This window comes from Patella vulgata, chromosome 1 (assembly GCF_932274485.2).
Source record: "Patella vulgata chromosome 1, xgPatVulg1.2, whole genome shotgun sequence".
In the NCBI taxonomy this organism is placed as follows: domain Eukaryota; kingdom Metazoa; phylum Mollusca; class Gastropoda; family Patellidae; genus Patella; species Patella vulgata.
Window position 1 is genome coordinate 26,163,829 of NC_065879.2, and position 288,358 is coordinate 26,452,186.

The 288,358-nt window shown below is 36.5% G+C and overlaps 8 protein-coding genes and 1 long non-coding RNA gene across 15 annotated transcripts in view; 2 read left to right on the forward strand and 7 right to left on the reverse strand.

Annotated features, from left to right (window-relative positions):
* Nucleotides 1-2,719, forward strand: part of LOC126811408 (uncharacterized) — a 15,185-nt gene extending 12,466 nt beyond the window's left edge. The window contains exons 10-13 of the mRNA XM_056098460.1: nt 1-264; nt 818-1,624; nt 2,208-2,658; nt 2,702-2,719. The exon at nt 1-264 is cut by the window's left edge and continues 543 nt beyond it. Coding sequence (XP_055954435.1) covers nt 1-264; nt 818-1,624; nt 2,208-2,658; nt 2,702-2,719 — 1,540 coding nt within the window. The remainder of the gene's footprint in view (nt 265-817; nt 1,625-2,207; nt 2,659-2,701) is intronic.
* Nucleotides 2,720-45,936: 43,217 nt separating this feature from the next.
* On the reverse strand, nt 45,937-48,356 carry LOC130014435 (uncharacterized). Its single transcript, XR_008785844.1, has 3 exons — nt 48,267-48,356; nt 47,544-47,630; nt 45,937-46,180 (listed from the first exon to the last, which is right to left on the reverse strand). It is a non-coding gene; the product is annotated as an uncharacterized LOC130014435 (long non-coding RNA).
* An 8,330-nt stretch (nt 48,357-56,686) lies between these two features.
* LOC126828894 (glutathione hydrolase 1 proenzyme) lies at nt 56,687-61,456 on the reverse strand. The gene is made up of 7 exons (XM_050558977.2): nt 61,220-61,456; nt 60,835-60,921; nt 60,005-60,256; nt 59,572-59,669; nt 59,096-59,209; nt 58,641-58,860; nt 56,687-57,812 (listed from the first exon to the last, which is right to left on the reverse strand). Exons 1-7 carry the CDS (start codon nt 61,279-61,281, stop codon nt 57,638-57,640), a joined length of 1,008 nt encoding a protein of 335 aa, XP_050414934.2. The 5' UTR covers nt 61,282-61,456; the 3' UTR covers nt 56,687-57,637.
* Nucleotides 61,457-69,160: 7,704 nt separating this feature from the next.
* LOC126828927 (uncharacterized) lies at nt 69,161-80,829 on the reverse strand. Its single transcript, XM_050558979.2, has 13 exons — nt 80,643-80,829; nt 79,819-79,970; nt 79,117-79,206; nt 78,045-78,204; nt 77,198-77,237; nt 76,690-76,848; nt 76,428-76,480; nt 75,897-76,025; nt 74,940-75,111; nt 72,859-72,963; nt 72,420-72,632; nt 71,981-72,182; nt 69,161-69,205 (listed from the first exon to the last, which is right to left on the reverse strand). The coding sequence occupies exons 1-13, from the start codon at nt 80,822-80,824 to the stop codon at nt 69,171-69,173; spliced, it is 1,692 nt and encodes a 563-aa protein (XP_050414936.2). The 5' UTR covers nt 80,825-80,829; the 3' UTR covers nt 69,161-69,170.
* A 25,358-nt stretch (nt 80,830-106,187) lies between these two features.
* Nucleotides 106,188-128,154, forward strand: LOC126828883 (scoloptoxin SSD14). The gene is made up of 14 exons (XM_050558966.2): nt 106,188-106,466; nt 107,233-107,319; nt 109,626-109,877; nt 110,343-110,440; nt 110,855-110,971; nt 113,011-113,233; nt 113,894-114,054; nt 116,779-116,928; nt 117,404-117,540; nt 124,025-124,224; nt 124,730-124,808; nt 126,653-126,784; nt 127,181-127,294; nt 127,969-128,154. Exons 1-14 carry the CDS (start codon nt 106,405-106,407, stop codon nt 128,152-128,154), a joined length of 1,998 nt encoding a protein of 665 aa, XP_050414923.1. The 5' UTR covers nt 106,188-106,404.
* LOC130013996 (uncharacterized) lies at nt 128,117-136,079 on the reverse strand. 2 transcript variants are annotated; one of them, XM_056102699.1, is made up of 2 exons: nt 136,020-136,079; nt 128,117-129,701 (listed from the first exon to the last, which is right to left on the reverse strand). In XM_056102699.1, exon 2 carries the CDS (start codon nt 129,696-129,698, stop codon nt 128,799-128,801), a length of 900 nt encoding a protein of 299 aa, XP_055958674.1. In that variant the 5' UTR covers nt 129,699-129,701; nt 136,020-136,079; the 3' UTR covers nt 128,117-128,798. The 2 variants fall into 2 exon arrangements, with proteins under 2 accessions (XP_055958674.1, XP_055958675.1); XM_056102700.1 differs by lacking the exon at nt 136,020-136,079 and adding an exon at nt 130,453-130,579.
* LOC130013999 (uncharacterized acetyltransferase YvcN-like) lies at nt 134,011-136,074 on the reverse strand. The gene is made up of 2 exons (XM_056102706.1): nt 135,993-136,074; nt 134,011-134,951 (listed from the first exon to the last, which is right to left on the reverse strand). Exon 2 carries the CDS (start codon nt 134,932-134,934, stop codon nt 134,062-134,064), a length of 873 nt encoding a protein of 290 aa, XP_055958681.1. The 5' UTR covers nt 134,935-134,951; nt 135,993-136,074; the 3' UTR covers nt 134,011-134,061.
* A 2,568-nt stretch (nt 136,080-138,647) lies between the features above and the next one.
* Nucleotides 138,648-236,550, reverse strand: LOC126828953 (opioid-binding protein/cell adhesion molecule homolog). Of its 4 annotated transcripts, XR_008789351.1 has the most exons (9): nt 236,158-236,550; nt 156,083-156,183; nt 154,549-154,753; nt 151,217-151,396; nt 144,210-144,338; nt 142,953-143,240; nt 142,325-142,558; nt 140,169-141,037; nt 138,648-140,135 (listed from the first exon to the last, which is right to left on the reverse strand). XR_008789351.1 is itself a non-coding variant. In XM_050558982.2 (8 exons), exons 1-8 carry the CDS (start codon nt 236,195-236,197, stop codon nt 140,931-140,933), a joined length of 1,254 nt encoding a protein of 417 aa, XP_050414939.1. In that variant the 5' UTR covers nt 236,198-236,550; the 3' UTR covers nt 138,648-140,930. The 4 variants fall into 4 exon arrangements, 3 of the variants coding, with proteins under 3 accessions (XP_050414939.1, XP_050414938.1, XP_055959439.1); XM_050558982.2 differs by having other exon boundaries at nt 138,648-141,037; nt 151,247-151,396; XM_050558981.1 differs by having other exon boundaries at nt 138,648-141,037.
* Nucleotides 236,551-282,093: 45,543 nt separating this feature from the next.
* The window catches only part of LOC126828979 (monocarboxylate transporter 3), a 7,571-nt gene continuing 1,306 nt past the window's right edge, over nt 282,094-288,358 (reverse strand). Inside the window, exons 2-8 of one of the 3 annotated variants that reach the window (XM_050558983.2) lie at nt 288,114-288,358; nt 287,493-287,614; nt 286,677-286,864; nt 285,553-285,696; nt 284,390-285,190; nt 283,752-283,802; nt 282,094-282,961 (exon numbers count right to left, since the gene is read on the reverse strand). The exon at nt 288,114-288,358 is cut by the window's right edge and continues 16 nt beyond it. In XM_050558983.2, coding sequence (XP_050414940.1) covers nt 282,858-282,961; nt 283,752-283,802; nt 284,390-285,190; nt 285,553-285,696; nt 286,677-286,815 — 1,239 coding nt within the window. In that variant the 5' untranslated portion in view covers nt 286,816-286,864; nt 287,493-287,614; nt 288,114-288,358 and the 3' untranslated portion in view covers nt 282,094-282,857. Of the gene's footprint in view, nt 283,803-284,389; nt 285,191-285,552; nt 285,697-286,676; nt 286,865-287,492; nt 287,628-288,113 lie in introns of all 3 variants that reach the window. The other 2 variants (XM_050558985.2, XM_050558986.2) reach the window with 2 other exon arrangements.

Genomic DNA, 288,358 nt, shown 5'->3' on the forward strand with positions numbered 1-288,358 from the left:
CACAAGCATTACGTCGCCAACAAGTTTAACATCACCTACCAGTGTTACGTCACAAACCAGTGTGACTTCACCCACAAGTGTGACATCGCCTACCAGTGTAACATCCCCTACTAGTGTTACATCACCTACAAGTGTCACATCACCAACTAGTGTAACATCACCTACTAGCATTACGTCGGCAACAAGTTTAACATCACCTACCAGTGTCACATCACAGACTAGTGTAACATCACCTACTAGTGTGACATCACGAACAAGTGTGACGTCACCAAGAACGGAAACGCCATGTATTGACGTGACAGAATGTTTGAATGCTGTAGGCGATTTTCCACACTGTACTGATTGTCGAAGATATATTCGTTGTTTAAATGCTGGGTTGGGAGAAGACAGGATTTGTCCAGTTCTTTTATATTTTGATACTGTTACATTAACATGTACCCTGTCGTCTCAAGCTAGATGCAGGTAGGTTCTTTGTTTTAATTGCTGGCAGTATTCTGATGTTATAATAATATCATTGCAAATATTTAGTAATTCTTCTCTGATATTAGAAAGCGGTATTACTTATAAGGAGTTATCTGGGGTTTTATAAGTATCCATTTTATTTGAAATTACTTGATATTATTTTATACTTTATACTCCTTTGGTTTTATGCAAAATAATTTGACCCTGCTAATCAATCATTTCCGAAATACCTAATTTATTTAGCCTAGGCGATAATTTCTGAAAGACTCAATTTTAATAAGTAGAAATTTTCGTGGATACCCTACATAATCTTAGGTTGCTCCTCTAACTTTGTATCTTTTGATTAAACTTGTAGTGTTACGCCACAAACAAGTGTGACATCACCTACTAGTGTGACATCACCTACCAGTGTCACATCGCCTACCAGTGTAACAAGTGTCACGTCACAAACCAGTGTGACTTCACCTACCAGTGTCACATCACCTACCAGTATGACGTCGCCTACTAGTGTGACGTCACCTACAAGTGTCACATCACCTACCAGTGTCACATCACCTACCAGTATGACGTCGCCTACAAGCATTACGTCGCCAACAAGTTTAACATCACCTACCAGTGTCACATCACCTACCAGTGCCATTTCACCAACAAGCCTAACATCACCAACCAGTGTAACATCACCTAGTAGTGCAACATCACCTACAAGTGTCACATCACCTACAAGTGTCACTTCAGCAACCAGTGTAACATCGCCAACCAGTGTAACATCCCCTACTAGTGTGACGTCACCAACCAGCGTCACATCACCTACCAGTGCCACATCGCCTACCAGTGTCACATCACCTTCCAGTGTAACATCACCTACCAGTGTCACATCACCTACCAGTATGACGTCGCCCACAAGCATTACGTCGCCAACAAGTTTAACATCACCTACCAGTGTTACGTCACAAACCAGTGTGACTTCACCCACAAGTGTGACATCGCCTACCAGTGTAACATCCCCTACTAGTGTTACATCACCTACAAGTGTCACATCACCAACTAGTGTAACATCGCCTACTAGCATTACGTCGGCAACAAGTTTAACATCACCTACCAGTGTCACATCACAGACTAGTGTAACATCACCTACTAGTGTGACATCACGAACAAGTGTGACGTCACCAAGAACGGAAACGCCATGTATTGACGTGACAGAATGTTTGAATGCTGTAGGCGATTTTCCACACTGTACTGAATGTCGAAGATATATTCGTTGTTTAAATGCTGGGTTGGGAGAAGACAGGATTTGTCCAGTTCTTTTATATTTTGATACTGTTACATTAACATGTACCCTGTCGTCTCAAGCTAGATGCAGGTAGGTTCTTTGTTTTAATTGCTGGCAGTATTCTGATGTTATAATAATATCATTGCAAATATTTAGTAATTCTTCTCTGATATTAGAAAGCGGTATTACTTATAAGGAGTTATCTGGGGTTTTATAAGTATCCATTTTATTTGAAATTACTTGATATTATTTTATACTTTATACTCCTTTGGTTTTATGCAAAAAAATTTGACCCTGCTAATCAATCATTTCCGAAATACCTAATTTATTTAGCCTAGGAGATCATTTCTGAAAGACTCAATTTTAATAAGTAGAAATTTTCGTGGATACCCTACATAATCTTAGGTTGCTCCTCTAACTTTATATCTTTTGATTAAACTTGTAGTGCTTCTACCAGTGTTGCATCTTCTACTAGTGTTACATCACCTACCAGTGTCACATCACCAACCAGTGTAACATCACCTACAAGTGTCACATCACCTACAAGTGTCACTTCAGCAACCAGTATGACATCGCCTACAAGCATTACGTCGCCAACAAGTTTAACATCTCCTACCAGTGTTACGTCACAGACCAGTGTTACGTCACAAACAAGTGTGACATCACCCACCAGTGTAACCTCCCCTACTAGTGTGACATCACCTACCAGTGTCACATCGCCTACCAGTGTAACAAGTGTTGCGTCACAAACCAGTGTGACTTCACCTACCAGTGTCACATCACCTACCAGTATGACGTCGCCTACTAGTGTGACGACACCTACAAGTGTCACATCACCTACCAGTGTAACATCCCCTACTAGTGTCACATCACCTTCCAGTGTCACATCACCTACCAGTATGACAAGTATTACGTCACCGACAAGTGTAACGTCGCCAAGAATGGAAACGCCATGTATTGACGTGACAGAATGTTCGAATAAATTAGGCGATTTTCCACACTGTACTGATTGTCAAAGATATATCCGTTGTTTAAATGCTGAGTTGGGAGACGAGAGAATTTGTGAAAATCTCTTATATTTTGATAGTGTTACATTAACATGCACCCAGTCATTTCAAGCCAGATGTAGGTAGGTACTTTGTTTTAATTTCTGGCAGTATTCTGATGTTATACTAATATCATTGCAAATATTCAGTTTGTGTGATATTAGGAAGCGGGTTTTATTTGCCAACGTCTTTTATATTTTGATACTGTTACATTAACATGTACCCTGTCGTCTCAAGCTAGATGCAGGTAGATTCTTTGTTTTAATTGCTGGCAGTATTCTGATGTTATAATAATATCATTGCAAATATTTAGTAAGTCTTCTCTGATTTTAGAAAGCGGTATTACTTATAAGGAGTTATCTGGGGTTTTATGAGTATCCATTTTATTTGAAATTACTTGATATTATTTATACTTTATACTCCTTCGGTTTTATGCAAAATAATTTGACCCTGCTAATCAATCATTTCCGAAATACCTAATTTATTTAGCCTTGGCGATTATTTCTGAAAGACTCAATTTTATTAAGTAGAAATTTTCGTGGATACCCTACATAATCTTAGGTTGCTCCTCTAACTTTGTATCTTTTGATTAAACGTGTAGTGCTTCTACCAGTGTTGCAGCACCTACCAGTGTCACATCACCTACCAGTGTAACATCACCTACCAGTGTTACATCACCTACCAGTGTCACATCACCGACCAGTGCAACATCACCTACTAGTGTCACATCACCTACCAGTGTCACATCACCTACCAGTGTAACATCACCGACCAGTGCAACATCACCTACTAGTGTCACATCACCTACCAGTGTCACATCACCTACCAGTGTAACATCCCCTAATAGTGTCACATCACCTACCAGTGTCACATCACCTACCAGTATGACAAGTATTACGTCACCGACAAGTGTAACGTCGCCAAGAATGGAAACGCCATGTATTGACGTGACAGAATGTTCGAATAAATTAGGCGATTTTCCACACTGTACTGATTGTCAAAGATATATCCGTTGTTTAAATGCTGAGTTGGGAGACGAGAGAATTTGTAATGATCTCTTATATTTTGATAGTGTTACATTAACATGCACCCAGTCATTTCAAGCCAGATGTAGGTAAGTACTTTGTTTTAATTTCTGGCAGTATTCTGATGTTATACTAATATCATTGCAAATATTCAGTTTGTGTGATATTAGGAAGCGGGTTTTATTTGTCCAGTTCTTTTATATTTTGATACTGTTACATTAACATGTACCCTGTCGTCTCAAACTAGATGCAGGTAGGTACTTTGTTTTAACAGACCTACTTCGTACTGACGAAATACACGTCACGGGTCACAAACACCGCCGTTCGCCATTATTATTATATACTGTTAAAAAAAAAGTAGGGGATATTGAAATGCAAATACCTATGCAGATTGTGATATGATAAATAGTCATGGACATTTGACATGCTTTGAGAGTATGTTCACAGATGAAGAACTTGTCGCCCCAACAGAACCACTGACCTGAACACCACACGCAATAGCGCCATAGACGTGGGAGGCGTTCATTGTCAAATTTGACACTTCAAGGAAGGGTTGATGAAAACTGCCGCGTGCTGGTTTATCCTATCCATGTTTGCTTTCATATCGGTTCTTGCAAACGATTTACTATTTAGCGTATCTTTGATTTAGTGTGTTACGTTTAAAATTAAAATTTGCAATGAGACGTCTTCAAAATGATGAACCTCTACGTGCTATCGGCATGCTTCAAATGGGCTCTACACAGCGAGCAGTAGCCAACATGCTTAATGTGTCACAGTCTGTGATCTATGGAACCGGTACCAAGAAACACACAATGTTAATGATAGACCTCGTTCAGGTCGTCCTAGAGCCACTACACAAGCCCAGGATCGATATATTCGTACACAGGTCCTGCGAAATCGAGGACAAACGGCCAATCAGCTTTCTGTAAACTTGTACCAAGTTACAGGAATTCGAGTTACACCCCAAACGATTAGAAATCGGCTACATGCAGCCCATTTGCATGCGCGAAGACCGCGTGTTGTGCCTCCATTAACTCGACAGCACATGGCAAACAGGCGTCAATGGTGTAGGCAGCGTAGAAATTGGAGTAATCGTCGATGGGCACGTGTAATTTTCTCAGATGTACTCTGGATTACACCGATAGGCGTGCTCGCGTGTAAATGAGCATCATGCTAACGTTAAAGTTAACGTCAGACAGGATGACAGATTCGGGCGTCGGTCTGTTATGGTGTGGGGAGGAATCACCATGACTGGCAGAACGGACTTGTATATTGTTCAAGGAAGGGTCACTGGTGTGTACTACCGTGACCACATTCTGGCACCGATAGTTCTGCCCTTTGCTCAGCGTGCAGGTCGACGTTTCATCTTTCAAGATGATAATGCCCGTGCCCACCGCGTTCGTGTCGTGAATGACTGACTACCTCCAGTGTCACCATATTGTTCATATGCCTTGGCCAGCCATGAGTCCTGTCTGGGACATGATCGGGAGACATGTTCGTCGACGTCAACGTCAACCGACAACACTGCAAGAATTGGCCGTGGCACTGCAAGAGGAGTGGGTCAGATTGCCCCAAATCGTGATTGGACGGTTGATTAGAAGCATGCCACGACGAATTGCTGAATTTCTGAGGATTGGTGGAGCAATTACTCATTATTAAGACAAAAATCAAAAACGTCCATTTTCACTTTTGACAGTGTATCTCTTTGCGAGTGAAATGGGGCCGTCAGATAAGCCGCCCATATGAACTGTTTATGTTCATGTGTAGGCAATTGGCCTGTTATTAACATACACTGGTTACCTCTAATAAAAACAGCAGTGGATTTTGGCAGCTTTGTATTGTTTCTGAATATCCCCTACTTTTTTATAGAGTATACTACAGCCACAATCAAGCCAAACGACTAACGTAAGTTATTAACTATGTCGACTAAACGATGTTCGTGTTGAACTTGGCAAACAGTGCTAGCAGATGTGAATATCAAGATTATATAGATGTTACTAAGTTACTTTCAACACGTTTCCGAAGCCGTCAATTAATAGAGACTTTTGGCAAGCATAAATTTCTGGTCCGTATCGCGCATCCGTATCGATTATGCGTGTGACGTCATCAATGTGTGTGTATTTCTCATTCGTGATACGGCACACGGATACGGCAGTACGTATCGAACAGCTTTGATACGGAAAAGGTCCATATAACATTGTCGTCTTTTACCGTCTTTTTTGCTACTTTTAGACGCTGAAATGTTGTGCCATAGCCTTTTATTGAATCTATGTTTATCCTAGAACACGAAGGTGTATATTTGATTTGATTTTAAACATGATAAAGACTGGAATTTAATCATTATTTTTGATGAGTTTTTAGCGGAATTTTATGTAGATGATGTGATTCTATGGTAAAGGAGTATAAACTTACTGAAATGATACATTAGTGAAAATAAAAATTGCTGTCGAGTCGAAGACGAAGATTTTTAATAACATTTGATATTGATTTTTTTTAAATAGCTCAGGGAATTTGTAGGCTAGGCACTTGACTAGTACTGATAGTGATCTTGGTAGATAATTACCATAATGCCGTAATATAACTAAACCAAGCTCAGCTCAGCTCAGCTCAGTTCAGCTACTCATACGTACGCGGGGGGTTGGATGGCTGAATGGTTAGCACGTACGCGCTGTATCATAAGACCTGTCATTGAGTCAACTGGCGTGGTTTCGGATCCCCGGTTGTACGTGACAAGGAGTTGGGTCGCTTGTCCAACCTCGTGGGTTTTCTCCGGGTCCTCCCACTGCTAAGGACCCCTACGCGCAAGCGAATTATTGAAATAAAAATTAAACCATATGTTAGTCCCGAAATGTTTGTATCGAGTGGACGTGAAACCCCATGGAAAAATTCCGCTTGCCAAAAGTCTTTAATGTTATACGGACCTTTTCTGTATGAGAAATCACGCATAAGAAATACACACACTATGATGACGTACGCAAAATCCATACGGATACGTGATACGGACCAGGAATTTACGCTTGCCAAAAGTCCCTATTGACGCAACGTATCACGTATCCGTATCGTCACGATACAGATTCGTGATACAGATGGGAAAAATTCCGCTTGCTAAAAGTCTCTAATGTTGAACCATGTAAGCTCTTGGTAAAACAACAATGACCTTTTGATACAACGGCACCATTAGGTTGTTCGTAGGTAAATTGCCTATTTTAATGCATCAGTATTTTTTTCTAACACATTTAAACAAATAAAAATGTCCAGAAATAGGCGTAATCTAAAAGGGATTTAAAATGTAAATAAATACAGTACCGATATCTGATCGCACGGGAACCTAGTCGGCAATAGCGTAGCCTATTTATTTTCGTGTCTAAATGTTCCAATATGAATTACACAATAAAAATAGCGGTAATGAGATTAGTATTTGCACCTTCCCGAAAATTAGTGGGTGTCGTTATAGGAACTGGATCTATGGCACCTTCGGGAAAATGACTGTATAGTAAATTATAAACGACGCAGATGTTAACTTTGAATTCCAATTTCTTTTTTTTCGGTGGTGGAGTGCTGAGGGATGGCGGATTTTCAGGAAGGTTTGATAATGATCTCGTTTCTGCTATGTTTATTGAGTAATTCCAATTGGAACTGTGAAATTTGCCGATTTATTTTTTTCTTACGATTTTATGCAAAATAACCTAATTGTGTCCGGCTCTTTATTTTAGCGAACGTTTCCGAAAACCCCCCAACAAACCCTCAATATTTTGATGGACATCTTGTAGAATATGAGATTGCTCTTTTTAACTTTGTTTCTGTCTATTAAACTTATAGTGCTTCTACGCCGCAAACCAGCGTTACATCACCAACCAGTGTGACGTCGCCAAGAATGGAAACGCCATGTTTTGACGTGACAGAATGTTTGAATGCTGTAGGCGATTTTCCACACTGTACAAATTGTCGAAGATATATTCGTTGTTTAAATGCTGAGTTGGGAGACGAGAGAATTTGTCCAAGTAATTTATATTTTGATGCTATTACGTTAACATGTACAGAGTCACCTCAGACCAGATGTAGTTAGGTATATTTTTAAAAAATGTATTGTTTAATGCCATATATTAGTTCACACATAAAATTATTTTAACTAAACCAGATGATGTACTGTGTTTTATACCTAATTTACTCCCACATTGATATTGATATAACATAACAAATGAAAAGCTAAAAAACCGCATAAAATCGTTGATAATACATTCTATCATTGATAATGATAATACATTTTATCATTGATAACATAGTATTTTTTTTATCATTGATAATACTTTTATAATTGAAATTTCTATTTGATATCCTATTTGGTTCGTTTCCACCATCTTAGTATTTATGTGAGCAAGACGTCTAACCCTCTTCCTTGCTGTTTTATATTTGTGGCTTATGGAGATAAAAACTGTAAAAGATTTTACTTGCTTATTTAAAAGAGAAAGAAAACCCTAATTGAGCTATTTCAGTGTTCGGAATATATTCAACGTTACTTCCTCCGAAAACTACTTTATCCCACGTTTAAGAATACCTTATTATTCCCCACGTTTAAGAATACCTTATTGCTCTCCAAGTTTAAAAATAATACCGTATTATACCCCATCTTTAAGAATATCTTTCTTATGTTTTAATAAATTAGGCTATTTCAAAAGTCTGGAATATATTCAACGTTACTTCCTTCGAAAACTATCATACCCCACGTTTAAGAATACTTTATTATTCCCCAAGTTTAAGAATACCTTATTACCATGGCTAAGAATTCCGTATTATACCCCATCTTTAAGAATATCATTTTTGTGTTTTAATAAATAACTTAATCTTATTAAAACTAGTTTATTATTATTTTTTAATAAATAAGTTGACCTTATTCTAACTATTATAAGTTTTAATACATCATTTAATTCTATAATAACTAATTTATTAATAGTTTATTAACGTTTTATGTTTTAATAAATAACTTAACATTGTAATATATGGGTTATGATTTCACGATATTGTATATATTTATTTGAATTTTATTTTTTATTCAGATAGGTGTTCCTTGAAAAAGGATGGGGGGAGCCCTCTCTCCTAAGTGTACTTATATAAATTTTACACACCCCATCCATTGCACATGAATGTGTAAATATATTATTGACTTGGTATTGTATCAATAGGCTGGTTGTATGTTTTAAAGATATAATAGATGTGTTATATGAACTTTGTTTTTTCTTTAAAAAATATGATGTTTATTTGTAATATATTAAATACAAATGTGACTAAAGGCGAATTAGTTTCGAAGGTAAGAAGAAATTTGCTTGTAGTTTGTTATTTTTTTCAATACACCCTAAATATTATATTTATAACCCTGATAGTTTCTGGTGATATCGAAAGCGATTCAACCCCCCCTCCCCCACCGCAAACTTTTGTATCGCCCATCTGAATATAAGGAGTCGCCGTTACAAAGTCGATATTTTAGCATCCGAACTACCAGAAAAATTTTACTTTATTCTCTTAACTAAGTCATGGCTCGATAAATCAGTAGACACAAATACATTACTACTAATGTTCCTTCCACGCACTGATAAGAAATGACAGGAGATAGATCTGATCTGGAATTCGACGGCACAGAGTTCATGTGTTTACAGTTAAATAAAATAGAACCAAGTACGAAAAATCCAAACCATTAGACAAAATTCGAAGTCCTAAAAAAACGGTATAGGCAAAAAAGTGTAATCAGCAAATTGACTGTTCACCGTGTACAAAATACAGTGGTAACAGGACTGGTGTCCGGAAGAGTAAGCTTACCCTACCTGGCGCCACACCCGCCATAGCTGCATCCAAACCATTAGACGAAATCTCGGTAAAATAGCGTAATTGGCCAATGGACTTTCAGCATGCAAAATCCACATGATGAACAGTGTTAACATATAGCTTGGTCGCCGGGGAGACATTCCTCACGGGGCCAATCACTGTGAATTGCACATGACGTCAGAATTTTTGGACCAAACCCAACCCTAACCTTGCACGCGGTGAATGTCAGTGTCACTAAAAATAATATCAACGCGATATTTCGTCAATTCACCATGGCCGGTGTTGTGAGGAATGTCTCCCTTGTGCAAAATTTTTAACAGATGAAGAGTCCTTTTTTGTCTTTTCGCATAAAAGGCAAACAGACTTTTGGACGAGAATGTTTGACGCGAACAGAACAATGAGTGGGGTTAACTACAACTTCAAGATGATGTTTAATACGATCATAATTACCAGTACAACTGACTTCAACTTTTCAGGCAAATTAAGGTTAAATAAAGGGTACGATGGACTTGTATTTGTCCGGGAGGCCATTCCAGAAGGGCTTTGGTTCGACGTGACTCCGATCGTTTTTACCTGAAATAGATTGTTCCACAGAAAGCTTATACAATTTGCTACCAGATGGCGCCATTAGCTCTGGTTTGTTGAAAAATCAGATGTAGTTGACATAATCAGGAAGATAGTATACGCGTAAATTAAATATATTTAGAATAATAGCCGAAAGAGACCTGCTATATTTAGTATTCAAGTCAATATGGCGGAAATAAAACTTGTAAGTTTAGTGGGCAAGTATTCCTATAGATGAAGCTTAGAAATGCCTCGATCTACTTAAAAAATCAGAATAAAAGGAACAAGCCCTCGTGTATCAAACTAGCTAAGATAGGCCTACATACACTCCGTAAGCTGGTGATATTGGAATGTTACTGGAAAGTTGACGATCGGAAAGTCAAATATACAGTTCAGACGCTTATTGTTAAGGGCAAGGTAAATTGACACCATCTTGTTGCAAACTAGTCTCTACACCAACCAGGCCGAAATTATTATTTTCCAGCACAGAATAGTGGCCCTTGGATACAAAAGACCAAAATAAACTATATTACTCACAATAACCTGCGTGTTATCATGTAAGAAAATTTTTTAATTTAATCACTTTCTTGCCCAATCGCGGTTACACCTACAGACAAAACGATAAAAGTTGGGGACAGCTATTATCTCTCAATTGCTACTCTGATCAATTTAGTACAGTAGTTGAGTCTTAGATTTTCGAGTTGCTTTCCCTTTTCCATGTAGTTTGAGATTTTCGCGTCCTTGCTACGAAGTGGTTTGAGTCCGCCATTTTTTTTCAATCTTGAAAATGACCCTTCATGTCTTTATACGAGTGATGCGAACACTCGTTGAACTGACAGCGTTTACCGGGAAATTATATCGATATGTAAAGATTTTATTTACACCACCATACACACAATTATGCCGTATTCCGTTTAGTAATTAAACACTTTACCGTTTTATAAATGTAAACTTTGCGAACGATTTGTACCTTCGTGTCCGGACGTCTAACGTCCTTGACCTTCTGCTATTATCAATGAGCAAAGTGTTAATTTTATATTTTGAATCAACTGCGGACAAAGATTAATTCATATCTGATTACAAATGAGGTGTCATTTACGTGATTTGATAATATTAAAAAATAATTTATTCACGAACTTATTGTTGTAATCAGCACTTCCGTTGGGCGGCAATTCGACACATAAAGGTAAATAATAATGCGTAAATATTTTTTGACTTATACTATCACAATTATCGATAAATCAGGTGTTAAATCATAATATTATAGACTATTTCCCATCGTTTGCAAGAACTGTCAAATCTTTTAATATCAACATTATTCACATGGAGCGTTCTATAAATTCTTGAAAACAGAACTGTCAAATCTAAGCTATCATGACTGCCGTTGTCAAGTGTTGGTAAATGTTAACAAAAAGGCTTGTTTCTAAATTTTGGATAGATTATTATTCATTTATGTTAGAATAATAAGCATTTTGAGGGTTTGGTATAGAATTTGTAACCTAAATATAATTTTTGTATGGCAAATTCCTTTCTATGATGTACCATTTGCAACACATCATATGTTCCAATCAAACATTCACTTGGACATTTCCACATTCAGTTTTGGACTATTAGTGTACAATTTAACAAAGATTAAACACTGTGATAAGTGTGAATAAATATTGAATAAAATGTATACAAAATGTTTTAATGTAAAACTTAGTAAATACGTACAATGTATGTCCAATGTTTAATTGTCACTCTGCTTCCAGGCCAAAAGTTTCTAAGGGTGAATTAAAAGATGCCATAAAAATGTTAGCGATGTGTTTTCATTAGGCCTATAAAAATAGTTGAAAACGAAAGGAATTTGAAGGATATTTTGATGCAGTATTTATTATTTTCCATATAAACCCGAAATATTTCATCCAGATGATCTTGATGACGGTACTCCATACAAAAAGTCTGAAAGTAGTCCCTTGTAAAAGATGGAGGATATTTAAAAAAAACAAAAACAAGTTTGATTATATGGACTTATTGTGCTAAAGCAAAGATAGTTTTCAAAATTTGAAGTCTTGATGGTTGTAGTGTATATATTCAGGCATCTGTGTGAGACTTTGTGATTTCCCATGTTGTGTTGTTTACCCTGCAGCTGCGCAGTGCTGGATGGTATATTTGCTTCATATTTTCCAAAATTACCAATTCAAGCACATTTAGATAACAAAATACAGGCACTACAAATGTTGTGAATAATAATAATAATAATAATGACTTTTTTTCAGAAGGGTTGAAGATTAAGCTATGATAGCCTTTCTAACATCCTGCCCTTCGTAGAAAATATAATACAAAAGATATAGCTAATAAATTAAACAACACATCACAATAATTTACAACAGATGTTCTGTGGACCCCCCATTTCAGGTGTGGTGACAATTTCTGTCACTTTACCTTGCCCTAAAACCAGTTCAAAATCGGCGGGGTTTTTACGACAGGATCGTGTTGCGTTCACACGTACTATTAGCCAAACCAGTTTAACTATTCTGACCTCTTCGGTCGCAGGTTAGAGTTAACTGTGCATGGGTAGCTTTATATTCTTTATTCGGTTCTCGCACGCTTTCGGTCGCAGGCTAGAGTTAACTACGCATGGGTAGCTTTATATTCTTTATTCGGTTCTCGCACGCTTTCGATAACACTGGCACTGCTTGACCCCGACATTTTCCCAGGACACTCGGCAAACCTCTGCCGATTCCAGTACCCTACATCTAGCTTCGGCTGTATGACGAAGTCCGCCATTGGAACTACTTTCAAGTTCCCGGATTACCAACGGCGTTGCCCATTATGTGTAACAATATCTTAGTATAACAGATATCAGTTTAGTAAATATGTGATTTGCCAAGGCAGCGGCTGAACTCGGGTGAGTCCATACGCCGGCTCTGCTTCTCTTCTTCCCTGTTTCTGTTCGTCTTTTGTTGTCTTCAGTTATATACCTTTTGATCATAGATAAGCTCATGTCATACATGCAATTGTCTCTTTTATCTCATCATGGCATGCTTACTTACCAGTACGTATATCCTTAAAATTCGACACACGCTTCGAACGACGCAATTTTGATAACTTCTTTTTAAAAGCGGCAAGTTTTCCTAATAAGTAAAACGGTGCCGCATCGCAATTGTATAGACGTAGGTAAATATCACTTACCGTCATACAGCCGAGGCTAGATGTTTGCCATGTGTTTCCCAGGAATGTAACTGACTGCGTACTGCGCATGCTCAAACGTTACGTTGACGTCATACTCCCGGGTCGAGGCTAAATGATAGAGTGTACGAAGCGATAAACTAAACACAGATAATGACAAATTATACAATTCCTGGAGAGCGTGTGATGACTAATACAGACGGACAGGTCTTTTGTCTTAATAATATCAATAAAAATATTTTTATTTCCCCAATGGCACGACGCCACTGGTGTATACCTACAGATTTATCATAATTTTATTATAATATTATGTCCTATATTCAATTGATTTAATGCATGCCCAAAATACAAGTAAGAATGAAAATTTACCCTTTCACTCATTTTGTCCAATTGTTATAAAAATCCAAAAAGGTAATTTAAACACAAATTCGGATATAATGACAGCAGACAAAAGACAGCAGAGATTATGTAGGTGGAGTTAACGCCTGTCAATCAAACGATCGGCCATACTAAGAATCGGTGAAGATGGAATTCAATCCCATTTCTAGTCAAAAATTACACTGGTGATAACTAGTTCAGAATAAAGTAATTTGACTGGAATTTTCAATATATTCTTCTTTCATCATCTATTTTTGAACTGTTATAGCAAGAATGGCTAACTCCGTATAAAAATCTCCCATAATGTATCTTTAATGAACAAATTGAAAAAATCACTCCCCTAAAAAAGCTTTCCCAGTTTCGATAAGAAGAGTGATTTAGAAATTAAGGAGAGTGATCTGATATTAATGAGAGTGATCTGATATTAAGGAGAGTGATCTGATATTAAGGAGGGTGATTAGTTTTATGTATATGGAAAATGGTTCTGAAGGTTAATAACTGCGAGTAAGGTGTCATTCCTGGTTACATAAATGATAATAAACATCCTTTGCTAGTACTCATAGTCGTACGGTCAAAAACTTTTGCTATCGTTTAAAACTACTTACGGTATTTGACATTTCTACATATTTATAGCTTGTATAATTTTTGTTTAAAACATAACCCATATTCAAAATATAATCATAAACGCGCGAAAATTCCATCAAAATATAATATATTTCTTCCCGAATTATTCTCATTGGAAATTTTCACGCGCTATCTCTCGTAATTTCGCACGTCTCGCGAGAATTCTACTTTACATTTCAGTTAAATTAACCAATGATGCATAGGTGCATCTATTTTTAGCAACATATTCATCGGAATTTTATTACCATGTGCGTTCACATTATACAATAATCGAATACACCAAATACATGTTCACAATGACAACATGGCGGCGATCGGAACGTGGGTCTTTCACACTCATTTAAAAAAAAAAATACATATATCCATGATTTACAAATAAGGAGAGCGATTTTCAATTTTAAGGCGAGAGAGACCCTCCCCCCCCCCCCCTCCTCGGTCGACATTCAGGTGCGCGGCAGGCGCTCGAGAGCGGTTTCGCGCCTAAAAAAAACAACGACGGAGACGTTGTCTCGCTAATCTGGGTGTGCCATGTTCTATCCCGGTGTTGGCAAATACTTCATCATCATAGTCAGTGGATCAGGACAGTGGGCCTGGCAGGGCAAAATACGCAGTCGTTTGGGTGGGACAGACAACCAAGGTCCTATGTACATATGTACATATGTAAAAGAACCCTTAGCAGTTGAAATTTGATATAAGAGTAGTCTGTATAGTGTATTATGTCCGTCTTCACTATCCCAATTAGAGTAGGACATTTATCCCTATTACATTTCATTTTTCCTATTGATACATGTAGCTAAGATACATATTATGGGCGAATTGAAATACATGTAGGCCTATAGTTTTGATCTACACGTATGTAGGTCAGTGCCTTATTTTTAATAATTAGACGACTATAGATTTTATCATCGCCTACAATTAATAACATTTATTTGTTTGTTCTTATTGAAACAGAGAAATTCCTTGAATATCTTAAATATTGAATACAATAATGTAACGCTTTGTGCAAGAGAACTTTCTTAATCATGAGAATAAATAAAACCAACAGTTTTTATTTTTACACTGCTCTAATACATGTAGCTGGACCCAAATGTACCCAAAGTAAGATATTCAGTCATAAATTATTCCATAGTCATAATAATATTGACTATTTTTTTTGTAGCCTGGTTTGATAAATGTACATGTACATCGTCCACTAGAAAGTGGGAGAAGATGGACGTTAACTGGTTTATCAAGAATCCTGAACTGCCCATACCATTTGTCCTACAGATAATGGCAGTACTGCTACATGTACTCTTTACACAGAAAAATAATATACAGTTGTTATCTCAAATGAAGCAGCTGATAGTCAGTGGTTGTTAGCAACAAAATCCAGTCTGGTCGAATTGATTTAGGACTATGATAAGTTAAAGGTTTTTTTTTTTTTTTTATCAAGGATGGATTTTAACCAACTGCGGCATACAACATCTGTTTATGCAAGAAATACAATAAAGCCAAGACATATTTTTTATAATGCAAGACTGATACTGCTACACCAAGAATTAGGCTACTATTTTCGACTCCCTCATTATATTTTCAAGCGATTTCTTGTGACTAAAATGGGATCACGTGGCTAAGTGGGTACGACGCTGGCTCGCTAGCCTGGAGGTCGGGTGTTCGATGCCTGCATTGGCCGAGAAAGTTCATCCAGATATTCCGGCGTGGTTTCCCCTTGTCAGTGATGCAGGGCGGAGGGCCTGACAAGGACAGCTGTCTAGTCGTTCGAATGGGACAAAAAACCGAGGTCCCGTGTACAAATTGGTGTGCACGTAAAAGATCCCTTGGCAGTTGGAATTCGATATAAGAGTAGGCCGACCAATCAGAATCGAGGGAATTTCTAATTTGTGGTACAATTAATATTTGACATATGTTTCCAAAAAATAGCCAGACAACTTCCAAGACCCATGTAATTGTCCAGATCTTCATTGAAAAATATCCTTTGATGATTCTCTCCCAACCCCCAATTCAACAAAGTTCCATGGAAAAGAACATAGGTTGTTCTCAAAATAACTTGTATACACACGGTGACATTATCGGGGAAGTGAACTGAATGTTAATTTATAAAACCAAAAATAATTCACTTTTTCTTACCTTTTGTAAAGGTATTTTTTCCGGTCTTTAATATTTAGTTTTACAGTACACCCAACCATGGAACTAGTTATATAGTATTCTAGTTCTATGCATCCTCGGTTACCCAGTGTACTCATTCCGTTCTACTCCACTATACCCTGGGTTAATCCGCAGGGTTTCCACGATTTCAAATTATCTTCCCTGGCCTAGAATGTAGCTACAGTCTACGAAACAATCAGATAACAGTTTACAAACCGATCGTTTCGCCTTCGTTTTTATGAGGGTAGATAACCATATTCATGTCCATTTACTGAATGATTTATGTAAATAATGTATATATTTATAATTTATTTATATTTAATTGTATTATCAAAATCTGTAGTATGTGTTGTTGATTTCAAATATGTATAACATCTAGATGTTTGACTTTTGTTATTATTATTAATATTCGTTTTTTGTCTGAAATATGTCATTCTGTTATGTTTATTATTATTGGCAATTTGATTCACAATAACTTGTCTGCGATAACACCTTGGTGGAAGCGGACGTAAAATACAACTAACAAACAACAACAATTCACAATAACTTGTCTACGATATCACGTGGACATAAAATTCCGGGAACGAACGAAGGATTCTAAATAAAACTAATGACCCTACGTTATTATATGAACGTCTGGTCTTCATTAACATAATATATAATTGGTTGTTAATAATAACGCATTTAGAATAGGCCAACTCCTAACATTGTCAGATTAGAGTTACTTCCCTTTGCAAACTTCCTTTTCAAATAACAATTAATGGGATTGGTCGATAAAAATAGCACAATCATCAAGGGCGGATAATCTGAAAACGTGTCTCCCCCATAGATTAACCCAGGGTATAGTGCAATCTGTTTCACAGAGAATTACGAGTCTCGTATAATATCTCTGTCATAGATGACTGCCTTAACACGTGCTGTCACAGCACGCGGTGTGAATCATTGGCTGAATGGCGCGTGCATTGTTTACATAAGACATAACTGCTTCGGAGAGAATGCTGCATTTTAGTCAATTTAATACCCATTTACACTAAATCGGAAATAATTTTTACCTACAAATACGTCAAACGCCTTTATTTATTTTTCCAATATATACAAAAAATGTTTTAGAATTTAATTTGTCGCAGAAAAAAAAAGTTAATATTTCTAGCTCATTAAGCCGCATCAATGTCATCCTTATCAGGGATTGTCGCGTCCAAGCAAATATTCACTGCGGATCAGTGTGGGTATAGTGGAGTAGAACGGAATGAGTACACTGGGTAACCGAGGATGAGTTCTATGATGACCCAACATATAGTCTACGGCTTGTCTTTTATCATTACATGCCCAGCGCCTACTTCAATAAAGCCCTGTCCGAATTCAAGTATTATTCTATTACTCTCCAATAATATCTCTCAGATAATATAGTGAAATTCTTCGTCTTGTTTTCTCCAACAGTTTTGTTTTCTCCCACGGCAAATGTCCGTTAAAACTTGCTAATTCTGTTAAAATCCCATTTTCTTCTGGGGATTTATTATTCAATCGAACTAAATGAGTTGTGTCCGTGTTATTGCACAGACAACCCTGATACTACGCAGATTTTCTGTTCGTCAAAGCCATTTTACTTTCGTTTCTTTGTTTACAAGCTGAGTTCCGGTACAAAAAGTAGTGCGTTGACCTCATGACCTGTGACGTTTAGATAACGTCATATGGATATCAAAGCTATTCACTGTGTCAGAGTCACTTCTCTGCAGGTAGGGTGAGTCTGTCGTTCAGATTGGGCTGAATTCCGTATCACTTGATTGCAATTCTGGAGGTTCTGGACTGACAATCGAGGACCCCCACCGTGACGGTTGAATCAATCAGCTGATCTCTGGTGTGTTATCATTGTTGAAGAAATAGGTCAATGGCATTGGTGTATTGACAGTGTTGTGTTTATATTGACAAAAATTGCAAGAGAGGTTGAAAATCAACACAAATCCGAAAATCTACGCATTGCAGTATTAGGTAAGTGCAAATGTATTAGAAAACTATTGCAGAATATGCGGGGGTTAAATGTCTAGTGATCTAACATGTGCGCTTTAGATCAGGTCTGTCAATGAGTCAAGTGGCATGGTTTCGAGTCTCAGCTTTTACGTGACAAGGAGTGGGGTCGCCTGTCCAGCCTCGTGGGTTTTCTCCGGTTACCCCCACTGCTATTAAGATCCCTACGCACAAGCAAATTATTGAAATAAAATTGAACCGTATAATAGTCCAAAAATGACCTATTTTGTGTTGAGTGGACGTTAAACCCCATTTCTCTCTCTCTCTTAAAGATATAAATCCAAGGTATTGCTGAAAAAAATGTCCAGCTGGTGGAACATATTCACAAATGCCTTTAAAATATTCAAGTTCCACAAAATTCTGTGAGCCACAGTGGCCCAGAATATGGAGTCGGCATATTAACCAGGAGATTTTGGGTTCTTCTCTGTGTTGAGAAAGATCATAGATATGTTTCCAGTAGAGCTTTCCTTTATCAATGTCGATGGTGCAGGTCGGAGGATCTGACAAGGAAAAGCAGTTGGCAGCACGGGTTAAAGATCCCAAGACTATTGGGAGTAATTGCTGCTGTCCTGGCAAAATTTCCCCAATTGCAAATTGCATCCCGTTTGCCCATGTTCATTGGCACATTACGTGAAGAAGCATGGGTTATGAGGTGTTAGCAGAATAATTCTTTTATTTTTCATTTATTTTTAGGAACATCGTGTTATTTTCGCCGATGAAGTGTGAACCTCAACAAATGCGATAAGAAAAGTCCGTTTTACCTATCTCCAAACCACATAATAACACGAGGGGCCAAAGCCTCGAGTGCAAGCCAGAGGTGACCAGCTAGCAAGATGTCGGGACGCAACACTCCAGATCATTTCAAACCTGCAGAGATAGAACACATATTTACCTCTATATAAACTCCAAAATACCCCTCAATTGGATAGGATATTCAATTTTGAGAACAAACTACTATAGACGCCAAAATATAATATTAATGCCATCTTGAAAGAACCTATGGTTGTCGTTATAACATTGTCTATCATAATCATGAATTCAGTCACATCCTCAGGGATATAAATGGTTCCACTACTGATGTCTTCCGTCTTGCTCCAGTCACAGTAGAGGATCGTTCTAAGGAGTTCCTTTGCGCAGGTTATGTCATGATTTGATGACGAAAAAGTTGCTGGCCTATAACTCCAAACTGAACTGCACGTAGCTTAACATAATAAATCAATTGCCATTGAAATAAAGGTGAAAAATTAAATTATTTTTGTGTTTCCTTGGAAACAAGTTTTTGGTATACCTTTTTTTTTATTCCGGAGCGCATCTTATAAAGAATTCAAGATATTTTGAAACTTGGTCAGATACATTAACCTATTTAAGTAGTTGTCTTTGCTAATTAATTAAACTTGTATGCATTTCCATGGATATAAATTTTAATTAGTTTTTGGTATTCAATTTTTATTCATAAACCATTCAAGTGATCTTTTTGAAACTTTGTACACATAGCAAACTATTTTAGTGCTAATTAGAAATTCCTTGGATTAAACTCTTTTGTGTTTCCTTGGATAGTTTTTGGTATACAATTTTTTATTCCGCATCTCATGATATCTTCATAAACCATTCAAGTGATCTTTTTGAAACTTTGTACACATAGCAAACTATTTTAGTGCTAATTAGAATATCCTTGGATTAAACTCTTTTGTGTTTCCTTGGATAGTTTTTGGTATACAATTTTTTATTCCGCATCTCATGATATCTTCATGAAACTTTGTACACATATCCGCCTATTATACTAGTTGTGCCTTTTGCTAATTATAAATTTTCCCATTTTAAAATATTTTGTGTTTCCATTGAAAATGTATTCTTTTATTAAAACCAGTCATATTTCATCTTTTGTATATTTTATACTCCCACACTGATGTCACTCATGTCCGTCCGTCCACTATGGGCTTGTTAACGGGATATAAACTACAGTGTTCAACAGATCTTTAACAGGCTAAATGACAGGCAGCTAGCTTGCAAAGGTTTTGGCATAACAACTTCGACAAATCTGTAACCAATGGATTACAGTGTGTCGTAAGTTATAGGACTAAATGGCTGGCAGCTAGGTTGCCTAGGCTTCTTCGTAAAAATTACGCTACGGTCGTAAAATTTACGGTAAGGCTGTAAAACATTTTTTTTTACGACGCGTCTTTATTTAAACTGTTTAATTTCAGTGAACAGGCTTGTCTTGGATTAACTTTAATCAGTCCGTTGGCTAACGGATAATGAAATTGACTTTCCAGCAACAGAAATTTAACGGACCGTTAACAAAGGACACGTTGGCAAGATAACGATCCATTAGAGTTTAACGGGTCGTTAAAATAACTTAGTTTTGAGCAAACGGCCTCAGTTCCTATATATAATTTATGGACTGAAAAGCGTATACGGGTTAAATTCTTTAATAATGTAGGCTTTATAGGGGTTAAAAGAAAGGGCCGAAGTGTAAGATTTAAAACATGTTGATAATAGATTGCTTTAGGTGACTAGCATATTATATTACTTTAAGAAGGCTGTTTAAAGATATCAAATATTCTTTGTTTAAAAATTAACAATGAATGTCTGTGAACATTTTGCCACATATAACCCAACTCCAAACAATCTAATTCATTTTTAATGTTACAAATCCAGTTATAATTATCCGCAAACAACATCTAAGTAAGTCATTTTAAGTTGAAACAAGCCAACTGTGAGGCTGATGCCTCCCGCCTAAATCCCAAAATAAATAGATGACACATTTTAATTTATCGCACATTTATTTTTTTCAAAAGTATCAAGCAATCAAACTGATTATTAAATATACACTAAGTTTGATCACTCTCTATCAGATAGAATCAAATTTATCTTGTCCTAAAGCATTGACCAATAAAATTGTTTAGCTCTGCTTAGCTTTAGCTCGAAATGCTAATCATTGAACTCAGTCAAGATATTCACCTAATGAACATCTACATCAAGTTTAACAAGCCAATGTCTCCCGCAGAAATCCCAGAATAATTAGATGACACATATTAATTAATAGCACATTTGTGTTTTTCAAAAGTATCGAGCAATCAAACTATACACTAAGTTTCATCACTCTCTATCAAATAGAATCAAGATTATGAAACTGATAAGCTCTGCTTAGCTTCAGCTCGAAATGTTAATCATTGAATTCAGTCAAGACATTCACCCAATGAAAATCTACATCAAGTTTAAACATTCTACCTCAATTAAAAGCAGAGTTATTATGTTCCAAATTCTTGACCAATCAAATTGCTTATCGCTCCTTAACCTAAGCAGAACATTTTCACCATCAAACTAAGTCAAGGTAATGATATAATAACCAAAGTTATCATGCCCCAAAGCATCAACCGATCAGATTGCTTATCTCTGCTTACCGTAAGCATACAATGTTCATCATCGAACTCCATCAAGGCATTCACTTAATGAAAGCCTACATCAAGTTTGAACATTCTACATCAATTAGAATGCGAGTTATTGTGTTCCAATGTCTCGACCAATCAAATTGCTTATCGCTCTCCTTACCCTGAGCAGAACATGCTCATTATCGAACTTAGTGAAGGTATTGATGTAATAAAACTATACACCAAATTTCACCACTCTCACTTAATTAGAACTAAAGTTATCGTATCCCAAAGCATCAACCAATCGAATTGCTTATCTCTGCTTACCCTAAGTAGAAAATGCTCATCTTCGACATCCATCAAGGCATTGACCTACTAAATACCTAAACCAAGTTTGAACATTCTAGCTCAATTAGAGGGAGAGTTATTGTGTTCCAAAGTCTCGACCAATCAAATTGCTTATCGCTCTGCTTACTCCGAGCACAAAATGCCCATTATCGAACTTAGTCAAGGTATTGATGTAATGATACTATATACCAAGTTTCATCATTCTCACTTAATAATTAGAACTAAAGTTATCGTGTTCAAAAGCATCAACCAATCAAATTGCTTAACTCTGTTTACGCTAAGCAGAAACTGCTCATCTTCGAACTCATCATCAAGGCATTAACCTACTAAACACCTACACCGAGTTTGAACATTCTAGCCCAATTAGAAGGAGAGAGACTAACATATTATTTTATTTCTATAATTCGCTTGCGCGTAGTGGTCTTTAGCAGTGGGAGGAAAGCGGGGGACCCGGAAAAATCCCACGAGGTTGGACAGGCGACAATCAATATTGTAAGTAATAAAAATGCAGTTTATCATAATATCAATATCCCGTGCTTTGTGAATCCCCCAGATTTCAGTCCCATAATTGGGTATCATACCAACATCAGTATCAAATGACACAACGAAGCTTTTGCATTAAAGATACATTATGGGAGATATTTATAGAGAGTTGGTCATTCTTGCTATAACAGTTCAAAGGTAGATGATGAAAGAAGAATATATTGAAAAATTCAGTCAAATTACTTTATTCTGAACATAGTTATCATCGTTGTAATATTTGCCTAGAAATGGTAGCGAAATGTGTCTTCACCGTCGCCGAACGTTTGATTGACAGGCGTTAACTCCACCTACATATCTCGATTATCAAGTAAAGTTTTCAATGGCATACGGAAACGCTTTACAGCGGCCTCGCTAAGTACACTCTATCATTTAGCCTCGATCTAACTGACGTATTTTCATCAGGTTACCCCTTATCTGATTTAATCAATTAGTGAAATCCTATTTAAATCCGAGCTGTAGCCGAGCCATCCGTGGGTCTACAGAGTTGATTTTGGTCTTGTTGTTTAAATAAAGATCTAATTTATAATTTCTATAACATTTGAAGCCTAAATTAAGACTTGCAATAATCAGATTTAGCTCTTGCATAATGCATGTTTAAAACAATTCTCCCTACAAGTATTAATAAATGACAATAGAGCTTTTCTTACTTGTAATGCTAAATTTTTCTGTGTGGAAAAGAATTTACCGTTAAAATTAAGTAAAATGCTTAGATCATTAAATTCATTGACAACCTCTGGTTCAGCACCCTTAAGTTGCCATTTTTCTATACCTGTTATATACCTGGCAGCTATTTTACCGACATTAGTACGTATAGTGGGGCGGTTAAGCAAAAAATCGTGCACTTTGGGTTAAAAGCATGAAACTTAGCACATAGATGGCATCAACCCTACTGATTATTTTGGGATGTGGATCCACCTCAGCAGCTCCCCCTGGTGGTCGTTACGGCCATATTTTCCAAAATGGCCGCCTATCCATTGAAATATATATAACTAGGGTGTCACAATAAGACATTTTTTTACAAATCATTTCAGGCCAGCAATTTCCAAAGGCGAAATTGCTAGTTGAACACGGTTTTTGAAAACAGATTTTATCTATGACGTCATTTTCGGTTGGGGTTTGTCTGATTTCAAAAATGGCCGCCAAAATTTGAAGAAAACTGAATTTCCAGATAGGATGGGTGATTATCAAGCAAGGTATGGCTTGTAATATATCAAATATAAGGTTTTTGTTGTAATTGAACTGAAAAATAATCTCTAAAACTAGTTTCTCCAAATCCAAGATGGCGGAAATTCAAAATGGCGGCCAAAATATACCCAAAATGGCCGATTGGTCAGATTAAAGTCATTTCACTGTTTGATTTGGTTTGTAATATATAATTTAAAGGGTTTACAGTGTCACTGAACTTGAAATTAATCTAAAGAAAAAAATAGTTTCCAAAATCCAATATTGCGGAAATTCAAAATGGCAACCAACATTTATCTAAAATGGCCGATTTGTCAGATAAAAGTCATTTCACTCTTTGATATGGTTTGTTATATGTAATATAAAGGGTTTTCAGTGTCACTGAACTTAAAATCAATCTAAAAAAAAAGAGTTTCCAAAATCCAAGATGACGGAAATTTAAAATGGCGGCCAGAATTTCCCTTAAATGATCAAATTTTAAGATAATCGTCAATTTTCTGTTTGATATGGCTTGTAATATGTCCTCTATTAAGTTTTCAGGGTCACTGAATTTGATAATTGTAGATGATTGTTTCAGAAAAAAAGGGACAATCATCAATCATTCTATTGGATTGGTTTATAATAGCAAAGTCTAAAAGTTGGGGGGGGGGGGGAGGGCAACTGAAATTGACCGGACTCAGGAATCTACCTGCCAGTCAATTAATCATGTGCAGAACTTACCAGTAAGCTAATTAGAATTTCAAAGAATTTAACCTTAAGACACAGTAAATGTAGTTTAATTGTTTTATATTGTGATGCTAATGATAATGTTAAGAATTGACACATTCTTTGGAGAAAATATCTGGTTATTCCGACCCTCCACCCCCACCCCATAACAATACAACGGGGCCAACTGAGGCATTTTTAATTTGATCTCCTTTGTCTTTGCACCGTTTTACCGGAGTGAGAATCATTTATGGTATATGCAGTTGTTAAGAATTTAAGTTCTCCTATTCGTTCAGAAATGGTAGAGTCTAGATGTGGTATCTAGATTTTCGTCAGTGACGTATTTCACAACAAGTTCTACATGTAATAACAACAGATTAGAAAAGAGGAAATCGTGGGGGATGACTTTTGGGATAACAATACTATTCGTAAATGCATTTCAAATTATTTTCGTGATGATTATTTTTAAACTTAGAACTTGGTGCGCAATACATTACAGTCGAAAATGTTTTGTGGATACCATAGTTAGACTATACTACAAAAGTTGCCGGACATAGAGACTTTGATGATTCATTTTACACTTTTCATTTTGTGAAATACATGACTGACAAATATGAATCCATCTGTCTAGATGATACCACAAACGGTTTCCGGGCATAAGTCTTCTGAACCAGAAATGATGCAATGGGGTTTAATGTCCTACTGCTCTGTACTAACAAAGTTAATGAATATTGTTATTCGTCAAGCAGTGTGCTATGAGGAAAATTGGTCCAGACAGTGGTGCTATGGCCTACTCTTATTTCGAATTCCAACTGTTTAGGGTTCTTTTATGCGCACGTCAACGTGTACATATAAACCTGGTTTCTTGAGAAGCCCCCGTGCTGCATCCTGGAAAATCCTGAGGTACTTTCTTAGCAAACATAGGGATCGAACCCTGGACCTCGTTCTTGGCGAGTCTTACTCACTGAACCACTGTTTTGAACCATTTCTGAATAAACAATAGATAAATTCGTAACAACTGGATATATATGCCCCATTGTTTTGCTGGAATAATATTAAATCTTGTTTATGTGAGATCCAGTATAACAATTCCAGTTACCATCAAAATAACTACTACTCTTTGCTATTACAAGCCAATCAAAGAGGAAAATTCACAATTGTCCCTTTTTATTTTTAAGCAATCATCAACCATCTTCAAAATTTATTTTTGATGTAATATTCATTTTCAAAATTCATTTTTGAGGTAATATTCATTTTCAAAATTCATTTCTGAGGTTATTTTCAAGTTCATTGACTTTGAAAACCTAATAAAGAACATTATTACAAGCAATACAAAACCGAAAAAATGACGATTATCTGAAAAGTCTTTCCTTTTTGGGAAATTCTAGTCGCCATTTTGGATTTTCAACCATCTTGGATTTTGGAAACTCTTCTTTTGAGGTTGTATTTAAGTTCAGTGACACAGAAAACCCTTTAAATCGCATATCACTAGCCATATCAAACTTAAAAATGATGATTATCCAAAAAATCGACCATTTTAGGAAAATTCTGACCGCCATTTTGAATTTCCGCCATCTTGGATTTTGGAAACTCTTCTTTTAAGGTTGTATTTAAGTTCAGTGACACAGAAAACTCTTTAAATCGCATATCACTAGCCATATCAAACTTAAAAATGACGATTATCCGAAGAATCGACCATTTTAGGGAAATTCTGGCCGTCATTTTGAATTTTCGCCATCTTGAATTTTGGAAACTCTTCATATTTAGATTAATTTTAAGTTCAGTGACACTGAAAACACTTTAAATTACATATTATAAACCATATCAAAGAGTGAAATGAGGTTGAAAAGTTATTTCCAATATTTATTTATTTTTAAGTTTAAACAAAATATGCTTTTAATTTATTTTGAATGTGGTGTTTGATGTAATTGATTATATCTTATATTTTTGTGTCCGCTGGCTTGGTTGACCTTAGAGCAATACATTTAGACACCTAGAGCATGGTTCTACAATGTATACTTCTAAAGATATATATGTATTTCAATAAATTGGCGGCCATTTTGAGAAAAATCGCCGTAACGACCACCAGGTGGGGCTGATGAGGTGGATCCACATCCCAAAATATTCAGTAGGGTTGATGCCATCTGTGTGCCAAGTTTCATGCTTTTAACCCAAAATGCACGATTCTACCAAAAATTCTTCCTTAACCGCCCCACTAGTATGCTCGTAATTCGGTAAAACCAGATAAAATCGAGATAAACATAGAATAAATGATGAGAAAAGTCTCGACAGGGGAGTCTCCGAAAATAAAAAAAAACCGATTAAGTATGCTAATGAAATGTGTATTTACCTTGTCGGAAAGTTTCTGATCGAAATTGTAACCCCTTCGAATTGTGTATAATCTTACATTTGAGTCACCTGACGGTTCGATACCTCCAAAAGGATTAAGAGAAGTTTCTATTATTCGCTGGAAAACAATATGTGCCCCCCCCCCACCAAGAACTGTAGCGCCAGGTAAGGCTCTAAACAGGTGCTGCATAGTCCTTCAGATGCCGAGAAAACCAAGTTCCACCCGTGTACATACAGGAGTGCACATAATATGAACAGTGACAGTTAAATCCCATTTCATTTCATTTCTGTTGGTTTCTACTCACCTTTGAAAAAATAAATCGTGAAAGTTCCAAGATCGATCTTTGAAAAGATATATAATACACCTTTCAAACAGTGTATAATAGATAGTATCTGTGTCGACCTGTGTGGAATATCCACCGCCACCATCCCCGCCCTCACAATCAATGAACAAAAAAACAGGGTATACAATTATGGTTTAATACTAATTGACTAGTATACATGATGCAACCAACAATAACAACGACTTAATTAATGATGACAAATTAGAGATATGCCGACAAGACGGTATACAAGCCAAAATGCAAGTCGAAAATTAGATATTAGTGTAACACTATCTTATTAGAACAGAGATCAATTTAGTAAATACAGCATTTATTTACAACGGGAACAAAATATCACACTTCTACATAATTACAGCAGCAATACAGGTACTTAAAGTATATAAGAACTAATATACGACAGGAGCACATCTAACAATATTACATCCACCATTCTGTGTAGCTTGTAAAGGACATATTGAATTAATTACATGTTTAATAAGTCCCTGCCTTAACAGAAGTTTATACAGAGGTGAAACGTCAATATCATATATTATCAAAACTAGCTTAGGTCAATAAGAACACGGAATCTAAAAAAATAGTTCGTATTTTATAAAAAAGAAAATTGAGCACTTTGTCACATTCCTATCCTACCCCGGGTTATTTACTAAACTAAAGTAAATAACAAACTAAGACAATTCTCACAGGTGGGACACTGGCTTCACATAATTAAATGATAATATAATATACACAATAAAGTAACATCACACATGATATCATAACAGTACACATAATATAAACATCATTTCTAAACATTAAAAATAGAAATTCATACAATCAAAATATAATTATATCTTAATTTCCTATTTTCGTGTCGATTTTGGCTTGTATGACGTGCTGTCGCCTCACATTTTATCGTAACTTCTACTTTTCGACTATTCGACTTTCGCGTTCTGAAGGGGCGAAAAGTAGAAATTATGAATGGTAGTTATATGATTCCATAGTTAGTATTACTCATTGACACGATGCGAATTATCAGGAAGTTGATTAATTTATACAGTATACCGGCTACCGCCACGTCATTGTGAATGGCACTCGATGCAATGGTCAATCTAGGAATTACTAGCATAAATACGATTAGAATTTTAAGATATTTTCCGCCAGTTCTCATACAGAATCGCCAGTACTCCAAAATTATTGCCAAAATCAAATTTTAATCGCCACTTTTATATTTTTATCGCAAATTGCGGCTTTGGCGACCGACGGTGACCATTATTGATTAATCTGAAACTAATGAGAATGTAGATTACCGTAAAGCATAATATTCTGGTATAACTCACAAATAGTAATTGTTTCAATGGCATTTAGTAATGGAACTGGGATGCAGTTACTATTTATTACCTAGCGGCCTTTGATAAAAACTAAAGAAACCGATTAGCCTCTAAAAGTCGCCTAGTAATATAAAGTTATTGTTTTCCATAGAATTATTTCCTGTGCACCCATAGATAAGACTGTTAATTACCTATACGTTAAGCCTACAAAGATAAAGTAATTATAATATATGATGAACAAACAATGTTCGTACGTACCAGTGGCGGCGCCAGCCGCCGGTGGTTGGAGGGGCAAAGCTAGGGCAAAGTCCAAGGTTAAGGGTTTAAAGGCACGAGCTTCAACTACGGGTAGGGTGTCCTCCCCCTGAAAGTTTTAGAAAAACAGTCTGGCAGTATTTCAGGCACTGATCGTTGAGATAAAGTGTCAAACGACCGGACCTCGACGAAGCCCACTCACGAGCGCCAAAGTAGGGAATTCTTACGGAGGGTATGGGGGACCTCCCCCAGAAAATTTTGAAAAATAAACTGTCGGACAGTATTTAGGCACCGATTGTCGCGATAAATACTTGTCTACGATATCACGCTAGGTGGAAGTGGACGTAAAACTCTAGAAACGAACGAACGATAAATAGAGCTGATCAGATACCGTCTATCGCCTGATCAGTCTATCCGACCCCAGAGAGCAAAGTGTCAAATGAACGGACTTGCGAACCTCAACGAAGCCCCCCGAAAATTTGAAAAGTAGACTGCCGGAATTGCAGTCTGGCAGTATTTCAGGAACTGATCGTCGAGATAAATAGAGGTAACCAGATACCGCCTGTCGCCAAATCACTAGTTTATCCGACCAGAGAGGAAAGTGTCAAACGGAGGGAGTGAGTGAATCAAAGTGAATGAATATTTTTGCCACGATATTTTGTGAAATAGACTGCCGGAAATGCCGCCGGGCATTATTTCAGAAATAGAGCTGACCAGATACAGAGAGGGAAATGTCAAACGGACGGAGTGAGTGTATCAAGTGAATGCATATTCTCGCCGGTTTGAACCTATATACCCAAAAACTTTGAGAATCGTAAAAAGCACTTCTCAAGTGCTTCACGTGTTATTGTTTATAGTAGGTTTACAGCAGGATGGGCTTGGTAAGAAATCACTCGGACTCTACAACATGCAAGTCTATGACTGAGTGGGGAGTGGGTATGTGGGATTTAATCACCGTAGAAGGTATTGATTACCGAAACGTATCACAAATATATTTTTTTTATTTTCCAAAATTATTTGGGGGGCAAACAGAGGGCAGACCAGATTTATGAGGGGACAAATCCCCCCCCCCCCCCCCTTGACGCCGCCACTGGTACGTACGCAGCGACTGATCCGTGAAAAATGATCTCTCGCCTTGAATACAGTGGATTAGCCAACCAAAGAAGCGATTTTCCAATTGAAATAATTCATATTAAATCATGAGTTGTTCCGTGACCCTCGCTTGGAGGGTGGGGGGGGTTAAGATGGTATGTTTTCATTATTATCGAAAGTATGTCCAGTATTATGGTCGTAACGGTTATAAGGAAATCCGTGGTCCATTCATAGAGCGTAGGCCATCTTTTAAAATTTACCTCCGTTTCAGATTGAATATCTTTATCCAATGCACGCCCAAAGCAATTACATCCCAATTGCAACTTGATTCTGTCCCAATTTATTTCACTCCTTATTCTGATGGGCTATCTACTGATCGCCTATTTCTAAACACACAATAGTTATTGGTTTTGGTGTAGAATTAGTGACAAAAACTTTTGAAGATTCTTCAATTACAGGTTGCTCTGGAAATTTGTCACAATTAATTTCACGCCAGATTCGGATGTACTATCCACTCATCGCCTATTTGTAAAGCCACAGTAGGCATCGGTTTTGGTGTAAAATTAGTGACAAAAACCTTTGGAGATTTCTTCCAGCGACACCGCAAAAGAACAACAAAGGCATGTCGGAACTGCTTCGTCATCAACACCAAGACAAAGGGATACAGAGCTGGTGGCAATAAATTAAAGTTTCGTAGAAAGAAAAATAATGGGGCAGGCACTTGGTTTGCTCGAATAGAAACACAGTAAATAATTAAAACAATAAATCGTGGAATGGTAAATATAACCATAAGCACAGTAGACCCTATTATTGTCTGTTTTTCACGCCTTAAGAAAAGCCAAATACTCTTTTGGCCCATGGTGAGCTGGTTGTAACTAGAATATAGTCGATTGAATTGAAGAGATTGCGAAAGAAAAAATGCACCAATCACTATGGCCTCCTTAAGAATCACAAAAGGAAACCATTTTGTGCTCTGGGGTTCGGACGGATCCTGGCATTTCATCAGTCCTAATGAGTAGAGAGAAACCCCGCATGTTCCTGTCAGCAGGATCAGGAATATTACAGTACCAATGGCAGGTTTTGACGTGTGGCTCACATCGGTTCGAAGGAACCGATAGGCTCTCCAACAGAGTACGAATGCCAATATCAGGGAATTTGCGACATTTACTAAAGGGCAAATGGAACAAAGATGATCTATGTCTATAGACGCATCACTCCAGTAAATAATCCACTGCACACCACACACATTACAGAAAATAAGTCCTGTTGCGGCGAGGCACAGATGTACATACGTGTCTATATCTCGGAGGTATTTATATTGTGAGAGTAAAATAATAACAGATGTGTTTCCTATTAAACTTAGTAAAAATGCCAAGACATCTATACATATTAGCACGATGTTCAGAACAGCAACCATCTTATTTCTCGTCCAAAACCGTCCTTTTAAAATAATTTCTTTAAATATGTTAACATATAGATACAGTTCTTCTTTTAAATGTCATCTTAGATGCATGTTGTGCTCAAATCACTCCCAGACTGTTAAACTATCCTTAAATGGACCCGTCTTTTGTAAGTATTCGCAAAACATTCACATTTCCTTCAGAATGATCACAGAATTCTATTTTCTTATCAACCACACCCTTTGAATCGATATATTCTAGTATTGATTATTCATTTAAAAAAAACAACGACAGACGGAACGATTTCACCTTTACGTACATATATATTACAAGAATAAGTTTCAGGTTTTAAACTTAAATGAAAGCTTCTTGAAATATTCTTGGAAACCGTAACTGATACAAGATTGGTGATTGATGAGTTCTGTAAAGTTTATGACTTCATACGCCTCGCTTAATCGGTAATTCTAAAATCCTCTTTCATCTAAATATATACACTATTAAAGTTGTTTTTCAAATATAAATCCCATGTTTTGCTATAAAATGACCGTACAGCAAGATGTAATGCTATACACACGATTAGTTTACGATCTGTCTGACGACTGGCTCTAATTAACAGGAGATAGCCGTTACGTCGGTCTTTCTCACGTGATAATAACGCAAACAATCAATTCCACCATAAATAGATTTTTAATGAAAGAAAACAAATGAAAGACATCCACGGGTTTCATTAACACACGATCCAGCTCCGTGAATAGAAAACAAAAGGCTGATTAACAACTTATGACGCATTAATATTGAATACTTGTAATATTACTATTGTTTAATTTTGTATTTATATAAAAATATATTTCAATTACTGCGGCTTGAGTTTTCGCTAATGTGGTCTGTATAAGCAAAGAATGTCAATCTTTTTACCAAAATTTTGTGACAATAACATCCAATCAGTTTTCACACTGTTCTAGAAAAAAAAAACACTTTCTAAAAATACAAACACAAACCGAGGACTGTAAACTTGTCTACAAATCAGAAAGGATATCGAGTGCTATATAAAATATTATCATATCCTGTCATGTGTACTACACAATGTCGTTGGAGATCTCGGGTTCGATCTCAGTGCTGGTGGACAAGGTTCCCCCGGATTTTTCGGGGTTGTCTCCCTTGTTGGTGGTGCAGGACGAGGAGCCTGTATGAGAAGAAAACCGGGATCACTGTTACACGTTGGTGTGCACTTAAAGGAACCCTCGACAATTGGAGTAGGACGTAAAGCCACAGCCCTGTCAAAATTGCCCTCAGAGCACACTGCTTAAAGACAACGATGTACTTGGAATTTAACCAACCCTAAACTATTTCATTGAAACTAGTTTACTTTTTAGATGCATATAACTCCACAGTCAATAGTTGTATACAAAAGTATACATTAGTAGTGGATATTAGTAGTAGGGTGATATCACATAGCAGATGCTAATACTGAGAATGTTTTCTATAAAATATTATCTGGTAATACAGGTTGGTTAACTAGACACGCCTTTCCTTGTTTTCTTTCATCAGAATGAGCAATTATATTTCCTGTTGTTGGGTCTTTATATACAGCTTGGACGGCCGATATTAGATTTCTTCTCGGAATTACCACATGACCATAATCATCTCTAAGTTGATTTATAATGTGCTGAAATGTAAGAATTAATAATCTCAACTGACAGTCAATTTCGTATGCTGGGGTGGTAGTGAAGTTTGGGACCAAACGCCTTCTTTGGTCATATAAAAACCAAAACAAAGCAGACTTGACCATTTAGTGAATTGATTTGTGGAATTTCAGTATATTTATTTTTCACAGGGGATAACCATAATAACATTATTATGGTGTAATAGGAAGTCACGATGGCCTCATGATTTTAATCAAAAGCACTACCTCACTAAGCAGGGGATAATTGGTTAGATTCCGGTATCGAATGAGAAAGTTCCTCAGGATTTTTCAGAATGATTTCTCTTTGTCAGTGGTGTAGAACGGAGGACTTGGGAAGAAACCGTGTTTAGTCTTTCGGATTGACTGACAATTAAGGTTCCGTGTATACGGCGACGTGCACGTAAAAGAACCCTTGGAAGTTGGAATTAGATGAAAGTGGGCGGAAAAACCGCTGTCCTGGCAAACTTTCCCCCATAGCGCATTGTAGTGCATATGCCTATCTGCACCCACCCGGTTGGTGCAGGAAAGTAGGACATTATATTAAAGGAGCTAAATTAAAAATACGAATAGGAATTCAATGTTGGTCCATTATCTTGCCGTGAACATATAGAATCCTTATATCCAATATTTAAGACACAATTTAATGAACATTTCGGATTCCATTTGTAATCAAAAACGAAAATCATATCCTATAAGACAAAATGGAAGTAAGTAGTAAAGGCTGATTCACAAACAACAAAATAATAATTAAAAAAGCGTGTAGAATGGACTAAGCAGACGTAAGCGTCTTTCGTTCAAATTGGACTGTTCATGTATTTCACCGAACCTAACTGATTAATGATTAGAAATTACAAAAATAGTTTTAAAAAATGAATATAAATCACTTTATATAAATTCTTATTACATTAATATGTGCTTTTAGACCCATTTAAGGCTCCTAAGTATATATATATGGAAGACCAAAGGGGACAATATTCATGATTCTTGTTTCTGCATTCCAGTTTGAATATTTTAGACATGAACGCAACATTTTAAACTAATGATTCTTGTTTCTAAATTCTTATGTCAACATTTCATGCTCAAAATCAACATTTTAAACAAAAAATGGACTTTATGTTTCATTTTCGGCGTTTTATCGGTAACTTTTATATATCATTAAATATTAAAATTAAAAAATAATTTCTAAATTTTACACCACAAAGAAATAAATTCATTGGTTTCTGAAAGTATCTAAAAAAAATCTGGAATTTGAACTCTAATGAAAATATTTTCTACGTTTCAAAAAGTCTTGAAGTTAAAATCTTGAAATGAAAATGTCCAGAAAAATATAATGAATTATCAACATTATTACACCAGAGGGCGTTAACGTATGTGTACAACTTTGATACAGACTATAGATTAGAAATAAAAAGTAGACTTTTCCACGAGTGGAAGTGGGCCCCTGTTGTGTTTACAGTAATTAGTTGCATGAAACAGAAATTAAGCTCGAGATATAATAACAATACAAATAACTTCTATAATTTAAATAGCTAGAAAAATTAGGACAAAGGCCTTTCTTACATATTCGCTGTTCTTTGTTTATTATCATCCATTTTTGTCACATTCGAAACACGCGTTTAATTTTAATATTTAATGATATATAAAAGTTACCGATAAAACACCGAAAATGAAACATAAAGTCAATTTTTTGTTTAAAATGTTGATTTTGTGCATGACATGTTGACATAGAATTTAGAAACAAGAATCATTAGTTTAGAATGTTGCGTTCGTGTCTAAAATGTTCAAACTAGAATGTAGAAACAAGAATCATGAATATTGTCCCATTTGGTCTTCCATATATATAGAGCCCTACGCCCTTTAATCCCTATTTCATTTCATGATTACTTATCTATATCAATATTACCTCCGGGAAATCGGCTTCGTGTACCAGACTTGTCGTCAACCAGTCATGATAATATCGTTTGGCTCGGATTGCTTCTGCTAATGTTTTATTTAAAGAAAATAGTTCCATAACCACCTACAAATACAATGTAATATAAATATATATTTTTTGTCATTATTAATATATTTGGTTTCCCAAATTTGTTAGAGACTTTTTTAATCAGTCGAGGTAATGTGTTTTTGAATTTGTTTCTGAGCGCAATATTTATACGATATTGAATCTGATATATTTTTAGTAGGCTCTCTGAAATGGTAGGTTTCTTTTGCCCAACCCGTATTTTAAAGTAGCTAAGTCTCTAACTCAATATCATCCAAAATCTTCAACATTGAAAACACGAATTATTTCTCAAATTGAATCAACATTCATGTTGTGATCTTACCGGGAAAAGATGGGCTTTTGATATCCAATATTTAAGACAAAATAAACATTTTACCATTGGTACACGAATCGTGTACCATAATGCGCTTCAGCCCCCGATGTATCAAGAGACTCGAGGGACGAGGCTAGACACATTGCACCAAATCAAACGGCGTATGTAGACTGGAATAACCAGACGCTAGAAATTTGCACTCGCTTGAGTATGCAGGCTTATTTCGCCGAACATAACTGATTTGAAATTGGAGTAAAAACGGAAACCATTGAATGTAAATCAGTTTATATACATTCATATTACAGTATTATATGCGTTGCGACCCACTTTTGTCAATTTCTAGGTCCCAAATGTTAGCGATTTAGCTCCTTTAAGTTTCTAGGAATAACTAACTATAATATAATATAACCTGCCTACGGAAATTATACTATTACCGTGGCAAGAGTTGATGAAATTCTATCACCCCCGGAAGATCCTATGACTAGGACTACATCGCCATTTTTAAAAAGAATAGAGGGCGCTGATCCGGACGCGGGTATCTTTCCTGGTTCCATTAGATTATACTGCCAAAATAAAAAGTAGAATCATTTAATAATATCAATAATACTACAACTTTTGTACAAACCAATTGAATTGACGCCTGTGTACTCCATCCCGTGTTTCTTCAGAGTTATTTCCGTTTATTTAGCTAAATTATTCTGAGGGTATCCAAAATAATTTTGGTATCTACGAAACCTACGGTTACATGTAAATGTTGGGAACAACTTTTCCTAGACACCAATAGTACCCCGTATACTTCACTGATATCGAGATATTTACATGCACATACGCACCCCCATCACACTAGCCCCATATTAAAACTTAGGTCAGCATTCACTAACTATTCACATATGACAACAATGATCCCATAGTTGAATATAGAATATGAATAAATATAAATTACCAGTCCATCGACAAAGAATGAATTCATTCCGTTGTTTAATATTATTCCAGTTCTCTTAGAATAAATTAAAGACCCGTAACTGAAAAAAATAAAAATAAAACAAGCGAACTACGATTTGATTGCAGTAATGAAAATAAGTATGTACAGGAAGGGGCATAACTCTGGAGCGGAAGGTCGCGGACGCAGAATATCGATTTCGTCCTCTCTGCATGACGACCCTCGTGCTTCACATCAACTTTGAGAACTGTAGCCCCTATCGCATCCACAAGCCAATTATTGAGGGACGAACCGACAGACCAGGTGACGGCATATTGACTTGAATAAAGTTATTGTTTTCTAAAAAAAACAATTTTGTCTTGACGCAATTTGTCATACAAATGCAAAAACCTATTGCATAATAGGTCAAATCTAGATTAAAATAAAATAATTTTTTGATACTAATTACTGAAAAAAGCTGAAAAAACTTAAATGTAGTCAAAACAAGACTAATTACCAAAACCTCCCACAATTTGTATGCGTGGCCCAGCCTGACCCATGACCCACCTACCGTGCCCTACAATTCTTATGCGTTACTTAGCGTGTCCACTATATTTATGCGTGGCCTAGCGTGACCCGTTATCCACCCTGGGTGTACACCATTTTATGCGTGACCTAGAGCTCCCCACAATTTTTATTCGTGGCCTCGCGTGACCGATTACCCACCTAGAGTGACCATCATTTTTATGGTGCCAATTTTATTCGCGGATTAGTCTGACCCCTGACCCACCTAGAGTTCCTACAATTTTATGCGTGGCTTAGACTGACCCACGACCAACGTACAGTGCCCCCCACTTTTTATGTCTGACTCTAGAGTGCGCACAATTCTCATGCTTGTTGTCAGGGGGTAATTGTCCTACAACCACTTCCTTCGACTCTAACAGGTGTTTCTTTATTTGGTCATTGATCTCACCCTGGGATCCATGCGAGTGAGCACAGTGGGGGCTGAGATTCTGTCTCTAATTTTTCAGTATTTAGGGTTTTTCGGTAATTGGTGTTGTTCTATTGGAATAATACAAAAAATTGGTACATTTCGGTACTAATTTGATTTTTTCGGTATATTCCGGATTGGTTTAGTAATGTATTGCCTCCGACTGTAAACCGATGTCAGTGCTCTATCGTTGCACGTTACATGGTAACCGTATCATTGAACACATTTGGGTGTGTTCCATTCAATGTGCATATCTTTAAGATCTCGACTTTCGAAGAAATAATATCTTTAAAGCAGACGCGATAAGATGGTAAAGTGAAAAGTATTAATGAAGGAACGCAAAATTACAGACCGATTAGCATTTCAGTAAAGGCAACACAACTTGCCAAAAAAAAAACCTTACTAATGATTTATACTACTGGTTATCGACACGGCATCACCATCAGGGCCCAGAACTGATACATGTGTTGTTCCTTCATCTCCTCCGTGACCAAAGCCATCACTCACAATTTTGTTATAGAGATCAGCATCTTGTGTCCTGGTAGGATCGATAAAATTTCGCACACTTTGAATGAATTTTTCGCTGTAATAGGTTTTCAATGTCTAGAAGATAGATTTAAAACATGACCAGTTTTTGTTAAAATAACTTTGACAGATGCACCAGTCGCTTTGTGATGGTAGCCAAAGACATAAAAGTAAGATGCTGTGTAAGTCAAAGGAACGAAATATAATTTTACCCTAGAAAGATTTGTTTACAAGGGCATTAACTCTAATTGTCCACACGGTTCTACATATGAGTAGCCGCGAGGCGGGGGGCGGGGGGTGACCGAATGGTTAGCACGTGGGCGCTGCATCATAAGTTATGTCATTGAGTCAACTGGCGTGGTTTCGATTCCCCGGTTGTACGTGACAAGAAGTAGGATCGCCTGTCCAACCTCGTGGGTTTTCTACGGGTCCTCCGGTTTTCTCACACTGCTAAAGACGCCTACGCGCAAGCGAATTATTGAAATAAAACTAAACCATCCGAAATGACCTAGTTTGTGTCGAGTGGACGTTAAATCCTATTTCTCTCTCTCTATCATATGAGCAGTCGCCCAGTACTTAAACCTATGACAGTACAACAGTTACATGCTTTTTGTGACAATACCTGTCTCGAGACCGTGTAATATCGAGACTGGAGTCCTTCTTGATATGAGTGTAGCAATCGCAAGCTTTTAACGGACAAGGCCTTTAAAATGAGCGGACCTGGGTAATATCTTTGAATGTAAATGATGCACAACTCTGAAATTGGACACATATTTCACAGAATTGTGTCTTTTATTTATTCCGGCACTAACATTTACTATAGCTATTTTGTTAGATGGCAGCCAATCGAGAGAGTCGGGACGATACGGTCGCGTTTCTGTCGGTTTTTAAGATTTTTCACAAACGCATTTCGTCCCTGACACTACACATTTATCGTCTACCGTTTCAAAAATAAAGGTATGCTTATCAACGATTTACGTATCGAAAATTGTCTGAAATATACAAATCTTTCGACGATATTCGTATTGTTTTGGATACAAGTCGTAATAACATACAAGGGAGCCGCGGTGGCTCAGTGAGTAAGAATTTGGCTCGCAAACCTACAGGTCCCTTGTTCGATCCCGGTTTTAGTCGAGACAGTTCATCGGCATTTTCCGGCGTTTTTCCCCCTTGTCAGCCGCATGACAAAAACCCGAGGCCCCGTGTACACATTGGCGTACACGTAAAAGACCCTTGGCAGTTGGAATTTGGGATTACTGTTCTGTCAAATTTCCCTCATAGCACATTGCTTGGTGTATGTCCGTCCTTAATAGCCCCATCGGATCGTAACAGTAGGACGTTAAACAACATTTCATTTCATTTTATTTCATTTCCCAAACATGCCACAACATATAAAAAAACAACTAAACAATTGACAGAGGAAAATCTTACTTTATCCATGTCTTTAGTAAATCTGGCATCACCCACTGAATGATATATACTGCTGGAAAATTTAAATATTTCTGTCAGTAAATGGTAGGTCCTTACTTCGTTTTCGACATTAAAACTTTCACGTGTGATGTTATAACCTTTAACAAATAAAATGAAAAATAAAGAATATGTTTTAAATTTTTTTGGGGGGTGAAATTACAATATTTCGTGCTCTAGAAAAACTAACCATATGCTCAGTATACGAGACTCGTCAATACTTATCACTGAAAAGGGTGACAGTTTTGGTTTTGATTTTAGTTGCAAAAATATGCTAGTAATAAGATAATACTGACGACCTTTTAGTGTTTTCAGTATGAAACCTAGTAATAAGATAATAATGATTGACTACCTTTTAGTGTTTTCAGTATGAAACCTAGTAATAAGATAATGATTGACTACCTTTTAGTGTTTTCAGTATGAAATCTAGTAATAAGATAATAATGATTGACTACCTTTTAGTGTTTTCAGTATGCAACCTAGTAATAAGATAATAATGATTGACTACCTTTTAGTGTTTTCAGTATGAAACCTAGTAATAAGATAATAATGATTGACTACCTTTTAGTGTTTTCGGTATGAAACGTACTAATAAGATAATAATGATTGACTACCTTTATTGTTTTCGGTATGAAACCTAGACAAGATAATAATGATTGACTACCTTTTAGTGTTTTCGGTATGAAACCTAGTAATAAGATAATAATGACCGACTACCTTTTAGTGTTTTCAGTATGAAACCTATATTAATAAGATAATTATTACTGAATACCTTTTAGTGTTTTCAGTATGAAACCTAGTAGTAGTAATAAGATAATAATGACTGACTACCTTTTAGTGTTTTCGGTATGAAACGTACTAATAAGATAATAATGACTGGCTACCTTTTAGTGTTTTTAGTATGAAAGCTAGTAATATGCCACCACTATGATCTGCTGTAGTATGTAAAACAATGCCATCAGCATACTCTTGTTTTAAAGGTTCTGTAATTAATGGCTGATAATTCTTTAAATCATCCAGAGTTAATATAGAACCTGCAACAATAAAGGATTACAGCGTCAGTTGCTAAAATTTTACTTCTTTTTAACATATGGTTTGCCAGAAAAGGATACATACGCCCATTGCACAGTAAGCAACTCGAAATTTTTGCCGCAGTGCACCACTGCCAAGAGAGAAAATAAAGAGGAATACGTCAACACAGGGATCGACCCCGGGATTTCCGGGCTAATGAGTTACCGCCATACTCACCGAAGCTACGTTCCCCCGAGTCGAAATGGAAAACTGTCATAATATTAGTGTTTTCATTATTACATGCATTCAATAAGACAATCGCATAAATTTTAAAGTAAATTAAAAACAAAACCCAAAAAACAAGTCAGTTACGAAGTAGAAATATAAGTCAATATTATCTGTATTATATTCCTCCCGTCACACAAGACATGTGGCGTTGACATAGCCTAAAATATTTGATGCCATGATTAATTATGCATTAATTATCCTTGCTACATACCATCAATATGGTTACATTATTATAAAATATAATCAAAAAGTCGCATGCAATATAATGGCAAGCAAAATGTTCATTCACTGTACTTATATCTTATAAGAATTTACTTGAACTGGACATTGTAAACCTAAATAGTTTAATCGATTTGGTCTCTAAAGACACGAATTGTCACTATTTGGTGACTTACTCGCCTTGGTTTTCTAGAGTTCTGTGATTTCCCAGCGACTCATTAAATAGGACTACTACACTTTCATGTACGACGATAAAACTTTTATTTTTTTAAACCAGGCAAATTTGTTAAATACAGAATCTCCTACGAGTCTTTTTTGATATCAAAAAGACGAGTAGAAGATTTTATTTATCACCCAATCATTTCTTACATGCACAAATAAATAAATAGATATGATTCTTTGCTATAGATTTCACTTTTACTAAACATGATTACATTACGCGTAGTGATACATCATTTTTTGACAGCAATTCAACCATTACAAAGTCCTTTATATTGACCCAGTGTTTCCATCAAGGTCAAATAAATAAAAATAGACCCCTTTTAATAAGAAAGAAGTTACTTTTAATAAAAAATGAACTGTTCTTTAAAAATAAAAAAAAGTAGTTCCTTTTTGATTGACCAATCAAATTGATGTAAAGCGATATCTCCTAAGGATATCACACAAGCGATATTTACTGTAGAATGTATTATTAGGTGATAAAATCAAATCTCCCCGTTCTCGAGAATAACAATTAACTTTATTTTAACCCTTTCCGTTATCCTTACCCTTATTTAAAATTAAATCTTTATTTCATTCTACATGTATATAAACCTTAATCTGTCTCTTAAAATATATAAACAAACATGATTTATTATTAAAACCCAGAAATGCAATTAATAGCATTACCCGTTGACAGTGAACAAACAGTTTAACATCAACAACAATTCAAGACTCATCAATCTCCTACCTCAAACACCGAATTGTACCAAATACAACAAACGTCCTTTACCAATATTAACTCATGCCATTTGTTTTCAAGTGATACTTTACAGACAATATTAATTGGGTCGCCGGAAAGAGACGTCGATTGTGGCGGTTTTTAGGCGCCGTTGTCCGCCTATATTCCCGATAAATAACGACGACTGCTACTCGAATCAACTTTCTATACTCCTCCATTCCAAACTAGAATCCTAGTCGCTGCACGTCATGCATTATTATCTATTGTTTGCTAAAATGGAAACAGCTGGGACATTTAAAATTATTCATAATCTACAAATAATACAAGTACATTACATATATATGGAAATACCTTGTTTCTGTAAATCTGATATCAGTAATTCAGACCCTTCACCACTGTATAAATAATCAGCTCCGTATTTAGCTATTTTTCTTAACGTTTGTAAATATGTCACTCGATGGATTATCTCACCTTCTTGTCTAACGTCACCATTTTCATGACAAAATATCTCACTGAAAAATATGGGAAATGATGTAACGTGACCAATATCATTACCGTGTTTGCTATTTGGGTGGAGAAGTATGGTCGATTAAAATCATAATGTCTGGCACGCTTACCCATGACGATGATTTTGACCTTTTGCCTAAGTTGCTTCCGGCATTTGAAGCCGCACATTGGCACATATGAACTTGATGCTATAACTAAACACACATCCGTCTCATATGGAGGTAATAATGGTTATGCCTAGAGCTGTATGTATAAAACGTCATGCGAAATGAGCGTAGTACAACTGGTAGGCTGGTCGGTAAGTGGTTAACGTCCGCTCCCACCTGCCCACATGAAGTGATATCGTAGACGGCGAGTTGTCGACCGTTTAATTTCTTAGTTAGCTAGAATTCGGTTTACCACATCAAACAATACGCGTTGACATGACAGACTGTCTAATGTGATGCTGATGGTGACAACGCTGTTCATAGGCCAATCGATACAATAAAAATAGTTTTATTCTGGAACCAGTGTATCACACTTACCTCAATTCTGGGTATGCATCTTTCAAGGTCTCATTAGATCTTTCAGATAGTCTCAATTTGACGAATTCCGCACTTTTAACGCCGTCTTTCGTCATGCTCACACCCTTCTCTAACATAGCAATGCTAGGGGCAAACAATTCTTTCCATGGTAATTTACCGTATCTTTGATGAGCTTCCCAGTATCCCCTTATTTCTCCAGGTATTCCAATGGACAGAGGACCTGCATTTGTTAAAAATGGCAAATTTCTTTAATCAGCTAAAAGAGGGTTGAATGGCCAAATGGTTAGCACGTGCGCAAAGCTCGGATTTTTTTGGCCGGAGTTGGATGGCCGGATGGTTAGCACTTGCGTGCTGTATCATAAGGTCTGTCATTGAGTCAACTGGCGGGGTTTATATTCCCCGGTTGTACGTGACAAGGAGTAGGGTCGCCTGTTCAACCTCGTGGGTTTTCTCCGGGTCCTCCGGTTTCCTCCCACTGCTAAAGACCCCTACGCGCAAGCGAATTATTGAAATAAAATTGAGCCGTGTGTTAGTCATGAAATGACCTAGTTTGTGTCGAGTGGACCTTAAACCCCATTTCTCTCTCTCCCTCCCTTTAATCAGCTAAAGGTCTGCACACACATTCGCTCCAAATAATTCCACCAAGGGTTTAAATAATACTATATTTGTTATTCATTGATCAGTTTGGATGGTTTGTTAGTGATGATTGTCAGCGAGTAGCGCATAAATAGTCGTAGAAACATCGGGACAAACGATCGAGCTGTATATATTACCACAGGCCAATGTTTATTCATCGGAGCGCGCAGGCTTACAGAATAAACGGCATGCAAAGAATATGAATGCTAACAAATTTAAAATCTTTGAATCGTTGTAATTAGCTCCATTACATTATGATATAAAAGGCCCATGCTACGTTTCGTCGAAGATTGTATGTTGTCTCTGATAATTCTCCACCGACTCCATGGTTACATGGAGAAGTATATTTAAAAGATCGTACATACAATGATAATATGTGTTTACAAAACTAACACTGTACCGTCCATCTAAAGTTTAAAGAAAATGATCTCTGTTATAAAAGTATGCATCGAAAAGAGATTGATCAGCCCGGAAGGTTTGTCAGCAATTATTTTCTGCCAGTCGGGACAATCCGGCGAGCTGTTAAATTCTGCGATAATGATTATTTCGTGGTACGCGTGGACCCAAATCGTAAAAAGAAAGGCTATGAAAAATGCCCCCATCAAAGCGGTAGTTGCATAATATTAGGTCATATATTTAAAATATATTAAAATAAAGCTTTAAAACACACGGAATCTATCCACAGTCCTACCTTGTTAAAGAATAATCATACTATAATTCATTATTGTCAGTTGACAAATTTACAAAATATATCATTTCTTGTTGAAAGCAAAACGCTGGGTTTATAAAAGTCTCATGGTGGGATGTAGAGAACCTCAATGTAAGATACTTCATAACAGATAAAATTTACATTTTTGTACTCTAAAACTTCCGGAAATGCAGAAAATAATCTCTGCTGCAGTAGACTTCACTGTCAACCTCAGAGTATCTGTTAATATTATACTCACGGTCACCACTTTTCATCTTTTAAAGGTCTTGGCGGATTGAATGGAGGAATCATTGTGTAGTTCTTTGAAACGTGTGCAGCAACCCAGGAAGGTTACGGAAATTGCCAAGAGCCCCGGAATGAAACAAAATAACTAAATTAAACAACAATGATAACTATGAATGAAACCCGTATTAAAACTCACCAACTGCGGTAATGTTCATTCGAACTTCATGCGTGCCTTTAGCAGGAGATACCGCCTTAGCATTAATTACAACAGTTTTGTTTTCTTTTGGATCATAAATGATGATAATAGAGCCTGGAAAACAAACCCCAAAACGACTGAAATATATACACCTGTTGCTGAATACAGTCGCTATCAAACAAACTATGGGGAACATCACTACGCTTTGGACGCACAGTTTCTACTAAATATTGACACTTGACCACATCTTATTTCATAGCCCGGGGGGTTGGATGGCCGAATGGTTAGGGCGAGCGCGTTGTATCATAAGGTCTGGCATTGAGTCAACTAGCGTCGTTTCGATTTCCCGGTTGTACGTGACAAGGAGTAAGGTCGCCTATCCAACCGGGTACTCTGGTTTCCTCCCATTGCTTAAGACTCCTACGCGCAAGCGAATTATTGAAATAAAATTGAACAATATGTTAGTCACAAAATGACCTAGTTTGTGTCGAGTGGACGTTAAACCCCATTTCTCTCTCTCTCACTCTCTCTGTTTCATAGCCATTATCAGCATACGGGCATCCAGTGAAAGGATTATGGATTTTGTAGTTGTGTAGTGGTATACAAATAATCGAGGGAACGTATTTTATATAGTTTCTCAGATGATCTAGATACTTTTCTTGTGTCTAGGTCATTTAAAGAATGGTATAAATGCAGTTCAGATATGTATGTTGTCGACGGTGAAATATCACGTCCTTTATCCGCGTTCTATGTTTTCTTCTAGTTGAAAAGACGTGCCCAGGCGAACATACTTCAGTGTATATTTATAAAATTTGACAATTACATAGTTGTCGTTAACTCTATTAGTTGATGCTTTTTACAATGATGTTGCACACCCACACCAACAATCGAGAACAGTTTATTCTGATATAGAAGGGGATGAAAAATCCGAAAATAAATATGACAAATCGTATCTTACTTCCTCCTATTCCAGAACTATGTGGATGGATATTATGGCAACATAATAAAGTGGCTATAGCCGCATCTACAGCAGATCCATGTCGTAGTAATATGTCCCTGTAAAGAGAAAGTAGAATTAAAGAAGGTCATACTTTGGGAACATTTTTTTTCAGTAATTCGCTGTGCCACAGGGGTCTTTCGAAGTCTCTGGGGAAAGTCACCGGATTTACAGGTATTCGACCCAAAACGGGTTTGTACTCGTTACTTAACTACACTTAAATTACATTGACATCAAGTGACGAAACAACGCCACGGACAAGTTGGGTATACAGTGAATTATGCAATCTTTGCCGACTAGCGTCGTGGTACTAACATCTATTTCAGATGTGTTGGTATCGACAGGTATTTGTACTAACCTGCCTATTTGAGAACATTCCAGATTGTCAGCGGCTACAGCACCAGTTGTAACTAATCTCCTTTTGATGACCGAGTCGCTAAGTTTTAGCATGTATTCTAGTTTACTTGATATACCAATAATCTCCATGTAATTAGCTACAATAATCATCAACACCAAGAACACAACTACCAAACATCTCTTAGGATAGCGAGATTTCTTGAACAGTTTTGCCTTGTATGACCCCTCTTCTGTGTCGCCATTTGCATCATGACTAAAAATATAGTAACACATAATAATTATTATTACGTCGTCGCGCCTGTTCATCTGTCGGTCTGTCACGTTCGTCAACAATTGGCTTGGACATGAGATGGATTCTTAACGGATCTTGCTTGCAAATTTGGTGTGAAGCATTTTGGTCGTGAGACGATCAAAATACTACCGATGTTCTGCGCTCTACGACCTTCCGTCTGGAGTAACGCCCCTTTTTCCTTTTCCGGAAATACTGTGCGATAGAGGCTACAGTATTTAATGCATGCCTTGCAAAAGTTTATGAAGAACTCGGGACATAAGAATCAATTTTCAGCATATCCACGATCTTCCGTTTCAGAGTTATGCCCCCACGGGGCAACGACCGTTTTTCCCGCTAACCCTGTAAACTCAAAATCAGCCGGTCTATCCCGAATTTCGAATAATAACGTGCTGGCTCGTTATTCGGGATTTGGCAATAACATAGGCGAGTGCGGGAGAGGACTACCCCGTACACGCCAACAAACAACTTAACCCAACTCGTTTGACAAACGGTCGCCTCCTTGCTAGTCAGACACCCAATGTTTTCTTACCCCTACGGTCGGAGATTGCGAGGAAATAGTCGAAAGGAAGGTAGGCCGGTCTACTCCCCAATCCCGAATAACGAGGCAGCACGATATTCGGGATTAGGTAATAACGCAGATGAGTACGGGATAAATCTCCCCCTGCATGTCAACAGCCTACTCGCTTGACCAACCGTCGTCTCCTTGCTAGTCGGCTACCCAACGTTCACTTACCCCTATGATGGTCGAATGCAATGTAGGCTAGTGAACACCCTACCCGCTTGACAAACGATCGTCTCCTTGCTAGTCGGACAGCCAACTTTCACTTACCCCTACGGTCGGAGGTAGTGAGGAAATGGTCGGATGTAAGGTATGCCGTTTTACTGCCGAATCCCGAATAACGCACCGGCTCTTTATTCGTTATTGCCGAATCCCTAATAACGTACTGGCTCTTTATTCGGGATTCGGCAATAACGCAGGTGAGTGCGGGATAAATCTGCCCCCTGCACGCAAACAAACCAGCCAACGTCCTACTCGTTTGACAAACGGTCGTCTCCGTGCTAGTCGGCCACCCGACGTTCACTTACGCTAGGAAATAGTCGGATGCAAGGTGAGTCGATCTGTTTTAGTGCCGAATCCCGAATATACGCTGGCTCGTTATTCGTTATTCGAATCCCGAATAACGTGCCATCTTCACGCCGCCGAAAATATTTTCATCATTAAAAATCCCACAACAAAATCACGCTGCACTAAATACAGTATTATTTTTTGATAATTAATTGATCCATAGTCAAATATACATTGCTTCTAGAAGTCAAGACATACCTATTATTTATTCCATCCATGTGATTTGTTTCACCCAGTCTACGTCTAAACATTCCAGACACCATTCTTTGTCGAAACTCGACACACCTAACAAGAACAATACGCACACATTCAGGTCATTTGGTTAAAATTTCTTTGTGCATGGAAGCCTGCTTGGCAGGACTGGTGGATAATCACGAAGAAATAGTGAAAAATCCCGAATAATTCTTAAACTTGGTCCTCAATGGAATTTGGACCCGGAACATTCAGGTGTCCGGTGTCTTAATCCCACAACGACTCCCCAGTCCCCTTTAATTAACGGATAAAACACTTACCCGCAGACGATCCACAACTTCTATATAGAATTACCTATCAGACGAGTAAGCAACTTCCGCATGTCTATAATTTCTTATTAACGGATCATTTGCATTCACAAAAAATTATTCAATTATCTTAGAGAAAAAACGCCAGCAGTCAGGCACAAAATATAATAATAAATATAATAAATAGCTTGTCCTGCCTGTCTTCAGTCAGTGAAAATAACCTAATAATTTATTACCCTTAAATGATAGCATTAAAAACTACTGGATAGTATTATGCTCATATAATTCATTTGGCGTCATAAACTACCGAAGTGCGCCGATATCATTCCTGATTCTGACTTTGAATGTGTTTGTCGTCACCAAATTACCATACTAGTACATAGTGACCGTATTGTTACATGGTACGATTTCTTCAACATACCTGTTTTGCATTTCTTGTGTGGGGTATTATATTAATATAATCGATCCCCGGACCTCCTGTTTAGTTAGACAACGTCATGCTATTAAGAATATATTTGGAATGAAATGGCCCCGGCAACACAATATTTCGATCATATGATCTCAGTTTATTGACTACTGATATGAGCAAGTTCATTTTATTATACTTGATATGAATTAAATTATAATAAACGCTACATTTAAAAGCTATTAAATGAAGGTTCTGTTTGAAAATAGTAACATATGTATGTATATTTATTTTAATGAATATTTATAAATAATATATGCTTATCTTTTATATAACGGTAACATATGTTAGCATTGATAGAATGATATGGACGAGGTTTGATGCGTTTCAACAAAAAGCTGCTATACTGTAGATTCGACGCAGTCTCCGCTACAATTGATAAATTCATTAATGCTCTGAGCCAGTAAAAATTACTATAAACGAATGATTTACAACACATTCATATCGTCATTTGTATTGAAATAAATGCTTTCATCTCAAACAATGAAGTATGAACCATTTAAATAAACAGTTTATATTAATTTTGTTGTAATTCATTTTAATTTTTTATAGTGCCATATACGTTCATTTATACCCCTTTCTTGTAATTTACCTCATATGGGAAATCGCAGTGAAAACTATGATAAAACAACCATGAAAACCCTTTACTCCGCGGTGGAAACCTTTTCTCCGCGATATGTTTCTTTCCGCAGTGGAAACCCTTTTCGCCGCAACACATCATGTGATTTACCACTGCGGAGAAAACTTTCTACCACGGAAAAAGGTTTATACCGCGGAAAAAACTTTATGCCACGGAGAAAAGGTTTACACCGCGGAGGAAACTTTATACCGCGGAGAAAAGTTTTAACCGCGAAGAAAGGGTTTACACGCGGAGAAAAGATTTTTCATGGATTTTTGATTTATCATAATTTTCATTGCAATTTCTCATATGAGGTAAATTACAAGAAAATGGTATAAATCAACGCATATGGCACTAACAAGCCACCGTACTCTAGGGTATTGAGGCGAAGAATCGCCATTTAGAGCAGAATACGTAATAAACCGTATTTTAAAATTGACGGACTGGAAGCCAATGCAGATCTTTAAGAATTGGTGTCATACGTTCATTTGGTTTAGTCTTGGTTATGATCCGGGCTGCTTTATTTTAAAGTTTCTAAAGTCGTTTAATTTTATTTTCAGGTAGATTGTGCAAAAGTGAATTACAGTAGTCGAGTCTTGATGTAACCATGGTGTTTACCAGCATTTTAGTGGTGTCACTATCAATGACAGATCTAATTTTTCCAATATTATAAATTTGAAAATGAATACTTTTACACATTGCCGAAATTTGTTTATTCATACCCAGATTAGAGTCAAAATAAACGCCAAGACTTTTTTATACAGAATCTGTTGGTGTAATAGAGATAGTACCAATTTGATAGTTTTCTGAATTAGATTTTAGTAGTTGCTGCCTGCTGCCGACTTTCTTTATTTCTGTTTTGTCGTCGTTGAGTTTTAATAAAATTTGAGTCCATCCATTTACAAATATCTGATAAACAGGCCTCAAGTTTGCATATCTCAGATGATTAAAAAGAAGGCTCAAAGTTGTATAAATTTGAGTGTCGTCGGAGTACAGATGGTAGTTGAGACCGTATTTACGAATGGCATTTCCTAAAGATGTTGTGTATGTAGTAAATAATATTGGACCGAGAACGGAACCCTGTTGTGTGCCATACTTTAAAACTTGTGAGTGTGCTGTGTGCAACATTCTGTGTGCAACATTGCGATGTTGTTTCCATGATTTTGTTATTGTGTTCAACATTACCTGCAGGTTTCATTACATCATGAACGACCTGGATATTTTGAAAACCGACCAATGATCTAGATGATTGTTCTTATACAAGAATATTCAAATCCGCTTCAAAAGCAAGATCGAAAAGGTACAGATAGCATGAATCGATACATGTAATCAAAAATAAACTTAAAAGTTTGAACCTTTGGCTGTTACTACATGATTGGAAATAAAAACAAATACGTTTTTTTCAAAGCCAAGAAAACCTTCAAAACAGCCTTATTGCTGGGATATGACAATTATTTGTATTTCTTACTAAACAACAAAGTCATAAAGAGTAACACATGTTGCATACAAAATTATATAGTTGCATTGCATATAGTCCTACGGACATATTGGCCCATTCCCTAAATACCAAACATTAAACAATATAAGACATATTGGTTTAAAAAATAGTTTATCATATAACTTTGCAGAATTAATTTGTTTAATATATGATACAATAACAAGCTTGATAGGATTATATAAAACCGCCTCCTTATTCTCAAATGTTGACAGCACATCTAGACTAATATTCGTAGAATATTTGCCTGAATGATAGAGACTAATATAAGGATACTTACAATGAAAGAAATAACATTTTTAACCAAGTGTTATGCTTACGATTTAGATATAATATAATCAGAACATGAAGTTCGTTCCCACAGGTTGTGGGGACAATTTATTAGTATTATTACAGATATTAAGACCTATGCTTTTGTATGTATTATCATAACAGGTGTAAACTGTTATGAGGCGAGGACGTTCTGAATTGACAGAATTTGCAATCAAGTGACACGGAATCCAGTCTTGTCTCGGTTCTTTCAGTCCCGATAATTGATGTGGTGTGATTAGAATCGTGTCGTAATCAAACACAGTAAACATATTTCAACTTGACACTTTTTTGTTTGAGCTATCTTAGATTCATATATCCATGTTACATCATAATCCACGCTCAATAATGATATAAAATCAATTCATATAGTAGTAGTAGCAGTACAGTTATATATAGTATATCGCATTGCAGAATATGTTAATATGGAAATGTCTTCTATAAAATATTATCTGGTAAAACAGTTTGTTTAACTAGACACGCCTTTCCTTGTTTTCTTTCATCAGAGTAAGCAATTATCTTCCCTGTTGTAGGGTCTTTATATATGGCTTGGACGGCAGATATTAGATTTGGTCTCTGTTTTATCTTATGGCCATAGTCATCTCTTAGTTGATGTAGAATGTGCTGAAATATAAGAGTTTATAATCTCATTTGGCAGCGAATTTTGTTTGCAGTGGTGGTGGCGAGGGATCGGGTGGCCCGCTTTCGGTCATTTAAAATTATTTGGCCAAACCCACCCATATATTGAATCAAATATGGCAGAATTTTTATTTTTAATATCAGTATATTCATTTCCCACAAGATACTCCGAAATTCAGTATTTTTGGTATAGTGAGAGGGAGAAATTTTTCTGCTTTAGGATTGTTATACTTTTCTTTAAAAATGGACAGAGAGAGAGAAATGGAGTTTAACGTCCACTCGACACAAACTAGGTCATTTCGCGACTAACATATGGATTAATTTTATTTCAATAATTCGCTTGCGCGTAGGGGTCGTTAGCAGTGGGAGGAAACCGGAGGACCCGGGGAAAACCCACGAGGTTGGACAGGCGACCCTACTCCTTGCCACGTACAACCGGGGATTCGAAACCACGCCATTTGACTCAATGACAGGCATTATGATACCGCACGCACGTGCTAGCCATTCGGCCATCCAACCCCTCTATTTTTGGTATAGCTCCTTATAACACAAAGCAATTTCTTTAAATAGTATGTCATATTACTTAATAATGTCTCTTACCTGTGGAAAATCTGCTTCGTACATAAGATGTGGCCTTACCATGTCATAGAAATATCGTTTGGCTCGAATAGCTTCTTTTAATGTTTTATTTAAAGAAAATAGTTCCATAAGCACCTGCAAATACAAATGATTTAAATGTTTGGTCGACATAGTTATTGTACATTGTAAATATAACACTTAAAGGTGCATTATGTAAGATTTAGATACAAGGCTGACAGTTCTCGCTATAATAGTTTAAAAATACATTATGAGTGAGGGAGAGAGAAATGGGGTTTAACGCCACTCGACACAAACTAGGTCATTTCGGGACTAACATATGGTTTTAATTTTATTTCAATAATTCGCTTGCGCGTAGGGGTCTTTAGCAGTAAGAGGAAACCGGAGGACCCGGAGAAAACCCACGAGGTTGGACAGGCGACCCTTCTCCTTGCCACGTACAACCGGGGATTCGAAACCACGCCAGTCGACTCAATAACAGACTTTATGATACATCCAACCCCCCAAAAATACATAATGAAAAAGGAATATATTGAAAATTTCAGTTAAATTACTTTATTCTGAGCGAAGTTAGGTAGGTAGTCTCGATTTTCATTCCATTAAAAGTCACGACCATCCCATGGTCTAGAGGGTTGATTATGGGCTGGTCAAGAGAATAAATGTACAAGCGTATTTTGGAAAATACCGTATGTGCGCCTGTCGTTGAGTGCTCATAGAAATAGAACGTGTAATTTAACTGAAATCTCAAATGAAGATAGTAAAACAAGAAACTATTATAACTAGTACTTGTATATATTTTTGGTAATAATTCTTAATATATTCGAGTGGTAATTTTTTTATATCAAATTAGCTAGCTTGTGTCTGAAGTTTTAGTGGTTCAAATATGCCGACTACTGAAACCCCTCTGATATATCTTGTGTGGACTTCCCCAATTGTAGTTTTTTTTGTGTTCCTCAGACCGTATTTTAAGTTTCTAAGTGTAACTAAATATAATATAACGAAAATAATTAATACTAGTTACCATGGCAAGCGTTGACGCAATTCTATCACCTCCGGAACATCCTATAACCAGATTAATGTCACCATTTCTAAAAAGAATAGAAGGCGCTGATCCGGCCGTTGGTATCTTTCCCGGTTCCATTAGATTATACTGCCAAAATACAAGATTAAAAAAAATATTAATAGCAATAATACCACGTACGTTTACACCGCGATTGGATTATACTGTCAAAATATAAGACAGAAACATTTAATAATATTAATAATACCACGGACGTTTAGAAAACCATTTTGTATAGATGGTACTATATTGTGTTTTATCATACAATGGTTTACTATATAATTACTCTGTACTTTTTCACGGCTATTTTGGTGAATCATACATGGTTTTGCTTATAATTACAGTGAGCTTTTACACGGCCATTTTGTTTTCTCATACACGGTTTTGCTATATAATCACTACACATTTTGACACGGCATTTTTGTTTTAATGCAAGGTTTTGCTATATAACCACCACGTACTTTTAAACGACCATTTTGTTTGATCATCCTGGGTTTTACTATATGGATTAAATCTAACTGTATTTAGAATATTCTAGTAAATAAATCTTATCATGACTAGAGTATTCTATTAATCAGATCTGACAACAATGATCCCATCTCCTCGCCTTATTACGGTTTACTGTTTTAATATATTTTAATAGTTTTAAGATACGATAGTTAAAGGGCCATTCTCGATTATATTTTGGAGAATATAACTGCTTAATCTTGTGTTAAATGCCCTTAATCTTGCATTGGAGACCTGTCCCTCAAGCTATATTATACGGTGTCTGGATAAAACCAGACTTTTATTTTATACAAATAACGTGTAGGTAAAATTTAACTTTCGTTATCAAGTACTGCACGTGGGTCATGCACTGTATACACCTCCATTCCTCTGCATTTCGGTGCTTAAATTTCATACGTCACGGACTTTTATTTATGAGATTCCATTAAAATCGTGAGGGTCCCTTTAAATATAGATTATGAATAAATATAAATTACCTGTCCGTCGATGAAGAATGAATACATTGCGTTGTTTAATATTATTCCTGTTCTCTTAGAATAAATTAAAGATCCATAACTGAAAAAATAAAATACAAGAAGCAAATTAGGAATTTATAGCATGGATAAATTGCTGTGGATGCACAATACAGTAACATTTACCAATCGGATTGCAGTTAGATAAATCAACTATACATATTGATTTTAGAAGTTCGACTGTGACTTATTATGGATATATATTCATAGTTTAGTTCATACCTGTTCAACTAAGTAGTTATGTTTTCAAGGGATCGACCAAGCAGATAGGTAGGAATGGCTTAAGGTTTTACGTCCGCTTGCACCTAGTGTGGTGTTGCAGACTGTTTCCTAAGAAACTTGCCAGAGAAGCCACATATATAGTAGGCTTAGTCCAGCATGTGTAGGAGGCCAGGCAGATTGCAGTAGACAAATTAAATACGCACAGGCGACAGTGCGCGCCTAATTTGGGTTCTTTCAAGTTTGATCAAAATCTATCAACTGTTGATACAGCTAATGTCTACAAATGATCAAACAATCGATAGTAAGGTAATAAAACGTGGTCAGATGACATCAAGTTTAGGATAGACAGATCCATATTCACCTTGTATCAGGCAAACAAAAGTAAACTGATTTTGTATCAAAGATTACGTTTGGCGATCAGTTTGTAAAGTAAAACAGAATTAATAAGAGACACAAAATTAAGTATAATTTAAGTACTAATAAAAGACACAAAATTACAGTTAGTCTAGTATTTCTGTAAACGGGACACAACTTGCCACAAAACTTACTAATGATTTATACTACTGGTTATCGACACGGCATCACCATCAGGACCAAAAACTGATACATGGGTGGTTCCTTCATCTCTTCCGTGACCTAAGCTGTCACTCACAATTCTTTTATAAAGTTCATCTTCTTGTGTCTTGGTAGGATCAATAAAATTTCTTACACTTTGGGCGAATTCTTCGCTGTATAAATTTTTCAATTTCTGGAAAACAGATTTTACAATAAATTAGTTTGGTTGCGGTTAGCACGACGTTGAAAAGAAACGAAGACAAGCCCTTATCATGTAAGTCATAACCGCATGATGTCATGTTATGCCGAGGTCCCATTGGTGAAGAATCATCGGCGATGTGGAAATAAACAAATTTACTCCCAATGGCTCCACATGACATCCCCGGGGGTTTCTAGATCCATGGGAAACTCCGATGATGCTTCCTTTGAACTTGAATCGGGGATTCCCCAGGGAAAATATTTCGAGGGAAGCACGCCGGGGAACCTATTCACGACGCCTCCCAAGCTCATCAATTTCCATCGGTAGTTCATCCACGAGGCAAGAAATGCCCAGTGGGACCTAGCCATTAGTTAACTGAGCAATATATAATTCCACCATCGTAGAGGGGATAAACTAAATGTCCATAGGGTTCCCCCGAATAAGCAGTTGCACAATGTTGAAAACTATGACCCGTAGATTTTGTGTGACAATGGCAATGATGATGTGTGACAATGGCAAAAATTCTGTCTCCGGTCCCTGTTATGGTATAGAGGTCACTTTAAAATGCATTGTAGACTTGGTCAATGCATCCGCATATAATTGATGCACCGTTTTGGCACAGTAAATGTAATTGCAGTCCATAGAACTCTTGGATATTCTGCCTATAACATTTTCTATAGCTACTATGTTAGATGACAGTCAGAGAGATGTACCACTAGGAAAAGCATACTATATCTAAGTCTTTAGTAAATCTTGGATCTCCTGCTGCAAGATACATAGCGCTGGAAAATTTAAATAACTCTGTCAGTAAATGGTAGGTCTTTACTTCATTTTCGGCATTAAAACTTTCATATGTGATGTTATAACCTTTAACAAAAATAAATAAATTAAAAAATATGGCATTATGATACAAAAGTGTTTGTTAGTACACGTACATAAAGTTGATAATAAATGGTGTTTAACGTCCCTCTTTTCTGCTCTATGTTCTATGAGGAATATTTTTGCGGCTACGACCTACTCTTATTTCGAATTCCAACTGCCAGGGGTTCTTTTTTTGCACGCCAATGAGTTCACGGGACATTGTTTTTTTTCACACCCGAACGACTAGACAGTGTACCCGCCAGACCCTCCGTCCTGCACAATTGAGAAGGAGAAAGCACACCTGAAAATACCGAAAAGTGACAGTCACGTTCTAGATGCAAACAAATACAAACAAGAACTTTATGGTAATCGGCTTCTAAATAGGCCCATGCTAGAACAATAATATGCTTTCACTTATCTTTGATTTTAAGGCCTTGGTTGACTGGTACTTAATGCTTTCAGTATGAAAGCTAGTAATACGATAATAATCACTACCTTTCGGTGTTTTCAGTATGAAAGCTAGCAATAAGATAACAATGAACGTTAGTGATACGATAATACTGACTACTTTTAGTGTTTTCAGTATATGAAAGCTAGTGTCAAGATAATAGACATTACCTTTTAGTGATTTCGGTATGATAGCTAGTGATAAGATAATACTGACTACTTTTAGTGTTTTCGGTGTGAAAGCTAGTGTCAAGATAATAATCATTACCTTTTAGTGCTTTCAGTATAAAAGCTAGTGATAAGATAATAATGACTGACAACCTTTTAGTGTTTTCAAAATGAAAGCTAGTAATATGCCACCACTGTGATCTGCTGTAGTATGTAAAACAATGCCATCAGCAATCTCGTGTTTTAGAGGTTCCATAATTAATGGTTTGTAATTCTTTAAATCCTCCATGGTTAATATAGAACCTGCAACAATAATTGATTTATTTGGTTTTGTGGTACCGAAAATACGTCTATCAACAACTTTGTCGTTTGAAGCCCGCAGGTTGTTAACCCGGTTTCGCACAGGACCTAAAGATGAAGTTTGAAATCGATCAAATGCAATAGTATTGATTTGATCGTCTGCTACAAGAAAGGCGATATCACAGTGATAAGCCTATTACTCTTTTATAGCCATGAAACCTACACAAATTCCACACCGACCGAATGAGAGTTGTAGTCTCCGGAATGTGAACTTTGAAAGTTAACGTCGGAAATCATTGGAAAATATATGTGATACATCCTGTTGTAGAAAAAGGCAGCTTATACATTTTATTGGATGAGCATTTTATACTGCAGTAGGGAAGGAGCAATGTTACATGGTGCCTAACTCCGTTCGTAAAACAAACGGACATCGACAGACAGTTTCAAATATTTTAGGAACCAAAATATTAAGATCCGGAAGTGAACACAAATGAACACAAGGGCCAATAACCTTGATTGTAGAAACATACAACACGAGAATATTTGTGACAAAGGGCAGGCACGTAAGTTTGCCCCCGTGTTTCAGGCTCTCCTGATTAATAGGCTTCTATCCCTGTTGGAAGATATGGTTCGCCTATTTCTATATTCTAACAGATAACGAGTGCAGCCACCTCAGTCAACGTTTTCAAACTTGCCATCCCTCTCATACGAGTACATTATATGGAAATACTTTGTTTTGTAAATCGGATCAGTAATTCAACCCCTACACCACTATATAAATAATCGGCTCCGTATTTGGTTATTTTTAAAAATTACCACACCAGTCATACGACACATTATATGGAAATACCCTGTTTCTGTAAATCTGATATCAGAAATTGAGCCCCTTCACCACTATATAAATAATCAGCTCCGTGTTTAGCTATTTTTCTTAACGTTTGTAAATATGCCAATCGATGGATTATCTCCCCTGCTTGTCTGGTTTCACCATTTTCATAGCAGAATATCTCACTGTAAAAAAAAAAAATGAAAAAAAAATGTAACATTACCCCAGATATGATCATTTCATTTGCATTTTGGTTCCCGAGCAAGTTTTGTAGTTTCGATACCCCATTGTACGTGGCATCGGGAGCTATTGAAAACTAGCAGCCCGCCTATTATACAAAAACGAACGCCTTTCTCGTGGATGTCAAACTATAATTATAATCGGATCGCTATATAGGTCTTAAAACATGTAGTCATTTTGTATATTTAGTCCTGTACAAAAAGTAGGACGCTATATCCCATTTCATTCCCATTGCATATATTCATTATAAGTAATTTATTCGTTCTTGATTATAGTATACATTTACCAGGAAAATGACACATGACTGTGAAGCCCAGTTATATGTATCCCTCTTCCAGGAAAACTGCACGGATTCCATTATCACTCTCAAGTTCCGGCATAATAAAGCTCCATGCGAGATTCCATTATCACTCTCAAGTTCCGAAACAATAAAGTTCTATGCGAAATGAGCGTAGCACGGCCGACTGACCGACTGGTAAGTGTTAAAGTGATATCACAGAGCGGGTTGTCGTTCGTTTCATTCCCTTTTTGTTTAGCGCACCAAACTACGCATATTAGTATTACAGTCTGTCTTTTAGGAGTTTAGCGTCTGTTCCCACAGTAAGCGGTTTCATCGACGGCGAATTCTCGTTGGTTTCCTTCCACAATGTGTTCAGAAGTCGGTTTACCGTGTAAAACTACGGATATTGCCATGCTATCTATTTGACCGGATGTTGATGATGACCACGCTTTACATAGAACACTTTATTCCGGAACCAGTGTATGAAACGTACCTCAAATCTGGAAATAAGTCTTTTAAGGTCCCATTAAATCTGTTCGATAGTTTATCCTGTAAGAAGTCCGTACTTTTAACGCCATCTTTCGTCATGGCCACACCCTTCTCTAACATAGCAATACTGGGGGCAAACAATTCTTTCCATGGTAATTTACCGTATCTTTGATGAGCTTCCCAGTATCCCCTTATTTCTCCAGGTATTCCAATAGACAGAGGACCTGAATTTGTTAAAAATGGCAAATTTCTTTAATCAACTAAAGTTCTGCGATGCCGTCTGAAATAATTACACCAAGGGCTTATAGAAAACAATGTCTGTTGTAAATTGATCAGTCTGGGTACTAAAATCGGGGGTTCACCGAAATTGCCAAGAACTCCCGAATAAAGAACTATTACCCAATTAGATGTCTGACAAATAATTTTGATAAACTAAAAATCTATATTTTATTAACTCACCTACTACAGGAATTTTCAATCGGATCTGATGGGTGCCTTTAGACGGAGATATTGCCTTAGCATTTATTATTATTGTTTTGTTCTCGTTTGGATCATAAATGGTCATCATAGAACCTAGAAAATAAAAACAACAACTGTCGAATGCAGCCTTATGTAGTCGCTATCAAACAAAGTAAGATAAACATCGCTACTTTTTGGAGCCACAGTCGGTACAAATGGATAACACGAGTTCCGCACCCAATCAAACCGGAAGTCCCCCCGCACAAGCCTAAGGCATATATTAAAAGAAACAATTATAAAGTATGCGCTCAGTTCAATTCCGATCTACAGTGTTGAAATGATTCAGTTTTTAAAAATGATTTAAAATTCAGTGTCGCTCCAATATTTTATGCTTTTTACGATAACGTTCCTCGTACAGACAAAAGCTGTGGGTGATCACAGAATGAAGATATATTATTTGAAAAAAAGTATTTTACTTCCTCCTATTCCAGAACTATGTGGATTGATATTATGGCAACACAGTAAAGTGGCTATAGCCGCATCTACAGCAGATCCATGACGTAGTAATATGTCCCTGTAAAGAGAAAGTTGGATTAAAGAGAGGGAGAGAGGGGGTGGGGTCGATCCGACACTATCCGGGTCATAATTGCGGGAATAAGGTGGTGTATTTTTATTTCAACAATGGTGTTGCCCCCAGTGCTCCTTCTAGATTGGAAGAAACAGAATCGTATCGATGACATGCATAGATAACAAAGATAACAAACCTCGTACAGTTGGACATTGAAGTTACATATAAAAAGAGGGGGCGAAAAGGTATTGATATCAAGTAACGATACAACGTATGTCGGTGGTTATAAAATTAAAAAATGTATTTTAGATGTGTTGGTATCGATAGGTATTTGTACTAACCTGCCTATTTGAGAACATTCCAGATTGTCAGCGGCAACACCACCAGTTGTAACTAATCTCCTTTTGATGACCGAGTCGCTAAGTTTTAGCATGTATTCTAGTTTACTTGATATACCAATAATCCCCATGTAATTAGCTACAATAATCATCAACACCAAGAACACAACTACCAAACATCTCTTAGGACAACGACATTTCTTGAATTGTTTCGCCTTGTGTGACCCTTCTTCCGTGTCACCATTTGCATCATGACTGGAAATAATTAGAAGCAAAGGCCCGTTTTTTAAATATGTAGTATGATGAATAAAAATAGTATATTGAACAAATCTGATACAAATTTAAATAAAAACTGGCGAGTAGAAGTATAACAGATCAAGGAGTAGCAAATTGGTGACCCCCACCCCCCCATAACCAATCAATCGCCGAAAACAGTAGCCGACGCCAATGAAGAAGGATGGTATTAGGTGGACTCAAAGAAGGTCAGTGATTGGATTTTCGATAATTAGGTCAGTCTAAGCTATGTTTTTCTTGAAACGGAATATGCCCCTAACCGCACCCAAAACAGCAGCCGTCGCCAATGAGGACTGGTGGTTTGAAAAGTAAGCATGGAAAGTAGGTCAGTGATTGCATTTTCGATAATTAGGTCTAAGCTATATTCTTGTTGAAACGGAAAATACCCCTTTAATAAAGTGTACCCTCAAGCTATATCCAAATTCTGCCTCGTTACTTCAGAGCTGTTAGGGAACTGGATTCTCGTCTTATGTGTGAAAACTATGCACGCTTACTGAACATAATGAATTGAATAAAATATCTGAATATGAACAACATACCTGTTATTTATTCCATCCATGTAAGTTGTCTCACCCAGTCTGCGTCTAAACATTCCGGACTCCATTCTTTGTCTAAACACAGCACACCTAACAAGAACAGTATGCACAAGTTTGAGTCATTTGGTTAATATTTCTTTGGGGCGTAGATGCATTCAAGACATGCGGAGGAAGTGACGGAAACTGAAAATCTAGACTATTGGTTATGGTATCTAAATATGTCAATTCCAAAATTGCAGAATGAACGATAAGCATAGTTTTCGACCACATCTAATAAAACGTACGCTTAACTGAAAATGAAATGAACTAACTATAAGTTTGATTCGTTAAAATATATCCCACCTCTTTAATTCCGACAAACTATTCCAATTTAATATAAAACACTTACCCACAAACGATCCACAATTTATATATAGAATTACCTATCAGACGAGTAAGCAATTTCCACATATCTATAACACACACATGTCTATTTACGGATCATCTGCATGTATTAATGAGGTATTGAGTTTAGTATTATTTATTCGTTCTTCCAGCTATCCCTTGGAATCACTGTTAATCTACTTTGAGATAATGTTTTAGAAGATGGATATTATTAGTTTTGCTGTACTCCCGCCTTGGAATTTGTTAATATTAAATAACATGGGCAGATATATTTTATTAACCAACAGCCACAATTATTTAAACCCACAGACCAGGCACAGAATATAGTAATATAATAACTAAGTCGTCCTACCTGTCGACAGTCAGTGAAAATAATTTGATAATTTACTGCCGTTACAATGACTGCATTAAAAACTACTCAATAATAATATTCTATTATCTTTAAACCCGTAGTTAATGAATCGACCGCATTGCTTGCTACTTTTGGCGTCATTAATTTACTAAAGCGCGTCGATATCATTCCCAATTCTAACTTCAGATGTGTTTGTCATCATCAGGTTGCTATAATAGTAAAGAGTATACCAAACTGCGTATATACATGTAGTGAGTTATATGTCTTACGATAAATTATACAAGTTGACAGGTTTAAATGGCGACGGTTATATACTCTTCAAAAAAGTAGGGGATATTCAGAAACAATACAAAACTGCGGAAATGCACTGCTGTTTTTATTAGAGGTAACCAGTGTATGTCAATAAGATAACAGGCCAATTGCCTACACATGAACATAAACAGTTCATATGGGCGGCTTATCTGACGGGCCCATTTCACTCGCAAAGGGATACAGTCAAAAGTGAAAATCGACGTTTTTGATTTTTGTCTTCATAATGAGTAATTGCTCCACCAATCCCCAGACATTCAACAATTCGTCGTGGCATGCTCCTAATCAACCGTCCAATCACGATTTGGGGCAATCTGGCCCACTACTCTTGCAGTGCCACGGCCAATTCTGGCAGTGTTGTCGGTTGACGTTAACATCGACGAACACGTCTCCCGATCATGTCCCAGACATGCTCTATTGGGGAAAGGTCAGGACTCATGGCTGGCCAAGGCATGTGGACAATATGGTGACGCTAGAGGTAGTCATTCACGACACGGGCGCTGTGGGCACGGGCATTATCATCTTGAAAGATGAAACGTCGACCCGCACGTTGAGCAAAGGGCAGAACTATCGGTGCCAGGATGTGGTCACGGTAGTACACACCAGTGACCCTTCTTTGCACAATGGGCACGGGCATTATCATCTTGAAAGATGAAACGTCGACCCGCACGTTGAGCAAAGGGCAGAACTATCGGTGCCAGGATATTGTCACGGTAGTACACACCAGTGACCCTTCTTTGGACAATATGCAAGTCCATTCTGTCAGTCATGGTGATTCCTCCCCACACCATAACAGACCGACGCCCGAATCTGTCATCCTGTCTGACGTTAACGTTAGCATGAAGCTCATTTACACGCCTCCAAACGCGAGTACGCCTATCGGTGAAATCCAGAGTAAATCTGAACTCAACTGAGAACATTACATGCGCCCATCGACGATTACCCAAATTTCTACGCTGCCTACACCATTGACGCATGTTTGCCATGTGCTGGCGAGTTAATAGAGGCACAACACGCGGTCGTCGCGCATGCAAATGGGCTGCATGTAGCCGATTTCTAATCGTTTGGGGTGTAACTCGAATTCCTGTAACTTGGTACAAGTTACAGAAGGCTGATTGGCCGTCTGTCCACGATTTCGCAGGACCTGTGTGCGAATGTATCCATCCTGGGCTTGTGTAGTGGCCCTAGGACGACCTGAACGAGGTCTATCATCAGCATTGTGTGTTTGTTGGTACCGGTTCCACAGTCTGCTGATCACAGACTGTGACGCATTAAGCATGTTGGCTACTGCTCGCTGTGTAAAACCCATTTGAAACATGCCAATAGCACGTAGACGTTCACCATGTTGAAGACGTATCCGACGACACAAGCCGGCCCTTAACAGAGATGTAGGAGTCTATCTTCCCCACGCATACGATAACAATAATTTTCCAGTAATTCATTTTTGTTATCAGGATTGTTGTTACATTCTCATTTATTTTATTCAATATAATTATCATATATCGGATTAGCTCCTGATTACTTTTTCATTATTATTATTATTATTATTCATAACATTCAGAATCATGCTTATTGGATTAGCCCTTAATATTAATCATTACTTTAATAATTAAAATTATATATATGATCTAGTGCTTCGTATACTATCTAACATCCACCATTATTATAAATTAAACATCAATGTTATTAAAATAATAGTTAATGTGTGTTATTGCACACCTAATGAATGCTTAACACCTATTTGTATCATTGTAATACTACTGATCACTAATTAGGCTTACTCCTGCTTCATAGATATGTAATTAATTATGGCTTCGGTACATTGTAACCACTTAGGGCTTTGTCATCATCGCTTTGATCAGTGCTAGTTATATATAAGGTCTATATTTATGGCTTCTTTTTTACTGTATAAAAATACTTGATGTTTTACATATATATGTTATCATTTGCTTGATAAAGACGAGAGAATCATCGTCGAAACGTTGCATGTTAATAAACCAGTGATTGTTATTCCATAAATAGTGTTAGTGTGTTACTGTTCAATTACTAAATGCCACTTAAAGAAGACGTATCATTGCAAATTAAACGTAACACACTAAAGCAAAGATACGCTAAACAGTAAATCTTATGCAAGAATCGATAGAAAAGCAAACATGGATAGGATAAACCAGCACGCTGCAGTTTTCATCAAGTGTCAAAATTTGACAATGAACCCCTCAAACGTGTATGGCGCTATTGCGTGTCGCACGTGCAGCTCAGTGGTTCTGTTGGGGCGATAAGTTTTTCATCTGTGAACATACTCTTAAAGCATGTCAAGTGTCCATGACTATTTATCATATCCTAACCTGCATAGCTATTTGCATTTCAATATCCCCTACTTATTTTGAAGATTAAATAAGCAGATATACCCGCCCTCTTTTTTTTGTATCCATCAAAACTGTTTTCAATGGCATCCCACACGATGTGCTGTCCAACGGCTGTGGCACTAAGGGTGTTTTTTTTTTGTTGCGAACTTGTCCACTGGTTAAATCTAAACCCAGATCTAGAATATGTGACTCCGCCGGGTAATGTGGGTTCCTCGGATGATTCAAAATAGCGATCATTAAAAAATCATGAATAGGTCTGGTCTTTCAAGCCCAGCTGCAAAAAAATGTTGATTGCGACTTTAGCAACAAAACCTACCCCAATTAACTTTGTTAGCAAACAACAAAACGCGCAACCGGCACTTACCCGCACACATTAGAAACACACCCACGCACTTAAGAAAAATTCTGAAGGGAGTATCCGGTATTCTAAATTTGATTGCTATTAAGAATAAAACTCTACATGCTTTAATAGACGTAAACACATAATTTCCTCCATCTTAAGGGTGGTAAATTTCATTCCTATGATTAAACTACGTGTTGGGGGGCGGGGGGTGGGGTGGGAGGGGGAACTCTTCTGCAAACTCCAACCGCCAAGGATTTCTGAACGTCCACGCCAATGTGTACAAGAATGGATCTCAGTTTGTCACTATTGATATGAGCAAGTTCATTTTATTTTATTTGAATGAATTAAATTATAATAAACGCAATATATAAAAGCTATAAAACAAGCACCATCGATTTTAAAATATTCGTGTAGAGTATATTGATTTTGATGAATATTTATAATACTATCAGCTTATCTTTTATATAGCGCTTTAGTACCAGATGTCGATATTGGTAGAATAATGTGTACTATATAATATACATATACATACAGATCTAAATTGTAAAACAGGAACTAATCTGAGCAATGATTTAAACAAGCGGTTGACATGCAAGATACGCCCATATTTTGCAAGAGGTGGACAGAGAACAACCTAAAAAGGCGCTTTTTCATACCGCCAGTTTCAAGGATTTTACGCTCCGACATGCATCAATATCGAATAGAACCGATATGTTTTAAGTTCCATCAAAATCGAATACAAATTGAGACCTCTATAGGGTCCACAAACTAAAAACACGAATGTTCATACAAGCACGAAGTTACGGTTCAATACATGCCAATGTAGAAAGGAACCGATATATTTGGGATATAAACCTATATTTTAAGTTTCATCAAAATCGGATACAAATTTTAACCTCTAAAGGGTCCACAGCTATGGTATTACATATTTTATACTAGTTATGTAGAGTTATTCGAACTCACCCGTAATTATGGCGTAACAATGATATATATGCACGTTACGGTCCTATACATGCTAATATCGAAAAGAACCGAGAACTTTGGGATATAGACCTATATTTCAAGATTCGTCAAAATCGGATAAAAAAATTTGACCTCTAGAGTGGCCACAAACAAAATGTGAACAGACAGGGGCTACGACAATATACGTCCACATGAAAATGTCAAAATGGGTTTCAGCAAGAGGGGATAACTCCGGAATGCTGGAATGGAATAGAGTTCATACTGTAATGGCACCACTACTGTTTCCATCCAAATTTGAAAAAAAGATAGCCACGCAAAGCGTAGAAATATGCCCACACAGCAGCTTTGTTTTTTTTAAAAAAAAAAAACAACAGAAAAGAGGAAGGATTGCTTATCGGATAAAACCGATCATGACCTCAATGCTCTGTACAAAATCGGTAACAATTCTGCCAGAAACTGTATACTCTATGGGTTTTCAAGGGGGTGACTCCGAAAATGAAGTTCGCGGAATGATGAATATCGAGAAGGTTCGTCCCCTCGTGACACAATTGGTTCATACCAAGTGTAGCCTCTATCACGTTGGATAAAATATATAGCCCCTGTCGCATTCACATGGTTTTCGACAAGGGAGGGAATAACTCTGTTAAAAACTATCACGGTGTATTTGGAAAAGTGGACACAACTCTAAACGGAAAGTCGCAGAACACTGAATATTGATAGGGTTCGTCAAAAACAGTCGTCGCTATCGCGTTTACAAGGGTTTCCCACAAAGGGGGGTAACTTCGGAAGGGAAAGTAGCGGAACACACGTAGGATCCACGATTGCCAGTCCGGGACGTCCAGAATTGCAATCGAGTGACGCGTAATTCAGCCCTGTCACAATTCTGTCAGTGAGTGTCCGATTGCTATATACGGAAATGTGTGTAGATCAAAACGGCAAGTCACGGAAAACTGCATATTGATAGGGTTTATCCTTATATGACAACAATGCTTCACACCAAAAATCCGTGAAAAACTATAGCCTCCATCGTGATGAATGGTGGGTAAGGTCACGAGATCTGAGGATCAAGGCCCATAATTGCATATGGTATGTGTACAACCAAAGAAGAAAGAACCCAATATAAGATTTTCCATTTTATTAACCAACCAAAGTTGAATAATACGGCTTTGAACTTGAAATAGACAGAGAAAACGAAACAATAACTCAATACAAACAAGGTCATCTGTAAAATAGTTCTTTGATGAATACCTAGTGCAAAACGGCTTAAAAATGGGGCATTCCATTGTTAAAAAATACATTGCAATTACAGTGCAGACTTTTCTACTTCACTTCGTGAGTTGGGTATTGTAACACGGTCTATTAACACACATCATCCCTTATATTCTCGTCTATCAAGACCTACCTAGAAAATAGTAGGATTGTTTAAAGCCAAAAGCAGTCTGAAGCAAGTATAGCTTTTACGGTAAGATGACACATGGAAGGCGTAAAAGACGCCACAAAATGCATATGTTTCAATATAGATGACATGATATCTATGTCCGGGAATTACTCCCAGGGCCGCGTAAAAAAAACCAATTGAATATATACTGCCAGGGATGCGTAAAAACTCATTTTACTGATATATGTATGTTTATCTATTATCAAGTTCATTACCTTCTCCCTCCACTCTCGAAATCATTTCATTACTTCCTAGAGTAAAATTTTTCACATGAATAACTTTAGAACCTTGTTTTAAACCACTATGCAGATCATGAGTTTCATGGGTTCTCCAATCTTGTTTCCATAGTTTATTCCACATTCTACCGGCTTCATTTAGCTGAAAGGAAAGCCACATAATTTTAACGTCAAACTGATATCTATGCATATAGGCGTACACGTTGTGATATCAAAATAAACAAAAAATTTACCGTATGTCAGACCCTAGATGAGTATGTAGACTCCCCTCCCTCACTACTGTTAAGTCGGGACCCTAAGCAAGGGCGCCTTTTGGTTAATTCATATGAGGACTGAATCCCCAAAGTAAAATGCCGTGATCCTAAAAATTTATATTTATTTAAAGGGACAATAACACTCTTGCTGGCTTGACAGCTCCAGAAAATAAAAAATAGCCTTATTCTAAGTACTTAATCCACTAAATCCTATTTTACTTGTCCAGAGGGTTCAAAAATATTTTCAAATCCAAGTCACATTTGAAAAGCTTTACGTCAGGCTTTTCAAATCATTAAGTTGAATTTTTCCAATTTTTTAAATTAGGCGTGTTAAGATGAAATTTGTATCATCAATTAATTGGAATATTGTAAAATAGTACAATTTGTTGACCAGAATAAAGATTGGGACATATTATTCAGTTACAACAAGAGTGGTATTGAGCCTTTAATAGGAATCCCAGCATCCTTTAAGGATTTAGCTCGGTTGTAACAGGTCTGTAGTTAAAAAGGGGAACATAAATATCGACAGCTTGAGAATTTAGCCGGGTTCTAATTGGCGACTATTTATTGTTGTGTACTTTTTGATATTTCCTTAATTTTAATAAGAGGATGCTTATGATACCATCGATTTCAGTGGCATATATGGTGGGAATAAAGATTTAACGTCCATTCGACACAAACTAGATAATTTCGGGACTAATATATGGTTCAATTTTATTTTTCAATAATTCGCTTGCACGCTGGGGTCTTTAGCAATGGGGGAAACTAGACACCGATACAGAAATGTACGTTCTGATTTAATGAAACGAAACAAAATGTAAAATAAATCAGGAATACATTTCAATCTCGATCAAAACGGCGAATTTGTGGTATTCTTGGTATTCGGTCGACTTGGAAATTTGGCAAAAAGGAAGCGGTATGCCAGTTGAAACAAAAACAAAATATTTGATATACGTCATTCACAACTTACTGTTGTAAAGTGTTCTGAATCGACCACCCCCCATTCGTTGAGAAAGAGTGTTACATTTGGATCTAGTTTATGAACTTCGTTGAACATCTATGCAATGATATTACGATCGTGGAGTTTATTAGCGAAAAAATCGTTGTGATGTACTTCACTATAGACATCCCAGTGTTTAACTCTGTATTGATTTCAAATGTTCCAATGTACAAATGTGTAATTCTATTAAAGATGCATTATGTAAGAGCTAAATATGCGTATTGCATGTCTTTTTAGTGGCTTCACAAATCAACACCAACTAGGTCATCTCGGGACTAACATATGGTTCAATTTTATTTCAATAATTCGCTTGCGCTGACGGGTCCTTAGCAGTGGGAGGAAACCGGAGGACCCACGAGGTTGGACAGGCGACCCTACGCCTTGTCACTTGACTCAATACTAGACCTTACAATCGCCCCCCCCCCCGAAAACAGATAGGCGTGATTCTGTGTCCAATGAAAACGGACAGGAAATATTCCTTGTATAGGCCTACATATTGTGTGACGTAATTCAAAGTACATTCTCACGGCAGTTAGTTGGTGGTCTCGTTACAATTTATATAGAACACAGTAACTTATGAACGACAGTGCTGTACCAAACTTCCAAATGGCTGATCGGTAATAACTGTCCTAAGTGGCTGTGCATACAACGCAATAAAATAAAACAAAACTTCAATACTAGAAAGTCCATTTTATTAACCAATCAAAGTTGAATGAGACGGTTTTGAACCTGCAAGTAGAAATAACAATTAATATTTGAATAAAATACGTGTAAAATTTTTTACAGTCAACATTCAAGTGTCTTTAGAAGTGGGAAACCCCGGATTACCCGGGCAATATCCAGGCTCTTGGGGAGGGGCCAGGGCCCTGTTTCACAGAAACTTAAATCTGCTTATAATCGTCTTAAACTAAAATTTCATCATAACATAAAGAACAATATTGGTGTTAGCCATTATCACATATCTGATAGAACTGGTTAAATGCTTTCCAAAAATAATTTGATCACAGATAGCATTGCTACGATAGATGCGTAACGAAGATTTGAAGAGACGGAAGTGACGAAAGCAAAAGGAAAACACGAGTTATCCTTCTCTATAACTGACTGACATAACGAGCGATTACAGATACACGGACGAATTTCTGCTCACTGATAATTCCTTCGAAGACCAAAGTTGTTATGTGAGACTGTGAGGGGATATCTGACAAATTATAAAAAGAACCGACTGTCACTAGATAAGAGTAAACGAAAAGAAATTAGAAAAGGTTCGTGCATTACCATGTTTAATTTAAGTATAGAAGGAATAAAAACAAGGGAATATAGGGGCTATTTCTGTTTTTATAAAATCCCGAAACACACCCACAAATATTATATGTTTGTAATTGACAATTCTCAAAAGTTTCTGTTATCCAAAATACATAAAAAAAACTATGAAATTCAAGCAATTTAGTCCATCGATATAAGCATTATTACCATTATTGAAGCCAGCGAGTAAATCAAATACCAAGGTCACGAAAGCGGCAAGGTCAAGGCCAACCAATCGATATATTTCCAACCGAATAAAACACAACAAACTCAACCCAATAATTTACTTCATCTCTGGCCATGTGTAAACATTGCTACAACGCATGAAACTCGCCCTGTTAGACCCCCCCCCCCACCACCTTCAACTGTGAAGAAAGACTGCTTATAGGCGTATGAATACAAGCATGCAATATTTATGTAGTCCTGAATAAAGCATGTGACATGCACTTGAGAGGTCGTACCATCAACATCGTTTTTCCCCATCCATCGATAGTCTAAGAATTCACTTCAGGATTTCTCATACAACGTTTGCGACATTCCCCATTGATAATGTAACCGTTAGTTCTTCATTAGCCCAGTGGGGACAGAACAGTAGGACGTTAAACCCAATTTCTTTTCATTGCATTTCAACCCGTCAACAGTTTTCAGTTCCGAAGCGTACGTGTTTACACCCCAATATCTGCTGACGAAAACCGGCAATGCGCAGGTGCTAGCACTTTAACTACAACTTATTAAAATTCCATTTTAAGTTACAATCGATCTTCGTGAAATGCATAAAATTTAAAATCTTATTTTAGTTAAAGATATATTATGTAAGATTGGAGAGAGCGAGGGAGAGAGATGGAGAGAGCGAGAGAGAGAAAGAGAGAGAGAGTTTAACGCCCACTCGACACAAATTAGGTCAGTTCGGGACTAATATATGGTTCAATTTTATTTCAATAAAATTGCGCTGACGGGTCCTTAGCAGTGGAAGGAAACCGGAGGACCCGGGGAAAACCCACGAGGTTATATAGGCGACCCTACTCCTTGTCATGTACATCCGGGGAATCGAAACCACGCCAGTTGACTCAACGACTACCCACGAAGAATGGCGGAAATTACTAATGTTGAAATTTACCTGTTGCAGGTAATATTGACATTAGGGTTCGTGTTATACTTATGAAAAGGATATGTTAACATAATTACTTTCTTTATTTAAAAAAATTATGAACCTTTTCCGGTGACCTTTAAATCAAGAGCTGACAGTTAACGCTATAATAGGTAAAATATAGATAATGCAAAGGGAATAATTATGTAAATATTTTAGTCAAATTACCTTATTCTAGACAGACTTATCGTCGTTTGCAGAACAGCCTCGATTGTCATTGCTTCCGTTGTTACGATAATATACATTTTAAATCAAATCATTAACTGCCAATCATATTTAAATCCGTTGAAAATCAAAACCAAAGTTCTAGAGAGTTGATTAGACAGGTTTAGGGTTTGAACAATGCATCTTTAAAATCTGTTTTAGTGATTTTAGCTTAAGTTTTTGTGAAACATGCCTCAGGTCTTAACAAGACGAACATGATGTAGGCCGATTTGTGTTGAATTCTTGCAGCACGGGACAGGCCATGCTTACTCTTTCCAGATCATAATATACTATTCGCGTAGATAACCAAATTGTATTCGGGTTAATGTTGGAACTTAAAGATACATTCTCACGAAAGTATTTATAGGGTAGATATTTCCAATAAAAGTGTGGCAAATTTGGTATAAATGGAAAGTAGAGACGCCCAATCTTACAAGAAAAATTCTGGATTCTCTGAAAAACACCAATGGGGCAAGCACTGCGCAAAAATGTTAGGGTATCACTAACTGGCAAATCCGACGGCTTATTGTCTTCCAGTTTGACTTAGGGATCGCTTGTTATTTCTTGATCGAATGGGTAGCCATTGTGGGAACAGTGAGGGGTTTAAAAGTACAACAGACTCTGCGATTAAACCGACTTAAAAAGCGATTGGCAGAAGATAATCCAAGAATGGACCCCCGCCACTCAATCAGTTACATGACAAACAAGTCTGCTGAAAATACATTTCTACGGCATGAGGTAGTCTTTTTTTCAATTAAAAAGATTTGAGAGTGATTTGAAGCAAACGTTTGATAGATAAATTAGTTTGAATATGTTTTTGTATTAGTATAAAATTGTATTAGTATACTTACCAACTCCGTCGACTCTCAAATTCTGCCCATGACTTCCCAGTGTAAAGGTCTTCTCGTGAATAACAGTAGAGCCATGTTTTATTTTCAAAGAATAATCCCCTTTAAATCCACGAACTTTCAAACCATTATACAAAGTGTGAGTTTCATGGGTTCTCCAATCTTGTTTCCATAGTTTGGTCCACATTTTACCGGCTTCATTTGGCTGAAAGGAAATTGGCATTGTACGTATTTATATACTTGTTGTATGGTATTTACGATTATTTTCTAGTGTTTTGGTGAACGGCCATGTCGAAATTAATCATTTAACGTTATTTTGATCATTGTTCTGTCCCGTTTTCATTGTCATTTTGAAGAGTTTAAAATTGTCTGTAAGTAAAAACCTTATTCTACTTCCACTTTCTATTATTATATTTTTGTTTAAGCCGAATCCTGGACTTACTGTTAAGTTGGTACCTTCAGCAAGGACACCTTTTGGTTTATTCATATGAGGACTGAATCCCCAAAGTAAAATGCCGTGAATTGCTGGGTGAGAGAAATACATCCTTAATGTATCAGCCATATCCATAGCTTTTTGGTGGTTATTGGTGTTTTCCCATCGTAGTTCAGTGACCCAGAGTGGTAATCCAACTCGAGCCAGTTGATTAACTCTTGCCTAAAATAAATATAAAAGTGTACACGTGTCATTTGGAACTACAATTACTTTTACAACCTATATTTTTCCAAATTTATTTTCAATGGACCCGCTACCACGTTTACTGCTGCTGGTAAGGATTGAATATAATTGTCGTATTTTGATCAAGTAACACGGGAATTCCTCGCCAGAATATCTGACGTAATAGTGGACCGTTAGGAGGGCCATAGTGGTCTAAAACACAAACCTGCATTAACTGTATATCAACACTGCTCCCGAGATGACTCTGTAATCCCATTCCCTTTATAGGTACCCCAGCATCCTTTAAGAATTTAGCTCGATTGTAATAGGCCTATTATAAAACAAAGGATTAAAGGTTATCACGACTGTAAGAGAAACATGTAGATTATATATAATACGACAACGGTCTGTTTCACAGCGATAATGCGAAAGCCTTCTTTTAGCTCTGTAAAGTATGACTGACGTCACCTCATATGACTCTAATAACAATAGACAGGCGACTAATTATAGTATGGTTGACATAATATATTTTAATCGAGTTCAAGTTATGAAAAATAGCCCAACACCGAACACTTGTTGCATGGCATTTCAAAATATACTATTCAAAAAAAGTAGGGGATATTTGATTTTTAAGTGTTATTAAAGTCACCTAATGAAACTGACGAAGAAACAAATGACAAAATGAAATGAAGTTCACATTCATCGATTTATTCCAAATGATCGTTAGACTAAGTAAGGCACAGACTGACCATTATAAGGGTAAAATGATACCCGGGGTCAAACAGCAAAGTTACCACAGCATCACAACCAAGTCAGTAACGGGTAAATCCTCCTCTGTTTGCCAAACAAGCATTGATCCGACGTGGCATACACCTAATGAGACGTCTAAGGTCATTTTGGTCCAGATTGTCCCATTCCTGTTGCAACGCAGCAGCAAGTTCTTGGACATTGGCAGGACGTTGTTGACGTTGACGTAACCTCTGTCCAAGCATGTCCCAGACATGCTCGATGGGGGAGAGGTCGGGACTCAGTGCTGGCCAAGGTAATGTGGTGATGTTCTGTTGTTGGAGGTAACCTGTAACGATCCTGGCCCTGTGACATCTTGCGTTGTCATCCTGGAAGATGAAACGGCGGCCATGACGTCGTGCGAACGGCACAACATGGACTGCCAAGATGTTGTCCCGGTAGTACTGGCCTGTAACACGCCCTGCAACAACATGTAAAGCCGTTCTTCCAGCAACAGGGATGCCTCCCCACACCATAACAGAACCACCCCCAAATCGTTCATGTCTGATAACGTTAACGTCTTGGAAGCGCTCGTTTCGACGACGCCACACCCTCCTACGTCTGTCCAAAAAATCAACAGTGAACCTTGACTCATCTGAAAACATCACATTGCTCCAGCGTCGATTATCCCAGTGTTGACGATCCCTACACCAACGACGTCTTGCCTGAATGTGATGATCTCTCAAACAAGGGATCACGCGAGGACGTCGGGCGCGAAGGTGACCCCTATGCAGTCGATTCCGAATCGTCTGGCCACTCACTCTCACACCAGTGTCTGTTTGAAGACGAGCGCTGATCTGATTTGCTGTGATGACACGATTTCTCAAGGCCAAGGTACGGATAAATCGATCCTGGGCTTGAGTTGTCGCCCTTGGTCGACCTGAGCGTGGTCTGTCCTGTACAGATTGTGTATCACGGTATCTGGACCATAGCCTGCTTATGACAGACTGAGAAACATTCATCGTCCGCGCCACAACCGCCTGTGTTGTGCCGATCTGTAGCATGCCAAGGGCACGTAACCTTTCATTTTGGGTAAGCCGACGCATATCAAAATTTGTTTTCTGGTCACTAAAACAATTAAACTGATGTTTCCACCCTGGAATTCAATGCCACAATGACTGTAACATTCAAAGTCAGAGTCGTGCAAATCTTGGGTTGGACCCCCATGATGATCCCAAGCATCACCTGCATTCCATGCGGTAGCTATTGGTGCGTTTGGGCGTCACATGTAACTGGAAATGTTTCTTCTGTTAGGTTCTATAGTGACTTTTTTCGTAGTCATTTGCATATTTTAGTATTATGCCCCCAAAATCAAATATCCCCTACTTTTTTTGAATAGTATATAAACTTTTCTATGTATTATAGTTTTGGTAAGACTATTTGAGTACTGCCTGGTAATTTTCATGCAGGAGAAAGGTTTGAAATAACTCTGGCACAGCATTGAAAAAGAAAACGCATTTCTAAGTAAGAAAACGCATTTCTAAGTCCAAAATGTTATGATATTAGAAATATTTTACTTACTATTGTAGAATGTGCTGTATTTATTACGCCCCATTCGTTGAGAAATAGTTTTACATGTGGATCTAGTTTATGAACTTCGTTGAACATCCATGCCGTGATATTAGGGTCGTGAAGCTTATCGGCGAAATAATCATCATGAAGTACTTCATTATAAACATCCCAGTGTTCAACTCTGTATTAAATTCAATAGTAAAGAAACAGAACATTGTATCAGATAACCCCATGAATCTTAGAAAATTAAAAAAAATTGAATACTTTCTACTTTGAGAATTGAGAATTAACTGATGGTGATTCATTTGGATTATCATATGCAAAATTGAAATCACTTGGATTAATAATTTGACTTTACTTGGAATTCGTTTCCAGAGAAGAAAGGAATTCTACGCATTGCAATAAAGTTGTCTTTTCCTATACACACGTCATATTTCTTGATTGTCATTGTTAAACATGAGGGATTATATGTAATTAAGGCCTCGATGTAGCTATATGAACGTCTCGATTCCCTAAAAGAAAAGGCAAAATCAAGTGGCCTTCCTAAATAGAGAACTGTACTCAGTTCATGGTATAAAAACGAATACTATGTCCCCCACCCCCGTGTGCGGTATCCGACAAAGCTATAAACTCATATAAATAGGATACGAGAATAACCCGGAAATTAGTCTCGTGAAATGAACAAAAATATTCATATTTAAGTATATATGGCAGTTAGGGTTGTCTTTGTGATTGATGTTGTATTAGGTCATTAGGAAAAAAAATGTATATCCTGACCCGTTCACTACAGCCACTAGATAAACAAATTAAAGCGATAGTACAGATTTGGATGCAGTAAGATTTCAACATGTCTCAATTCTGAAATAAACAATAGTATATTTTCTTGACATTTTCTAAGAATGTGTGAGAAATTTTCATTTGAAATTCGTGACATGTCCTTTTGGAATTTGTTATGTGCCAACTTACTTCCCTTTGGTGTGAGATACGGTACTCTTTAAGTGGTTGTACATGGCAGTCTTCAGGTCATTTCCAGATAAAGACTTTATCCAATCTGGAACATTCGACCAAAACAAATTATGTCCACGAACCTTGATCCTGTATAAAAACCAAGCAAAAATTGTAATAATATAAGAATGCCCTTTAACCAAACACACAAAAAAATCGGACCTATTTAATCAAAATACGCGCTACTAAATTTTTTTTTTATACTTCAACCCTTGTTGGTTCTTGCCCTCAACACAATATGGTGTAGGGCCCGTGCCTTTCCGGTTTCATGCTTTTGACAGGCCCTTTCGGCAGTATATCGAGGTATATGGAATTAGATGGGGTTCTGGGCCAAGTCGAACCCGATCGCCTACGTCTTCCCCCAGCACCTGTTACCGCTCGCCACCAACCGTTCTCTGCACCCGGCTTGCATTCTTGCTGTCGGGCATAGATAGTTATTATAAGAAACAAGAAGATGATAATTTGTTAGCTGTCATACGTAGGAAAGCTTACCCATGTTTTCTCATATCGTCTAATGCAGTCAGCGCTGAAAAATCTTCATGGCCCTGTATGATAAATACTACTTTAGTATATTTGACGTGTAGATCTCTGGTAAATTATTACTCATTTTGTGTTCAAGAATGGACCGTTTAAGGCCAAGCTAATAACATAAACACAATCAGTAAACAATCCAACGTCCGTCTAAGATTTCGAAAATAAATTTAATCGTGTAAATTAGATCATTTTTTGATTCTAATATTTTGTTATTGCATACCCGATGTGGTTCTATATGGGGCCATTTAAGTCCACCTTCTGGAACAGTCCACTCAAAATTATTATAGAAATAATCTCTATAGACTTTCTGATCATCATGTCCCCACATCCAAGTCTTTACCATACAACCAAAGGCAAATTCAGATCGTAATTGTTGAATCTGAAAACAAGATATATCAAGGCTTATGGCATCTTTATATTCTAATAGGTAAAGGCTATTCCATTCTGATTTAAACACGGACCCCATTCAAATTTTTTTTTGTTTTGAAGCACACATATTTATCTTTGTGTTAAGAGATTAGATTAAGAAATGGTTCATTTTCTCGAGTTTTACACGAAGTGTGCATGGAATTCTGGGAGGTATTAATGGGCGTCTGTGAAAAAACACTTGAAACACAGTAAATATACAGCAAGATCGGCTGGATGAATAAATTCGAGGTAATGATATATCCAGTATGGTTTTTTGTGTTATATATTTATCAATTTTGTTTAATATAAAGTAGTTTTACCTCTACAGAGTACCCACTCCCGCTTACTCCTGCAGCAAGGCTGAAACAGAAATACACCTTTGGGCTTATTCGTATTCTCCATTGAACAATAAACGAAGCTTAGCGAACCCTGTTACAATATTGAAAAAAATTGGACCCCCAAAAGAAATGTCAGCCCAAAACTGGTTCCTGAATTGAAATGATAAATTGAAAGTATGTCAACATTCGAATCCCCCGAAAACGAAATATGTTCAAAGGAAGTCACCATAAATACTCAATCTGATTACAATCGTGAACATTCAATATTTTCCCCAAAAATGACGAACCATGACTTTAAGGCAATTCTGCAGTAAATACTTCGATGTGCCCCGATGCATTGCGTTCACAAGATTTTTCATTTGGTAATTCTTCCTGTTATCAATAGCAGTATCCACACAGGAAATAATTAAATTCAATACAGGGTTGATAAATCTGTTACTGAACCTAAAGTAAAATTACTAATAAAGTTTTAATGTAATGTCCAGTAAACGTGCGTTGGGTTTAATTTATACATCAGCAAAGATTCCGACATACCATATAGTTACTTGATCAAGATTTTAATGGATGTGGTAATGGGTTATACTAAGCGATGTGAAATCAATTTATATAATGGTTGTGGAGATATTTTTTTCAGGATATTTTTAATGGGGGAAATGTCATTATTGGTTGCACAAGCCTAGCAGAAAATTTAAATCCAAACCCTTTTCATCATTTCTAGATAAAATCATAATGTTGCAAAAATAAACACTACAAAATGTTGTAAATCATAAAACCAGAAAAAAAAACACGAAAAGGGAAGGGAGGGGTGTATTTAGATATAAATATCTACCTTATATGAATATCAGCCTTTCTGATTTGGTCTATTCTTAAATCGGCTTCTGCTCTCCAGTTGCTAGACAGCGCGGGAATTTCTGTTAAAGATGCTTCATCTATTAAATAGTCTACTTCCTTTTCTGGTATCAGAATATACAGGCGGAATAAGTGGACATCTGAAAGATTTTCAATGTTGAGATGCAATATGTGTTTCTAGTTGTATAGGTGTTTGATAGACCAAAAGGATTAGCCTTACATGCAGTGGCATTTGATTTGCTAGAAGGAATTAACTGTTTCGAGAGGCACAAAGTTGCGCATAATCCTCCCCCAGACCGCCCGGGAAAGCCACGTTCATGTATATCTGACATCACACCTTAAACATGCATTATGCAAAAGGTAAATCTGCTTATTGCAGGGCTTTAGTTAGGCCTGAAATGTTATATAAATTATAAGTTAAGACTTTTATTAACACGAAAAGACCATAATTAGCCCTCGATGCCGTGTTCATTGAATTTGAATCTGATCTGCTGTTCAACGTCCCTTGATGATAATCGAAACTTTGTTAACTATCCTGATAGCGGTAACAATGACAATCGGGGCTACACTGGTTTTAAAATAAAGTTTTCTCGGCTTACAGTGAAGCAATTTGACTGAAATTTTCAGCATATTCCCTTTACATCATCCTTTTTTTAAAACTATTATGGGGGTGGGGGGTGGATGGCCGAATGGTTAGCACGCGCGCGCTGTATCACGAGGCCTGTCATTGAGTCAACTGGCGTGGTTTCAACTCCCCGGTTGTACGTGACAAGGAGAAGGGTTGCCTGTCCAACCTCGTGGGTTTTCTCCGGGTTCTCCTACGCGCAAGCGAATTATTGAAATAAAATTAAACCATATGTTAGTCCCGAAATGACCTAGTCTGTGTCGAGTGGAGTTAAACCCCATTTTTTCTCTCTCTCTTTAACTATTATAGTGAGAAATGCCAGTTCTTTATCTAATCTTCCATTATGTATCTTTAAAGAAACAATGGTGTATTTCCCTATTTAAAAAAACTCTATAGATACAAATAATGAAAACCGATATTTTCTTACAACCGGGTCCGTTAAAAGCAGCACCCAATTCCTGCCATTCAGTGTTACTTTGCATGTGGTTGACTTCGGATATTGTATAGTATTTGTGACCTACAAAATAGAAAACCAAACAGTTTAGTACAGAGGGGATATTCTAGTTTGTAGTCTTAATATAAGCTCTAGACATTCTAATTCAGTATTGGCTATAAACAACTGAGACATTCTACTTTTATAGTATTGCCAATGAACAATTGAGACCAGCTACTTCAGTATTGTCAATAAAAGCTTGGGACATTCTACTTCGGTATTGGCTATCAACAACTGAGCCATTCTACTTTCATAATATTGCCCATGAACAATAGAGACCACCTACTTCAATATTGTCAATAAACGCTTGGGACATTGTAGTGCAGTATTAACGAAAAGGGGCTTACACTATGGTCAAGGAATCATTGGAATGGGGGTAATCATATCCAAATCCGTCAATCGATGCACAATTGTCCAAGGAACTAGTATGCCAACTGCTATGTCCATCGTTCTTGAATTGCCGGAGCCTTGGGCTGTTTCCGAAGAGCGTGGCCCCAAGAACAACTAGATGAGTAGCACTTTGGATAAGTTATTGGTCGCAAAAAAGACGGTTAAAACATGCTATAGATAGATACCCCTGATATTCTTGTTAAGAAGGAAACTGACACATTATATATTTTACAGGTATATTATTACCATGACTATCTTCAGTGTACATCTCCACCATTACTTTATGATAAATTTTACCAGGTGAATTATTCAACAGCCTTATTTTCATCTTCAACAGTAGCTTGGCATGGGCTGGTACCTTTACATTCTGGGCTATGCCCGACCAACTGCCATCAGTTCTGAACAAAGCACAAAATGTATTATACTATTACAATCCGCTTAACCATTACTCAAAATTGGGCGGTTCTCGTAATTCGCCCTAACCCGAACCCTTCTATCGGCTATTAATTTTCTTGTCCATAGTAAAGATTTTGTTGATGGGTCCTTTTTATTCTGAAAACTGAAATATGTGACTTGAATCGTTTGTTGACATCTTATATACAATTAGCACACCGAAGTGAGGTAGTCTCGTTTAAAGGTGGACCAGAAATTTTAGTACATAGTGACTTTTCTGTGAAGAGGTCTTCAACAAAACCGTGCAGAGAAACAACTACTTGAGAATTATCGGGGCCAGGATACGGACCTGTTACAGTCAACTTGGGATCAACGTATCATGTACCCAGTATTAGTCGCGAAAACAACAAATACGGGTAACTACGAATATTACTATTTAAAATAAACATAAAATGTTGTCCTACCTAATTTACTCCGATATTTTACCACCTGACATTTAGTGTAGATAAGCTGGTTTATTTTGCCAGTTTCGGAACGTCTACCGACGACCTGTTTCTTTACTCATTCACAATCACAGCTTTGCTTTTGAAGATGGTAAATCGACATTTTAAATGTCAAGAAAGTTTTAATTTAAGTCTCAGTATTTTGAACATTGGTTAAACTCAACAAAACCATACCTTTTAGTTATCTTAGCACTGTGCTGTCCTTCCATTCTTTGGGATGATAATTCAACATGGCAACCACGACAGTACCAACCATCATTCTCGGAGAAATGGTTGATTTCAAAATTAGGATTTTTGAAAAATTCTGATGATACCCTGAGGGCTAGCCCAAGAATTAAGAACAGCCTTGGAACCATAAAGATCAGTCTTGTCTAACAACTGTATGTTTAAATACACGGACTGTCTTGTGATAGCTACTCGGGTAGTAAGGCTGTGATAAGATAAGGGTATAACAAAACTCTTAAAGGGACATATTGCAATATTTGGTAACCTTGAGATATTTCACTTGATGTCAGGTGCCATAGCACAATGAAAGTAATAATCAGATAATAATTGGATAATAGAGGTTGTATGATTCTACTCAAAATTATGCTTAAATACTACCGAGATACGGAAACAATTAGACCCTACATAGTAAGAAATCTTTCAGGAAAATAACCATCGACTATAGTAAGAATGAAAATCATAAAACGGGTTAATATTATGACAATTTCCTTTAAGACTTTAAGACTATTTTATCTACCTGTGAATTAGTTTCAATTGCCACGTTAATAGTTTATAAAGTTTGGTTGCACTAACGTACTTACGTGAATGGCTTAAATGTTGTTTTTTTTTTATGGATAATTAAATTCAACGTCGATTTAGGGCTGGACTTTTAAATAGTGAATTGTACACAGTTATAACTACCTGTATTAAACGGCATGAAGGGTAATAATTCAAGACACTGTCCATAAATTAATTTATTACCTTCTCATACACATTGTTGTACTTTCTGAATGCAATCAAAAATCTCTGAAACAATTGGTGGTAATGCTTGAAATTAATGCCATCTAACTCTATGTCAGATTCTCATTAAAATCTTTTATATACTTATACTGCGAGAAAGGCTAATGAATTGTATAATGTACTGTATTTTCTTCCAGTGAAGCAATACAATTCAACAGTGCGGCTGATGTCCTTCACCGCAATCCCTAAATAAATAGATGCCATTGCTAACGTTCTTGTATTTTTATGTTTTTTTATAAATCATCTAGAAATCAAAATGTTTATCCTCCTGGCTAATCTAACCAGTCAAGGTATTTGTGTAATGAAACTATACACAAAGTTTCATTACTTCACCTCAATTAGAAGCAGATTTATTATGATCGAAAGTCTCGGCCACTCACATTGCTTATCTCTCTGCTTAGCCTAAACGGGAAATCCTCCCATATCTAATACCTTCACCAAGTTTGAACATTCAACTTTAATTAGAAACAGTTGTTATTTTGTTCCAAAGGTGTGACTGCGGAACAACGAGACGAACAGTTGCATGGCCTAAGAAAATCCCCATCCCTGAACTCATTCATGACATTCACATAATGAACCTCCACACCATGTTGAACAGTATCCCCCCAATCAGAAGCTGAGTTATGGCCTCCCAAATTCTGGACTAGTGGCATTGCTTAATCGTGGAACTCATCATAGCATTCACCTAATGAACGTATATATATACACCAATGTTTGACATTCTTGTTGACAGACAGATGAACGAACCTATGTTAAAAGTCCCCCAGCTTGCTTCGAAAGGCGACGGGCAAAACAAGCTCAACAACTAGATTGTAAAATCATTTATGCGACTATTTCTTCCTGCAATATACTTATATCGACTTGGTGTGTATTCTACAGATAAATTATCATTTTTTACCAATTACTATGTATACAAAATATTAAATTACCTATTTTAATATCGATTAAAATCGTGATATCGCGGAGGTTGACTTGGGGACTTTAGGGTGAGGGAGATTATACTACTTTTAGATCACGCGATATCGCAGCAATCGGGGTCTTGACAAGGACTGTAACGTCAATTCAGCCAAAAAATAATAATTTCGAGACTAGCATGTGATTTGGGCCTATTGTTGGCCCATAAGGACAATTGTACTCACAGAATTTGCATAAATGACAAAGAGTGTACACACGGATCGGTTCACACTACAGTAAACAAGTTTAATTAAGGTTACAGTTAAAAAAAAATCAGATAATATTTCGCATCAATGTTATTTACATTTGTGATATTCGAAAAATCCCCCAAAATTTGCAGAAACTCTTGGCGAGCAGATTGTAGAAATGTTGTTAGACGGACCCACGAATGGACAGAATATTCACCACCTGTTTATGTGGGCATATAGAAATTATGAAATCTGTCTGTCTTGAAATATTTTATTTTTGGAAAGTAAAATACAGTTAAGGGTTTGGAATAGAAAGCACATAATAAAAAAGATAATTATATAAAGTAGAACCTAACATGTTAGCTGTGTGGACATAGATCTGGTACAACATGATGTGAGCTTTCTATTTCATTAAAAATTTTAGCTGTTTTTTTTATTGTACGATCCCGAGAGGTTACTGAATACGACGAACCATATCATCAAGAATAATTGTATCTGTCTTATTATGTAGTAGGTTTCGATTTGCGCCAATTATCAAGAGCTTTCCTAACAGATGATTCATCGAAGGCGTCTGTTAATGAATTAAGACATTTTATGAGTTCCTCATCGGACTTGAAATGATTTGTTTCAAGTTGATGTTGATTGTTTTCAATCAGAGATTTATTGTTGGCCAATATTTGGGTTTTCTGATCTTGAAATGAAACGAAAAGTAAACTGCGATGGAAAGGTGTTGATTCTGGGTTTGTGTAAACATCTTCAAAAACTACATCAAAATCGTGTACATTTTCAACCTCTTGAAGATCAAAATCGTAAAATCTTCGCCATTCTCCTTCAAATACAGCGGGATCCTCATCTGATGGTGGTCTGATATCCCCTTTTCTATGCATCCGTAGAACTTGACCATCACGTTTGACAAATTTATACTCCAAGAAGGATTCGAAAAATACCGGCGATTCTTCTTCAAAGTCTAAAGAAATAATTTTAAAAGTGGGGTTAGCACAGGCAGCCTCGAGCAGAAAAAGGTCGCCATTTTGTTCAACATTCTTCACAAAGATAACCAAATGATTATTAGAGTTAAGTGGCCAAACGCTCGAACGGGCCATGGAGACATCAAAATTTAAAGCCTTAAATAAAGCGAAAAGAAAAATATGATGCGAATAACACAGCCCTCCTTTTCCGAGAAACATCTCTTGTTTTATTTCATTCCACGTAGGCCGATGTCTGTCTGCTGGATCTGTTGCTAGCAAGGTAATATTCTGAAATGGTTCTTTCTCTCTGTACGACTCCATAATAGTATTTATGACATCAAGATTATCAGAGGAGTCTAGTAGGTCGTTAACATTATTTAATTGGAGTATATCCGTTAGAAAAGTGATGGCTTCCTCCTGCGACAGCATTTTCTGAAAGTAGAATATTATATGATTTTATGTTGTTGCGGTAATGTTCAAGGTACATGGATTATTTCAACAGTTTATTCGTCTTTATTAGTATTCAGGGGATAATTATTATACATCAGTGTCAACGATTAAACCGGGCAATTATTAATGCAATTATTGCTGTCTGCAAGTTATATTTCCCTTTTTTCAAAGTACTTTCTAGGTTGTTGCTAAGAATGCCGTGGAAGCTTCTCCGAAGTGCTCTTTAGAGGATGATTTCGCATAACATTAAGTCTGTGTGGCGAATAGTAAAGGAGCCCGGGCGTCATGATCAATACAGGCAAGACCGAGAAATATAATTGTATTGCAACTAGTCACATTGTTATTTCAATATACACCGCAGGTCATTAATTTTATTCTCTTTTGTGGGCCTTTTGTTGGTGCTTATCAGTGGTGAACAAAATATCTACTCCAAATACCTAGAATCGACGGCATGGTGTGCACCAAAGAAGAACGTTAAACGCCATTTCATTTCATTTTTCGACTTTTTCTGAGTAACTCGTGGGGAAAGGGATTATATAGGCTTTGCCTGTTTCCTAATCCTAATATTCAATAAAATATTGTTTAGAAAAAAAACCTCGTGGTTATGTGTTTTGTTTGGCATGTGTGTCACATTGTTAAGTGACTATCATTGGTTATTTTAAAACACATATATATATACTCATGGGCGTCATAAATGGGGGGGGGGGGCGGGCGACCCCCCATTTATTTACAACAATTATTAGGATTTGTTAAGATTCTATCTGTATAAAACAATGTACAAATTAAAACACAACCACTTGTGTTTACTTTTTGAAATCCATTTATAATACACAAAATGTACAAAATACTTTAAATATCTATACAACTTTCTTGTAAATGTGTATATGTATATAGTATTGTAGTTAACAAGGTGATTGTCAAATATGCATCCTCATAAACTAATGTTATGTGATCACTTTTTGTTTCATTTGGATCCTCCTCATAAAAATTCCCCTACTAAACTCTCTTTTCTTTGTCTTGTTGTTCACAACATTCAATATGTAAAAGTCATGAAAAAAATATGAATACGGCACCCCCTGACTTAAACATGATAAACATTGTATTGGTGTGATGTTTTAGTTTAACCCATAATTTTACATTATTTCATTTGCGCCCCCCCCCCCAATATATATTTCACGGATACGCCTCTGTATATACTGATTCCGAAATAAGACTATGGCAAGAAAAGTGGACTTTTATTTAAATCCCTTTCACAGCTTACATAACTGCGGCGATAGTGAAGTATTTCACCTAAAAAATATATCCTACGATCGAAACCCTATTCCATTTTCAATTGTCATATACATACTTTTAACATGGGCTTCATAATACATGTATATTACGCTTTCATTGTAAGACCAATCTAATTAATTATGTTCCTGATTTTCTACACTACATAAAATATAACATATCTTCAGATCTTCTGCTATAAAGACGGCTTACATCGGCTGACTTTAAACGCGACCTTACCAATGCATTTAGACGATATTATTCGTGACTTACACTGGAAAAGCACGATGCCTTTTAAAGTGCTCAAAAATTGGGTAAAATGTTCTAGATACTCAGGGGTTTTATGGGTTTATACAGAAGCCGACCCACCCCCTTGATCCCAAACATTTAAAACAAACACCGGAAAATTCAAACATCATGAAATAAACAGACTAGAAAAATATAACATGAACCCCCCCCCCCTCCTCCACACAAAATATATATATAAAAAACAACAGAAACCCAGACTAGAGAAATATTAAAACGTATGAAATGATGACTTACCCAGTTTTTATTGTTGTCTGTTTCAGTTATGTGTTTGTGATGTTAAAAGTGGTTAGTCGTACATGCATACCTTTTATAGCAATAATTCAAGGGTGTGCATGTTGTTTATTGGCTAATATAAGATTCTATTTACATCCATGTGACATTAGCTCCTCACTCACTGACATGTGAACATGACCCGGGATTCACCCCATTTTATATATATTCCCGAACGATTAAACGACTATGGTCACTTTCAAGACAGATTACTGCAATGAAAATTAATGGCACATATAGGATAAGACTAGTTATGTAGCGGTTCATTAAACATCTCAAAGATATTAAAAAGTCCCCGATCAAGGTCATTTGAAAACTGGTTCGTAACCCAATATTTTGATACCTCTAGAGTGGCCACAAGCTAAAAACGTGAAGTTACATTCCATGAAGTTACGATCCATTACATGCCAATATCGAAAGGAACCGACATCTTTGGGAGATAAACCTATATTGCAAGTGTCCACAGTGTCGGTTATAAAGAACGTATTCGTCGTAATAGAAAAGGTTTCGTTATTCAAATTGATTTAACAGTAGTCTTATATAAATAATGTCTATATATGATTTATGAACTAAAACTAAAGCATAGGTAAGAGAAAACGCCACTATGTATATTTGCGATATATGGGTTAGCCAAGGTGTGAATCTGTCACCCCTTTAATTGTTTTGAATACTAGTGTTCGGACATTCGGAAAAAAACCACGATTCGAATATTCGACAGGTCTTGAAATTTTTATTCGAATATTTTCAACTTCTAACTAAGCGCAGGAAAAGAATAAGAAGAACATGCTACAAGACATATGAACTTGAACTAGAAGCAAATACATGTTAAGCCGCGATGAAACTATATTCATGCATTGGTATATATATGCTAGTCCTTCTATGGATTCTATGCCCAAAAAATGCAGCATGCGCACTGCAGTGGGTTTGCGTTGATTTCTCTTGTCAATCGAGATTAATCCTTCAGTAGAAAGGGCTCTTTCTGAGCTCGTAATGGTAAACCCAAATACCTTTCAATAGACATGCCTGAAAGAGGAATTAGTTACCATGGTAACTAAAGTGATACGGTGATCAGGCGTGATCCAGCTAATTAGGGGCCCGAGCGCAATATCAGTCAAGATAACCCAATTCCGCATCATCCCAGGCCACCCGATTAGATTTTATTACATACTTCGAGAAGGTATTTGTTGAGTAATAAAACATTCTAGTAGTTTATCGAGGGCTGGCCGTCCTTACATGATGACAAGGATACAGCAAAGCAGGTGAGGTATCAATGTACATTAATAGACTTCCTTGGAAGTCGAAAAGTTGTTAGTAGAGTCACCAAATGTGGCAAAATCATAATTTTTTGTTTCAAAATTGCAATGTTTTCGGCTAAGTTATACACAATAAATACATTTTTCGAAGAACAAAAAACATCAAAATTAGCACTTTTAGAACTTGTTCCACACTTAATGTATTCAAGTAACCAGTGTCGTCTTGTTGTCTTCATTTGAATAAATAATACACAGTACACAATTTTTTTGTTGCATGAAATTCCGAGAGTAAATTTTCACTTTTTAAATCTGTAACTATGGACTACAGGTAATTACTTTTAGGGCCATCATTTTATATTCTACTCTTTTCTTTCAGATTGGCCTTGGCCTATCGGAGTACAACAAACGGCAGAAAAAGCGCATGATTCTTCAACCAACCTTCAAGAACTGCCCAGTACACCTCAAAATTGGGAAGATAAAGATATACCCTATTCATAAGTTTGCTGATGACGGTTCCATCTGTAACTGGGAACGAAAGCAAAGAAAGAAAGAGATGCTTGACAGACTGAGAGAAGACATCTCAAAAGGAACTGCCAGACGATATTACATATTGGCACCCACGAAAGATGCCCAAAAAAATCATAATCTGGACAGTGCTGTCAAATCAGTTTCCATGCCTATCCACCTGGATATCGTCTCAAAAATTCATGATTTGGTGGCTCAAGGGATTGACAGTGTTCGGGAAATAACATACATTATACGTGACAATGTGTTACAAACGCTGTTTAAAGACAGTGTAAAGAAGCCTGATATAACTGATCAGGGGTTTCGTCATTAAACAGGCACAGTAAGGTAAATCAGGAAAATTTCATGAAAGAGTGGGAGTTGGAAACCACTGATAGATTTTTGTTTCGCCCTAGCACTACCAAAGTTGAAAACCGTTTTAGCATTTAAAAAGGTGGTAACACTTTGTTGTATTGCCACCAAATCGATTGTCAACAAAGGTTACTCGACAGTTATGCCTATTGGCAGATTGTTTTAATGGATGCCACCTACAAAACAATGAAATATGCGCCCCCTTATTCTTTTTGTGTGTGAAGACCGATCATTCGTACATTGTCATTGGAGAGTTTGTGATTGGGGATGAAACAACTGCAAACATTGCAGAAGCCCTGATGATGTTTAGGGATTGGAATCCGGAAGTTCATCCCAAGTATTTTATGATGAACTACTCGTTGGTTGAGATTGGTGCAGTTGGGGAGGTATTCCAAGAGGTCCTTGTGTTCCTGTGTAATTACAGTGATACTAATAGAGGTCCCCCAGATGCATACCAAAGATACTGCAGGACTAATACGATTCGGAGCCAGGAGTACAATGACTATTCTGCAGCCTTTCCTCGTTTTTTGAGTGACAGACCACACAACTTAAGCTAACAGAATGGATTCTGCAAGAGATTGGCCAGAAAATGGTGTGAACCTTGTGAATGCTAATGATGGAACTCTTGGTGTTTTTTCTATGCACGCTGAACCTAGGGCACCAGTTTGGTACAAAGTCAAATTTGAAGAGCCATCTTGTGAGTGCCCTGACTGGGATAAATATTGGTACCCGTGCAAACATTTTCTGGCGATATTCAAACTTTATCCGACTTGGAATTTTTCAAAGTTGCCACAGCCCTTTACTGATTTTTAAAATCGTATTCCGACATATGATTTAATAGTTATGCACAATTTATAGGATATTAGATAACCTTTATGTCTTTTATATGACATAACCAAAAGTACATAAATCCAAAGTTGCTATTTCAGATACTTCGTCTACGTCGCCCCTTTCAATGTCAAGGTTTGGAGGAAAAGGTGAAATCGACTGTTTTAACACGAGGTCGCCCTTCTATCGCTTTTCAACAATGTAGTATCAAAATGGAGACTCAAGTTTAAGACAATCAAAATATCTGCGTTGGGCTATATACACCCCAGTGTTTACTTTTAACCAATTTTTAATTGTGATTAGAATATGAAGGTTACGGGGTGGGCCGTAAGGGTTGTATTTTTTGACACTGGCGGGTACATACCATAAATATTGATTTAGTTGCTGAAATAGAACACCATGCGAATATCATTATCATCTTATTCTGCCTCACAAACCATAGTATTCTTGCCAATAACCTACGGCGTTTTTAACGACATGCGATTACCATAAACACATGTTTATCGACACACTAAAAGTTAATCGCTTTAGATTTGCTTGCATTTATAGAAAAGCTTAATCAAAACGCTTACGGTCAACAGGGTAATCACTCGTGACTAACATAAAAATGTCGGAGCGTGGCAAGTCCCGAGATGTTTGTCGTCTCGAATGAAAAATATGTGCAAATTGTTTGGGCGTGTTAGTATATTCTTATTTCTACATGAAGTGACTGATTTCACATAAAACCTATTACTAGTGAGTTCCATGCAGAGCCTGATTATCTTTATGTGGATTTGGGACCGGGGTGTGCGAAGCGTCCTGGTAGTGGGTATGCGGAGGGGTGTGTGTGGGCCATTTCCTTAGCCCCATAATCATGGATAGGGGAAAAATTACAGACCTTATATCAGCATGGAGGCAGATAGATTATAATCTTTGAACCCCTGCTTTGTTCCCTATATGGTAACTAGGGATCTTCCTCCTTCCACATTATTAGGTACACCTACCAGTTGCCAAATAACTTCAACTTGCATATCCTAAAGCCATAGATCAAGATCTTCATCTTTAACACTGCCTTTCATTAGCCAAAAATCTTCACCGTTGAGATCAAGTAGTCAAAGATCTTTATCTTCACCTTTCTTCAACTTACTTAAACATACATTATGCAAGAGCTAAATCTGATTATTGCAAGTCTTTATTTAGGCGTCAAATGTCATAGAAATTATAAATTAGATCTTTACTTACACAAGCACAAAATCAACTCTGTAGACCCACGTTGATTGATTAAATTTTTAAATGGCGTTGTAAGCGAAGATTAACCGTTACGTTGACGTCATAGTCCCGTAAATTTTAGATCGAGGCTAAATGATAGAGTGTACGAACCGAGGCCGCTGTTGAGCGAGGCCGCATGTCTGTCAATTTGATTGAAAGTTCGATATATACGGCCTTGATATTATGTTTAGTTGTGGTTAAAATGAGAGTTTGATGTCGGTATTATACGCTCTTTTGTCACTTGCGTTTACAGAAAAAATATGGAAATTGATAAACATCGCAGCTAACATCACCCCACCCAGTTGAATTGCAACCCCATTGGATCACTGTTTCCTATTTGTCTGCTTCGGGAGTTACGTAGGCCTACCAGTTACAAGAAGTCGGCTATAATTATGCCTCATTGATTTGGTCCATTCCTTTCAAACTTTCGCTTCTTATCTATATATTAAAACATAGATATGACGTCACCCTTTGATGTTTTTAACCATTATATAGGAGAATGTACGCTTGTTTGTCTACATAAAGAATTCCACTTAAATCCGTCCGTTATATGTCACTTATCCGTTTAATAGTATGTTCGGCACTAGATCGATGATACGTTTTTATACGCCCACATTTTCTGTGTGGACACTCTACAGATCATAACTTAAAAAATAGGTAAATATCCCAAAGATCTCGGTTCCTTTCGATATTGGCTTGTATGGGACCGTAACTTCGTGGATTACGGCCCCTGACTGTACACACTAGAGGTCACAATTATCAGCCCATTTTGGTGAAGCTGAACATGTGTGTTTATAATCCAAAGATATCGATTCCTTGCGATATTGGCGCATCGGGCCGTAACTTCCTGGATTATGGCCCCGGATTGAACAAAAAAACGTGTTTTGAGCCTGTGGAACCTATGCAGGTCACAATTTTTATCCGATTATAAAAAACGTTCAAATATATCACCGTTACACCATAATGCCAGTTGAGTTTGAATTTCGTGAATTGGTTTGTGCCTTTGATCCTGTGTCCTGTCACTTATATCAGAGTATATATTAAATTTTAAATCAAAATTGGGACGGCTAGTACCCTACATATTAACCACAGTATTAAGAAATTATCAATATCTATATCATTCTCGTGAGCAGCCTTTCCATCACAACTTTGGCGGCTATTATCCCCACATCAAGAACATCACAATTTTACGGCTATTATCTTCCATATCGAGTACATTACCAATGTAATCAGTATCCAAAATGCTTATCACATATATTCTCATTACATGTATTAATATTTGTTTTCGACTGTGTTGTAAACATGTCGTCGCCATGTAGAATATTTTGGACTGTCTGTGTATGCTTGCTTTGTATGACTGGAGTGTTTTGTCACATGTATTCATGAGCATGTGCATGTTGTTTTAAGAATATATCCATTATTTTATGGCTTGTTGTTTTAGAAAACTATCCATTAGTTGTATCTCTATGGTGCTATGTTTTAAGTTTGATAATAGCCCCAGACTGTCCATTATGTAAAGACAAAGAAAAACTTTGGGGCTAACGCCCCTCAGTTGTTCTTTCTATTTACATAATGGACAGTCTTAAGTCTTAATTTTAATTTGTAATAAAAAAAAATGTGATACGAATTGAATTGCAACCCCGTCTCAAACCGAATAGACTAACGGTTCCACAGCCATTGAAAACGTTACTTGATAATCAAGATTATTTAGGTGGAGTTAACGCCTGTCAATCAATCGATCGGCCATTCTCGGAGACGGTGAAGAGAGAGTTTACTCCTTTTTCTAGTGAAAAATTACAATGGTGATAACTTTGTTCAGAATAAAGTAATTTGACTGAAATTTTCAATATATTCTTCTTTCATCATCTATTTTTGAACTGTTATAGCAAGAATGTCCAACTATCTATTAAAATCTCCCATAATGTATCTTTAACGATAGCCAGTTTTATTCCAATGGTTCTCATAATCGACATTTAACCCCAACACATGTAATCTTGGAACTACTTTTGGATATTTCGAAATATCAAGTAAGCAATTGTATTGATTACCATGTGTACAGTCATCGAAGGTAGGGGTACTCGTTCAGTTTGATTATTAATTTAATGACTGATAAATCTAATTCGAAGAGTCTTTGTCTTTTCCCAACGCCTTTAACTTGTATAGAATAGGCCCATGTATTTAGGTATACATCTTACCAGTGAAGGCGCCGCACATCTGCTGGGAGGCAGAGGTACATGCCGAACAGCACAGCACCAATTTTACCAAAAGGAATGGGCAAATCATGACATAAATACACCTGGCCTTAGTTACTGATAATACACCCGAGGAAAATATCAATTTCGATGAAGATAGCAAAGACAGTGGATAAAGTAATAATCTGGTGTAGTCTTCAGACACTAGCTGTACAAACAACCCATCCCTATCCTCGTCGAAAAACCTAACTAGGAAATCTGGACGCATGCCTGAACGAAATAAGCAGGTGCTCGAAGTCGTAGAAAGGTAGGCAATGCCAGAAAGTGGGAACATGTATTTTAAGTTGAATTTAACCACAAACCGTGCTTTACTTATCATCATTTTTATTACGGGGGTATTAATTTAATGATGTCTTACAAAAGTGTAAGGAAGTAAGTAATTGAACTGTCAACTTTTATTTTGGTTCACATTTGTTTGGTTTTTTTTTCCCCATAAAGGTGACGTTTCCTTCATGCTAACTGTTTGAGCGTCATGCCTCCTTGCATACATTCTTCGACATTCTCACTTTGATGCATACATATGTCATGGATTACAAAGCTACTTGTAATACAACACACATTCTTGTTCAGTTTCAAATGCAGGCGCATCGTGAGTAACCCCATAATGCATCTATTTGTTAAGAGCAGTTTTTAAATTACTTCTTAGATTGATATCAGTTACAAAATAATGTGAATGGTAGTAATTCGAGTAGAAATGCTAAAAGGCAGTCATATTGCCAAAAGCACGTGTACCTACTACAGGCTAATCACCTTACATGGTCATTATTGTGAACATGACCTTGAGTATCCTTAAGAGAAAACCGAATTTGAGTTAAGATTTAATCAACTATTAAAATACTAAAATAGATAAATAAACAAACACTATGCATAATAATACCTAACGATAGAAAGAACAACTGAGGGGCGTTAGCCCCGAAGTTTTTCTTTGTATTTACATAATGGACCATGGACCTCCGAAGTTTTTCTTTGTAGTTACATAATGGACAGTCTGAGGCTATTATCAAACATAGCACCTTAGAGATACAAATAATGGATGTTTTCTAAAACAACACGCACATGCTCATGAATGCATGTAACAAAACACCCCAGTCATACAATGAAAGCAGACACAGACAGTCCAAAATGTTCGACATGGAGACGACATGTTTACAACAGTCGAAAACAAATATTAATAATGAGAATATATGTGATAAGCATTTGGATAATGATTACATTGGTAATTTACTCGATATGTAAGATAATAGGCGTAAAAATTGTGATGTTCTTGATATGGGAAAATAATAGCCGTCAAAGTTGTGATGGAAAGGCTGCTCACGAGAATGATTTAGATATTGATAACATTCTTAGTACTGTGGTTAATATGGAGGGCACTAGCCGTCCAAATTTTGATTTAAAATTCAATGCCACAAACCAATTCACGAAATTCAAACTCAACTGTCATTATGGTGTAACGGTGATATATTTGAACGTTTTTTAACAATCGGATAAAAAAATGTGACCTGTATAGGTCCCACAGGCTCAAAACACGTTTTTTTGTTCGATCAGGGGCCATAATCCAGGAAGGTACAGTACGATATGCGCCAATATCGCATCGAGATCTTTGGGTTATAAACACACATGTTCAGTTTAATCAAAATTGGCTAATAATTGTGACCTATAGTGTGTACAGTCAGGGGCTATAATCCATGAAGTGACGATCCCATACAAGCCAATATAGAAAGGAACCGAGATCTTTGGGATATATATCTATATTTCAAGTTATGACCTGTAGAGTGTCCACAAAGAAGGTGTAAAAATGTTTGCGTATAAAAACGTATCATCGATCTAGTGCCGAACGTACTATTAAACGGACAAGTGACATATAACGGACGGATTTAAGTGGAATTCTTTATGTGGACAAACACGTGAAATCAACATTCGGTCATGTGACATGTTCTGTAATTTAATTTGTTCAGAGAATAAATTTTCCCAAAATACATGTTCATTTTTCAGATAAGTGTCTATTATTGGTAAACCTGTCCATTATTTTCAATAAATAATGGACAGTCAGTTTTATAAATAATAGACGATTGTTTAAGAAAAGCGTATACTCTCCTATATACTGGTTAAAAACATCAAAGGGTGACGTCATATCCATGTTTTAATCATTGTTATTCTCCCAATTTAGTCCATGTGACAGGCAGATATTCATTACCAATTTGATGAATTGGTTTAACTATGATTTTCAGTTAGCCTTAGGTCTAAAGTGTCCAAAATTGGTTGATGGACTTCCGGGTCACTTTGCCAAATGTCAGTTTGGCGGCCATCTTTAAAAAAAATGGCCGCCGTTTTTTTTTCTTATTTGAAATAGTGCGAGTCGGGGAAGCCTTCATAACTCCTCAACAGTTTCACCTATATGGATATGTAATATATCTCAAAATGTTCATAATATAATTCTGCATCTGCTGGTATATGATATATGTTGTTTAATCAATACTATCAGTTTTAAAATAAAAGATTAATCTGAAAAAAGCAACATTTTCGATTTTTTTTTTCATGTCTGTTCGTATGTTTACCAACAAATCGTGTTCAGACCCATATAAGCCAAATTATCTGGTTGGTCAACTTAAGTGATTGAATAGATATCAGAAACATTGATCATAAAAAATAATCTCAAATATGAGTGTCCCAGATCCAAGATGGCGGAAATTCAAAATGGCGACAACATTTCCTAAAATGGCCAATATGTCAGATAATAGTTATTTCATTGTTTGATATGACATGTACTATCCAATGAGCTTACAATTAAAGATTCATTACGTAAGATTTAGATAAAGAGCTAGCCATTCTTGCTACAATAGTTCGAAAATAGATAATGTAAAATGAATAATTTGACAATTTCATTCAAATTACTCTATTGCAAGCGAAGATAATATGTAACAGGCATTGCCTGAGTAGAGCGAAGCTGATTATTGTTAAATATAAAACCTTCATTTATCATTAATTTTCTCAAGTGATACAAAAAATATTAAATACTTTAGTTTTTATTGAGATAGAAATTTTATACATTAATTTTGTTTTTAAAAAAAGAACAAAAAAGTGTGAGAATTATTTTCATTGACGTAAAAAATATGTGACGTCATTGATTAGACGCGTCATAGAAATAGTTCTATGAGGCGCGTAATCTCGCTTGGGCGAGATTTGGTGGATAGAATTATTTTTGTTAGTTACGTGATCTCGCTTGGGCGAGATTTGGTAAGTTGACATGCGCATTGCCTGTTTTGCCCAGTGTATCCGGTTCCGGCTGAATTTTTTTTTAATCAACAGTCTGTGGGTGACATTTTCAATTACGCTCCTGTGTTACCGGAAAAGAGCTTTGCTCAAGAGCGCGGTGCTTTAGAGCTTCGCTCTATATTAGCCGTTGAAGGTTTGACAAGACACGTGCAATAATTTCAACAACTGTACTGGTTGCTCGAAGCTAAGTCTCGTTCCTCCATTTTTAGATTAAATCTAATTTATTTAATATCGGAGAAATCCGATGCCATCGAGAGTTGATTATGGCCTGGGTCAGTTAATTAATGTCTAAATAATAATTTAGAAAACATTTCAGGCCTAAAGAAAGACCTGCAATAGGCAGATTTAGCTCTTGCACAATGTTTGTTTAATCTAAACAAAGAGTTTTAAAAATCCAAGATGGGGAAAATTCAAAATGGCGGTCAGAATTTCCATATATAGCTTATAATGTCTCTTTTATAAGGTTTTCAGAGTCACTGAACATGAATAAAAACTCAAAAATAATGCTGAAAATGATGTTAATGATACTGCTAAAAATGACACATCCTATGCGACCCCCCCCCCCCCCACACACACACACCCCATAAACAATACAATGGGGCATAATATGGAATTGATTATTTTGGATCTCACAGATCACAAGACATTTCACCAAAATAGTGAGTCATTTTAATTTCATCTACTATGCCTTTGCGCCATTTTAAGCCGTATTGAGAATTATTTATGATATATCCAGTTGTTAAGAATTTAAGATCTCTTTATTCGTTCAGAAATGGTAATGTGGTCCGCTTTTACATTAACGCCTCTATGCCCGGCAACTTTTGTCGTATAGTCTAGTAGGCCTGCAACCAAAATTTTTAGCTTGCTTAGAAACACAGTTCCGCTACAAGGTCCTCCCTATTAAACAAACTATACATATTTGGAAAGCTTATAACACCAGGAACACAAATCCAATTAAAATGTTTTAAGGCCATATGAAAATTGTGATAATTGTCAAGTAAATGTTATATTTATACTAACAATTGTGAAGTTGACATAAAATTACACTTATGATACCTAGGATAGGACAGGCTTATCTTTGCTCCGTGAGGTGAACGACAGGGTTCTCTACAACCAGACTCGAAATTTCTTTTGAAAAAACTGACTGTAATTTAAATGGTACTTTCTAGAGTATATCCTGGTGTTTTTAGCTTATGCATATACCTTAATAATTCATCAAAATAATTCATCAAAAACGACATAAATTCATAACTACGCGAGAACATTGACTAGTTTAGGGACCCCCGAAACTACCATACTCCTTTTGAGTGTCCATCCCTGAAAAGGGAGGCAAAAGATATGATGTTAAAACGATAATTCATATATTATATTACAGTTATATATATAAAAAAAATGTCTCCTTTTTATCCAATGGACAATTTATTGTTAGTTCATGTAGAAAGATATGGTGCTTATAAACGTGTTGCAAATTTCCGTATTACATGGTAGACTTCAACGTATCATACACACAATAGGTATTTATTTTACAAGTATAAAAAATGTTTCCGTTTTATCGAATGAACAATTTATTGTTCATTCGCGTGGAAAGATATGATGTTAAACATGTTACAACTGGTATATTAGTCGAGTATTTTACATTTTACAGAAAGTTTACGTTTAATCGAAAATTCCAATAAACAATTTATTTTTAAGTTGAAGGGAGTGTCCTACAGGTGGTAGACCATATTAAATGCTGCTTGAATGTGTATTTTCATAAACTTTGTATGCATATAGATTATTATACTGAAGGTTCGTCTGGATAGAAAATAAGATTTTGGGTTCACTAACATCAAATATCTGGTTCTACAAATTGTATTTGTCCCTTCTAAGCTAAGCTAATTCCAATAAATAATTCAATTTTAAATTCAGTGGCTACGAAAACCCTATACATGATATATCACAAGCCCTACCTTGCATGATACTATAATAATAATAATAATAATAATAATAAAAACTTTATTTAATGAGGCAACGTATTTAGTTTGCAAAAAAACTAATCTTCCATAGGTCCCTCCTAAGCTACACAGACATATATACATGTAATATCAGGATAAATTTAAAATCATTAGAAATGCAATAGCATTTTAAAGTGGGAAGTTTGATAAGTCACTCCCAAACTTCAAAACATATACATTATACAAGTAGAAAATAGGAAGAACACTGTAATTACACATAAAATAAAATAGAATGCAGTTGCAAGTTAAAAATAATAAGTATGTCATCAGTTGAATATTATGGTTCCTTCAGTGTGCAAAATAAATGACTTTTCAGTTTAATCTTAAAATTTTCAACATTTTTACACATCTTTATATCAAAAGGCAGATTGTTCCATAAAAGACATGCAGAATAATGAAAAGTACGTTTCATGGATTCCGTTTTGCAATTTTGAAGAAAAAAAGATTTACTGGTCTGTGAACGGAGCAAGATATCCGTTTTGGAGAGATTTTTCAATAAAATAGAAATTTAGATAAAGTGGAGTATTAAATGTAATAATTTTGAATGCTAAGACAATTTTATTATAAGGAATCCTTTGTGTAAGGGTAAGCCAACCGAGTTTAGTAAATAAAGAGGTGGACGGAGTTTCAATCGGTGCATCAAGAATAGTTCTTGTTGCCCTCTTTTGTAATTTTAAAAGAATGTCTAATCTACTTTTGGTAGCATTTCCCCAAATAATAGAGCAATAATCAAATATTGGTAGTATGTAACTGTTATAAAACAAAATTCCTGTCTCGTAAGGTAAATGATCTTTTATCTTATTTAGGAGAAATATTTTTGATGCAAGTTTTTTTTAGACATATCTGCTATCTGTGCTTCCCAATTAAGGTCTTGGTCAATTTGAATTCCAAGTAATTTTGCGGTAGTAACCGTCTCAAGTTTCTCACCATGGAGTGATAAAGTTAGGTTTTTCTGATTTCTTTTTTGTGTTTTGATGAAATCAGCATTGATTTTGTTTTCGAGGGATTGATTACCATCCCATTGTTTTCACACCATTTAGCAACCAAATAGAGATAATTTTGGAGATTATTGGCGATGGATTAAATATCTTTGTGTGAACAATGCAGGGTACTGTCATCAGCAAACAAATCTATCTGACTTGATTCAATATTGAGTGGGAAATCATTTATAAAAATAAGGAATAGGAGAGGACCCACGATCGACCCTTGTGGAACCCCGCATTTGACTGTAGTAATTGAGGAGGTAATTGATCCTAAACATACTTTTTGCTTCCGTGAGTCAAGATATGATTCAATCAAAATTTGTGAATTATTATCAAATCGATAAAGATGTAGTTTTTTAATAATAAGCTTATGATCAATGAGATCAAATGCTTTGCTAAAATCAAGATACACTATACCACTCATCGCACCATTATCGATAGCATCAAGCCAATTATCTGTCATTCGGATCGGTGCAGTAGCACATGAATGATTTGATCTAAATCCAGATTGGTAAGCATAAAGAACATTGAAGGTTTCCAAATAAGTTTGAATTTGAGTGCTCAAGTGCCTTTCGAATATCTTTGAAATTGTGGGGAGAATTGAGATTGGCCTATAATTGTTCGGATCATCTTTAGCTCCCTTGCGTTCATTTTGGACATCGGACAGAACCCCAACCGAAAATGACGTCACAGAAGTGACATAATCTCAAAATTGTCTTTAGGGACAAATTTTGACACAGAAACAACCCGTCCCCAAATATCGTTTCGATTGTGACACACTAGCTAAAAGTTCACTAAGTTTGTGCCCTGCCTCGCCGACGTTCAACATTTTAAATTTGACAGTCTACTTACGACTTTTGTTGAGTTTGCGGCCACCGCAGCTGTATAGGGAGGACAACTGGGCGTATTTATTTATGCTAATTGAATAACTTAAGAAGACCACACACATAATTTGGCTAAAATTACTCTGAACAGGATTTGGTAGTAAACTTATAAAATAAATCATGAAAACCTGGGAAAATAAAAATGCCAAAAGGTTGCTTTTTCCAGAATAATCTGTTGATTTGGAAAATATGTTGTCTGCATTGGGTGGTATGTGATACATTAACATATATTAAACATACATTATGCAAGAGCTAAATCTGTCTATTGCAAGTCTTTCTTTAGGCCTGAAATGTTATCTAAATTATTAATTAGACATGAACTAACCTATCCAGACCATAATCAACTCTAGATGGTATCGCTAGACTGCGATCTTTAGTGGATTGTGAGCGGATTTACTGCATAACTTTCCTTCACGATTTAACGATTAAATGGATAATCGAGACTATGCTGTTTATCGTACTGACTTTAGTAATGATGATCAAGGCTAGGCGGAAATTCAATCGCTTTGTTCTCGGTTCATAGTGGATCAATTTGAATGAAATTTTCAGCAAATTTCCTTTACATTATCTAGTTTTTAACTATTATAGTGAGAACTGCCAACTCATTATCGGATCTCCCATAATGTATCTTTAACACAAAGTAGTATATTATACACTGCTAAAATACAAATATCTTACAAACACCATAGGACATCAGTTACAATCTTATTAAAGGGACAGCAACCCAGGTTAAAATTAAATACATGTACATTTGTATAAGGTTGTAGACCAAGCACCACTAATTTTAAAGTTAAAAACCATGCGCAATAAACTATAAAAAGATAGCCACGCAAAGCGAGACATGCGCCAAAAATGTAGCCTTAGATATCAGCTTATCCCAAAGGAGAACTTGGATGTTGCCCATGCCTTTTTTAAATCTGATCTTTATCGTGTTTCCATACTTTTCCGGACGCTAAATATATCTCTTGAACAGAAAGTTCTAAAATGATGTACGTAAACCGGGTTCATCCTCTTCCATCCCAATACTTCATCCTTTCACAAAATACTGCTTTACTCCAAAATTGAAACAAATCCATTAAAACTGTTAATACAGATTTCGAAATTAGGAAATGGGATAATTATGGAACGGAAATTGCGGAATGCTGAATAGGAATAGGGTTCATCCTCTAATTTCGCATGAAATTTGAACAAGTGGTTGCCATGCAAGATACGCCCACATTTTGCAAGAGGTGAACAGAGAACGAGATAAAACAAGCCAACAGTGAGGCTGAAAACCCCCGCCGAAATTCCAAAATAAATAGATGACACATATTAATCAATAGCACATTTATTTTTTTCAAAAGTATCGAGCAATCAAACTATACACTAATTTTCATCACTCTCTATCAAATAGAATCAAGATTATCTTGTCCCATAGCATCGATCAATGGAATTGATTAGCTCTGCTTAGCTTCAGCTCGAAATGTTAATCATTGAACTCAGTCAAGACATTCACCTAATGAACATCTACATCAAATTTAAACATTCTGCCTCAATTAAAAGCAGAGTTGTTATGTTCCAAAGTCTTGACTAATCAAATTGCTTATGGCGCCTTAGTCAAGGTAATGATATAATGAATCTATATTCGGAGTTTCATCGCTCTCACCTATTATAACCAAAGTTATCGTGCCCCAAAGCATCAACTAGTCAATATTGCTTACCGTACGCATACAGTTCATCATCGAACTCCACCAAGGCATTCGCCTTTGAACATTCTACACCATGAGAGTTATTGTGTTCTAACGTCTCGGCCAATTATCGAACGTATTCAAGGTATTGATGTAATGAAACTATACACCAATTTTCATTACTCTCACTTAATTAGAACTAAAGTTATCGTGTCCCAAAGCATCAACCAATCAAATTGCTTATCTCTGCTTACTTAGCAGAAAATGCTCATCCTCGGACTTCATCATGGCAATGACCTAATAAACAACTACACCAAGTTTGAACATTCTAGCTCAATTAGGAGAGTTATTGTGTTCCAAAGTCTCGGCCAATCAAATTGCTTATCGCTCTGCTTACCCCCGGACAGAAAATGCTGATTATCAAACTTAGTCAAGGTATTGATGTAATGAAACTATACACCAAGTTTCATCACTCTCACTTAATTAGAACTAAAGTTATCGTGTCCAAAAGCATCAACCAATCAAATTGCTTATCTCTGCTTACCCTGAGCAGAAAATGCTCATCTTCGAACTCCATCAACGCATTGAGCCAATAAACACCTACACCAAGTTTGAAGATTCTAGCTCAATTACGAGGAGAGTTATTGTGTCCCAAAAATTGTGACGGACAGACAGACGAACCCATTTTAATAGTCCCCTAAGCTGCTTTCTTCGGAAGGTGGGGACAAAAAAGCGGTTTTTCGCACAATCAGGCGCCATAATCCAGGAACCGAGATCTTTAGGATATAAACAAATATTTTAAGTTGCATATAAATAGGATATGAATTGTGACCTCTAGACGGCCTGCACTCTCGGTATTATATATGTATGCTTATACAATTTACGTAAAGTGGAGCGGTTCTTTTGTCAAACAGTCTCGGTCCAATTTTCACGAAATTTGAACTCGATTATGGTGTATCGCTGAATTGTTTATAAAATCAAATACAAATTGTGACCTCTAGAGGGTGTCCAAGCCAAAAACGTGAGTTTTCGTACAATCAGGAGACATAATCCAGGAAGCTGTATTCCGATATGCGCCAATATTGACAGGAACAAGGTCTTTGGAATATAAATATATTTTTTTTAAATTTCATCAAAATCGGATAAAAATTGTGATCTCTAGAAGGATCACAACCTTGGTTTTACATACTTTTACACTATTTGCGTATGGTGAACAGTCATTTTGTAGGGCAGTTTCGGTCCGATTTTCACGAAATTCGAACTCAACCGTCATTATGGTGTCACGTGTATATATTTGAATGGTTTTAAAAATCGGAAAAAATGTGACCTCCAGAGGGCCCACAAGCTAACATTTTTTCATGAAAGCACGGGCCATAATCGAGAAAGTTACGGTCCGATATGCACGGATATCGAAAGCAACCGAGATCGTCGAGATATAAGCGCATATGTTTCGTATAAAAATTTGACCTGCAGAGTGTTCACAAGAGAATCCATGAATTTACGGTCCACTGCATGCCAATATCGAAATGAATCAAGATCTTTGGGATATAAATCGGATAAAACTGTGACCTGTTGAGTGTCCAGAAACAAAATGTGAATGGACGGACAGAGGTGACTACAATATAGTCCACATGAAAGTGTGGGCGCATAAAAAACTGTAGTCTCTGTCGCGTCCAGAAGCTGATTGTTGACATACTTTAACCAAAATTTTGCCCTGACAGTTTTATTTTCGATTTCGAACACTCGGTGGATCTGTAAAGCAGTGGACACATTTGCCGAATTATTCGGCCGAATTGGTGGACACACTAGCCGAATGCTTCGCCCGATTCACCAGTCGATTGCATTACCTTTCATGTCACATGATTAAACATGGCGGCGTCTATGTCTTCAAACTATCTCGTGACTTCTCTATATGAGTGTTGATTGGCTAATGAATTCTACATTCGGCCGAATGCTTGGGCGAAGCGGACACACCAGGCGAAAATAATTCACCTTTCATATCACATGATTAAATATGGCGGCGTCTATGTCTTCAAACTATCTCGTGACTTCTCTATATGAGTGGTGATTGGCTAATGAATTCTACATTCGGCCGAATGCTTCGGCGAAGCGGACACACCAGGCGAATATAATTCGGCCGAATATATCAATCCTGTTTGATTCAGGCGAATCATTCCGCCGAATGACAGTGGACACACTAGGCGAATTTCGACGCCGATTGATTCGGCCGAATCATTCGGCTAATGTGTCCACCGCTTAATATGCGACAAATGGCCTACTCGGGAGCACAATTTTTATTTAAATAAAAACGACGACAAACTGGGAAACAAATATTCAAATTGACCATTTATTGTGTTATCATTAATGCGAAAACATTTTATTACTGTCAACATCTGTTTACAAAGATAAATATACACTGCTTTTTAAAGTTAGATAGAATTACATGTCTCATCAATATTTTACTATTTGCATATCTAAGGGTTTTTTATTTTGCTTTCCTGAGCTGTAGACAATTAAATTCATATCTAGTAAGATAAAATCTGTAGCCAATACAACAGTTCGTAACAAACAATGTAATTAATATTTAAAGGTTTTTTTTATCAGGTCTATGCCTATTTAAAAAAAAGTCATCAATGACATTGTATCATTAGCACATCATCTTCCATCACATTACATTATAAGAAGTTGAAGTTGTGTTTCGCTAGAATACCGGCATATTGTAGAATTCATAATCAAATTTGTTGTCATTTCCGTAAGTCGGGAAAAGCCAGAAACAATATTAACATCTACATGGCCCTCATTCACCACTAAAACTTTAACTAGAGCTTGGACATTGGTTTGAATCCGATATATAAAAATGCGATTTCCCAAATAGAAAACGTGCACACCATCAACTGAAAACATTAAAGTCCCGATGCACCATTGGCATTTTTCTCAAAAATGTCAAATTATTTCTCACGACTTCATCCATGGGAATAATTACTCCGGTTGATTAGTTAACATTTAATTAATAAACCAAGATCAAAATACCAACGCCGGATTTAAGCCCCGGATTGGGTTCTATCGCATTTAAAATAGACCTATCATTAAAATTTCTTGGACAACAAAATGGCGGTGGGCTTAGTTTATAGTAAGCAGCATAGATCGACAAAATGTCAATTTTACATACCTTTATAAATATTAAACGGAATTGAACCATTATTGGACTGGTATTCCTATTAGAGATTCAACTTTCACATTATTATAGTTTGCAAGTGATCACTATTGCTCAAAATGGCGTATCGAGACCTTACAGTTTTTTTGATTTGTTTTTTAAATTAATTTCGCAGCGAAATTATTCAACCAGATTATCAGTTCAACAAGCCAACAGTGAGGCTGATGTCTCCCGCCGAATTCCCAAAATAAATAGATGACACACATTAATCGCACATTATTTTTTTCAAAAGTATCAATCAATCAAACTATACACTAAGTTTCATCACTCTCTATCAGATAGAATCAAGATTATCTTGTCCCAAAGCATTGACCAATGAAATTGATTAGCTCTGCTTTGCTTCAGCTCGAAATGTTAATAATTGAACTCAGTCAAGACATTCACCTAATGAACATCTACATCAAGTCTAAACATTCTACCTCAATTAAAAGCAGAGTTGTTATGTTCAAAAGTCTTGACCAATCAAATTGCTTATCGCCCATTAGCCTAAGCAGAAAATTCTCACCATCGAAATTAGTCAAGGTATTGATATAATGAATCTATTTTCGGAGTTCCATCGCTCTCACTTCAATATAACCAAAGCATCAGCCAATCAGATTGCTTATTTCTGCTTACCGTAAGCAGACAATATTCATCATAGAACTCCATCAAGGCATTCACCTAATGAACGCCTGCACCAAGTTTAACCATTCTAACTCAATTAGAAGGAGAGTTCTTGTGTTCCAAAGTCTCGACCAATCAAATTTCTTATCGCTCTGCTTACCCTCAGCAGGAAATATTCATAATCGAACTTAGTCAAGGTATTGATGTAATAAGGCAATACACAAAGTGTCCTCACTCTGACTTAATTAGAACTAAAGTTGTGTCTCATGTATATCAACAAATCAAATTGCTTATCTCTGCTTACCCGAAGCCGAAAATTCTCATCGTCGAACTCCATCAAGGTATTCACCTAATAGACACCTTTGTCAAGTGTGAACATTCTAACTCAATTAAAATGTGGGTTATATTGTGTTCCAAAGTCTCGACCAATCAAATTGCTTATGGCTCTGCTTATTCTGAGCAGAAAGTGCTCATTATCAAACTTAGTCAAGGCATTGATGTAATGAAACTATACACCAAGTTTCAGCACTCTCACTTAATTAGAACTAATGTTATCGTGTCCAAAAGCATCAACCAATCAAATTGCTTATCTCTGTTTACCCTGATCCGCAAATGCTCATCTTCGAACTCCATCAAGGCATTGACCTAATAAACACCTACACCAAGTTTGAAGTTTCTAGCTCAATTAGAAGGAGGGTTATTGTGTTCCAAGGTATCGACCAATCAAATTGCTTATCGCTCTGCTTACCCTGAGCAGAAAATGCCCATTATCGAACTTAGTCAAGGTACTGGTGTAATGGAACTATACACCAAGTTTCATCACTCTCACTTAATTAGAACTAAAGTTATCGTGTCACAAAGTATCAACCAATCAAATTGCTTATCTCTGCTTACCCGAAGCCGAAAATGCTCATCTTCGAACCCCATCAAGGCATTGACCTAATAAACACCTGCACCAAGTTTGAACATTGTAGCTCAATTAGAAAGAGAGTTATTGTGTCCCAAAAAGTGTGAAGGAAGGACAGACAGACGGACAGACACACAGACGGACGAACCCATTTTAATGATGCAAAGATATGATAAATTTCGTATATTCATTCTATCGATAAACAGTTGGTGCGTCATTAATTTTTATTACAGTTTGGTTTTAATCAATGTAAATTAATTGAACCACTGTACAATAAAATAGCTATACTATAACTCAAACTCTTTCTCCACGAACCAGTGACTTAAATGTAATAAGAATTTGTGCTTTTCTCTAGAAATTAGATTTTCTGGGATATAATCTTAACCAATTTAAAACCCTGATTTGAACCTTATAATATTTCTGCACGAGAACTGTGTGTACATGTACACCAAGTGAATATTTAATCAACAAGAGATATCAAAATCGGGATCAAACTAGAAAAAATACAGAATAGGATATAGGTGTTGATGTGTTTTTTGTTATGAGGAGGTTGCTGGTGCGTCTGATAAGTAATTCTATACACAAAGTGTTTATCATCTTCGGGTAAGTTTTACACTATAATCGTATACAGTTTTTAATATATCATTGTATATATGAAAGGCTCAGGAAACGGTGTATTTGTTTGTATAGTTTTATTAAATCTGTATGTTATTGGCATCAGAGAACAGAATATGTAAATTAAATCAAAATATACAATCTTTACTGTATACTTTTTTAAGTACAGCGTTAAACGGCATTAAGTTGGCCAAGCCGAAAATGCATGCGGTCACTCACGGACACTGAAGATAAAAGACCCGACCATATCCAGACAATACACAGTTGTCTTATATTGAAATTCTTACTAAGATTAAAAGTAATACAGTTTTACTACAAATTTTAATTGAGTTCACTGTCTAAAACCCAATAAAGAAGTTACCCATAACCTCCCTTAGAAAAAAGCAATTTGACTGAAGTTTTCAATATATTCATTTTCATTATCTATTTCTGAATTGTTATAAATAGAATGAACAGCACAGTTGTTTCTCTAAATTTTGCACACTGCCTCTTCACAGAGGAAGTATGATCTCCTTTTGTTGGTATGATTATAATTAAAATGTATGTCATTGGTAACCGAATAATGATAGGTATAGCACTTGTTGAAAATCCCTTTGAAACTTTTACAAGCCATAGCTAAACGAAACTAAATGTTGGTTTATCTTTGATTAACCTGGTGCTCAGATAAAACCGATTTAGATATGGACTTAAATAATAGTGTCCCTTCCAATTTAATGTTAGTTTATTCGCAAAGTGTGTTGACTTTTCTTCTTAGATGTGCTGGGGTCAGACGAAGAATGGAGTTTGGAGTTTTTAGACGACGACTAGGTGAGGCAAATCACAAGGATGATATGAAAAACAGGTTCGTTTTCAGTATAAAATTCCACTCATAAATTCTAAATTTGCAGTCTGCCTTCATTTGAATCCATTATACCCACATAACAGATAGTCGGCGTGTTACCAATATTCGTAAAACAATGGCATTGAGTACTTTGTGTCTGTTTTCATTAGTCTATTACTTTGCTTGCGACAAATGAAAATAATGGATGCGCCCCCTTGTATTGTTTTTTTTTATTCTTCTATAATTCATTGACCTTAAACAGGTCTTCCCCGAATCATAAGAAAACGACAATTGCCCAAAGTGATCAGACGAATGTCGTAATTTCTTGGACTGACATCGTTGGTAGAGAGAATGCAACTTTACTTAAGTTATTAAATTGAACCTCCCCAACGGCTAAAACACATCATTTGTGACAAAAGTGTCAACATCAGGGCGAAAAGAAAAACAATGCCTTGCAATTCTAAGTATCAGTATTTCAATTCTAAGTATCAGTATTTCAATATTTTGGTCATTAAAATTTATACCTTTTTCGCTTCAGCAGCTGTTACAAATACACTTTTGTGAAGCATTTTAAGTATGGGTCACTGTAAATTCAAATAAATGAAAAATATTTTAGATTTTGAAATTACAAACTGAAAAGTATAATATTACTGAAGATCACATATTTCATGCAAATTTGACAGAAACAAATGGGTTTTTTTTAAAGTTAGTCATAACTCAATACATTGTCTAATTGAATAATTTAACTACGAAAATTGTTATAGGAAATGGTCTATATGCATGCATTTATATCCTTTCCAAAAGGTCACAGAAAATATATTAATTTGAGTTACAAAATACAATTTATTGAAGTGAGACAGCATAACGTAAAAAAATGGCTATTTTTGGAACATGTTTATTGGCCGCTGGTGGTAAGAAAAGTGACGGTTTAAGCTAGAGAGGAACCTCTAGAGGTCACAATTTTTTTTATCCGATTTTGATGAAACTTGCAATAAAAAATCGCTTTTTAGCTTCTTCTCTGCCCATCTTTTGGAAAATGTGGGTGTATCTTGCAGGGAAAGCTCTTTTTTCTTTGTGGTTATTGCCAATTACGAAGTCTGCAAATAAATATTTCTTTAAATAATTGTATAGTACATGTAGTACAAATCTGAAATTTCCTTGAATCTGCATATCGATCTAAAAGTGTGGTCGAATGAGAGTAAACCCCGTTTCCTTTGGACGCAGCTTTCCGCGTATAAATGTATACCATTCGTAATCAATCACAAAATTTTCACACTGACAAACCCCTGAAATACAGACAAAATAGAAAATTGGTAATAAATTAATTAAAAAGTGATTTCTATATTACTGATAACTAGGCAATGTAGGCAGGAATTTTTATTTACCTGCCCGAATAAGCATACAGTAATTTTTTTTTTAAAATAGACATACCTTAGTTCTTTCATATAAATTTAATGATATCGTAAGACAAAACCCAGGAGAGCCGAAGCTTGCTCCAACATATTAGAATATGATTTTAGTGGGAAGTTCTTCCTTTAATAATAAAAACAGCTTAATTACTGACATCTGACCCTAATACTCGGGATCACCGGTAACACGGTCCTATAATTCAGTTCAAGACATTGATTACCTTGACCCAAAACTCTGTGTGGATTGTGGATAACAATACATTATAATTGTCCGATGATGAAATTGTCTAGTTGTCAGAAATGAAATGAAATGGGGTTTAACGTCCTACTCCGAACTAGGCTAATGAAAACGGGCATACGCCATACAGTCTGTTATGAAGGAAATTTTGCCCGGACAGCGGCACTACGGCCTACCCTTATATCGAATTCCAACTGTCAAGGGATCTTTTACGTGCACGCCAATGTGTACAGGGGACCTCGGTTTTTCGTTAAATCCGAACGACTAGACAGCTGTCCTTGTCAGACCCTCCGGTCTAGTTGTCAGAAATATCCGTTTGGATTGAACTAACATGAATCTGAAACCACTGATTTAAATTAAACCATCGACGAGACCTAGACTAGCGGATGAGTCAGAAATATCCGTTTGGATTGAACTAACATGAATCTGAAACCACTGATTTAAATTAAACCATCGACGAGACCTAGACTAGCGGATGACTGGGCAGTATTACAATTGTAACGAAGTATTAGATATCCTGCTACAAGAGGGTGAATAGTCGGACTTCAACTATAACAGTACTCAGATAGATTATTCGATAATAAATTATTAAACGAATTTTTTTTCAAAAGATCTGTTCCGTACATTTAATGATTTACGTTCTAATTGAAAACCATGATGCCCTCTAAAATTGTTTCCAGTCATGTTGGGGATATGGAAGTGGAATCAGACAAGGAGAACCAATTCAAGAAATCTTGTTATAAGAAGCGATGTTTGGTGGTTGTTTTCCTGGTGATGATGATTATAGGAGCTAACTACATTGGAATTGGATCTATACTTCGTTTTATTGGCGTATCGAGTAATCTGGCCCTTGGGAATTCGGTTACCAAAGGGAGATTAGTCACAACTGGTGCTGTGGCCGCCGACAGTCCCGAATGCTCTCAAATAGGCAGGTTAGTACAAATGCATGCCTCAAGTTTGATATCTATATAATAATTCGTCCGGAAGAAAATCAACTGTGTATGAATATAACATATGGTAGATATGTTTATCCATACAGAAAAAAGTGAAAACCAATATTAACCTACGTTAGGATTGAAGGATTTAACAATATTTAGATTAATATTGTTTGTAAGACTACTCTTACTGTGTATGGTCTAGAATTCTATGTAGGGCTGGTGAGTAAGTCGAGCAAAACTAAGAGATTTTAACTTTTGTTGGCGTGTCCATGTCACCGGAGTTGTTTTATTCTAACCGATATGTAGAAAGCCAGAGTCGCGACAGCTTCGTTGCAAATCACAGGAAGTAAATGTCGGAAAATGCTGCTCGATACTTAACGGTTCATATTGATTGACTCATTTATATATTAATAATATATTCTATTATACAATTACCCCCCCCCCCTCTCTCTTTTACAGGGACATATTACTGCGCCATGGATCTGCTGTAGATTCGGCTATCGCCACGTTACTCTGCAGTCATAATACCCATCCCCATAGTTCAGGAATTGGAGGAGGTAAAACAGTTTTGGTATTTCACACCTTGTTAAATCTGTGTCAAGTTGTGTAAACTAAATTTCAGATATCATCTTGACAATGTATTGTATATAATAAATGAAATGGGGTTTAATTTCCTACTGTTCTACACCAACCGGGAAAATGACAAGTGTAAGAATTGTGGAGACAGCAGATAAGAAACGGGAATAACTTTTGGGACATATTTCGCGGCAAAGTTGTCCGGAAATATGGTATTCTGCATGGATTTTCTGAGGACCTAAATGTCCCTATTAACGGAGCTGGGCCTGTGTACGGTAAATCTTGTGCCAAACACTGGGCTCTGTCGCTGGAGGAATCCGGAAAATGCAGGTAACCTCCACAAGATTACATTGGATAAAAACTCAAGGCTTCACAACTGTATATATATTTTTCAGGTGCTACAATGGTTATTTATGATCCGAAAGAAAACAAAACTGTAGCAATAAATGGTAAGGTCGTTGCCCCATCTAAAGGCACCCATGATACAGTAAGATCGAAGTTTCTTTCCGTAGGTGAGTTAGTAAAATACGGAATTTATTTACATAAATTAGAATGCTTCTTTACTTCTTGGAATCGTGGTATATATCTTGGAATTATGGTAGGCTTCTAGTTGGACACTTTATGACAATAACAGAACACAGTTTTTATGGGATACAATCACTAGTTTTTATTCTGAAAGCACGACGTTTCGACAAGTATCCCCTTATCGTTATGACAAGTTCTAGGATATAACCCTTATTGGTTTGTATGCTAATATATCGTCTAAAATACAACATTAGTGAATAGAGGTTATAATGTTATAATAATTATGTTATTTATAGAACGATATTCCACACAGAGTATTCAAAGCGTTTGTGATTCAGTTTTGTGCAATAAAAGTTCAACATCAAGACATAACTAAAAACAGCGTCTAAATAAATGTCTTCAATAAGGTTTCGAATGTCGATAAGGAGGGGCATTTGTTGAGGTGGGTAGGAAGATTGTTCCAGAATACTGCAGGTCTTCAATAAGGTTTCGAATGTCGATAAGGAGGGGCATTTTTTGAGGTGGGTAGGAAGATTGTTCCATAATACTGCAGCAGTGTATTTAAATATTCGCGCACCAAATTGTATTTGGTAATCGTCAGAAGAAATGTGTCATTTGATCGAAGGTTTCTAGATGAAGAATTGGAAATACGTATAAATAAATGCGAAATTAAAAAGACATACGACTCAAGGAATATGTAAATCCCTTACTTCATGAAAGTCATGTTTGGGAAATCAGTCATTACATTACATTTCTATTTCCCAATATGACCCCGAAAACTCACAGCAGCCAGAATGTGGCAAGTTATTGGCACGAGGAATGCAGTCATGTCAATGAGACAGATTGCGTGACAGTTCGGACACCATCCCTTGACTATTAGTCGATTAATGGCGTTCTGGTAGATGTCGCAGTACGTTTGAAAGAAAATTCAGCTCCCTTGGGACTCATAGGATGCTAGGGGGTTGGTTACATCAACGACCCATATCCTACAGAATTTCGGATGGTTGTACCGTTAACAGACCTAGAAGAGGACTTCTTTGGTCATGTGATCAGAAAGTTGCACGACTAGCATTGTGCCAAGCGAGTAATCACTGGAACATGGCGTCACGAACAGCAGTAATACATTGGTCGGATGAGAGTTTCTTTCTTGTGTGCCTGATGAATGGTAGAGCATGAGCATGACATTTGCACAGAAGAACATCCTAGAGCTGGTCCCATTCGGCGGCGGCTCTAGCATGATATGGCGTTGCCTTGGATGCCAGTAAACCGGTAACAGTTAGAGGCAATCCCAATGGCCACTGATACAAAAGCGAGGTCTTGGATAGGGTTGTAGTCATGCTCTTCTAACAAGGCCAATCTGTATGTACGACAACACTAGACCAGGCCATGCGCGTGTCTTTTTCGATTCTCCTTGTCAGCTGTTGGTTGCTACACTACCTCAGCCAGCCGGAAGCCCTGGTCCGAATCCAACTGAGCATATCTGGGAAATTCTTGGTTGTAATATCTGTCAGAGGGATTCACCAGTGCGTGCAAAATCGTGACGATAACAGGGTTTTCCTTATTACTCCACCACAGTGATTCTCAACCAGTGTGCCGCGAGATCTGCCTAAGTGTGTCGCGGAATATTGAACTGCACACTAAGAAAATGCGAAAAACCACATGATCATAATTGAGTATTCACTGGTGTCTACTGATTAAGTTCATAGCTGTGCTTTTCTTTATTTAATTCGAGTCATTCTATGTGTCTATGACTTGCCTCTGTCTACGATTGTATGCCGTTTGACTTGCCATTTTTTTTTTATTTTGCAAAATTCAAATATTTTTACATATATGTTTAGCCAGGTGTGCCGCTATGTTTTCATGTGTTTCAAGTTGTCAAAAAAGGTTGAGAACCACTGCTTCACCACAATTCAATAATGTTGACTGTCAGGTTACAATGATTTTTGTCCATTTTGATTCCACGTCAATTGATGTTTCAACCAATGTTTAACCGATGGACGATTTAAAACTCTTGTTTTAAATGTAGGTCCTCTGTCCATTGGAATACCTGGCGAGATAAGGGGATACTGGGAAGCTCACCAAAGATACGGTAAATTACCGTGGAAAGAGTTATTTGCCCCTAGTATTGCTATGTTAGAGAAGGGCGTGGGCATGACGGAAGATGGTGTTAAAAGTTTAAAGTACATACAGTATAAACAATCACTACCTAAATATAATCAGACATTAGAGGAATATTTCCCAGATTTGAGGTAAGTTTGAAAATTGATTAACATATATCAGGAAATGAAGTCGAAGGCTCCAATGGGGCACCTTCAGAAAAAGATTATTGTGCAGAACCGCTCGGTGCCGATAAATGCTACTCTTTCTTGATCGAACCACCCACCCTTTAAAGGGACTATCCCGATTTGAACAGTCTCAAAAATAAAAAGTCCGAGTGTATGAAATTTAATGGTGTATTTACCTTGTCTCAAAATTCAGCTCAAAATATTGAGTCGTGTGGACGTGAACGTCAAAACTGCTTATCCGGACACGTAACCCTTTTAAGATTACGGGTCAATTTTTTCTTTGGGTTACCTGATAATCGATTCCCGTTCCTTTAGAGGTCTATACTGTGAATGACCCACGTGTTGTACTTGATAGCGAACGGTAAATGTCACCTACACATTATTTTTATAAAATAAAAGTCTGGTTTTATCCAGACACCGTATCATACTGCTTGGGATACAGATCCCCATTTCCAGATGAAGACAGACAGGTTTAAGTTGTTTGAAAACGTATCACATATACTGGGTTAGTTGCTCGGCCCTAAGGTAGAGTATTTTAAACTATTTTAACACAAACATAAGCAGTTTTATTCTCCAAAATATTATCGGGATTGGCCCTTTAAGATGAAATCCTCGATGTTTCAGAAATATATTCTGTCATGAAAATGGTGAAGTTAGACAAGAAGGGGAAGTAATCCATCGATTGACATATCTACAAACGTTAAGAAAAATAGCTAAACACGGAGCTGATTATTTATATAGTGGTAACGGGGCTAAATTACTGATATCAGATTTACAGAAAGAAGGTATTTCAATATTGTATATTAACATGAAAGTATTGATCAGTTCTGCATTTCAGTGTTAATTAATTGAAGGTATTTTCTTAACAGGTGTGATCCTAAACACATAATAATACACTGGCAATATATCTATGTATCAGCAACATATACATACGTCTGAAGGGTCGAACAGATGACCTAATTACGATCGAGAGAACATATCTCTGATTAATAATGTGTGTTTTTTTGTCCCTGTTATTGTTCTGTATAACAACCTGTGCCAGTTTAATTTCAGGGCCCGATTCCTAGAAAACTCTTCAACACGTTCTTGTGCTTAGATTTTAAATAAACTTACCTTACTTTGTGTCCCCAGAAAATTCTTAAGAACATTCTTGTGCTTAGATTGTAAGTAGACTTCAGGGTAAGCACAAGCACGCGCTTATGTGTAACAAGTAAATACTGAAACGCAACTTTGTTCTTAAACATTGTCAATCTAGACACAAGTCCCAAGCAAGTATACGGCTTGCTAACCAGCCTTAAATCTGTTTCTTCTTTAAACAAGATGGCTGACCGTAGATATTCGATGGCATTTCCTACACATATTTTGATACCATAGAGACAATTAAAATACAGAAAATCCTTTAGATATATATACTATTCAAAAAAAGTAGGGGATATTTGATTTTGGGGGCATAATACTAAAATATGCAAATGACTACGAAAAAAGTCACTATAGAACCTAACAGAAGAAACATTTCCAGTTACATGTGACGCCCAAACGCCCCAATAGCTACCGCATGGAATGCAGGTGATGCTTGGGATCATCATGGGGGTCCAACCCAAGATTTGCACGACTCTGACTTTGAATGTTACAGTCATTGTGGCATTGAATTCCAGGGTGGAAACATCAGTTTAATTGTTTTAGTGACCAGAAAACAAATTTTGATATGCGTCGGCTTACCCAAAATGAAAGGTTACGTGCCCTTGGCATGCTACAGATCGGCACAACACAGGCGGTTGTGGCGCGGACGATGAATGTTTCTCAGTCTGTCATAAGCAGGCTATGGTCCAGATACCGTGATACACAATCTGTACAGGACAGACCACGCTCAGGTCGACCAAGGGCGACAACTCAAGCCCAGGATCGATTTATCCGTACCTTGGCCTTGAGAAATCGTGTCATCACAGCAAATCAGATCAGCGCTCGTCTTCAAACAGACACTGGTGTGAGAGTGAGTGGCCAGACGATTCGGAATCGACTGCATAGGGGTCACCTTCGCGCCCGACGTCCTCGCGTGATCCCTTGTTTGAGAGATCATCACATTCAGGCAAGACGTCGTTGTTGTAGGGATCGTCAACACTGGGATAATCGACGCTGGAGCAATGTGATGTTTTCAGATGAGTCAAGGTTCACTGTTGATTTTTTGGACAGACGTAGGAGGGTGTGGCGTCGTCGAAACGAGCGCTTCCAAGACGTTAACGTCATCAGACATGATCGATTTGGGGGTGGTTCTGTTATGGTGTGGGGAGGCATCACTGTTGCTGGAAGAACGGCTTTACATGTTGTTGCAGGGCGTGTTACAGGCCAGTACTACCGGGACAACATCTTGGCAGTCCATGTTGTGCCGTTCGCACGACGTCATGGCCGCCGTTTCATCTTCCAGGATGACAACGCAAGATGTCACAGGGCCAGGATCGTTACAGGTTACCTCCAACAACAGAACATCACCACATTACCTTGGCCAGCACTGAGTCCCGACCTCTCCCCCATCGAGCATGTCTGGGACATGCTTGGTCAGAGGTTACGTCAACGTCAACAACGTCCTGCCAATGTCCAAGAACTTGCTGCTGCGTTGCAACAGGAATGGGACAATCTGGACCAAATTGACCTTAGACGTCTCATTAGGAGTATGCCACGTCGGATCAATGCTTGTTTGGCAAACAGAGGAGGATTTACCCGTTACTGACTTGGTTGTGATGCTGTGGTAACTTTGCTGTTTGACCCCGGGTATCATTTTTCCCTTATAATGGTCAGTCTGTGCCTTACTTAGTCTAACGATCATTTGGAATAAATCGATGAATGTGAACTTCATTTCATTTTGTCATTTGTTTCTTCGTCAGTTTCATTAGGTGACTTTAATAACACTTAAAAATCAAATATCCCCTACTTTTTTTGAATAGTATAATATTCTCGAGTCTCGAGAAGAGTGCTATATATATATATAGAAAATTTCGCTAGTACCTTGAAACCATATTATTTATTTGTCAATTAGTAAACAACACATACACACGGGCTACTTTAAGATCAGGCGCTCCCAGAATTATTCGGCCTGTTTGCACATTTTAAATGTGTTAGGGGACATGTCAAATGCATCTAAATTGACTTGCTGGGAAGTTTATGTCATTGATAAACAAAGGAGCCGACCAATTTATGACATAATTCGCATACCAAAATAGTTTTTTGACATTAGAGAGTATTGTAGTCTCAGTTTACCAGTCACAATGTTCTTAGGCTCATACTTGATTTGTACTTATGTAAGAATGGTCTTAAGAATTTTCTAGAGACGGTATTTTATAAAGTTTATTACGTAAGAAAAGGTGAAGCATGACTTTGTGCTTACTTTAAGAATTTTCTAGGAACCTTGCCCAGGATATTCATTCTTTTGTACAAAGTTTGATAGGTTGGTGAAACATCTATGTAGCACAAATATTTCAGAAATATAAATTAAAATTTTACCACTTGTTTTATAGGCTCTATATTGACCCGGGAGGATTTAAAGAATTATCAGCCACTTATTATTGAAACCATTAAAGAAGAAATTGCTGACGGCCTTGTTTTACATACGGCTGGAGATCACGGCGGTGGTTTATTATTGGTTTTTATATTGAAAATACTAAAAGGTAGTCAAAGTTAGTCCTCACCGTTTTATTATGATGTGATATTTGTTAAAGCCCATTTCAGTGTGGGCGTATAATTGGCTTATGAACGCGATTGAGGCTATAGGTTTCGTGTGAAACATTGTGGTGATGAGAGGATTTATGCCACCTTTGTATTTTTTTAACGGACACGCCACATTTACTCCTTGCAAACTATAATTCTTTTGATGCCATTCGAATAAAATTATAACGTGATACAAACAGTAGTCTAAGAAAGCCACAAACAATTACCTAACAAAAAAAAACACACGCTAATTCTTGCCGAACACTGTGTATAGTCTTGACTACCGATCAAGATCAATCGTCTTGTCAATAGTAGTATTAGTTAAATATCTCTTCAGATGCAAATGAAGCGGAGTGTCCATTCGAATGAACTGGGCGAAGGATAACAATTGTTTTTAATTAGGGTGTCATGCTCTTTTCGTTTTATTTGTTAAAGGTTATAACATCACACGTGAAAGTTTTAGTGTCGAAAACGAAGTAAAGACCTACCATTTACTGACAGAAATATTTAAATTTTCCAGCGCTATAAACTATGCTATAGGTGATGCTAGATTCATTAAAGACATGGATAAAGTAAGATTTTCTTTTATTTAAAGTTTTAATTGAATATTTTGGACGAAAGTCAAAACATAATTATTTCTATATCACACTTGATGGGGTTGTACAGTTACCCATTCAGAACCACGATGGCTCTGTAAGTATGATCCCGGCAAGAGACTCGCGCAAAATTCTCTCATAGCACACTGCATAGTATATGCCCGTTTCATTAGCCACGTTGGTGTCGAGCAGTAGGACGTTAAACCTTATTTATATCGAAATTTAGAGTCCTTCATCATAATTATGCCATAATTTTGGCCTAGTTTGGGATTTCATTTCCCATATCTCCTGGTCTGAAAATACCGACATCCAAGGAACTACACCAAGATAGAATAATATCCGAAATAAAACGAACCGAAATTGACATTTGATTTTGTCTACGATATAGCCCTTTGTGGAAGTAGACGTTATAGCCTGATGGATGGGCTGTGAACTGGGGAAAAAATTAGGGAAGAAATGATTCTTATTTTTTCTGAAAGTATATGACTAGGACATCATCCCAAAAAAAGTCCCACGTTTTCCCGCTTGGGGAAAATTTTTTCCAGCACTTTGAAAATCTGACCCCCAGCAATCATGAAAAAATGGGGTAAAGTTACAAGTATTGTCAATATCTCAGTAAGTACTAGTGATACGGTCATCAAACTTGGTAGGAACCTTCTCCAGTTGATGCTTGGTGACTTTCTATAAGTTTCACTCGCTATCCGTGACGTCATCATCCGATAAAACAAGATGGCGAACCGTTTTTTTCGCGAAATGAAAATTCGTCATAATTCGTCTTTAAAACCACTCAGTATTTAAATTGTCAATATCTCAGTAAGTACTAGTGATACGGTCATCAAATTTGGAAGGAATCTTCTCCAGCTGATGCTTGATGACTTTCTATAAGTTTCACTCGCTATCCGTGACGTCATCATCCGCAAAAACAAGATGGCGAACCGTTTTTTTCGCGAAATGAAAATTCGTCATAATTCGTCTTGAAAACCACGCAGTATTTAAATTAGCAATATTTTTCAGGCATAATTTGTCATTGAAACACGCATTATTCATCAATATACATGATTTTGAGTCAAATATTAAGAATAATAACGTTCCACGGTGACGTCACGGTATGCTATGACGTCATGAGGACCAGGATCTAGCCTGACGTCATTTTTCATTTTGGGTGGTATGGAAGAGTGTCATATTATGCTTTTGTAATTTCTCGTAATTCTACAATTTGAGGTGATTGCCATGGATTTGGTGAGTGAATGTCCAATATGTTGTAACTCAGTGACAGATGATGAAGCAAAGATTCGGTTGAAAGGCCTACAAACGCTGATCCGCTGCAGTGAGGCTCGTGGAGATGAAAAAATGACTGAATATTTTCGCGCCAAATCTGAAACTGATGAACCGGTCAAGGTCATTATGCATGCGGCGTGTCGTAAAACGTATACGAGGCTCTTGGATGTTGAACGTGCGAAGAGGAACCTGGAACCAATCCCAAAAAAGCTCAGATCCATGTACGGTGGTCCGTTTCCCTGGAAAACACATTGTTTGCTCTGTGGCGAAGTTGCCGAAATGGACAAGCGACACCCGGATCGAACAAATGTGTATGAAATTCGCACGTTTTCAGTAAGAGAAACTCTCCTATATTATTGTAGACAGCGGAACGACAGCTGGGCACGTGATGTCGATTTGAGAATCGCAGGATGCTCTTGCTTGGTGGCGGCTGAAGGTCGTTACCATCATGGCTGCTACAAGCAATTTGCGCGTGCAATATCAACTTATAGTGAGTCCGGCCGGCCGATGGACAATAGTATGCATTCTTGGTTCCTGGCGATGTGCGACTGGCTTGAGCATTACTCGGAGGCAGAACTATACACGCTTGATGAGCTGATGGACACTATGAGAACATTGGCGTGTGGAGAGGAGATTTATTCTAAGAAAATGCTGAAGGTGAAATTATATGAGCAATACGGAGATCATGTGTTTTTTGCCAGCGTGGGTGGTGGGAGAGAAGACATAGTGTGTTTTAGAAATATGGCAAATTTCACAGTCCATAAGCAGTGGCACCAACAGAAGCAGGAGGATGAACAGCGTGAATTAGACAGATTTATGAGAACATGTGCACGCGTGATTAAAGAAGAAATCAGAGAACGCAACTATGAGCGTCAATTCCCAACACTTGATGAAATTCGAGACAGCGCCACGTCGAGTGAATTCATCACACCATGTTTAGGAATGCTACTGAAATTTCTCATTCCCGATGAATTGAAAAGGAACGTCATCGGACAAATGATTTGCCAAGCTGTCCGACCAAGAACAGTGATATCGCCTCTCCTGTTTGGATTAGGTGTGGAGGTAGACCATATTTTTGGCTTGAAGTGGTTGACGGATGAACTGTTCAGTTTAGGCATGTCGGTGTCATATGATGAGATTCGAATGTTCAAGTCATCTATCATACAAGATGAAAATCTGGGAACTGTTACACCAGAGGCGTACCCTACGTTCACGCAGTGGTCGGCGGACAATGCAGATTCTACAATTGCCACCATTGACGGCGGTGGTCAGTTTCATGCCATCGGCATAGTCGCCATGACAGCGAAGTCATCGCCAACGCCGTCGGATTACAGAATCAAAAGGCGAGCTCGGATCCGCGTCGATGACCTGATTAATGGTAAGAAAATCCAAGAAATAACATACATAGCCCCGGCGATGAGAGTCATGTCACAAGTAAAATTCAAGCCTATCGTCGAGCATCCCACCCCTCTTCTAATTCCGCCCCCGGCATACTACACGAACATTTTGTGGCAAGGTGCCCATCGCGGGAAAGGCGCAGTACCAAACTGGAGTGGGTATATGCAGCACATTCACAAAACTAGAGATGATGAAGCTCAAAAGTGGGACGTGATGATACTGCCTATCATAAACCTCAGCCCCAGTGATGATACCGGCATATATACTACATTGATATGCATCTCGGAGCAGTCGGATAAACTCGGTCTACCGTCTTGTGCCATAACTTTTGATCAGCCGCTTTATATCAAAGCATCAGAAATAGTGGAGGCAAAAGGACTAAAAAAAATCGTCCTCAGACTTGGAGGTTTCCATTTGCTTATGAGCGCCATCGGCGCAATTTTTCACACCATGACCGTGAGTGGAATCGAGGAGGCCCTGGAATTGATCTACGGTGAGAATGTTGTTAAACATATAATGAGTGGGAAAGCATATGAACGGGCAATGCGGGCAATGACTCTATTAGATGCGACATTGACGGCTATCCTGCTAAGTAAAGTCAAGAACGATCCTGAGAATGGAATGGCAGAAGACGAATTCAATGAGTTGGATGTAATGTTCAGGAAATCATTAGATGACCCGTCATTGGTCGATGAAGTGTGTACTTCTGAGAAAATTCTACTCTTGAAAAAATTGGATTGTCTGATCCGGGAGAAAAGACTAGATCTAGAAAATAAATCACGAACTGCAAAACTTTGGAGCCAATTTCAATACTATGTATCTTGTCTGAAGAATTTCATCACTGCGGAGCGGTTGTCCAACTGGAAAATGCATTTGGATGCTGTGAAAAGTCTTCTAAATGTTTTTGCGGCATCAAATCATCACCATTACGCGAAAAGTTCTCGACTATATTTACAGCGAATGCTTGAACTTGAAGTGACGCACCCATGGCTGTACGAGAAATTCTCCTCTGAAGGACTACATGCCGTGAGACGGAGTCAACGATATTGGGCCGGATTGTCGACGGATCTAGTGATAGAACAAGTTATGATGCGTGCAATGAAGTGTCGCGGTGGTCTCACCCATGGTCGTGGGCTCACCGAAAGCATCACAACTCAGTGGGTATACACCTTGCATACATTTGCAGCTGTACATGATGCGATGACAACGGTAACGGGGCGCAAATTGGCTACTAGCAACCAACATGTTGAAATGGGAGCCGCACGATCTGAGCGCGATGGCAGAGATTTTCAAAAGTTCTTCGACTGGTTTGAAGTGAATGACCCCTATCACGCAGATGAAAACTATGAACTTCATTCAATAACATCCGGCATAGTGGCAACAGAAAATGACAATATAACATGTGACCACGCAGAAGAAATTGGCCGTAAAATACACGCCAAACTTGACAGCGTCTCGATAACTTCCGCAAAAATCCGCAAATGTGACACAGTGCGCACCTTGAAAGATCTCCAGCCAGGTCTGAAATTAGAGAAAGAGACCATCCAAATAGACCCATCCGTACTTTTCATGAGATGTACAACCTTAGCGGCCAGAGAAAACACGGACGAGGTACAGTATTACGCATATAAAATGACTCCAGTACCTACGTCATTGTTCAAAGATGGACTCATGCGAAAAGCGGTCAAATCTGAGTTGACTCAGTACATAGAAAAACAGGGGTCTAATGTCTTCAAAGATGATTATCGCACGGATGACATGTTGTGCATCATAGATGGAGGGTGGTTATTATACCAAATACGATGGACTGCCGGAAAGACCTATAACGAACTGGCAGAGAATTATGATAATTTCGTTCATGACAACTTTGGCTCTTCCGTTATCATTTTTGATGGGTATGACTCTAAATCAATCAAAGACCACGAACATATACGTAGAGCAGGTAAAATGGCACCCAATGTTAAAATTGGGGGTCGTAATGAAATATATCCTGATAGGGAAGCCTTCTTGAGGAATCTGAGCAATAAATCAAACTTGATAAGGTTCCTCTCAGGTTGGCTTGTCCATAGACACAAAACTGTGCTGTGTGAAGCAGACGCGGACAATACGGTCGTAAAAACTGCCTTGAAGTATAGTGAAGAAAAACAGGTTGTATGTGTCGTTTGTAATGACACTGATATAATTGTATCCTTGATCTATCATTGGAAGAATGACATGGAGGAGGTTTATATGAGGAAAGACACTTGGAAACGCGAACGACAAACAATAAAACAATTGTTCAAAATCTCTGACATACATAAGACTCTGGATCCGATGGTCATCAAGTACCTACTGTTTATTCATTCATGGTCGGGCTGTGACACAACTTCATCAACGTTTCAACATGGCAAGCTGCATGTGTTGAAAATGCTTCAGAAATCCGTAGAGCTTCAAAGAGCGGCCGATGTGATGATGTCGTTGGACGCCAGCGCGGACGAAATACAGGCAGCTGGACTGGTAATATTCATTCGGCTGTATGGCGGGAACTCTAGTGACAATCTATGTGCTCTACGATACAGAAAATTCCAGTCAATGATATCCAAGTCAAAAAAACTTGAGCCACAAAGACTTCCCCCTACCGAAGGTGCTTCAAACAAGCACTCATTGCGGGTGCATCTACAAATTGTTCGATGGAATTCGATGGACGATAGAATTCTGAACGCCGAAGAATGGGGATGGAAAATCCACAAGGACAAATTCATGCCAATTATGACAGATTTGAATCCGGCTCCTGATAAGTTACTAAAGGTGATCAGATGCAATTGCCAAACTATGTGTTCCACTCAGTCATGTTCCTGTCGGAAAAACGGCATTAAATGTGTCCAGGCTTGCGGCGGTCGTGATTGCGATAATTTTGAAGTTTATAGTTTTGATGATGTTGAGGATGACGATGTTTAGAATTGCTATTGTTGTTCAAATAATTCCTGATGTTGTTTAAATAATTATATTATGAATCGATTTTATTTCCGGATTCCACTCCAGAAAATTGTAGTGTTGTTGCGTCTGAAGAATCAATAATTTCACCCGAAACACCGTAATCAGGTCGTTCTCGCTTTGTCCCACTATGGAAACATGCATTCAAACCCATCACTCGATATATAAAATCCTTGCAAAACTGAAAAAAATTCCCGCCAAAATTATAGATTTTTGCCAGATGACGTCACACCGGAAGTGGAAAATTGCTCCGTTTCAATTCAGAATAGTCACAGAAACTCGGTACCGGACCAAGCAAGCAAAAAAAAAAAAATCAATTTCCTTGTACTGACTCATTCTCCGATGGAAATTTTCATTTCGGGAAAAAATGGTTCGCCATCTCGTTTTTTCAGCTGATGACGTCACGGATTGCGAGTGAAACTTATAGAAAGTCACCAAGCATCAGCTGGAGAAGATTCCTACCAAGTTTGATGACCGTATCACTAGTATTTACTGAGATATTGACAATACTTGTAACTTTACCCCATTTTTTCATAATTGCTGGGGGTCAGATTTTCAAAGTGCTGTAAAAAAATTTCCCCAAGCGGGAAAACGTGGGACTTTTTTTTGGATGATGTCCTAGTCATATACTTTCAGAAAAAATAAGAATCATTTCTTCCCTAATTTTTTCCCCAGGTTGGGGGGAAATGTAATTCTCCCACCAGGCTATTAACCCACACGAACGAACAACTGATTTCAATTGCGGTGCGCTAATTTATGTTACCTGGCCAAGAGTTAACTAATTTCTTTTTATCATTTTATTTTATTACAGAAAATAAAATACTTTTACAGTGAAGAATTCATTCGAAGTGTGCGAAATTTTATAGATCACACCAAAACTCAATCTGATGAACTTTATGAGAAATTTGTGAATGGGAGCAATGGGACGGGTGTAGAAAAGGGAACCAGCCATGTATCTGTTCTGGGTCCGGATGGCGATGCAGTGTCGATAACCAGTACTATTAATCATTAGTAGGTCCCGGGGCTAATTGTGCCCATTCTACTGAAGTGCTAGACTCACTGGCCATTTTACTTGTCTTGTTAATACTTGGTTTTAGTTTCAATGTCTTATACGCTCATAATCGGTCACCCGAAGCCTTATATCAGTTGGGAATTAATATGGGACTGTTTATAGTTTTAAATTTATATTGATTGTGTATTGTTTAGAAAGGAAGAATCTTATTATATTTTTAACACAATCTTCGATATTCCCCCTTATTAGAAACCTTGTTATTAGTTTTGAGGAAGCTATAATCAAACAGTCGTTTTGAATTGTATAAGCTTATAGATTTTCTATCTTAATAAAATAAATGAAATAAATAGGGTTTTACGACTCACTTTTCTGTATTATCGGAGAATCCTACTGATTTTTGACAATCAATTTTGTTATGCCGACATCGCCCGCATCTAGAGCTACGCGCGCCTTTGTTACGATATCTAGGTGGCATTTTAAACTAAGTACTTTGTTTTGTTTCAGTTATGGGTCTTTAGTTTACTCTAAAAGCACTGGGATAATATTAAACAACGGAATGAATTCGTTCTTTTCCAACGGACAGGTAATTTAAGTTTATTTTCATATTATAATACACATACGCCGAACATTTTAATATAAAAGATATTAATAACAAGCGGCTGTCATGCAAGATACGCCCACATTTAGCAAGGTAAGCTAAAAAAAAAGAAGCGATTTTCGTACAATAAGGGGCCTTAATCCAGGATGTCACTGTCTGACATGCGACAATTTAAAAACGAACAAAAATCTTTTGGATATAGACATATACATTAAGTTTCATCAAAATTGGATAAAAATTGTGCCCTCTATAGTGGCCACAAGCTAAAAACGTGATACAATCGAGGGCCAGAAACCATTAAGTTACGGTACGATATGCGCGAATATCGAAAGAAACAGATCTTTGGGATATAAACATATTAAGTTTCATCAAAATCGGATAAAAACTGTGACCTCTTGAGGGTCCACAACCTTGGCATTACATACTTTTTTCACTATTAACTTATAGAGGGTCCACAAGCTAAAAACGCGACTTTTCGTACAATCAGCGGCCATAATATGCGCGAATATCGAAAGAAACAGATCTTTGGGATATAAACATATTAAGTTTCATCAAAATCGGATAAAAACTGTGACCTCTTGAGGGTCCACAACCTTGGCATTACATACTTTTTTCACTATTAACTTATGAGGAGCGGCCACTTTGTCGGGCAATCTCAGTCTGATTTTCACGACATTTAAACCCAATCATCATTAGGGTGTAACGGTGATATATTTAAACGTTTTTTTTTAAATCAGATTAAAATTGTAACCTATAGAGGGTCCACAAGCTAAAAACGCGACTTTTCGTACAATCAGCGGCCATAATCCAGGAACTTATGGTCCGATATGCGCGAATATCGACAGGAACCGGGTTCCTTGGGATATAAACATATTTTTTAAGTTTCAAGAAAATCGGATCAAAATTGTAACCTCTAGAGAGTCCACAACCTTGGTATCACATACTTTTACACTATTTGCGAAAGAGGAGCGGGCAGTTTCGGTCCGATTTTCACGAAATTCAAACTAAATAATCGTTAGGGTGTAATGGTGATATATTTCAACTGTTTTTTTTTTTTAAAATTGGTCCGCAACCCAGAGTTTACATACTTTTACACTATTTGCTTACGGGGTGCGGTCATTCTGTTCGACAGTTTGGTCCGATTTTCAAGAAATTCAAATTCAATTGTCATTATGGTGAAACGGTGATATTCGAACGTTTGTTTTAGTCGGATAAAAAAATGTCACTTATAGAAGGTCCACAAGATAAAACGTGATTTTTCGTATAATCAGTCGCCATATGCCAGGAAGTTACGGTCCGATATGTGCAAATAACGAGAGGAACCGAGATCGTTCGTTTATACACATTCATTTCATGTTTCATTAAAATCTGACCTTTAGATCAGTGCCAGCAAGCTAATTAAAAACTTGATTTTCCTACAATCAGGGGACATAATCCATGAAGTTACGGTCCGATAAATGCCTATATCGGCAGGAGCCGGGAACATTGGGGGACAAACCTATATTTCAAGTTTCGTCAAAATCGAATAAAAAGTGTGTCAAACTAATTTTTGGCGGACTTTCGTACAGAGGTGTCGACAATACACGTCCACATGAAAATGTGGGCATATATAAGACATTGTATGGCAAAGATTGTATGGTTTTCTGTTTTGATTACTTTATCGCTTTTATCCCACGTTTGAATCTAAAGCGGGGTGGAATGCGTGGGGCGGCGACTGTACTGTAGTATGGCAATATTAAGGTGTAAAACCTCGGTTTTCAGTCTGGTGGATGCGTCCCACTGGTAGGACATTTTCCAGTAAAATCTTCCTGTTCTTTGTTATATTTTAGCCGTATAATCAAATAGAGTCTGGAAAGATGGCAACGGGAGGATCAGCACCTTCTCTCTTTTTTAAAAATGGCGATATTGCCCTGGTAATAGGAAGTTCCGGCGGTGATAGAATTGCGGCATCCATAGCCACGGTAACTATATATAATATAATATATAGCATTATTTTTTTTTACAGACAGGACCCACAACCTGTCCTGTTTCACTTCCTTTTATGTAGTCATAGAAATTTAAAATACGGGTTGGGTAAAGCAAAGCTACCGCCCTGAGAAGTCTGCACAGCATATTAAAAGGGGTTAAGTCGTTTTAATATTTCGGAACATGTAAAGCCAGAAACCGATAACTTAGGTTTAAAATTTGGATACGTACAAATGTGTAAAACAAATCAGAAAAAGTTATAATAATTATAATTAAGACGTTTTGGCCTAGTTTTAAAAAAAATTGTGTCCTTATTTTAAGAGTTTACTTTTATCCAGGATTCTTTGTCATAACCTAAACCAAAATTTCTTTTAAATTGTTTGTCTTTGCAGGTGGTTATGGGACTATTTTCTTTAAATAAAACATTAGCAGAAGCAATTAAAACCAAAAGATATTTTTATGACATTAGAAAGTTAATGCTTGTGCACGAAGCAGATTTTCCAGAGGTAATATTAATGTGGACAAATATATATTACCCATTCTTAATCTTAACATACAATTGTTGGCTTAATAATGTATGTGCGTCTATTCAACTAATAGCAAATTTGACATTATAGATTAGATTTCGTGGATAGGTTTACTGATATTGAGCAAATAAAGGATGAAAAAATAATGGTGGATATGTGACATAATTCTGTTAAGGGAGATGGCCCATATGTTCAAACAAAGAGAAAGAATTTTTGAGACACGCTACCCCCCACCCCTCCCATAAGCACTACCTTTAATTAAAAAATCCGGATCGGCACCCTCCTCTTTTTAAAAAATAAATGGCTATATTGCCCTGCTTTTGTCATTAACACTCTCGGCACCCAGTTTCGGATTTCTATGAAGAGAGGCCCTACGCTATTCACCTCGTTTGTCTTCCCCCAATCCCTCACCATCACAACTTGAGGAAGATGAAAGAATGTTTTAAACACAAGCCGAGGCTGATGGCGGATGTCTTAGACTACAGTGCCTGTAAAAAAAAGTTTAAGGCGGTTTCAAAAGTATTATATACTTTGAGGCCCTGGACATTGATGGCACAACAGTTTTTTTTTAAAAATGACACTGTGTGCACGTTAAAGTGGAAACTGCGGACTCGTATAGCAAATAATTGAGGATGTGTATTCTTGAATTTCAGCACATATTAAATCAACTTAAAGATGACTATGGCCATCCTCTGCTGCCGAGAACAAATCTAATATCTGCCGTCCAAGCCATATATAAAGACCCAACAACAGGAAAGATAATTGCTCATTCTGATGAAAGAAAACAAGGAAAGGCGTGTCTAGTTAAACAAATTGTTTTATCAGATAATATTTTATAGAATTCATTCTACACATTGCTTTTTTTATACAGTTAGTGACTTATGATTATGTTGCTCATTAGCATGAAACACCCAAACTGAGATATTCCATTCCAGCTGTCTATTCGTTCGGATTGTACGAAATCTGACGCACCCCGTTTCCAACGGCAAATAGCCTGTGTTTACCAGTAAAAATAAAAATGATTTGTTTGAAACCCCGCCTCATCCGCCATTAGAGGTTATACTAGTTAGAGCTTAGAGGGCTACATTATCCAGAAAAGAGCGCTTTGTATGTTTTGATCTAATGGCTAACGGTTGTGAAAACATGAACATCCAGTAGACATTGCGATTAAACCGCGGAAAAAAGATGTTGGTAGAGAATAATCCAAAAATTTACTTTTGGGAGGAATTTGAAGCAAGGTTTTGTTAGATAAATTAGTCCAAATATATCATCAAATCCCACAGTTTATAAGCGAGAAAGCATCCTTAATAACAATTGTCCCTTATTATTCACACTATTTAAACATATCACACAATTAATTGATGTTACTATCATATATTTGTAATTATAAAGCGTCTGTTTGTTACATTACGATTGGTAAACCTCCCTTCGCCTTATCCCCTTACCATGTTGACGTCATTTTCCGCGTCTAATAATCCTTGTTTTAGACTAAACTTTGACAACTTTTTGCAGATTTGCGCCAGTTATCAAGAGCTTTTCGGACGCAGGATTCATCAATGGCATTAGTAAATGAATTAAGACATTTTATAATTTCCCCATCGGACTCGAACTTCGTTGTTTCAAGTTCATGTTGATCATTTTCAATCAGTGATTTTTTGTTGACCAATATCTGAGTTTTCTGGTCTCGAAATGAAACGAAACGAAAACTCTTATGGAAAGGCGACCTATCTGGATTTGTGTAGACATCATGAAAGACTTCATCAAAATCTTGTACATTTTCATTTTCATTCAGATCGAAGTCATAAAATCTCCTCCATTCTCCGATATAGAAACTGGTGTCTACATCTTTAGGTGGTCGCATATCCCCTTTTCTATGCATCCGTAAAATTTTACCATCAAATCTAACCAATTTATATTCTAAAAATGAATCGAAAAATATTGGGGATTCTTCTTCAAAATCCAAAGATATTATTCGAAAAGTTGGGTAACCACAGCCCGCTTCAAGCAAGTACGCGTCTTTAGTTTTCAGTACGTTCTTTGCAATGATAACTAAATGATTGTTTGGCGAGGTAACCGTTGAATGGACCATGGCAACATCAACATTTAAGGCCTTAAATAAAGCGAAAAGAAATATATGGTGGGAATAACAGAGTCCTCCTTGTTTAAGAAACATGCCTCGTTTTATTTCATTCCACGTAGGTCGATGTCTTTCATTTGGGTCTGTTGCCATCAGAATAATATTCTGAAAAGGTTCTTTCTCTCTGTAGGACGCCATTATGGTATTTATGAGGTCAAGTTTATTTAACGATTCAAGGAGAACTTCCACGTCTTTTATTTCGAGCACATCCGTTAAGAAGTAGACAACCTCTTCCTTGGAAAGCATTTTCTGCAATATATAAAAATAGGCAACACATTTAGTTATGTACAACCATATAATCATATTTGATCGCATTATAGTTATATACGCAGTCAAACGCAGAGTTACTTTCCTAAATAATAAAAAAAAGTTACAGGTCAGTGCGCCTGCGATGAATCCGGTAGTTCTCTCCTCGTAAATTTGTGAAATATCGATGTCATTTGGAGGATTCTGGCGTATAGCATAAGTTTTCTATCTTGAGAAAGGTAGCTAGCAGTGCCGAATTTACCTATAGGTTTGGCAGTCTGAAACCTAGGGCCTGAAAACCTAACGGAAATCTGGCCCAATGTTTATCATTTTGAATACTCATAAGCCTTTCTTACACGGACTGTAAACATGTCATTATCCTCGACTTGCTCACTTTCATTTTACTGTAGGCCTGTTTGTGAGAGATTGGGTAGGGTCTCATAAATGGGATAGCCTCGAAACTCTTTCCATCTAAATCCGGCCCTGGTCGATAGACAAAATTAATGAATCTTGTTGAGCAAGATGTTAGCGTAATATCTGTTGCTGCTGAATTTGGGCCCAGATTATCGTAGAACACAACCTACCCGACCTATCCTGGGAAAATAACTACTAGATAGGTCGGTACTACTTGGGCTAGACTGAACAACCTGCTCTAAATGACGTCAGGCTGGTTCCTACGTCACTGCGAGTCTGACGTATTAGGGAAGGTTATGCAGTCTATACTTGGGCCTACTCAACACGCCCTTACCCTGACCTGAATGAAAAAAGTGTCCTGTTTTCCAAAGAAGACGAAAGGGACATCTACTATATTCCTGGGTGATTGCACTTCTGGGATTTTATTTAAATTGAACTTTAACCCCTCAGTTTCAAATTTTATTGTAAGCAAAAAAGTCAACTGAAAAGATACAAAAGTAAACAAATCATTAAAGAGAGTTATTCACTGATGTCCATACCGTGTTTTACACTTGAAAATAAGGTTATTTCTACTATGACACATTTAGACAATTTACTCACTCTAACAGTGGAAATATACAGAGTTGAAATTTGGGAGAATCACAAGACTTGGTCGACTTATTTTAAAAGGATTTACATGTTTATAGCCAACTTTTAATGGCGCTTCCTAACTCTTTCCCCCTATTTTCCTCACTCTTTTATTAAAGTAAAGCTGATTGGCTGGAAGTACATATTAAACATACATTATGCAAGAGCTAAATCTTCCTATTTCAGGTCTTTCTTTAGGCCCGAAATGTTATCTAAATTATTAATTAGACATTAATTAACCTATCCAGGCCATAATCAACTCTAGATGGCAGCGCTAACCTGCGATCTTAAGTGGATTGTAAGCCGATTTACTGCATAACTTTCCTTCTCGAAAGCGACTAAAATTCCCATAAGCCTCGGCCATCATTACTAAAGTCACTACGATAAACAGCATAGTCTCGATTATATATTTAATCGTTTAATCGAGAAGGAATGGGTTAATTCCCATATCGCCGACTCACCGAGTTTTAGGGGAAAAATTTTGGTCGACGTTATGGGAATGAGTGGCCAAGAACAATAGACCCAAGCTGAAGGATAAACCTCATTAAGCAGATAATTTTGGGAGGATTTATTTTTTTTTTTTAATTTATAATACATAACATAGCACAATTTTAAATTTTTGCACGCAGTCCAACATAGTCCAAAAATTCTAATAAATTCAGTCTTCCTTGTTCATATCTATAACATCGTTATGCACTCTAAGGAGTGCGGTTTCAGTGCTATGCCCCTCTCGATAAGCAGACTGGAATTTACCGAGCAGTGAGTTTCGAGTGAGATAATCTATTATTTGAGATAAAATGATCTTTTTAAGCAATTTTTGTTTTTTTTAATCAGAGGTCTTACAATGGCCTCCTTACAATCATCCGGAAAAATAACAGAGGAGAGTACATCATTTATAATAATCGTCAAAGCTGGTGCTATTTCATCCAGACACTCCTTTAGTAGTTTTGTAGGAATTGGGTCCAGAGCACACGACTTACACTTCATTTGACACACCACTGATATTACATCATCAACATTCGATGGCTCAAAAGCAGAGAAATTACACTGGGGTGGGACTTTAATGTCAGTGTAAGGGGGGGGGGGGGAGTCAACAAACTATTCACGAATTTTAATAATTGTTTCGGCGAAAAAGTCAATAAAGGTCTGTGGTATAAATCAATTTCAGTGAACTATATTAATAATGACTGGTCCCTGCCTCATTAACGCTTTTAATCCGTTTTAATCCAATCAAAGGGTGCCGCGGTCGACTTTCCAAAACTCGGTGAGTCGGCGATATGGGAAGACCCCGCTTAGTTCTCGGTTCATAGTGGATCAATTTGAATGAAATTTTCAGCAAATTGCCTTTACATTATCTAGTTTTTAACTATTATAGTGAGAACTGCCAACTCGTTACCGAATCTCCCATAATCTATCTTTAATACATGCACAATTTTGATTGGGTAAAGAATGATTTAATGTTACTATTTCTAAAATATGAGTAATATATTGAAACATAATCTTTCCATGGAAGCATTAAAGTAACACTGCTACCTTTTGAAATATTTAAAATAAACGAAATTTGTCAAAAGTTCTTGATAAGAAAGAAGTTTAGCTGCTTTAAACTATTTGTACAATGTGTCTCATTGCACATGAAACAAACAATAATTTTGTTCAGAAACTTATGTTTTATCAACATATCTTATCACACATAATATAAATAGATAACAAAGCCACCAAGCGAACGAAATAAACAGGTAACCCACAACGCTATACGCAAAACGAACATTTAGGTCAAACACATTCGGCATGCTTTCCAGAAATCCGTATAAAACTGAAATGTATGGTAGCTGGATACGGTCATTTGTATGTGTTTTGGACCTTCGGTCGAAACACGTATTGTTTCTGTACGTGTTTTTATTACTTTTTTGTGGAATTTAGTCAGTTTGTGCAGTCAAAACTGTAAATGGTGCAAACATTCTGCCAACGTAGATGTGGTTGGCCTCCGTGCGTCTATTTATTAAATATAAATTGGGTCATTTTTGACAAACTGGAAGTGTTTTACGGATGGGACAAAAAATAGTCTCAGATTGCCCACACCTCGGTTATTTCTTCGGGTTTTCATTTTTGGATTCTTTGGACGAATCCTATATGGGCTCTGACTGACGGTTTTTAGAAATTCGGAAGTTCGCTCGATTAATATTAGCATAAAGATTTTGCGAAAATTTTCTTCATCATTCTTTCGACATTCAAGGTGGCATATCTCCGTCCCTATAATTTGAGATATCAAGTTGAAACTTGGTAGGAATAAGGAACACATCAATGCCCTCAAAATCGCATATTAAAAAATTTGTGACGGCTTCCGGAAACTTCTGGGAATTACCGAGCCTCCCGATTTTTCCCGAACATGAATAGGTGTCTCCATTTCAAAAATATACAAAAAATGACATATGGTGGTGTTAGCCCCAGATATTATCTTTCATTTTCAAAGACCGTGTTCGATAACAATTTAATTTCCCTCATAGCACACTGTATGGCGTATGCCCGTCTTCATTAGCCCAGCTCGGAGCAAAACAGTAGGACGTTAAACCCCATTTCATTTCATTTCATTTTCAACTAGTTGGCCGCCATATTAGATTTTATAAAAAATCATTCAAATCGATATTCAACCGCCACTTTAATTCCGATTTTCGAAAATATATTTTGTATTGAACCTACTCCAAGTGGCAACAATCTTTAGGGAGTCGATTTTTGAATTTCGATTTTGTTTACTTCCGGTTTCACTTTGAAGTGTGTTCGACTTTTGATCATCTAGATGGTGACCTAACCTTTCCATGACTATTGTATGTATGATGACCCTGATGTCTACTAACAATATTAAAAAAGTTCACTCAAGAAAGAAGTATAACTTCCGGTTTTGTTAAGAGTTCAAAAAGACAGGTTTTCCCACTTTAATAGGTATTAGATGTTACTATATATGTACTCAATAATTCATGGTGTAACTGTAATGTTGACGTGACAAGGCGTGACGTGACATACCGAAACACGTCATTACTACTTAGTAGTTCTAGTTTATATTTCAATCTGAATTCCTTGCGATTATTTTTGCACTTTAGCGTGCATGTCGCGAAAACGACAATGCGAAAGCGAAATGTATGTGAAATGGGGTAAAAATGAGAAAAACACACTTTGTCGCACTTTCGTGCAATACAGTAGAACCCTCATAAACTCGACCAGTCGATAATAATAGATGTTCACATTGTTTCAAGGACGTGGTTGACAAAAGAGTTAATTTAAGACGGAAATACATTTTTATTTCAGACATGATGCGGTTATTTTACATCTACTTTGATTTCTCTTTTTGTAAACTTCGCCAGTTGGCTAAAGCCGATTTTACGATCGATTCTTCGAATTGTGGGAACAGCTTCTCGTACTCCTTTATAATGTCATCATCGGTCGCCAGTTTTGATTTCTCAACATTTCCCTCTTCATCTTCGACCGTCTTCGTATCGTTAGAAATGGCCACCGCTTTCTTGTTGGGAAAAGCCGCTGTTCTAATTATAGAATGGAATATCCCTACGGTGGGATCGGTGAATATTCGATCGTAGTAAGGCTCAAATTGTTCCATCTTTTTTGTTCCGAGTAGGTCAAAAACGTAAAGTTCTTTCCAACTGGCGTCTTCGGGGTCTTTGTACATTCGAAATCCTTTGCCGCCACTCTTCGTATATTTGTAAACATGCGTAGACTCTTCGTAAATCTTCGACTCTTTATCGAAAGACATATCAATAGCATCAAATGTGGGACAACCCAAGCCAACTTCTGCGAGAAATAAATCCCCTTCATTGTTGACGTTATGAACAAATACAACCACGTGATCATTTTTATTGATGTTTGTCCATTGTGTAATAGTGGAATGGGCCATGGTTACTTCATAGCCAATAACTTCCAATAAACGATACAAGAATAGGTTCATGGGATAGCACAAACCGCCATGATTTTTCAACATGGCAGACTTTATCTCACACCAGGTTGGTCGATGTCGATCAGCTACATTTTCTGCCATTAGTGTTAGATTTTGGAATGGTAAATGTTCGTGAACGGCCATTATGATTTTATTCAGAAGTATTAAATTAGGTTTTAGTATGTCTTCGTCAGGTAAATCCAAATGTAGAACGGTTTTCAGGATTCCATTTGACTCTTCCTTTGTCAACTCCATTGTATCTTCGAGAACACCTAAAAAAATAATTGTTTTCTCTTTAGGCAGAAGGGGGTTGGATGGTCAAATGGTTTAACGTGTGTGCGTTGGCTCATAAGGTCTGCTATTCAGTACATTTCGGGTAGCGCCGAAACACAATCAAGATTTACAGTGATGGAAGGGAGGTAACTACATTTTTTACTCTATTTATATTATATTAAACATACATTATTGCAAGAGCTAAATCTGTCTATTACAGGTCTTTCTTTAGGCCTGAAATGTTATCTAAATTATTAATTAGACATTAATTAACTTATCCAGACCATAATCAACTCTAGATGGCATCGCTAGCCTGCGATCTTTAGTGGATTGTGATCCGATTTACTGCATAACTTTCCTTCTCGATTAAACGAGTAAATCGAGACTATGCTGTTTAACGTACTGACTTTAGTAATGATGACAGAGGCTAGGTAGAAATCTCATTCGTTTAGTTCTCGGTTCATAGTGGATCAATTTGAATGAAATTTTCAGCAAATTGCCATTACGTTATCTAGTTTTTAATTATTTTAGTGAGAACTGCCAACTCTTTATCGAATCTCCCATAATGTATCTTTAATTATTCAATATAATTGTAATTTCGATCTATTATCCAACAACTCCAAAACATACATAAACGTTCTCAAAACGACAAGGGTCTTAAACAATATCATGTTTGAAAACACACGAAATGGGGAGCTAGGTGTTTTGGGCGGAGGTTTTGTATGCAATGCAAACGGTTAAATTGCACTTTGAGGCTAGCAATCGCAAATCTCAACAGTAAACGATAATACGCTAGTTTTGTATGTGAGTTGTCTAATAACATAATATACAAAATTGAGTTGGTAGGTACGTGTATTTAAAAACGGGTACAACACAAAAGCTGCGTTTATCCAACACCATTAATAATAAACCATTGTTGAACTTGTAACATTGAGCACCTTCAATACAGAACCTTAAATGTTCAACCAAATTAAGTTCTCAAAAAGAAAACATATATTGATACACACTCTTAAAAGTCTATTGCAAGAAAGTTTACATACCTTTCTATATATGTAAATAATACCAACCTTCAGCAAGCGCACTCAGTGGGTCAGTTAAATAAAAACGTTCGTCGGCTTCGTTTTATAACCGGAATTCTATTTATAGTTTACACTCGATTAACCAGACACTCGTTGCATTGGATAGCTGAATGAACATATCTTTATGTGAGCGACATCATCATCAAAACTGAAGAATTGCGATATGAGGTTGTTGACCCCGTCCAATTGTTAATCAGACAATGTTGGCTCTTTGTGATTAGAAGAATTTAATACTGAAGTCAACGAGAAAGAATTACATGGAGGCAGACCACAATTAAATTACCTTCTCGGTAGTTCGTCTATTTATAGCAATTCTCCCACTCTCCCTTATCTCCCCTTTTGAATTGCCACTTGTGTTGATTGTTTGGTCTAAATGGAAGAAGGGGGTTTGAATTAACATTTTCTGCCAGGTTTTGGTAAATATTCAGGGTTTAAGGGCGGGGCGATAAAAGAGTTAAGAGATTGGTTATGATGATATGTACAGTCAATAATGGTGGCTGATTGATATAACATGGCACAAAATTGTAATTAGATCAAAGTCAAAGTTTGCATATATAATGTATGATATATTGTATAAATCAGATGACCCTAACACGTGGTTAACTTGTATAAAAGAGACTTTAAATTATACTGGTTTGTCTAATATATGGAATATTCAAGCTAATAATATTGACGGTAAATGGTTAAAACAATGTCTGTTATTAAGGTTAAGAGACCAATATCTGCAGGATTGGCATAGTTCTATTAATACCTCGAATACATGTGCTAATTAATGTCTGTTTAAATCTACTCACAAGCAGGAAGAATATCTAACTGCTTTACCTGTAAAATATAGACGCTATTTTGCTAGATTTAGATGTCGAAGTCATAGACTACCGATCGAGTCCGGAGTGTTTTTACAAATCCCCAGAGAAAATCGAATCTGTGACCTTTGTTCATATAACGAAATAGGCGATGAATTTTATGCAGTTTTTAAGTGTCCATTTTTCCAGAATGACCGACTAAATTATTTAAAACCTTATTATCACCAATATCCTTCCTATGTAAAGATGTACGAACTTTTTAATTGTCATGGTGCCGAGTTAGAAAACCTTTGTAAATTGATATCGATTATTGTAAATAAGTTTAAATAAACTGTCCAATGTAGATAACTAATATAAATATACAAATAAGTTTAAATGAACTGTCCAATGTAGATAACTTATATAAATATACATATACGTTTAAATGAACTGTCTAATGTAGATAACTTATATTATGAATGTAGTGTATTGTCCAAAATCTGCCATTGATTGTATGAACTATTTTTGTAAATTGTATTCATATGTCTCATTGTGAGATCTGAATAAAGATTATATTAATATGGTGTCGCCCTCTAGGCCTAGATGGGACAAAAACACAAGCCCCTTTGTACACATTGGATTGCACATAAAAGATAGGCATACGCTATGCAGTGTGTTATGACAATACCATTTTTTCATCGAATTCCAAATGTGAAGGGTTCTTTTTTGTGCACGCCAATGTGTACACAGGATCTTGTGTTTTTTCCCATCTACACAACTAGACACTATTCTTTGTCAGACCGTTCGTCTTGCACTACCGGCAGCGAGAAACAAGGCTGCAAAATCACGGGGAACTTTCTTGACCAGCAGAAGGATCAGTGTACATAACCATACTGCATTTTGAGAGGAAGATGGCCGACAACCCGACATCACGACATTTTAACTCAACAATACGACATTTTAACGCGACATTACAACATTTTGTCGTGGTGTCGGGTTAAGATGTCGTGATGTCGGGTTGTTGCCTTATGAAGCACGACATCACGACATGATACCAATCAGCCACCATATTCAATCTCATACAAATTTTAGTGCAAAACCGGGAAATGGGACATTGAACGCAATGGGGAAATTAATTGTGGTCTATATCTTATATTTTATTCGATTATTGCAGTTACCTCCCTTTAATCAACTTGCTCCTAGTCTGCAATAAGCGTTATTCCGTCTTCAGAATCACCACAGAGGGTAAGATACTTTAAGCTAAAGAAGTTAACGCCAGGCATGGGTACCCCTATCACTAAGGCAGTTGGTATACCTGGATAAATTCCTGTATATTTGAATTCATGTTCGGACATCATGCATGCGGAAGGGTCAACTCAGAATGTAACACAGATCACATATTGATGAAAAACGATTCATTGTCACAGATTTAATTATGTATACATGTAGATTGGTCCATGAGTGTGGGACATTGACCGACCACAGAGTTTGTTTATAAAATATCTGAACATGCGTCAAGCAGTTATATCTCTATGTCCCCCACGTGGTTCCGAGTGGTATAACATGAATGCTTTCGATCGCAAGGTCCATGCAAGTACCTTTGTTTTGTTCCAAGCCCCATGATTTCCTTTCGAGTTCTCCGTGTCCTACCAATGTGCTCAAGTTATATGCTGTTCCAGATACTAACCCAAATGACCTGCCCTCTCTCTCTCTCTCTCTCTCTCTCTCTCACACACACACACACACACACACAAGCACAAACGCACACCCACACAGACACAACACACACACGCGATTTATGTTCCATGATCAAGTGTATGAACTAGTTCTAAAATACTTTTTAAGCAAATTTAATAATCAATAAAAATGTACACGTAATATATGATAAATGACGAAAAAGAAATTTATTTACATGGTTATGTATTATATAATAATAACGATAATTACATACATATACACCTCCTTTATACTTATATATTATATACAACAGACAATCGCAAACGCTTTAGATTTACGTATATGGATAACATTAATCCCAAAGTCTGAAACACAGTGTTAAAACATAGTTTATCGGGATTTTCACACCATAGTTGTTAATCTAAAACTGCTTCGGGTTTTTTTCCTGACATAAATGGCTATAATTACATAGATCAGTCGAACTGTTTTCTTACATAAAATCTAAACACAGACTGGTTTTAAAAATTCATTATGACATACTGACAAATCCGTGAAATGTCTCTTCTTCGCTTAGACCAATTTTATCTGTTTTGTCATTCTAAAACCAGACTAAATTCAGATTCTAAAGCCACTATTGATTAAGTACTTGTCCATACAAAAACGTAATGAAAATCAAGATACAAAACGTTATTTAAAACAAACGCCAATAAAATATACCATAATCTTCGTAGTCCTAGTTGACAAATATTGGAAAACGAACAAGTAAACAAACACAAAAGTATTATCCACAGGGGTCTCGACTGGTTTTTCTACAAAATCCTCGATCGATAGACAACAAATTTAAATAGTGGCCATCGATGATGACTGTTGGCAGAAAAGCCACTGATGTTCCGTCAAAAGCCATCATCGATGGTTACTAGTGAAAGTAACGTAAATAAATGTTGACAAAGCCGAGACCGAGGCATCTGGCTTCAGTACATCTTCGGTATTATAACAATTTCACTACTGTGCATAAACAGGGTTAATATTGTATAAGTGCTCATTTATTTACAATGGTATTATATACATAATATAAATACATTTATGTCATTCTGTAAGTAAATCAACAAATGGAGCTACATCGAAATAAAGATGCATCTATCAATTACTTTATATTGTTTGTTGCATGAAATTATTGTGACTGGTCCATATTAACGCCACACAGCAACAAGCAATAAATGAGATTTAGATATATTTACTGACTCAAAATCTAACAAAAAATGAATACGATTATGTTTTATTTATTGAAATAAAATAAGACAAGGAAAATAATAAAACGAACGTTTTAAGTAGTTTTTCTGGATAGCTGAACTCTTTTCTTCATTAATCATGTGATTTGTCTTACTAACCCAATTTACCTTCATTATTATTTCACGAATACCTTCCAGCATTCAGAAATTAATACTTACATATTTATATGTTAACGAACTTTCGTCCTTCAAAATAATCATGGAAATAATTTCTAGTTCCGTTCTTACAAACTAAACAGACGTTTGAACGTAACTCTACTAATCTTACTTGATCATAATTTACAATATTATACCACTTTGTTTTCCGATTTAGATACATAGTTTTGTATATTATATCATGAATGACAACTTAAATACTGCTGATTATCTATCCATTAAATGATTAAAACTTGACACTGAACACGTATCAACACACCAAGAACTGATTATCTAACTTCATGATTGTATCCCGAGTTTGTTTTTAAACTGGAAACAAAGTGGCACCACCGGGCGGTGTAGGTTTATGCCACTGTTCTAAAAAGATTTCTATTGTAAAATTCAACTTAATTTTGTCTTATTCAGAGATTTTGGGGGATTTATATCTTGTCTAAGGAGCGATTTAACTTTATATTTACTAAAGTAATCTAACGTCATTGTTCTTATTTTATGCTACTATAGAAAATAATAATCAATTGCTGAAATTACAAATGGCTAACCCCGGCTTCTACGGCAGTTATAGGTCAAAATGTTGCTCCTCGAACCAAGAAAACACAATTTTTCATCTCCAGTCTTTTATCGGTGGAATCGGGGCTACAGTTGGGCCAATTTCACAACCATAACTGTTTCATATAGGATATACATAATATATGATATTTCTCCACATTGGCGTTCCATAAATTACACTTGCTGGCATTTCTTTTTGATGCTGTTTTAGAAATCGATTAGGATACTGAAATATCATTTGGAAAAGACTGTCCTTGAAATGTCAGACACAATTTCCCACTTGTGTTTAGATGACTGACAAAACGTAAATGGTACAGATTGTAAACACATCACTTCAAATAAAAACTTGTTTAGGAATCTTCCATGTGTTTTGTATTATTGTCAAATTATATTTGCCATAATTCACCCGGTCAGCTTAATTATGTTTATTCTTTTGTTCTGGACATAGTTTAGTGTATAATGTATGGGAGAAGGAACACAACACAAGTAATCGATGATAAATAAATAGAAGAAGCCGAATTTAAGCTATCTACAGCAGCCTGTTTTCCATTAGCTCCTAAAAAATACAAAAAAACATATAATAAAAGAATGTATCTTTTTATCTGACAGATAAATCCTGGCAAATCAGTGAGATAACGTTTGATGTTAGAGCGTTCTCAGGGTGCAACAAAGTGAAACAAGGGCCATAACTCTAGAAGTAATTGACGGAAATTGCTGAAATTCTATAGGATTCTTCGTTTTACTAATTTAAATCATACACAAGATCGGGTGATCACTGTTGGCGTTAGAGCGTTCACAAGATTCAATAAAGTGAAAAAGGGACCATAACTCTAGACGTAATAAACGGAAACTGCAATAGGCTTCTTCGTTTCACAAATGTAAATAATGCATATAAATTTCACAAAGATTGGATAAAACTTTTGGCGTAATAGCGTTCACATGGTTCAACAGAAATTATTGAAATTAAATAGGATTCGTCATCTCACTAATGTAAACCACATATATCAATTTTAAAATAATCGGATAATAACTTGTGAACGACGGGCGGACGGAGCGACAGACGGACGGACCGGGGCGACGGCAATATACGTCCACATTTCCATGTGGGCGTATAAAAATGTTATATAAATTATTAATTAGAACATAATCAACTCTCGATGCTCGAGATTTTCAACATATTTAAATACGATTGGTAGTTAAGGATTTAATTTAAAAATGGATAATTGAGGCTTTTATTGGTTGTCGTAACAACGGTAGCAATGACAATAGAGACTACACTGTTCTTGTAACGGCAATAACTCCGCTCAGAATGAATCAATTTGACTGAAATTTTTACATATACCCTTTTCATAATCTATTTTTGAACTATTTTTGCGATAACTGTATTAATGCATTTTTAAGGTGGTTTAACCACATGTTTGATAACTCTGGTTATAGCAATCTCAGCGGAACTTGTCGAACTGGGCGACTCTTAGTTTTTCAGATGCTTAGAAGACATGTTTTATGCCAGTCAGGTGACAACTTTTGTAACCTGAGCCTGGCTATGAATAGTGCTGTAATTATCTTATGATGATCAAGACTAAACACCATGTTAACAGTTTGATAATAATCTTCCGCGGTATTTCATTTCCACGACCAATCAATTTCCGTGCATTGGCATGGTCACAGAATATACCAATTACAGTACCATTCTTGCTATCGTAAACTAAGGAGGTAAGAGGGGAAAGCCAAGATGCTGAATAATGTATTCAAGAATCAACATAAAACTTGCTAACATTCTGCCTTAGGTTTGCTTGGTCTACCAAACGTTGTTCACAATGTACAAAGTAGAAACTGTACTCACCTGCTGAGTGTATATATGTTTTTATTCTTTGGTCAAGCTGCCCCAATCCAATTTCATCTTCATCTTCCTCGCCGTATATACCATCGCTAGGTGTATTAGTTAATAAAGGCGAGTCCACTCTGGTGTCTGACTGTAAGGCTTTGTGTCCCCTGCCCTCACCACGATTTAACTGTCCAGGTGTTACGGAAACTGTCGTAGACGTTACTGTAGTCGGTTTGGTAGCTATTTTGAGTTCTGTAAGAAAAGGGTCAATGATATATTGTTTACAAGTAGCGAGTAGTCAAAAGACTTGTTAGTTAATTCAATGCAGACGTAGAACGTGTGTAGAAATAACGACATACAATTTCTACGCATACACCTCTTACCGTTAGAGCGTTTCTTGGTGATTGTTTAATAACTCTTTAAAAAGTAATGTGAATTTCGATAGGGTTCATCTATGTCCTAGTTTGGACAAAGATTCTCAAAACCTCTGACTCGTATAGCATTTACGGATGACAGGTTTTACAAAACTAAATTTCGATCGGGTCCGTCCTTAGGACAAGCCGAACAACCCAAATCGGATGGACCTACGGACAGGGGCGACAACAAGTGACTCCCAAATAAAATTTTGATACTCGAATCGGCTTACCGTATAATTCCATAGTGTCTGTTATTTTGCCTAAGGAGTTCGAAGCTACACACATATAAATGCCATAATCTCTTTCATCCAGTTGGACTATTCTTAAACTTAATGTTTTAGTGTACATTCCCTCTTCGAAGACCTCTATCCGGTACTTCCAACTATTGGAGAGTTCTCTGCCCCTGAACTGCCAAACACTGACAGCATGGGGGAAGGCCGTCACTACACATTCTAAAATAGTTTCTCTTCCTTTGCTTTGTCCGATTCGTTTCGTTGGTAGTCGTATTTCTGGCTGGACTATTAGTGAAAAAAAATGAAATTAATAGTTAACGGAAACATCAACTCCCGTATTATATAAATTTAAATGCATACCATTTTATATTTACCAAACCTACGCGCTATGTGATGGGATGCAATGGGTATCTCGTCGGCTGGGACAAAGGGGGATCCGGAAATTCCCTGGGATCCCAGAAAATGTTTGTATATCTTGTAGACTAGCATTTATATTTCGTTTGAGCCTATGTTATACCCAGCCGTAAAATTGCTGTCACATGTTATTTCATATTTACGTCCCTTATAATTAGTTGATAGTGCCGGAGAAATCATCGGTGGCATATTCATCACCCACAGTTTTGCTTCATACAAATAAGTCAGTTAAAGTGGTATCTTTCAAAATCACCTCGTTTATTTCTGTGTACTGAAACTATGTCGACGTTCAAATGAAACTATACCGATATAGATGGGTATCAGGTTCAAAATTCGATCTATAGTAAAAGCAGAGAATAAAAAGTAACAGAGAAAATTCTGCTTTAGTGGAGGTAACCTTGAACTTTATGCATTTAGCCTTAACAAGACCACCCAATTCTACTTCAATCAACAGAATTTTTACTTTTGACTTTCTTCTTTCGCTTTTCTACTTACAATTTTCTACTTACGATTTTCTTCCATAAATTTTCTCCAGTGGAATTTCATTTCACTCTAGATCGCATTTTGAACTTCATACCCCTCTATATACCAAATTATTTTTATTATTAGGTTAATGGAATGGAAACTGTGATACGTCGCCTTAATACAACTAACAATGTATCGAATAAGTAGTCAGATTTTAATTTTCATATAGATCCATTTAACCTGCAGCCTTATTTATCTTTTAATAACTATTTTCTAAAAATATCTTGTAAATGGATTTGGGACGTTCAATTTCACTAGTTTCTAGGGCTGTTTCTTAACACACGAACTGTTTTATAATGACAATATCATACGTACATTCTACATCTACTCGGATTTCTTTTTTGACTGCTGGGGGAACGTTATTATCAGCTAAACACTCATAAATACCACCACAATATCTGGTTACATTATGGATCACCAATTCTTCGCCTTTAAAACCTATCCCTGAAAACAACATCCTTAATGAGTAAGAAAGAAACATTATTCTATATAATGCATTATCACTTAGAATCGGGTTCATGTTTTACTTGCAAAATAACTTATGGCCTGTGCACACCAAAGATTTAAGTTTGTCGGCTATTTGTGCGCTACTGGCCGACAATCCATTGGGATGGATAAATGTTCAAATGGGAACTTTTTATAACGAAGATTGTTTGTATTGATGGAGGCCATTATGCATGGGGAAGCACTTAAAAAACACATGGCTATGTAACCATAATATTGGAATTTTCATGCACAATAATGTCTCATGTACCATCGGAAAGAAACGTCAGAGACTAAAAATCGGTCTAGGGTGCTCTGAGTGTTTTCCCTACAGATCGTCGCCGACAATATTATTCGTGTGCAGAGGTCTCAAGACAAAAATCCATATATTTCAGCTGAACATTATTTAGTTTTTAATTATAGTCACATGAACATTATATGGTGAATATGGTAATTGTTATGAAATTTAGTACAATAAACCATTCACTACAACGTGCCAATAAAATTATGCATTACTCATTTAAAGGGGGGGGGGGGTAGCGTTTGTTGATTTTCATCGGTTGGTAAATAAAACTAGATTTAATGTGATTTGTCAATAATTACTTCAGGCATCATTAAGTTAGATTATAAGCAAAATATAGTTATGTCAGGTAGATGCTACATCGTTGCCCTCATTATACTAAAAGTGGGCGGGACTTATCATTGGCCCGCAGGATATAAATACTAACGTATTAGGCGGATATTAAGAATGAAGCATAACACGACCTAACTCTACCCTTGGTCGATAGCTGTTAATTAATATGTAATCATGAATATGTAAACCGACTGTGGGGCCAATCTCTTCCTGTATTTTGAGAGAACCGATATAGCATAATTCCAGACTATATATACTCTTCAAAAAAGTAAGGGATATTCTGAAACAATACAAAACTGGGGAAATGCACTGCTGTTTTTATTAGAGGTAACCAGTGTATGTTAATAACAGGCCAATTGCCTACACATGAACAGTTAATATGGGCGGCTTATCTAACGGCCCCATTTCACTCGCAAAGAGATACATGTACACCGTCAAAAGTGAAAATGGACGTTTTTGATTTTGTCTTAATAATGAGTAATTGCTCCACCAATCCCAGACATTCAGCAATTCGATTTGGGGCAATCTGACCCACCCCTCTTGCAGTGTCACGGCCAATTCTTGCAGTGTTGTCGGTTGACGTTGACGTCGACGAACACGTCTCCCGATCAAATTAAACGTAACACACTAAAGCAAAGATACGCTAAACAGTAAATCTTATGCAGGAACCGATAGGAAAGCAAACATGGATAGATAAACCAGCACGCGGCGGTTTTCATCAACCCTTCCTTGAAGTGTCAAATTTGACAATGAACCCCTCCCACGTGTATGGCGCCATTGCGTGTCACATGTGCAGCTCAGTGGTTCTGTTGGGGCGATAAGTTCTTCATTGTGAACATACTCTCAAAGCATGTCAAGTGTCCATGACTATTTATCATATCCCAACCTGCATAGGTATTCGCATTTCAATATCCCCTACATTTTTTGAAGAATATATAAAGTTTTTGGACTGGACAAAATAGCCCTATATTTGTATACAGTGTCAAGGGTTATGAAGTTTCTCATATATCTTACGATTGTTTGAGAGGAAAAAGAATCTCCAATTTATATTTGAAATATGTAGAATGTATGTGCAATGAAAACAAAGTTCACATAATCCATTACTTGAACTTTTTGCTCGAAGATTCAGACAGTCCGTTCCATATAGATACTATTTTGTAAAGACCTACATACACGTTAGACTGGGATGATACAGACTAAGCCATCGCTGCGATTTTTGCAATTTTGTACCCAACTCATCAACCGTATAAATGTTTAGGGTCGTTTTCAAGGAGTATATCGAATGCTTATGAAAAATAGTTTGCTCAAAGTAGATCAATGTTAGATTTTCGATAACTAAGTGTTGTCTAAGGTTATCCTGAATTTGATAATATCCAAAATAGATCACAATTAGTTTCTTGGTGAGCGTGACAATACCCCTTTATTAAATTGGGCTGACTTTTTTGGATCAAGATTCAATCTGTTATATTGTATCTGAAACCGCTGCCTGAATTGTTTGCAGCGTGGTCTTACTATAAATGCATCTGCCTTTATTAATATTGGTAAAATTAAACTTAGTTTGTATTAAAATTAGAACATAGGTATAATAGGATAGCCTATGTCATTTTTATGTCTGTTTCTAAATTTAGTCATTTATGAACTATCTGCATGCCCATCGATCCTATTATGAAATACGTACATGCATAAATGGAATTATTTAAAGACAAGGCATAAATGGTCGAGAAAGTTTTATTTACGAATCTTGACCATGTAGTTTCTAAAAATTAATCAATTGACTTAAAAGGAATGACAATGATATACCTTCATTAGTTTGCGAGTCCTTTTATGTAATCTAATGTGTATTTCCCAAATAGATATGTTTTGGAACAAATTAAATACAAATTGAAGTCCATAAATATATTCCTAATAAACACTTTTCACACAAATCAAGACGGCGACCAATCAATGAGACATGATAATAAATCAAAGATGAGAAGTAAAGGATGGAATTGGTCCAAGTACAATAATTAGACGGTAACAACTTCCTTTGGTGTCGGCCATGTTTATTAAAACCTTTTATCAATTGAAAAGAATGGTTGTTGGTAAAATGACTTAATGTGATTACACAGACATTCAGACAGATTGAACGATTTGTTATTGTATTCGTCTGTCTTATTATGCCATGGTCCCCCTTTCAGTTCGGGCTTGTCTTGAACATGTTCACGAGACTCTCCGCTTCTCTACTGGATAAGTCTTGTCTGACCATCTAAAACAATCGGAACCATTTCTTAACCAACGTGTAGATTAATACGCTCAGATCTCTTCTATATATTGCTAGGAGTTTCTTTGTGCGGTGACCCGGTGTCTTCGTCAAACATCAAAGTCATCATTGCTAGAAATCATTTTAATGCTATAAACGTGATTTTAAATTCTTTGTTGCTATATATGAACATAGCAGCTACGTCGTTTGAAGCAGTTCACGGAAGGGGGTCACATATTTATTATTTTCTGAAAATGAGATGATTTACAAAACACTTAACCCATTAATTATCAGAAATAATTTGTTTGGCATTTAGTGTAATCGGAAAATAACTTAAGGGTTTGCTAAGTTCTTCAAAATTATCATGCAAACGCCATAACTTAAATAAATAAGTTGGGTGTTAATTTTAGCCTCTTGAGCTTTCGCAAGATTTATCATATTGATCAAGGTAACTCTGGCAGTAATTATCGAAAAATCAGTATGCTTCATCGTCTTGTGAACATAAACACGTTAGTTTCTATAGCGTCTACAAGCAATTGTTGATCACGGACCGATGGACGGACGGTATTGACGACAATATACGTCCACGTTTCAAAGTGAGCGTTACAAAATGTTGCCTACTAAGAACAAATTTTTTAGCCTCTGTGGGTGTTTTGGACAAAAATGTGTAGTTTTAAGATTAACTTGTTGGCCCCTTTGTCCGGTATAGGCACTTAATCTTGGATGCGACTATGCTGAATTCTATTTGGCAAATGACCAGTATAACTTTTATTAATATTTTTACAAAAGTTAAACACTAGATGACATTTCCGATGATTAATAAATCTGCGACATTGTTGGTTGTCCACAATACAGTTGTATGTATGGAAATGTTTGATGTTTGTTAAATGACTAGACTTTCTTTATTTTGAATATTTCTGGCAAGTTGTTAAATACTGCCTATTATTTCTTGTTAGTCAACCACGTGTGCATAGTAAGAGTGGAATCAGCCACAAAAGAAATGACTAATTCAGTGCTAGACACCTTGAGAATCACAAGTGGATGACACAAAAAAAACAAATTAGTTATACAGTGAGACTGACTTCTTTCGTCTCAATAAATAGATGACACTTATTAATTTCTTGCTCATTTATCATTTTAAAAGGCACTGAGCAATAACATTGCTCATCACTCTGTTTAACCTAAAAGGAAAATACTCATTTTCAAAATAGCGTCGAATCTGTTATACAGTTCAAATTGTTTAAAACCTTCTGGAATAAAATTGTAACGATAGTATGCCAGGCAATGAAACATGAGACCACAACTGCTAAGGCGCCTGAAAGCCCATATCCGTTGCCAATAAGGCAAAATATAAGCTCAAATTTAAGTGAGTGTATGAAAATTTAATTATATTAATCTGAAAAGAAATTTAATTCGGATGTAATCATGAAAAATGTTCGAGCTTCGTGCAACAAAAAAAAAACAAAAAAAAACCGGGTGAAATTTAACATTGATAAAAGGGACCGGGATAAAATAAAAATAAAAAGAAACAGTGTTGGGTTTAATACGAAAACGACTATCTTAAAGTCAAATGTATTTCAGTGCATAAATAAGAAATAAACCTGTCGATAATAAAGACGCGTGCGCAGCGACAACTTCCGCTTTTTTTGTTTTTGTTGGAGGCTGGGGGAGGCAGCAAGTTCTGACATCTCCAGGGTATTGCTTCATCAATTACCTTTTGGCACAGTTTTACTGGCCGCATCAACCAGTTGCGTTGATCAGGTCATTTAATGGAACAAATATTTAGAGACAAGCTATGTAAAAACTGAAATGAAATGGGGTTTAACGTCCTACTATTCTGTATCTACTGGGCTAATGAAGACGACCGTTTTAAACGAGTTAGGTAATAGATATAAACTGTTTTAGTGACCATTTGCAAACTGGTCATATTTGGGCTGAAATTGTATATTTTTGAGTTGTGTACTTTGAGAACCAATACAAACTGCCACTCCTCTTTCAAGTTTAAAAAGATATAAACTGTTTTAGTGACCATTTGCAAACTGGTCATATTTGGGCTGAAATTGTATATTTTTGAGTTGTGTACTTTGAGAAGCACTACAAACTGGCATTCCTCTTTCAAGTTTAAAAAGACAATGTATAATAATAGATATTTAATCATTCCAGTAATAATAGCAGCCATGTCTTCAATTTGGAGATTTTTACACTAAAAATCTGAATTTATGTCATTTTAAGTTTTTCATCATAATTCGGTTTTAAGAACATCATCTCGCCCAATATCCAAACTATTTTAAATTGCTAATTAAAATGAGACATATTGAAGCAGAGTTAATGAGGTAGTTAGTGGTTTCAAAATGAAATTAACTCTAAAAGAAACTTAATCATGAAGATTTAAAGATATCATTTTTCTATTTTGGTATCTATTGGCCTCTCGAATAGGCACGCTCGTTAATGTATCGTCCTGGCAATAAAAAAATTACGAAACAATAGTCGAAGAAATGAAATGTAATGTGGTTTATAACGTCCAACTTTTCAGAACTGACTGCGCTAAGAAGGACGGGTTTACGCTGTACAGTGTGCTATCAGAGACCTTTTTCCAGACACTTAGTCGAAGAAACCTCGAACCTTACTTCTTAGTTATTCTCTCATGGTCGATCTAGCACTATTGGTATTTTATATATGAGTGGACAAACTAATGGATGCAATCACCCCCCCCCCCCCGCCCCGCCCCACACACACACCTCCTCTTACTTATTTTCTCACGGCCATGTCAATCTAGCCCTATTAATACGATATATATGAGTGGACGAAATAATCGATCCAATCACCCTCCCCCTTTTGTTTATTACTTCACAAAATAATTGACGACTCAATCAATCAATCAACCATCACCACCTCAACAATCTACACTATGAACGAAACGCGTGGATTGGGTTGATGCCCAGTTGATATTATCCAATCAATCGAAGGTGGAAAAATGTCCCTAAATAACTAATTCAGGTGCATCCGCTGTATAGATTACGAAGTAGAAAAAAGCGTCATCAAATTAAATTAATGGTTCTAGGCAGTGCTTAATCTTTCTTTTAAAGAGATCCGCGCGTTATATAAGCTGTAAAAATTAATTAATAAAAACTACTAAACAGGTAAAATGTAAGTTAAAATGGGGTTAGTTTGTAATTATAAAATAAAGTGTGAGTGAACTTATGATTAGCCCAAAAGAAAAACGTTAAAATCAAAACGATTCAAACAAACATAAACAATTATTCGTTTCATTTAACAGAGCATTTCGAGCAAAAAACAAAAGTAAGAGTAATATGTAAATTAATTAATAAAACAAAGTCTCAATCGTCCCAGCCTAAGTCTCACTGATCAAATTTTACCTCGGTGACGTATTGCCGATGGAAACTGATGAGCCTGTTTCCCGAAAATGCAAGCTTAAAAATTTGTTTCGCAGTTCTGTCGATGTAGTTCCACGTGACTCGCGATGCCCCCGGAGTTTCCCTTTGACGCCGTGGAACCTGTTCCCGACGCCTCACAAGGATCATAAATTTCCATCTGTAGTACATCTCCGGGGCAAAATATGACCAGTGGGACCTAAGCGTAAATTGCCCCACCTTCTGCGACAACGAATATTGGTATCGATTAAGCAGTATCCACTTTCTATACAGTAGTAAATATAAAATGGAAATTTCAGTACGTTTTCACCTTGCGTTTGACGCACACAGAATGTATTGTCAACTTGTGGACGGCGACAATATTTCGTACAAAATTCATTGAGACAGAGAGACAATTACCATATACACAATGGACACTGCTTTATCCAGACCAATATTCCTTGCGGTCCAAGGGGAGATATGTTAGGCTGGAGGGATTGAGACTATAAACAAAGTAAACCAGAACACAATGCAACTTATGCCAATGGACGATTTCAAAACATGAAACTAAGGAGGAATAAGCTCGACATCTTACTAGATCTTATCAGACATGACTGTAACTCACGCTCTTTATCCTGGCCCTCACTGGATGGCTTCCGATACCAGGTGACAGTAGGGCGTGGTATTCCGGTCACGTTACAAATCAGTGACACGGATCGACCTTCTTTTGTGACTATATGACTCGGTGTGTATGTACCGATGATTCTTGGTGGAACTGAAATGTAAACCGTGCACAACATTGTTTTAATGGCATTTAGTAATTGAACACATTAAAATAAACACAAGAGTTCTATGGATAAGCAATTACTGTATTTAACCGGGGCTACGTTTCAACAATGATTCTATTGTAGTTCTCTGACAAGGACAGTTGTCTAGTCATTCGGATGGGATGAAAAACCGAGGTCCCGTGTACACATTGGCGTGCACGTAAAAGATCGCTTGGCAGTTGGAATTCGATATAAGAGTAGGCCGTAGCGCCGTTGCCCGGGCAAAATTTCCCTCAAAGCACACTGAATGGCGTATGCCCGTCTTCATTACTACATTAGCCCAGGTTAGGAGCAGCACAGTAGGACGTTAAACCCCATTTCATTTCATTGTAGTTTGCAAGCACAACGACAAAGAATCAGTGTTGAAATGTAGCTCCGATTAAATACAGTAATTGTTTATCCATAGAATTCTTGTGTTTATCTTAGTGTATAACATTATTAAAACTGGACTGAAAAATAACAATAATACAATTAACATGTATGTTGCGCATACTACTGTCATACAATGTTGTAATCTATCTTTTGCTTGTTTTGCTTTACAATTATTTTGACAGTCAAATGTTTTTGAGCATTTTGTGTATGCTAAATGCACGATTTGTGGTTTATAGTAATTTCATGGCACAATCATTTATGCGATGACATACGCTAGAAACCAGAATAAATTCTACAAAATTCTGGATTGAAACCACAGCCGAATTGAGTTCAACTCCGCATTGTCCAATCAAAAAGAAAGAAATGTACAAGATTTTTATTGTTCGGAATAAAATATTAGTCCGTGACAAGCCATGTGTGACCATGGACCTTATAATACATTATACTTATAACTTTCATCAAATGGAACGATCATATAGGTGCATAGAACTTATTGACCCTCAGCTGGATTTGAATGATATCGGCTTTTCAAATTATACACTTTGTTTTAAACACCTACGCACTAAAGACTAGCAATTCCAAAAGTATATTATTTAATCAGTCAGCGAATTTTAGATAACTTGTAAATACCATATATATAGTATTGATCTCGTGTGTGTAGACCCAGTTGAAAAGTTTATAACCACCAGTTTACTGACAGAGAAGAGACACGGAAGACAGACAAGCGGGGGGCGAAAAGATGCAGAAGAGAGACGAGCGGGGAGGAACAGAGACCGGCGAATGGGCTCATCCGAGTTCAGCCACTGCCGAAGCAAATGGGCAGAATAGTTGTCTTAATGTACCATGTTAATGTTTTCGTTTATATTCATGATGTAGTTTAGTTCCTGTTTGATATATATTTCCGTGTATGTATGTTCCTGTTCCCGATGTAAATAAATAATGTATTTACTAAACTGATTTCTGTTATCACTAAGATAGTGTTACACAGAACCCGAATTAACAGTTTCGAGAGACAAAGAAATCTGGTTGATTTAAATAGAGATTCGGGTTTTGAAGCTTACCAAGTTCATGCTAAATGAGTAGTTCTAGGATGAAACAGTGTATTACGTGTAATTTTGTTATGTAGTCAGGGAGGCTGGGAAAGGGATTAGATCACGTTACGTAATGTTGGGCGTTGTCTCTATGTGCAGGTTACAAAAACAAAATTGCTGATTGATTGATTAATCCATTTCATGCCGATTTTCCAAATTAAACAGATTATTAGATATTTTGATATCCCCACCGCCTACCGATTGCTCTCAAAATATAGGCCCATTCTGAAATGGAATCGAGCTTATCGTCTCGTCAACAATTTACTTGGGTTACTTTGAGACAAACATTTATCTTTAAGCGTAGGTGTGGAATGGGAAATCCAGCTACCTAGAAATAATTTACGTTACATATACCACGAATTTGTACACGAAACACAATTTCCAAGCATTTTCTGCCCAACAGTTTCCACCGCTGAGAAACATACTTGACAAAAGAATGCCAAAAGTTGAATTTTCGTTCCGTTTATTTTGGTAATTAAGATTAAACAACCGAACAATATAACGGAACGAAAGTCGGTGTAATTAAAGTTAGTCTGGCTACATATTTTTTAGCATAACTGTGCCGATTTATTGAATGATTAACTGGTACTGCTTCCTAATGAAGACAAATGCGTGCCGTTGTCATATAAGAAAACTAATCTGATATTCGCACGCAATTAAATTTATTTCCTTTAAATCATGTGGATGCGAGATTGGCGTGAAGTGACAGGTTGTTTTGTCTCGATCACCCCGGCTTATATTGTCTTTGCTTCAACTACAGGGAATATAGTCTGGACAAATTAGCACCAACTTTGCATTCAGTATCAAAAGTCATAACGAAATTCTAGTACTTCATACACAGTAGATGCTATTAGGTTCAGATTACATTCGTTCCCGGCAACGCGGATACGGCGTAGGCTGGAATGACGGATACTACAGGTTTTGAGGCCACATGCCAGGTGAAGACAATTCATTTTGTATTAGATTTCAAAGAAAAATGCAGTAACCCGGCTTTCTCTAAATCATTCTAATCAATAACGAACCGTCCGATGATCTATTCCGACTTTAACATATATTTTCTTCCATTAACTCTCAATTTGTAAATTGCAAAATAAGCAGAGACATTTGGACATGCTGTCATAAAATTGATCTGCTTGACAAAACTCATGTCATTTAACGTTCACCCAGCCCTGACACCTTATTTCTTTAAATGGTTTTTTAAATTAACGACATTGAGAGGTTTTCTACCGCCGACCAATAATCATTTTATGCGGCAAATTTTACGGCCTAATAACATCCCAGTCGTTCTGTAGCTACGTGTACGCTACTGGACAATAATCCTTCGCTATGGGCTATAACGGAGATTGTTTACCGGATGCCACCATGTTACGTTTTGTGTAAACAAGTGAGTCTAACCACGAAGTCGATTGGGTATCCATAGCACGTCATGGAATTCGCACGAGCAGCCACTGCTTCTCAGCGACATCTTCTTGTAAGGAATCGCAATAATTCCCCCCTGTTATGAAAACGACAATGAGAAATTGGCATGGTGTGTCCTAAGTATTTTCCAGATATACACATAGTAATATTTCACAAAGAGGGGAATGGGGATTTTTTTCCCAGTTAAACTCTTCTTTGAAATGACAATATACTCTTACCTATAACGTTTAATACAACCGTTTGTTCTTTCATTGGATTAGTATTAACTTGACAGGTATAAATCCCTTGATCTCCATATTTAACACCTTGTATCTGTAGATTCCACTGAGTAGGATAGGGTTGATGAATACTGATCCTATCATCGTCTATAATACGTTCTGTCTGATACGCTAACATGGTCGACCATTGATCCGTCCATGCAATCTACAATATCACATTTCAATACACGCTGAATAAACAAAGGTCGACAGGTAACAAAATGACATGAAAACGCACTACGTGCATAAATAGGTTATTGTAAATCTGATCACGTTGATAACACGTGATAATGATGTTTTCGCGATCATGTAACCATACTACAAATCATTTCTCCCTCACACAAAACGATAGTCACACAAAGATGGCGGGGGGGGGGGGGGGGTGAGGGGGGTAACCATTGACACGGACGATTATGGAAAGCTGAATATTGATTTGGTGCTGAATATCGATTTGGTTTGTTCCCCCCCCCCCCCCAATACAAAAATGCAGCTTCTATCGGGTTAACAATATTTTCGACAAAGGATAGTTAACTCCGGCAAGGACAATCGCGGAGTGCTTAAAACAGACCTCTCCCGATCGCACTTCTTCACATCGAATTTGACAAAAAAATATCCATATCAAATTTGGCTTGTTGTTAAAAGCTTAACGTTCGGGTCCCACTGAGATAATATTGCAGACAAAAGAAATATAACCCCTTTCTATTTAACACGGTTTTTGGCGAAGGCGCCAGGGGGGGGGGGGGGGCTCGGGGAGCTCTTTAAATAGATAGGGTTCGCCATCTCGTGACCAAAATTCTTCATGCCATATTTCAAACAATAAATCAGTTAAAAACTCTAGTCTGTAACGCATTAACAAAATTTTCGGAAAATCGACAGGCTTCGTCCGCTCACGAACCCAATGCTTCACGTCCGTTAGCTGTAGCATCTACCGTGGAATATGAGTGTATGCAACTTGAATTCGACAGAATGAGAATGTTAAAAATCACGATAATATGTTGTAAACATGGGCTACAACACGTAGCTTTTAAAAAGCTATGGTCACTACAACTCCTACAACCTAGAACTCGCCATTGCATTAATTCAATGGGGCATTAGTACCAGACCCGTTACCAGAAGGTTTGGATGCCATCTCATTACTTTCTAGGGACTAAGACTGGATCAATTAGTGACCGAACAAGGTCTGGACGGCAAAGCATCGTTCAAGGCCGATATATTATCCGACATCATCAGCAGGATCGCTGACGGACTGCGAGCATCCCGCACTGCCACCACTCTGAGGTTCGTCAGTGCTGACACTTTTCGGTACCGACGGCCTTCTGTTGGACTGATAAAGGCCTGCACACATTTCAGGATGAGCACACGCGACAAAACAACGTAAGAACTTGATCACGCGGCCAAACGTTTTACCCCCGAGTTTACCTTCTAATCAATAGACTATTCCACAAGATTCGGGCTTCTCATTTTGCAAATTTTAATGCTAAGTAATTGAACGAACCTTTTGGTGACTAAGATGTGATATTGAGCAGGGCAAAACAGCAGTTGAACCTTCTATAACTGTTACATTTACAATAGGTTCTTCAGAACTTGGTTCTATAGCTGAAATAAATAATATAACCGTTAAAGTCATGTGTACAATTTTAAGTATAGCATACAAATTATTTACTCGGTGGAATACACAGTATGGTAGATCAGCCAGTATTCGTATTTCGTAGTTGATAATTCCAACATGAATGTGTGCATGATATCATATGAAATTAAAATATTTAATTGGTGTAGTATTTATATTAATAATGGGATGTGCTCGATGCAAGTCATTTACGATTAACAACCAATTTCTGCCCTATTCTAACACTAGCATACAAAGCATTTAACATAATATGCCATAATCATCGGGAATCGTTGAAATGTGATAGGCTTCTTCGACTCACGACCTTAAACACTATATAAATATAAAGTCAATCGGACAGTAACTTCAAAAGATTTTTCAAAGTGATCAAGGGCCCTAACTATGGCGGTAATTATCGGAAATCATCGAAAATCAATAGAATTCTTCGTCTAGAGCGTCCACAAGCAACTAAGGACGCCGGACCGACAGACCAACGGACGGGGACAAGACCATATACGACCACATTTCAATGTGGGCATATAAAAATTAAGATATTAAGATAGGTTCCCAGGCAACGTTACACACGCCCGCGACAGCTAAATAAGCCGTGCAGTCGACAATACTTAATCTTTTGTAGCATTTACAAGACACTAATATCAACTTCATACACTTTTAATTTGGACCGAGATCAAAGTGGGGTGCCAAACAATGAGAAGATATTGGATAGTGCTGGATAATACATGCCTATTCTTAGTCTAACACCTCATACCACCCTCTCAATTGGACAATTATATAGCTGAATCTTTGTTGAAAATTTACAGCCCCCTATTATCTGGTGGAGCAGAACTTTAAAGGAGCTAAATCACTAATATTTGGGACATAGAAATTGACACAAATGGGTCGCAACGCATATAGTAATGTAATATAAATGTATATAAACTGATTTACATTCAATCGTTTCTGTTTTTACTGTAATTTCTAATCAGTTATGTTCGGCGAAATGCCCCATAGTTTCAATTAAATGACAATCTTTAGCGTCTGGTTTTTCCAGTCTACACCGATGATATTTATTGTGCATGCTCTCCACTTAAGAATATAGAGTCACCATTTGACATGACTTGTGGAATATGTCTAGCCTGGTTTTTTTAGTCCCTTGTTCCAAATGGCGATGAAACGCATTATGGTACACGATTCGTGTACCAATGGTAAAATGTTTATTTTGTTTTGAATATTGGATATCAGAAGCCCATCTTGTCCCTGTAAGATCACAAGACCAATGTTGATTTGAATTGACAAATAATTCGTGTTTTCAATGTCGAAGATTTTTGATGATATTGAGTTAGAGACTTAGCTACTTGAAGATCCAGTCTTCAGTTGTAGGGGGGTTGGGCGGGCATGGGTGGCCAAATGGTTAACGCGTGCGCTTCGGATCAGAAGGTCTGTTATTGAGTCAATTGACGTGGTTTCGATTCCCCGCTTGTACGTGATAAGGGGTAGGATCGCCTGTCCAACCTCGTGGTTTCCTGCCCCTGCAAAAGACCCCTACGCACAAAAGAATTATAATTGAAATAAACTTAAACCAAATGTTAATCCCGAAATGACCTAGGTTTGTGTCGAGTGGACGTTAACCCCCCGGCTCTCTCTCTCTCCAGTTGTAGTTAATAAATATATGTAACCCCGCCTTTAACGACCGTACTAATATAATTTCAGTCATTAAAGCATCTATACACATTTAAAAGATTTCAAATCTCTTGCAAACTACAATATTGTGCAAGTTTAATCTCTAAGAGGGATATCAGTCCAAAATTGGTCCAAAGATAGGATGAACTGAAACTGTCCCAACATTTGACGTCCTCTGCAGCGTCACCTATAAGTGCAATCTGAACGACAGACTCACCCTACCTGCAGAGAAGTGACTCTGACACAGTGAATAGCTATGATATCCATATGACGTTATCTAAACGTCACAGGTCATGAGGTCACATCAACAAACAAATGTAAACACCATCATTATGATCATTATCAACATTACAAGACACAATGTTACATTTTAAACAATAGCCTTCTTGCAGCCTTTAGGACTGTATAATCCGTACAGAACGTCTTATCGCTTTTTCCAATGATTTTTCACAAAAATAACATCATCACAACTCTAGATTTGACGTCGGCATATTGGCACTATTTTGTGCTTCGGTCGTGTCTATTTCAGATATACACAATCAATTCTGTTAATGTTTTTAGCGTGGGGATTGACAAAAAGTTAATTTATTCAGTTCTAAATAAAAATTTAAAACCTTAACGCAATTTTAAAAAAATAGCCAAATTCTGGCTGGGATTACTGAGCAAAATGGCCATTCACTGTATACGTGCGAAAAAAAAAGTCAGCTACCATTTAATTTTCGTACGTTAGTTACGTACGCTATAAGTGTTGCGTAAAATCTTTTGTTTCTAATCCAATATTGTCCGAAAAATGCAAATTACCATCGGTAGCTTATAAGTATTTGTACAATACACTGTATAGGAATTTGTTGTAGTGGGTCAGTAAGCTCTCTATTAAAGTATTCTCTACACTCTAGCAGGCTATAAATCATAATAAGCATGATGATCACCATATAAATATATCATCAATTAACATCTAGTGTGACTTTTAGCCTCCTCTAAATATTGCTGGTAATCTTTATACATCCACTTATATATACATTCACCAATCAACCGAGATTCCTCAACAATGTCGGAATGACTCAAAGATGTTTCCTAAAAAATTCAAATTGTGTCAGTATGAATCCCATTCGTGATAACCGTGGAATACATTTTAAGCCAATAGATTCAAGAAATATTGCCGGTTATTACACTTGTGGGCTGTAAATAAAATCGTAAATCAAATTGAAACCTATTTCAGTATTTGGTTAATTGCAATAACTTTACTACCTCTATGACGTACATAGATATACCTCCATTACTTCATATTTTCAAAAGTGAAATTAGTGCCAAATTTACTCAAATTATTTCTTTTGCCGATATCTTTTGATACTAAATAGACACAGCAACAGTGTTTTCACTGTACTGTAATCTTCCGTGAACTAACATATGGTCATCAAATTCGGCAAGATCCCTTTAAACATATCAAAATGAAATCAATGAAGTCTACATGTAGGATCTTATCACACGGTCATTTTAATTCTGTGGACCGGCTACAAAAGTTAAGCAACTGAGGCTAAGGCCACATAGGTTACAGTTAATTCAGTATGGCCAGACTAACCCAATCTTGTGAGCGATATCGCCCTCGGTAGAAATGGACGTAAAGCCCAAAGACTATCTGCCAGGATAGCGGCTAAAATCCACTGACTTTGTGTTCAAAACATTACCTCTTCTCAAGGAACAAACTTAAAATCATGCCTTGTGTTTTCTGTGGCATTAAAGAGGGGACAGCTTTCTTTGCATATTTGTTTTGTTATAATTGACAACTCATTCAATTAAATATTATTAAGACTGTATACGATGTTTTGGTTCTAAAAATGATCAGAAACTTTGTCTTTGATGGTGGATTAGTCATTGTCAACATTGCATTCGTCATAATGTCGAACACAAATACAGACACACGATATTGCACTACAAATTCACACATTCTCAAAATTCGACTCGCCCACTTGATTATTCCTAAATGGCTGTGTTATGAAAAACGATCATTGTTTAGTGCAAATTACCACGAATTTAAAAAACATAAATGTTATGCATAAGTTATTTAAAAATTCCCATATCAAATTTTAATATTACATTCCTGGCTATATGGAGCAAAAGTGGGTTGCTTCGTGCCATTCAACAAAAAATAAAACGTAAGTGGAACAAATTAGCCACGAATTGATGATATTAATGGTGCGAAAGATGCACTTAAGGCTAGTTTGTTCGCTAAAACATTTTTTAAAGGATGGTGTTGTTCATAAATAAATCAAGAAATTTTACAGTTTTCACAATTTTATTTATTCCCCTTTTTATTGAAGGCTGTTTTAGCCACGAAAGTGTAAACATTGCCACGTGATGTCGCGTGGTTTTCTCAGATTAGTAACCAATATGGCTGCACTAATTAACTATAGTAGGCAAACTATTCAATCAGACATAAACCATTCCAATGTTTTCGAGGCACATAGCCAGACGTTTATCTCCAACAAAAAAGAATGTCCGTTTCCGTTTTACGCCTCTCTCGTACAAGACAACAATGGAGGCCTTCTATATTGGACGGGTCGTGAAACCGCCTGTAGAGTTTATTAGAATAAAAATATATGTGTTTTTGGGTAACAACTATGCTCCCATTTGGAAAGGCCCTATCATTTTCGGTGGTGAAGAGAGTGAGCTTAATCACACGACAATGGTGGCATTTCCAAATGGGAGGAGTCGAGAAAACCACAGACTAAGGTTACAAAGGCTAAACGTAAAATTTTTATTGGAGAGCATGTACAAATTTGGTAATCCTTTTTATTTGTGGTGTTGAAAGCAATGAGCTTAACCAGCAAACAGGAAGGGGCATTTCTGATTTGAAGATTACTATCTTATAATATTATTATGGTCTTGTTGCGTGGCCGTGTGATGTAACGTCCGCTTATGTATATGAGTGCTAGGTTCGATCCCACACTTAGATTGGCAAAAAGGTGTTTTACAATTTCCATCTAACATCTAAAGGTTCCTGAGCCGAAACATAAATTTGCTATATGCATGTCCTGATATGACCTAGTTAATGTTGAGTTGGCTTCCAATTCCGGGTTTTTCTTCGGAAAGCCATAACTATAACAACATAATACAATATATTATAATATATACGTATCTCAAATTAGTACACAAGATTAATCAGCTTACGCATGTACCGAGTTAAAAAGTTTCGTCACACATCTAAAACTTCGCATGTTTCTGTCAAATGCTACAGTTCAATGCTATGTCAGATAAAAAGTTAACATTCATAATATAAAACACACATTCTTGCAATATATTTACACCCTTAATATTTATATTAAAGGGGAATTCACTAATTTCATAGAGTACCCTAAATAAAGCGAGTTTTAATGCATGTAAATCAATCATCCAAATGTATTGTTACTTTTTCTGAAAATTGCAAATCAAATATTAGATCGCTCCGAAATGATCGCTAGGTTAATGAACGCGGTTAAGTACGCATCTCATTCTTCGGGTGTATGATTGACATGATAATCGAAATGACCATTTAACCTATAATAGACATGGTTATCTACATACGTACATGAACATATATTAGGGATAGCTCCTTTGAAGCCCCCACCCACCTCTTTATACGTGTGCTGAGGTCATGTTTCAGGGCACGAAGGTGACAAATTACTGGAAACTACGTGATACAACAGGTGCCTGTACATAGCCTACGGTACAAACACGGTGATAAATAAATCAAACGTGTCTTTGAAGGCAGCGCGATACATCATCGCTTCGTAATCTCCTTATCAATTATTCACCCGATTCCTTCGCTTCGTATCAAAAGGCCAAGTTAATAAGGTATATCAGTATGAGTATCATTTTATGCAGTCTAGGTGTGAAGTCGATTCTAGCGTATATTGTGATGTAGACCACGTTCTTATAATTCGTTGCATTTTTTTTTAGAATAACCTTAATTGATGGTATAATTTTCATTTTAATTAAACCAAGATCACAATTCTGTATCGTTATTTCTTTTAAGAATAACATTAAAAATAAATCACAATTTCCTTTCATCTTCTTTTCTTTTTTATAGAAAACTATCAAAATCAATTGTATATCATGTACATCATATTCAAATTATTATCCATTAACAGTTTCTGAACCACACGAACCACAGAGTTTGCGGTTACCTTTTTTTGTTTGATTTTGTTGTATTGTGTTGTACAGTTACATGTACACGTTTGCTTGATAAGTTCATATATTTATGGGAGCCCAGTTGGCTAATTCAATAAGGCGCCTTCTCACTATTTCGTTGTTGGCCTGGCTAATCTATTTCAGGATTTTCCTGCTGCAGGGCGGATGGCCTGGCAAGGGTTTGGCAAGGAACGAAATACTGAGGTCCCGAGTACATACGGGCGTGCTCGTAATAGAACACTTGACAGTTGAAATTCGAAATAAGATTAGGTCGTAGCACTAGCACAATGTTTGGGAATGGCCGTATTCATTTTATATACTATTCAAAAAAAGTATGGGATATTTGATTTTTAAGTGTTATTAAAGTCACCTAATGAAACTGACGAAGAAACAAATGACAAAATGAAATGAAGTTGACATTCATCGATTTATTCCAAATGATCGTTAGACTAAGTAAGGCACAGACTGACCATTATAAGGGTAAAATGATACCCGGGGTCAAACAGCAAAGTTACCACAGCATCACAACCAAGTCAGTAACGGGTAAATCCTCCTCTGTTTGCCAAACAAGCATTGATCCGACGTGGCATACTCCTAATGAGACGTCTAAGGTCATTTTGGTCCAGATTGTCCCATTCCTGTTGCAACGCAGCAGCAAGTTCTTGGACATTGGCAGGACGTTGTTGACGTTGACGTAACCTCTGTCCAAGCATGTCCCAGACATGCTCGATGAGGGAGAGGTCGGGACTCAGTGCTGGCCAAGGTAATGTGGTGATGTTCTGTTGTTGGAGGTAACCTGTAACGATCCTGGCCCTGTGACATCTTGCGTTGTCATCCTGGAAGATGAAACGGCGGCCATGACGTCGTGCGAACGGCACAACATGGACTGCCAAGATGTTGTCCCGGTAGTACTGGCCTGTAACACGCCCTGCAACAACATGTAAAGCCGTTCTTCCAGCAACAGGGATGCCTCCCCACACCATAACAGAACCACCCCCAAATCGATCATGTCTGATGACGTTAACGTCTTGGAAGCGCTCGTTTCGACGACGCCACACCCTTCTACGTCTGTCCAAAAAATCAACAGTGAACCTTGACTCATCTGAAAACATCACATTGCTCCAGCGTCGATTATCCCAGTGTTGACGATCCCTACACCAACGACGTCTTGCCTGAATGTGATGATCTCTCAAACAAGGGATCACGCGAGGACGTCGGGCGCGAAGGTGACCCCTATGCAGTCGATTCCGAATCGTCTGGCCACTCACTCTCACAGTGTCTGTTTGAAGACGAGCGCTGATCTGATTTGCTGTGATGACACGATTTCTCAAGGCCAAGGTACGGATAAATCGATCCTGGGCTTGAGTTGTCGCCCTTGGTCGACCTGAGCGTGGTCTATCCTGTACAGATTGTGTATCACGGTATCTGGACCATAGCCTGCTTATGACAGACTGAGAAACATTCATCGTCCGCGCCACAACCGCCTGTGTTGTGCCGATCTGTAGCATGCCAAGGGCACGTAACCTTTCATTTTGGGTAAGCCGACGCATATCAAAATTTGTTTTCTGGTCACTAAAACAATTAAACTGATGTTTCCACCCTGGAATTCAATGCCACAATGACTGTAACATTCAAAGTCAGAGTCGTGCAAATCATGGGTTGGACCCCCATGATGATCCCAAGCATCACCTGCATTCCATGCGGTAGCTATTGGTGCGTTTGGGCGTCACATGTAACTGGAAATGTTTCTTCTGTTAGGTTCTATAGTGACTTTTTTCGTAGTCATTTGCATATTTTAGTACTATGCCCCCAAAATCAAATATCCCCTACTTTTTTTGAATAGTATATGTTTAGGGTACATTTAGTAAATTGACTTGTCTATGGAAGCCGTGGGATATCACTACACTGTAACCGCATCTTTCGGAATTTTAATCCACAAATTTCTCTTCTATTTGTTTTATTTACAATGGCTAGATCTCTTTGATCTGGGTTAATAAAATATGTTGGTTTCATGGGATTGTTTTCGTATAATCGTGTAAAGCTTGCCCCATCGCTAATCGAAGAAACACATCAGTTCAACCCGATTCAATATTTTATTTTGACCTAAATCAAAGCGATTAAGCTCCTTCAATGATTTGTTAACACTTTTATCTATTTGTATCCTATACTCGAAATACATTGGCTCTTTCACATTGACCCATTTCTTGCTTCCGCCGCGCACCCCTAATTGTGTCTCCGTGATTTGTATCCTATACTCGAAATACATTGGCTCTTTCACATTGACCCATTTCTTGCTTCCGCCGCGCACCCCTAATTGTGTCTCCGTGATTACAAAGATGTCTATCCACAATATTCCCCCACCTTCCATCTATCTTAGGCAATCCTAAATAATCACTTGAGTAATTTCATTTCAATGCTTTCATAACTGACAAGTCTCGTATGACCGTTTTTAATTAACAGAAACTCAGCCAGTTTACCAGGTAATTCCCAAGGGGGATAACCCATCTGATTCAAGCTTGATAATTAGTTAACAAATTAGAGAAATCCCTTTAGACGATTCGACTATTAAATTTGAACCAATTTAGCTTAGACGGTTGGCGAGATTTCCTTATAAAGTCACAAACAGATGTGACTGTTAGCCAACAAAGGCGTTCAATTAGAACAGCAGTTACAGATGACTGTCAAAAGATTTACTTACCGACTGACAGCGTAGAGTTGAATTTAAGATTTAATCATAAGCTTTGTATTGTTTTTACCTCAATAATTTGTAAGTTTTGGCCTCAAGCGCGTTTAAATTTTAATCTAAAATTAATTAAAAATTTTACCACAAGAGGTTTTTTGTAAGTTGTAAGATTTTACCTCAAGGCACTTCAAGTTTTGTTGCAAAAGATTTTGATAGACGCATCTCGCGCAATATAACAACAGCTCTCTCCGTCCCTATTGAACAACCTGATACAACGACATACTTACAGATCAAATGGAACATAGACTCATCACAATTTTAACTGCCATCCTTGAAATATTTGTTTATTAAAGGACAATATTGGTGCCAGTCATTATCACATATGTGATAGAACTGGTTAAAAACGTTCCAAATATTTTTTTTATCACAGAGACCATTGCTACGATAGATGAGTAATCAATGTTTCAACAATCGGAAGTGACGAACGCAAAAGGAAAACACAAGTTATCCCTCTATATAACTGACTGAAGTGACGGGTGATAACAGATACATGGGCGAATTTCTGCTCACTAAAAATTCCTTCGAAGACCAAAAGTTGTCTTAGGATTCTTCGTCTCATGACCTTAAACACTGTGTATATATTTAAAGTCAGTTGGACATTAACTTTAGCCTCGGACCGACGGACGGGGGCGACGACAATATACGACCGTGATATAATATCAACCTTTATATATTAGTGCCCGTCTTCATCAGCCCAGTCGGGGCAGAACAGTAGGGTGTTAAACCCCATTTCATTTCAATTGATTGTATATATTATTGAAAACTTGATAATGAATGAATGAAATGGTGTTTAACGGGATCGCACCCAAGGCCCCTTGCCATAACCTTACTAACTAAGCCACCAGGGATGCCTGATAACTCATAAGATTTTTTTTTTCTTTAAGAGAAATCAATTTATACTAAATGTGTACCACTAGATATCGGGGCATCTTCATTATATACGGAAACAGAAAAATAACTTTCTAATTGAGCTGGAATGCATTATACATATGAATTGTAATGTACTTTTTCAATTATCATTCTCTCAAAGGGCACATGTATAATCAACAAGATATTTTTGAGTGTGAACATTTATATTTCAAGTATGTCGACGTAAGACGACCATACAAATTTACATCAATGTGACTATTGTAATCGTGGTGGGTTATGTGATTTTTGGTTCATATAGCCGTGTACGACCTGGATATACAAATTTTAAGTCAATAAATTAATACGGTTTCTATTTTCATGTTAATGAAGAGATCAGGCCCATGATTGAACATGCCATCAGTATATTATATGAAATCGTAAAGACAATAAAATATAAAAAAAGTGAAAGTAGATCGGCAATGACCGATGAATGGATAACTCTTTGTATTTAATTACAGGGGGGGGGGGGGGTATATCTAATTAGATTATGTAAAAACAAGAAAATCACGTTTTCTATGACACACAAAGCATTTTGCGGAAGTTTTTGTATGGCGAATTTGATTGGTAGGCTGTCCTGGTGTCGACCATTCACAATCTGGGCATACGAAACGGCTTAGATCGTCTTGTGAAATAATCTATAGACGTCGAAGTATTGGAGTAAACATAAAAAACCAAGCGTATTGGCAACATTGCAATCCACGGGTATTGGTAGCTGATTATTCAGAAACGCAGAAAACTCTGCGCGTTATGACAACTTCAGTAACGATCTGTAACAGCAGGCTCAGCAGGCAAGCCGAGGCGAAGTAATTCGTCTAGCATTTATGATGTACCAGCGAGAAATTACAGACATGAAGTTTCATCTTTATTTTGGCTGTGGGGCAAAGGTCAAACCTTCCAGACGAAAAGAGGAAAGTTTAAAATGGACAACTAATTAGTCGAATTTATTCTGACAAACACAATACCCCTTCACAAGATGAGAAAACGATAAATATGATAAGTAGGAATAATTTCATATAGTATATTATCTTTAATTTGATTATTTTAGAGACATTTATGTATTTTTCTGCTCGTCTGCTAGAATAAATGTTGATTTATGTATGCTGTATTTTATTGACTGGAATGTTTATGATTGGATACCCAGACATTCGGTCAAGATACTCCGTGTCGCTATTGCACGTACATATAATAGTGCACTTCCGTTTCTACAATTTGTGGGTTTGAACACATTTTATTTTTCATTATACTACTTATAATGCAAGTCTGTCTTTATGATAGCGGCATACAATTTGAATGAAGATAGAGAATCTTAAATGAGTAAAACAAATTTTGAAAATTGTCTAGTTGTTCAGATAGAATACTAATGAAGTCTTACTAGACCCTTCTTTATTTATTCCCGAGTCTAAATTAATTTTACGAAGAATATCCCACAGGGGGGCAATAGTGATAGAACATCTTGTGATAAATCTAGACTATTTAATATTATGCCAATATTTCTATCCATTTTATTTTCGTGTGTTTATTCCACTACATTAGAATAAATGGAACGAAACTAATTGTATTTTTATATTAGATTAATGATAGATCTTATTAATCTTTAATTCCATTTAATCCAATTACGCCGGGAATGATATCAAGACATCCTAATTGTTTAACGAATAGAGCTTGTCTGTATTATATGGTGTTCTATATCGGCCACTCCCCGCACTTGAAAAAGGCGACGCACGACGCGCGACGCAGAATTTGCAATAGAGAAAAAAAGCGACGTCAACTTTTTAACACGACGTCACCCTTCAAAAATCTTGAAAACATCAGATTAAGATCGATGTTAAAATCCAAGATTACGTTCACTTTTGCACTAATTAACCTAGACACACAGTCTATAATCATTGAATATGGGAACGAAACTCAACTACTAACAGGGCTCTCACAAGCCCATGTGGCGCCCCAGGGCAAAAGTTTCAGTGACCCCCCCCCCCTTCTCCATTGCACACTGTAACTGGTTTGTTCAGTGTCTGCGCTCAGTTGATTTTTGATGATCAAAGAAATTTTAAAATACCATTTTATATACTGTTAACAGTTTGTCTAAACAACTATTTATTAAATCAACTTATTTATTAAATTTTTAAAATTTATTTCCCCCTCAACTCTCCATTGGATCGGAAAACCCTATATTATGTCTTGGAAGAATCATAATTCTATCCTCTCTATTTGCTGAAATATGAACCGGTTTAATTAAACATATTTAGGGGAAGCGAAGACCGGTGATTTGTTATCTCAGGAGGCTAGTCCATAAATATTCAAATATAATTTCCCCCCACCCCCAACCCAAAGAAGAGTCGCCCCGGGCATATGCCCCACTCAGCCCCCCCCCCTCTCCATGTGAGGGTCCTGGCTACTAGTACAAAATTTCTGAGATAAAACATTATACTAGGATATAATTTTCAAATAATAATTCATAATGAAAACAAAACCATAAAACTTACAAAAACGCAGGTGCATTTTTAAGAATTATTGTACAGTATTTATATTTAACAATGTAAAAATAACGAAGTCTCCGTAAGGGAAGTCAATCTATAAATAATTTTGAAAAGCGACACCCGACATACGACTCGCGACGCAAAGGGCGACGCCGTGTTAAAAAGTCGAAGTCGCCTTTTTTTTTCAATAGCTGAACATTGAAAAAAGCGACGCGTGACGTGAATTTTGCGAGGCGGGAAGTGGCCGAAATAGAACACCATATTATTAGCCCTATACCATTGTCTTGTTATAAATTGTATAAAATCGCCAGTCGACTATTATCATAATTGTAAAATAACTGTAATTATTTCTGTATTAACATTTAAACAGGAGAAAGTGAATCTCGCCAGCTGACAGACCACATCGTCATTATATTGTCATTGTTGTAGCTAGTTCTAGTATATTCGCTGCGAGAGTTATGTATTCGTTAACAGGCAATCCACGGCCCCTTTATAGTTCCATTACCTTGGCTTCGTTGTTATGATTAATTAACTTTCGCTTCGTTTTTTTTCCAGTATTATATATATATACCCCCCCCCCCAACAAAAAAACCAGGTACAGCATACCTTTAAACAACATGCACAATTTTATGAAGTATGATAGGCCAAATATATATTTAGTATTTAATCCACATATCATACCCATCAAATCAAGTTCATATCTCTTAATATCGAGATCATGCAAATTTATCTATTAATTTCGTTCCATTAATTTTGCTCGTTTACCACTCTTTAAATGTCAGTTCTTGCATTAAACCCCCACACGTACCCGAGTAATTCATTACCGGTATATAAAAGTATTTCCTGTGTTAATATCATGATATATGACATATAAGTAAGATCTAAAATAGAACAATGTATAATTGATTGCTACATGGAGATCTTTAATCCAAAAACAGTTTCTGTAAAAGATAGAACAGGATTGGGTTAAAATGCCTTATAATCACCATCGCTTAACCAGTGGTCTGTGCTATTGTTCATTATTCAGCTTATAAAAGGCGACCATGTGTTCAGACTATGTTCTGAATAACAATATTATGGAAGCGAGTTAGAAAGTAGAAGCCATTAACGACACAATAACCATTACTTGAAAACCACCAGTCTCTCCCAGCGTATCTTTTCGCCCTAGACTAACGAAGATGACTAACAATATCAAAATCTGATATTTATCATTACTAAATTAGCATCCGTTATCTGTTGTATTATGGGAAAATGACGCTATATTATACGCTTCGTCGGTGGTGTAGAAGATTGAATGTACAAATGCGGATCTAGCAATAATGCATGAAAAAAGGATATTGTTAAGTTTGAACTGAACGAATCGATGCGGATGTTCGACTTGCGTATGCGACTGTGACGTGTCCTATACAATTCATGATGTAGCTATCCTTTGCTAGAACACTTTGTATCATTTCTTTTGCTGTACTTTGCATTTAATCTACCAGTCTGGTGATTCTGCAGGTGATCTATTTCCTCAAGGAAACTTTAAAATGCAGTGATTTCGGCTTCTGAAGTATATTCGGCCTAATTATGACCATCGTAGGTCGGAATCAGTCTATACTGGACTGGTTAGGATTGACCTTAATCCGGGTACAAACAGCCCCTTCATTTAGCTATGAGCAGTGGTTACTTTCGTCCACAACTCTTTCTAGGATACCTGATATTACTTCTAATTTGAGGAGTAACCATAGCGAAACATATTGGGTTGTATTATACGTTGGAATGGACTATACAATCGGTTTTATAGTTATTCGTTAGATTAACCTATCTGCTACCGAAACATGTTGGCCCGTTTCTCATTAAATATGGCTAAACAGGTCACGATGGTCTGCTATTTTACATGCACCAAAGGACGATTTATTTCTTTTTTATTACCATTTCGTTTTGCCCACTACTGATATCAATCAAAATGCTCAGATTACCTTGACCACCCGAAAGATCCTCATTGGAACGCAAGAAAAAGCTTGAATTTGAAAGCTGACAGGCAACGAAACAGTCGCCCACAGCCCCTCGAGCACTGCACGTTGCCCACACTGTAGGAAAATAAAAAGTATAATTCTTATACTGTATAATATCATCCATAACATAATCATGTACAATAACTCTATAAAGTAATAATCACAAATTTTTGTATTTGTTATTCATTGCAATAATCGAAAAAAATAACCATATATTTATAATAGTTCAGATGGTGATTTTCGCTTTTAAAGCGTTCGCAAAGTTTAAACAAAGGGTGCAAGTGCAACTCTAAAATAATTGAAGGAAATTCTACCTTCACCAATCTTAATAATGCATATAAATTATTTCGATCCGATTTTGTAAACAGGGGTCATAACTCTAGAAATTGTTCAATTTAACAAGATTCTTCGTTTCACTAATATGAACAATGGATATGAATTTTAAGCAGAATCACCAATTTTAACAATCATATAAATTACAGAAGGGGCAGAACGTAATGCATATTAATTACAAGCTTAACATACGATAACTTGTATCGCTACATGATTCACAAGATTCGAAAAATTCAGAAAAGTTGATCTTGTTTTATATTATTTTATATTGTTTGACATGATGGATGACATGGTTTAGTGTTATTCATTGGTGAATACGACATTTAAATCAAGTTGAAAGTTATCATTAAATAAAATATACAGTTTGTGCTAGTGATAAAGACATTTATAGAAGTAAGCCATGATATAAAACATTTATAAAGCTTGAGTTGCTCTTATTGCTATCTATCTTTTCAATACTACACGGAAGTTGGAAAAGTTACCCAAGTTGAGTTACATAATGATCTCTAATGATGCCAGCGCAACCCTATTGACCAGGCCCCAGGTGCTGAGTGAAATGCTTGTAAACAGAAGTGAAATGAAATGGGGTTTAACGTCACACTGTTCTGCCCCGACTGGGCTAATGATACAGAAGCAGGGGATATGGTATCAACTGTTACAGTAAAAATGTTGTTTTCAGTAACTATTGAGGACAGTTGATAATAGTTTTATAAAACAACACTAAAAAGTCGTTATGGTGTCGGATTTGGCCACAGCCTTGGCTGAGTGTGAGATTGTTTTGTTAGAATATAGAAAACAGAAATAGATTTAAAGTAGCTAAGTCTCTAACTCAGTATCATCAAAAGCCCTGGACTTTGAAAACACGAATTATTTGTCAGTTTAAATCAACATTGATGTCGTGATCTTACCGAGAAAAGATGGGCTTCTGACATCCAATATTTAAGACAAAACATATTACCATTGGTCATAATGCGTTTCAGTGCCATCTGTAATAAGGGACTCGAAGAACGAGGGTAGACATAGCAAACGCTCACGCAATGTTCTTATCTGGAGAGCATGCGCAATAAATACTATCGGTGTAGACTGGAATAACCAGACGTTAGAGATTGCCATTCGATTGAGACTTCTGGCGTATATCGCCGAACATAACTGATTAGAAATTACAGTAAAAACCGAAACGATTGAATGTAAATCAGTTTATATACATTCATATTACATTATTAGATGCGTTGTGACCCATTTGTGTCAATTTCTAGGTACCAAATATTAGAGATTTAGCTCCTTTAAGCCTAAAGATATAAATATATTGAGTTTAAATTAAGATGACATTTTACCTTTTAAATTTAATCCCCCTTTATGACACACACGAAAATAGATCAGGGGCGGATCGGGCCATAATTTTGCCCAATTTGTCTAAAAATCCTTTTTCTGCTGAACAATATGGGGGGGGGGGGTATTGGACCGGCCATGGAGCGATGATGATTATGTTGTATGTGGCCGATGGCTTTAACGGGCCGCCACGCCATCACTGGAGTCTAGAATGGGCTGGTATAATAGACTTTCTGGGCCGGGTTTGCTGGGTGTGGGACGGAATTCGGAATCCTGCAATGGGGATTCCGAATTTCATCCGAACATTTCATCGGATTCAGCCACACTGTCGCCCGCAAATTTACTAATTATTAATTCACCTGCACCCTGTTTGGGCGGGTACGCCAGAAACGCCTACCAATGGTTCGTATACCCCCAAAAAATTCAATTTTAAGGCCTCAGCAAATTTTGGTGATAGCTGGTCTGCTGGCTGAATTTGACAGAGATTATAATCAGATATGCCACCAAATCGCATATGCCACCAAATCGCCCCTGAAATGGATAGTCTATTACATATGTTAACAAACTATTTCCAAATAAGAATCGCAAATTTAAACCCAAATTGCACCTTGGACATTTTAATTTTTTGCTTATAAATAGTATAAACGTACGAACAGTTCAATGAGAATTGAACAATTAAAAATAGTGAAAACAGTCTGTAGTGTTGTCAACGTGAGCAGCTATACCGTGAATTTGAACACGCTTTTCAGGTTCGTGCTAATATCAAAATGGCGTCAAGTTATTGACGCGAAACCGCAAGTACATAGAAAGGTTCTTAAAGATATATGTATGTTTATTGAGCTATAAATGAGTTCACATAATTCCGTAATTGTCTTAAACAAGGAAAATAAACTTCCATTAAAATCATTCATGATTACAATTGATTCGTTCGTGATGATTCTTTATCATATCGCTAGATATTAAAGGGCCAATGCCGATTATATTTTGGAGAATAAAACTGCTTAATTTTTGGTTAAAACCCTTAAAATCCTTTACCTTAGGGTCGAGTAACTAACTCAATATACGTGATACGTTTTCAAACAAATTCAACCCCTTCAGTCTTTATCTGGAAGTGGAGACCGGTATCCCAAGCTGTATTATACGGTGTCTAGATAAAACCAGACTTTTATTTTATAAAAAATAAGGTGTAGGTGAAATTTACCTTTCGAAATCTTAAAAAGGGTTACGTGTCCGAATAAGCGGTTTTGACGTTCAGTTCCAAACGACTCAGTATTTTGAGCTGAAATTTTGAGACAAGTAAAATATACCAATCACTCTATATTTTGGCGCTTAAATTTCATACGTACACAAACTTTTATTTCTGCGACTCTGTTAAGATCAGGATGGTCCCTTTAAACGACTAAAGGGACTATTTGAACAAGCCACTGCGGTTTCAAAAAGAAAATGGATGTCCTTAATTTTACAGTTGGGGTAAAACGACTCTGATTTTTGTTCAAACGACTGCCTTTTAAATTTTTTTTTTTAAATCAAGGACATTTTAGAGTCTTGTTTCCAAATTTAACTCAGTTAACAACAGCGGCGCTACTTTAACCTCTCATACATAAAGAAGCTTGTTAACAAGGAGACCATTAAGTTTTATCCAGCCTTTTAACACCTCGTTACAGATTAAATACACCGTAATTATATTATGCGTCGTATTTGTTTTCCAATTACATTATTTTCTCCGTTCAAAATGGTGATTATGTTTTGTCTACAAGTACATTGTAAATATTCAATATCATTTATATGATAATTCATACGACCACAGAGTAAGGAATGATTCAGGCACTGCGACCCTACAATCGACGTCTTTTCTTTCTTTATTCCTGAAATAATTGTAGACAACTATATGTTTCTTCCTGAATAGATAAAATAGCTCTTCGGTCCTTGATATTTGAGGCTTGATTACTATTTTGTGCACTAAGAAAATAGCGCCTATATTTGGCTAACTTTTGTTTATTTTGGAAATGAGAGGAAGACAGGTGTTTAGTTGGTCGCCAGTGCTTTCGATCGTACGCTTGCACGTATCTAGGAGTAGTCGTCGGGTTCACCCTTTCTGTGCCTTTAATATAAGAAATGACAGCCTAAAAAGTATTTCTATGGGACATATTAAGCAAGTTTCCTGATTTCTGTTGCGTGTTTTATAAAAGGTGGTTTGATTAAGGACAGAATAGGGAATCTATAAATAGCGGAATGGACATTATATATTTACGTATAGAGTTAAAAAAGAGTTGGCTGTACATTTAATGGATTAGAAATTAGTAATCGATACCTATATAGAATACATTTGTATATATAGGCCATACACGTAAGTAACTGGGCATTATTGTAGACATTCATTAGCTTTCAATATAGATCACATCAGAAGATACAAAAGTTCAAAGGTTTCTTACTCTGCGAACTCCATAAAATAGAAAACGTGCAAATCACTGGTATATCAAACCAGGCAAATTAAGCACAAAATGTAAACTGTGGCTTGATTGGTGCGTGATATCCTGTGAGTTGAAGTACAAAGCGCCCTTTTTGTACACAGCTGATTTTTTATTTCAATTTTCTTTATTTCATTAAAGGCACACTATTCCAGACTAAAAGGCAAATATTGGCTTTCAGTCTTTACACAATAATCAAGGTATGTTGCCAGGCAAGTAAACCTAAGTCGTCCGGTCCTTTAAGCCTTGCTTAGATCGGCACGGCGACTAGAAGTAACGCAATCGATCAACACTTCGGCAACTGGCAGCACTGGTTGGTTGCTGAATTCAACGGAGGTACTTCAGTAGGTCACGGTATTTTTTTTCAAAATGGCTGCGTCCATACTGGAGGTCCGTGTAGCATTCTAACCAATATTAATCGAGTTTTGTTTATTTTCCAGCGCTGGCCAGCCAATTATCAGCTTTCACAAAATAATGTTGTCTATGTCTGATAAGTCGTATGTTCCGTGAAGGCCCATGTGACATCTCGGTCTCGTACAAACTAGATACGATCAGTTTCCGTTTGTGCGTACATCACCCATTTTAGAGAAATAGAGCACAACTAGTTGCCGGAAAAGTAGAACACGAGAAACTGGCAGCTACATCGACACAAACCGGCCAGTCGTATCATCTCAGTTCCGGCTAGTCGTTCCCAGTTGCCGGCGTACAGTTGTCCCCAGGGTTGATGTATGCTAGGTAGAGCGTCTTTAAGAGTCAACAAAGTGGTCAAGGGCAATACCACGGGAAGTTGTTATCATGAAAATTGCCGAAATTCAATAGGATTCTTCGTTTTACTAATGTATACAACATGATAAATGTTGTCTGTAAAGTGTTCACAAGGTATGGTGCACGGCGGACCGACGGACCATCAAATTGACGGGCGACAGTAATATACAATCCACGACCACATTTCCATGTGAGTGTATAAAACAGCACATGGATTCAAAGATAGGATGACAGGCAACGAAACATAAGCCACAGCAGCTAAGTCGTCCGGCAGTCAAGAGGCGTTGCCGTATATTTTTTTTTTCTTTTGTCAGTAATGAGAACATTTGCAACACATGAAAATCTGATTAGGAGTAATAACCCATGAAGTAATTATCAGAAAACATTAGAATTTGTTTCGATTGTTTGTCTCATGACCTTAAACAATTTATAGCCTCTAGAGTGTCCACTAGATATTTCAAAGTGATCAAGGGCCATAACTTTGGCAGTAATTATCGGAAATCGTTGAAAATCAACAGGATTCTGCCTCTGATGAGGTAAAACGTGTATAAATTTAAAGTCAATCGGATGTTAACTATAGCTTCTAGAGCGTCCACAATCAATTTTGTACGACGGAGCGATAGACAGAGCGGGGCAACGACAATACACGACCACATTTCATTGTGGGCGTATAAAAATCAGTAACATCCGAACTTAGTAATGGTCATGATCTACTGTCTATCAACTACTGGAAGATCACTGATTTCAGTCCATAAAGGTTGAAGTCAACACTTTTCTAAAAGGAAAATGCTTCTCTCAAGCTCAATTGTTTTAAAAAAAAGAAGAGCACACATGAAAACCAAAGTAAGGTATTGATAATTTGCATAATGACATCGCCAAAACGATGAAAGGGAGGTACACAAAATGCACCACACGCTTACAATATGTCCATGTAAGGTAACTGGGTTCTATTGCGCTCTGGTATTTCATGCTATCGATTCCTGATAATGGTAACGTGTTTGATTTTATCTGATATGAGACAACAAGCTATTCATCAAACTAATATGTGAATAAACAGTGTCACGTAGAGAAAACGGATACGGGGTTATTTACACGATTAATGCACTCAGTTTACCATTGGGTGGTAATTGCTTCTCTTTAAAAGATGTTTAACAGAAAAATACAACATAAATGGTTAATTTTATGAACTTTCCAAATAAATGTTTTGTTTTATTAGATGGTGGTCTATATGAAGATTGGGCATATTGATGCACGCATGCGTACGTAATAGCTTGTTGAAACAATGGTTTCACTAAAATTTCACTAATTTTAAACTTTTTCTCGATGTCCCTGTAGACTTATGAACCAGCTATCTATATGTTTCTTACCAACACTGCTGTTTCAAATTCGAAGGCAGTTAGCTTTGCGAGTCATAGATGGGTGACATCTCTCTCTCTCCCCTCTCTCTCTCTCTCATTCTCTCTCACACACGCCCATACACAGACTCATTTTTTTAACATGCGAATACAAAGGCTTTTACTTTTCAGTTTCGATACTTAAAATATACAAAATCAATTAAATATACTTTTAAAAAATATTATATACAATAGGACAGAGTCGCTTTAAAAACAATATTAATTCACAAAATACTACCTGATTATCAGTTTTACTATTAACAAATATTATATACAATAGCACAGAGTCGCTTTAAAAACAATATTAATTCATAAACGGTATTATACTGAATATATTACTACCTGATTATCTGCTTTAACGTGTTAAATATAACAAAATCTCTCTCTATCCGTCAAAGAAAAACATTAGCTGGGACTATAATATCACAGATTAAAATTAAAATAATGAAAATAACCTTTTATTATTGAAATACGACAAACATACGTTTGAATAAAGTCATATTTTTTGGTATCAATAAAATGTAATTAACATTTACCAACCAAATATCTATAACAAACAATTTTTTATCATTTAAAAATAGAATCAAATATGTCAACCAGAAAACTGGTGATGTTTAATTCACACATTTATATAGAAATAAACCACATTTTTACATGAAATGTATATGAGAAAAAAATCAAACTTTGAAATGTCAATTGAAAAAAACTGTTTAATTTGAGTGAATTGCTCATCGAGTGACCTTTTATTTGAAGGGTTGCAAAAATGGGTCGTCTAATTCTGCTTCATTCGAGACTGTTTCGTGCTTTATTTAAGTTTAACCTTTGATGGATTATAATGAAAACGAAATCTTTATGTTAGTCTCAAAATAACATAATGCGAGAATCAAACCCATTCCTTTCAATTCCTATTACATATCCGACCATATGATTGAAATGGGGGTTTAACATCCTACTTTTCTGCACCAAGCGGGCTAATGAAGACGGACATACGCCATACATAGTACAATGAGATTCAGTTTGGTCGGACAGCAAATGAATCTCAACAGTAAAGGGTTCTTTTACATGCAGGCCATTCGTGCTACACCACATTGGAGAATACCGGGCTCGAACCCCTGATCATTAAGGTCAGTGAGCCAGCGCCTTGCTTACTGAGCCACCGTGGCCCACTCCAATTATATGAGCCACTCACAAAGTGCCTTAAAAATGACGACCTACGATTTAGTCGTTGAGGCAAGTAATAATGCATAAGATTTGGGAAACGATGCAAATGTAAGGTTGATTTCTAAAAATTCAATCACTTATCACTTGACAATCAAACAGGATGTTATCCAATTTTAAACACCACAGGTGTCATAAAAGTTATGAAATTACATATTTCCATTTTGGCATAAATTACAGTTGAACTTTGAACTAGGCGAAATATGACCGCTTGTTCTGACATTAATATTATTATTAATGTAAAATTCATTCATCGAGTGCTTCAAATTCCCCGACTTGCTGCGTAATATTAGCAATCGATGCTTTTGATCTTTGAGTTTGACTGATGTAAATGAAGTATGCCACATAATGTGTTCTCTGTTGATCTGTCATATCTATCATTATGTAAATTATGTACATTATGTAAATGATTATTGTTTCAATTGAGATAACAAATCAGCCATCACAAATCATATTTCGTATAATTCAGAGAGAGCAGATCATTTGTGATAGTATCTGGATAGCATACAACTTGAGCACATTGGTAGGGCACGGAGAACTCAAAAGAAATCATGGGGCTTGGAACAAAACAAAGATACTTGCATGGAGAGAGAAAGCTTAACGTCCACTCGACAAAAACTAGGCCGTTTCGGGACTAACATATTGTTCAATTTTATTTCAATAATTCGCTTGCGCGTAGGGGTCTTTAGCAGTGGGAGGAAACCGGACAGCGACATAGAAATGTACGTTCTGATTTAATGAAATGAAATATAATGTGTAGTAAATCAAGAATGCATTTCAGATTATTAACGAAGCTTTCAATCTCGATCAGAAATGTTACGAACAGTACCTAGGTCATTTTGGGATTAACTAATGGTACAATTTGTATTTCAATAATTCGCTTGTGTATAGTTTTTAGCAGTAGAGAGAAACCGAAGGACACTGAGACAACCCACGAGGTTAGGCACGTACAAGTATGGAGTCGAAATCATGCTAACTGGCATACCTTTTGATCTAAAGCACATGCGTTACGCCATTTGCCCACCCTACCCCACGATTGTCAAATATAATATGCGTGTAGGAACAATATTGCTATGTTAGTCCCATTATTACGTAGTTTGTATTGACCATCCCGCACGCTGGTAGTATATTAAACCCAATTCACCCCGTGCAAATTAAAAGAAAATCGTTCAATTACGTGTCAACAATGATTCATGATATACTGCTTACTTTATTTGTGGGGGATCACGTGGCTAAGTGGGTAAGACGCTAGCTCGCTAGCTCGCTAGCCTGGAGGTCGGGTGTTCGATCCCTGCATTGGCCGAGAAAGTTCAGGATGCAGGACGGAGGGGCTGACAAGGAAAGCTGTCTAGTCGTTCGGATGGGACGAAAAACCGAGGTCCCGTGTACACATTGGCGTGCACGTAAAAGATCCCTTGGCAGTTGGAATTCGATATAAGAGTAGGCCGTAGTGCCGCTGTTCGGGCAAAATTTCCCTCATAGCACACTGTATGGCGTATGCCCGTCTTCATTAGCCCAGGTTAGGAGCAGAACAGTAGGACGTTAAACCCCATTTCATTTCATTTCATTTACTTTATTTGTAATCATTTGCAGCATGGGTTATATATCTATAGTTAAATTAAATTTCGAAGCTTGACCTATTTCAATTGAAGATATCCCTCACGAGAAATCAATATGAAGTAAATTATTTATAGTCTGCAATTGGTTGTATAACCACTTGAATCCAGATATACCAAACTTTTAACTAAATTCTGGCGGATATTTAGCTTGAAATCAAGTGGACCTTCGCCAAAAATTTCACTGACAGATTCCCTTTACTATATCATGTAGTTGACTCACACCAATATGAGCCCCAAACGATATTTAACTACCGTCAGTTTTTCTACTTTCATGTTGAGTAATTTTGTACGAGAACATAAAATCGGTTGTAAGAACAAGAAATAAACAACTCAATCGCCATTTTCCAATTTCTCCGGAGCTCATTACAATTCCTTAATAGAAGATATCTCTACTGTTGAGATGTGAAAACGACAGTTTATCGCGTAGAAAAGATATAGAGCCATTAAGCGGTTAATTCAGGCGAATATTTTAGATTATATCCTATTATTATAAGTTAATCACACATCACATCCACAAATTAAACCACTCGAATTTTTTCAGTAGTTTTGCCACGTTTTTTCCCCTCTGGTATAATCGACGATTTCGTATTTTATAGACCTCGCTGAATGGTTGTAATCAGATAGTACATTCACCACCATATTATCAGTTGGTATCTTAATTGTCTTCAAGTACCTTCGATTTTTTTTTTCTCTCAATAATCATTTTTTTCTGAATTTCTGTGTGAAATATTGCATTTGCAATTTTGATAAATAGAATTCATTATTCATTAGAGTTCTACCGTTAAATTACCAACATAGCAGAATAAAGGTGTGATATTTAACAGCAAACATAGTCACAAGTAGGCCCACCGTTTTAATAAAGAAAAATATTCGTCGACAAATTCTTCAAACCGATCATGTTATAACCATTCAAAGTTTACAATGATTTCTTAATTTACAGTGCACAGGGATTAACTACCCGCTTTTCTACATTGGGTGGGCTAATGAAGACGGATGCACAGGGATTAATAAATTGTTAGTTTTATATACAGTTCCGATAAGCTGATAATAATTTTATATTTCTATTTTATCTACAATCGTGTTGATTTTTGCTGCATCTTATCTTATTATATCGAACGTTGTTTTCAGTAAGATGTAACCAAATCCAAAATTGGTTTAATTTATAAAGAAGCTTGAAAAAAAGAATCCACACAACAGGGTGACTAATAAATTATCGAATACAACATTTATTTTTTTAATTTAATCTACATTCGATAAACATTTTGTATTTAGTATTGAAAAGCGATATATATCTTTTTACCCCTGTTTAATCTGCTTGTTATGTACAAGTATGAAGACCGAGAAAAAACACAGTAGTGGAAAGTTTTTAAATTTATTTTCGTATTCAATCTATCTTATTTTGTTATAATTATATTCCGCACCATAACAAAAACTGATCTGAGAAAACAAAGAATGGCTTGCTTTATCAGCGATTAAACATAGGGAATATTGTACAATTTCATACTGAAAATAGCCAGGTAGATTAAATTTATAGACGTAACTCGTATTCTATTATACAAGTGAAGACGGACATGCTGATAAAAGGGCTTGGCTGTTTGTAGAATTGATACAACGGATGGTTCAATCTATTTTAATCGTGTGGATTAAAATTAGTAAAACGTGATTATGGGGAACTTTGATCATTCTATTTCCAGATCAGATACAACGCTAACGTAAGATCGAATACAAAGACATGTTTATATCTACCACGTTGATAAAGACCATGTATACATGTATTTAACTGAAATTGGCAGGAAATGACGAATGTAGTACTGGTGACGAATAAAAATAAAATAAATAGATAAACAACAAATGCCCCTTTCATATGCAGCCACCCACCCATTTACTTACAGAAATGATGAAATGGGCTCTAACGTCCTCCTTTTCTACACCAACCGTGCTAATAAAGACGGAATTACGCCATACAGTGTGTTATGTATGAATTTTCCCGGACATCGACATTACGACCTACTGTTATTTCTGGGGGAGGGGAGGGGGTGGGTGGATGGCTGAATGGTTAGCGTGCGCGCGTTGTATCAAAAAGTCTGTCATTGAGTCGACTGGCGTGATTTCGAATCCCCGGTTGTACGTGACAAGGAGTAGGGTCACCTGTCCAACCTCATGGGTTTCCTCCCACTGCTAAAGACCCCTATGCGCAATCGAATTATTGAAATAAAATTAAACCATATGTTTATGGTTTGTTTGTTTGTGTCGAGTGGACGTTAAACCCCATCTCTCCCCCTCTCTCTCTCTCTCTCTCTCTCTCTCGTATTCCACTTGTCAGGGGTTCTTTTATGTGCACGCCAACATGTATAGGGACCTCGGTTTTTCTGCCATCCGTGTCTGATTCTCCGTCCTGCACCACTAACAAAGGGACAGTATAGACATGTACAAGTCCCGTAAGCTTTGATATAAACAGATTTAACAATAAATTTATTATTTGTCAAAATATTTCCTTACGACGAATCCCAAGATATGTTTACCTGAGTTTAAGGTTATTAAAACGATGCTTTTATAGAATGTTTTTATAGGAAATGTGTCTAACGTAGGAGGTTATACTACAACATGGTCTATTCATTATATCAAATATTATTTTGACATTAAACATTCTCAAAGAAGAGACTCATCTAATTACATTATAATTAAAGTACATACATGTAGAGCCGATATTCTATCAGGCCTTATTGGAGCGTGTTCAGGAATTTGAGCAAAGGGGGGGGGGGCAATCGTGGAGCCAACGTCAAATTTGGAGTGAGGTTTGAGGGATTGCTAGACAGTTTATTGAAATGGGAAGCGCTGAGACAGTATTTCTGCTCATTTTGGGCCATACGTGTATAGTATTAGAATGGGATGGGGTCAAAACTGCGGCAATGATTCGCACGTTTGTTTGTTAGACGTTATTACGGTGACTGTGGGAGAAAACAATGTGCTCTGCGTGCGTAGGGGAGAGTCCGGATTCACAAGACCTCGTCCGCCCCGGACTAACCCAGGAATACCAGGTTAGCGAGTCAACGCCCTACTCACTGAGTGATCGTGGCTCCTCTGCTGTACAAGGGACAATAAGCTATATATTGTTAGTTGCTAAGGTTCAGGGAGTTTTCAAGCAGATATTACAATCAAGGTTAATTTACACACTCGTCTCGAATTATGACATACATGCAATAATATGTTTCTGTCCAATTTAATATGATTTGTAACATGTAGCTTGGGCCTACGCATTTGGCTCATATCACGATTTTAAAGTCAATTATTGTTCGTCGAGGTTTATATATAAGTTAGTCTTAAAAACTTTAGTCGAGCGGTAATGCGCTCACATTTCCACCTGAATGTTCTGGGTTCTGACCAAGGCGGTGACCGAAATGAACCGTTACTGGATTTGTCAGTGTCGATTCCCACTTCTCAGGGATGGCACCCACAAGCTCATAAGGAAAATGCGTGCACGTAAAAACTCTTGACGGATGGAATTCAATGAAGAGTAGGCGAAAAGCCCTACCCTCGCCTCCGTGGCATTGTATGCGTAAACTTTAAAATGAAGCATACCATTTCATTTTAGTATCAAACTGACGGGTATAGTATCTTGAATAGACGGTGAATAAAATTACATTCCTAAGCTTTATAGAAATGTGATCAAATACTGATATACTTCGATATCATTACCGTCATTAATGGATTTTCTTAATTCGTTTCCGCCGCTGGACTTTTTTCTTGAATAATTAATATAGCAATTTTAAGTAGCTCTGAGAAGAGAGAAGAATTTGTTCTGACATTTTTGTATAATCTTTTACGGGATCTGGTAAGGTTTACCTATATAAAGCGGTCAGTTTAACACTTGTAGTACAACTCATTAGGGCTTTAATTTAAAAAAAAAACATCTCTGACAGTCATTCTTGTATATGTTTATACGTGAACAATACCCTTGAAGATGGCGTAGGCCTAATGTTTTGAATAAAAACTATACACATTGTCTTCCTATTTCTTGGGTTTGGGCAACGAATACGCAGTAGATTTTTTTTAAAGTCATGGATTCGATTTCGGGTTTGTACTTCGGTTGTGCCTAAGCGAATTGTTGAAATAAGATTAATCCGAACTGATCGTTCGAGTGGACTTTTAACCCTCTTCTCCATCTTCACCATTAATGTACCAAGTTCCCAGATAACCAAGGGAAGTAATCACGCGTTAAGATATCCGAGCTCTCAACTAGAATGCATCGCGTTCGAATCCCGGCGTGGGCTGAGAAGACTCTCGGGATTTTTAAAGTCAAGTAAAGTGTTGCCTGCTCGTTCGGATGGGGCGAAGAACCGGCACAAAAAGTACCCCTAGCAGTTGGATGACCAGTAGATGGAAACGCCACTGTCTGGACAGCATAAACTCGTTCATCATAGCATTGCATACGTTTCAAAATTATTAAAGTGTTCCATTACCAGACAACAGGAGATGCGATTCGGATAAACCATTTTTAAATACAACTAGTGGCTCGAAGAATCTCATAAGCACTGCAAGAGAGTGAGGTTTCTCTGTAATTATACTACATAATCTGTCTGTCGATTTGCAAACATGGCCTTATAAATGTCGTGCATGCCTACCTGGTAAATTATTACATTTGGATATTCAAATTCGGGTTTAGCGTTCTACTTTTTCGTTCTACTGCGGCTTGGCAGATTTGTCTAAAAAATTTGAACATGCCCGATGTAACTCTATTCTATTATTAAACCATGTCGAAATGGAAATAACTTTGTGTCACAAACTGATAGAGATCTCTAATGCGTATTTAAGCAGTACATGTATTTTGTCTAGTGAGAAAACGACGAAGTTGAAATTTAATGAAACTTTGTTTGCGTTATTTTGAGACCATCCATTTACAATTTACTACGCAAAAAAGTACCTCAATGGGTATTTTTGGCATGATGTAGTTTTAACTACATGCGTCATCCAGCAATTATAGACCGAACAGTTGTCACCTTATCAAGAATCTAAATAGTCATTTCTAGACATAAGTTCAGATTAAATAATACCACAACAGTGGCTGTTATTTATAGAGTCTGATAGGCACGAACAATTAGTACTGTTTATAGACACGAACAATTAGAACTATTTATACTTCATACTTTCTATTAAGACCTGGTCTGCCACCCACGTGTCCCTTAACCATCAAACTCTTGGTCGACATTTTCTAATTTTCCTCTGTCAACGCGACACAATTTATGTCAGTGGAATCCAATTCCTCGCTCTAAAAATAACCCACAGTTCAAATTGGACAATACAATGATGCCATCGACGAAACACATGCCACTGATAGGTTTCGTATTGAATTCTTGCATTTGAAATTAAATTATAAGAGTTAACATAGAGTTAAATGTAATTTTCAACGTCGGAGTTTGATACTCTTTTAAATCCATTCTAAATTGTTCGCGACCAACAGTAAAATTTATATAGAGATATTATATTTTGATATTGCACTGTCTTAGCTTATAATAATTGGATAAATTATGTATTTCAAAAATAGATATCAATTTGGGCGGCATGCTGTTGATAAGCAGGTTAATAGCTTTAGACTTATTGTAGGTTGAAAGTTTAAATAAATCTTTAAAATAGAAAATTATACGGGTTAACATTATTTTCAACAGCTGGGTAAATATTTACAAAAAATACTTACTGCATTTAGTATGATGCACGTAGTGTGATGAACTACTATATATATACATGGGGGTTGAATGGCCGAATGGTTAGCACGTGCGCTTTCTCGTAAGGTCTGTCATTGAGTAGGGTCACCTGTTCAACCTCGTGGATTTTCTCCTGGTCCTCCGCTTTCCTCAATAAAATTGAACCATGTGTTAGTCCCGAAATGACCTAGTTTGTGTCGAGTGGACGTTACCCCACTCTCTCTCTCTCTCTCTCTCTCTCTCTCTCTCAAAATAAGATGGTCTCAAAATAACGCAAAGTTTCATTTAATTTAATTTCATCTTACATTTCATTGTCTACTTAGACTATTTTCTAGTAAAAGAAATAAAATGAAATCTGATTAAAATTTCCTTTTATTTCGTTTGACATTCCATAAATCGATGCGAACGATTATAAAAGTAAACTGAATTTAATTAGATCGATAATTTATGTACAGTTAATGACACATGCTAAATTTTGTGGGTTCACAAAATTCATTTGTCCTTAATTTAGAGATTCGATCCTGAATATCCATTTTTGCTGAGAATTTCGGTGTACTGTCAAAATCTACCTCGATGATTTATAAGAGGTTAAGATGATGACATTATTAGACAATGTGTTGTTACAAATTAAGTTATTGCATTTTTGAAGGTGGCGTGGCTCATGATTAGTTACATTATCTGTAGATGACCATATCTCAGAGTATGATTCTGTTTATAACCTACTGGAAATATCGTTTACGAGTTCCCGAACCGTTCTCTAAATTATCCAAAATAAAAGCCATTCCAGCAATATCCAACTGAGAATGGTTGATAATCCGTTTATGATTCCACCTATAACCTTTTTGAACACGATTGACTCATATAAATGTATGTAGACATGTTTATAATTGGGTAAATGCCGACATGCATGTACATACTTTAACTTCAATAATAAATGACAGTTTAAAATAAACAAAATGAAAGTAGTCTGTACCGAATGTTTGTGTTCTTTATACAAGTGTAAAGCTGCTGAACCAGAGAGTATTCGGTAGTAATGTCAGATAAGCAAAGAACGTTTCTTACCATAGTATATATATAGCCTATTTAAAGATGCGAGGCGGCAAAAAAGACAATAATCATTTTCCTTACGTAAATTTTTAATAATATTAAGGACTGATGTTCATGGATATAAATGACGTTGACGAACGTTCTAAACAATAATTAGACAGTAACGCGAACTTTAGATAGTCATCATTTACATTAAGTTTGATCGATTTAACTATATGTACCTTATCGTCTGGAATAGCCTGCCTCTAAGTGGAGGTAAATAAGCAAAGTTTCCCGTTCTTACCTGCTAGTAATACAGAAAGAAATGGGGGTTAACGCCTCTTTCTATACTCTACTTAGGCCAATTTCAGACTAACATACGACACCGTTTCGTTTCTATGCTTAAGTATTCAATACGGGGCCCGAGGGGGAGGGTAATTCTTAGAAACAAAGAGGAATCTTTATCGTGCACTATACCTCGGTTATTGTACCATCCACAAATGTTAGACAAACTTTTCTTGTCTGCCCCACAGGCTCCACTCATGGCAAGTAACAACCGGGCTTGACTCTAATTTTTACTTCTCGGAATATAGGTGGCACATACATTACGGTGTTGCAAGTTTGATTTAATGAGATAACCAGCAGAAGTGTGCCTACGCTAAAAAGTTACACGAATGCCCAATCAAAACGAAATCATGTTCAGATGCACCAATGCGATTGGCATAATGGAATAATTCGGATGTTAACCCCAAACAGAGCCAATTACAATCCTAGTTTAGAAACTTAATTAAACTGTTCGATGTTAATAAATCACAAATGTAGTTATTTCGGAGTACATATTTACATTTAGACACGGATAGTTGCCATAAAAGACAGAATCCAATTTTAGATTTCGAAATTAAAGCAAATAATATCGCAATTACTCGTACATATGTACTAAATAATTATCCAGGACTCAGACTGTCATTTATTAGACCCACATATCCTCTCTCACCTGTCGCTTTGATCAGAACAGGTATAATAATCCTGTAGTTTCGTCAAGCCATTAACCGATCCGAACATTAAAGAGATAAGACAGATGAACACGAGTAAATCACTTTCCCTCTCTCTTAATATACTCAACGCGAGTAATTCATTCTAACCTTGATTGAACGCCATTAATGTTACAATAAGAACGGCGTTGCTACATAACATGAATTCTAGACAAATAGACAGTCAAATTAAGATTTTTATCTGGATGAATTACTTGGAAACACAAATGGCAAATCAAGGAACGGAGGGGATTCATTCACTAAATGTAATGTGGAAAACGTTTTCACAACTTGAAGAAAGCATTTGTAGAATAACAGAAAATGTACAATAATTGCTGTTTTACCATTTTGTTCTAAATTGTTCGTCTAGTGATTTTCAAGGGCAGTACAGTTATTTAAAATAACTTCATGGCACTAGCAATTTATAGACTTTCTATAAATTTTAAACGAAACAGGGAGCATGAAGAGAGAAAGGCGTAAAACATTCTTGATCGACAATATCGAACCCTGTTCTAGTCCTAGTACACAATTTACGGTATGGTCATTGTATCAAATACTATAGTCACTCTACGGAGTAAAGACGAGCACTCTTTCAAAAAAATGTTCCAAAGATTCATACTTGCTTTTCAGTATTATTCTTTCCCGTCGAGAGAGAGAGAAATGGGGTTTAACGTCCACTCGACACAAACTAGGTCATTTCGGGACTAACATATGGTTTAATTTTATTTCAATAATCCGCTTGCGCGTAGGGGTCTTTAGCAGTGGGCGGAAACCGGAGGACCCGGAGAAAACCCACGAGGTTGGACAGGCGACCCTACTCCTTGTCACGTACAACCGGGGATTCGAAACCACGCCAGTCGACTCAATGACAGAATTTATGATACAGCGCGCGCACGCTAACCATTCAGCCATCCAACCCCCCTCTTTCCCGTCGAAGTTTAAGAGACAATGTGAAAGTATGAATATTATACCTTTAAGACGACGAGTGCCGTACACAAGGCAGCACACGTTTACCCGTTCTATAACATTATCTGGAACGCTCAACACATAAAACATTTTCCTGTACTCGTGTACCGATTTCCCACAATTCTAATTTAAAGAAACCTTAATATGATATTAAGTTTTAGTTTGTGTATTTTGACAACTGATGTCAATGTTAGGGCGGGTTCCCGATTTAGCTCAGTATCTTCCAGTTCTACATTAAGAGATAAAATAGGGTTTAACGTCCTACGCTTCTGCACCGACTGGGATAATGAAGACTTGAAAATACAATAAGAGACCTTAACCTTCACAAAGTAATCAAGCAGGTTTAACATGACTCTTCAATACTACTAGTACCATGGTGTGCATTTTTTTATTTTCATTGAGAGAACTTCAAACTAATCATATATGTCATTGACCGTCAATCAAAACTGATTGAAGTATAACAACATTGCTCTTAATACATTACAGATAACATGCTGTTTGAAAAGGCTTTATTAATATTCCAAGACACCAAACCAATTTATTTCTTGCAGAAAATCATTCTTAATACAAAAAGGGAACTATATTTGTTGGCCCTGACAACTTATCAAACAATGCACAACCGGTATCAGGTGTTCTGTTGATGGTTTTATAGTATAAACCCATAACATAAAAGCACATCTCATACGCTGTCGGTCATAGGGTCATCAGCTCGACACTGGCTGCCTATAAAGACGGAAGTTCACTTTGTTCGCATCAATGACGACTGATCAAATCTCTACACACAGCACTGCTTTCATCAGATCAAATGAACGTATGTAAGAAAATATTAGTCTCTATCATACAGACTATGTTAGAGAAAATATTAGTCATGTCATACAGACTTTGATGGACAGCACTATGCTTTTGACGCTTATTATTGCCATCTACGGCAGTAGGATTATGCATCCTACAATTTCTTCTATTATTTGACAATCCAAATGACGTGTGTTTACAACTCGCGTTATCAGAGAGAGAGAGAGAGAGAGAAATGGGGTTTAACGTCCACTCGACACAAACTAGGTCATTTCGGGACTAACATATGGTTTAATTTTATTTCAATAATTCGCTTGCGCATAGGGGTCTTTAGCAGTGGGAGGAAACCGGAGGACCCGGAGAAAACCAACGAGGTTGGACAGGCGACCCTACTCCTTGTCATGTACAACCGGCGATTCGATACCACGCCAGTCGACTCAATGACAGACTTTATGATACAGCGCGCGCACGCTAACCATTCAGCCCCCCCCCCTCGCGTTATCAGGGATAGTGAACGGTGTCTAAACTGTTATATTTTTTAACAATTAAACTGTAAATTAAAATTTAGTATGGTGACAAGCTGATCAATGCCGACAAATTATTCCGATACGCATAACACTGATATTCAAACAAACCGGCGGTTATTTTTTTAGATTTCAAATACCGAAATTTTATACACTCTTACTCTATATCCACCTTAAATGGCCGTTGTTCTATTTCGCGTTCTATAAAGATTTATGTGAAATGGCAACAAACAACATGTGGGTTTTCAAGTTTCAATTGCCTTCATCATACACATTTACTTATTTTAAGATGCCCATTGTTTTCTAGACGTCTTACTTAATTGACATGTTACACAAGATCTATGTCATTTCTCAACAAAATGTCTGCAATCGTATTTAATGCGTAGGTAGAGGATTTGGTTTACAGTTTTATCTTTCCTGTTTGAAAAACAGTCGTTGGGCATTTTCAAATTATCTTCTAGTCAGATACATCACTATGCCAATGCGCAATTTTAATAATTGTTTGTATTGTCATATCGTCATATCTTTACGATACCCCAACATGTGTAACCCCATCGCGTTCCTTTTATATGATATTTCATACGATAGTTCGAAAATATTTATCGTAAAACGTCAAAACCGTTATCATTGTTACCATCATTATCACCACCACCCCTCCTCCTCCATATCATCTAGTATCCCCCACGCCCCCTTTTGAATCTGGTTAAATTAGTTCCGACAGTTGTTTTTTTTTTTATTATTATTTCATCATTGTCTCATCATTATTGCAAAACGGCATAATTATCACCATGAACCTCTTCTTACCTCTTGCGCCATCTTTTATCGACCCTTCAAAGCTATAATAATAATAGCCTGCCAGAATTACAACATCCCAGGTATATAACTATCATATCACGGAAAATCCCGAGGCCTCACAACTGCGTGCCCGTAACAACGTAATAATCCGTAGGTCTATATATATATATATATATTATTTTTTTTATCGGGGGAACATTTACCTTTGAAGGTAATGTTGATTAACTAGCTAATTTATCCTTTAAAACTATAGATGAGATATTAAGAAAGATACACGGGTTTTAATGTTTCAATGTTAAAGGTTACAACGGTTTTATACACATCGTAAACAGTAGTACAAAAAGTCGTAGTTCCATTATCAGTTGAAACATTGCCGGAATACTAACGAGCCCATAAAGCAAAGAGTAATTAGAGAGTTGGTATCAATCTACTCCGGGTTTAAATAAACCAAGCAGATATTTTACCACCAAAACGAGGGGTTAATCAGCAAATAATGGCGGGAATTATCGATGGGTAATGGACGAATGATAACTATAAGCCTATATTGACAAACACACGTCATAATTCGGTTGATACGCAAAAATCAATGACGTTTATCACAAAAACCAATCAGTTTGAAAGATGGTGTGTTGAAACATGAGATAAAGCCCTTGATGAATTTCTTCAGTCTGCATGTTAGTATCTGTTGAGTGGGGAGATAACCTGACAATGGTTCAAGTCAAAGTAATATATAGTGTTGATTTAAATAATTCCATCCATTTCTGTTTTTACAATGTAATGTGAAATAGTGCACTGAATGCCTGGGTTTCTCTTCGGAGAAATGGTGGGAGAAATTCGCCCACAACGTCTCTTTAATACTAACGCACCAACAGCAATGCATTGTTTTGGATGCTGCATCTGTTGGAGGAAGTCATTAGGTAAAATTCTTCAGAAAATTGGTGTCTCATAATTGATATCTGCAGAACTGTTTCGAAAAGAAAATTGGCGCGATGAATGGCCAAGCATAAACTCTTCAATAAACATATAATACAATTTGTCTGCTGATCTAACTTTACAAATATATTCCCGTGAATATTTTATACTTTTCGTATAATGAATATAAAGCATGCCATGGCTCGTGGATGACAATCGTCATTACTTATCACTCAATGGAGCAAAGGCTTAACTTTGGATTCACACGCCACAACCACCTGACAGAACGCTTATGTTATACCAAGTTACAACAGTAAAGCATTTGTTTGTACGCTGTTGATAGAAACACATAACTTCACCCGTCATGAATTTGCCAATGACATACATTATCATTTTTCTCTGATATTTACGATCCAATATGGAACAATCATTAGAAATATTTACAAAAACTCCACAAGTGATTCACTATAAAATAGTATCATGGTTTCACGTTTCTATAATAACTAGTATTTCTAATTCAAAATGGCGCCTTGCCGCTCGTAAACAATGGAGCAGGTCAATTTGAATATCTCTCTGGGACCACTGATTCCCTGTACATGGTGCAGCGTGCACTTGACAGAACGTGTGAATCGCACTACCAAATATCATATTATCCACTTAGCTTTATCACAATTTTCTACCGTATTATCCTAATGATTCAGAACGATGGAAAATGTCTCTTCTTTCTCCATTATTCGAAAATATATTAAAGACGTTTTACGGTATTAAGCAGCCGCGCATCTAATTGTTCAGTGTTAATTCACATAATGACTTTGCAGTTATGATTATTTCGGTATTTGGTACTTCACATAACGACCGACTTAATAATGGATACAGAGGTCAAAATATGATTTTCTCAGATCAGACTTTTTAACCCGCATCCTCCAGTGGACGGTTATATCTACTTACCAAGGCCACCTGCAGATTCCCCCAAGGTCATGAGATGTAAAAAGAGTTAGGGAACGTGATTGTTGCCGAGGTGCCCTTTGTAAATAGACCTAACCCAAGTGGCCAAAGAGTTTGAACACCAATGGGGTTTCCGGTTTAGATATTTTCCAAATAACCCCACAAGATTAACACAGTGTCCCGAATAACACAATTGCAATAGGTTCAAAGCCCAGGTGGTGATTTTGTGCAGTTTACTTATTGAATATTGATTAGATTGAGGAACTGTAGATAAGCCCATTCACATAGCAACAGCATAGGCCGCACTTCCATTCAGTGCCGGATTAAGGCTCTGCTGGCCCTAAGGCACATTTTGGTAGATGGCCTGAAAATACAGATATTTTGGGTTCACCGATAAAACGAAGAATGTTAAATTTAAAGAAGGCTGTTTTCGACAGTTTTCCGCACGTTTTGTTGGTCCAGGCATGTTTATAATTACGTAAAATACATATAAATCAAATATTAATTGCGAAATCAATGACAAAATCAAAACAATTACGATAACACGTACGTAAACAAAGCTTCACGTATGTAAAGGGACGAAACATCCAGCAACACAGAGTATGAAAAGGACAAACGCGGAGATGACGAAATGGAATGAAATGAAAAGGCGTTTAGCGTCCTACTGTTCTGCTCCGACTGGGCTAATGAAGACGGCTATACGCTACACAGTGTGCTATGAGGCAAATTTGACCCGGATAGCCGCACTACGTCTTACTCTAATATCGAATTCCAACTTCCAAAGAATCTTTTACGTGCAAGCCTATGTGTACACGGGATCTCGGTTTTTCGACCAGTCCGACCGACTAGACAGCTGTACTTGTCAGGCCCTCCTTCCTGAACCACTGACAAGGGGAAATCACGGAAGAGCGTAGATGAATAAGGGTGTCATTTGTGTACATACAAATAAATAAAGGGAAGCATTTTTGTCATCACCTGATAATTATCAATTTTTATTTTACTTTATATTTTGTTGCCTGGATTTTTGCTGGCCCTAAGGCTATATTCTCACTCGACCAACCAAAAATCTATCAACATTTATTAGTAAATCTATGGACCAACCAATTCATGTTGTCATGATTCAGTAATAAATAACCATGCAATATGGGACTGTAACTTTTCATGTATTTGTATTTTCTGTGCATCGCATGGTCGTGGCTATGAGTATTTCACAGGGAACATAAAATGAATCCAGCTGGCCTTAATATTCATTTATTAAACAGTAGGAAGATTGTTTAATAAAATCTAAGTGATAAAATGTCTCTCAATTTACACCATTAATACAAATAAGCAACCATCAAGACATGGCGTATACGTTATGGTTCCCACAGGACGGTCATGTTAAATTCTTGTTATCAATATAACAACTTTAGTTCTATTCATAATTCTTTCAGTTCAGTGGAGCCGTATCAAACCTTGTTGGCAAAAGTATTGCGACCGATCTGTAGTAGAATTTTCTTTTATTACGATCTGGCATAATCTGCATCATGATGGCGGCTAAGTCGCATATATAGATATATATATATATTTCTCCCGGTGCCTACTATTTGTGGAACGTGTTATATAATTATTTTGAGCCTTTATGTTTGTGTATCTCCCAGTAAATGACGTCTTCACGATGCTGAAAAATTAATCGAGCGCCTAAATAAATATATCACATTCGTTCTGACAGTTCCGCCACAAAAATAAACACCATTGAAATTATCCTTAAATGACATTTAGAGGTAGAGGTATAATATTTATAATAACACAAATTCTTGGTTTATTACATGCAACGTTTTAATACTCTTACAGGCAATGATCAATAATGAATAACAACCTTACATTTATAGTACATCCATGAGTAAGACAATTTAACAGTCAAAACATAACATTAATTAAGACTTCTAACAACAACCATTTCCCTTTGAATATGACTTCACTATCTCTCTTATTCATAACAGATGAAATAAATATAGCTGTATATTACATTAATTTCGTAGCTAAAACCCCGCAAACAGCATAAATATAAAATTTACAGCAAGAAACTGATGTGAATAAACAGTAAGGTTCTTAGTATAATATACAAGCATTAATTTACTGGAATAGGCTTAACTTCTCAGGAATTGCGGTAGGCGCAGAACAATTTTACCACAGTAACTACATGCCAGATTCTTAGTTTCAGATGACAGCTAACGGAACGCAATAAAAAAAGGTTTAACGTCCTACAATTCTGCACCAACCGGGCTAATGAAGACAGACATACGCCTTGCAGTATGCTATTTAAGAAAGGTTGCCCGGGGAGCGGCACTACGACCTACTCTTATTTCGAATTCCAACTGCCAATGGTTCTATTTTACATGCACAAAATCCATAGGCACGAACCCCAGACCTCCTGGTTAGCAAGCCAGTGCCTTACTCACTGAACTACCGTAATTTCATGATAGTTTCTTAGTTTTATATGAAGGCTAACATATTTTGTATCGGGGTGCATTGAACTTGATAAATTTGCTATCGCGGCGCAGATATATTCCAAAGCAATAGTATTAGTTGAAACTATACGCGAGGCCGAACAAATAAGAAACATGTTCGCTAAAATAAAATGAAAATCGCCCGTGATATCATCAATCTTTCAAACATAGAATTAGAAAATGGCTGACAGGTGACAAGACGTCGTCATTGGGTAACAAAGGATGTCAACCACAGCCTCTATCTGAGATGTCTTCTTTAATATTGAAAACAAAGGCAGTTTAGTAACAAATTACTTCATTACTGACTCACGTGCCTCCTTACAAGAGATCACTGTCATATAATCTACCCTAATCTAAGAACAGAAGAAAAAAGAACAGAAGCTTCAACCAGTGTTTTCATTAAGAGTTTCTACAGTTTGTGTCGGACCATGGCTACTGGGGTAAGTGAAATACAGGACGGACAACCGCGACTGGTGTTAACATAATATACAACCGATTATTCAGATGAAATTAGAATTTCCAATCCAGGAAACAAAATACACAATCAATAATGACAGGAATTGTCTTTTTATAAGATGTCACTGTCAGAGTGTCTTGCCGTCTTTAAAAACATTTATTAAGATGACATGCAAGACGATTATTGGACAGCTTGAGATCCGATATCATTATTGTATTTTTCTTTCTAAAATTAAAGATGTACTCTTACACTAGTAGGTCGGGGGAAACTCATAGGCAGGTAAATAATTCAGAGGATGGATAAGCGCAACTAATCCTAGTCACGTAAACATGACTTAATCGCACTCGAAACCGCATGCCCCCCCCCCCCCCTTCCATCACCCCTGCCTCCCTCCCAAATATAAATGAGAATTAATAAAATTAAAAGAAGCACAAGAATTTAGTCAATACAGACATATTGATATTGTAGGAGAAGCCAGTGTTAACACCCCGTTTAATCGAAGTATTAAAAATATTAACGTGAAACAGTATGAAGCGGAAATTAAGAGACAGAGTAACGGCTCAACAGTTGATCCTTTCTGTAAGTAGTCTGGTTCTCAGACGATTGGTAGACATCAGCCGTCATTCTATCACTGTGTATAACTATCAGGCAATAGTCTATGGTATAAAAACAGAAAAAATCAAAGAGCTGGTAAGTCTGCCACGAAATTTACTGTTGGGATTATTAGACCAGCTCACAATACATGTAATACTGTATAGAACGGACGACTGAAGTTGTATTTCAACTTATCAATGACAGAAACCAGCCCAGACGTCTGCTCTTGAAACCAACGTGGTTGTAGAACACCCGAAACCTCTGATCAGCTCTCGAACTAATTAATTCACCTATCCATGGCTTTAATTTAAACAAAATGGAGCCTATTGACTCTCCGGGTTTCGAATTGAATATAATTTGCGACGGGCACCGTGTACTGAAAAGGGTATGCTTTTTTTCTCCAGCTATTTGGTACGTGACTCATCTGTGGGTTCCTCCACATTCGGAAGATACAGATATTGTTGGATTCATGTTTACGTACACATTTTTATACGCCCACATTTTCATGTGGACGTTTATTGTCGTCGCCCCTGTCCGTCCGTCCGTCCACAATTGTTTGTGGACACTCTACAGGTCACAATTTTTATCCGATTTCAACGAAACTTGAAATATAGGTTTATCTCCCTAAGATCTCGGTTCCTTTCGATATTAGCGTGTACCGGGCCGTAACTTCATAGATTATATGACCACTGATTGTACGAAAAATCGCGTTCTTAGCTTGTGGGCCCTATAGAGGTCACAATTTTTATCCGATTTTGTTGAAATTTGAAATGTAACTTTATAAGCAAATGATCTTGGGTTATCGGACCGTAAGTTCCTGAATTATGGCCCCTGATTGTAAAAAAAATCACGTTTTTTTTAGCTTGTGGACCCTATGGAAGTCACAATTTTATTCCGATTTAGAAAAACCGTTTGAATATATCAGCGTTACACCTTAATGACGGTTGAGTTCGAATTTTGTGAAAATCGGACCAAAACTGATGGGCAAAATGGCCGCCCCTCGAACTCAAACAGTGTAAAAAGTATGGTATATCAAGGTTGATGAAACTTGAAATACATGTTTATAACCCAAAGATCTTGGTTCCTTTCGATATTTGCGCATATCGGATCATAACTTACTAAATTATGACCCCTGATTGTACGAAAAATCAAGTTTTTAGCTTGTGATCCCTCATGAGGTCACAATTATTATCTCCGTTCGAATATGTCACCGTTACACCGTATTGTTGGTCGAGTTCGAATTTCATGAAAATCGGACCAAAACTGCCAGACAAAATGGCCGCCCGTCACGCAAATAGTGTAAACATCTGGTATATCAAGGTTGTGGACCCTCTAGAGCTCACAATTTTAATACGATTTTGATGAAACTTGAAATGCATGTTTATAACCAAAGATCTTGATTGCTGTCAGATCGTAATTTCCTGAATTATGGCCCCTGATTGTATGAAAAATCTTGTTTTTAGCTTGTGGTCCTTCTAGAGTTCATAATTATTATCTGATTTACAAAAAGGTTCAAATATATCACTGTTACACCATAATGTTTGTTGAGTTCGAATTTCGTGAAAATCGGACGAAAACTGCCATATCAAGACCCGTCTAAAGGTCACAATTTGAAATGCATGTTTATAACCCAAAGATCATGGTTCCTGTCGATATTCGCACATATCTGATATATCTGACTGTGCCTTCCTGACTTATGGCCCTTGATGTTACGAAAAATCGCTTTTTTTTTAGCTTGTTCTCTATCCATCTCTTGAAAAATGTGCACGTATCCTGCCTGGCAGCCGCTGGTTAATTTATTGTTGGTACTTTATCGTCATCAACATATACGGTGGATTTCTATTGATTTGATTTTGTCATAGAACGTCAGCCAACTGTTTCTATCTATAAACATCGGGATCAGGGTGGCTTCTAAACTGGCTTTTATTTTATTCGATTGTTATCTAGAGAACACCTTTCATTTCTTATTTTGTTTAATTTAAATACAGAAAATGTCTATTAGTCTCCAAAGCGCTATGCTTTTTTTAAAATGAAACCTTGTTCTTATTACCACAAGTCTTGCGAGCCAACAGTAGTAAATAGTGATACCTGGATTTGCTGGTAAGAGAATGCGTGCTATAATGCGGATATTGACAAGGTACTAATATGTAGAAGTAAACTTTAATGATTAAAAGACACAGAAACTCATTTGATTTAATTGACGTGTTTGGTTATTGATGACTATTCATTGGGTAACATCGCCTGACCGTATACACTTGAACGCTGACAACTTATTCTTGATTTCCGTAATTAAAACGGAAGTAGTGGTGGGGCATGGTCGAGTGTTCTAACGCATGCGCATTAGAACATAAGGTCGGTCATGCAAGTGTACGTGAGTTCTATCCCTGTATGTCACAAGTATTAAATGGGGTCACCTGCCTAACCTCCTGGTAATCTCCGGTTTCCAAGCAGTTCGTTAAAAATGTATGTGACTGACTTAAATGATCTGCTTTGTGTCGAGTAGACGTTAACCCCATTTCTCTTTCTCCTTGCAATGCCTGTGGACTTTATATCTGATAAGTAGGAATACGAATTATGACTTGCACGAAGGAGTATACAATCTATTCCTGTTTCTATATATAATTCGACTTGGATCACTACGTGACACTCCATTAACTAAATTGAAATTTGTTCAAGTACATTTCAGAAACGTCAACTTTTCACTTCCTTAATATTTAGACTGTGAAATCTAACTACCGTGAGACAGGTTAACACGGGGTGTGGGTGGGGGGGCAGTCACCATGAGAGTGAATTATTCACATCGAAATTATTAAATCACAAATTTTCATCAACGTGGGAAACCAAAAGAGCTAAACACGGAGCAATGAAACCGTCTTTTTTTTGTAATCGCGTGTAAATTAAATCGAACTGTTTTTCTCTCTGAAGTATTGAATGGAGAAAAAATTGAAGTCAATCGAGTTAGCCTCATGAGCCGTTTATATGTTTAATTCTCCATGATGGATAGCCTTTTGAAGATAATGGCTATAGTTTCCCCAACAACTGGACAAAAACAATACAACTCTGTCGAATTTGAAGCATATAATTACGCTGTCGATGTCAGGTCGGATCGTAATGAAGATGAATAGTTTGTCCTCGCTACGGTATTTAAGGTCTCTTACAGGAGACAGTTGTCAGTTTTAGGACTAAATGAAATCTACTAAGATCAAAATCTCAAATAAATTAAAATCAATGGTCTTTATCGTCTCAGATACTTCGTACGGGTCATCCGGCCATTCGGTCCATCAAGAACTTTCAACGTGAACATATTGCTGACAGTCAAAGGAGGGGCATCATATTTAAGTACTTTAAATGAGAACACTTATTTAGAAATACAAAAAGAAACCACTCATGGTGATCTACTCGATTTAAGGAATCGCTTATTCACAGTACAGATCCTTGGTGGAGTTTGTAGAAGACGATGGTTCACAAGAATCGCTTATACTACACCCCCTTTGTCTTGAAATACATTCACGGAGTATAGTCGCTTGGATAGGTCGAAAAATGGAAATGCAAGCTCTGATATTCAGACCTACCACATATGAGACATAACCTCAAAAAACTAACATTGGCATAAACTATTCACGATTGACAAATAATTTGATAATCCATACACTTCAGTCATTATATTTAACTTGACCGTTTTTTCACCTACGTGCTATTTTTAAACTCCAGTAAATATAAAATTATATCACGACAACAGATAATTGATGCAGGACATGAAAGGGGGGGGGGGGGTGACAGGGAACAGCGTCCAACACACTGCATGACGTATGTCTTTCTTCATAAGCCCGTTCTCACAGATAGATATAGGTCACGGTATCCCATATTCTTCATAATTTCCATCATAATTTGTACTGTTTCCTTCCTTAACCATACTCAAAGTCTAATGTATAGAATCGATTAAACATTACAGAAAGTTATCTAAAGAATTCCTTTTACTCCATCACCAATGTCTCGTTAGTGGGATTGCGTGTTACTTACCCTTTTTTCAAAATATTGGTTTCTGATTCGTTTTTGCACCAACACAATCGGTCTAATTGGAGATCAAAAATAGTAGTTGTATAGGCAAATGAGTGGGTACGAAACTAATCAACCGCAAATCACGGTTCCTGATCTGTTATTGTTTCCCGTTCAAACGATTTAAAGTGTTTAATAGTGCAAATCTGAAGCTACATCGAGGTGTATTTCCTCGAATGCAGTTAGTTCACCTGTTAGACCCCTAAACGTTTTTTTTTAAAACTCCATTTGCACAATATGCCCAAATTAAATTAAACAAGTTAATTATTACAGAGCGTCAACCACCGAGTCTGATGTTGATATCGTTGTCTTGGTAGTATTATGCATAATGTTTGCTTCGTAAAAGACTTCCCTTGTAAAGTCCTCAGGAGATATGATATCCGATGTTCCAGGAGAGATCAAATACGCAACGTATAGCCGAGTAATCTTGTTTTGAAGACTAGATAAAGGATAATGGCATGGATTGTTGTGATTACTACCGGTGGTAACATTCTTTTTACCATGTAGTAATAGCTGTATACTGGCAATTAATTTTTCCGTTTTTCAAAAGGTCGAGGTAAATGCTTAATAAGCATGGCAACTAAAGTTACATCCCACTTCTACTCGTTGCCACTGGCAACCTTTGATAAAACTGTCCTGTTTATTTGCAATACATGCATAAAAGTATCAGAAATGTACAGAAAGAGTACTGTTCATTTCTGATACACGGATACTTTTATACCATACCGTTTAAGATACCTATCAAGCATTAAAGGACAATATTGGTGCAAGTCATTATCTCATATGTGTTAGAGCTGGTTAAACACATTCCAAATATATTTTTAACACAGAGATCATTGCTACGATAGTTGAGTAATACAGGTTTCCCGTATCGGAAGTGACGAACGCCAAAGGAAAACATGAGTCGCCGCTCTATATAACTGACTGAAGCGACGAGTGACAACAGATACACGGCCGAATTTCTACTCACTAATAATTCCTTCGAAGACCAAAAGTTGTTATATGGGACCGTAAGAGGATATCTGACAATTCAATAAAGTAATTGAATGTCATTAGATAAGAGATACGGAAAACCTGTATTACTCAGCTATCGTAGCAATGATCTGTGTTAAAAGTATATTTGGAATGTGTTTAACCAGCTCTGACACATATGTGATAATGACTGGCACCAATATTGTCCTTTCAGTAGCGGACGTTTAGTCCGACTCTGATCGCAATTGATAACGATGGCTATATACAATGTATATGAAACAACTAGTCAAAATCATAGTAACAAAACAAAATGGGGGGAACTACATGGCAGTTCAAAAACATATACAATGACATTAAATTAACATAACATCATATTACAAAAATCAATTATTATACATATCAATTGGCATCTATTTCATAATTTGGTTTGATTTATATTAATATGCAAAATATATAAATTAGAATATTGAATAATTATTTTAATTAATTGTGATGATAGAAGGCGCAGTTCTCTTGCTGGACACTTTACAGGCATTGAAAATAAGCAGGATGAAAAAAACGCCTAGAAAGTCATAAAAATACTGGATTACCCGAAAAACACCCATGGGGCAAGCACTGGGAACTGGAAATCCGAATGTTGTCTGTCAGTGTATTTTGGGCTAATTTGACTGAGGGGGCGGTTGTTATTTCTTGATCAGATGGTTGGGCGGTTTTGGAAACATTGAGGGGTGTCAACGTACAAAAGACAGCAATTAATTGGGAGAAAAAGTAGTTGACAGAAAATAATTAAGAATTTACTTGGGCCCCAATATGTATGATAAACGACAGTTTATTTATAGTTTGCGTTATGTCCCGACGAATTCAACGTTTTGAGAGGGATTTGAAGCAAATTTGTGATATATTAATTAGTTTGAATATGTTTTTAGGCCAAATATATAATCAAATCACACCGTTTGTACGAGGTAAAGCATCTTTAAGAACAGAGAAATTCTGTTTATTGACACATGTACAGGTTATCTAAGAAAAAAAAACCAGATTTATAAAGCTTTTATATAACTTAAAATGGCATCACTGTCGCTCTCTACATCATGATTCTGGTATTATTGTAATCCTTATATCACGTTTTTCTTGCCAATAACATGCAATTAAATAGATCAATTGGAATTCCTGGGACAACTGAAAATATCGAAACCAAAACAGAGACAAATAATAGAACATTTTGTAAGAAAATTCATTAAAATGGAGGTACCACTCTAAACACGCTATCGGTTCTGGAGAGTTAAATCTAACAAAAAAATTGATTTATAGTGAACATGTCCCGTAAAGAAAATGTTTGCGATTTAAATATACAACTATAGGTGATTTACATACCGGCATTGTTAAAAAGGTGTATGGCGAGTTAAATCAAATATAGAAATAAAGTTGAATTATGTACCGGAATTGTTGGTGGAGCGTGCCCGGTTAACAATAATATGTTTCTGGAGAGTTATTATAGAAACAAAGGCGATCTATGTACCGGATTTATTGGTGGGCGTGTCCGGTTAAAAAAAAGACAATATAGAAATAATGAAGGTGATTTATGTACCAAGGTTGTTGGTGAAGCGTCTCCTGTTAAAAATTTCTGGCGAGTTAAATACAGAAATAAAGGCGATTTATGTACCATCATTGTGGGTGGAGCGTTCCGGTAAAAAAGACAATTTTTGACGGCAAAATATACCGCTGTATTCCTCTAAATAAATACTGACCTGGATATAAATAATGTTAGACTGGAGTCGTGATGTATACCGTTTTTTATGATTATAGATAATAAAGCGATTTACATGAGAATATTGTAACGTGATATTTTTGTTCAAATTCTAAAATAACGCCATTAATTGGTAAAAACCTTGAAGTGGCATGATACATGCATTATAGTTGAAGGAAATTCGATTGATTTAAACAAATGTCTAGTAGCACGGAATACAATACCCGTACGTAATGCCAGTGTCGGATTTAGATAAAGGCTATTTCACATATGAGTCCAATCGCAATCCCCGCACGACTAGAGAAAGAGGAAAGTGTGTTTTAAATACAATTGTACAATATACATTTGTTCAAAATGGAAAATGGGTGTACAACCATGGTCCTTGGAGTGCAATCCACATAAATACTAAAACCACCAAAGGAACCGAGCAAGACCGCGTACAGAGTCAAACCTTGATATTGATGAAATTTGGTGATATGTATTTCTGGTATATGTTTAAAAAAATCTTGAATGTTCACCAAAGATTTCTAGAAAATGGAAAGCAGGGATAAACATGGCTTAGAAAAATATGAAGAAATATCAGTGGTCTAGCTGATGACCAATTTGAAATGAAATGGAATGGGATATCTTACTTTTTGCACCAACCGGGCTAATGAACACAGGCATCCGTGACCGTGGCTCCCCGACCAGAACTCTTTGAAGAATGAATCACATGTACAATAATCCATACATTATTATATCTAAGTTAATATTATACAATACGGTTTGTAATACTCGTATATCAAACTTTACCTTTAAAAGACAATGGCAAAGGTCACTGTCTGGTGTGCAATTATAGGTAATTTTGTGTATTTAGGTGACAAGCAAGCCTCTAGTTTAAATGTCAGCCAATGGTATAAGTATGAGAGAGTTAATGCCCCGGTCTTTCAGAATACCACATAAACTGTTTGCTTATTAATTGTTTTGTGTTTACTCTCAAGTTATTTTGTTGAATTTGCTCCATAGTACCTAACGTAATGTCGGGGTTCTCGAGTGCTGAGCGATCATTCCAATATCCCGCCCGAGGTATGAACTTTAAATAACTAACAAATCTAATTTTCACCCCTTCAATCAGTCTGGTTTACTTTCTTTAGTACAGAAATGGTGGCTTAATGGTTTGAATCAGTCTCAATGGGTGTGTAAATTAAAACTCGCAATCACAGATTAAATATTATACATTATCAATAGGCAATACATCACGCTCAACAAATCATAACACAAAAAAATGTCAAAATGTTAATGGTCATTTCCGCTGTTATAGCGACGTCGCGCCCAAACACGAGGGAAAGAAAATGCAAAGGTGAAACAAAAATTAATGAATTAGTTATGCGACAATTCCAAATGAGAAGTGATACCATTTCTAATAGAAAAGGTAAATACGTCCTACAATGTGCACAACAGCCATCACTAGAAATTTGTACTAAACGTTTGTCAGTGACTAAGGTTTATTAAAACAGATGTTTATTCATGCCAATATGGGTAGACTTCTTCATGATATAAACATATGGAAATTGCAATTCAATCCGTTAATAACTTTGGCTTCTGGAGTGCGCACACGATTTTTCAAATTGATCAAGGTTGATAATTCCGAAAGTAGTTATCGGAAATCGTTGAAAATCAATAGGATTCATCGTCTCATGAAATAAACACTGTGTATAAAGTCAGTCGGATAACTTTAGTTCCTACACCTGATTTAAAGGTGGGTGTATAATCAAATGCACACTTTCTGTTAACAACATGCATTCTGTAGCACGTGAAGCGTATTAATATACACGTTTATTGTATTAGTGGAATTCCCGGTTTTAAACATCCTGGGTTTATTTTCAATAGCACCGTTGTACTGTATCATCTTTCGTGCACAATTGATTACTTTTAGACACTGAACAAAGAGTATTTACTTCATGGAACGTAGAGTGGAGCTATGCGCAATTATTTCAGACTTATTCAAAATGTGTGAAATAAATACAGTATAGGCGGTATCTACCATATAATAGATAACATACACCCAATATTAATGATGAGTACGGTTAATGTCGTATTAACAATAATTACTGGTTTGTGACTGGAACTCGGATTAGCCTCTCTAATCTTACTGGAAGTCATAATCTATATTGGATACTCGATTGTCAAAATGTAATTTGTAACTTGTTTCATGTACTATTTTAAAGTCGACATGTAATGAAATGGTGATTTACAGAGCAGCTGAATTTCTATACTATTTTGTAAACCACATACTAACATATTTAGCAAATACACAGAGACTAACACTAGACAATGGAACAAAATTCGCAAGTTAAAGGGCTTTGTACACGAGGAGTAAACTCAAAATACATCGCGATCATTAAAAAATAACATGCTGGGAATGGTACGGAGTATAATGCTGATTATTCACATATTAGCCCTGCAAGCACCAATTTTGATAATCGATCAACGCAGATCAGATCAAAATAACAAGCAAGAATTAAGTATTCAAACTCGGTTACCCCCCTTGTCGGAGCTGAAAAGGAAAGTGTGTCTAGTCGTTTGAATAGTACGAAAAACCGATGCCCCCCCCCCCCCACACACACACACATCATACACACACATCTGCAAGCCCTTGACAGATCGTTGGACACTAGAAAAAAGAAGATGCTAGTCTCAAAAAGTATTTTGTCGACGAGACGTTAAACACCATTCCTATATAACACATACAGAAATAAAGCAAAGAACAAGCCCACTAAAAGATATAGTCGATAGATATGAGATCGTGCACTTGTAATTAAATAATGTATGAGTGTTGTCCATCTTCTTTAAACCCTATACAATCCATCCTCATCATATTCCACCCTACAATTATTTTTTAGGTTTCATTTTTCAAATTTACTCCGTCCATCAATCATACTAACGATAATGAACGTCAATTAAAAACTCCGCACGTTTCTACCACGTGTTTGTAATTTGCAGTGATAGTTATTTCTGTAGAAAGTTGATTTAGAGGTAGTTTAATTAGTCAGATAAAGAATAAATTGAAATCTTGAAATAAATAATTAATCGATTGACAAATGCAGCCCCTATAAGCTGTTAAATTTTAAAATTCCAGGTGGCTGTCCATCTTATTTCAATCAATTTCGTTTTTTTTTTGTTTTTTTTTTGGTAGTGTCAAACTAATATCTGACAGTTTCTTTGATTGTTATGTTATTGTTCGGAACATTATGAACCCATCGGCCTGTATATTGTTTATTGTGAATTGGGGGAATGTTGTAGGTGTGATTCAATTGGGTTTAGGGGGTAGAGTCTGATACAAATAGGACACTGATACAAATCAGACAAGATTTATTCTTTGTTTATTTAACATTTTGAAGCCGCGTGAAGATCTTATTTCACAAATTCTTATTGTGGTTTCAATATTTGATAATCTCGGTTAATCCTCTGTTTCATCTTTTAATTGTATAATAAGCTGATACTAATATATACGATTATGCACCTTTGTTATATCAATAGATTGTTATAGCTACTCATGCTCACTCTCCTTGCATTCCATTGGATAGTTCGCACTGATGTTTGTATATATATATTCATATCTTTATCCAAACGATGACATCTACCAATCCAGAAGCAGACGAGATCATCTACCAAACGATATGTTTTGTATTAAATAAAGGGAAGAACTTCCCACTAAACCAAATCCATGGCCTAAGGCCAAATGGAAAGATTGCAAAATCATATTCTAAAAAACAGGAATCAGCTTCGGCTCTCCTATGTCTTGTCTGCGATATCACTTATGTGGAAGCAGACGTTAAACCCCAGAAACGAACGAATCATTTTTTTTATCTATTTGTTTATATGCTTGATAACGACTTGTGAAACCTTATTGAAACGTCGCTGTGAAATAAACCATAGTAATTGTTATCCATAAAAGTGTGTTTTTGATTAATGTGAGACAATTATTAACTGAAAATGTGGCATCAGGTGCTCTTGATAAGCAAGTAATTCTATACTGTATATACCAACCATATTTTAAGGCAAAGTTTTCTTCCTTTTTCAGCACAATTTTTGTGTACACTTTATTTCTAACCATTGCTTCTCAAGTCGTGTATACACATTTAACGATGCCAACGTTGTTCAGTGAGTATGACGCTGGATCACTAAACAGGAGGCCACGAAGTTGGCCTTTCCTTGGGATTCTCCAGATAAGACGTCCGGGCAATCGACAAGGGACGTAACATTTTTTCTAACATTTATAACAGACTAAAATCTAATTAAGAGTAACAACTCATTAAGTAATTATCAGAAATCATTAAAATTTGTTTGGTTTTTAGTTCTGTCACATGCTAAAGTTTAGTGTACAAAACACTGAATATCATGAATTTAGCTGTTCAAGTTATGGAAAATCGTTGAAAATCAATAGGTTTTATCGACTCATATTTCGCATATAAAAATTCATGATTGATAGCGGTGATATCAATCCAAACAAAATCAAAATAGTAGATATTTAAACACTAATGATATACCCAATTCTTTCAAGAAACGTAACAGTTGTCTTTCTATTCACACCTGATTACAAGCTAAAAGAAACAACAGTCGGATTTTTCTTTTCATGCATGAATGACGATATGTTTTTACTATGTGACAACGTCTTCGTTATTTGTTATAACATCATTTAAAATTACATAAGAATATACTCAGTTTAAAGGAGAAATGTTTAGGACAAATCTGCAGCATAAGATAGGGCCAATTTCATAATTAGAAAATCTTAAAATATGTTTTTACTATGTGACAACGTCTTCGTTATTTATTAAAACGTCATTTAAAATTTCATAAGAATATACTTTGTTTAAAGAAGAAAAGTTTATACAAATCTGCAGCATAAGACAGGGACTATTTCATGATTAGAAAATCTTATAATGTACCCCACTGTACTCCAATATCTTTTAATACATTTCATGATTCAAAGAGCTGTTAATCGATCCCTTGATTTGGACATGATTTGAATATGTCCTAATCGATCTCTATTGTCGACTATAATCTAATGGGTATAATGGATTAATGTGCCGAAAATGTCTAAATTCATAGTCAAGTCGCAAATTGTCTCTTTAAGATATTTATTTCCTTAATTTTTTTGAGTTAGGGTATCAAAAAGGAATCTTATTTCTGCTATCTTTTTGTTTACATAACTCTGACAAGGTAACTGTTGGCCACCAGTAACGACTACAAATCCGTAATCTCGATCGCCCCGCCCGCCTCAAATTGTCTGTGCTTCGACTGCAACGGATTGGTCTGGGGCGATCGAGACAAACAAATTTATTTCTTAACGGGACATCAAAAAGGATCTTACATTTATCATATCATTTTCTTTACATATGTTTGACAATTTATATCTATCTTTTCACCAATATCACATTTTCTTGACAAGGACGGTTGCTGGTGGTATCTTCTCACAAAACAAAATTGCGGTACCGCTATCAATAAATTATGGTTATCTTTAATCTTAAAAATATTTTATTACCTACTGTTGCACCAAATGACCCACAATGGGGTGTGTATATAAGATAGGTGTATAAGATAGATCACAAGAACTAAGCTTTAGAATATCGGCTGATCTGGGTAACCTGGAAGTAAGTTATAATCAGATTATCTGCCTAAATTTCCCAGTTTGTCCACATTTCCACAATCTCGCATTGTCACATTTCTATGTTCTAGAATTGTAAAGACACCAACGGGACTATCCACCAAGAAAATATTAAATGTGAACGAAACTGGGCCAAGGCGTCGCGGAACATAGGTCATTAAGCGAAGACGTCTGGCTATTGGTAGTTATACAGCCCCCCCCCCCCCGCTTAACTATAGCATTATTGAAATAAAAATATGTAATGTGTTAGTCTCAAGCAAAAATAGTGGGCGTTAAACCCCGTTTTCGTCTGTTAATTGTATAGTTTACCCTTTACTATATATATGCAGTTAATATTGTTATGAGTTGAGTAGATAGAAAGATGTTAATCAAGTTGATGAGAGATCTCCAGCCACCACCTTTTAACCTTATAATTGTCAGTATATAAAACATCATCTCAACAGTCTATCTTATCTATAATAACATCTATCTATACCTAGTAATTATTTACACCTTAGTACCATATTATACCGTTAATTATAAACTATGGTCTGCGCACCATGAATTACAAATCGCAATTTCACTCCTGCTCCAGAATTACAAGTAATGCGACCCTTATTAATCAAGTTTTCTGTTGATATTTACTTAAAATTCAGGCTAACATATTTAAAAAAAGGGTTGCGATCCGGGGGTTTTGCTTTTGACCAGATTTGATTAATTATTTTTCCTCATTTTTCTAAGTGGTGAATGTTTTTGTGGATTAAGTTGAATGATTTGTGATATGGTAAGTATACACATATTTCTTTTTTGATAATTATAAATATAGATAGTTTGAGCTGTAGTTACAAAATGCGGCATTAGGATTTCTGTATAGATTAAGATTACTGAATATGACAATCAAAATTCGACTACTTCTCCTAATCAATAATCACCACAGTTTTTTTTTATCTGTGAGAGAGGGGTTGAGCGTTATAGGTAAGTGAGAGAAATGTGTTAAACGTTCACTCAACACAGCTATGCCATTTTCGGACTAACGTAAGATTTTTTCGGAAACGCTGAGGCATATAACCAGAAGAATGTTAACACGGGATTGACCCTGAGAACTATAACGACGTAAACAATAAACCAAAATATGCTGGTATTTTCCAAGCATAAATGTTGCCCATTAGAAAACATTCTTACGGGTTATTGGTAAAGGACTGAGAATGGCGCAAAGTGGTACACCGCACAAGAATTGGCAGTGTTAAAAGACATTCCTATGTTTTGTTTTAGAAAGGTAGTAACCATCTATCGCATAACATCTATTTCTACAACTAAAGCTACAATTCATAAATACGAAAATATTTATTTACGACGTATACGTGTCATGTCAGATTATTATCAACTTAACACCTGCAGTTTTACAGACGCTCTGCTTAATTATCCTAGTCAGGGGTTATTTGGTGTCTTTGTGGGCGAATTTATTCTGCATGCGAGACTCTTCTTGAACAGAGTGGACTCAGTGGGTATTTTTGGTACTCGGTTTGCCTAGGTTTCCTACATTTTTTTTATCACACATAACCTTAAAAGGGCTGTGAGTAGATTGGTAAGTGCAAAATTATCGACTGTTATACCATATAAAAACCATAACTAATAGGTAACTAATGTGACTTTTCTGAGGCACATAGTCATTGAAGCAAACCAGGACACCGGTGCTAATGTACCCACTGAAATGTTTGTAGAATTAAAAACAAACTAATGCAATGGCACTTTAGGGACCCCTGCACTCGGCTACAAGAGATAGAGAGGGAGGGAGGTGGGGGGCATCCTCCAAGACAGAATGCAGGTGTGGCCGAATGGTCAGCGCGTGCGTGTTGTATCATAAGGTCTGTCATTGAGTCAGCCGGCGTGGTTTTGATTCCCCGGTTGGACGCAACAATGAGTTTTTTCCAGGTCCTCCGCAGCTAAAGACCTCTACGCGCAAGAGGATTATTGAAATCAAATTGAGCCATATGTTAGTCCCGAAATTACCTAGTTGTTGTCGAGTGGATGTTACTCCCCCCCCCTCTCTCTCTTTCTCTCTCCAAGACAGAAGGAGAAAATGACACAGAGCTAGAGTAAACACTACTAATCATATAATTGAAAGAAATAAGTTTTCAAGACATTGTAGATTTAAATTGCCCGAGTGTTGGGTTATATGGTGGTTTGATGGATGTTTACTTCACTTTGTAGATGCACTAGTTTGGGAAGAGCAACTATTGACGTCCAATGAGGAACACAAAGGTTCTTTTCTGAATAATTGATCCGAATCGTCTGGACAGGATGTAAAATGTCAAGAGATCGCACAGGTACTTCGGGGCACTTTCACTTATGATGAAATGAAATGAAATGAAATGGAGTTTAACGTCCTACTGTTCTGCTCCTAACCTGGGCTAATGAAGACGGGCATACGCCATACAGTGTGCTATGAGGGAAATTTTGCCCGGACAGCGGCACTACGGCCTACTCTTATATCGAATTCCAACTGCCAAGGGATCTTTTACGTGCACGCCAATGTGTACACGGGACCTCGGTTTTTCGTCCCATCCGAACGACTAGACAGCTTTCCTTGTCAGCCCCTCCGTCCTGCATCACTGACAAGAGAGAACCACGCCTGGAAAATCTGGATGAACTTTCTCGGCCAATGCAGGGATCGAACACCCGACCTCCAGGCTAGCGAGCTAGCGTCTTACCCACTTAGCCACGTGATCCACTTATGATGAAATCAACACTTATAAAATACACATAGACAAAAAGCAAATATTTTCTGATCATTGTATTTTAATTAAAGCCAAACCCCAATTTTATAATCAGATATACATTCCACACCTATTTTGGCATTATTTCGGCGTTGCTTTAATGTGAACCAAATATTGTGGATAGCTTTTTTGACAGGTATGTTCATCAATAATTGGGATTTAGCTCAAACAAATTACTTTGTAACTGTAATATCGTGTCTTTATATAGACCTGCAGTGATTCGATTTCCTACAATAAGATGACTATTTTTGTTTTATAAGATGGCTATGAAATTACTTTGAATATGATATTACATGAAATCAAAAGGGCCACACTAAATTTAATTTCATGAATAATAGTGGTTCATTTATCCTAGCTGGATGACACTTTCTGAGGAAAACACAAAAAGGTCAGGTATATTTTGACAACAAATTTCAAAACGGATCGCTGCGGCATCAGTGCCTGGATAACCGTTTCAGTAGCAGTGTATTATCGAGTATATGAGGTCTATTTTGTCGAGTATTCCCCAAGGGCTGAGTATTTTGCGCTGAAAGTTTCATACATGGTACATTGGGCTTTTCTATAAAAGTTCGCACTTAATCTGCATACAACCTACCAATATCGTTGGAGAGCCGTGAAACCTGGACCTATTACTTTAAAACCTATCTATTGTCTTAGAAAATGAAATGAAATGGGGTTTAACGTCCTACTGTTCTGCTCCTAACCTGGGCTAATGAAGACGGGCATACGCCATACAGTGTGCTATGAGGGAAATTTTGCCCGGACAGCGGCACTACGGCCTACTCTTATATCGAATTCCAACTGCCAAGGGATCTTTTACGTGCACGCCAATGTGTACACGGGACCTCGGTTTTTCGTCCCATCCGAACGACTAGACAGCTTTCCTTGTCAGGCCCTCCGTCTATTGTCTTAGAGTCACAAGATCTATTTAGGGGCCAATGAAGTGCTTTTTAACTGTTTAGCAGCTCATAATTCATACACAGCTATATATACATCTGTATTTATTTACACTGAAGCCATGTCAGATCCATATCAATCTAACTCCTGCAGTTTTAAAACTTTCACCTTAATTCATCATAATATTTATATATCAGGTATTGTATTGTTGTTTATAAAGATAAGACATTTCTTGTGCTTCTTCAGACATCTAATCATGACCTTATCGGCTTATGTTCTAGCTTAAGGCTTCTGATACGTAACCCCACGCGATGTCCTTAAACCTGGGGAGCCGGTAACGATTGTGTTGGCATTCTGAGGACAGTGAATGGTTATAAAATATATGATATTGCATTTCATTAGTTTTGAAACGTATCTCAGTGTTTTATATAGTTGTTTTACACTAAAGTAGAGAGCCCTTTACACAGAAGTAGGTAGAGACAAACAATATTGCTCAATTTCACCAACCAGCAATGGGGTTTTGATAGTCCAATTAATACCGAGAGCAAAATATTTGAAGCTGTACATTAATTTTGTAATGAGCATCATGCTGCACACTGCTTGGTGGACTATATATGAAACCTCGAATTTCCTCAACGTAGTACATACTACATCCATTCAACCGCACCTTGAAGTCAGTAGCGGCTAACGATTGACATATAGCTGGTTTCCAATAGCATTCGATGAGTTTCCGATAATCCAATCAATGCTGAGAGATAAAGTCCCTAAGTTGAACATTTTAATGTTTATCATGCTGTTATTATTTTTATGCGCGGTAATTGTATACTGCCTTGTAATTAAATGTGTTTTAAAAAAACTCCGTCTGTTTTAACTCCGTCTGTTTTATTTCTGGCATAATTCATAATCAATAAAAACATTTATTTTAATGTTAAAACCCCTACATAATTTAATAATCGAATTTGACCCAAATGAACAGCAAAAAATCGATAGGCATGCAAACTGCCCAAGTATAAATGAGATATGGTGTCATGTGTTTTGACAGCGTAAGCATACCCTTACTCCTTACCTGTTACACCTACAAGGGGAATAACTCGCGAGGTAATTAATGGAAGTTGTTATAATTTGACCAATCTGAATAATACACTATGCATATAAATTCACAAACGTGCACAGTTTACCATCTACGCACACAAAAGAAGTTTTCTTGGTGAAATTAATATACATATAAAACTGATTAGAAACAGTAGTAAAAAAATGGAGAAATACCTAAATAATGGAAAGTGGTATCAGGCATCCAAGAATGATACTAACGAAAGAAAATGTCATTTGCTTGATAAAGACGAGAGTATCATCGTCGAAACGTTGCATGTTAATAAACCAGTGATTGTTATTCCATAAAATAGTGTTAGTGTGAAAGAAAATGTGTTACGCGGGTTGTGACATTTCTTAAAAATAGATATTTGAATGAATATTAAAAATTTCTCATCGTTGTACTTGAGTTGAGTATTTTTAAACTGCCATATACATGAGAGGGATATCTAACGTATCAAAGAAGACTTTAACAATTTATCTTATATCTTAAAGGACCACTCATGGGGAATTAACTTTGGGTGATGTTGTGGTGTAGCACTTCTTTTCATGATAAAGACATTTTAAATCTAATCTATGTTCAAAATATTTAAAATACCCTTTAAATCTGATAAATCTATTCATCTGTAAGTCACCTAGAAACTATATATTAATATTTATTAATATTTTACAAATTGAATTATGAAATCGTTTTTTCGTTTCCTTTTTTATCTATATAAGTTTGATCTTTTGATTATAAGCATTGCATTAAGCGAAACGAATAATTTCAATTTTATTAGACTACGTCCATGTTAGTTTAACCACTGCTTTAGATAACATACACAAATAGTCCGCCCAAATAAACAGATTACATTTTAGAAATAATTCAACTGGGAGGTAAGTGGTTCAAAGTCAAGTTCATTTGTTTAAATATTTCAGCGCGTCTAATAGCCCAGATGGTGAATCTGCGTTTGTGATGACAAGTCTTAACTTTAAATTTATCTTTTCCCAATTCCTGCAACGTCAAATAACTTCTAGTTCAGAGAATTGCTACATACCACATATAACAGTCGTTGCAAACTTAGCCATTTTTTTTTAAAATCTGTAAACAAGAGCATGTGATATAAATCAACTGCCTAACTTTTGTCATATGTTTAAAATAATCTACCAGTTGTGACTTCCATTAAGATTTCTGAAAATGATGCAGGATAGCATCACACCTTTGCAGCAAATGTTTAAGTTTGTTTAGATGATCTGCCTAACTTCTGTCATGTATATACAATAAAATTGCCTAACTTCAGTCTTCTGTTTACGATAACCGGCGTAACTTGCATCTTTTGTTATTGCAATCTAATTTGTGCGGTGGATTAGATTGATGGACATAATTATGTTGGATAAAATCAAATCAATAGAGTTCAAAGTCTTTTCAAGTGAACAGAGCGGAATAATTTGAGCGTAGAATTGTAAACTATTTTGCCAGGGTTTAAGTTAGTCGTCCACTCGGCAAGACCGGACAAACTTTCTTGTTAGTCATTTTAGTTTCAGAATAAGCGATCGTCATCTTTATGTTATATTCTGCAAGTAAAACATATTTTGCTTATTTTTTTAGTCATTTGGCCCAATGACTGGAAAATTCAGGCATCTGACCAAATGACTGACGGCATTGGGCCAAACGGCTGATTTGACAGATTGACTGTAACATATATATGGACACAGCTAACCAAATATTCCTAAGCCGTCGCCCACGAAACAAGAGCCAAAGCTATTTGTAGTCCCCCCCCCCCCACCTTTCTTTTTCCCCCTCTTTTGCATGGCGATCTTTGTTGTCTTTTTGGTGTAAATATTAAGAGGTTGGTTAGGTTGAAATGTAGGGCGGAAAATTGCATGTTTACTTGTCTCTACTTCCAGCTTGTGTATCTCAAGTTTTTCGTGATGACCCCCATACGTGCTTTTGGGCAAGAGGTTGCCACATCACATGTTGCTCCATCTGTGGTAGAAAACTTTCTACCCATCAAAAATTTTGGAAATGGTTAGAGCTGATCTAAGAGACGAGAATTAACATTAATGTCAATGGAAAAATCATTGGAGATCTGTGGCCATACACATACTTATCTAGAATAGTTTATATTAGTTAAACATTTGCAGGGATGTTGGTACTTTTGTAGGAAATTACAAAGTTACAATGAAATAAAATTCAAGAAAGGGAATTAATCAATTATTGGCTGTTTTGAAATAACGTGGACACGGGAAAGCACGCAGATTCATAACCACTCGAGTTCCATGTGCAAGGAACCAAGCCAAACCGTGACACGTGATTGGAAGATACTTGAAGGCCTTGTGAAATTTAACACATCTTAAATTAATGTTTCAAATTGTTTTAAAATTAACTGTCGTCTGTCAATTACTTCAAATTATCCGCCTAGTTTATGTGTATGTTTTGTTTCAGTGGGGTGAAATATTGCGAGCAGTTGCAATTTCTTGATAACAATCTGTCATACCAACGCCCATTTTGTAAGGAAATATTGAGCCTCCGGCACTATCGAAAGCGATCTTTTCCCCAAATATTCTTTTTACGTGCAGTTTTTAAAGGCTAGAATGCAAGGTGGGGTTTGGGAAATTTTACACGGATATTAGCAAATAGCAAAGTCTTTAGCAGTGACGGACATTAACGCTAAACCCACGACCCGACGCCATTTAAATTCCCATCAGTCGTTTTCAACTATTTATAGACCTGACTGACGGTATATCCTATTTGTTTCTTTTAAAAGGTTTTCAACTAAATTACTGAGCAACTCTACTAAATTATTGAGCAACTCTGAATTGATATTGAAACATAGATATGTTTCCAGACAACAGCTATGCCGTCCGATCAGCCCAGAAAGGTTGTTATATGTTCTTTTATGGCTAATGGGGGCATTTCAAATGCTCTAAAACTGATCAAGAGTACATGTAACAACCAAAGAAGCAATATGCAACCAAATTTCATGTTATTTGTTAAAGAGGAGTGACACAAGGAAGAATTTACAACACCTATTTTTCCAGGAAAGATCTAAAGTCTGGGGTTTTAACACTTTTGGGTGTTGAAGTCTTCCAAATGATTTGACAGAAGAAGTTTTAAGTTTTAAAAATTGACAGGAATAGTGTAACTTCTAACTCCTACTTAATGAATTTGTTTTAAGTTAATTGCCCGGGGATTATTCATCTAATCTCGCCGGACGCGATGTTACTTGTGTGGTAGGAAAAGAAACTGTCATTTATTGCCCGCATTTCAATGGAACCTTGAACAAACAAAAGCCCAGAACAACACAGGACGGAACGCCATTTTCCTGAACTATGAAAATAAAAACATACTCTATGTTATTGTTAGTCTAAAAATAACCTACGAAAAAGTTTCGTCGAGACGTTAAACCCCATTCCATTCATTACATGCAGTGTCAGCTGGCGTATGGACAATTTTAAACACAAACTTTAATCCCCAGTGTGTGTATTTTCCAAGCCAAACCCAACCCGACAAAAACGAAACCCCTGTTGGATTCCAGAGGAAACAAAAGTTGCTAAAAGCGTCTATCAGTGGTAACATTTTTGTCAGTGGGTAACGTCACCAGAGAGAAGACATTTTAAAAGATGGCGTGCTGGGAAGCTGACATGTTGATTTAATTTTTGTGAAGTGGCGGGAAACTATGGAGATTATTTGGAATATTTACTGAGTTAATCGGTTCAAGTGGGGTTATTATATTGTCATACGAAGAGCAATCATGACTCGTGATAAACAGCGCGGTCAGTTTGAGGAACATTTTGAATTGTGTATTCTTCTACTTGTTTATGATTATGATTGATGGAAAGGTACAAGGATCAGCTATTATTACTGAACTACCAGCCTTGCATAACAACCCTAAGTTATCATATTCAATTTGATAATCTATATACATATGTTTAAAGTAAATATCCTGTCGCAATTAGATTGTCTAACTAAAGGTACACGGTAATTGTCTGATAATAATTATGTTTTATATATTATGTCTCATCTATTATTTTATGTCTACATGGCTACCGTGTAGTCGACGGTAACCGGCAGTATTCGAGCAGTACACCGAGAAGGACCTTCATTGTAAATGTTTCATGCTCGGTTTTCAGTGGCTTGTCTAATAAGAAAATGTGGCACAGAAAATTGCAGTCAGTCGGGAGCATGCAAGCGCAACCACAGATGTGAAAATTAAAATGATAGTAACAAAATGACTTTTTGACGAAACGTTGAACCCTTGTCCTACTTTTCTGCACCAGTCGGGATAATGAAGACGTACTATATGACGGAATTTTGCCCATACATCGGCAAAGGCTTCAATACATGCACACATTAGTATAGGGATTGAACTCGGATTTTCACCCCATTTAAATAACTTGGCGCTTTTGGTACTTACACGGACCCCTGTCCCCCGTCACTGACAAAGATCAAACACCGGGGTAGAAAACGGGATCTCCTTGTTAGTGTCCCAGCATCGAACCACAGCGGCTCCCACACAGTAGCAAATAATACACGAAAATAACATTGTGCAAAGTTAAAATGTGATTCCATAACAAACCCTGATCGTTGTTGTTTTTGTTGTTACTTGTTTAATATAATAACATGTAAATCCATCTGCAATATTAACCCCATGATTTACATAAACAATAAATAAACAAGACAAGATGTGAAATAGGTGGCCATTTATCTAATTTACTTCAGAATAGTGAGAAACATTAGCTAGACGAGTCGTATTATCGCTGATACATCTAAACTACATGCTACACAGATAATGAACCACAAGAATGATTGGAACCTGTATCATATTAAAGGAGCCGTCCCAGATATAATATGTTTGTGTATCAAAAGAGGGAGAAATGGGGACTAAAGTCAACTCGACACAAACTAGGTCATTTCGAGACTAACATATGGTTCAATTATATATATTTCAGTAATTCGCTTGCGTGTAGGAGTCTTTCGCAGTGGGGGGGGGGGGGGGCAGGGGATACGGAGAAAACCCAGGAAGTTGAACAAACGATCTTACTCCTTGTCACGTACAAGCGGGGAATCAAAACCACATCACTTCACTCAACGATGACATACATTCTGATCCAACGTATACGCGTTAACCATTCGGCCACCTAACCCCCTGTACCAAAAGGGTTAACTCTTCGTGGAGACATTCTCCTCTACGTGCAGTTTTCTGAAACGCTGTGGTAAATTTTCGCAGAAAGATAAACTTTCAGTTTACATATGTGGTTGGTAATAACTCGGTAAATAGAATGTCATTCCCAGGTGCCTTGACAACCACGCCTAGACCCTGGCCTGAGCTATTACTCAATAAAAAAGTTCCTTAAATGATTTACGTAACCCTGCCACTTACGAACGGTAAACTATTTCGGAATATTCCTACTTAAAGCCACTTTTATGAACGGATGCACAGTAAAATATGGAACAGCGCCTTTAACGTTAATGTCTTCCAGTGTCATCCAGGTCATAATCAGCATTCAGGGTGCAGCATGTACATAAAATACGCTCAGGGATTTTTATTTAGCGGCAACTTCGTATATTATTCATTAGTATAGTGATTTAACCTGTCTACTTTTGTTTTATCTGATCTATAATATATCATAATAATGTGCGCATTCGTTCATTAATCAATTCATATGCCTATTGATACAACGTGATGAATCAGATATAAGGGGGTTGGGGGAGATGGGGGCAAGAGAGGAATAGGGCCGTGAAGATGATTAATAACTATTATCATTAAAAGGTGGGTTTTTTTATTACTATTATTCTAGCTCTCTCCAGTATCCTTTGTCAAAATTAATTATTTTCTTGCATGAATTAACTTGTCATTTTATTCATAATGGCCCAATGGGAAGTAATTTTAAATACACATAGAACCACGTGGTCCTGATATATGGCCTAAAAATATAATCAGATACAATGGTCGTGTTCTACTATTTGTACTATCTACATTGAACAATATACAAACTTCGGCATCAACTTATAACCTTAAGACAAGCAAATTCTCAAATACAATGTCCCTCATGATAGGCGTTATTTTAACATCGTAAGTCAAATTTAAATATTAGTAGGCTATCATCGCTAATGTTTTCGTTTTAACGCCGTTAAATTTAGCGTTTTATATGATTGCCATGAACCACCATTATCTGTGTCTTCTACGTATCTAATATCTTCAAGATCTATTTAAGCGATTCATCAAAACCGAAATAAAAAAGATTCATGGGTCTACAAGAGTGGTGGTAAGAAGAGTACAAAACGTTTAACACCGACCGTGTGGCGTTTATTAAATACTTCTGTTCTATAGATCAACATAAATACATGAAGATCATCACAAACTGTTGATGGGTAGGAAATAATTAGGGGACAATAAAAGCCGGACACTGCTCATTAAATACTGTTAATTTCACAGCTGTGGTGTTGACCGGTCCGAATTATTTCAACGACTGTAAACCAGGAATCAACATAATCGTATAGATCTATACACGGCAGTCAAAACGTCGTAAATAAGGCATCAATAGCTCCGATTGACCGGTTAACATAAATTTGATACTCTAAATGAAGATACAAACGAAACGAAATTAATTGAAGCCCCTTTTAAATACACAGGCTGCTCCGATCGTAAAATCTATTGCCACAAGTGCAAGCATAGGGTGAAGGATGTGCAAGTAATTTATGTTTTGGGTTGTGTTTCGTTTCGTTTCCGTTCGGTATATAATTACATTTGTGTGTTAAGAAAAAAGGGTTTTGAAAGGATGATAATGGGCAGTTCTCACATTTTTTGGTTCCAAATTACCAGTATTATACGATTTGAAGTTCACTAAAATATAGTACACGATAGGTAAATCCGGTTATGCCATTTGCTGGGTAAATCTGTTTTAATATCACGATTAAAATTGTTGAACTTGTATCAGAGATTCAAGAACCGCTGTAATGTACTTCACTATAAAGAATCATTCATTAATTATATATGGGTAATTCCCCTATTCAATAATTTACTAATTGTATGTTTAAAGTAGCAATAAATCTATGTACATGTAATTCAGAATAATTTATTGTCATTAATTAGCCTTCAAACATATAGTACTAATTGTTAAATATATATTAATTTAGAAATCGTGTTGCTTTAAACTCTGTTTAATGAAGCCGTCCCATGTAGTTATCTCCCTAATTTGTTACTTACTAAAAAAAGGGCATCATTTTGCTTGCCAGATAACCGGAGAAGTTGATTATTTAAACTCTGTATTTCGGAATCGTGGGAGTTTATATTATATAGTAAGCTGTAACACAGTGTGGTTTTTCAGGCAATGTATTTCCGTTTTTCGGGCACAAACATCAGAGATTGAGATCATATATCATAGAAATATAATTGTATAATTGAAAAATGAAATCGCTCGCGGTTTACGTTTTGGATACTATAATACCCAAAGTAGCCAAGTCATTAACTCAGCATCATTCACAGTCTTCAACATTGCTAACACGACTTATTGCTCAATTTAAATCAACATTAATGTTGTTACCTTACCGTGAAGAGATGGGCTTCTGGTACCAATATTTAAGATGCAACAAATCGCGCATCAGAATGCTTTCGAGCGCCATTTGCAATGAAGTGACTGGATGAACGAGGCTAAACATATCCCACTGGGGAAGACTACCGGGGTCGACTGGAATATCCAGAAGCCAAAGACTACCATTCAATTTGCACTCTTTGCATATTTCGCCGAACATAACTGATTAGAAATTACAGTTACAGTAAAAACAGAAACGACTGAATGTAAACCAGATTATATACTTTCAAATTACATTATTATATGCGTTGCGACCCATTTGTGTCCATTTCTAGGTGCCAAAGAATAGCGATTTAAGACCTCGTTTTAGATAATGATTGATTCATTCTGAAAAATCGGGCAAAATTCCTCAGTCCCCTCCAACTGAGATTGGCCCCACACGCCTATGTTTAACACCATACAATGGCAGCACGTGATTTTTTTGTATGAATTGATAACAAAACTTTAAAGTGACCAGATCATGTATCTTATTAATCGGACTGTTGTTAATTTTTAGTTATAAGTAACTAACAGAATATAATCTGCCTAGGGGTAATTCCTAACCGAAATGTAAGAGTCATTTTCTTATGAATTAAGTAGAAATCGATAGAGTGGTTATTAAGCGCTCAAATGTTTATAGTTCGGCATTTAAAGAGTGCAGAGAAGAAAGACGTTAAACGCCCTTTCAGTTAGAATACACCGATGGATAGTTAAAGGGAATGTTCGCTTTTACATTATGGTGTATCATTTCCATCAAAAATAATTGATCTGAAATAGAATAATCCCAAAAGCAGTTTAGAGATCATTCGTTGATCATATAAGGGGAAATCCCCTAATCCGAATCATTAAATATAAATGTCACAGTTTATAATAGGAAACTAAATGCCAACACTACATTTATAATTATGGTTAATTATGACAATCTTTAGGGAATATAAATTATAATAATATAATTACATATGGATAATATAATCGAATTCCTGCATGTTACCCGCATCATCACCGCCTTCAATTAGAACAGTAATAATGAAAGCGGTTCAATATTTCATACTCACTGAATTAATTAAAATCGAATTATCACAAAACACGATTTCCGTTACAATACCATTTTGGGAATTAGCAGCTTTGTAAACACTGAAAATGTCAGCTCGACAATTTTGACGAAAATGAATTTCGGATATTATTGTCTAAAATAATGCAATATTTCAAACTTAAAAGGAATGACACACTGTGCGAACGAATTGTCCGAAAATGGCGGGTTCTCAATTTAGACGACACTGAACTATTGGAATTATTTGTCTTAAAAAAATTCAATATTTTATTGTAATTTGTAATTAACGCCGACTAACAAATGCGCTTATTGATATGTTAATCTTATCGACTGGTACGACCGCGATGAGAGGATATTAATGGTCTCTGATATGCAGGATCGATATGCACATCAAACAGTTCGTCGATATGAGAACAATACCACCGTGTCTTGAATACAGACGGAAAGAAAGGTACAGAAGGGAGACAATAAACATAGAAATTGCCGTGTTGTTCTATTGACGTTGTCGTGTTTGAAATGTCAAATGGAGTAAAAACAGAACCCCCTTCAAATCAAGCTGTCTCATAAATCTGAGAAATCCACAGTATTGATGGTTTGGTATCGGATACTAAAAAACTCCCCCGTATCATTACGGCTTTATGAATTCACTTGGCAGTCAAAAGTTCAATTCACTTGACTTGCACCTCTCGAGCGTGGAAAATATGATCTGTGACAACCTTTCTTCCAAAATTGGAGTATCCATCTCAAAAGAAATAAAAAGCTGAAGTTGAATACAAGTTTGGTTTCAGAAAAGAAACAACAAGCAACTTGCGGAGAATGAAAGAGTGACCACGGCTTAAGATTAGGCCAAGGAGGCTGCGGTGAAGTTTCGTTTGAAAAGGGCTGTACAGTTCAGAACACGTTTACATTGAAACACTAACAATAGCGACAACAAGACGCTTTCTAAGACAAATCCATTCAAACATCTTCACACTCCTCTCATAAACAATTCCCACTGCAGATCAACCCTCCATGTAAAACTATCACTTGTATCCACTAATTTCCACGCTCCTAAATTTACATGCACCTGTTTTAAGATATTAATCCGCTAAAATTTTATAACACTTTCATTGATAAAAAGTAGTTCTTTGTTGGGCCAACATCGAGATGTAAACAAACGTAGCGAGCGTATGATTAAACCAGTATAAAGAAATTTAATAGACCAAGCGGCTCAAACTCTTTAGAATAATCATAAGAACATAAAATTTGCGCAGTGATCCATGAAATCGTAACCAAATTACCTGTAATCGCGCGGAAAGATCATCGTCGCTTCGGAAGACCCGCTTAAAGAAATTGTACCATCAATTTAACCAAATTCAATGATTCACAAAAAGGTCTAGAATTAAAGCAATTGGAAAACGAAAAAACATAGAGGTCTGTTTTTTTGTTGCTTAAATTAGATGTTTACACGTTGGCAAAAAATTGTCTTTTTTAATTCATTTTCCCGATAAAGCCAGTGGTGAGATATAACTGATTTTGTGGTCTATAGATGGAATCTAAACATTTAAACTAAAAGTTAATAAGACGACAACCGCTTAATTTGTGAAGTAAAAAATTAATCGTATAGAGCTGATCGCATTACTTATCGAAATAGCACCTCGGGATTAATCTAGTTCATACATTATTTTGTCCTCAATTAAAGAAGTTTTTAGGAAGCAAACCATTTAGAAAAGTGTACGCGTTATAAAATCTTTACGACTTTTTGAATCATAGTATGTCCATATTTCAGTATGGACCAGTAAATTTTCAAAAGAGCCAAATTTGAACGGTGTGGTCAATATACATCTGAGTTTGCTAATTGTGGACTTCTTAAATGTGAGGCGTGGGTGGTTCGATGGCTGAAAAGGTTAGCGCGTGCGCGTTGTATCAAAAGGTCTGTGCCTTTGTCAATGATGCAGGACGGGGGGCCTGGCAAGGGCAGATGATTAGTCGTTCGGATGGGGCGAAAAACCGAGGTTCCGTATACACATTGACGTGCACGTAAAAGATCCTTTAACAGTTGGAATTCGATATAAAAGTAGGCCGTAGTGCCGCTGTCCGGGCAAAATTTCCCTCATAGCACATTGTATGGCGTATGCCCGCCTTCATTAGCCCACTTCGGAGCAGAACAGTAGGACGTTAAACCCCATTTCATTTCATTTAATAAGGTCTGTCATTGAGTCACCTGGTGTGGTTTCGATTCCCCGGTTGTACGTGACAAGGAGCAAGGAGTAGGGTCGTCCCCCGGTTTTCTCCCTCTACTAAAGAACCCTATGAGCAAGCGAAATATTGAAATAAAATTGAACCATATGTTAGTCCCGAAATGACCTATTTTGTGTTGAGTAGATGGTAAACCTCATTTCTATCTCTCCCTCTTAGATGTGAATTGATATTTGGTGTTCCAGCATCTATTCCAAAGATAGGTTGCCAAGCAACGAAACATACGCCCTCAGCAGCAAAATCGTGCGGACAGTCAACAAGTGTTGTCGCATATTTTTACTTTTGCCGGTAATGAAACATTTATAATACACTAAAATCAGATTAAGACTAAAAACTCATTAAGTAATTATCAGAAAATCATTAGAATTTGTTTGGCCAATGCTAATGTTTAGTATACAAAACATTATTTAGCTGTTCAAGTTATTAAAGTCATCCGGGGAGCCAAGAAGGGTTGTCGCATATTTCTTTTTCTTTTGTCAGATATGAAAACATTTACAACATACCAAAATCTGATTACGGGTAACACTTGTAAATCGTTGAAAATTGATAGGCTCCTTCGGCTCATGACCTTAACCACTGTATTAAATATACAGTCAATCGAATATTAACTTTAGCCTCTAGCGCGTCGACAAGATTTTTCAAAGTGATCAAGGGTAATAACTATGGCAGTAATTATCGTAAATCGTTGAAAATCAATAGGTTTCTTCGTCTCATGACTTTAAACACTGTGTAAATCGTTGAAAATCAATAGGCTTCTTCGTCTCATGACCTTAATGTGCCAATCGGATATTAACTTTAACCTCTAAAGTGTCCACAAGATTTTTCAAAGTGAGCAAGGGCCATAACTCTGTCAGTAATTATCGGAAATGGCTGAAATTCAATAGATTTATTCGTCTCATGAACTAAAGACTGTGCATAAAATTAAAGTCAACCGGATATTGACTTTAGCCTTTAGCCGACGGGCGGTCGGGCGTACGGAGTAGGCGACGGCAATATATGACCTCATTTCAATGTGCGCGAATAAAAAATGACAACGGCAAACGTCAGAGTACTCTTTTTAATTTTAGGAGGAATGCAATACACATACAAACAGAAGACTGACAGGACGAGTGAATAGGCCCGGAAGACAGTCAACGAGTTAGTTTCTCGGCTTATACACCATTTCGTAATATAAAATAATGTCTATTTGGTGCTTTTTATCAGCATTGTGAATGATTACATTTACTTGTATTATACTTCTTGACTATCTCTTTAAATTCCATTTAAAACAATATCCCAATAATGACATAAATCAGAATTTTAAATGACTTTCTGATGACACAAGCATCCGTTCAATATCATCTCATCATGCCTGGTTATTTTAAAATCGATCTTAATACTATTCGCTCTCCGGTCATAAGAAAGAGAAACTGATATACTGCGCTATAAACCTATATTCCACTAAATAGAAAATGGTAATGTCTTCTTTTTCTTCACGTACACATAATGGTTAGTTTATTACTTTAAGATAAAATAAAACTTTTATCCATAGAAAGTAATCTATATAATTTAAAGGCGTGTTTCGTTTTACTGGAAAAAAAATGTTTTTTAAATTATATTTTATATGTTGATTTGCTCTGTAAAGTGTTTAACTTTTAGGTCCATTCGAAATAATTTATTCTAAAATATCAAGATTTACATTCGTTCGTGAAGCGTTGAAATAGCTAAATTGAAAATGGTGTAAGATAGTATAACTTAAATAACATTTTTGAATAGGGCCCAGAAAGTCAGGGTCATCTAGATTATGACGCTATGGTACGTCTATATCATTTGTCAGCTTCTAAAACTCGTGGGTTTTTCTTAATCTTTCTATAACACCGTGTGCAGCTTTTTTGGTCATTCAAAAAAACCAAGATAGGTTGCCAGGCAACGAAACATACGCCCACAACAGCTAAATCGTCCGGCCAGTCAACAAGAGTTGTTGCATATCTTTACTTTTTTCGGTAATGAAACATTTATAATACACTAAAATCTGATTAAGAGCAACAACTCATGAAGTAATTATCAGAAAACCATTCGAATTTGTTTGTTTTTATAAAGTTCTGCCCCATGCTAACGTTTTGTATACAAAACTTTTAATATCATGGATTTAGCTGTTCAAGACATAAAAATTCATTGAAAATCAATATACTTGTTCGTCTCAAGATCTTAAACTCTGTGTATCAATCTGAAGTCAATCGGATGATAACTTTAGCCTTTAGAGCGTCACAAAGTGATCAAGGGCCATAACTTTGGCAGTAATTATCGGAAATCATTGAAAATCAATAGGATTTTTTTTTCTCGTGACCTTAAACTCTGTGTATAAATTTAAAGTCAATCGGATATTAACTTTGGCCTTTAGAGCGTCCACAAGATTTTTTGAAGTGATCAAGGGCCATAACTCTGGCAGTGAAAATCAATAGGCTTCTTCGTCTCATGACCTTAAACACTGTGTATAAATTTTAGGTCAATCGGATATTAACTTTGGCCTCTAGAGCGTCCACAAGTTGTTTCAAAGTGATAAAGGGCCATAACTCTGACAATAATTATCGGAAATCGCTGAAAATCAATACGCTTCTTCGTCTCAAGACCTTAAACGCTGTGTATAAATTTAAAGTCAATCAGTCAGATATTAACTTTGGTCTCTAGATCGACCACAAGCAATTGTGGACGCCGGACCGAAGGACGGACGGGGGCGACGACAGTATACGACCACATTTCAATGTGGGCGTATAAAAACGAGAGTTTACGATTTTAACTAGCGGAACCGCTTAGTTAGATACAAAAGCTCTTGCTTTTATAACATCGCTTCCAATTCAATTAATCTACGACTCAGTTGGCCAATCTCATTCAAAGATAGGTTGTCAGGCAACGAAACATACGCCCAGTCGTCCGATTAGTCAACAAGAGTTGTCGCATATTATTCTATTGTCAGTAATCTGATTAAGAGTAACAACTCATTAAGTAATTATCAGAAAATCATTAGAATTTGTTTGGCTTTTAGTTCTGCCCCATTCTAACATTTAGTATACGAAACATTTAATATCAAGGATTTAGCTGTTCAAGTTATTACAATTCATTGAAATATACTTGTTCGTCTCATGACCTTAAAAACTGTACAAATTTAAAGTCAATCGAATGATAACTTTGGTCTCTAGAGCCTCCGTAAGATTTATCAAAGTGATCAAGGGCCATAATTCTGGCAGTAATTATCGGAAATCGTTGAAAATCAAGAGGCTTCTTCGCCTCATTACATTACACAACGATTACAAATCTAATGTCAATCGGATATTAACTTTAGCCTCTAGAGCGTCCACCGGCGTATAGAATGGGTGTATAAAAACTGTTGTTTAATAGCTACACTGTATATCTAATTTTGAATAAGTAATGGTTTATATACCTATATCAGGCCTACATGGATACGAGGCGTTATACATACTTTGTATATAAGCATTAATAAAAAGCGGATGAAATGGATCGTAAAATGATATAAAAGGTGATGTTATTTTGGTCTTAACAAGCCATTTATTAGCATGATTCATAGATTCAAATACCATCCCTTATTGACATTATCATTCCCGCATTTTTAACACGCTGCCTTTTCACGTCCATTGAATAGAAGGTTAGCGAACGCGGTTGTTCAGCTTTTCACTGCTCTGTGGAGAATTTCTATGGCTCTTGGTAGCGTGTCCGCATAAAGAATTGACCATAATGACAAACACTGACGGCCTTAGTTTTCAATAGCACCCAGCAAAATAACTTTCATTAGACTAGACTCTATCGATTAATTTAACATTCAAAAGATAGAAAAAAAGATCCAGTATTGCAAAACATTCACTGATATTCATGGGTATCATCTTTACGGAAACTGCGTAAGGAAGTGAAGAGCTTTTTGGCAGCGGTCAGGAGAAGCACGCTATCGAAGGCCGGGATCATGGATTATAGAGACGGTCGTTTTTAACACGATAGCAGTCCATCTAACTTTGACCTGGTAGTCAAACATTCCGAGTTCAGCACCAAGCACTCTGTTTTCGACAACCAGGAAACTTTGCTCGTGTTAAAATAAATGTCAATCTATGGGTTAAATCCGTCTGGAAATCTCATGGAATATGTCAGCGATTGTTTGTTCAAATGACAAATTTGCTTATATCTTGTTAAATTTAAATAAGGAATAGGATTATTGACTTCCGGAGGCATTGTGGTTTTAAGTGCTAGTCTTATAATGAAAGACATCTCTAATTTTAAATAATAACAAACCAGCAGTGCGACTGATGTCCCCCGACGCTATCCAAAATAAATAGATGCCACATAATAATCGATTGCTCACTTAACCTTTTGAAAACTATCGAACAATCAAACTGATTATCTATACTTAATTTAAGCTGAAAATTTTCACGATCGAACTCAGTCATGGTTTTGAAGTACCTGGTAGTGAAACTATACACTAAGTTTCATCACTCTTCATTAGTAAGAATAAAAGTAATCTTGCCCCAAAGCATCAAGCAATCAAATTGCTAAGCTCTGCTTAGCTTTAGTGGAAAATGTTCATCATTGAACTCCGTCAAGACATTCACCTAATGAACATCTACATCAAGTTTAAACACTCTCACCCAAATAGAACCAACCAATCAAATTGCTTATCTCTCCTTAGCCGTAGTGGAAAATACGCATGGTCGAACACTTTCAAGGTATTCACCCAATAAACATCTACCCAAAGTTTGAACATTCTTCCTCAATGAGAAGAGTTATTGTGTTCCAAAGTCTCGACTAATCAAGTTGCTTATCATTCTGCTTACCCGGAGCAGAACATGCTCATTATCGACCTTAGTCAAGGTATGGATGTAATGAAACTATACACCAAGTTTCAGCACTCTTCGAAAGGCGGGGGACAATAATTGAGAAGTAAATAAATGAAAAGAAGAAAATGGAGTTCAAAGTCCTACTGTTCTGCTCTGACTCGGCGAATAAGGACAGACATATTTTATACCATACAGTGTGCTATGGCGTTACGGCCATATCGAATTCCAATAGCCAAAGGGGAGGATTCTTTTACGTGCACACCAATGTGTATACGGGACCTCGGTTTGCCTTCCGATCCGAACGACTACACGTTGTCCCGTGCCAGGTCCTCCGTCCTGCACCGCCAACAAGGCTGAACCACGCTGCAAATTTCTGATGAACTTTTTCTGTCAAATAATGGAGAAGTAACTCTCTGAATTACACCTTCCGTCTGGAGCCCCAGACTAAATCAGTCGATTTGGATTATTATGTTTCTTTATTTTATGAAACACTCTATTTTTCAACAATACATGTATTTGATTTGGTTGTATATCTTATTCCCAGCACTGTGTTGTGAAATAAGTTATCTGTACCTTTTACTTGCAAAACTGCCAAGGAAAAGATCACTTTTATTGTAACCCTAAAACTAAGATAAAGAGTCAACCCAGGACATCAGAAAATATCGAGGTTGTTGATGAAGATATTGCGATCATTGCATTCAATCTAATAGGTTTATACACCGATATCTTGATTGACATATATCAGTCGTCACATATCGTATAACTATTACCACGCTTTACTGGAATATTAACAAGCTCATATAACTTAAGACTGGTAAACCTATTACAATGATGAAAAGTCCAGTCTCGGGCGTCAAGACATGTATATTATGATGAGGCTAATTAAAATGCTTCAGAATTCATTAATGACAGGTTTTTGTTGAAAGGAGGATTTGGTATCATCGTTGCAGCCAGATGTCCACAATTCTTTTTTTACGAATTCCAAAAAGTAATGAGGGGCGGCAGTACATTTCGTTTCTTTTTATCAGGACGGGAATTAAGCAAATGTGTGTAAAATGAATCAATGAAATGGGGTTTTGTTTCCTACTTTTCTGCACCAATGGGTTAAAGAAGACGAGTATATAGTGATCTGAGGGGTGGGGGATTTTGCTTTGTCAAGGGTTCATTACGTGCACGCTAACGTGTATACGGTATCTCCTGTTTTTCGTCCTATTCGACGGTTTGACGTTGTTCCCCACAAGCCCTTCGTCCTACACCACTGACAATAAGAACCCACGCTGAAACATCCATGTGTAGGTAATGTAAATGTTTCTAGCCCTCATTGTGACTAGTTCGTCTAATTATTTTTCTTTTTAAAAATAGTGTATATAATGCCATGTGTATACGTAAACTACATTACCAAAATTAAATGTGGATATATCATTATATAAAATCACATATAACCATGGTAAAACGGTTTAACTTGTAGTTAGTACTTTTTGTTCAAATCATGTGGGCGTATAAAAAGGATACATGTATTAAGTTATGCTTAACAATTGAGATAACTTTACCAACTATTTCGTGAACATATAAATTTGGAGCAGAACAGTATGACGTTAAACCCCATTTCATTTCATTTCATATATAAATTTAAGGTTGGTCTTAAAGACGTGCGTACATATACATGTAGTGCCGATGCAAACGTCGCTACGGTGTTTAGTATACATTAACTGGTTTACCAATAACTTTTAAAACATGTAGTATTTTGGAAACAATTCACAGAGTTAAGTCGGTATTATACATATTATTATTGTTGTGATTATGCTGTAGTGCCAGGAATCGGTAGAGAAATGTCTCTAGGTCACCAAATTTGGCATGATCCCTTTAAAACAGAGAGAGGGTTCTTTTGTGGAAAAAAAACATAGAATCGATGCAAAACATTAGACTAGCTTAAACAGTCTTACTCTTTGTTGTGTATAATTGCCGGAGAGAATTTCCAAACAGAAATATTTACAACCGTGGATTATTTCATTTTCATCTATTTCTCAGTTAAGAACTTTAACGTTTTAGAAGTCTTCGTCGGTTGATAAAAAAACAACTTTCGATTAGGCGTGATTATTTGACTATATACATGTACATGTAGTTAGAGAGGGTGACTTTAAATTAGATCTAAATTTTAGACAAATCTTCCAAGCCATTCTTGAGATGTACATCTGTTCATTGTCAATTTATAAACGACTTTTATTGTTATTTTCCAAGGACTAAAATTGATTTTCGATAATTATCAGTTTTGGTTAAGGTTGTTTTGAATATGAAATCATTCAAAATCAATTCCATTTATTATATTGCTGAAAGTGATAATAACTCTTTAAATTACGACCCCTTCCTAATATTTAAACTCATACAATTGATAGAGAGCAAAGGCTTACCAACATGGCTTATCATAAAATCCCGTCCATTCAATAGAGTTTACATAATTTCTCCCACATTAAATCCCTTCTAAATCGCGAAACACGACAAACCAGCCAACTAAAGATTAAATATTATTTTAGGATACGTGACTTCGTGTTCAAAACTGCGATGTTGCTATATAATAGTTATCGCTTATATAAGAATGATTTCGTGCAAAAGAAAACATCTTTACGATAGAATCTGAAACTTCCATAATAGAATTCCACTCGCACTAAAATAAACCCAATATATCAGTATATGTAGTAGACAGAAAGCAGTGTACAATCGGCTTTTATTAGCTCTTCCAAAAGTTAAAGGAGAACATCGGTCTGAACTTTTTGGTTATTTTATCCATTATCTGATAATAAAATAGTTAGAATAATCCACAACCCGAAATATAAATCATTTATATTTCATCTGTGACTTTATGGGGCATCTGTCATTCGCTGTTTATAAACAAACACCTGAATGACCGAACTGTCAATAAGAAAAACACATGTAGATCTTTGTTTATGAACAGAAGGTGACGGATACCCTCATAAAATGACAAACGCTGTCGAAACAGTTTGTGTTTCAGGTTGTGCATTTTTAAGACTATTTTTCACCTTGGTTTTATATTTATCGAAGGTTAGATCTTTTTAGATAAAAGTTATGTTATGTCGCATGTCGTGCACGAGGCGGGATATATTTACTCTTATTAGAACACCGGATAAATTTGCAATTTGCATAATAGCTAACAATTTTAAGTTTTAAATAGGAACAAAAACCTACGTAATTGTCGAATAACGTTAGAAACCAAACAACAGCAGCAATGCAAAGAGCCATTATAAAAGGCTATTTTCAGTGACACCACAAAAGTTTCACAGCAAACAAAACAGAATAAACTTATGGACGACCTGTCGCTTGTTTTCGAAATCAGGAAGTTGCTGATTCGTGCTTGCGAAATATATTAATTCAGTGGCACAAGTCAACATCATTTTCGTAACATTTCCAGGAATGCTGTTTGCGTCGTGCTCAGTGAACTGTCCGGCCGGTAAAGTTAAGTTTTTGTTTAATTACATTTCAATTTGTATTTGATTTAGATTGGTTTGCTTTTTTATGCCATGCCTTCCGCCTGTGTTGTCGTGTGCAGTTATCCATTTAAAGATGCGTTTTTATACATATGTTTTTTTAGTTCTTTTGGGCCAGAGCTTCAGTTAGATTCAAAGGTTGGAATAATTTCTGAAACGATCTTATGAATGGTATTAATTTAAACTATATATTTAGCCTATATTTTGGCATGTTGAAATATTTAATTAATATTATCGACAAATAAAAGAACTTATAATATTAAAGTGTTTCCAATGACTCAAAGCCATAATATTGTGCCGTCTCACAAAATTGTTGATATTAATAATATCTTGACGTACATTCCAATTAAATACCTGTCTGAACATGATTCCTGAAGCTATAGGAAAGCAAAACACCTGAAGAATTTCATTAATTGTTCTAACTGTGGTGAAAAGTCCTACTAGCGTCTTGGCGACGACCTGTAGCGTGTGGAAATGTTATTAAAAGCCATCGACAGATAATTCTGTTGAACCATTTGTAAAGGTAAAGATCGTTTCTTTGAAGAATGCAGGTATGTACACTTTTAAAAATCAACTGTTGAGATCAAAAAACTTGCGTTTTGACGTTCAAAAGCAATCCGATTAAAATAAATTATGTTTCGTTTTGTATTTTATTTGTATTTTATGTTGTACTACATTGACATTTGTCATATCTTTTCTGAAAACTATTTTCGGATAACGTGAATTTATTGACTAATCAAATTGTCTGTATTGATATACAGGACTTCGTTTCTGGGCAGTTATAAACATACAAACCTATAAATTGGTGAGTGTTCTAGTGGATTTACGGTTATAGCTGGTGTGACTGGTTGATATAATGCAGAACTGTTACTGGCAAAAGAAAGCCGGTTATCTAATGTAAAATTTTTAAAAAAATACGAAACAAAATGACAACCTAATTCTAAAATCGATTGTTTTAAAAGAATATACGCTGATAAGAATCATGGCAGTACTACACACTTCATGACTGGTAACTCTGCAGAAGGCCATTGCCAGGATTGCCCCGATATCATTTTTACCATACAGCTTCGTCTACAGGTAATGACGGGTTTCGTACATCTGGCAGAGTATGTTCATGGCTCTAGAAGCCCAATAGTGATTGTATCGACTATTTTGATTAGTCTGTAATCGAACAGAGGAGACGAATGGAAACAATCACCCACAAATGCTATCAAATATCGCAGTGGTTATGAGCTAATAATGCTCGTTACCATTGCTTCTGGAAAATGTCCTTATCTACGATATGTTGTTTTAGTAAATAAAGAATAACGAGGCTAACGAATGAACTATTGATTAGAAAGTAATTAATGGCTTTGAGGTTTTAGTTCAATAATAGTGTGGACGGTACTTGAATTTTACTAGGTCTGTTAAGATGTTTGGCATTGTGACATCAAACTCCTTTTGATATTGCGTACAACTTTATATAGGTATCAATAATATAGGTGATGTTAAACAAAACATATATCAGTGAGACATATTGATTAGCAATTAAACAATCGTTGACACAAAGTAGGCCGTTATACAATTAGAACTTATCTGTGGTATCACTATATTGGAAGTAGACGTTAAACCACCAACAGATAGATAGATAGATAGATTGCGACTGTCCATGGAATTGACTTGTGTGCAATATATGAATTACGAGTAGAATAATTAATGTTAAAGGTACATGTTGGGACGTCATCATTTTTAAACTCGCCCCAAAAGCTGGTTTATACTTATTTACCGAGTTCCTTTTAACGTATATAAGCTAATCTGGTATTAGGATTGTTGTTGCTATGTGTTTGTGTCTTATTCTGAGTTCAGAAATAGGTTTATTAACTTACTACAATGAATCACCGCGGGTTAATTTGAGTACATCCAACTGGTTAAATTTGTTTTGAAGACTCCAAGAAACCTGGAATTTTTAAATGGGATACGTAAACGGCTGGATAGTTTGAAGACTGGCCTTTTCAGACAAGCTATTTGTGCTATTTCGTAATATGTCTAATTTTTCCCGGATAGTGGCACTACGGCCTTCTCTTTTATCGAACTCCCAACTGTCAAGGCTTCTGTTTACGTGCACGCCAATGTGTACACAGTACCTCAGTTTTTCGTCCCATTGGAACGTCCCTTGCCAGGCCCTTCATCGTGCACCACTTCCAAACATATATAAGAGGAAAGCGTTAGTAAAAGTTAGTATCATTTACACCCCGCCCCACCTCCGGATTGTATTATACAAGTATAAAGTGAACTATAACGCAGAACAAGGAAATTAATAGAGCAATTAAGGGCATCGCCATAATGGAAATTGTTAACCATAGTAATTGATACTAATAGTATGATCAAAAGCCATTATCTTTACCCGAGACCACCCCTTTAAATAAAAACTTTCCAGGATTTCAGGTTTAGGTAAACGAATGTATAGGTAAGTATACAATGGATCTAATCATTGTCTCATTCACTCTCCACAGGTAGTCTGTGATTGATCAATATATTATTACAAACAGAACAGATTGGATTGGGTCTTTCATATATGATATTAGAGAGTTTCTAATATCAACTTTAATGTTTCAGAAACTCTCAGAAATGAACAGATTGGGTTCTTGACCTATAATATTAGAGAGCTCTTGATATCAACTTCAAAGAAATTTTATAATATAGAATGAGTTCTTATTATTGATGTTAACTTTTACGCTTTTTATGAATTGAAGATATTATCACAGTCCAAAAGGCGCATAAATACAAATTTAAAGGAGACATCCCAGATATATTTCAATGAATTCATTTGTTTAATTATGTAGGTAGGGCCCTACAGAGCCCAGTATTTTCGTACCAAGAAATCCGAAGATTTGCAACAACAAGATTTCAAAGCAGGCCAAGTCGTCAAATCGAGTTGGAGACGAGCATCTTGTGCTTGGACAAACCTATCTACAACTCACGCTCAGTCCCCGTGACATTTCCCGCCACACTATCGGTTTGCAGGGTATGTGCTGTTTTCCAACGAGTAATACAGCTTACAGTTTATTGTGGTGTTTTATAACAGTGATTAGTAAGGTAAGGGCTATAATAGACACTTTAAGCCCACACGAGTTAAATAAGCTACATCTTTACACTTGTCGTTTAGATTTACCGAATTTTGTACCTAAACGACCCGTTTCTGAGATTTTGTGTACAAATGGGACATTCCCTTTAAGAGTTCAAATGCTTAGATGAGAACACTTGGGAGATACAACTTCATACTTTTAACGTCGGCTTCAAAGGAATTTTAAAATATTACATATCGAATAAGTTCTTATGTACAGATTAGTTCATATTTTTTTTACAAATAAACCGATATGTTTTTATCCCTCCTGTATTTTGAGAGCTCTTGATATTAACTTCAAAGAAATTGAAAAATCTGATTGAGTGAATAAAGTTATGATTTGTTTTATAAAGAAAACTTTTATGTGCCTAATTTTACACTGCCAGAAAACATGTTTTGGGAGAAACTTGCAGTGGGTGACCGGGTGGGTGGTATTTTTCGTGACCAAGCTCTATAGACGCCTATCCCCCTCCCCACACACTAATTTTATTGACTTTTGTTCCATCTAAAAAGACCCCAACTAACACTTACTGTGAACATGCCTATATGTACGAAAGGACTTGAATCAGCAGAAGGTTATCTGCGGTTAAATGCAATGTATATAGTTTATGATGAGTTTAGTAAATTTGTTATATATGCTAAATATGCCCCGTTCAGTACTCTAGTTAACTATGTGGACGTATGTCACTAGGTTATAGTGTCTTGTTCAGCAAACTTATCTCTCTGATCCTTAAAAGATGTAGTCAATAAATCTGAGGTATCATATGACGGTACATTATGTATACATGTAACTAAAATAACCTTACATAGACAACATATAGGGCATTAAGTGGTGCACCAATTCCGTAAGTCGTACTCTCTTTTTTCAAAAAGACGAATGGTATATGTGAATCGATTTTCTCATAAAACATACATCAGCAAGTTGTTCTCAAATTATCTAGCTTTTAATTGTTTTTTCAATGTATGTGTGCATGTGTTGTACAACGCATAAAAAAAATAAACTGCATGTATTTTGTCTAACTTCCAAGAGTTGCAGTAATGCAAACGTGCTAAAAACTTGGCACTCGCAAAAACATAAACAAAAAACAAAGCGAAACGAAGACTAAAAAGTTTGAAACAACTTTGACTAATCGTCATTGGATCTGACATTCGATAACAGACGTGAATTAAAGAAAAGACAACTCGTGTAGTAAAGTAACTTATGTACTTACCTCGTAATAAAACGAACACTGTCACTATTAGGTACGTCATCCTTGAAGTAGTAAAAATATAATTATAAAAATTGACTCCCGATCAACTACGCTTCCTTCTTCAACAACTCGTGGGAATCAACACATACGTTTAATAATCTCCGATACGCACACAATTCAACCCCAACTCCACTAAAACAATGTAAACATCCTTTACAATAACTTCGTCTATTGAAACATCGTTGACTTTTTCTTTTCCGATCCACAATTTGACTTTCGCCAGCATCAATTGGAAATCTCTAGCACTCAGTTAGTTGTCAATGATTTGAGAGGCGGCAGAACTAGCCAATCATTTCATCGCTTTATTTTCCGCGTGCGCGTGTTCGTCCCTCGTGAGATCGAGAACGCTTCTGTGTGTTAAAGGGGTTCCCGGGGTATTTTAGAGCACAGCGTTCTGCTGCAGACTAATTTATGGTCAGACAGACATCACACGACATAAGAGTTACAGGAAGAAATTACCGGATTATGGCGAAGATTATGAAAAATATAGATTACGTTTGACAACAGTCATATAAATCATGTACATCGGTTTAATGTATTCTGGCATTCAATGCTGTAGTTAGTTCTTCGATTGCTGCTACAGTTAGCCACACACCATAGCATTTTGCTGGAGCCAAATAATAGACATTACACTAGCCTATAATGAATAATCATTCCGCGGCAGTGAATAGCATGCAGTAAACATATCCGTATAGGTTAAGAAAATATGTATTTAATAAGTAAACATTATTATATTGTCATTACACGTTCACATACAATGCTAGTAAATATGTCATTTTACTTTGAAGGACTAAGCGAATATAGTCCGTGTTATGAATTCAGTAAAGCAAATATTCCCATGATGTTAGTTATTTACACCAGGATATGGTTTATTTGATAGATAAAGATGGTGTGTTCCACCCCTTCCCCTCAATAAGATGCAATGAATCCAGTCTCGTTTGGGGCCGAGAGGAATCTGTCCAGTATCAACTGCCTTTCTCGCGACCTATGGTTTGCTACTATCCGGTCAATATCCTGTTTCCATATCTGCGTCCCCCCATTATCCAATCCTTTTTAGCTGTTTACGGCCCTGTACCTGTAATTAAATGGGGACCTAATCAGTCCTTACAAATTCACTAAATAAACAGACACCGTTGATACACAATAACATTTCACTAAATTTACACAGGTATGGGGCGGAAAGAATAAAGAAGGGGACATCCCTTGCAGTAAACGATCTCTTCTAATACTACTTGTGATCGACCGGGAATCTAAGCTTTTCTTACAAATGCAGTCAATAAATAAACATTGTTAATACACAATTATATGTCACCCAATCCACCGTGTAACGAACTTGTCACGTAATTTAGTTTGTTTAATATTAGGTTTAATGTGACAATTAATTGTCACCAATTGATCAACTGCAAAAAATAGAAAAGGTTATATGGACGACTGGAGGTGTAATTACTTATTACGCTTGAAAAGAGCAGAGGTGGGTTAAGAAGAGCCGCCATGTTTATAATCACAAGTTAAGAAAACGATTTATTTAAAAGAAATTAAAAGCACCATCTGGGCCTCTTGAATGCGTCGGTTATCACGTCATTGTATTTTTGTCATTCTTTAGTTTCAGAAACCACAAAAGGTGATTGCGTAGCTATAATTACCCCTGACGGTGAAGTCGCCTTTATTTACTGAAGAACAGAACCCCGGGGCACACTCAGTCATTGAATGTATCGTGGGTTCAGCGGTTGTTGTTCGTGTGAAAGTTGCTAAAACCCAACAAACATCATCGACAACTCTCATCTACGATTGTACTAAAGTCGTCTAGAGTAGCTGAAGTATTATTGTCAACTAAATCCAACATATGTTCAATCTGATGATAATAGCATCAAGTTTTAAAGATTTCGCGGACACACCTCGCTATTATGGCGTTAATTGTTATCTTGATACTATTTACACGTGTATAATTAAGACATTTAGATCTGAAAAGATATTTTGATGAATTCCTTCACTGCTTCGTACTCTGTTAAACAACAAGCTTATCTATTGTTGATTTCAGCGGCCATATGCTATTGCTACTGACAAATGGAATATTTGGCAGTGGTACCGATATTTTACCATTGGAAAAATACAACACAATTCATATGGAATACAATCACTGGTTTATACACATATAGCACGACGTTTCGACAAGTATTCTCTTGATGTTCGAAAAAGGACCTGAATCGAAAATGCATGTTATTCCCAATTAGGCCGGGTGGATTAAACTGGTTACCCAGTTAAAACAAAATTAACTAGTTAAATTAAAGTTAAAGTTTTAACAAAGAAATCTAGCTCTTTGTGGGTTCAGTACGATTATTTTCAACTTATGGACTCGTATACGAACAGAGACGAATGGCTTTATGTAAAGAAACAGCATCTGCAATCGTTTTCTTGCAGGAAAATATTAAAGATGATTAAAAATATTGGACATTTCTGTAGTGTCATGTTGGTTACACATGAATATCTTTCATTTGTAGACTCATTTTCTATGTGTTTTCATTCTATAGTAATTTTGACTTTTTAACTTGGGGGATCACGTGGCTAAGTGGGTAAGACGCTAGCTCGCTCGCTAGCCTGGAGGTCGGGTGTTCGATCCCTGCATTGGCCGAGAAAGTTCATCCAGATTTTCCGGCGTGGTTCTCCCTTGTCAGTGATGCAGGACGGAGGGGCTGACAAGGAAAGCTGTCTAGTCGTTCGGATGGGACGAAAAACCGAGGTCCCGTGTACACATTGGCGTGCACGTAAAAGATCCCTTGACAGTTGGAATTCGATATAAGAGTAGGCCGTAGTGCCGCTGTCCGGGCAAAATTTCCCTCATAGCACACTGTATGGCGTATGCCCGTCTTCATTAGCCCAGGTTAGGAGCATAACAGTAGGACGTTAAACTCCATTTCATTTCATTTCATTTCTTTTTAACTTGTTTTAACTAGTAAACTCGTTAATTTTTAACTATTTAAGCCAAAATTCTGACTCCACCCGGATTCCCAAAGCAATGATACCGCCTGATAACTGATGGTAGCTACTGTTCGAATGTTACCTTCCGGCCATTATAGCAGTATCGCTTTCTGAAACTAGACTCAGAACTGTCATTCTAGTTCTGCAACGGAATAGACGACTGTCTACCCTAGACAGAGTATACTTACTCCTTCACTTACAAGAACGCTTAGTACAACTTATCGTGGGGCACTTGCATTGAATCCCGGCGCTGGTCTTGAAAAAGCTGCAGAATTTGTCAAGCTTGGTTGTTCTCGACTGATATGGCGCCTGCAAGGTTGAGATGAAGAGTTTGCATAGCTGTTCGAATGGGGCTTAAACCATTGTTATATTATTATGCCATTTAGGTTACAGCGTTCTATTGCGTTGTCCAACTTTTCCAGAAACATTACATTGCAAGAGGTGGTATGTTTTAAAGATGGACGAATTACTCTCTCTCTCTCTCTCTCCTCTTTCTCTCATACAGGAATTATTGGTTAGTATGGAAATGCTCTCTCTCTCTCTCTGACGAACACAGTTTTTAAATCAAGATTTGAAATGAAATTCAAACATCATGTAGATGGACTCTGCCCCCTTCCCCATCAACAACTCTCATTACCCTCAAACATCATTTAATAAGAGTTGTTTTACCCCAGGTAGTATCACACAGATCATTTACTTAAATTCTAAACAAGCTCAGACTCAACGTGGTACCTTGTTTACATGTTTTGATCTGACTGACACCCCGTCGGTCTCTATAGTGATATACTTCTTTATATACAAGTGTTCAAGATAAAATATCAGAAACAATTCCATCAGCTCTGCATGTTGCCTACCCCCCGTTGTGATAGCTAATTCCCATCCCGGTCAAACTATTTTTAAACTACATGTATATACTTTTCAAATGAATTGGCTATTTAATAGGGATATATGCTTTAAAAAATATTGAAATTAATACCAAAGTTTCAACTGATGAAGAGGTTTTAAAATAAGGGGCTTTCAATATGCCCTTTTGACGAAGTATCTGATTATCATCGGAACACTTCAATACTTTTGAATTCGTCATATCTCAGACTGCAGTCTCTGTTTTCAGGACACATCTATTACACTTATATTTTAACTACTGATGTTGGTCGAATTTTCACTTGAATTCTTTAAACAACTTCAAAACATTGTTTTAGCCTTTGTATCTATGGTTTGCCCCATATCTACAAATTAAAAAGATTTAATTAGTTTTCTTTAATGTGTACTAGAATAAGACAACGTTTGGGAAATGCTCCCATTTTGTGCTTTGGTTTTGCCCCAAAACTATTTTTGTTATATTGCTTTCCGTTAAGTTGAAGCCAATACCACTGCCCATCTGGGATTGTATGGTCGGTCTCCAGTCCAGATATACTTGATTTGATAGTACTTTTATTATATGTTACTTTCAGTGTCCCTGTGTTGTTTATCTGTGTTGTCCGCATGTTTATCTTCTGTGTTTATATTTGAACATAATCTTACTATAAGGTACGCGAGCTTCACAATCGCATATTAAAGAGAGGTCGTAGGGAGCCACAAGCAAAGTATCTAACCAAACTCTTTTAATGCAAACAATATCATGATAATCTAAATACCACACGTCGCACAACACAACCTGTATAGCAAATCGTCAGAGTGGTATAGGATTTAATGTATATATATATATATATATATATATATATATATATATATGCTAGATGATTATACCCCTCGGGGTTTGACTGATTAACCCAGTGAGGGACGTATGTTTGTTAAAACAAAGAGTAATGCTATCTAAACACCTGTTATATACACGCTGGATCGTTTACAATTTGTACAAATTTCAGATAAGAACTAAACATATTTGTCTAGCGCTTTGCATTGCCAGCTTCTAAGACGAGCTGAACATTTGCAGATATATTTTTTTTTAGGTAAATAAATTCAAAGTTTTCAGTTGAAACATTTATAGAATAATCAGAAATTATAGATACATCTAAAATGTTTATTTTTAGATTGTCTCGTTGCTTCGTTTCTGAATTCTTATATTTTGTATTTTGTTTCTTTCAGTTCTCTTGCACCGTCTAATTATTCAATCTAGTTATAAGTATGGAGAGATTTTTGTCTTTTTTTTTATTTTAGTGTAAATGATATTTAGAGGATTTAAAAACATTAAGAATATGATACATAAAAAAGCCAAACAAGTATTATATCAATTTGCTACAACGTCCATAGATATTGTCAATGAGAGCTACACGTTAAATCGGTGGTTCTCAACCGTTTTTAGGCAACGGCACACTTTAGAGCACACGAGAAAATAGCGGCACACCTGGCTAAATATATATGAAAAATATCTGAATTTTCAAAATAAAAACATGACAAGTCATAGACGGCATACAACCGCAGACATAGGCTAGTCATAGAAACATAGAATGGCTCAAACTAAATTAAGAAAAACACAGCTATGACCGTACCAGTAGACACCAGTGAATACTCAATTGGGATCAAGTGGCTTTTCGCATTTTCTTGGTGTGCCGTTTACTGCGTTAAATCATAATATCTAAGCAGATAAAATCAGTTCTCGGACGTTATAACAAATATGGAAACAGGGAACTAAACAGATACATAATAACTGAAGTTACATGCGAAACGTACTAAACCAATCCGGGTACCGTGTTAAACCGTGATACCGGTATCCTTAAAAAATTCGAGTGTTTACGATTGACGCCCATGGACTTCACTCGGGAATACAATTAATGCAGGAATAAATGGGACAAAAAATCACAATTCTTGACATACTGCTCTCTGCCATTTGAGAAGACTTGTCTTTTAACGGAAAAACATAGAAGAATTAAGGCGAGGTCGATCGTCTTCAAGTGTAAAATACTTAAAATACCGTTTGTAATTCAAAAAGTCATAGGATAATATTACAAAGCTTTGCTGTTTTTATAACTCTAAATACACTTATCATTTTATAGTTTAATACTTTACGGTAATCAATAGTTAAGTGGGTAGGGCGTCTTGGCCGAACCTTCTTCAGACTTTAAAAGATATATAGTTATTGCATTTCATTGCTAGATTAGACAACTGAAGATTACAACGGAGCGAAATGTTTATATATATTTTTTAATTAAACTATTTCTTACACCTATATTGGGATTCCCTTTGGCCAATATTTACTTTCGTACATTTATTAATTTATCTTTTAAAATAAATAATATTATATCAGTTCGATGGAGTATTTGTTTTTAAATTGACAATGGAAGGGTGTCTAGAATGAGACAAGCAAGATTGAACCAAATGAAAGGTGAGTGATAGTATACAGAGGTCACAGTTCTATGGAATACAATTGCTGTTTATCACTGATCGACATTTTGATTAGTCATAATAGTTGTTAACATTACTTCTATTCCCAGTTCGATTAACAAACGACAATGAAACAATTCATTAGTTAGAACAGTGATTCCAAAACTATTTAGAACTATGCCCCCACCCCACCCCTCCATTGTATACCCACCCTGAACATTCTGTTACAAGCACAAAATGGAGTAGGGCGGTAGCAAGACGTTGGTGTTATGTGTAAGGCCCGCGGGACTAAATTTGATCTAAAAAGATCTGTTGTAAAAGAAGAAATGTTATTCTTTATCTTACCGCATCGTTCTTTTTACCGCCCCCCCCCACCCCATTGTCTATTATTCATCATCACCCTCTTCTACCCGATCATCGTTCCAATGGGATACATTTTTAACTACGGAATTGAAATACCAGAGACAAACCATTGGTCAGTGAAGTGAATTGTTACTATTGTAGACATCTGGTTAATGAAAAAAGAACATTCTCACATGCATCCCTTTCCCACGCATCGTTAAATCTAAAAATAAAACAAACAAAAAAAAATCCAACATGTTATTAGTTAAATCTTAAAAAAACAAACAAACAAAAAAACTCCCAAACCCAACATGTTATTAGTTGTGTCTTCAGATTGACACTTTCCTCCTGGTTAAACCAGACTACCCTATTTACAACTTCATGCACTGATAAGATGGGCCATACTGCATCAAATTACACGATTGAGTCAAATGCCATCGTTTAACAACACATACATACGAATATGGAAACTAATATAATATGACCAATTTCTTCGCTGCCGATTTATATGTAATCTTTATTATCATGATCTAAATACTGGTAGTCTAATTATCAAAGTTTAATCTTCGCTGTCTTGTTTGGAAAGAGGGGGTAACAAGGTCATTTCAGGACTAACAGTTGGTATGTTTTTAATTCAATAGTTCAATTACGCACAGGGGTTGTTAGAAGAGGGTGGGAACGCAACTCCATGTCATGTACACGCCCGGCATCGAATCTACATCGCGCATAGACAGATGGGGGCATTATGATCGACAGCGCATGCATCTAACCACCTATCCCCACTTCAACAGATGCACACAATAAAACAAGGAGCCCTGTAGAAGAATTAAAGTCAAAAACACATATAATAAGCTCGTGTACATATTTATAATACAAGATATCTGCAGATATGTTCGGTTGTGGCTCGGTTCCATAGTTATCTTTATTGCTTTCTCCGTTGGGGATTTTATATAATTTACATACAGGCATAACAAAATGCGGTAGGTGATTTTGAGTTGAATTATATAGCAATAGTTATTTTTACCGATGCTGTTGCTGCTGATGATGATAATGAATGGGAGGAGGGGGGATACAGTCTTGGTAGTTTACAGCATCAAAAAGCCAATACGTAAAAAAACAACCAAGCTACAGCATAGTTTATCATTATCCGTTGTGGCAGGTAGAAAATCTAAGATATTGCAAATCAAAAGTATTTAGAAACGACTTATACCACAGAATATTGAACTTACAGTACACCAAAGAGGTATCATTGACAATTTTGTTGATATAGGACAGCCAATTAGCAGCCTGGTGTATCGAACATTCTCATTATATACACGGTCAAAGGTAAACATATACCATCATTATCACAGTAGATATGTAAAGACACAATATGACTTCACAGCATGGGACAAATAATCAAAGCTTACAGACATAAGGCGAGGGCTGGGACCAAGACTTGGCTTGATATCCAATCAACCATGTCGTTGCCATCTGTGCGTTTTGTTTCTTAGCCGCTTGGATGAAATCTCGAGAGATCGTCGTGTTGTCAGACACCATGCTATTGTTACATCAAAATTGTCGTCAGACATACAAGCCGCCTCAACAATGTAAACAATATTCACACTTATAGAATCGGGTATCTCAAGGTTTTGTTCTATTCTATTTGTGAATGCTTCACGCCCCTACAAGAAGACAGGAATTCCCGCCTTCGATGGGGTAATTCTTTTGTCCAAGTTCTCACTAACCTCTCTAGAGCGAGCTGTCCGTTCCTTGCAGTTGAGTTACGATGTCGGATTCGAGGTTTTAACACTCAATCATGTCATACTACTGCCACGATAGTGGAACCGTAGCCACAATACAGGATTCACGGGTGAATCAAAGAAGAATAATAAGAACAAGAACATAAGGAGAAGAATTGTTTATTTCGGTGTCACACACTGTACATTCACAATAAAAAAATATACTTGAAAAATAACATTTTTGGCGTGTTCCTCGTCATAGAATATAACTGCGAATGCTGGATTTATGATGGCAGCTCAATTCCATAAAATTAGTATGAACTCCATGGAACAAACTTGTATCATTTCAGCACCTTCCCGGTATTGTTCTTATCGAAGGACTTTAGGCGAAGATCTAGGAGATGAGACGAAATGACGGGGATTATATTCTTGTTATGGTAGACGTACTCGAATCGTTTTAATTATTAATATCATTTATTACTTCTTTTATGTTAAATTTTAAACAACCCTTTTCGCTGGAGGTCGTTAATATTTCCCCTTTTTCTGTTCTTAACAAAACTTGGGACTTACCGTAAAAAGGGTGTTTTAGTGTTGATGCTTTACCATTGTCCAAAGAATGATCAACAGAATTCGTCTCTGGGATTAGACTGTACATATAACAAACAGAACAATTGCCTCTTAACACGTACCCATTCACAAAAATGAACATTAACATTCCACAAAAAGATAAAGCTCTATGATAGTCAGATTTACTGAAGTGGTGGTAACTTTGGGGTGATAATAAATTTTAGGAATTTTTAACGGAACGCTTTATCTAAAGCATCAAAATACTATCTTTTTGAAACATTTTAACAGCACTTTGTTCAAAAATATAATTTCTTCTCTTACTTTAAGACCCCAGTCTTCTCTAAGAAAAACGCCGAATCGCCTATTATATCAACAAAATGATTAGTAAATGAATGTATGAAGAGTCTAATGCATCAGAAGCATACGCGAATAACAATTATGATTTCAAATTCTTCTGATATTTACGTCATTATATTGTAAAATAATTTTGACGATGCAGAGTTTAGTTATCTGTTTTTTCTAGTAAGAAAACCTGAAGTCACTTGTAATATTTATTTAAACAATATTGTATTCAATTATCATAATTTTCGAGGAAAGGAGGATTCCAAGGTAATTTGAAGCTAAGTTTATATTAATACATCCCACAGAAAGGAATATAATGTAAAAATATAATGTAAAATAAAAAAAAGTCATAATAAAAATAAATATCTAGAAATATAATGGAAAATAGAATAATCATAATAGAATGTAGAAATGTAATCGAAATATTCATAATACTATGAAGAAATATAATGTAATGCAAAATAAGATAGTAATATTCATATGTATAAATCTGGGTATAATGAAACATGGGATAGTTATAATAATATGTAGAAATATAATACAAAATATATTAGTCATAGTCATGTAGAAATATAATTTAATGTAAAATAAAATAATGATAATAATATATAGAAATATTGAATGCAATATAAATTAAAACATTGATAATAATATATAGAAATATTTTATATAATATAAATTAAAATAATGATAATAGTATATAGAAATATAATGTAAAATAAAATAGTCATAATAATATATAGAAATATAATGTGATAGTACCATGATTGAAAGCTAGATTTTCGAAGAAACATCTTCTGTCTAACGTCGCAAAATTGTCATCATTGGGGTATTTATTTGCGACCAGTTTTAATCTATCTATAAAACCACTTTGATCGGGGGATCATGGTGGCTAAGTGGGTAAGGCGCTGGCTCGCTAGCCTGGAGGTCGGTGTTCGATCCCTGCATTGGCAGGGCCTGACAAGGACAGCTGTCTAGTCGTTCGGATGGGACGAAAAACCAAGGTCCCGTGTACACATTGGCGTGAACGTAAAAGACCCCTTGACAGTTGGAATTCGATATAAGAGTAGACCGTAGTGCTGCTGTCCGGGCAAACTTTCCCTCATAGCACACTGTATGGCGTATGCCCGTCTTCATTAGGTCTGTTCGGAGCAGAACAGTAGAACGTTAAATTTCATTTCATTTCATTTCATCACTTTTATCCAAGAACGTCTATATGTACCTGGTGTATCAAAGTTCATAACCCTCTTATAAATATCACCCTTACTCTACTTTTGAAGCCAAATAGATACACAAATATCACCCATATGTGTTCGGTGAGGGGTTTTCTAAATAACAAAATCTTATGAAGATGGTTTCCACATTGTTTTACTTTTTCTATATTACCTTCTTTTCAAATTTCTTTTAAAACTGAGGAAGATGCAGTGACTAGTAAAACCACCATCACCTTAAAGAATGCAATACAAACTACAGATTCTAGGGTAGATGCACTACGAACTGGAAAAAAAATATGTAAATTTCAAATAGGAATACGTAGAGTTTTAAAAATCATCTACGTCGTATGTAATACATTTTTGTTATACTGAAGTATCTTTTTTCTTTAAAACGCAATCTTAGCACCTAAGAAAAACTACAACAAAATTTTTTTGAAAGTTTCATATGAATGAAAATTGGTATGGTGAATGATTTAAATGGGCATTTATTTATTTAGTTAATAGAATCTGACGCAAAGTAGATTATACCTCAAGAGTGCCCATTAGTTAAAGGCACTTACTTGAACGTCCTTGATTACCTTGATGAAGAATTGAAGAACACCTTGTCTTATCTGGTGTTCAAAGTTTACAAACTTGCCGTATATTATTAGCTGGGATAAAAACATTACAGCAACTACCATGCCAGTTCAAACAAATTTACATCACCACATAGCTAATTTACCTATCATCTTCAAAAGCAGAATCCCCTTCTGTTCATCGTCTGGATATAAGTAGATTTAGTTACGTATTCCAGACGTCTCACAAATTGTTTTATGATGGAGACAGAGATAATGTTTTAATTGTTTTCTAATTAGCATATTAATTCTGTCTATAGCTATTAGCAGAAGCTATGTAAAAACAAAATAATGCAGGTTTCAAGCAAAATGCAAATTATGAGATTACTAGAACTGCGCATCAAAACATAGAAAGAAAGACTAGATGACTACATCACAGGCAATGCATAACAGTAGTTTAATAATTAACAAACAGAGCACCCCAATTTGATTACAATTCCTTTCGTTTTTTCTTCTTCTGATGAATTTTATACTGCATTATAATCTAACCTAATTTTTATCACATCCTTGATAAGGTAATTTGATTTGTCTATGCAATAAAAGCCACTATAATACTGTTGTGCATAAAATGTAAGGTCCATCAAAAGTAGACTTCTACAACTGTAAAATAAACAAGCGGTTGCTATGCAACGAACGCCCATATTTTGCAAGAGCTGGATGGAGAGCTTGTAAAATCTATAGAGCTCATCCTCCGATTGACACAATGTTGCGCGTCGAAAAAAAACATATGTTAAAAAATGAAGCCCCCATTGTGTGCAGAAGATTTTAAGCAAGGGAGGGGGGGGGGGGTACTCACGAACAAAGGGTTGCGGAACGCTGAATATCGACAGGGTTCGCCCTGTCATTAACCCATTGCTTAAAGATCTGTTAAAAGCCATAGCCACCACCATATTCACAAGGTTTTTGGCTAAGGAAAAGAAGGTCCGATGCATATTAAAATCCAACTCGTCTAAGATCTTTTGGGAGGAAAGCCCGAGATCTGGAGTACACGAGTATTGTTGTCCGGGCACATTTCCCACATAGCATACAATATGGCGTATGCTTGTCTTCTTTAGCCTCGTTGGTACAGAAAAGTGGGACATTAAAGCCCATTTCATTCATTCAATTATATTTCTAGAACAACTGGTACCACTGTTGGTATGCTGGGAAGTCGGCATGACTAACCTTCTTTTATGTTAATATAGTGCATTAAATAGTTAGCTATCTGTATTATGTCAGGTAAGAAACAGGAACTGGTAATTAAGGTATAATAATTGATTTTGAACCTACCGCAATAGTGGGACAACTTGTGATTATCATTATTGACTCCACCATCTCATCCCTCTTATAGGAGAAGTTTCGATATTCTAAGTATCGCTAAACAATCTTTGAAGTTTGCAACAACCCCCCCCCCCCAAAAAAAAAAAACCCCAACAAACGCAAACATGCGAAACAATAGCCCATCTACAGGGCTTTAGATGGTTGTCTGGGGCTATAATAAAGGGTTTCAGACATGAAATGGGGTATAACGTCCTACTGTTCTTCTCCGACTCGGCTAATGAAGACGGGGAAGGGGAACAGATAATTTGATAACAAGGTAGTTAAATCTTCATTTCTGGTCGGAAACCAAAAATTAAAAGCGAAACGAAATAAAGATGAAACTTTATTTAGATTAAATAGATTAATGCAATATCGGTAATACAATCTATTATATTATATTGAGAAATATTAACCGTAAAAAAAAATCTGATTCTAATTAAAATTATACGTTTATTCTTTCATTGTTTGTTAAAATACTCATACACGAAGTTGTCTCATGTGTGTGTGAGGGTGGGGGTGCATTAATTTAGTTTAAACAATATTTTATTCATTTAAAAAGGCATCACTAAGCCATTGCGATTGGTCAATATTGTATTTTTTATCCCTTCTATTCTAAAGGCACTGACAGACAATCGTTGTTAATATTGAGATTTATTGACAAGCCATACCCTGTATCAAACATATTTGGAAAAATAAATAATTTTAGATATATCGCTAAGTATACAATCGTTATTGTACACGACAACTTAAGCCGACACCTACTTAAAACTGTGCAGATAACTCTAATCTAAATTACCCCGTTAACCAGATAAGTTATATTAATCATTCATAAATAACTTTACATTTCAATGTCTATTTGTATATTGCAAGATTTTGGGTTAGAGGTAAGTGGTAGTGTCAACTTAAAGGGGCTAAACTATTTGATTTATAGGTCAAAATAAAATAATCAGTTGGATGGATCCGAAATATAATTTGGAATATTGATGGGAAAAACGTTATACGATTAAATTTTAGTGTCGAAATATTAAGCCGAAGATGGTTTGTCTACTGATTTTAGTTTCATTTTTTGGTCTAAATTATCGAAAGTTAAACATGTATTATGCAAGAGCTATATCATGGCAGGTCTTTCTTTAGGCCTGAAATGTTTTCTTAAGTATTAATTATACATTAATTAACTGATCTAGGCCTTAATCAACTCTCGATGGCATCAGATTTCTCCGATATTAAAAAGATTAGAATGGTTCAGCGATACTTTGATTTAATCAAATATGGAGGACCGAGACTTAGCTTCGATCAACCAGTACGGTGGTTGAAATTATTGCACACGTCTGTCAAACCTTCAAAGGCTAATATCTTCGCTTGCAATAGAGTAATTTGAATGAAATTTTCAAATTATTCATTTTACATCCTCTGCTTTCGAACTATTACAGCAAGAATGGCTAGTTCTTTATCTAAATCTTACATAATGTATCTTTAACCATGTAATCAGTTTTACCGAGTATTTTCGGAATCTATTTCAATAACCCAATATTGTTGTTGTATATGACAAGTTCACACAGCTAATAATTTATTTTAAACTTCGGTTTTCATTAAACAACTCTAGCTAATATAACAATATCTAGCAGAATCCATAACCTGCAGAATTTTAACGTTTAACGTAATAAGAAAGTTAATTTTCATTTTCAAATCGGTTCGGCAGGAGTGGAAGACAATACGTGACAATACGTCTCGAAATATTCTTTGATCTGCAATATCTCGGTCCATTCACGGGGCAATTCTCTTATTGAAACCAACCTGCATGAAAATGGCTACATTTTAAGTTGAAATTTCAGCAATAAGGATCGTTAGTTTGTAAATATAGTGAAATGTTAGTTTAAATATATCCTTTGTGTGTGAATTACCACTCTGTGGTTGGTTGTGTCTTATTATGTATCAATATGGAAATTCTTATTTTATGGATGAGGTAAAACGCACAATTTGCGCACCGTGGCACGTTTAAATATTTTTAATTATTTTGAAATAGTCAATGCGCGTCTTTTTAGTAATATTTCGGTTCTAGAAAAAATAAGTTTTTGCTGGATTTATAAAAGCAGAACTCGTGGTATCCAAGAAGTGACCTCAGTTTCAACAAATAAATAACCACCTTGTTATAAATTGCATGCGGTTTTTAAGCGCGAAAGCATACTAAACACGATTAGTGGCATAGCCCTTTTCTACACCACATTCTGCTCCTTGAATGAAGTCAGTCGAAAAGAAACGAAACATTTTGGCATCGGTGTCCTGCCCTGTCAAGTGATTTTTCTATTTTGGGCGAATATTTTCTGCTTGTAGTGCACGAGCGAACCCGTGACTGAACTATTCTCATTCAGTATAGTTGTGATTAGAGCGGCAACAGGCTGAACAACAGGTCAGGGCCCTGTTTCTCGAAATTTTAACTAAAGATAAAATCCAATTTTAGTAGATACTTCAATTTTGATTAGCTAAGCACTAAAATGAATCAAATATTATCCAATCAAATTACTAAAATTGGGATTTTATCTTAGTTAAAATTTCGTGAAACAGGCTCCTGTTTTTTTTAGCACAAATATTATTTGAGGCTGTGGACAACTCTACTACAAGTAGATTCAACATAACACAAACATTTTAATGCCGAAATATGACTTTGGCAAAGGAATGGTATTTCAGGGGCGGTAGGAGCATATTTGTATTTTATGTGTTCATAAACCGCGGCAATGAAGTATAGGGCAATTTTCAGGAAACATTCGATTTGCCCGTATTCAAATCGTTTCAACTATGCATAACCCGAAATACAAATCGTTTCGTTTTTAATTAACAAATTTACACGCCAGCTATGTTGTTAGGTTGGGCAGGGGTTAGGTCTCGGTAATTGTATTCTGCACTGTAAACAACGAAATCAGTCTAGTCTTGGTCCAACGATTATCAAATGTATTCACCCAAAGTCAATCGTTTTAATTGCAAGGCAAAATGAGTTGTATTTCGGGTTTTGCATTGATAGTGATTAAATTATAAAGAATGTGCAACAGCTGAACTTCTCTTTTAACTTTACATTCAATACGATACTTATTTTCCGTTCTTTTTTGTAACTTTTACTTCTAACCCTTGATGTTTTCAAGATACAGGGTTTTTATAAAACGTTTATCACAATCTTCAGCAACATTACCCACCAGTGTTAAGAATGAATTCTTTAAAAATAATGGTTCAACAATGCTTTATATATCGTCTTATCATGACGATCATATTCTATCATAGATAAAAGGCGTGCTAAATCAACAATAAATCTTAATGTTAAAGTATACTAAATTCCAAGGTCAGTGTTTCCAAAACTTTACTGTAAAAATATCTATTTTGTCTCTATAGCTCCCTATATTATATACACGTTCAATAAAAAAATATACCCGATCTCTATTTGGTTAGTATTGTTGGGATTTCTTTCATTTGTTTGTTTGCTTGGCTTTTTTTTTCCTTTTTGAGCTTTTCTTTGGGTGTGTGTGTGTGTGTGGGGGGGGGGGGGGTAAATAGAGAAATAAAATGGACAATTCTAAGAAAAAAAACACCGTAGATTTTACTTTAAAACAGGTTCTAATTTCCTTTCGTGCCCACGGTGGCTAAGTGGGTAAGACGCTGGCGCACTAGCCTGGAGGTCGCGTGTTAGATCCCTGCATTGGCCGAGAAAGTTCATCGGGATTTTCCGACGTGGTTTCCCTATGTCAGTGGTGCAGGGCAGAGGGCTCGACAGTTGTCTAGTCGTTTGAATGGGACAAAAAAGCCAAGTCCCTGTGTATACATTGGCATGCACTTAAAAGATCCCTTGGCAGTAGGCCATAGTGCCGCTGCCCAGGGAAAATTTCCCGTTAGCACACTGTATGTATGGCGTATGCCCGCTTGATTAGCCCAGTCGGAGTAGAACAGTAAGTAGGGCGTTAAACCCCATTTCATTTCACGAATGGTGCTTTAACGTCAGTCTAGCCGTAGAGATATTTGGGTGCAATGAAGTAATATTAAACCTAGATAATCCTGTCTAGTGTATAAGCCAGGAACCTGTTTCACGAAATTTTAACTAAGATCAAATCGTAATTTGATTGGATAATATTATATTGATTTTAGTGCTTAGCCAATCAAAATTGAATTTTGGATTTTATCTTTAGTAAAGATTTCGAGAAACAGGGCCCAGAATCGTAGAGACTTGATTGTCAAGACTGAATATAGTGTTGCCTTGACTTCTTTATTCAAAAAACATGTTTGCGAGGATGACATTAAAGTGCGCCTGTGGTACACCCTAAATACCGCCTGGGGACAAATCTAATTGCTTTTCCCGAGGTTTTCAGCGACCAATACTCCTAGATGTCTGCAGGACTTTAGTCTGAGACGATAACCTTTGACATTTAAGATTTTCTATGAGGTCACATAATATTGTAAAACATGTTCTCAACGTTTTTTAAAAGTTAAAAGTTTTTTAATAACTAAATTATAGGCCCTAAACAAGACACATCGATAGATTATCTTGTCATTAGAAAACATACGCACTCACTTCCTAATAATATTTTACTTATAGATTTGTAATAGAAACACGAAGTTTTTGGAAATGATGAATCTATGACTTGTCTATTGACTTCAATTATAAAAGTAAACAAACCATAGACTGCATCCATTTACGTAGATATAATTTGGTGTTTAGGCGTAGTTTTTAATTAATTAACGTTTCCGGGACACATGCACCTACTATTTAATTAAATTATTCCGATACTACAGATCTTAATTAAATCTGTTTCAATCATAAAAACTACTAAGTTCTTGTGAGTCTATGTGGTAAAGGAGCAAGATAATTTTAGCGGGACTGAAAACGTTTGAAGATCAACTAAATGGTATGATTTAAGTATAAAACGAAAGAGCACCAAACGATATGATGATTTCCCCTTAGAAAATGAGAGCTGAGCAGAGTCCTTGGGGTAGTCATTTAAATGAATACAATTAGCCTACCTTAGATACCATCTTAGCATCAATGTTGACGAAAAAAGCAAATTATCGTTCAGACGTCCACAACCGATTATAAGAAATATAAAGATGACTATGGTAATCATTAGATAGTAAGGCCCGATCCATTTAATTGTTTTGGAACAATATATTTTTTTGGTTAAGCTACTCTAAATTTAATTCAGTTCCATTCTAGCTATTAAGTACCTATATTTTTATAGGTATAAGATTTTTATCACGTCTTGCGAAAAGTTGACTATTCGACCTTTTGAAAATATATGTGTTTTTTGATATGCGGAATATTTCTTGGGTCAATAGGTGTTACGCAGGAAATGTTCCGTTTAGTATTTCAAAGCAGAATCTAAGTATATATCAAAGTGGGATAATTCACATTAATTAATGTAACATTAAGTGAACATGTAAGAGCTACTGTTTGATAAGATAAGTAGACAGATCAAACCAACTAAATATATGTTTTAGGTTTTAAAGAGGCAATCTTTAACCTTTGTGATCGCTGCCTGGTGGGGAAATAATAAAAAAAAACCATGATTTTATGACTGGACGACAACGACTGGTTTTTTCATATTAGATTTTGTGAAGAATTTGAGATGAAATCTCCGATCCAGTACAGATTGATGAAAAGAGCCCGCTGCGGATCGGCCATACTTCTTTCTGTCGTAATTATACCAATAAACTAGAAGTAAAAAAAAGAAAGCGTTGCTGCATAAAATGACATAAGTATGATCCCATTTCGGGGTTGGTTTGTATATTGTTTTTCAATTTTGAAACTTTTTCGCTAGAAATTCTACAATAAACCCCCGGGTATTGTTACGTGTAGTGGGAATGCCAAAATGATGGTTAGCTTATATTGCGTTTTAGTAATTTTGCGTTTTTTTCCATGCATTTTGAACAAGGACGTAACACCAGGTAGCTAAGCAAACCAATAAAAACTAATGGTGTAGGTAAGTTTGATAATAAACGCGATTTATATACACATGTGTGCTTAACGACTAAACAACAGTCAAAGAAAATGGCGGTCAGCTACATATTTTTCGGGGAAATGAAGTCAAAATGCATCTTTAGTGTGATAAATTTCAGCATGGAATGTGTTCAAATGTAGAAAGAATACATTTATTTAAAGACTTTAAAACGATGGTACGAACATTGCCTATGAATACATATTTTTTAAAATCTTGTTATTACCACCTTCTACTTTGAATGGCATGCCCGTGGTCGCTTCGCATTTTGTCTTGTCTAAGTTCCGTCGAATGTCTTACTTCGATGCGCGATTGAAAAGGACAATTAATGTAGAACGAATTGTCGTAAAGGGCTTTCATGGGTAATCGCTTGAAATAATATTAATTAAATGGGGTTTAGCGTGATACAGTTCTGCACCAATGAGTAGCTGGTTTGATCTCACTATTCGTACCATGCGAATGCCCCAGAACCCCACCCATCCTCCGCGGCCTGTCCTGCACCAGGCTGGAAAATCCAGGGTAACTTGCTCGGACAACACTAGGATTAAGAGTCTGTGCTATAACTGCCAAGTCACCGTGATCCGTTTTATAAGTTACCACTGAAACACTATTTAAAAAGACCAGTTTTCAAAATAAGAGACCAATGGGGTATATATGTATTGCACACCTTGATCATGACTAATATCTTTATAATGGGTGATTTATATCTTTCTGAATAACTAAGTAAGAGTAAGAACATGTGCGAGAAGATTTTCCAGACCTATAAATTTACAGCGACAACCTTATCATTGTAACGTTGGATGTTGTCAGAGGAAATTGGTCTGATGAGGCAGGAATGATTTGTTACATAAAGCCTGATGTAAGACCGATTGGAGTTCTTCAGGTACAAGTAGTTAAATTATAAAATAGAAAAACACGTCCAATTGATAGTTGTGTAAATTTCCAAAATAGGTGTTCTAGAAGTATGGAAGTATATCCTGACTCTGGCGTAATTAATGACGAATGGCCGAAATATAATTAAATTATCGAGAATTATATTAGCGAAATGGCGTCTAATATATTATAGAACGTGTAATAGAAATTGACAACTGTGTGAAATTCTTAGTATATGAAATTTGTCATTTTAGGGCAAATGGTTACATTATAAAATTGACATGTACTATAGATATACGGTTTAATAATAGATATTAATAGCGCTGTGAAATCCCCGAGTTTTAAACAGTTACATATTAAAAAGACGTACTTGCAAACTTTTGTCATCCAATCCAAATAACATGGGCATTTTATTACGTCGACCAAGCTACGCCCCATTTATGGCAAATGCACATTTATATAAATACGAATTCTACTTTAAAGACTATAAAAGAAAAACAGATTACAAAGTAGCTAAAAGTCTAAACTATACCTTCCGATACATTGATGACATAACAGCTATCAATGATAACGGAAATTTCAACAAATATAAAAGTGAAATATATCCTCCTGAACTAAAATAAAGAAAATTCCGGTACTATAAATGCATCTGTTCTTGACTTGGACATCAATATAATTAACAATAAATTTAATGTCGGTATTTTCGACAAAACGGACAAATTTGGTTTTGAAGTAGTAAAATACCCGTCAATCTATAGTAACATACCAGATACAACGCTATATAATAGTGTTTTCTATTCAGAGGCACTACGATTATTGACAATATGTAACAATAAAGAACTATTTCTCTCCCGAATAAAATCTCTTTACTTTGAATGCACTGCCGAATAAAATCTCTTTACTTTGAATGCACTGCCAATTACGCATTTTAAAAGAAATTTCAAAACTTCCATTTCTTCAACATACCAAGTTTGACATTTCTTGTAAGTATATAACCGACTACATACTGGATAATGATCCAATTTAAATTTGATTTCAGATTTTCTGTAGTTACCTAACCCTGTCTGAATTACCTCCCTTAATTTTATGCCTTTATAAATACACTTACATAGTACGATTTCTTCAACATACCTGTTTTGCATGTCTTGTGTGTGATATTATATATTAATATATTATAAATTGTACAATTACATAACTTAATAATTCCGATTAGTCGCTAAAACTTATGGTTTTTAAGCTTTTAACGTTATTTTATCTGGATTATCGCCCTTATTATTGTGATTTTTTTATCGCCTTCTAAGATATGACGTCATTCCCAAAATAACGCCGCATCTCAGTCAGCAGACGGCTGTCCCTCGAGACAGTCTACATTTCCTATTTGCTTCTTTGTATTCAGTTTTGTTTTTGTTTTTGTGACGGATGGAACATGTACCCTATATGTATTGAATACTGAAGCGTTTCTTGATTGAATTTAGAGTTTAGACTACTTTTTTTATACATTTCACCGATGTGGTTACTTGTATAGTTGAATTTTACTATATATGCTTACATTGTATTTCGTGTAGCATATAGCAGATCATGACTAATGCTCTCATTGCACAATGGGTTCTTTGGGTTGTATTCCTAATTGTTTTCAAATTTGAGTGAAGTCTGTGTCACTACAGACCCTGGACTGTACACGCAGTGGACGCTTACGGCTAGTCCCGGGATCTATTCACTTTATTATTATTTTTTTGAATTGTCTGTATGTTTGCGTTTTCCTGAGTATGATGCCCTGTCCGTGTATTTGTTTTTGTGTAAATTTTGTGTGATGCAGCCCCCCTGCATTTACTATTAGACACCCTCAACGATGTCATCTGTAGTCCAGTGAAATTGTGTTCTACCGGGCGCTGTATTTTTAAACAAACATTCCCTTTTGGCTAGAACTAACATCTCCCAAAGATTTTGAAAATTTCTTTTTTTTTCTTTTTTACATCTTTTCAATTTATTTATGTTTGTACTTTTATGGACAGGGGATCTATGGGATTCTGTCTGTTCTCCAATTTAGTTTTTGTGAATCAATATTGTTTAGAAAGAAAAACATGATGTGGGAAGAGACAATTTAAACTATAACCTCAAAAGACTGTTCAGTATAATTGATCGAAAAATCACATTGGCTGCAATCAAACAAGTTCACAATCTGTATTCAAATTTCAGTCGTCATCCAGTCCGCAGGTCGGTCGCCTGTCTACAATAGGCTTGTGAGGCTACAGTTTTTGACGGATTATTTTCAATTTTTGGGTGAAGCTAATTTCCGTACCAGAATCATACCCACTTTCCCGAACAGGTTGTGAACGTAATACAGGCTTCGGTTTTTACGCGTTCTTTTGATTTTTGATGTAAAACATTTTGGATATAAATGGAAAAAACCCTAATGATATTTAGCGTTCCGCGACCTTGGGTACCAGAATTACCGCCTCCTACCCTCTCCTTTGTCGAAAGCCTTGTGAAAGCGATACGGGTTACATTTTTTAACATTTTTTTTCATTGTGGTCATGCAATCTGATTAAAATACAGATCTATATTTCGTTTCGTTTTTTTATACTTTCGATGACTACCTTTAAGATCTGATCGGTTCTAGTGGAAGGTCGCGTCAGAGGTCGTAGCAGTGGCTTTTGACATATGACGTCAGACATTGATTAATCAATCAGCGGTGACGTTTCTAGTGGTTTACCCACAGTTCCGTGCATCTTACGCCAAGAACTCGCGTAACAGACCTTTTCATTGACTAATCCCTTACTTCAAAAAGAACGCGTGTTGTGAAGACAAGTAAAACGAAATTTTGAACTATAAAAAATGAAACGAAATATCAGATTGATATTCAGCTTTCTGCGACCTTCCGTACAAGAGTTATTTCCCTTTTGCCAACAACCTACTGAACTCGATATTCTGTTCTACAGATACCCCCACCCCTTTGCCGAAAAACATGTGAACGCAAAAAAAGGATATGGTTCTTAACTGATTGTTCCGAACAAGAGTTGTTTCCTTGCACTGACAACTTTATTTGATCTGATGGACCTTTATCTGTGCTCAGTGCCCGTAACAAGCAAAAGAAGAACATACCACTTCCCAATCTTTTGCACCAATGAAAATATTATACAAAAACAATAGGAAACAATTATTTATATACAGTTATAAAAATCCTCGTTAGTCCCATAATCCTCGCAGTGTTTCGTTTCATTAGAGCTAATACCACTTAACACTGCTGTAATAGAACCAAATTTCTGTTCCAAAAAATGACTGGTCAATAGTCCGATTAACAACCAATAGCTAACGGCGTTACAATTTCATGACGCTTTAAACATGACGCTCCGAATTGGACCAAATATGTTTATATAACGTTACGTCCAAACTGCATGCAGCGATCCATCTACGTCATTCTTCGAGAATAATGATCACTGCCCTCGTTCGCCTTCATTTAAAACGCTCACGTGATCATTTTGGGGCGGGACTTATCGACTGGACTACAGCTTTGTGTACACAACAGAGTAAAAATAACCCGATCAAGCACGTGTAGTATGTAAACACATGTCTTTGGGAAAATGTCAACTTCTGCCACTTGGGTAACATTCTTTGCCATTGTAAACTGTCTTTAGTGTTTCAATCTGTTTATCTTTCAAAACAAGGTTAGATACTCCTAAATTTGTCTTCGTAAACAAAACCGCCTCTGTGAAATTATCTTTCATGGCAATCATGGGGGCCGACATATTGAATAATTAGAGGATTATTTTGTGATTCGGCTTTGACTAGTTTGACATCTTTCATACACACAGCGGCTAAATAAACATATTTAATTTCATTTAATATGACAATAGAAGAGAAATAACTACTTCTAAAAATTACTAAAAGCATACTCTGTGTTTTCAACTAAAATCGTCGATGTAGGAATTAAAATGTCGGTTTATTAGCTTAGGGCCTGTTCTCAGGCGGAGCTAGCTGTAGACAGGCAGCCTAAGTTTGGGATGCGTTACGTCATGACTCACGATTTTAATATGCCCAGTTAACCAGTGCATAGGAGAATATTGCAGAAAAACTAATTGCGTGACAAACTAGGCTATCAAAACAGATACAATGTAAACAATACTGTTTTGAGACGAACAATGCTTTCACTGTTTTTAATACCTTAAATCACTGTCTGTCCAACGTTTTAGGGAAGACCCCAGATTAAACGAAGATCTTTCATGATGGTGTATTTGGGATAGATTTGATTGGACGGGAAGAATAGACACACTCCCTCAAAAGCTCAAGTATCAGACGCCAATCCAGCAATGGCCTGAGAGGGATTTCTCGGGCCATTGCTTCAGGAATATGCGTTATTTCATTCCCGGAAAAGGCTTAACACGACATCGCATATCACCTATTGTAAACCAACATGATCATCATCACCATCATCGTCGTCGTTGTCCGCGCTTTGTTCATTTATTTACACCATTCTTCTTTTCAGTTGTCATAAATCATACAACCTATTAAATTAATTTTTTGCACACAAGTGATATTCGAGTTATATCAGTATAACAGACCACCCCCACTGAGAGATAAATTTCATTTTAGAGGAACTTAGTACAACTGGATTTCCGTACTGGGTTGGATGGGGTTTTTTTTCGCCGAGTTGAATTTTAATGGGACATTAAGCAGAATGTGCAAAGAAAGTATACCGAAGGTCAGTGATGAAGGCCAGCGCACAAAACATATCCAGATCGATTGAAGTTTTAGTTGGCAGATAATGGTTTTACTCCGCAATCTTTGTGTATCTTATGTTACCACTTTGGTACATATACTATACTAATGTTATGCATTAAAATGACAGCAAAAAGGTCTTTACATTAAAATGGTATTTTATATACTATTTTGTGCCTTTAGGTCTAATTTTTATCAATCAAATGCCACCCCATCTTGACTCCGGGTCATTGACTGGCGTATCTGCCTCAGCAGATCGATATCACGTGGACCTATCCAATCATATCAATAGTCGGAGAAAAAATATATCGGGGTGACTCAGTGGCAGACGCACATAATATTTGGTTCGGGGCGGGGGGGCCTCCTCCTAGAAAATTGTGAAAAATCGGGGTGTGAGTGGTGATTTGTGGCGCATATCTGCGGGTCGTAACCCCAAGACAACCGGGAATTGTATCACGCCCGAAAAGATGTCCCTTTAATAACAACGATTACTGGTTTTATTCCATTAAGTAACGATGTATGTATATTATAAAACTGTCAGTGATTGACAATATAACCAGTTATTTCCTGTATGTAAAATATACTATTTATCCAATCATCTTAAAGTTCATTCACCGTACATATATCCACATTGTTTTATACCCTTATTGAGTATATCGGTGTTTCTATCATCTTCTGTATTTAAACGTCTCTTCCTACACATTATTTATATTACTTCTGATCCCATTTTATTATTTTGCAATTATCTATCTTAATTTGTATGCACGTGGAGCCACGATGGACAAATGTCTAAGAAATGAAATGAAATGGGGTTTAACGTCCTACTGTTCTGCTCCTAAACTGGGCTAATGAAGACGGCAAATGTCTAAGGCACTGTTTTATTAAACAGGAGATCTCTGTTTTAATCCCGTTGTTGGCCGAGAAAGTTCCTCGGGATTTTTCAGTGTGGCTTCCTCATTGGTGCAGGACTGAGGACATGACAGTGTCTAGTCATTCGGATGGGACGAAGATCAAATGAAATTTGAACAGTTCTTTAAAGAACTAAATGATTATTGAGAAAACAGCAAAGTTTCTTAAAATATCAACATTTTTGATAAAGCAACACCCTGAAATTCTTGATTCCATAAGGAAGATTGAACAAGCCTAAATTTTATGTGTACTTTATAAAATAGCATCTTATCATAACATCAGTAATACTCGGCCTTAACCATACATCACATACAATTTACTGACAATGTCAATTACCCTGCCCGTTGCGTCAATTTGTCCAGAAATTAAATCGACAATTTCGCGGAGTCGGGTGCCATTTTAACCAAATTAATTCACTGTAGACAGTGTATGACTAATACCATTATATTACCAAGCCAGTACTACACATGAGCCAAAATCCAGTTGGCCACTTATACACTATCTCCAGCGAGAGGAAATAATAGGCCAGTTATGAGTCAAATGTTCCGATTGCTATTGCAATTCTAAGAATTATCGGACGGTTATCAGAATCGGCCACTCTGCCTTGATCTCAGTTGGTCATTGTCTTGTATAAGGAGGTTAATGGTAGCTGGTCATCTGTGACCGGTCTTTGATAATTATCAGGATTTATGGTGCTGTGACATTAAAGAGAAGGAGACAAGTTTAAATGTTAACAATTTTAATTTCTCGTGGCAAATACTCGACCTTTGTCTACACATCTTGACAAAAATGATTACGTAATTATGAGAATAATGTTATTAAATTACTAAACCTGAATATGAAATTATATCTTAACATTTATAATTTATAAAATGTATTCATACTTAATATATATATATACTATTCCCTTTAGACCCTTATTCCATTTGGGGGGTTGGATGGCCGAATGGTGCTGTATCATAAAGCCTGCCATTAAGTCAACTGGCGTGGTTTCGTATCCCCGGTTGTACGTGACATGGAGTAGGGTCGCCTGTCCAACCTCGTAGGTTTTCTCCGGGTCCTCCGGTTTCCTCCCATTGCTAAAGACCCTAACACGCAAGCGAATTATTGAAATAAAATTAAACCATATGTTAGTCCCGAAATGACCTAGTTTGTGTCGAGTGGACGTTAAACCCCAATTCTCTCTCTCTCTCCCTCCCTCTCTCTTATTCCATTTAGCTGTAAGTGATAAGGACACGGGGTACGGTGTGCTGACTCTTTCTAGAAGACATGATACCACTTAGGCGTAAGTGATAAGGACACGGGATACGGTGTGCTTACTCTTTCTAGAACACATGATACCACTTAGCGTTTACTTTTGAAGTTCACATAGCTGTCACATTTGTCACATATTTCTCACCGGCGTATCATGCCATAATAAAGACTATAAACTATTAAAGTTTTCCGAAATACATATATAATGGAACTTGCACAATATAATTTCTTTTTACAAAAAAAATCCATAAAAAATGACATCCCTTTTCTGACTAATAACCGCTGATTATATCTATTTTATTATGATTATTAATTAACAATACCATCAATGTCCAGTGCGTGGGTTTTTTTTCTTTAAATATATCTTTAAGTTATACTGATCAACAACAAATTCTTGTCGTTTCAGAATAGAAGACTATTATAAAGACAGTGTATATGCTTCTGTTATCAATGATCATCTAATGCCCACTGGGTATGATTCTAATGTCCACGGTGTGATAACTATTAGGATTTATGATGACATTAATCACGTGGTCAGTAGTGTTAGAATTGCGATTATATGTTGACATCCTCTTCAAAATGACCACCATAAATATTTTCTGTAACAAGAGTAATTTTATCTGATTGACAGGTCAACTATGGCAAGGAGTACGTTTACATGTAAATTACTCATTATTATTGTCCCACCATTCCCTCAATGGCTACTTTATGTCAGAGGTCTAGTTGAATAATAAACTGGAACTATCGAATAGAAAATATAGTCATTGATATCTTTGGTTCAGAAATATCAGTCATTCATGTACTAAGGTGTAGCATGCGTTTAATATTTGTTAATGCCTTCTACAGGTCAGGGGTCTTTTAGAAATATTATATGAAATCTATTGCAAAGCCAATACTGTCTTTGATTCCCGAAATATAAACTTATTTAATTTTTCTACGAATTAGGTCAATGGTCGTCTTGAATTATTAACTGGAACTATCATCAAAATGGTATCTTTAATTCCACGAACTGAACTGTCACAATGGGTACTTTGGCAATAAATATCATAAAGATAAATTTAAAGTCCGAATTTTCAATATGAATCATATATCTTTCATTTAATCTTGAAACGTTCACCTCTTCGCCAAAGTAACATACTAAGCGTTAGTTCACATAACTGTTAAAAACAATCGAGAATATGAAGGCCGTAGAGGCTGTTTCTTCGGTTTAATTAAAGTTTTACCAACATTTCGTTTGACCTTTTTGCAGTTTTACTTCACTTAATCTTGGCATATGTGAATTTCTTTATTTAAGTACGGTGATATCACGGACAATCGTCATCTTTGTCTAAAGACACAAAAAATCGACCACATATTATTTTGATATGTTGCTGTATTTAGATTCTAATGGAGTGCAAACCAAATAAACAAACCGAGAATAACATTTAATTTTAATTAGATTAATATTTCTTCAATCTCCTTTCACAGTCGTTTTCTATGGGTTTTTTTTGCCGAAAGATGCAGAAATTTTGTTACGTGAGCAGATTGTTTACTTGAGACGGCATGACATGAAATGAATTGAAATGGGGTTTAACGTCTGGCTGTTATGCTCCAACTGGGCTAATGAAGACAGGCATACACCATAAAAAGTGCTATGAGGGAAATTTTGCCCGGACAGCGGCACTACGGCCTAATCTTATACCGAATTCCAACTGTCAATGGTTCTTTTACGTGTACCCAATGTGTACAAGGGATCGCAGTTTTCCGTCCCATCCGAACGACTAGACGCTGTCCCTTTCCAGGCCCAGGTGAAATTTCTCGGCCAACGCAGGGATCGAACACGGAATCTCCAGGTTAGCGACCAACGTCTTACTGAGTCACCGTGGATCCCCGCTTTTGAGACGAACAATATTAACCTGTGCTGTAGTATGAAGCAATTACTTGGTGAACGCAAGATTGCACATTTCATTTATAATTTTGATTTAAATTCCATTTGAATGATCTGTATATTGAAAACTGTCTGAACTTTATAGGTCAATAATAATGGTGAGTTCAAATGACATTATCTTGGCCAGTTAAATGATCAAACCAGTGCAGCGCAATATGCAGGGTTAATAAATCTCCACTGGGATTGGAGATGCGTTTCGACTAATATTCATCTGATGACTAAGTGGTGATACATATTAAACATTTATAGGTTATTGAAGATAAAGATGAATGACTTATGACTGGCTGGAGACCATTCATTCATTTCATCATTAAAATGTGTTTTATTTTACTATTGACTTAAGACGAATTGGTAGGCACCTCGGATCTTGATTACGTTTTACATTTCAATATTATTTTGGGGGCATCGATTGGGTTAACCATCTTCCATTTCTGACGATGACTAACGATTTTTGTGTTTGTACATTTCCGCATTGACACTTACCGGCAATCCAGCATTCGCTTTTTTGTATTGATTTATTTTTTATTTGGCACCAAGGGAAAATGATATTTTCAAAAACTACGTCTTAATTGTTTCAGATAACCGTTTAATGGGAAAAAGCCACAACTTTTGATTGTGCTTGTAAGTGTCGATGTCGATGGAGCATCTTATTTTAAAATATCTTTTATTAATGACCCCACAGCAACTTCCAGCAAATTAACCATTTTCTTATTTTTGATTTAACATAAATTCAAGAAGAATAACAGACTTGATTATTCACCACGATTCGAGCTCTCTCCAACTTCCACTTATTTCATCATCGTTGCACTATTGAATAGAGTTGATGGAGAGTTTCAAATTATACAGAGAAAATAACTGATTGATATCAGAGAAAATATACTGAATGACTAACAATTCAAACTACTATACATAAAAAATGGCAGTCATTTGAAACCAATATGGCCCACCAAATTTATTACACTCATGCTGACGTCTGAAAAGGATGACTCAAATGTTTTACTAACTAAAATGCACCACAGTCAATTGAACATGAGTAATAACTTAATAACTCAATTTGATTTTTTTCTTCTTTCCCTAGACACTAGAAAAATATGAAACACAAATCATAAACATGAACAACATTACTGTCTCTTTGGATCAAATATTGTCATTTTAAAGAGGCACTAGAACTTTCAATAATAAATAATGAATTCAAAAGTGGCGACTTATTAATAAAAATCCAAGAATTGAAATGACGTTTATTGCCCTACTGTTCAGTGCCAAATGGGCTAATGAAGACGAGTACACACCATATAGTGTACTATGGGGACATTTTGTCCGGGCATCGTCGAATTCCAATGCCAAAGGTTCTTTCACGTGCACGTCAACGTGTACGCGGATCCTCGTTTTTGTAACATCCAACATAATCTATGACAATACTACTAATAATGTAAGCCACGCTGGAAAATCCTGAAGATCGAACTGGGGACCTCCTGGATAGTGAGCTACATGTAGATAGAGTCTTTGTAACTGAGCTGCCTTAACCAGATTGAACGATTGTTCACAAGCGTTCTGTGAACTTTGAAAGATACTATATTTTGTAAATGTAATCAATTTACTGCAACCAGCTCCATAGTTTTAATGCCAGTTTAACCAGTGTATTAAAACTCGCCATGCGTATTGGACAACAACATCCTGTATGGAGAATTGCAACAAAATATTTTTAAATACATGAACTTGCAAAATACAGCAGTGTTGGGTCAGTCTTGTTTGAATATCCCACAGTGATGTTTCTACATTAGCCGCCCTTTTCTAATACAAATTATTTGGAAATTGATCAAAGGTTGGATATTTCGACTTTTTAAAGAACAAATTTACTGTCCACTAATGTTACATGTGAATAAGTTAAACAGATTTTAAATATACTATTCAAAAAAAGTAGGGGATATTTGATTTTGGGGGCATAATACTAAAATATGCAAATGACTACGAAAAAGTCACTATAGAACCTAACAGAAGAAACATTTCCAGTTACATGTGACGCCCAAACGCACCAATAGCTACCGCATGGAATGCAGGTGATGCTTGGGATCATCATGGGGGTCCAACCCAAGATTTGCACGACTCTGGCTTTGAATGTTACAGTCATTGTGGCATTGAATTCCAGGGTGGAAACATCAGTTTAATTGTTTTAGTGACCAGAAAACAAATTTTGATATGCGTCGGCTTACCCAAAATGAAAGGTTACGTGCCCTTGGCATGCTACAGATCGGCACAACACAGGCGGTTGTGGCGCGGACGATGAATGTTTCTCAGTCTGTCATAAGCAGGCTATGGTCCAGATACCGTGATACACAATCTGTACAGGACAGACCACGCTCAGGTCGACCAAGGGCGACAACTCAAGCCCAGGATCGATTTATCCGTACCTTGGCCTTGAGAAATCGTGTCATCACAGCAAATCAGATCAGCGCTCGTCTTCAAACAGACACTGGTGTGAGAGTGAGTGGCCAGACGATTCGGAATCGACTGCATAGGGGTCACCTTCGCGCCCGACGTCCTCATGTGATCCCTTGTTTGAGAGATCATCACAATGAGGCAAGACGTCGTTGGTGTAGGGATCGTCAACACTGGGATAATCGACGCTGGAGCAATGTGATGTTTTCAGATGAGTCAAGGTTCACTGTTGATTTTTCGGACAGACGTAGGACGGTGTGGCGTCGTCGAAACGAGCCCTTCCAAGACGTTAACGTCATCAGACATGATCGATTTGGGGGTGGTTCTGTTATGGTGTGGGGAGGCATCACTGTTGCTGGAAGAACGCTTTACATGTTGTTGCAGGGCGTGTTACAGGCCAGTACTACCGGGACAACATCTTGGCAGTCCATGTTGTGCCGTTCGCACGACGTCATGGCCGCCGTTTGATCTTCCAGGATGACAACGCAAGATGTCACAGGGCCAGGATCGTTACAGGTTACCTCCAATAACAGAACATCACCACATTACCTTGGCCAGCACTGAGTCCCGACCTCTCCCCCATCGAGCATGTCTGGGACATGCTTGGACAGAGGTTACGTCAACGTCAACAACGTCCTGCCAATGTCCAAGAACTTGCTGCTGCCTTGCAACAGCAATGGGACAATCTGGACCAAAATGACCTTAGACGTCTCATTAGGAGTATGCCACGTCGGATCAATGCTTGTTTGGCAAACAGAGGAGGATTTACCCGTTACTGACTTGGTTGTGATGCTGTGGTAACTTTGCTGTTTGACCCCGGGTAACATTTTACCCTTATAATGGTCAGTCTGTGCCTTACTTAGTCTAACGATCATTTGGAATAAATCTATGAATGTGAACTTCATTTCATTTTGTCATTTGTTTCTTCGTCAGTTTCATTAGGTGACTTTAATAACACTTAAAAATCAAATATCCCCTACTTTTTTTGAATAGTATATAAGGTACTTGTCTGTGGTTTGTCTCTAATATCTACGCACAAGTTCCGGGTGTGACGCAAATACAGGAGACTGTTTGATTGAAGTAGAAAGCTGTAAAAAGTATATATTCGAATTTTAGTTCTTTTATAAGGTCCTGTTAAGTGTGGAATTGTAAAATGAGACTGTAAGAGGGTATCAATTCGAACCCGAATACCCACTCCAAAAACCCATTGCCACAATAGAAAAAGAGACTGGAATGAATGAAATGGGGTTTAACGGTCTACTTTTCTGCAAAATCCGGGATAATCAAGACGGCATTTAGAAAGAAGAATACAATCAGTGCACCAGAACGGTTGGGTTGTTGATAGTATCGCGACTGTTACATCCTGGTCAGATCTTATAATAGATGCATCAGATGGATTTAAAATTTATCAATCGACACATCTTTCCTGTTTACATGCCTCTCATTAAAAACAGTCTGTGAACTAACCGAAGATCTCAAAATTTTCGTCAGATCTATATATAAGGTTGAAAACAAAACCCAGTGCATACTAGTACCCACATAAGAACAGAATTTAAAACATTTGCTAAGAGAAGTACGGGGGCTTACTTCCATGGAAAAAGTTTACTTATGTAGATGAAGCCATGCAAAGATGAAACTAAAATTAAGCAAACCGACATCCGCTTACTATTTCGAAACAAGAGATCGAATCGCACAGAGAGTTTCTTTTATCAGGAATAGGAATAGCACACCAGAGAAACCCAATTCAATACCCTTTTGACCTTATTAATCAAAAGGACGTTGCCAAATCGCGTTCTGTATTTAACGTTCACCCAGCACAAGTTCTTTTGGGGAGTAAAAACCATTTATGTTGTTTATATCACAGGGGAACCACTTTGAATTGGTGAGCATATCGCTTGGTTTTATTCCGTTGTTCGTCTAGAAAGCCCTTCCAGATTCTCCAGCCTTTTTTACGCTGGCAATGTAAAGTGTCGAATCGTTTGTAGGATACGAAAAACCAAGGCCCCGCGTATGCCACTGTAGTAGAGATAAGAGTATATCGTAGCGCTGCTGCCAGGGCAAACTTTGCCTCATAACAGAATGTGCAGCTTAGAAAGACGTAAAAAGCACATTTCATTTAATTTGTCTTAAAGAAACCCTGGCAGAATGGAACATTATTGCTCACTTTAGACAGACTAACTATAAGTTAGTTACATTAAAGACCTCTCTCAAATTCTTTTTTTTATATACATTTCTAACCTCATGTAATTGATTATTCACAAGACAAAAAAAATTTCAAACCTAACATGGTAGCCTAGTTATTCAAGTCTATTATTAATCACATCAACACGACTGGCAAAGGTAATGAAGCACAAAACAAATCGTCGCTTTGGATTGGCAGGCTTTCTTGGTGGTTAAAGACACGTGACCTGTGTCGACCATTATCTAAGGAAGAAAAGTGATCTGTGTTGCCTGAGGCGATTCTCCAACACATTGAGTAGACGCTGCTGTCAAGAACTAGAAAGACAACTAGACTGCGCAATAATTGCTTCAAAGACAGTCGACATTCTCATAAATATTTGAAGCCTGTTTCCTTTTCTTGGCAAGTTTGCGTAGAGTTTCACAACGTTTTCCATATTCTCGTGTGGGATCTATAAAAGTGACTGAAGTTTAATCCACCCCAGGCCAAAGTCTTTTCACCTACTTAAGACTTATTGACTACTAAATTGATTTCAAGTGATTCGCTAAACGTTCTTCCTCTGTTATCATTGAATAAATAATCCCATAATGCCACGAGTCAAGTATAGAAAAACAGCTGCAAGGTATTAAATACAAACATTTTATAAAATCTTTTTTTTTTCGTCATGTAAGACAAGTCAATGTGTTTAGCAATCATTTGGGGAGAAAAAAATTGTAACAATGAAACACTGACAAAGAAAATTTATTTTGGGAGACTTCATAAAGTAATTTGCTAGAGGATGTTTTTTTCAATAAAACGAGTGTAATTTGCAGCTAGACATGCTGATTGAGTATTCGAATGATAAATATGTTTTTTATCAGATCAACAGGAGAGAGAGAGAGAGAGAGAAATGGGGTTAAACGTTCACTCGACACAAACTAGGTCATTTCGGGACTAACACATGCTTCAATTTTATTTCAATACTTCTCTTGCGCGTAGGGGGCTTTAGCAGTGGGAGGAAACCGGAGGACCCGGAGAAAGCCCATGAGGTTGGACAGGCGAAAAACCAAGTTTCTCCCGTTTCATAATAATTCATTCGTTAATATAGGCAACATTTCAAACTAAAAGTCTGTGCGCGTACACATTGGATGTCACGTATATAAACATAATATGTTAGTTTCAAAACGACCGTGGTATTGACCAGACCCACGTTCACGTATAAACCACAAAGGTGCAGGGTCAGTTTACTAATATGAAGTGGTATCGGGTGCTTTGTAAAGAGTAATCTTGTCACTCAACATCCATCACAACTTACAAACATATTGGAATGCTAGTTTTGGATTCCAGAGCCGCTTTCTTTATAAAGGTAAACGCACAACAGCGCCTTTAACTGCTTGAATTCTTGAAGGTTATAAATATACAATGCCACTTACACCACATACTTCATTATTCATTGTTAAATAGAGCGATGACACGAATTTGAATTTCTGAGATCCAAGCAATTAAAGGGCCTAGATATTCAATAAAATACAGACCAGTATGAGAATTCAAAATTCAAACTTTCAAATTGGATATACCTCTCTGATAATTACATTTGGTGGACAAATTCTCCCTTTTCCTGCCGTTGAATGAAACTATTGAAAAGCTGAATCCCGTTTTAATGATATTAATTATCGTCATTTTAGAAAAGAAAATCAGATAATGGTGATCGTAGCCAGTGTTTCTACGCAAACCTGACTGTTATTAATATTCATTAAAGATTTTGCAAGAGTTACTCGATAATTATTGATTGGATGTTAAAGCATTTGTTAACCAACCGTAATTTGACACAGAATACCGTTTAAACAAACGAAAGAAAGCAGTCCACGCAGGTTGCTACATTGTAAACATACATGTAATTAAAAAGAAAAATCTATATATCATTCATACTGGATAATATATTTGAAATAATCAAAGGTAATACCTCAATTTTATGTAATCTATTTCAACCAAAAATTGTTGAAATTATTATTCTCGCAATAACTGAAACAAAGAACATACATTTAGATTCAGAAGCTCACTTTCACTTGTCAAAATAATTTATGAAAAGTATCGAAATTAGATGTTCATTCCGTTACGCCGAAAGATGATTAGAATCTGAACAGGGGAAATAACTCTGAAAATAAGAATAAAAAATCACTGAAAATCTTCCCCAATCAAATACCACACTATTTATGGATAACAATTACCATAGTAAACCATAGTAATTGTTATTCATAAATAGTGTGTTGTTTGATTATGTTCCAATTACTAAATGCCATTTAAAGAATAAATCTTCCTCAAACTAATGTAAACCATGGATATATTTTAGAGTATTAACCAAGATTTTGAACGATTCGCCACTGATGAACAGCTATGACGGCGACATACGTCAAAATTTCAATGTGGGCGTATAAAAATACAATCCAATACTTGCTAAAGAGGATGATATAACACCAATTAGCCAAAACGTGCATATATGATAGAAAATTCTAAAAAAGCAAACAAAATGCTAAATAAATAAAAAGGGCAAAAAAAAAACCCCCCAAAAAAACCCATATAACATACAATTTTGAGAACATTCCCATGTCTAACGAATAATTAATCAATGCAAAGCTGTCCTGCAGCAAAATTAATCCGTTTACGATAAATGGAGGGGCTATTAGATTACGTTTATTTCTAACCAGTTTACAAAATTCAATATAAAGACAGAACCAAGAGTTGTAATATGTTCTTAGTTAATACAAGAGTAAATAGTTTTATAATGTTACAAACAGATAACTCTGTCAGATTTCACTAACGCTAACTCACAATCAATAGATATTAATATATCTCCTAATTACTCTGTCAGAACCACATGTTTCGTTTCGTTTTATTTCTCCCGTTACATTCAAATATCGAGGGAATGGAAATTAAACGAAATTCGAATTTTTTGATGTCCAAATAATAGGAGGTAAAGAAAGTTTGGTAACTGTGATTGCGTATTAAGAGTTGCTGCACTTTTATGAGACTTAAATAGTATCAAAAACAGTAATAAAAAAGCAAGTCTGTATGCTATTTTTTGGTAAATTTTTATATTATTTCTTTTCTTTGGTTTTAGTTTAGAATCCGACGAGAAAATTGCATCGCAATAAGTGAAGCAGCCCTTTATGGCCCTTGTTCACTTTGTAAAACCGCGTGAATGTTCATGAGATAAAATGTATCACCAGTCTGCTTGCAAGTTATATTCAATATTCAAGTTAATAAAAACAAAAGAGTTCTACTGAATTTCAAGAATTCATGTTAATGTTTAAAGTTAAACAGATTGCGAAAGCTTGTGGACGTTCTAGCTTGGAAAGTGTGTGATTTCTTAGATTAGTGTAACGAAGAATATCTTTCAACAATTTCTGTAAATTACTTCTAAGGCTATATTTTCTTCATACATATATTAGTTTGCTTTTCTTTAAAAGAAAAAAAAATCGGATTTGGACACCTCTGTTTATAATTTCTTTGGACTAAGAAAAATACCTTTACTGATCATTTTGTTCTAACAGTAACAATGTCGATCATGAACGGTTAGCTTTCATATTTCACCCGATCTTTCATTTAAAGCCAATTTTAATGCCGTATTTACTGTGGCTTAAAGGGTGGACTAATGGTATAGAGAAATGAAATGAAATGGGATTTAATGTCCCACGGTTCTGTTTCTACGGGGCTAATGAAGGCGGGCATACGTCTTACAGTGTGCAGTGGCATGAGGAACATTTTGGCCGGACAACGCTTAGGCCTACTCTTATATCGATTTCCAACCGCAAAGGGTTCTTTTAAGTGTACATCACAAGACTGTGTGCTTTTCTTTCCATCGGAACGAGAAGACGTGGTCCCTTGCCAGACCCTTGGTCCTTTCTACACTGACAAGGGGGAACCAGACCGGACAATGCAGATTAACTTTCTCGGTGAAAACCAGGATCGAACACGGGGTCTCTAAGTTAGCAAACCGACGTCTCACTCACTGATCCACCGCGGCTCCCATGAAAATGGAAGGATACGAGAATAGTGTCTAAGAAGTTCCTGTAAAATTAAAAGCAGTATCTGACGTTTCTAGAAAGGGTAAGTATATCATCCATCAATACTTAACCTAATTAGAGCGATAATTTGGATTACAATTACAATTGTTACCTCGGGACAATGGTCATCAGCAGGATCGCCAGTCAACTGTTTGAATATGAAAGAAAAATCGAAATTGTTAGTTATATGAAATTCCCAAATAAATGGACCCACAATCGTCATTAACATAATTGGGTTACTCATAGGTTGATCATAGTATGGGGATTTTAATAATATAGTCCTTTGAACAGATATAAGAATTAATTTCGTTTCTGGTTTATAATCCGGTCAATATTTGGCATTGGCCAGTAGACGACAAGTGTTGGAATATCTACCCGATATCACAAAATGGCGTCATTTCAAACAAAGCTATTCTCGATTTTTCATCGACTTTAGATTAGAAACGTGACCATCTTTTAGATTTCCCGGAAAAACAATCGCTGGATTTCCACATCTCGTCGATTACAAATGTTCATGTTTTCCTTTTGACTTTGGATACAATAACTCACAGGTCGTTTCAGACGACGCCATGTTATGGTAAAAGGTTATTTATAGCTGAGTACATGTACGGCCATTGTTTCCCCCAAGTCTCTCGAATCCCCGTAATATAATTATGATAGCTTTGTAACCATCTTTTCTTAAACCTTTGGACATTTTTATAACACGGCTCGTCTTGTTGGTAGATCAAGTCTGCAAACTTATCCAAACACAAAAAAAAAAAAAAATTTTCGACATGCTATTCGAGTCTCTTGTATGCATTAGCCGACTGTTTTATGGTTTTGTTGTGAGCCATATATGGTATCATCGCAATAGACCGTGAACATTCTGAAATCGTATTGTACAGGCCCACAAAAGAATTAATGTATATGAATGATTAATTAAAGGACGTGATTAGCCTATTTGTTACAAATATAGCTACTAGAATCACATTTTCAACATTTTCTAGGCTTCTCAGTTCAAACACCACACTAAAATAATGACTGCATTCACGAAGTCATTGACCGAAAGCGAATTATCTATTTGTCACTAGACTACAAGTTAATTTCGACACATTAAATAACTTCGACCGCCATTTTTAATTTTGTCGACGCCATACTGAAAGATCTGATAATGAAGGTTGGTCAGGCCTGTTTTTGTTGTTGTTGATAGCCATTGCAATATATTTTCTAGCACTTGAAACACATATAAACCAAACTAGTGTTCTCACTTTAACCTATAAAAGAAGACAAACAACGACCAGCATTATTTCAAATCAAATTTTACACACTGTGACCAAAGACTAAGAAAAAGATCAAACGGTAAACCCGTGACCTGGGCCGATCTATCTAATTGACCGAAACCAGCCCGACCGAGAAACAAACATAGTGATCGCAGCTGGGCAAGTTTACTCATTCCAGGAATGAACAGAAAAACTGAAGCGAATTTACTAAGTAAACTGCCAATATCTCCATTGATTCCACGGGAGCCTGCAAGTGCTTCTATGCCGCCAGTTGGTGAAAGAAAAACAAGAAATCGGCTTCAACTTTGTAAACCTGACTTCCCCACTTGAATTCTTCAAATATTGCTCAAGTCAACAGACTTTGCCTTTACACTGTCATGTAATACAGTGCTTGAACATATAGATTGTCTATCCTATATCTTCCTAAATAGTAATACTGTAAACTGTAAATCAACGATAATATTATGAAGAACAATAACGACAGGAGTAACGAATGATACGATATTTTGTCTTTTCGTTGTTTTGGTTTACGCAATGCATTTGACCACCATGATACCAAAGGTATCAATTATTATGGGCCGTTTGGCAAACGAAAGGACTGAGTGGTGATTTACAAAGTGGCGAATCAAAATTATGGTTAACTCCTCAAATGAGATGGGGTATCAGGTGTTTTAGATAGCTAAGCATATCCTGAGAAAGTGGAAATAGATTTTAAACGCCTAGTCCATATTCGTCAATTTGGTATTAAGCAGCATTTTGTCATCTTTTATAAAGTGTGAGTGTGTTTGTTGGGGGGCGGGGCGTAATGTTCTTTGAATCTCTTATTCAACATTCATTACATTTATTTTCTATATAGAGTGATAATTCCCCTTTAATTTCCAGTAATTGCATAATAGTCTGACTAGGATGTTAAAACTTCTTTAACGCGTGTTAACCAAAAAAAACCAACAAAAATAACTGTGGTCTTTTTAATTAAGATTTTAAAAATAGTTAACCTTTTGTAGGTGGAAATTGTGACGACGTTGGATGGTTGCGTGACTAGCTCATCACCTGTCTTGAATAAAGCAGGCGACGGACCATTTGAACAGATTGTCAGCACTTTCTGGAACATCTCTGAAAAGACTTTTTAAAATGGTTCATCTATATGTTTAACATGAATTTACAACATTTAATTACACTCTATACATAATTTATGAACTATTCTGTCTTTATCCATACAAAAATATGGTTAGTTATGCTAACTTTTTAAATGAATTCAAAATGAAATCCCCTGTTCTTTAAGTAGTACGGACGTACTATATTAGCCAGGATCCGATTATGGTGTCATCACAGCCATCTTGGAATTGTGACGTCATTGGTGTCCGTCAATCCACGCACAAGTATCATGTCGATCGTATTGTTTGTACTCCTTAAACACGGCCCTGGTTTATTCTTAGTTTTTAACTCGCAATGTTTCTGAAAGTGGTTTAAATTAAATCACCTCTATATTTCCAAATTATAGGCTTAAAAGAAGTACGAAATAAAAATACCAGAGGCTGTGTCTACTATTTTATTAGCCAGAAAGGGCTAGGGCAGAGAGTCTGACAAGGAACTGCATCTAGTCGCTCGGTTGGGTCAAAAACTTGAGGTCCTGTTTCCACGTTGGCATGTGCGTAAAATAGCCCTTGGTAGTTGTAATTCAACCAGCATAGGCGGATACGTCAGCTAGCTTTCTGAGGACAATTTCCACCCATAATTCCTTCATCATCATTAGCCCTGTTGGTACAGACGAGTAGGACATTAAACCCCATTTCAATCATTTATTAGCCCGAAAGCGAACTTAGTATCAATGAACACAATAATCTAAATGTTTCAATGATTAAAAGAGCTGATGATGCACGTTGCCACTCATAATCACGGCTCATCTACGACAGAGGTAATATAGACCTAGCCTGTACCTCAATGCTTTTCTGAGAATAAAATATTGTTTATAAAAGAGAAATCTACGACACTATGTTTCCAGCAAAAACTCTTCGAAAGTTAGAAACTGTGGAATAGGTGATATTTGACGCTCACATATATTACAGTAGACTTAGTCATCATTGAGTATTTACAAATTCTGTTAATTCAGATTGCATTGAGTCCATATTACATATGGACATGACTAACTAAATACATTGACGGAAGCGAGGATTAATGACGGAATGACCATTGTAGACTCAACTTAATGAAATACTGACCAACATTTAGCCATGTATGTGCCTAACGCTATGTTCACAACATACTTATTAACAGACGATCTAAAGTGCTGGAGATTTAGTGTCGAATACACGTGCCTGACGTTGGTATGTCTGACACCACTACTAGATGTTGAAAAATCCCCTTCTCTTGTTTTTAGTTCTATCGCGATTCTTGTGTATAATGATAAGCTTTTTAACAATGAAGTTCTCTATCAAATCTTTGATTGTTCGGTTTAGAAACAAAAATGTTCGTGTGTTGAGTGGTTATAACTACGGAGTGATTTAATGCACAAACGCATGCCAAATTTAACACATACGCACTCGGTGATTTTTAAAGGTCTACATCTCCTTAATCTGGGTCAAAAATAAAATAATCAATTTTATCTCGGTACTCTGGACAGTGTTTATCCCATACCTATAGCTGGACCTGTCATACCGGGATGGAATGAGAGCGGGAAATTCCCTTTATCAGAGATAGGTGCAAAATTAAAGTGAGGATGGCGCTAGATTATGACCTAAAAACTCATTCATAATTAGATTAAGACAAAAGTTTACTGTATAATTTGAAGCAATAAACTGTTTGGTGGCATTTCAAATCCTTTGTTAATCTGAAATCTGAGAGCGGAATAACGAAATTATCACAGCATTGACTAATAGGTCTTTAGGTTAGTGAGATAAATATATTATAATTTATGTCATTAGAGTTATCTTATCAATTATTACAATCAATGATATATCACAGTTTAAACACGATAAATATATCTGGGTAGACCGGCGCGGATATTGCTACCATGTTCAGTTAATCAATATAAAGATAAATTCTATAATGAATGAAATGAATTAATGGTTATAACGAATCGTACAATTAACTAGGCCATATACTCCTTTATTTTAGTGTTAATTGCCTTTCGTTTTATTTTTTATGTACTATTTCATTAGTATCTGCCATATTGCTTAAGTCGGCGTTTAGTTCACGTAAACTGTTTGACTAATTGGATTGTCTTTTTTTGGGATTATTGTACTATACATTGTGGTGAATTACTTGGAAAGCGTATAGGGGTGTGGTGAATTACTTTGAAAGCGTATAGGGGTGTGGTGAATTACTTTGAAAGCGTATAGGGGTGTGGTTCTGGGTGGTTTAAGGGTTATACCATTGGGAATAGAGATACAAATATTACCTTTTCTGACATAACATTGTTATCATAGAAAGTAGATTAGATTGCAATGTAAAAAAAAACAACAGAAAAACAAATCGATTCGAAATTCTAATCTAATATTAATTAAAGGTGGCATTCGTTACACAATTTCCTTTTATTTTTATACTTATATTTGGGAGGGGTAGATGGGTCTGGTTTAGTTCTGTTTGAATATTTGATGTTTCATAAATTTCTGGTAATATAAAACGGATTCCAAAATTGACCTTTTGATATTTTTCCAATGGTTATGAAGGATTAAGACGGAGTTTTAATAATGTATTTCTCGGATTGATTTTGGAAAACGATTTATAAGAAACATATAATCTGCCGTTCCCTATTCTCAGCGATCGCCGAATTATAATATTATTTGGGAAACAAAAGTACGGAAAAATACAGCTTTGGGAAGTTCGTTTAATCAAACTATAATGCAAGCATTTTCTGAAATGCAGTTTTTAGGCAAATAAACGATGCAGAGTAAAAGGCACTATAACCCATCAAGGGCAATGTAAAATGTCAGAGTCAACAACTGCACTCGACCATCTCTCCTGTACGCCATCTTTAGCTGGAACAAACACCACGCTGTGTGTTTGTAAATTGATTTTAATTTGTGAAAATGGATGGCAATTTTCCTCGCCCACCAGATTATATTCTATGTGCCCCCTCAATTTCCTCCGAGGGCCTACATGGTCACCAACCTATGTGTAACAGAATATCACCACTGTATTCGGCTCTATATAAACGTAGTTTGCCTTGTTCACGGTTAAGGATGTAAAGTAAAATCAATTCTTGAAACTCAATCGCTCGATCGCTTCAACACTTGCAAGAAACTTGATCTACATGCACGTCTGGTGTTAGGTCAAGGGACATAACTCGTGTTCCCTGGAGTATTATTTTCTCGCTGTCAGGCAGATTTAATGCGATGTGAACTGATGTAGTGGGAAAATTAACACACAGAAAAAATATCGATAAAATTGTTATCAGTAGAATTAATATTAATTTGTACGGAAACAATGAAATAACAAAGAAAAGAGAGGAATTTAATATTTCTTGTTTGTGTCTCAAAAGAAAATTATAGCTACACTGGATCGAACGACTTCGCCCTTTTGCCAAATTTCACCGGTTTAGGATGAAATTTGCAATATCACCGTAATTTCAGCGGTTAGGGATACAATTGGCAATGTCCCCGTTAAGGGTCGATTTTTTCTCTGTATTCATCATACAACTTCGCCGGATCGTACGACTTCCTTTTAAAACCTTCGTCGTTTTGCAAAATTCCACACTGTACCAAGAGTCATCATTACTCAATATAAAGGACTCTTTAAAGACCACTTGATATGTCAATGTTTAATCCCTGATTTAAGACTGCAAACAAATTGCCTTGGTTACCATATTTCCATACTCTAAATAATCGGCATTGAAAGAATGGACAAATTCTGTCAACTATTCTGAGAAATGTTAAATCTAGAAAGAAAATATGCAATTTTGGGATAAAGACACCGAAATGAACCTAAAAACTGCAGAGACGGACAAACACCCTGGTCGTTAATCACTCATCGGTTAAACAGTACCCTATATTGATCATGATCATGGATGGCTACCTACACATTGAAATGTGTTAATCATTGTAGTCTCATTCAATAAATGAAAGTAAGATACTTGACTAATAATTTACACTATTTACAAACAGAATGAAATGAAATGGGGATTAAGGCTCTACAGATAATGAAGACGGGTATACGCTCTAATTCCAACTGTGGAGGATTCTTTTACGTGCACTAAACCTCGTACTTTCATCCCAGTCGAAATAATAGACGCTGTTCATCCTCAGGTCTTACATCACTGACGAGGGGGAAAACCACGTCGGAATGCCCGAGGAACTTGCTCGGCCAACACCGGGACCCAACCCGGGACATCCAGGTTAGTGAGCCAGCGCCTTACCCACTGAGGTACTCCTACATACGCCATTCTGTTGAAATCTGAAGAAAGAAAATGTTAATTACGGGAAAAAGTTATCCGTTTGTCTGATGGACAACATAAGTAGCAATATGCAATAAAGAATGATATCCCTGGTCGTTGAGTAATTTAGTCTGATAAGCAAATTCGTTCTTTATAGCTGCAAGGAATTTTTATCAGCTTGGGGATCATCTTAGCCCTCCGGTTAAATCATCTAAAAACATAACAACCACCACAGCAATGATTCATAAAGTAAATATTTGAAAAAAAAAAGCAGACCTTAGATTATGATCGATCAATGTTGATTTGTATAAAGACTATCTTTGATAATAATTAGATTCTCGTTATAGTTTTAACTTCTGGAGTCGAGTTACACAAGTTGAAAGTTAAACTAATTACTTTAATTTAATCAGCTGTCCGACATGACATTCAATGTGGTTATCTGCCTTTATTTGCCACTAGGTGTCTTCCTATTGTACATCACTTTAATCTCCAAAGAAAACATTTTAATTACTCACTTGAAGTAATTGACATTTTGTCAAGCAGACTGTGCCGTTTTCTGACATAATCATCCACCCAGAGATATGCGGTCAAAGGTCGCCATTTACCATGACAGTTTGTATGTAATATAACCACGCCAACACGCTATTAGAAGGAGGAGTTGCTTATTGTTCGTGATAGATCAAAGATTTGGCCATTTTAAAAGTCTGGAAAAATGATGTGCTATTATTGCCCAACATCCTGACCAATCTAATTATATAATTTAATAACTTAACAGAAACGAAACAAAAGTAAGCCTATTTGGGCTGTGATACAAGGACCATGGGTCGAGGTCTTTTAAGGTATCCTCCCATTTCGTCTTAAAGCGGACCATAAACAAATGAAATGAAATGGGGTTTAACGTCCTACTCAAACCATAAATGATGTGGGGATTTACGGAATAGGGATTAAATTGCCTTGGGAAGTTAGCTGAAAAGCAGGACATCTTGAAAGTCTTTTAGTATATTACCAATCACCACATCAGTGAACTGAACGGTCCGACTTTCCCATGATCACACTGTTGATAATTCAGATCGGACTACAGTACTTTATAAAATTCTACCTGAAGGAGGGTGGGTGGTTGTAGCTAAAATGTAATTATGTTGTGTGCCAAGTGTTTGCTCCGTCCTGTGCCGTCTCGAGTATTTAGTCCTAACGTCGTCTGAAATCTCTGTCCGGCATTTCTACTTCGATACGGTTTCTAGACTACTTTACTAATGAATGATCACATCTGTCCAGCAGTCCTGTAGGTCATAAAATGTATGAAAAGACCACGTAGGACAGTCTGTTATGGCAATCACAGGAAGAAAATAATTAGCCACAATACAAATTTCTACTTAATAGATTTTCGATATTGGGGAATAGTGCGGTAAAAGCTAAATTTCGGATGCCTGGCCGAATCAGAAGTTATTTATTAATTTGCAGTGGTAATGTGTAGAAGTCTGGTTATATGCTAATAATATATTTACAATTTGTAGTTTGTTCTAATTGTAGTTTTTCTCCCCACCCCCTCCCCCACCATTTCGCAAGGCAGATAGTTACATATTTATTGATATGCTACTTTCAATTTGTGTATCGCAAGATTCACGTAGTATACCCAACACATGCTTTTGGTCAAGACTTTGCTATACTCCTCGATCTGTTAGTAAGCGTTCAAATCAACGAAATTTTAGGAAACCCCAGAGCCGGGTAAAGATAGTAGAAGAGAATTATCAATAACGTCAATGGGGGGAAAATAACAGGTGATCTGCCCTTAATCATTAGTAATGGGAGACAACTATAATAATAACCACCACCGATTCGTAGGCCCGCCACCCTTCATTTCAATTCTGGTGTCTTCGCCCGGCTGCAATGTTTTTTTCATTTTCGTTGAGCTTAATGCTTTTCACTACAGACAGGGCAACAAATGAACCTTAGCTCCGAAATTTGTATCACGTTGACGACTGAAATTTTGTGATAAACATACTTGTATACTAAAAACATGTAATTATCCACAAAGTTAATTCAATCCCTTTACTTCAATTCTAGACCAAATTTGTGTAGAAAAGGGGAAAGAGGGAACCATAGCTTTAATGATTAAATTTGATTGTTGTATGCCTCCGTTCACTACTGGGTTCGTGAAGTATTTGCACCGTACAGTGTCTGTGACTGTTGATACAAAAGAAATGAAATGAAATAGGGTTTAACGTCCTACTGTTCAGCATCTGCTAATGAAGACGGGCATATACCATGCAGCGTGCTATGAGAGAAATTTCGCCGGACAGAGGCGATACGACCTACTCTTATTTCGAATTCCAACTGTCAAGGGTAATTTTATGTGCACGCCAATGAGTACACGAGGCCTCGGTTTTTCGTCCCACCTGAACGACTATACGTTGTCCCTTGCCAGGTCATCCGTCCTACACCAACAACAAGGGGCGACCACGCCGGAAATTCCGATGAACTTTCTTGGTGATACAAAAGACGATCCCTGATATTGTTGTAAAAGCCATAACACACCTTTATCAAATAAGTATGAGAATATTTTTTCTTGGTCGAACAGTATTTATCGTTTTAATTTTTCACCTATATCTTTACATTTCAAAACATTGAATCAGTGGTATTGCGATACTGATGTATATACATAGATCAGTTCTAAGTATGTATATTACCTGTTATAAAACTGGACAACTATAACTCTCCTGGGGGAAAAAATGTGCCTAGGTTAGTCTTTGTTTCCATTATAAAGATTTTCTAATGAGAATATAATGAGATTTGACTTGTTAAACGCACAGCAATATTAATGCTTTAACCTACAGATTTATTGATAACTGCGTTTGTATTTAAAATAATTGTTTGTTTGCATAGATAGAGAGAATGGGGTTTAACGTCCACTCGACACAAACTAGGTCATTTCGGGACTAACATATGGTTCAATTTTATTTTCATAATTCGCTTGCGCGTAGGGGTCTTTAGCAGTAGGAGGAAACCGAGGGCCCAGAGAAAACCCACGAGGTTGGACAGGCGACCCTACTCCTTGTCACGTACAACAGGGAAATCGAAACCACGCCAGTTGACTCAATGACAGACTTTATGATACAGCGCGCACGTGCTAACCATTCGGCCATCCAACTCCCCTGTTTTCATAGAAACAACTGTCTATTTTTCTAGTACAAAGTGTAGATATTGTTGATACTCTATCCGTAAATAGTAATTATACGGTAAACACAAATTTTTAATACCAGAAAAACATTTTTATATATCCTTAGTATACATATTGGGATTATAAACACTTTGCAATAAATTTTATTTGTTCATAACTGACTATTGAATTCGCCTTCATCTGTAACTTCCAGTTTATTTTTACCCGTAAGTCGTATAGCCATTCCCATGAAACACGATACTATAAACAGACAAGCTAAAAAAAGAAATAAAAACATTGGTTTCAGTGGCGTATCTACAATTGCCAAAAGCCGATGGATGGGCAAATTGTGAAAGTTTCTTAAATGAAATTTTAGGAGGTGTTTTGGTTGGGGGCGGGGGTAGTATATTGCCAGTTTAAGATAGCTGTCAGTAAATGGGTGTGGCTCTCTAACCAACCCTAAATACACCATTTATTAATGTAGATAAACGCTGTTTCCCACCAACCATCTAATACCGTAAGAGCCGCGGAACAATAAAACCACAAGACCAGGAAGTGTGCGGGGGGGGGGGGGCGGGTCGTCCAGAAAGGGAAGAATTTATGAGCGCTGAATGGATTGGGTCATAACACGTGTAGACTATGCTTCCTGGCATGGTTAACCTCATATTGCACACTAGCTATAGGATTGGCTAAACACTAAAATCAATCTAATATTATCCAATCAAATTACTAAAATTTGGATTTTATCTTAGTTAAAATTTCGTGAAATAGGCCCCTGGGCCCTGTTTCACGAAATTGTAACTAAAGATAAAATCCAAATTTTAGTAGATACTTCAATTTTGATTGGCTAAGCACTAAAATCAATTTAATATTATCCAATCAAATTACTAAAATTTGGATTTTATCTTAGTTAAAATTTCGTGAAATAGGCCCCTGACTGCACAGCTTCATTGTAAATAACGTTTAGTAAAGAACAGTTAAAGCCGTCTATATCAAGTGTTGAGTCGGTATCGTAAATGTATGGAAGAGGGTTAAGGATATGTTCGAAGAGTTGTCGACTTCTTACCCGCGCAGATAAATATATAATACTGATCATCTAAAGAGTCTACCAGAAGTCCTGAAAATAAACATTGATAATATATAATAAAACGGAAGATCTTTAATACATGTTTTGTTAACAATAACATTTTAAAATAGCATTTCATCACTAATTATGCATTATGTCATATCACCTATTTGGTATTTAAAAATAGCTACTGCAATATCTCCTACGTAATTGACTTGTGGGTATTTACACCTTAGCTCATGGGGTCTATCATTGATATAAGTAAACCTATATGGGCGACGACACCCACCATTAGTTATGGTTGTATGGAGCGTTAATCTGGGCTGGGTAGGGACAGTCCCTAAAACTCATGGTTTTAATCTTTTTTGTTCTTTTTTTTAAAAAAAAAAAAATTAGTATTAATATCAGATAGTCTAGAAAGCTTTGAAAAATATATCGGGAATTAATGCCCCAGGAGTTTGGCAGATCATAAGGTTTCTATGTAATTCATGGGATCTATTCTATTTATGCATGTGACAACGAGTAGGGTCGCATGTCTGAAAGGTATATCATATGTAAGTTCAGAAATGACCAAGGTTTTATTGAGTGGAAGTTAAACTCCTTCTCTCTCTCTGTATACCTCCACCTTGTATACTTACGTATGGCAGGTGGTCCAGTAAGGTAACCAATGCCAACCATCAAAGCGTTAATCCCATAGGCTGTTGATAATTTGTTTACGCCTACTATGTCCACCATTATCACGTGCTGTAGGGTGAAACACCCACCAGTGTATAATCCAAATAAGGCCGCATAGATTATCTGGCTAAGTAATGACGTCATGTGATTCAAAAATAAAGTTATCACACCGAATATCCCGAATGTTGTTCCATACAAAACGGCGGCATCGGCTGCTACGGTTAAGAATCCTAAAAAAAGTCTAGAAAACGTACCACCTATGCCGATAAAAAGTAGCACAATGGTGTCTTGAGAAGAGGAATTCAATGTATTTATGTAATCGGGAAGAAAAAGATAGATCGTCGACAAGGCAGCGCCAGAAGTTAAAGAGCTGATAAGTAAAAGCACAAAAGGTAGACATCGGAATAAACTCAAGTTAGCCATCATTTTTGTTTTTAAAGCTATCTTCTCTTCTTCCTCTTGACCTACATTAGATTTAATCGCTGGTCTTTTGTGACGTCTACAATATTGTGTTGGCCCAATCTCATATTTAGTTGGTCTCATCAACGCTCCACACACAGCAGCATGGAAGCCAATAGCACCGAGTAAAAGAAAAGTACCCTGTAATGTGTATTTGTCAATTAGAAACTGAGCGAGCACCGGAAATACAAACAGTGATATGGGGGAGCCACATGATATTATGCCAGCAGCCATTCCCGTCTTGTGTTTGAAATAAAACCCAACAGCCACCATAGATCCAGTATACGCCATGGCTTGTCCACAACCTGAAATATAGACACACATAACCACTTGAAACGTCTCACACTGATCAGTAGTAAATATTCGCTTGTCTGCCATTGTCATTCGATATTAGCTCTTTTTCTTCTGCAAAGAAGGCGTAAAATGAGTAAAGGGCGCCAAAATACTTAAATTTTCGCTCCAAATAAAATCATCTTATCTAAAACAAATCGTTTGATTTTCGTTTATATAATACAAGAATTTGCTCAACCTTGAACTAAAGACGCCCAAAGTCTAAATATTCAATAAAAAGTATTCCACAATCTGGTGTGTTCTTTACTATGCAGTTAAAAGTGACTAGTGCCAATTATTTTTGATAAGAAATCTACATTAAAACTTGGTTGCTTACCTGCAATCAAACCAAAAGTTAAAAATAAAAGTCTGAAATCGGTAACTATACTGCTGATACCAAACCCCACTAAACTGACCAACCCACTTAACATGACACATGTTCGAACATTAAAGACGTTGATAATAATACTTCCAATAAATGCTGAAAATACCATATAAGAACATTACATGTATAATAAAATGCGTGTATATAATTGGTATATCACAGAAGCCGCATTTACGAAAGAAAAATCATTGTTAAATCCTTACTCTGAGAGTCCATGTAAAACAGTCTTGCATTTATTACATTGACTGTGTCAAACGTGGCCAATGTAGTTTAAACACGCACCATGATTCCTTCTATGCGCCGCTTTCTAAATTATCAAAAGATAGTATAGGTTTAATCGGGTTTCCGTGTGATTTAAACACACTTATTTAAATTAAACCATATCAATATAATCACAGTTAGCCAGCTATTCAATTTAAAACAACTAGATCTGCGACTTTCATTACATTTCGAATGGTATTATTTTCATCTCCAATACAATCAAATACATTGTAAAGAGCCAAATCTGCCTATTGCATGTCTTTCTTTCGGCTTCAAATGTTATATAAAATAATATTTAGATATTTATTCACATACCAAGCCTTAATCAACTCTCTAGACCACCTGATGACAGAGATTTAAATGGATTAGGACGCGAAATTTACCAATTTAACGATAAAATGGACAAACGAGACTAAATCTCCGTTGGTCCAATACCGTTGCTACGATAATAAACAACCTTGAATGAAAGTTATCTCCATCTTTTCGCCAACAAACCCCCATCTGGGTTGCTAAATATATTCCTAAATGCAAGCATTGGTATTTGAGATGGTTTGTTGAAGCCTTTGATGGATGCCACTATTTTTAGCTTGTAAAGGAATCTGACTGTTTTGGTCAAGGCTTAAAGACACACCGACATAATCATTAAGGATATAGTGAATTCTGGAAGACAAGCGAGACATCTGTGCTGGAAATTGGCTTGATGTGCGCTGTGGGCTTTATAATGTTGTTGACGAAAAATAATCCTGGTGGACTCGGCATTTATATAAATGCGGCGTGATCTTTAGTTGGACAAGAACATCTTTAATAGAACCTACCTGACAACATAAACATACAAGAGAAGACAGAACCTAGCCATGATATTGTTATGATGTCTTCGTCAGGGTAGCGATCTAGTAGAGCTATATGGATGACCCCAACAGAATACGGCAGAGAACCATTCAGAAAGATGTTCATCAATGCTGCCACTAAAATTACCCACGCCCATGGTTCAATATCATTTGATCTAAAAATAGCAATTAATTCTATATGATTTCTAACACAATGGAAAAATAATATTCATGATAAATCGGAAATAATTTAAGCACAAAATCTATTGCAATGTGAACCAAAGCTACTGCATAAATTTCAACCAACAGAGTTCCATTATTCAAAATGTATTTATTTCTTTGTAATATTTCAAGTATCCGATCTATATACAATTTGCCGGAATTGTATCAAACTAAACAAAGGATTTCCTTCATGTTTACCAACCCTATTGCATCCAGAATATCTAATTAATGGTAACAATGACTCTGAAGGTTATTATCAAATATCGTAGAAATTAAATAAGATTCCCCGACTCACTAATGTAAACAAGACCGACGGGCGAGTGAACAGGAGCGACGACAAAATACGACCATATTTCAAAACAGTCTGATGTTCATCTTCACCGATCCAAATACTTACAAGATCATTGACAACTGTAGAAAAACTACATAGATGTCAAAAACGTTAACTCATGTAATAATAGTTTATACAATGCACAATAGTTGTCTCGTTAACGAGCTTTGTATGGTGGGTAACAATGCTAGGTATAAGCGCACTGCTTTGGAAAATTTGAACTAATCTGTTCATTTGTCCTTTGTTATTACCTTCAAGATGTTGACTTGTCCTCATTACACTGGATTCCCCAGTGGCATAAAAATTCTTACTGTAGCTCCATCTCGATGTTTCTCAAAATCGCTCTCCAACGCAGTGACGTCTATTTTAACAACTATAAAAGAAGGCTTTGAAAAAAACTGCGGTGCGCAGCAGTGTCAATACTGCGGTGCGCAGCAGTATCATCAGTGTCAATCGAATGTGGATATTAAAGGATTCTACAGAACTACTGGTAAATATAATAACTTAATCTCTTTCATTTATTTCATCTATAAATATACTTTACACTACTATTGCATACATAAATTAAAATCGAGTTTGAAAGGTATGTTATGGGTTTTGATGTCCTAAAGGTACAGCGGCCGGGAATTGCTGAATAACTGGCTTCACATTTTTTTCTATTGCCTTTATGAAACAATCTTATTAACAAGACCTATTAAATTCAACGAACCTAATGCTTGTTAGTAGTATAAAATAAATCATTTTGGAACATATGAAGTTCTTTTGCGTTCATTGTCTTTGGTGTATAATTTGAAAAATGTTACCATTTCTTCATATTTTTATACCCCACCCCTCCCACACTACACAGGTAGTAATAGCCAGTTAATACTCACTCGACTGTTTCAATTACAACATCGTCGTGTTGCCGCTGTCCATCATCATGACACTCGTTTCCAGATAATCCATTTCCAGCACCGACTACAGTTTCTTTATTTTCTGTACGTATTAAACCATTCGCATCTCTTTCCTCACTTCTAACCGAACTTTCAACTGTTGTATCAGCAACATATGCAAGATTATCGTGTTCTTCAGAGGTTGTATTGCTGGATGTTTTAAATTGGTTATTTCGATTTTCTCT

Coding starts and splice junctions, on each gene's coding strand:
- LOC126828894 (XM_050558977.2), bottom strand. CDS start 61,281: ATGTGGAAATTGCTTACTCGTCTGATAGGTAATTCTATATATAAATTG. Junction 58,861..59,095: donor ATTGAAAATTCCTGTAGTAG/GTGAGTTAATAA, acceptor TAACAAATTCAG/GTCCTCTGTCTATTGGAATA. Junction 57,813..58,640: donor GACTTATTTCCAGATTTGAG/GTACGTTTCATA, acceptor TTTTTTTTACAG/TGAGATATTCTGCTATGAAA.
- LOC126828927 (XM_050558979.2), bottom strand. CDS start 80,824: ATGGTTCCAAGGCTGTTCTTAATTCTTGGGCTAGCCCTCAGGGTATCA. Junction 78,205..79,116: donor TGCTTTTAACGGACCCGGTT/GTAAGAAAATAT, acceptor AAAATCTTTCAG/ATGTCCACTTATTCCGCCTG. Junction 72,633..72,858: donor TTGATATACAGTTAATGCAG/GTTTGTGTTTTA, acceptor TATTTATTTTAG/GCAAGAGTTAATCAACTGGC.
- LOC126828883 (XM_050558966.2), top strand. CDS start 106,405: ATGAGGAGGTTGCTGGTGCGTCTGATAAGTAATTCTATACACAAAGTG. Junction 110,441..110,854: donor TAGTTCAGGAATTGGAGGAG/GTAAAACAGTTT, acceptor TATATTTTTCAG/GTGCTACAATGGTTATTTAT. Junction 126,785..127,180: donor TTGCGGCATCCATAGCCACG/GTAACTATATAT, acceptor TTGTCTTTGCAG/GTGGTTATGGGACTATTTTC.
- LOC130013996 (XM_056102699.1), bottom strand. CDS start 129,698: ATGCTTTCCAAGGAAGAGGTTGTCTACTTCTTAACGGATGTGCTCGAA.
- LOC130013999 (XM_056102706.1), bottom strand. CDS start 134,934: ATGGAGTTGACAAAGGAAGAGTCAAATGGAATCCTGAAAACCGTTCTA.
- LOC126828953 (XM_050558981.1), bottom strand. CDS start 236,197: ATGACGTACCTAATAGTGACAGTGTTCGTTTTATTACGAG. Junction 156,184..236,157: donor AGTGTTCGTTTTATTACGAG/GTAAGTACATAA, acceptor TATTTATTTCAG/CTATAGAACCAAGTTCTGAA. Junction 154,754..156,082: donor CACATCTTAGTCACCAAAAG/GTTCGTTCAATT, acceptor GTGATATTGTAG/ATTGCATGGACGGATCAATG.